We start from the raw sequence: 259,988 nt of genomic DNA on the forward strand, positions 1-259,988 counted from the left end.
TTGGCTATTTTGAATGAGCAGAGACGCAATAGTTACAGAAAACTTTATTCGCTGTCCAGTATCCTTGTGTAAGTGTACAGACAGAAAAATTACGCCCTCTGTTCGAGTCCCGGAGTAGGAACTAGGCTTTCGCCGGCTGTCTTATTTCTAGAGCTGGGGAAAATAATTGTTTTTACGATGCATCGCGATGCAAAAGATACTGCATGGATGCAGAAAAAGAAAATAATCGATTCTTAAAAACTGTAATTAACCCTTTTGCGTGTACGGTCACACCGGTGTGATTAGCCGTTCAGCTAGTATGCTAAAACCGGTGCGATTATAACTAGGGACTAGTTCTAAGAACTAGGGATGGCCGATGGCTGACAGACATCACGATGTTGAGCCGGCATCATGATTTAAGCCGCCCCCCCCCGGACACTGGACACCGGACACCGGACACCCGACACAGACAGCTGGGCGCATCCCGCCACACACACACTATAATTCTAGTGTCTCTGCTATAACGTAAAAAAATATATTTATTACTTATTTGCGGGAATTTCCCCGGGGATCAATTTGAGCCGTAGAACTGATGAGAGTGCAAAAATAAAGGATGGGTTTATTTTAATAATTATATCAGCTCCTTGCGCCCGATTTAAAGGAAAAGAGCTTATTTAATCACACTATACCGCCCAGTGAAAGCATGTTTTAATTTAGGCGCACACATAAAAATTATTTTTAAATCTACCTGGTTTGCGCCTACCTCAGTAAATCAGGGGACGAGTCTTTATTTCTGTCGCAAAACTGAGGATTAAAACTTACCTACAGAGCGAACTCTCCCATTCTCTGCTATACCCGTCTTAAACAAATAATTCCTAATCGTTATAGCCTATTGTTATAAACTTTTTTCACCATGTCTCGCCCTGCACATTTAACTATATTTCATGTTTAGGAAAAATATAATTAATGAATTATTAATATTGTAATGACTAGAGGAAACTCTTGCTGATTTTTAGCTTTATTAAGCTTCAGTTAGCATTTGCTATATTTTTAATGTTAAATCGCTGTTTCCTCAAAGCTAAAATTAGCTAGAATTTTTCCAATCTAGTGTTCCAATTGCACCCGTTTTAGGATATGCGCTAAAGGGCAAAAAACCTTGTCTTTTAAACAGTGGATTTTCTTGAACTTTAAGTATAATTCAACTGAAAAAAAAAACCATAACCAATAATTTACAATGCACTAAAAATAAAAATGTTTTGTGTTACTGTTTACATATACCTTGTAGTAATTTTACTTGAAAAATATTTTTAAGTTGTATGACTTGATATGATTTTTGAAAACAGCTGTTAAACAAAAAGTTGAAAACTAAAAACAGTTCAAATCTGAGGGCTTGTATTCTTGTATTAATAAAAAAAAAAAAAAAAAAAAAACATGGAGGACAACATGCATCGTGATGCATCCAGAATCTTTTTGTAATCGAATTGCTATCCTTTGAATCGTAATCGAATCGAATCGTGAGGCCAGTGAAGATTCACACCTCTACTTATCGCTTTCACTGCTGACGGAGCCGCGGTATTTCAAAATGGTCCACGAGAAATAGCACACCTCATTGTAATCCGCATTTCTCTCCGTTCCGCCCTTCCGTCTCCGTAAGTTTCCTCTTGGATCTGTCTTGCATCTCCATACAGCCTATAATAGAGTTTATGCACTGACGGGTTTCCTGACTCGCCGGGGAAATACACAAAACAAAGCCTGAAGGCATACAAAAGCCGGGACATTAACGTGGCATAGTGTTCCAAAACTGCGATCAATGAAATGAACAAAAACGGTTTTGATTATTTTTTACAGGTGGAAGTGTTTATGGCAAGAGATGTCTGAGAGAAATTTGGTGATCATTGATCGCTGTTTTGGAACATTAAGCCACGTTAAGCCGTTTCACGTTAAGCGTTTTAGATTGTCCGCAACAGCTTGGTCGTACTTCAAGGCGGGATTTGTTGGCGAAATTAAAGTGACGAGGACACTAATGGATATTCTGGTTGTATGTGGACAGGTTTGTACAAATATTTTTATTTTATTACAACTTTTATTTGGAAAGCTTTAAACTACACGGATTCCAGTTGTTTCTGCGAATTGCAGCGATCCATTTGCTTCTCGTTTCTTTAGCTTTCTACAGTCTGTAAAAAGATAGCTACGATTTCTTTTTGAATCTATTTGTACAGTCAATCGCACAACAGCTCTTTCCCATTTTAGATGTGTTTTTTATGTTTTCGCGGCATTCAAGCTGAACGCTAACGCTGCCACTCAGTAAGTCTTTCTGCCACTCAGTGGGTGTAATCCGCAGTGACCCCGCCTACTATGACGTCATAGGCATAACCTCTATTGGCTGTATAAGGGCCCACTACAGGTCCTCGCCCTCTCTGCAATGAGCCATCGGCTCCGCCCCTGATCACACTTGATTCTTATCTGGCTGTCTACCACATGAAGGCTTGCTCTCTCTTTCTTTGCTCTCCTTGAAATTGTGCTGGGCTGGCAGAACCACCATCCATCACCCCCCTAAACTTGGTGAAGTGCTAGCAACTATCGAGACAAAAATTGCAGTCTCTCTGCTGTTGTCATTTTTGTTAGCTTCACTGAGGTAAAATGACCAAAAACAACTGTGCCAGCAGCACTTTTGTGCCATTAAATAGGGTCCTTTGTGAAGGTAGAATCGTGCCTTAAATAAGAAGAAGCACACAGTAGGCCTATGATTTGCGCTTGTAAACGGCGAACTGTAAAAGCGAAACACTAAACGCAATTGTAATTCACAACTTGCGAAACCGCATTTTGGAGTTTGCAATTATAACTTCCGCTCTGCAAAACTACAAAAAAATTGCAATCGTAATTTCATACTCGCAAACCTGTACCACAGGAGATGCGTTTGTAACTTCCTGTCTGTCTCAGGAGCGTAATCTTATCACGTGATTTTTGGCCCGCTTTCTCTCGTCAGTCTGTGTGCCAAAAATGAACGAAACGCGACTCACGATTTGCAACTTTACAGCTTGCTCTCAAGAAACCGTAAGCTTTGGCTGTTATAACACAAGCATCCAGTAGGTGGCAGTGTATGCAATTGATTGGTCAGTGAGTAGCACCAAAGTACAAGTACAATAAATTACGTCAAAAAAGAAAGGGCAAATTTCATGTGAAATGTTCATATCCCTTTTTCTGCAACTTATTCAAACACAGAATGGAAATGTTGTAATTATAATTGTAAATTTTGTTCTAAAAGGAATTTATAACAGTATGTTGTGAGAAGTTTAACATTTTCAAAAACTGTAAATATCACTTTTTTGAAGGTTCTCTAAGATTCCCAATCTTCACAGAAAATTCTGTCAGTACTTCAACCCCCTAGCTGTTGTTTTGGTGTTCTCCCTGTCTGTCAGTGTCGTCCATGTGCTTTTGTTTACTGTTCCCATGTGTGTCCCCCCCCCCCCCCCCCCCACTCTCCGCCCTGTCTCCAACCACCTGATTTCCTGATCGCTTCCACTTGCCTGCCTGCCCACCTGCATCCCATCTCCTCTTCACTCCAGCCCTATATCTACCCTGCTTGGCTCTGTCTTGTTGCCAGTTCATCTCAGTTCGTGTGCTGTTATGGTTCTGCCTTGTTACTTGTGTTGTTCCCATACCGATTTCTGCCTGACTTTGTATCTTGTCTCTGCCTGCCATTCCTGCCTTGTTCGCCTGATCTGCCTGCCTACCTGGTTTCGACCCAGCCTGTTCCTGTCTCTGATCCCTGCTCCTGGTTTGTGTCTGCCTCAGACTGCCTTCCCGGTTTTTGACTCTGCCTGTACTGCCACCACGAGCTTGCCCAGCAATTCCAAATAAAGTACTTGAAACCCGTACTTGCCTGGTCTGTGTCTGAGTCCATGCCTGCGTCCTGACAAATTCCCATTGAAAATGAAGAAACAAGAAGAGAAAAGCATGTTTCTGTACATGATTTTTAATGTGACAAGTTCCAGTAGTTCCAGTTCCCAAATTCATAATGAGAGGGTCATCTTTTTTCCAAGTGAAAAAAAAAGTTTTGGTGCCCCCTAGGCATGTTTTTTTTGCTGGAGAATCCCCTAGCCCACTGACTGCATTTTAAATGATAAAGGCTTCTTTTTAACCTAAATGAATAACTGCAACATTTATCCATGAGAAGTATTACTTATAAGTATTAACATCTAAATGTAACTTTTAAACGTAACCTTTAAACAGCTAGCTTACTGTCCATTTGGGTTGATTATTTTTCAGATTCAAGGGACCTTAACATTAAACATAAACGTAACATTATCTCCAATGTCTTTGGATATTTAGTCATTGGTGAACAGTGTCATTTGAAAGAGGCACAGAGCTCAGCTGAGCTGCTGTGTCTTTTCTGATCATTCCACACTCTGATTTGCAAACCCATTCTTGGGGGGGTCCTGTGTAAACTGGGGAACCATGGAAATTCCAGGCTTCACAGGATAAACTAACTTTCTGTGAGCAAACATTTGTCTTGATGCTGTCATGCCTCTTCCCCTGACTGCCTCCGCCCTTTTAAAACGGACTCCCCTGAGCATAGTGTGAATAGCATGATCAGTTTCACAAATCAGAGCAGAAAAAGCAATAAAGCAATTCAGTGGAAATTCATTGAAAGACTGTCACTTCTTGGAGGGAGGGGCAGGTATGTAATCCAGCACTGTCATTTCAACATTACCCAACCTCCTCCCCAACTCTGATTGTTTTCTATTGGAGAAAGCAATACAAAAAGGCAAACCTGTAGGATACTAACTGGGATATCATAGCTCCTTCCAGAGCAGGTACAGTGCAGCTTCTGAGTGTGTTCTCAGGTTGAGATGCCACCAGGGCATCATTTCCCCCACATTCTCAATCAAGGGAATATCCACCAGTGTGGACCACAGCCAACAGCATGTTGCAATAGTTTGGAGCAGTGATGCAGCAAAGCTTGTTTGAGTGTTTATTTGGAGTTCTGTCTCTCCCTGTCATGCTCTGCTGTTTCAGGTTTGCGCTATTGTTATTATGATTAGGGTTCATTTGCTTTTCATCCAGGCTGGCACAGAGTGATTATAGTTGACATCTTACACAAAGTAAGGCGTGCCTTAGCTCATACAATACACATTTGTGTTTTATGTGGGGTATAGCCATATTACCCAGCATATTCTCTCAGCTGCTAGGGTAGAGACTCCACACTGCTGACAGCTGCTGCATTAGGTAACCTTTCTTACCTAAAAACTTGCCAATAGCTTCAAGGAATACAGCACAGCCAATCAAACTGAGGGTTAAAAAAACAATAGAAATAAGACAACCTAAGTTGTACAATGAAAATGTGTATTTTTCAAAAACAATCCTGCATTCCAACTGAATATCTCTGATCCAGCCACAGGAAATTGTGTTTCAAATTCTGTTTTTTCTTCTTCCTTTTTTTTTTTTACCTTTTAACTCAAGTCTGTAATCACTAACAAAGGTGCTTCAACTAAGTACTGAGTTAAGGGTCTGAATACTTGTGTCAATGTGATATTTCAGTTTTTTATTTTTAATAAATTTCCAAAAATTTCTAAAGTCCTGTTTTCACTTTGTCATTGTGGGGTATTAAGTGTAGATTGATGAGGCCATTAATGACGTGTTAATATTTTTTAAATCAGGGATGAAAGTGAAGCAGCAGTCTACCAGCTGACACAGTGTACCGATAAAAAAAAATCACCTGGTATGCCCTGCTGGGAAGAAATCTTGGTACCTCCATTAAAGCCATTGTTCACTAAAAATGTTGCAGCCTATTTTTGAGAAAAAAATCTTTTTAATGACATTAGGTTGCATTGCCTGTATGTATAAGCTATTTTACATAGTTTAAAATGAGCACATGCAGTTCAGTTTAGTAGCTGAATTCTGAACCAGCTAGATACACTGAGCCAAGATAAACTGTAAACTGAGTAACACAATGAAAGGTAGTGATTGGAATTACAGTGGTGCGGTGGGGTGTGGTGATCTTATAGTACCGGTAAGAAATTAAATCCACTTTCACTGTTTATACTGTTATTCTGTTTATATTGACACTGAGTTATATATTTACTGTTATATTTTATAATTGGTAAACTGGGGAACAAGGACTAGCTAGTGTTTCTTACCCAAGGATGCCAATGGAATAAGTCCTGTCAGAAGCTAGCTAGCATCCCTGTGGTTCCAGATTGTAAATAAGAAGTAAGAGTAAAATCGCAAATCGAAGATAGCATTTCAACAGAATTGGAAATTAATATCTTGGTTTTTGCATTTAATTATGTTTTATCTGAACTTAGTGAAAATTTTAATGAATTGTAAGAATGTTAATATACTTTTAAATTATTTTTGTGATGATATTGTTATTGTTAATGATTATTTATTATTAATTATGCTCTATGTTTTAGCTTTATTATTTTAAATGATACAGTCCATGTAGTTAAGTGAAAATGACACAAACTTAACCTAGTTAGCTAATCAGTCTCTTTATCAGATGCATCAGAGCTGTGAAGTGCTCCACAGGGATGGCTGAGCACTAGGATGCCTGTGTCCCTTGAGGCAGAAAAATCCAGGGCAAAGTTTCATTTCAGGTGGTGGTGTTGTTTACGGTCTGATCAGGTTCAGGAATCATTCAGAGCACAATCCATGCCGCAGGCAGGGTGACTTTTGCTGAAGACTTCTGTTTATAGGGCTATTGACAATGCTTGTACACAAATAAGACAAGAGGAGAGCACTTCCCGTTCTCACCCAGTATGTGGAATTAGGACTACAAATAGAAAAAAAAACACCTTTTGAAACACCTCCTGCATTTCAGTCTGCATTTAACAGCAGGTTTATGCCACAGAATTTAAGACAGAGAAGCAGTTTTAATTGTAGAAGCATATGTATGAGCATGTCTTATGTGGACACACAGATTCTCCCTATGCAAACACTCCATGAGTGAAATAGGAGTGCTTTTTAGTAAGAATACACCCAAAGAGAACCCGCGCTTCTGTACGTGACCGCTCACTCCACCTCCAGTGGACACTCCAAATAACAGCACTCTCTACACCCTTGGAAGTGCAGGAACTGAGCAGTGTGAAACTCGAGTTGTGTTGTGTGAAATCCAGGAATGCTACAGTCCAGAGAGAAGGCCTGGTCCCTCCAAGCTTTACTTCTGAGGAGCCTATCAGTGATGAATCAGGCTCTTGGAATTTCAATTAAATTAAGTCACATAATTCAATTTCTGATATAATTGGCTGCAGTGAGGTCTGGATTAGAGAGCTTTAAGTAGGGCCCCACCTCCTCCCTGTCTTCCTGGAGTAATGCATTTTTCATTTGTCAAACATATTCCCATGAATTGTGCACAACTCCCCCCACCTCCCCCAGCATCACCCAGCCAACCCCCTACCACCAAACCCAAACAATAAACACAGACTGACTGCATTTTTTTTAAATGCCAGTTAAGTGAAAACTGAAACAAAAGAGGTGATTCATAAAAATACTTTGTAAAACTCCATGCTAAAGCCATCTGACCTTGCTGCTTTGCCATAGGGAAAGCTTCTGATGGCTGTATGAACAGTCTCTAATGTAACATCATTTACAGCATTTAAGCTTTCTCTTGCCTCATCACTTAACTTGGGGAGCCCTAGAGATCGAAGGAAATTTGTAATGTCTGCTGAGTCCACATTGCTGTTAGAGGTGTACAGTAGGGCTGGGCGATATAGCCGTCGCAATATATCGAATAGCTATTTTTAGCACAATAACAGCTATCCCCGATATGTGGCGTTAGGTTTTTTCCCATATTTTTTTTCTGCTAGTCATACCTGATGTGGGCGCACACCTCCAGTTTTCTGAGGCTATGTGAAATGCTTCCAGGGAAAAAAACGCCACTCCTATCTATTCAATGTTGATATCACAGCAACAGCACTATGCTGCTTCCATGTGGTAGATATAAACACATGGCTACAAAGATCAAGAGTGAAAACTAGGGCGGTCAAGTGATTAAAAAAATTTTAAATGAATTCTTCACAAAGCATGTAATTAATTAGATTAATCTAATCACATATATCAATATTTGCCGTGAGAAGCATTTTATGTTCAAATTGTGCTTCATACAACAGTTAGTTCTGACCAAGTAATTTGATGGAGAAGAGGAGAGTATCCTATCTTGGATGGCCTGTTAAGCTCTGTTTCAAATGCTATAATGTGGCCTCTGATGACAGCTTTGAAAGCCTCCCATATACACTCACTGAACACTATACAAATACTGGGTAAGGCCTCCCTTCGCTCTCAAAACAACCGTAATTCTTTGTGGCATGGATTCCACAAGATGTTGAGATTCTGGTCCATGTTGACATGATTGCTTCACGCAATTTCTGCAGATTGGTCAGCTGCACATTCATGCTGCGAATCTCCCATTCTACCACATCCCAAAGGTGTTCTATTGGATTCATATCCGGTGACTGGGAAGGCTACTGAAGAACATTGAACTCATTGTCATTTTCATGAAACCAGTTTGAGATGACTTTTGCTTTGTGACATGGTGCATTATCATGCTGGAAGTAGCCATTAGAACATGGGTAAATTGTAGCCATGAAGGGATGCACATGGTCAACAACAATACTCAAGTAGGCAATGATTCAAGCAATGATTGTTTAGTATTAACAGGCCCAAAGTGTGCCAAGAATCAGAATCAGAAACAGAATCGCTTTATTCGCCAAATGTACAATGTACACAGGAATTTCACTTGGTGATACAGTGCAGTGAACAAAAGAGTAAAAAGGAGAAACATAATTACATTAAATAACTGTAAATAAGAATATATATATATATATATATATATATATATATATATATAAATTAAGTAAGAATATATGTACAGGTTCACAGTATTTGCACAGTAAAGAGTAAAAATGTATGATACGTTATGCTACATATTGCACAGTCCTATACAATGTCCCATACAATGTGTGTGTGAAGTGCATGTGCGTGCGTGCATGCATGTGTGTGTGTGTTGAGGATGAGTTGTTGAGGAGAGTGACGGCCTTAGGAAAAAAACTGTTCAGGTGTCTGGTGGTCCTGGTCCTGATGGAGCAGAGCCAGTGGCCGGATGGGAGTTTTCTGAAGAGGTAGTTAGCTGGGTGCGATGGGTCCACCATTATCCTACTAGCCCACTTCCTGGCTCTGGCATCGTGCAGAACATTTACAGACACCTGTTCCTGGCCTGTGAGCCGGCTGGCTGTTCGTACGATGCGTTCCAGTCTGTGTTTGGTGTGGGCAGAGGATGCGGGGTACCAGGCAGTGATGGAGGAGGTGAGGACACTCTCAATGGTGGCTCTGTAGCACTGGGTGCGGACTTTCAAGGAGATGTTCATCTTCCATAGCAGTCTGAGGAAGAACATCCTCTGGTGAGCCTACTTGATGACCTTAGATGAGTGTGTCTCCCTTTTCAGGTCAATGGAGATGGTGGTACCCAGAAATTTAACAGACTCCACCACCTTTACAGCTGTGTTGTTGATGAATAGTGGGGGATGTGGAGGTGGGTGTTTCCGGAAATCCATGACCATCTCAACCGTCTTGTTGAGCTCCAGGTTGTTTTCTGTACACCATGCTGCCAGCTGTGACACAGTGTTCCTGTAGGCCAACTCATCATTGTCCTTGATGAGGCCCAGGACCGTGGTGTCATCAGCAAACTTGACCAGCTTGATGGAGGGGTGGCTGGAGGTGCAGTCATTGGTGTACAGAGAGTACAGATATGGGGAGAGAACACAACCTTGTGGAGCTCCAGTGTTGGTGGTGAGGGGGCAGACAGGTGGGTGCCAAGCTGCACCTGTTGCTTCCTGTTGGTCAGAAAGTCTGTAATCCACTCACAGATGGGGTGGGGTACCTGCAGCTGTAGCAGCTTGGTGTGCAGACAGTCGGGGAGGATGGTATTGGAGGCTGAAGTCCATGGACAGAGCCCTGACATAGGTGCTGGGTGTGTCCAAATGCTGTAGTATGTGGTGGAGGCTGAGGTTAACAGTATCGTCCACGGAGCGTTGGCTCTGTAGGAGAACTGTAAAGGGTCCAGAAGGGGGTCAATGATTGGTTTGAGGAAGGACAGAATGAGTCTAGTCTCTCAAAGCACTTCATGACTACTGTTGGATTTTGTTCTAATTTTAAAAGTAAACGAACCGGACCAAAAGCGCGCTTGGAGAAAAAGCTTTATTTGGCGATGGAATCCGGCAGCATCTCTGCCTGCAAAGCTTTAACTCAGAGAACTGTTACCGTGATCGGCCTTTTATACCATGAGACAAATGGCAACAAACAATAGGTTTTACACTGTTGCAGCATCAACCTATGTTCCCAATGCAAAGCGGGATCCTTTGATGCTGACCGCGTCTTTGTGTGGTGATGGTTGCCAATTGCCCACTCCCGGTTGTATGCTAGACTTGATGGCTGCTGCCTGCCTTAATCAATTGATCTTGGCTCCAACTGTACCGTGGCACCAAGAGGTGTGGAGCTTCCTTTGTAACTATGATAATAAGGCCATCAGGTTAACAGTTCTCTGATTCTGAACCATGTCTGGTCAGAAGTTAGAAGCACTATAATCTTACACTACAGATGTCAGGGCAACAGGTCTGTAGTCATTCAGGCACATAATTCTGTCCTTCTTTGGAACTGGAACAATGGTCGCTGCTTTGAAACAGGGTGGTACACAGCATTCAGAGACAGACTGATTGAAAATGTGTGAGAACACTGGTGAGAGCCGGGTGGCACAGTGCCTCAGTGTGGCTGGGGAGACACGATCAGGCCCTGGGGCTTTCCTTGAATTCAGCCGTGTGAAGAACTTATGGACGTCTTTCTCTGTGAAGGTGGGGGGGGGCGGGGGCTGATGGTCTTGAAGTGATGGGGGTGGCCCAGATGATGCACCATCAGTGTTTGTGATAGGACCTCTCAAACCTAGTGTAAAAGGTGTTGAGGTCCTCAGCTAGTCCAGGGGATGGGGTGATTGCAGGGCTTTTCTTATTGTAATTTGTGATTGTCTTGAGTGTGTTCCAGTCAGCTGCAGGGTCGTTGGCGCTAGAATCACGCTCCAGCCTGGCTGGAAACATTCCCCACACCATTACACCACCACCACCAGCCTGGACTGTTGACACAAGGCAGGTTGGGTCCATGGATTCATGCTGCTGGTGCCAAATTCTTACCCTACCATCTGTGTGCTTCAGTTAGAAATCGAGATTCATCAGACCAGACTACGTTTTTTCCAGTTTTCAACCGTCCAGTTTTGGTGAGCCTGTGCCCACTGCAGCCTCAGCTTTGTGTTCTTGGCTGACAGAAGTGGAACCCAACGTGGTCTTCTGCTGTTGTGGCCCATCCAGCTCAAGGTTCCACGTGTTGTGCATTCTGAGATGCTTTTCTGCTCACCACAGGGTTATCTGAATTATTGTAGCCTTCTGTCAGCTTGAACCATTCTGGCCATTCTCCGTTGACCTCTCTCATCAACAAGGCGTTTCCGTCCGCAGAACTGCCGCTCACTGGATGTTTTTTTTGTTTCTGGCACCGTTCTGAGTAAACTCTAAAGAGTTTGAGTGTATGAAAGTCCCAGGAGATCAGCAGTTATAGAAATACTCAGACCAACCTGTCTGGCACCAACAATCATGCCATGGTTGAAATCACTGAGATCACATTTTTCCCCATTCTGATGGTTGATGTGAACATTAACTGAAGCTCCTGACCCATATCTGCATGATTTTATGCATTGCACTGCTGCCACACGATTGGCTGATTAGATAATTACATGAATAAGTAGGTGTACAGGTGTTCCTAATAAAGTGCTCAGTGAGTGTAGTTGAATCAGAGACACATCCACTGTCGTTTACAGCAAGGTATTCAGCTATGCGGGCAGAACGCTGCTCTTGGAAGTTTTCCTCATTCAGCAATGTAGGGTTAAATCGCCAGGTATATGGAGGCTTTTCTATATCAAAGTCAACAGAAGCAGCAGCTGGGCAGTGGTCGGATATTAAGATATTATGGTGAGAATACTATACTATATCATGATAAGGTTAGAGAATGAGATCTTTGAGGTCAGTTTAAAATCTGCTAAAAAAATAGTCAGTCCTGGTGTATGACTGCGCACCTTTGAGAAAAATGAATATTCTTTGTCAGTGGGGTGCTGAAGTCTCCAAATATCTGCTAAATTCAATGAATGAATAAGATTTACAACAGTTGTTGAGTCTGAAGGTTTGGAGGGCCTGGGGCATTGCTTATCCATGAAGGGATACAAAATGCAATTGAAGTCTTCGCCTATGATAAGGTAAGTGGTGGATATGTCAGGTAGCATATTAACAACAGAACAGAAAAAGTTGGGGTCATCAAAATTGGGATCATAAAGGTTCAAGAGTGTGACATACTTTGCCAAGATGGTGCCAGTCACAAAAAGATAACGGCCATTCACATCCCTCTTAGTGGACAAATGGAATGTTCTTGCAAATTAGTATAGAAACCCCTCAAGCTTTTCTTGAAAAAGTGCAGTGATACATTTGGAGCTATGTATGGAGCGTGCGGGCAAGCTCCTGGCCACAGCGGGGGAGGATCCAGTGGTCATGGTCCATGTTGGAGCCAATAACATAGGAAGAGGTAGGTTTGGGGTTCTGCAGGACAAATTTATTGAGCTAGTGGGGAAGATTAAGAGCAGAAACTCCATGGTAGTCTTCTCTGGAATTCTACCGGTACCACGTACAAACAAAAGGAAGCAAGCCTTTATATGGAGATTTAATACGTGGCTACAAACCTGGTGTAGGAGAGAGGGGTACAGGTTTATGGGGCACTGGGACTCCTTTTGGAACAGAGGTGACCTGTACAAGCGGGACGGGTTACACCTGAACTGGAGGGGTACAGCTGCACTAGGCCAGTGTATGCTTAGGGTATGTGACGGAGTGCCATCACTATGGTTGAGTATGCGCTCTGACTGCCATACCAATGAGCCTGGATCTTTGGCGTCGCGGTCAAAGTCGCATGGTTGGTACCCCATAGACCCAGGTTTGAGGCTGGGTGGGGTGACTGCTCTCGCACTTTGCTACAGGGTAGCAGAGGGTTATTTAAACTAGGGTCTGGGGGGCAGGGAGGTTATACAGTGAGATGGGTAGGGATGGACAGACTTCCAAAATAGAACACACCATGGCTAAATATTTTATTTGTAGTGAGGGAATCATGATTGCAAATCATTCAGAGCAGCACTGTAATAAAGGTGGTTTTGAGCAGCTGGGAGTGGAAAGGAAAGACGGGAAATACACACACAGTACCCTGAAATTGCTCTGTTTAAATGCTAGAAGCATAAAAAATAAAATTTTGGAACTAGAAACTGTTATGAGTAATAGTAATTATGATGTTGTTGGCTGTCAGTACGGCAGCTTCTTAGCTGGCTTTGTTTTCACTGTCCATGTGCTCTTGTTTATTGTTTTTCCCTGTGTTCTAGCCCTGCCCTGTTCTCCGCCCTGTCTCCGTTTTGCTTGCCTGTTCTTGTTGATTTTTGCCTGTTTCTCTGACGTTGTTTTTTGGATCTGTTTTTGGTATTGTTCGCCGTGATTTCCCAGGTTTTTTGACTTTGCCTGTTCAGACCTTGTTTTCGGATTTCGATTTGGATTCATTAAACTCGCCTTGTTCATCGTGCCTTCCTGTCTGCGCCTGAGTCCCTGCCTGAGCTCCCTGACATTGGGATCACAGAGACGTGGCTTGGTGTAGGGGATGAGGATAAGTATAACGTAGAGGGATACAAGCTGCTAAGAAAAGACAGAACCAATAGAAGAGGAGGGGGCATAGCTCTCTATGTATAAAATAATCTTAATATTCAGGAAATTCCAGGATGGAGCCCCTTGGTGTTAGTGAAGACATATGGATTAAAATATTGGGGGAAAATGTAAAGGGTCTGAATGTCGGAGTATGTTATAGGCCACCAGCCCCAGGCAGCAGTGTTGCTCTTTGATAATATTAAGCTAGCATGTCAGGAGGGTGAGACAACAGTAATGGGGGACTTCAATTACCCTTCAATTAATTGGGAAGCTGTGTCAGGTCAAGGTAAATGTCAGGAAGAGTTTTTAGATGTTGTAAATGACTGCTTTTTAATACAGTCTGTTACTCAACCTACAAGAGAGAACAATTCTAGATCTGGTTCTGTGTAATAATCCTGATAGAATTTGCAGTGCTGAAGTAGGGGAGCCACTCGGAACAAGTGACCATAGCGCAGTTACATTTGAAGTTTTTTGGCAAGTCTGCATTCTCCAATGCTAGCTGGAGAGCTTTCAACTTTAGACGAGCTGATTTCATTAAGATGTGTAACTATACAAAGAATATAAACTGAGTACCTCTTCTAGATGGCAAAACTGTGAAAGAAATGTGGTGCATATTTAAAATGATTATTCTGGATGTACAGTGTAAATTCATTCTGCAAGTGAGAAAAGGAAAGCTGTAAAAGAGGCATCCACAGTGGATGAATAAGTCGTTATGGGACAGTTTGAAACAAGAAAGGAAATTATTTAGCATATACAAGTTGGACAGCTCAGAGAGTAATAAGATTGAATACAATAATATGCGAGCTCAAGTTAAGAGGGAAGCTAAAAGGCGTTTTGAAAGAGCTACTCTAAAGGCATTTTTCAATACTACAGTTGTGAAAGGACAGTTAAGGATGAGATAAGACGTATAAAAAATAAGGATGGAGTTATGGTTTATGATAACAAAGCTATTGATGATACCTTAAATAGTTACTTTGTGGAGAGTTTCACTAGTGAAGTGTTCACATCAGGTGCATTCAATTCTCTTATGGTCTTATGGAGGAAATTGAAATGATGCAGAAGGACTAGATAAACTCTAAAAACTTAAAACAAATAAGCAAGCAGGCCCCAATTGAATATATCCAAGAGTTCTCAAGGAACTAGCGGAAGTGGTTTGCAAGCCTCTGACAGTTATTTTTAAAAATCTCTCAAAACTGGAGAAATACCAGATGACAGGTGCTACACTGCCATGTTTCCAATCTACAAGAAAGGTGGCCGGACTGATCCAGGAAATTATAAGCCCATCATCTTAACTTGTATCACATGTAAATTACTGGTTACTGGAATCCATCATTAGGGACAATTTGGAATTATTCCTTGAACAAAATGGTCTTAATTGATAGCCAGCATGGTTTTCTCAGAGGGAGGTCATGCTTAACAAACCTCCTGGACTTTTCTGAGGAAGCTACAGTGTGTTTAGACTCAAACCAAGCTTTTGATATTATCTATTTGGACTTTCAAAAGGCATTTGACAAAGTACCGCATGAGAGGCTCATAGTGAAAATGAAATCTGCAGGGATTATAGGAGCTATCACTGAGTGGGTTCGAAGTTGGTTGTCTAATAGAAAGCAGACTGTAACTGTGGGAGGTATTGTATCAGAGCAGGGTCCTATATGAAGTGGAGTCCCGCAGGGATCGGTGTTGGGACCTTTGCTATTCCTTATATACATAAATGATCTTGATGCAGAGGTTAGTAGTAAAGTAGTAAAATTTGCAAATGATACAAAACTAAGGGGTCTAGCCAACAGTATAGAATCAACTAAGGTAATGCAGGAAGACCTAACCAGCATCCAAAAGTGGGCAGATATCTGGCAGATGACATTCAATTTAGCTAAATGTAAATGTAGGAAATAAGAAGCTTAGACAAGACTACTTCATGGGGGGAAAAAAACTAGAATGTGCTCAATTTGAAAAAGACTTGGGAGTAATAGTTGACCCAAGGTGACATAAATGGACCCAAGGGGACATAAATGGAAACTAGTGAAGAGTAAGTTCCGCATTGATGTAAGAAAGTATTATTTTACACAAAGAGTTATCAATACATGGAATAGGTTGCCAGGTCATGTAGATGGCACAGAGAACATTGCTGTGTTCAAGTCCAGACTTGATGCAGTTTTGGATTCTCTTTAATTGTAATGGCGAGCTTAGTTGGGCCGAATGGCCTGTTCTCGTCATAATATGTTCTTATGTTCTTATTTGGCCTATCCACTTGCATCTAAGTCTATGCGCATCACAGTGTTTAATATGGGTTTCTTGCAGAAACATTATGTCTGCATGTAAGGAGTTCAAATGGGAAAAGACTCTGGACCTCTTAATGATGCTGTTTAGGCCACGAATATTCCAGTTTAGTATACTTGCTAATACTTGCTAATGCTTCCTAATAGGGTTAACCATAGTACTGCGTTTATTGAATAGCAGGATAATCGTAAACATAATATATACCTTAAGTGCTGCAGAACAGAAAAAACAAGTCAAAACGCTAAAAAAATAGTAGAAAAAAAAAGAATGGCATAGCATTACCCCCTTGAACTCACTTCCCCAACCGAAACAAGTTCCACAATGACCCATTTTAAATGTATGGTGGCTGAGAAGCTGGTCAAAAGTGCGTCCTACTCCATGCATTGCTCTATAGCGCCTTCATGTTTTGCTGTTTTGACACAATTCTCTGTCTTGCTGTCTCTCTCTTCAGCTGCTGCTTTGTGTGTGTATTGTCACCCATCCCCCAGTAGGTGCAACTTATTCCTCACTCACTACCTTTGGCTCCAGGGTCAGTTCAAAGGTATTTAGTTGTAAGTGTGGATCTAAGATCACCCTAGCTGACTGCCAGTATGCCTTATACAGTCCTGCTTGGACCCACCTCTGGATTCAGGAAGCATTCTCTGGGAACACCCACTTATGGGGTCCCATACCTGTAAAAGGGTACTAAAGGGGGTCTAGTCACCTCCAAACACATAGCTGCTGTCAGTACTTCAGCCTGATGTCTTGCTTGCATTGTGTGTCTGTCTTCCTGTCTGTCAGTGTGGGTGTGTCTTTTGTTTGTTTTTTTTGTGCATGTGCTTTTGTTTTTGTGTTCAGCCCATCGTCCCACCTCCTGTCCTGCCCATCTGCCCTTCTGCCACACCCACCACCTGAAGCCCATCCTGAGTACCTGTTCCCTGTTAACTCATCACCAGCCTGTGTATATATACCCCTCTATCTTCTTTTGTTCTCTACCAGTTTGTCTCAGTGTATTTGTCTGTTTTGTTCCTGCCTGTTTATATCTGCTTGCTCTGGTTTTTGACTTTCTTTCTGTATTTTTTGGATTTTGACCTTGCCTTGTGATTTTGGATTTCTGCCTGTGGAATTTCTGGTTTCGACTCTGACTTCGGGTTGTGCGATATGACGATATATATTGTGTGACGATAGAAAAATGTCTATCGTTTCATGTTATGCTCTATTGTTTATTTTGTTGTGTCACAAATCACACTCTTTATGGCAATATTTTTCGTCATTTGGACGATGCTTTGCATTCTTCCACACGGCATGAATACAGGCAGGACATTTGCATGAAGGCAACACAAACAAACATGGAGGAGAGTGAACATGACACAGAAGGTAATTCCAAACAGGAGAAGGACTCCGAGCAGTTAAGACAAAAAGAGGAGCTTGTACCTAAAAGAGGGGCTACTTCTGTCGCGTGGACGTGGTTTGGGTATGAAAAGTCTGACACACACCAGAAAACCGTACTTTGCAAATTATGCCGTAGACTGGTCCCCACAACAGACTCAAACACCACTAACCTCTTTTACCACCGACGCAAGAATCATGTCAAACAGTATGGAGAGTCTTCAGATGAGAGTCACAAAAGTACAGTTGAGCGCTCAAAGCAAACCCCAGACTCAGACGTTGCAAGAGGCTTTTGCCCACGACATTAAAATTTTATATTTTGTTACATGCTTAACTGAAAATTTGCACAAAGGTTCTAAATGAAAGGAGAAAAATAATCAAATATGAGTAAGTACCTTTTATTAGTCAAGTATATAATTCAAAATGTAATAAGAAATAGGCCTTTCTATGTGGTCATTTTATATAAACTATTCATTTGTTGAATTTACAGAAAATGTGCTATATCGTGATATATATCGTTATCTGGCTATGAAATGACCTATATCGGGAAGTGAGATTTTGGTCATATCGCACAGCCCTACCCTGACTGTTTTATGACTATTGTTTTTTGGCTTGCTGTCAAATACCTGGTTTGGCATTCTGGTCTGTGCCTGGGTCCTTCTACCTGAAAGCCTGACAGCTGCTGTCTACATGGACATGGATCTTAGACAAGAGAGAATACAAACTGTTTGAGAGAGAATTTCCATGTCCTTTGTGAGTCTGCAGCGCAGTCATGGTACTGCTATCATTCTCAACCTTTATTGCTAAAGATTACCCAGAAATCTGTAGTATTAGAAATGGATTAAGTACATTTTCAACAATTATTTTCAACCCTGATATGTGTTTTTGTGGGACACCAGGCTGTTAGTTTCATTCTGAATGAATATATTCTATATTTTGAGGTTTGTGCAGCCCTCTCCTAGCCCTTGCTTAGAGGCCCTCGATCTGAATAGACTCATAGCTGGGTACATATCCTGGCCTCTCAAAGAATATATATAGAATGGGATCCATGGCAACCCTTGTGCCACCTCATGGGAGCATCATTCAGACCACAGAAACTCATGTCTCATGAGTTTCATGTCTGAAACATCCAGTCTTGCCCTCTGCCCCCTGGATGATATTAATAGTGGCAAAAAATGGTGGCACCCAACACACCCATGTCAATCACCTACAATTTTCCAATTAATCAAGCAAATGATACAGTTCAGAGCTGAATTACAGTGTCAAGGAAGACAAGTGTCCTAACAGAATTCAGTGTGGTCTTTACTAATGTCCTGAAAATGCTAAAAGGAGAAGACTGAACAATTCGAGTAATGTATGGTTAGAGTGCACAGTGCTGTAAATGTTCCTCTTGCTGTAAAAGGCATTTAAACGGGTGCTTTGATTTTTGACATGGCTGGTGAACATAGTGACAGTAACAATGGCTAGAGTGATGGTTTGTTTTAAAATGTGGGCATGCTTGGGATTGGCCTTCAGTCACATCTTATGAGATTAATACGAGCGGATGAAAACTGTCCATATAGCTGACAATGCTCTTTCACTCATTCACTGCATCACAAGAATATGCAACCTGGGCGAGCTAGACACTACACATTTTTCTAATTAGGTTTTTGTTTTTTATTTATTTCATGGTGTGCTGCTGAACCAGTAATTTGTAGGGCTGCCCCCTAATAGTCGACCAAACGTTAGTCGATGAGAAGAGTCTTAGTTGACCAAGTTTTCATTGGTCGGTTAGTCGCAGAAAAAAAAAAAAAAAACCCAACCTCCATTTGGAGCTGCGCCTTGTTGTTAAAAATTTATTAGACTATGTTGGGCAGGAAATCATCCAAAGTGTGGGATAATTTCGAGCTTGTAAAGGACAACCCCAAGAAGGTGACATGCAAACTCTGAATGCAAAGATCTATCATTTGTCAACCTCAAACATGACTTATCTGAAACATGTAGGGGAGAGCCACGACGAAAGTAACATGGCGATTTTCTCCGAGCCCATACAAGTCTGATATGTCTGACATGTACAGCATGCAACACTTACCAGAACCCCGAAAATCACATGGATACATCTTTACTTTCGTGGAGTTATACCCGAGAAGCTGTTTTTGATCACGGAAAGTAAATTCACTCAAGCGTTTTTTTTTTTTTTGAATGACAAGTTGTGTCTATTGTTTCATGTGTCATAGTCATGATCATTTGACAGATTAATTAGTATTTTAATACATCCTGAAGTTTGCCATGTCAGAGTTTCTCAATTTGGAAGCAAGTCAGGTTTAACTGTCAGAAGTCATTGTCAGGACGATTGTAACAGTTGTTTCTTTTGTCCCTCTACAATAACAACTATACTTATTCAGTGTTCCCCACAGGTCTGAAATATACTTGTGGTGGTAGCCGGCGGAAAGGGTCAGCATTACATGCCGGCACAAAAATGGTTTACTACATGTGACAAACAGTAAATACATGTGACCTTTAACACAATACTATGATTGAGTACTATGAGTACTGTATTTACACATGTATTTCTATTAATTTCACATAATATATATTGCACAGACCCCCCCCCCCCCCCCCCCCACCCTTCCCACATGGGAAGAGTAAGACAAAGTAAAGAAAAAAAAAGAATAAAACACTCTTTAGTGTGTACAAAGATGGCACTGTTTGTCAGAGCACTTCATCTTTCTTATATTTAGCGAGGACAACTTTGCTGCATGTTGCGCAATGGTCAAATTACGTGTGTTGAATACATTCTTGAGTCTTGAGCATTGTTGTTTCTTTCATAGAATTCGCAGTTACTACTAAAGTCAGAGAACAGTTAAGCTGCTTACACATGACTAGCGTTGGGGTGTCAACGCAACGCTCAGCACAGGCTTGACGTGCCGCTCAGTCCTCCACATGACAAGTGTCCTAGATATGTAATCAGCGGTATTTTAAAAAGTAGAGAGCGGGAGAAATAAGGCAAAGACAGAACCTCAAGTACTTACTATCTCAACCACTTTGCTGAACGTGTATTTCAGCAGAACAGAAAACAGAAAAAGCCCTGGCAATTGCTCTGATAGTTCGCCGAAGGAGGAAAAGAGCCTGTAGAACGTGGGTTCACGAAACGTTGCTGTCTCGGGATCTTTATTGTTTAAAATGTTTCGGATGTTTTACTTTAACCCGTAATTTGTCGTTAAACCGTAGACATTCAAATTTGATGATTCAGTGACGTTTTCCAGATGAGAAAACGCTCTTTTAAATACCTCTCCCAGATCTATCGGCATATACATCGCATAGACGTCTCGGAGAGATGCTGTATGTGTGCTTACAGGGATACTAATACCATATCGTTAATACTATAAACTCACGTTTGGATTTGGCACTTTGACAGAACAACTAAGCTAGCTAGCAATCTAATAACCAGGGACGTAACAACCTTCTGAGTATGCCGGGTATGTAGCTAATAACTATAAATTATTACAGTCGAATCTACAAACCTGGTAGCCCCATCTAGATGATAACTTTGCGCCATGTGTAAAAGCTTGTATCTTGCTGCGTTATGTAGGCCCTATTACATGCTACGTGGGTCAGCGAGCGAGCGAGTTTTGAACCGAGGTTCTCAGTGCTCACTACTAACCCCTTACAGACAGCGTCGTTGCCAGTTGAGCTAAAGGCAAATTACCCTTAACCTGTCGGCAACAACGCTACTTAACTAGGTCCGCAACCGCTCGGCTACCCGCTACCCGCTACCTAAGGCTTTACGCAGGACTCACACGAGCTAATCACTTCAGCTCCGCTACACATGCGTCGTTTTTTTTTTAACGAGGTCGTGGTACCACTTCGAAGTGGTGTCATACAACTCTGAAAAGCCTGACACACACAGTATAAGCTTCTCCAGTTTGCCCTGCATTTTGACTTTGATTGGATCTTTAAATTGAATGTTTATACTTCGCGCCAGTGTCGCGCCGCCCATGTTCCAGTACGTCACACTGTAAAATCATTGGTTTTACAGTGTGGTTGGTTTTTCGCTCGGAAAGATCAGCGCAGAGCGGTAGAAAATAATCGATCGCGGATGGCGTCGTTCTCTCGGACGGATTAAAAAAATGAATAAAAATAAAAAATGCTGGAATGGGTCGCCAAATATACTTTGGCGGCCGTTAATATACGTGGGCGGCCCGCCCAAGTAACGTCTATGTGCGGGAAGCACTGCTTATTATATTATTATACCGAAGTCGTTCCACATTTGTACAAAATAGCACCTGGTATTGATAGAACACACACGTAAGTTGTTGATCACAACGAAAATTAATTTCTATCTGTAATGTTATATTTTTTAAAGGGTCATTATTACGGATTTGTTTTTTTCTGTAACGTAGCACAGTGTTAACAATGTTACTTATAATATTCTTCCTCAGCCCTGGAACTCAAACCATTTTCTGATGCCTCAAAAAATATATAGCCTATTTAAATAAATAAATTATTGTCATAATCGTGCAACGATTAGTCAACTAATGGCTTGAACTAACGACTATTAGTCGACTAGGAAATTCTTTGGTCGGGGGCAGCCCTAGTAATTTGGACTTGTAAATTAGTTTTTTCAGGGGCAGTGGTCATTTTTCAGTTAAGTTCTTACATGGGAATGACTCTCAGAGTCACCCTTCCTGGATGTCATCTATTCTTTGTACTGTAAGAGAGCTCAGCTCATAAGGACAAAAAGAAGGCTTTAGTGCATGTTAAACAATTTAGTGAGCATAAATCTGGCAAAACCCACTTGGTTCAGAGGCGCATGCCAGATTACTGTAAAGACAAATTTTATATCCTCTCTGTCAGTTTAGACAGGCTGTTGGTTTGTCTAAAACTGGAGCACCTCTTCAAAAGATTGGACTATTGCAATGCCCTCTTGTCAGGATGTGCATATGCCTTCCTAAAGCCCCTTCAGTTGGTTCAAAATGCAACTGCTCGTATTTTAACCAGAACTAAATGCTTTTAGCACATTACCCCAGTACTAGCCTCTCTCCATTGGCTACCTATCAAATACCGCATTGATTTCAAAATACTTTTCCTTACTTTTAAAGCTTTAAATGGGCTTGCCCCTCCCTATCTTAAGGACTTTCTTCACCCATAATCTCCAAAACAAACTCTACGTTCCCAAAGCGCGGGACTTCACATTGTTCCAAGAGTAAGTAATAGTACTACAGGTGGTAGAGCCTTTTCCTTTTCGAGCCCCTCTTTTGTGGAACAATTTACCCACTGAGGTTTGGGGAGCAGACTCTCTCTCCACCTTTAGTCTAGACTAAATAAAACCTTTATATCAAATCTTTTAGTTGAGGGACATGGAATGGTGCTGGCATGGACTGTAGAGTCTCTGATGGTCATTGCTGTCACTACATCATGGCCTGGTGACTCTGCGTTCAGCTGATCCGGCTGTGGTCTGATGTTGACTGACTTAGGGTTGCCCTCATGATTGTGCTGGCCCCTTGCCTCTTGTCCCCTAGGTATGCTGCCATAGTGCTTATCTGCCGGGATTTTTCCTTATTACACTTAGGCTTGCTCTCAGGGGGTTTCAGGCCTGGGAGCAATGTAAAGCTGCTTTGAACAACTTGTGCTGTAAAAAGCGCTATACAAATAAAATTGAATTGAATTGAAAAAGCACTGTAAAAAGGACTATGGGAAAGCATGTTTTCCAAAGCAAGAACTCAACAGTGTAAAGAAGGTGTGAAGTAAAACTGGACACATGGAAATAATTAAGTACCCTATGCAAATTCAAAGAGCCATTTACCATGGGTAAATATTTTGTACTGCAAAAGAAGTGCTCCTATGTTGAAAAGTCTATGCATTTACTGCCTCAGGATGGCAGGGAAGACCATGTAAGATTCAGATAAGGAGAGAGTAATGAGGTAAATAGTGCATAGAATTTCCAGCTCTGACTTTGTATATTTGGGAACATTTCCACATGCAGCAAATCAAGACTTCTGTCTAAACAGATATGATTCTCTCCAGGTGGTCCTGGACATGTTGAAGCTGCAGAGGAAACCTGCAATTATTACCTGTGGACACAAGAGAAACTGAGAATTTGGAATAGAGGTTGGAGGATGTTTGTTACAAAAGCATCTGATGTGTTGGAGACCAGCATCCTGGAATAGGTCCTGCTGTTATCAGGTGATATTGGATTTAAGATAACATTCTGGGTCAGTGTTTAGCTGTAACATAGCTGTTCCTTTGCTAGGGCAGTTTACTCTGCTGTTTTTTTAATCCTTTTGTACATGACTTATTTTATGCTATGTAGCGCGTGTTATGTTACATGGTTCATTAGCATTAGTAAACTTCTCATAGCTTTCACTGCTGCATGTGCTATACTTAGTAATGATAAATCACTGTTTCCTCAAAGCTAATGTTAGCTAGAATTTTTTCAATCTAGTGTTCTAATCACACCGGCTTGACCGTACACACAAAAGGGTTAAAAGTGCAAACTATGGGACTGCAATGCAGTGATATCAGTAGGCATCACTGAAGCTACTTTGAGCTGCCTGAAAGACTGAAAACGTGAGACAGACTGAAAGTTTAAAAGGTCTGCACTGGGGCTGTGATCAATATTGTGCGTATAAGAGGCTGAGTTGGTGGATTTCAGCTCTGTAGTGGGGAGTGGGTGGACACAGGTTAACAGGCTTTGGGTAGATGCTAGCCCTGTTCACTATGTCTGGGCAAAGCCATAGACATGGTAGCATGTACGGTTGGTGGTGAAGAGTCCATCTTGTTTTCCTGCATGTGATGTACAGCTGTCATTTCCATTTATTGAAATATAATAACTTATCAACAACCAGCCTTCCTTCTTGACATCTTAAAATTCTCTTTTAAGGAATTTGCACATGGAATGTAACTTTATTCAGTGTATAATTTCAAGCCCCTTTTGAAATTTGCTGCCTTGGGAATTTTAACCTTAATCCATTTCTCCTTTAGATTTTTATGAGTTGCTCAAGGAACATATTTTATTTGAAGGCTTTTATGAGTGAACCAACAGTGATGTTTTATTGTAAAGCCATGGTAAGTAGATTAAAATTTTATTTTGATCTAGAGGGACATTTTATTTATAATTCCATGAAAAAAAACATTATGGCTGGTGTCCTTTAACATTAAACTTTAGTTATTAAAAATATAATCTCGGTGTAACAAGTGAGCAGGAGGAATCCACTTGCAGAGATCACACAGACCACAGATTATAAAAAAAACACAGTACCTTTACTTGAGACTCGAAAAACACCAAGGTTTGTGTACAGGAGCATGAGGTAGGGTAGCTCAAGACTGAGCAGAGAACAAAGGAACAGGCAGGGCTTATTTAATGCACAAAAACACATGATCAAACTAACAAGACACAGGGTCTGGGTCAAATATGTCCCGCGCGGGAGCACTCCTCCAGGCAATAACCCTCCCAGTCCAGATGCTGGAGGTCTCCACAAACCTGATGAAAGTCCAAGAGGCGGTGGACTGTGTAGTTTGGTTGGCCCATGGTGATGCGAGGAGGTGGAGGTGATCTGGCGGCCAGTGACATTGGACAGGAGATGACAGACTTGAGATGGGAGACATGTAAGTTGGGATGAATTCGCGTTGACGGTGGTAGCTGGAGCCTGTAGGTGACAGAGTTGACCCTCTGCAGGCCTTGAAGGGGCCAATAAAGTGAGGTGCCAGCTTGTGAGACTCTACTCGCAAAGGCACATCCCGGGAGGAGAAGGGTGGTGCCGGCCTGCACTGCCTGTTAGCCTGTGTCTGCTGCTGACAGGAGGCTCGCTGGATAGCTATGTGAGCCCTTCTTCAGGCCCTCCAACAGCGAAGAACGAACCGCCTTGGCAGTGGTTCTCCCACTTCGGACTCCTACTCTGGAAACAAAGGGGGGTTGATAACCAAATTCACATTCAAATAGGGACATACCCGGGGAGAAGGAACGCAGGGTGTTGTTGGCATATTCAGCCCAGGCCAGGTGTTCTGGCCACCCCCAGTTGCACCTCTCACGGTCGGCTCAATTCCTCACCTTAAAGGACCCACAGGATGGGCTCTGTAGCCTTGTCCCAGTCTGGGGGGTCATAAAGCCTGGAGAGGGCCTCAGGTTTCTGGTTTATGGAGCCTGGGTGATATGAAAGAGTAAAGTTAAATCTGGTGAAGAAAAGGGCCCACCTTGCCTGTCAAGAGTTGAGCCACATTGCATCATGGATATAAGACAGATTCTTTTTCTGGACTGTCCAGAAAAAGAAGGGATGTTTGGCACCGTCCAGTTAATGCTTCCATTTTTCTAGTGCCAACTTAATGGTTAACAAATTAGTTGATGTCTTCGCGAGCGACAGATGGGAGAAGGCGGCACAAGGATGTGATGTGTTGTCCCTACACATTACATCCTTGCGCCTCCTTATATCCGACTCCCTGGAAGCAAGCTCATCCTTAATGTCCTCTGAAGGTAGCAATGGAAGATAGCAATAAGGGCTTCTGGATTCCATTGACTCTCTGCAGCTGGTGTGTGGAACTCTATGGCAAAGTTCGCCACACTATGAGAGCCATGGTGGATTCAGAGGAGCTTTTTAGCTGCTTCATGTTTGCTAACAGGGTGAATGAAAATACGCCTCATCTCCTCCATAAAACACTGGATATTCAAGCAAACTGGTAACCTCTGTTCCCAAATAGCCATGGCCCAGACAAGTGCCTTGCCAGTCAACAAAGACATGATGTTCTCCACCTTTCAGTGGTCTGTGGGAAACAGAGAAGCTTGAAGTTCAAAAGCGAGTGGACCCTGGTTCAAAAATTCAACACTTGCTTGGACTCCCATTGTTCTGGAGCTGGTAAACATGGATTTCTGCCGGGCTGAGGAAATGGTGATGGGTCAGGAGGCAGTGATTCAGGTGATGAGGGAGATGAGGCCATTGGTACCTGATGACTCTGAAGTGCTGAGGTGAGGGTTTGTAGATTTCCCAGGATCTCATGGAGGAGTGGTTCATGTCTCTTGATGGCAGAACCTTAGTAAGCCAATATGGACTTAATGGCTAATCTCTGCTGGATCCATGGTATGGTTCAGTCTTGCCGTAACGAGTGAGCAGGAGGAATCCACTTGCAGAGATCACACAAACAGATTATAGACAAAGGAACGGGCAAGGCTTATATAGGGCACAAAAACACATGATCAAGATAACAAGACATTACATACATTACAAGACAGGTGGGACTAATTAACTTGATTGGGTAAGGTACAAACAGGAAGACGGGAGCTCTGGTGGAATCTCGGGGAAGCAACACTTGCTGGTTGTTTCTGGTAGCAATGTGTGGGACCCTGACAATCAGAGGTGCAGCAGCTCCTTTGTATGTTGATTTCCTGTGTTTTGCTCTCTTCTTTGTGGGTTTTTTATCATTAATGCAGCTGTGTTTTAGAATCGCCAGTTGTATAGTAGGCTTATCTCACCATCACATGCACTGCAATGCAGTCCTCCAGTGCATTTGCGTGCAGGCCTACAGTTTTGGAACCCAGGCCAGAGTCTCAGCCTGTACTCAAAGCCTTGCCAACTGAGCTACTTAGGACTCATGTTTTGCCCTCTTATAATTACACCCTCAAGTTGTTGCCACACCCTTTCAACAGTTAACTTCAACATGTCAACAGTTAACAGTTAATCTCACACTCTAGTACACTCTCTGATGTTGACATTTGGGATCTATATATCGATATATAAGTATGTTTGTCTACCTTTATTCATTGCTGAGAGCTGAGTCAGATCTAGCTGAAGTGGCAGTATGACTGTCTCTGACTGCAGACAGTCTTGTATGGATTATGAAGGCCTTTTGATATGGGTGTCAATTTGCATGGTGACGTTACCATCCACACTTTCATCTCACCAGCAGCCTTTCAATTGTTTCTGATCTTTTTCTGTACTTGTTCTGCCATCCAGGGTGGGTTTCAATAGCAAACTGACAACTTCTCCTTTTTTGGATCCGTTACATGAATTCTGGCTGAAGATGGACTTTTAGCACAATTTGCATATTAACCCTTAGAGAACTGGCTGTGGAGCGGTGTAACCCACCCGAAAATGTGACAGAAGGCTAATTTTGGGAGACTGCTGCTGCTCTTGTCTTGACCTTTGATTCTATTCTTGCTCTACTTCCATATTGAAATTCAGGCCTTCATTGTGTTCCTTGGTGATGGTTTAAGTCGACTTTTGCAAGAGGGGCGGCCGCACATTGCATGACCGTTTTTGAATGAGGCCTTTTATGTTCCATTCTGCAGTTTCCCCTGATGATAACAGCCATAGCTTGGTCTGTTCAAAAGCACCAAAAGATCAATGTACTGGAAAAGTGTGTGACTGATACCGAATAAACCTCACCCAGGCACCAACACATCAGCAAAGCTGGGTCTGGTCCCTGGTGAGTGAAGTGGGTTGTGTGGGCTGCCGGGCTGCAGTGCTGACAGCATGGCTCTGAATTGACAGGTGTTCTTGTGCACTGACACAACAGCTTTTCAATGAGTACTGGTGATTAACTGCATTATTTCCCCATCCATTATTAATCCCAGTAGGCATTGGACAGTATTCAGCCGAAGGCTTTTACCCCTTTATTTAGTTCAGATGAAGTTGCTTACATACTTGAATGGTTTGGTGTATCTGGGTATGTATGTCTGTGTTTGGGGGTGGGGGGTGGCGTGCAACTATTTCGTGGATCTGTTATTCTTCCAACAAGGATGTTTAGTGATAAGAAAGCAAAGGTGCTCCTTTTTTGTTTGTCACTGCTAATGGAGTTGTCAGGTCACTCTCTGTGCCTGGCCTGGCTGTACTCAGGCTGTTAACCCAGCTCTGAACTTCTACTACCCGTTCTCTCCATGTGCTGTTTAGAGTGAAAGTGAAAAATAACAACAGTTAATAAAAGTTCTCAGTATCTCTGAGCACACCTAAAAATGCAACCTAATTATAAACTAGGGCTATTGTTGGTGTTTCTGATGTGTATTAGGCCAGGTAGAGTGAAAGGCCACTGTAGCCCACTGAAAGTGGTTGTTTTTAAACAATTTTGTTGTAGCTTCTACAAGCAAATGATTTTCTGATATCTAACGGGGTTTAGCCTCACATTCCTAAACTGGAAGTATTGTAACTTCAACAACCAAGATCTGTAGAATGCTTCTTATGATTGATATTACTTAACAATTTCATTTGAAACATTAGATTGAAAGTTCTTTATTAAATAATCCCCCTAATTTTGGCGCTTTCCCTTTCACTGTACCATATCTTTGCCTCCTGTATGTTTATTTGTTTTATCTTAATTGAGTGCTGTGAATGGTCATGTTAATGTCAACTCTTATCGACCTAGTGTACAGCAGCTGTATGATCACGTAATAATAATAATTATTATTATAATTTGATAGTTATAAACTGAAGTTATCAAATGTTATGAAATTATGTTTGTTCCAACTAGTTAGCTAGCACATATACACATAACTCACAGGCATCAATTAAATATACAAAATATAGCTGCAAGCAGCAATGAAGGGGCCAAGCACCTCAGGGCCACCAGGTAGACAATGAATGAAAACAACCCCTGAACAAGACACCAGTCCATCACAGGGTGAACAGACACATTGATACCCACTCTTACACTCACACCTATGGGCAATATAGCATGTCAAATTGACATTACCTGAATGTGTCTGGACTGTGGTAGAAAACCAGAATACCCAGAGGAAAGCCACATGAACACAGGGACACAGTACAAACTGAATGCAGTTGCACCCCAAACTTGAAACCTCCATATTGTTAGGCAGTAGTGCTACCCATTTGTACCACCGTACTGCACCCCACCACATATATGTCGAGTTTAAACATAAGCAGTGCCATAAACTACAGTGTGCCTTCTTGGGACGTCGCAATAAGAAGTGCCAGTGCTGTTGGAGGCATGCAATTTTTTGGGTATTTGAAAAAATCCAACATCTTGGGAAAAGGAAGAGAGCATACCATAATAGCTGAATATAATAACATGTCCCTGATTAGAAAAGGACCCCCATTTTTCAACACCTGTTTTTGGTAACAGACTTTTTGAAGATCAAATCTTACTTTTTAAAGAAATCATTTCATTTGATATGACTTTAATAAAACACAATGAATAAAACAAGGTACAGTAATATATTTTCTACATATTTTAGATGAAATTGCTACATTTAAATAAAAATAAAATGTAATCACATTTTCAAATGAATAAGTTAATTAAAATAAACTATTGTACTGGGATTTCTAATACCACTGAACACTCTCAGATGAAGGGCGCCATCTGCTGTTGTCAATGTATAATGACATTTAAAAGTCTAGTCCTCCCATGTAAGACAACCCCACTTTTCAGGTGTAATTTCTGAAGGAGAAAAAAACCCTGTCTTACATTCAGGCCAATATGGAAAGTCCAAGTGTTTCTTCAACACTATTTGGTGTATTAGTTGTGGCAGTAGGTCAAAAGGTTCTGGAGATGTGCTTATTTTAAGTGCTACAAACTGATTGTATCTTAGCAGTCATGCCATTTGGTCTGTGCCTTGTGATGTCCATTGGACCAAAATGCCATTAAAATCTAAGTACATAGTCACATGGGTGTTTAAACCTGTTTTTCAGTATAGCACCCCAAAGTGGCCAAATTTCACTACATTTGGTGTGTGCCACCCAGGCCTCATGTTAAGCATGTGTACCAACTTTTATGCCAATGAACAAAAGCATTGCAGAGATATGGCCACTCTTCCTTTATGGCACCTTCACAGGCGAATTTGTGGGTACACTGCGGCCACAATGTTCAACCTGGCAACTATTCTTTAACAGCTGTTAAACACAATGGTCCAAAGAGGTAATACACAAAAGCTCATAGTGCCATAACTCTAGGAGAAGGTGGTTAAATGTGTTTTTGACAAAATCCCAAGGATTTTGACCCACTTCACAAAAGTAGGTTTTTCAAAAAATTCAAAATGGTGGAAAATCCAATACGGTGGACTTTAATGCCAATGGGTGCATTCAAATTGGGATGAGCCAAGGAATCAAGGGAAAAAAAGATCACGATTCTAGGACAAATGAGCAAAAATGTGCTCTGAAAGTTGGCCTGTTGGTGGCGCTACAGGGAATGATGGATTGACTCCAAAATTGGTGCCTGGATACCTTGGACTGCGCTCTATGAGGGTGCCAGATTCCACCAACATCCACCTAGGGCTTCTATGGCCTGCCATAGAAAACCATTGAAAAAACGATAATACCAAGATGGCGAAAAAACAAAATGGCCAACACAGAGGTGTCATGCTTTCCCAGCCAGGGTCCTTTACTGTGATGATGAACAAGAAATTTGGTTGAAACATCTGCTTTGGTTCCAAAGCGATAGGCATTTGATTTTTTCCCCGTTTTTCTGGTATAGCACCTCCATGTGGCCAAATTTACATGGGTAAATGACTACTACATTTACCCACAGCTGATGTGGAAGACTGATCTTGTCCAGCTTGAATTCCCTGCACACTGTACATCTGAGCATTGCTTTCAATGGCATGCTTAGTATAGTGAATATATATATATATATATATATATATATATGACTGAACACCTTATATGTTGTGGACATATTCATTAAATCTTTCCATCCCCCTCTCTCTCCCCTCTCCTTCTTTTTATCCCTTCCTTCCTCTCTTGCATCTCCTCTTTCTGGGCTTTTCCCTTTTCCTCTTTATCCCTCCCTTTCTCCCCCTCTTCTCTACAGTGAGCATCTCCTGTCATGCCTTGTTAGACAGGTTGCCTGATGAAAGTGTTCCAGCACGCTTATCACCTCACATCTGGAATTTAGCAGATGTGAGCCAGACTCAAGGTAAGACTGAACTAAATCCTCTCAAGAGCAGCATTATAGTCGATTATATGATGGGGGTTGAAACATTTATATATCCTTCTTACTTGTAATTGTAAATATTACAATATATTTCCCCTATTCATGCCTGGAAGAATCTTGTAATACGATTTCAGGCACCCCTAAAGTGGACCATACTTTGTACTATTTAGGCTACAATTACTGGTAAGCAGGGTTGGGAGGGTTACTTTAAAGATGTATTCCGATACAATTACTAATTACCTGTTAAAAGATGTAATCAGTAACCTAATCCAAGTATCACAATATTAAAGTAACGTAACTTGATTACTTTCCGTTACTTTTGGATTGGACTGGATGTGCTGGTGAAATTGTTTAGCCTAATATAATGTTTTATGTTCCTTGTTAGGTTTATTAATTGTTTATCCAGGTATTCCTTACTTTGTTATGCGCGAATGCGCGTTTAGATTAATAGCAGTAACCAGGGTGCGAAATACGGGGGTCCCGGGGGTCCGAGACCCCTTGATTCACACTTAAGACCCCCCGAAAGCCTCGACAGCAAAAATGGGGGACAAATAATTTTAAAAAATTATTTGTCACTTGTAATTGTCACTAAAAATGTCTTTTAACCCTCAAAGCCCGACAGACGCAGCCTGCGTCCAAATTTAAACCCCTTCTTCTCGGTTGAATTGCTCACAAAGTTTTCATCGCTAACGATAGTTGCTTGTCTATGCGACGAAGTGTTGGCGAGAAAAATAATTTAATAATTTTGAATTTACATCAAATTTAATCATAGTTACAATCTGTATACAGCCCTGCGTCCATCTCCACACCCATTAGTCTTTTTTGAATTAGCCTACTCATGAACTCTTCATTTCATAGATATGCAACACATATCACAAGAAAGAGCGGAACCCGAGCTTTGTAGTGATGCTAGTCACATATTTGTACATACCTAAGTAATCACGTTATGAAGACAGATAAAACTTCTGCAAAGTAATATCTTAACTAATTTCTTCACCCATTTTTACACTCCTGCTTCTCGGTTGAATAAGTCAGGAAGTCCTTACTGCTTCACAACGTGCCTCGTATCAAAATAAACAGCAGAATTTACCCTTTCCGATGTTTCCGACTAGTTATTTCTCTGTGGGACGAAGCGTCGAGTAATCCGGTTTTGAAATCACAGCAAATTTCTGCATTGTCACCAACATAGGGCTGATATTATTTTTCGTACAAAGTGGGATGTAAACACAAAATAATATATTTGCTTTTCATTGCAATGAGTCAAAAGCCATCTCCCAGCGCCCTCCCGTTGTTGTTTCTCCCGGGAAACTCCCCTAATTTCCATGGCAAACTTTATTATGCTTAATCGTCATACACGGATCCATAAGTTTTGCGTGTTTGTCTGACGTTACTCAAGTTGCCAGATCGTCTATGAAACAAAATCTACATATTACATACAATTATTTACTATCCAACGCCCCCCGCCGAAAAAACCTCCCGTATTTTGAAACCTAAACGTTGGCAGGTATGGGTAGGGGACCCCCGATTGCCACCGGGTAGGTCTATTTCGCACGCTGGCGGTAACTATTAGGGATGCAACGGTTCAGTTAGCCCACGGTTCGGTTCGTACCTCGGTTTTTGGGTTTTTTCGGGATATGTTTTGTGCGTAAGAAGAACAAAAAATTCTATTTCCAAAATTCTTTCTCTATTTTGCTAATTAGCAAATACAAATAAATCCTTTATAACATATATAAAGCAAAACTTTAAAATGTAAACATAAAAACACTTAAAAATGTTAAAGTGCCTCTTAGCGTTGACTAATGGTATACACTATACAGTAGTATAAAAATGAGGGAAACAATTTCAAAATAAAAAGTGCACTTTAGCTTTGACAACTGGTAGCCATATACAATCTGGAGGAAACATAAATTCAAAAATAGCTAGCACTTAGCCCATTTTAAATAAAAGAAACATACAAGTATAGGCTATATTCAGGATGTAAAGTGCAGTATCAATTAGCTATGAGCTATTTATTCCTCTATTGTGAGATTCTTCTGTAAAAAGATAAGCTTATAAGGGATGTAACGGTACAGTGGACCCACCGTTTGGTATGTATCGTGGTTTTTGGGTCACGGTAACAGTATCTTTATATTTAATAAAAAAATAAAAAACACATCACGCTTTAAACAATGAACTCTTTATTTAGCCTACAGACAAAGAAAACTTTCCATTCAGAAAAATGGCAGCATGATTGACTAGTAGGGCTGCTCGATTATGGCAAAAATAATAATCACAATTATTTTGGTCAATATTGAGATCACGATTGTTTAACACGATTACTCATTGACTTTGGAAACATCATGCAATTATTGAACTTTTCACCCTTTTAACCCTTATGTTTATGCTATGTAGCGCGACTGTTACGTTGCATGGTTTGTTATGTTTTCATTAGCGTTATTAAGCTTCTCATTGTTTTCAGTTAGCATTTTTTCACTGCCTTCCGCCATGTTTTCACTGACGCAAAATAAACCCACGTTGCATGCTGCGACTGAGCACCTGCGTCTGGGAGACTTGCTAACCTTGGTTGATGCTAGGCAGTATTTAACGTGAGTTTTTCAAAGTGCGATAATCAACCACGGATTTAATGATAATTAAAAATTGAAACGGTAATACTACCCGTCGGGAATTTTACCCTTTTGGCAACCCTTTCATCCCTAAATCGCACCGGTTTTTGCATACGCGCTAAACGGCAAATCTCAGCGGTGTGAAAGTACACGAGAATGTTTGTTTTTTCTTTCCCCTCTCTTCTCCAGCTCGTATTTGCATACAAAGCGCTGATAGTCTCCAGAGCTCTTCTGTGGATCTGAATGTACAACGTGCGTGTAGACTGCAGCGCAATAAGCAAGTTTTGGAAATTATAGGAAAATGACAGGCATATCGTATTACCACGGTTCACGTGTGCATATTGAACCGTAGGGGGCGTACCGAACGGTTCGACAAAATACCGTGTACCGTTGCATCTGTAACCCCATGGGTATACAGTGTTACTTTTCTGTTATTTAATATTTTTTTGTTTACATTTATATGCTCACAATTGCGGTAAAATGTTTGGTTTACTGTCTCGGAAATATTTCATTGTAAAATGAGAAATTATGCCATGGGTTAATCTCAGCCAATCAGTGAAGGGGTGAGAGGTCAGAGGGTGGAGTTTGGGGGGAGTGAAAAAAACGAACTAGGAGGGTTTTTTCCGGGTTTTTTTCCAGGTTGAATATGAAAAGAATGAAGACGTACAGTTTGTTAGGACTGTAGCGGGTGTTCATAGGGTGAAGTTAGCGCGAGGAAGCCACGAAGACAGCGCGACGAACGGGGAGAGTGACTCCGCGCTGGAGGTGCAACTATTTACATGCGGAGGAACTGTGACTTTTTGCATGTTACGGGCAGCTAGCATCCGACTGCGCGCGGTGGGTGCTTGGTGAAGAGACAGCGTGGAAAGTATCTACGGTACTGTGTGCAGATATCCACAGGACAGAGGTAACGGTTTTGTCCCCCCCCCCCCCCCCCCCCCCCCCCCCCCCCCCTTGGCTCGTTTAGTGAAGAGGACGGTTTCCTACAAGCGCGCCCACGTCAAACAGGCCTGCAACGGTTTTATTTGGGTTTAAAGTTCGTTTAGATAATTTGCCAGCATATGATTAGCGTTAAGCAAAATTGCTCGTTGTGTGTTGCACTGAGGGAGTGAACTGTTTTCCTCCTTTTCGTTTGCTATTCTCCTTACCACTGGCTAATTGTAGCAGGACAGGGCACTGCACGTGCACGTATATCGCAAAATTCCTAAGGTGTACCTTCTGTGTTGTTTGTGAAATTAAATTGGAGGTACACTCTGTATTCGCGATATTACTGTATCATTGACACTTTATTTTTGTATTACCAGACAAGTTGTGTGATTAGGGTTTTGTTTTGTTTTGTTTATTTATTTATTTTTATTTGTTTGTTGCGGTTGGGGATAAGTCCATCCAGCACTGAGGAGAGGGGAAAGGGGGTACGTGTTGTGGGAGACCCTGATAAACAGTGAAGCAAATGTGAGTTGAAATTTATTCAAATAAGGTTGATTTCATTGTATTGGTGTATTTTATGTTTACCTTTTTTTGGGCCAGTAAAGGAGATTGGTTAAAAAGAAAAAATCTAATTGTGGTCATTCTTGGGCTTAGAGCTAAAGGATTTATTAAAAGATTCGAACTCAGGGCCCAACCTTTAACTAATCAAAGGGTTGAGGCGTTACACATCCCTAGTGACTATGCGAACTTACTAAATAATGTTAATTTGGTAGCTAGCTAGCTAACAGTACTAAAGTCGTCAGAACAGGTTGCTTGCAGTGTCTGTGGTAAAATTTACTGTTTGGTCAGAAGAGAAGTGGTGAGGCTGTATTAGTTTGATAGCTAGCCAGTTGAGGAAAGTGTGTGAAAGCCAAATTAGCTAGCAAGCTATCTAGCTTTCTATGTCGTTTTTTATTGTAGCTAGCTAAGCTAGCTATGTGTGTTTGCAAGGTGATATTTGTATTTGTCAGCGATAGCTAGCTAGTTACGTTTATTGTTAGGGGTCCAAGCACTGAAGGTGCTGGAACCCTATTGTTTTTACTTGGATTATTATTATTATTATTAGGGGTCCAAGCACCAAAGGTGCTGGAACCCTATTGTTTTTACTTGGATTATTATTATTATTAGGGTCCAAGCACTGAAGGTGCTGGAACCCTCTTGTTTTTACTTGGATTATTATTATTATATTATTATTATTATTATTCTGCTGCTTTTGCAATCTTGGCCATAAAACCAAAACCGTGCATCAAAGTCACCAAAATTGGTAGGAAGGTAGAGGGTCATCTCCTGAACAATTTATTCCAATAAGGCATCCATAGGTCACATGACCTGGCAGCCAATCTTGGATTGAAATTGCCATTTTCAAAAGCTCAGCCAACTTGAACCATTTGATGAAAAGTCATGAAACTTGGTATACAGGTTCCCCTCATCACAAGGAACAACTTTGCCTCTTGAACCTTTCAAGTCCGCCATATTGGATTTTGAGATAATTTGCATAATTATGATTTCAGCAAAAATGACATCTTCTCCTGAACGGTTGGGCCGATTTGCACGAAACTTGAGAGACGTCATCTTGAACAAAATCCCGACTTAAATTGCAAAAAAGAAGCTGCTACATCAAAAACATGGCCGCCACAAGCCAATCAATTTGCCTCATGTCCTAGTTAATATGCAAATTAGCCAGTATCATTCACTGTTGCATCAATCATTCTGAAATTTCTTCTGCACAATGACAAGGCCTCACTGAAAAGATATTCAAAATTTGAACGCGATCCATCAAAAAACACAGACTCCACACCGCCCTTGAACACGCCCATTTCTAACCCAAGTTTAAATACGTGAAAAACATACTTAAAAATCTTTTTCTCTTTACAAGCCAATCATTTGCGTCATTTACTAATTGATATGCAAATGAGCATCAAATTCTTCTTAACACTGGCTTGTGAAAATCTTCATCACAGACTTTTACTGCATGTTAACTTTAGCTAACTGGATTTCTGTGTACTTAGCATTAGGGGTTGGTCTTACCTATATTTGTTTCTTAAAATTATATGTTGAGTCCTTGGATGATGACCGCATTTTCACAGCTGTAAGGCATAACTTGCACTGTACTGTGATGTTGTTCCCCTTTTCTGCTTTAAAGACAAACTAATGGCGAAATTTCCACCCAGTGAGAGCATTTTTTCACTAGAGGCCATGATAATGAATTGGCAACTGTAAGATTGCCTATGATTTCACCCGAGACCAGAGTGGTGTTGTGAGACTCGTTAAGTGTTGTAATGTGTGCGCGTGTGCATGGTAGTATATCGTTCTTTATTTTAAAATGTATTTTAAAATTGTAATCCTGCTAATAATTCCCATTTTTACTAAATGTATCGGTAATCTGATTACGTCTTTTTTCTGTAACTGTAACGGAATACAGTTACCTTTGCATGTATTCTGTTACTCCCCAAGCCTGCTGGTAAGAAGGATACATAAATGTTTCGACCCCCCTGAACTGTTGTTTTTACCTTTTTTGGGTCCAAGTCTTAATTAGAGGGGTCAGACCCCCCCCCCCCCCCCCCAATCTCCCCCATAATTCGAACCCTGATTCATTGCACATAAAAATGGTTATTTTATAATGTAGGTAGACAACTGTGGTCCCTCGGTGGTTCCTCATGTTTACTTCCATATACACGTGATGTGTCCCGGACCAGCTTTGAATGGAATAGAGTAGAATGGAACAGAAGATGTAAACGTAGATGTGTAAAACAAAAGAAGACAAGAATTCACACCTTTGTCTTAACTTGATGGAAGTGGCCAATCGCAAATGCAATTTTTTGTATTTAAATGTGACAAAAGAATAAATACAGTGCTTTGGTTTTGCCCAGTTCATATGATGATGAGTGTATAATTTTTTGTCCTTGGATCACTACTACAGAGTGTGTTGTTCATTACTGTCCTGATTTTGTATGGAAATGTCCACATACCAAAAGCAGGTTTTTCAGGCTGTATTTAACAAACAACCTTTTCTGTTGACAGCGCTATGGGATATTTTGCAGACGTCCTTCATGTCATGATTGAGTCAGTTTCTGTTTCAAATTAAATTGCGACTGCTGTCATTTGTTTAATGCTTTCATTCACCAATTGGATGAAGATTCCAAAATTTCTCATCAGTTAACAACTGGTTGGCCATCTTTGGTTTATGGTCAACAGTAATATGCCTTCCTGAGGCCAGGAACAGACTGGCTGACAGTGTTGTGGTCTGATGGTCATATTAAGTGGGTCATTCTGGATGAATATTTTGGTTGCCATTTTTTTCTTTATTTGTCCCAGACATTTACTTCAGAACATTGCTGTCACAGGAGTTTATTTCTGATGTGTTTGGTTGGTGAGAGAATAGTTCATTAACTGTAATGTAAATTTTATCCAGCTGAATATTTGGAATTGATTGCTGTGTTGTTGATGCCAATGCATGCAATTGTTTATTCTTTTCAGTCTCAGTGCTGCCAGAGGCAACCCCAGTGATCGATTTCAAGAGGTCACACTCAGATGTACAGTTTTTCAGATGTCAGATGTCATGCAATATTAAGTATAGCTGTTAAGCTTCTCCCAAGGTTCTGATGGTGCTACCTGGTTTCCCCCAACCTGCAGCTGTCTCCTGTGATTTTGAATGGCCTTGTTCCTGGATTCTGTCAAATCACAGCGGCAGAGGGGACTGGCATGTTATGTTGCCACAGCAACTTGGGCTGAGCATGCGAGCCGTGCAGCCAATTACTGATCACTCTGTTGGAGGCCCTGACGGTAAGAGAGCAAAACAGCTCACAAGGAAACTGCCTACACATTATCATGAAGACTACAACTTACCCACCAATGTGAGTGGATGAGAAAACTGCAGGAGGCCAATCCACAAATTCTACAGTTTCCTTTCATTTAAACAGCTGGATTTCAGCTACATTATACCCTCTGTTTCTCTAGAGGCCACTGTTGGGTTTGCATTGACCAGCTGGGATGACAACTTTTAGGGAGTGAAATGCATTAAAGCTACATTTTCCACAGCTATTATGCAGAAAGAACTGTTGGGTGACCTGTTGTGTGGGTCAGCTTTGACCTGCATGTCTGCTCTTTGCCCCCTCACCAGGTCACTTCCTGATCTTAACAGCTGTGGAAGCAGAGACAGCAGGAAATTGTGAGTTCTCCATCACCAGCCCAGTACTCTCCCGCAGTGGGGCATTGTGCTGCCTGCAGCTGGCTGTGTTCCAACCGGAGCACAGTCGAGGGAACCTGTCGGTCCAACTCAAACTGCTGAACTCTGCCTCGGTTGTCAGTTTACCAGCTCTCATTGACTTGGGGCAGAATGGTACCAGGTGAGCCAGGCATTAGGTTAGCCAGTATGTTACTTGTAGTCGACAATAGGGGTGGGAATCACAGAGTAACTCATGATACAATACTATCACAATATGTTGCCCACGGTAACGATGGTATCACGATAGAGCGATTCTGCGATACTCAATACATTGCAAGACAATCATCTACGATATGGTAACTGAAGAAGAAAAAATACACCTAAAAAGGAAAAAAACTAGCGGTCTATGTACTTAGCAGTGAACCTATTAAAGCAGAAAGACATAGGAACTGTATAGCTAATATGCACACTTCAATATTTGTTTATTTATCGCAAGTCATCGCAATATGTTATGAACAATGTTATCGCACATTGCAGAGTACACTTCTAAGTACATAGACCCCAAACATTGAATAGCCTATGCCCATTGAATAAAGAAATGAAATAAATTATTTCGAACATGCTTTTATTGAACAAATTGCACATGAACACCCAACCAATTAAACAGAACATTAATTGAAATAGGCCATTATAACTATAAGAAATTAAAGTTTAATTTCCCCTGCTCCCTTTAAAATATTTTCTTCTAAACCAGAGGTGCCCAAATTCTTTTCTGTGAAGGGCCAACAATTAATCTGGATGGAGGGAAGCGGGCCAAGAATAAATGTTGATGTTATGTGAAATTACATTACATTAAATGTATTATATTTTGTAGAAAATTAACATTCTAAATCTAAAATAAAATTTCAAAATAATAAAACTATTATAACATTACTCTTTAATCTGCTTAATAGTAATTTTATTTTGCAGAGATGATTGTCGAAAACATAAAACATCCATATGCTTCTTTTTACAAGCATAAACATATTTAAATGGAAAGACACCTTTCTGACAGAAAGTGCATGCAACTGAAGGTGCTTTAGAAAATTAAGTTAAAGACAGCTGTATTGTCCACCTTTGTAATCAAGAGTGGAAATTTGACTTCAACTTAAAAAATTGAAAAAAACAAAAAAAAAACAAATTACAAACATCATAGTGACAACACTGAATAACAAATCAATATTGGATATTACGTTTACATTGAGCAACGTTTAAGTTACACATCATCACAAAATGCCCCTATATGGTAGCTAATGAGCCACAATATCAAAACAAAAATGAGCTTCTCATTCACAGGGTCACTCGATTTGGTAATTTTGTTTTATAGTAACATTGGCTAACTAATAACACCAACAACAGATTATTATTATATAACAGAATCCGCTAACCCGGGCTCGCAGGTTTGGCATAATTATTTTTCTTAATTGGTAGTGATTTCACACTGACTTGTGTGACTGAAATGGCAATCGTTTAGTTTCCTTACTGAGATCGCATCAACTTAACACCCGTTCCTGCGCAGAATTAGCCACGGTTTGTTTCCACGGTTAGCGGTTTATTGTAAGTAAACACTTGGCAGAGTGGTGCTTTAGTGCTTTTTCCAAAGCGAACCTTGTCGGGAATCGGTTTTGATAGCGTGTAACACGATTTCAGCTTTTTATGTGAGGTCACTTGAAATCAGACTGGCACCCCTGTCGAAAAGGCCCACTGTAGTTTATCATAAAGACACGCTTCTTTATTGCATTTTATTTCCCATTCAACCAACGCTCGCTACGCCCTTGCCCCTTTCCGTTCATTGGTGGAACATCAGTTTTAAGGGACGTGTCATCTTAATCGGAAGAACGTGGCAGCGGGAGCGCATAGCTCATGGCGGGCCAAAACAAAGGGAGCGAAATTGGGCAGCCCTGTGATAGGTCAATGTTCGCATGCTGAGTGTGAATGCATGGCGCATGTAAATAAAATGATTTTTCTTATTCATCGCGTTTCAGGTAGTCTTTTGCGATGTGTTTATCATGCATGTTCATATTGCGATGACGATGAAAATGTGATTTATTGGTCAGCGCTAGGGGTGGGAATCACAGAGTAACTCACCATACGGTACTATCATGATACGTTGCCCACGATAACGATGGTATCACACTACTGTGATACGTGATACCTTGCAAGACAATCATCTACGTTACATCACGATCTGTGTAACTGAAGAAGAAAAAATACCCATAAAAAGGCAAAAAGCTGAAATTATGTATTTATTCGCTGCATTGTGGAATTTGACTATGCTCTACCTGCCTGACTGAACCCATCAGTGGCACTTTTGATTAGCTGAGCACACCTAATTTAATCAAGAGCATGTTAATCACACTAATCAGGTGTATTTGGAGCAAGGATAGACAGAAGATATGCAGGACAGTGGGCTTCCAGGAGTAGGATTGAGAATACTGAGTAGCCTATTTCCCATTATTAGCTGGCTCCGTTATTTCTTGTAGGGACACGTTGATAACAAGCTCCTATGTGTCATGAACTACCTGGATTGGCTTGCAATGGTTACATCGTTCAGTCTTGTTTCTGTATTAGAGCGCTACACAACCCCACACAATGAGTACGAAACAGTTTTTACTGAATATGCACTTTCTCCAGTCTCCACTGATGCCAACAGCGCCAGAACGAGTTTCAAAGTGGGGATGCAGAACCACGCCAAATCTGGGGGTCCCGGGATTTCTCCCCTGGGAAATTTTTTAACATTCTGGCAGCTAAATGCACCATTTTCCTGCAGTTTGAGACTAAAAGAGTAGCCTAAAGACAGACAAGAAGGGTGCGTCGATTAAACATGTGAACCAGACATAGCCTACCACCAACCACACACACCAAAAAAATTGGGTAATTGCTTGGTTAGAGCTGATTTCACTGTTAAGCCTCCTGTTATTATTGTCAACAGTTGATTATTATGGTTGTTATAGCTACCATTTAAAGTTTCCACAGCATTGGAATGGAACGGAAATAAAACTACTGGTTATCTGAAAACTGTAGTTTATTTCTTGTCTCCGGAGTAGGACCTAACTTTTCATAATCCGAGTCGTTATCAGAGAAAACATTTGCAAGGTTTTTATTCACAGAAATTTCATTTTGTGAGGACACATCAAATTGTTTGAATAAGTGCTAACTTGTGGAGTTTAGCCGAGAGATGGAATGTGATTGATGTAGCCTCTAGGTTTCTACCCCTGTGAATAATGAAATGTTAGCCTACCTACAGAACAAATAGATAGGTTAAAACAACTCCTGACTGCTATATTGAGTACGTGCGAGGAGTAAGTGCGGTAGCAGATTTCCCAAATCACCTAAACATTGCACAGCTCGCATGTGTCCTTCATGTACTGTTGCCTACCTTGCGATTTAGACATATGATTGGTTGATGGTAGAAGTGACATAATGACTAGAAGGCAGGCGTGAATTGTAAAACGATGTGGATTAGCCTGGCTATGCCTATGCACTTGTTTGTGAGGAAGAACGTCGTTCAATCAGGTGACACCCCCACACGCTAAAGCCAAGCAACAACTCTGTTCATTCATGTTCATTACCGCTGCCGTCGCTGCGATGCTTAACCTCCCTGTTTTTGTCATAACGGAGTGGAAAAAAATATAGAGCCAAAAAAAGTGGGGATGCAAATGCATCCCTGCATCCCCGGTTCCGGCGCTACTGTTTGATGCGGTGATGGTGTGTGTGGTTGGTCACATAATTCTCCCACCGGTATTACTAGCTAGCTAGTTGATACCTCACTAACCTAACTTACCTAACCTAAAGTACCTAACTTTACCTCAGCAATAGGCCTATGCCTGTGACAAAACAGCTGGCTAGCTGTTAGCTTATTCATTAACAATCAGCAAAATAAGTAACATGCTAACGTTTTATATGAAAATTTACAACACAGTCAAACAGAATACTGTTCAGTAGTAGGCTACAGAGAATTTGATCCCGAAAATAGCATGCGGCGGGTAGGCCAGAATACTTTCTACGTCCTTGATTTACAAAGGCGGTTACCTCGTAAACTCAAATGTTTTTTTTAGCCCAGTGCTTTTTAAACGACTGTTGTAGCCAGAGCCTCTGGCTGTGTTGTCCCAGTTAATCTGTTGTGTCGAAGAGCGGGAGCCCTGAGTTATCTTCGAAAATAAAAACCTGCTTAATGGTTTACTGTGCTTGCAGTTGTCATTTAACATGAATTCAATGTATCCTGAAATCAAATTTTATTTAATGTACAGTAGTTTCAACAGTACAGAAACTAGCTAGCTAGTAGCCTTGACTACAATCCCTATCGCCAAATTATTCAAAAGATGACTAACGTGAAAACTGGTCGCTAAATAAATCCACACACGCCTATCACTATCATCTACCATACAGTCTTTACTCCAAAAACGATCTAATGTGTGTTTTTTTCTTTTCTTTTTCCCAGGGAGCGCGTGCATGTTTAAAGCTTAGGTTCAAGTTGATTGTTCTTGAGTGTTTTTTGATAATGATCCAGTCAGTAAAAGTGGCGTGCTCACAAAACGTGATCAGGGAGCAGAGGTGGACAAAGTACACAACTCCATTACTTGAGTCAAAATATAGATACTCCTGGTCAAAAATTACTCCAATACAAGTGAAAGTTATTCAGTCAATTTTTTACTTGAGTTAAAGTACTGGAGTACTTGCTTTTAAAATACTCAAGTATTCAAAAGTACATTTTCTTTTTAACTTCAACGCATTGTTGTATTGTTGCCACAATGCATTTACAGAACCTAATGACTCTGAAACAACCTACTGAATGCACTGACTTGGTTGTAGAACCTGTAGAATAAAAAGCTTGTAGAATATGTTACAAAGCCTATAGAACACAATTGAATCGACAAAAGGGCAGCCATTGTCGTTTTCATTTTTTATACACATACACTAGCTAACGCAAAGATGTCAACCTATACGGTTTGCTTGTATGAAATACATTGTACATATAGCTAAGGCGGGATATGGGAAATGTGGTGTAATACAGTTTTCCCCCAATAGAAACAAAAACAAAAATAATAGAACTTAACAACCTGTAAATAGAAAATTAAGCTGTAATATAAATTAACAGGCTGTAAACCATCTGAAAACAACAACGGGATGATGCAAATAGCATGCTAGCTCACATGCACAGTGGTTCTGTGGCACATCTAGCTTACCCTGATGTTCTCTGTGAAAGATACTGATTCTCATCTGAGGGAATTCAGTATCTTTGCCAGCTTCTAGGGCCAGACATCTCCAATGGCACTCGCCGGAGTAATGCCCTCACTGTTGAACAGACTGTGTGCCTTGCTTTACGATATTTTGCCAGCAGATACTTCATGTATTCCATTGGTGATGCTGAACATCTGAGTAAGAATAGTGTATGCCGTGCAGTTTGCAAGGTGGTACTTGCTCTCACTAAACTGCTGGATGCATTTGTTGTGTTCCCTGACCATTTAAGCATTCTAAAGATCAAAGAGGCTTTTATGCGATCGCAGGTAATTTGCAATATAAAAATACGCATATCCCCATTAGAGCGCCCCTGGGAGAACATGAGGGGGATTATGTGAATAGGAAGTCATTTCACAGCATCAGTGTTCAGGTATTTGATCATATCGTATTTGATCAGACATGTAGGCTAGTCTACATTATTTTGTCCTTAAAACTTCTACTTATATTCAAGACAATAAAAGACACATTAGGTGGTGATTTTCTTGCAATGGTAGTATTTTAAAATGGTCTGAAATCCTTTGCCAGAGGACATGTGATCCCCATTTAATGGTGACCAGTCTGGAGGCTAGGTGGCCTGGGTTGGTGAATGATTCACGCATTTTTCGGGAATCCACTCTTGGTCAGAGATTTGAACAAGGTAAGACAACCATCCCCCTGTATTTCACACATCATGCTGTATTGTGACAATTTCTTTCTATCGTTGAAAGGGCGTTTTGATGGCCTGCTGCTCGGGGACAGAGGCTACCTGTGTCTGCGTTACCCAATGACCCCCTATCCTGACCCACAAACAAGGGAACAAATAAAATATAATGTGGCTCACAGTAACACAAGGGTCAGGATAGAGATGACATTTGGGGTCATCAAAGCACGCTTTGCTTGCCTGCAAGGCTTGCGGGTGCGTCTGGAGCGGGCATGTGAGGTGGTGGCAGCATGTGTAGTGTTCCATAACATTGCCACCATTAGAAAAGAAAGAGCACCATGCCAGCTGCCGATGCCACCAGATGTAGTGGACCCAGTGACGTGGGATCACCCAACAGGAAGAGCCGTTAGAGAGGCCATCACAAATCAGTTTTTTCGCCAATAAAAAAAGAGGTATGAAATTATTCTTTCTTGATTCATGTATTTGTTGGCATTCTCCCTTTCCTAAAAAATAAAAGAAAAAAAGTTACTGATGGTAGAGACATATTGATCAAAAGATGGTCAATGTATAGCAATACCTTTTTGTCATGTTCCAGCTTTTCTATTTCCAGTTTAAGTTTTTTTATTTGTAGCATTTTTTTCTGGCAGTCGAGCTCAAGCATACGCTTATAGAGCAACCGCACATTGTCAGATCCAGCCTGCACAGCAAAACGCATTGAGAGAACAAACATGGCATGCAGAATTTGGCATCATTAGTGTTACATATTGTCAGTATAAGGTTCATTCTCATTCAATAGATGTATGACTGGAAATATCAGCTTATGATAATTTGCCATACATAGGCAATATTAGCCTATGTTAGTCATCGTCAAATAGACATAAAAAAACAAGTGATGAAATGGGTCAACCTGGATGTGTGTGTCAGACATGCATGACATGGTCTCCTCACCCAAGTCCTCCTGAAAAAAAAATAAAGAGGAAAAACTTAAGTTGTGTCAACATATCAGCATTGACAAATCCACAGAACTCCTCAAATATTTCCACACTTACCTCTACCTGAGAGTCAGATGAGGGGCATGCTGGTGGCTGGAGCAGATCAATAGTATCCCCCTCAACTGTACATAAGACAGGCATGTAAACTACATAAAATTATTTTAAACTGGGCAATCAAAACAATTGATATGATATTACCCTGTATATAAAGGGTGGACGTTGAGCTGCCACCAGGGTCAGAACTGACTGTCCCCTCGACCCCCCTCCATTATGGGCCTTCCTCTATTGTTCGCCATTGCCAACTCCTCTGCCTGTGAAAATGTAGCAGGAGGTGGCCCTCCTCCAGTTTTCACTATCTCTGCTTTTTTTCTGTTTGCTGTGAACACATGAATATGCCATTATAAGTGTAGGCTACATGCACAGCTGTACTCAGTATTAATGATGAGAACTATTAATGCATACCACTTGATATAATATTTTTATATTTCATCCTGACTTGTCGCCAGGTATGCTTTCCACTGGAGTTGCAGCTGAAATGATTTTTAGAATGAAATTATTCTTAACACAATAGCATTACATTCATACAGGGAGCCCTACAGCCTAGCTGCTTTGGGGAGTAAATCTTAATTCATTAACAGCGGGTAACGGGTCAATGTCAGAACATGTGTAGGCTATAATTTAACTATGCTAATTGTTTTCACATATTTAGATAGACTATTGTACGTGTCCTTACATCTCAATCATATTACAAATCAAAGAAGAGTGTGTAAGACAAAATGGAGAACATACGACAAGAACACTGTTCTTACGAATGTACTCTGTCAGTACAGCGCTGCCAACAAGCCTCCCTGGCTTTGATGGCCGCCATGGTGTTAGATTTAGCTGTTAACGTTTCTTTAAACTCTTCATACCTTGAAATTACCAACGTGCATTCTATGGAGTTAGATCAGTTTCTTTATTCACAAATAAATGTCATACAATTTACAAATATATTTTGTGATTCACAAACAAATGTAACATGATTCACAAATGTTAACGCAGTTACATTTATTTACAAAATGACGAATCTGCATTTACAAACCACCTGACATTTGTGAATATCGCTGCATTTGTTTGCGGATTTTTGAAACTTCCCTGACATGGCTCGATCCACAAATGCATTTTTTTCAAAAGGTCATTTTCTGTAGCCAATCAGATGTCTAACAATTTCAGCCAATCACATGAATGTAAATTGAGGAGGAGGAGGAGAGAGAGAATTTTTCAAAATTTTCAAGTTTTTCAGCACAAATACACATTGATATTAGGTCTGGCAATACCAGTACCATTATATGATTATTTCGCCGATAAACCTAGTAATCCCCGTTTTCAGTCAGCATTTGCTATATTATTTAACGTTAAATCAGTGTTTCCTCAAAGCTAAAAGTAGCTAGAATTTTGAAAATCTTTGGTCGGGGGCAGCCCTACACAACTGTATCAGCAGTATGTTCATGATGACAACTAGCCAATGGCTGAAATGCTAAAACACTTCCACTACACAATTTCTAGTTTGTTTTTGCCATTTTCTTCATGAGATGCATTTTGTACAACTCATTTACTGGTAACTAGGAAAATATATGGATGCCATTAAATTCTACAGTTATACATGTATTAACCTGGCATTTATTGAACATCTCACTGTGTTAATCTGTGCTGTGGCGGTTGATGGACCCTCCTGGTAATTCCCAGTAATGCTCTGTTAAAAAGGATAAGAATGTGCAAGTTGTTTTTCCATTCATTAGTTATTCTCATCACTTCAATGTACATTTCAAACTCAAAATTCCACACAAGAATGTAAAAAAATTTAAATGGGGAGAGAACTATCAGTAGCTACCATACATAATATTAAGATGTATACCTCTGTAGGCCTTTCTGAATCCCCCTCTGTGGCAGCAGACAACATGTCTTCATCATCATCCTGTGATGAAGAGCATTCTGTTTCAGTATACATTAAACTACTATATTTGGCAAAATCTGTGGAGTATTGAGTAGGGTAGACCGAGTACAGTTGGAACAGAGGGACAGTTGAAACACGTTAAATAACTCACGTGCGCGACAAGCCTGATCTGTGATTTTTGCTCATGCGTATTAGTGTCCCCTTTGATCATGCGATCCGAAGATATCGGCATAAGTTTTTTTTTTTTTTTCCACAGGTAAATTTTTCACTTCACCATGTCCCTTTAACATTGAATAGTTTCTTTTCCTTGTGTGACTGTTAAACTGAACTTAGATTATTGTAATCTTTAATCTGTGCTCTAAAAACTGTCATATTTCATGACTTGGTGTCATTCAAGGTTATCGTAGAATCCAGAGAAATGTAAGAGGTGGTCAGCGGGGTACAGTTGAAACACAATGTATCAACTGTATCCGCGGTAGAATCCTATTGTGTCACATGCTGTTTAGTTGCACGGTTTAAGGTTATAAATTAAGAGTCATATTTAGACAACGTGGGAAGACAAAACAAAATTTTGATGTTTGTGATATTTGAATCATCTACTAATAATTGACATATTTTCTAACATGAAGGATATGATGATATTATGGCATGTTGTGCAAGGTGGTAAATGGGTACAGTTGGTACACCATTTCTAGGTGGTTATGTTCATAAGGTATGCAGTTACAGGGTTCATTTGAAGGGAATAAAAAAAATAAAACATGTTTTTGTTTGGACAGGCAGACTAACAAGCAAAATACAACTGTAGCATAGCCTGTAGGCTTTTTGTTTATGTGTGTGTGCTATGCCTGTTGCAGGATGCCCCATTTCAGAGCACAGATAGGGGAGTGCCAGCACATCTTTTAGAGAGGGCCTCAAACGCAGTTGAGGAAGGAAAATCAATTAGGAGCATGGCACAGGAGTTGAGCATTCCCCTTGCTACCCTGGCCCGATACGTCAAAAAGAAAGGGGACCTTACCGAGCAGGGCTCAAGCATGCTGCCCTCAGTGTACAAGTGTAATGCAGTTTTTACTGCAGAGCAGAGCTCAAGCTGCAGTCTTATGTCAGAAAGGCAGCAGCTTTATACTTTGGGGAAAAAAAGTGTTCCTAAAAGGTGAAACAGAAAATCTTACCAGAACAAAGGGGGTGGGGGGCAAAAAAAAGAAAAGTACAGAGGACACTCAGTGTCTTGTCTGTGATGAATGATATTCAAGGTCCCAGCCGGGGGAGCAATGGATTTCTTGCTCCATCTGTGGTATGTGGAATGCACCGATGGAGGCCACAACTACATTTGCCATCACTGTTAGTGACTGAGGTGAGTGAGTGAGTGAGTAAGTGACTGAATGACTGTTATTTGTTTTGTTTTTATGGTTTATTAGGCTACTGTTATTGTAACAGCCTAATTATGATGTTATATAGAAAACTCCCGTTGGCAAAAAAAAAAAAAAAAACGAAGTGCAACATAAAGAATTTGTTCCGAACTGAGAGCATGTCCACGATGTGTCGTATGAACGATATGAGGGCTGAGAATATTGTTCAGATAAATGATCGATTGTGCAGAAAAACGGAAACGCTCAAACAGATAATCATCAGGGAATGATAAAACATCCAAGCGGGGTCTGATCACCCTCACCCGGTGGAGATTTCTGCGGCGTATTTGTCCTTCAGTATCAACTGGCTCTTGAAGAAAAGGACACGCTATGTCTGACACTTCCTTCAGTCTGCAAGCTTCAGCTAAAGAGGAGGAGAAACTTGGGGTTAGTCGAAAACCTGCCAGCCAGCAGGTTAGCTTCACGGAGTATGTTGCCATCGTAACTGACTCAGAATTAAGCTGAACTGGCTTTGTTAAACCGAAAACCCATCTCTGAGTCAACTAACCTGAGTTTTCACTAAACCCGCTTTCTGAAACAGGGCCCTGAACTAGTGAGTGACACTGACCGTGAAACGTGATACGATTAACAAATTCAAAAATATATAATTCAAATATATATATCATGTCAAAAAGACTAAAGCTCTCTGGTGCCCAGGAAAGAAAAAGAAGAGAAGAGAAGAGGAGGAAAAAAGGGAAGCAGACAGAGTTAATGTGATGGATGAATGAATAGTTTATCCATTGCATTGTAGTATTTAGTATGTAGTCATTGGAGCAGTGTTACTAGCTTACTTTGGACGATTGTAACGTTCGCTAATTTAACAAAATAGCTAGAGTTAACGTCAGTTACTCCCACCTTAAATTCATTAGGGAAAGTTGGAAAGACTGTTCAGGTGTTTGGGGAATAACCTACAACATAATTTTGAGAAATACACTTTTCTTTTTAAGTGTGCTGCACGAACCATCCACTGTCTGCCTCAAAAAACCAGGCATACATTTTATTGACATCTTAGTCTGCCAACGTTAGCCCTGCTTGTAATAGTCAATCAAATGCTTTTCCTTTTCCATCTCCTTTTGTAATTAATAGTAGTAACGTAGGGCTGGGCGATAAAACGATAACAGTAATTATCGCAACATAATTTCCCTCGATAGAAGTATAACAAATGTTCGATATAATTAATTTCAGTGCTTAAATAGCATTCACAGAAATGAATCACAAACTGCCAATCATGTCGTAGGAATAGAAGTATGCATTGCGCAGTTAGGTTGCACTGTGAGAGGTATACATTCAGCACGTGGTATTGTTTACAGACACAGTGGCCGACAGGTTTGTAGTTGGAGCAGAATAAGCAAAATAAGGGAAATGAGCGACACCGAAGAAAAAGCAGTGGCCATGACCAGCTCGAAGGACGAAGACATCGCCGAAAAGAAAGGTCACTCAACTTCAGTAGCTTGGAGATATTTTGGCTATTTACAATCCGATAAAAACAGAGCAGCAACACTGCGAACTGTGCCGAAGACACTTGCCACCAAAGACAGGCAACACCACAAACCTGTTTCATCATTTGAAACAATATCACCCGTTAGAACATGCAGAAAGTAAGAAATTACAGTCCCAAACGAGTGTTGTTAGTGGACCCTCGACAAGCACCAGGCCAGTACCCAGTGCGCCTACCTAGCAGCAAACGATTGTATCAGCATTTTCCAGCAACGTGCCTTACGACAAAGAAAAAAAAACAAAAAGACACAAAGACATCAAAAATGCAATTAATAATAAATTGTGTGTACTGGTAGCACCATTTGGATGGCTATGTGTGATTTTTTATAGGCTATCCAAAAGTACAATAGCTAAGTTCGCCTTCTCGTCCTCCGTGCCACATTATGGGCCCGTACCACCGAAAGGTAAGACATTGAAAATAAAACACTTCAACTCGCAACTGCTTTTCGTGAACTTGTCAACACTTTTCACTCGTGAAAATGCAAGTGGCGTCTAACTGGAAAATACCATGAGGAAATCTGGACGTTTCTAAACTCGCAATGATTTCAAGCGACAATGTAACATACTACTAATGTAATTATTAATGGTCACATACTGGGTACTACACTGAAAAATAGCATGCAGTATACAGTACTTGTGTAGTACGCAGTACATAGTATGCAGTAGGTGGTTTCGAATACAGCCACTGCAATTTCTGCAGCGTAGTTTTTGCTTCATGTCCTACCTCCTGCACGCTCTACCCAGGCGCCGCCCCTCACCTAAACCAAACCAGAGTATTACCTGTAGGTAAGAACGCGTCTGTCACGGACAATCTCCTGTTGTGTGCTACATGTGTGAAAGGGCAATTCCGGCCAAGTTCCGGACCTGATTCATATGTGAAAACGGCTATACTGGTAAATATGTAAAGATATTTCATAATATTACATTTCATAGTAGCAATTCATACATATCTCAAGTAATTTCTAGGAAACAAAGGGGAGATTTTGTGGTAAACTACACACTGCTGCTAGCAATTACTCACTCTTTCCACAAACCACTGAAAAGGTTATTTGAAGTAATTCAGTAGAAAGCGATACTGCACCTATATGTTAAGTACAATGTTTTTTTCAGAGGTACTGCTCTGTAAAATAGATTTTATGGATTTTGTCCAGTAATCAACCATTTACTTGTTGTGTCCATTTGCATAACTTGCACAGCAGTTTTTCGTGCTAATTGTGCTGAAATTTGAAATTACCGTATAGTTTCATAATAAGAGGACAATAATGTGACACCCTAGTATTTTGCAACAATGACCAAATTTCTGTGGTACTTTGTTTCAGAATAACTACCCAAATCTGTTGTTCATTTGTCAATTCCACGTTCCATTAGTAATTACTATGAAATCCATGCATTTTCTATATTCCTTTAATACAACAGCCTTTTTGTTACAGTTTTATTTTTAACAGGTGAAACCTTAAGTGAAGCAAGAAATGTATTAAGAATGTATTAACATTTCTGTTTCTGTTGGAGGGATTCCTGTCTGCTTGACTGATCAGGGCTTGATTTAATCAAGGGTCTCACACTAAGAAATAGGTCCTAAGTGCTCTAAAATAGAGCAATGTCAGTTCCGGTCCTATTCTTACTCTGAAGAGTAAAAAGTTTATCAAGATTCTTTAGACTTGAAAGTACTCCTGTTTTTGGAAGTATTAAAGAGTCCTAGTGAGCTGTGCTAACCCATTAGGTGTTATGGATAGGCTGCATTGAAGTGGTGTGTACACATTTTTTTCTGGAAAGGAAATATATTCTACATTTATTAGTTTACATTTATTCATTTGGCAGATGCTTTTATCCAAAGCAACTTACAAGTGAGGTACAATGCAACACGAGCGAAAATGTTCTGCATACATTTGACAACATGGAGAAATTAAAAAGATATCTGTCAGATATTGTATTGTATTCATCTCAGACCTCTTCAGAGACATTTTCACTCAGTCTATTGGAGAAACGCCACCATTTAATGCTGAAATAGCAGTCATTTTAGTGGTAAGTGGTGATATTCTTCACACGGACAATATCTCTGATGAGATTTGTGACAAATATAATATATCTTTGTCTCCCTGATATGTTTTTTAATGCAAAACGTATTTCCTCTCACAAAAAATGTGTACATAGTGCTTCGATGTAGCCATTGTTGCCAACTTCTAAGAGGTTTGGAAAGCATTTATTTTTAGGAGTAATAGTAGTACTAAATTGATGTCATTCTTAGAACTTATGACCTTTTTCCAATTTGATAAATACGGGCCCAGTATTTAGGCCTACATTGCACTGGGTTAACATCGTGGGTGTGAGCGAACTATGCTGTTGGCAAATCGGAGAGCCAACAGTTGCAGCGTGTTGCTTCAAGCGTAATTGTTTTTTTAAAATTTGGAGTGCCTGATGCTTTTCCTCTTCCCAATTTGGAATGCCCAGCTGAAACATATATATGCCCTGCAGCTAAAAAACACACCATCAGTCTTGGGGGTGACACTAACACGCTCTCCTCTGAGAGACTGTGCTTACACCAATACCCGGACTGACCAGCAGGGCCACTATTTAGCTGTGAAGCAAGCCCCAGGCTGACCTACCTTCCCCTATATTAACAACAGAATGAGATAATTAGTTCTGCCACTGTGGTCTCCTGGTGAGATGACATGGCTGGGATGAAACCTGGACCGTAATGCTCAACCTTTCACTTGCAGTTGAGCCACTGGAGATCCCCCCCCAACATTATTCTTAAGTAAATATTCCTTGTTATACTCATCTATAAATAGGATTTAAGTTGTTCAGTACTAACTGTGTGAAGTTACCACTTATCCTCTGTGGTCCTCAAGGGCTCCACTGAAAGTGAAGCGCATTTGTTCTGTACATTTATAGAGTTTCATGGACTGTTCATTTTTAATGTTAATGTCATTAGCATTTACAGGTCGTTGAGATATGTATGTTAGCTATTGTCACCAATTAGTTTCCCCGTAAACATGTTAATAACAGGGATAGGGGTGGGGGATCATGTAATTCTTCTCTTAGGTAGTAGATTGAGTAGTTGGAGATAAAATAAAGAGGCATAGAAACTGCCATTCATAAGTGTCCTGATTGGAAAATGAACAAATGTGAAGTGAAAATATTGTTCTGAGATTCTTACAAGATGACTGTGTACTGCAAAAACTAGTGCTATTGGATCAGCAAAATGTTTCTCAAAATGGGGAAAATTCTACAATTGTAGGTTTTTGTGAGTTAACGGTACATTTTCATTGCATGCGATTCAGTTTTGTGCATGTGCACAGTCAAGCATTCTGATGGTTGAGGTGTTTGTGCCTTCCATGTAAATTAATCACATGCAGCAATATGTGTCTGAAACAACTGTCTAGTCAGCAAACTTGAACCCTGTAGCTAGCTATGTGCCAGTAAAGTAGTTCACTTATAGCTAGTTAATGTGACCTATTTAGCGTATATTAGCTGACTGGCTAGCTACATTCTCACTTGGGAAAAGAGGAATTTGTACCATATTCACTCATGTGTGCAGGCAGGCCAAGCAAATTGTATGGAACAATTCTGTAACATTAATAATTTTGAATAGTGTTTGCCAGTGTTGTGAAATAGGTAAGTATATTCATTTTTCTTTTATTTTTTTATTCCACATAGTTGTAGATGTTTGGGGGGGTTGGGGTTTGTGGAAAATCTTACGATCTTGGAAAATCGTCGGTTAAGTGGTATGCCACCCTAAAAAGTTTGAGAACCACTGTGTTGGATGATACTTAATATGGTTGAGCCATGACTCCAGATTGCTGCTGAGTGGAGTTTGTTTTTTCAAGAAGAAATAGTTGACAGTTTCAGAAATGTGTTTATTACCTCTTCTTGTGAATTTATATGTATGAAGTATCAAAGTATATTGAAGGCATAAATTACATAGTGAGATCTCAGAGGCTATCAATTGCTCAAACTTTTCTTATGGAGATGTGAAAACCTCAGACAAACACTTATGTCCTGAGGAAGGTTGCAGTAGGCAAATCACACACTGAAAACAAGAAAGGCAGAGGGGAGTCATTTGCCGGTATTTGTGGTTGATTAAAAAGTGTAAAATGTATGTTCTAAAGAATCATTCACTATTGATTGTCATTATCGATTCTGACAGTACTTGTGTATTGTAGTGATCTTAGCTGCTCTAACAATATAGTCTTACATTATTCCCTGCTGGTGTTAAGATCTCAGGTCTAGTGCTCAGAGGAGGCAAGGGATGGCAGGCTTCCTGTAATTTTTTTTTTACATTTCATATTTTTTCTTGTTGCATAATTTAAAAGATGTTAACATAAAGCAGTATTGCATGCGTTTATGGCTGTTGTTTTCACTTGAAATATTTGGAGAAATATATATTTTATATTCTGAAATAACTCTGACTATTGACCATATTAAAATCACATCTTGTCCAGTTCAATTTTGCCTATGGAGGCCAGGCTTCCCATTGAAATCTATAAGAAAAATGGATGTCAGTGAGGTCACTGAGATGCATTATATGGCTCTGATTGGATGATAACATTATAATGAGAATTTATCTCTGTCTGGAAGCCAGGTGTTACATTTACTTGTTCAGAGCTTACAATGTATGGTTGTTACCATGGCACCTTATGATGACCAATGGATTTTTCCTTATAGACTTATTAGAGACAACCAGTCATACCTTTTACTGAGTAATACCTCCATTGCGTAACCCCCAATTCCTTGTATGTGAATGGAGAATTAACACAACCATTGGAAGTCAGTACCTGAAAACAATTAATATGGAGGATGGAGCTATTTTGGCTACACCTATCCAAACCTAAGGTAGCAGCACCAAATCAAGCCTAACAATGGGTAGCAGACTGCCTACATGGCTGTAAAGGGAGAGCATTGTGGTTCGGATTTTGTATGACCTGTTTTAATCCATTTGGTTCAAAGGAAAAAATCTAATTCAATCAGAGTGTAAATCAAAACCTGATGTTTGTTTAGTTCAAAAGTTAGGATGTAGAAATCAGTCTTTTCATTCTTTCTGGTAGAAGAATGTAGAGTGGCTTAATGGTAGCATGGCTGCTGAGGGAATGTACTTCTGGCACAGTCTGCTGACATAGTCAAAGACAGAATTTGATGACAGAGCATCCTCTGCATTTTGATTGATGCATCTTCCTTGGCTTGCTGGAAATCGACTGGGATTGAATGACAGCATTATGCTTTTAAAGGGAGCAATTCTGGCAGTAAGGGGAACTTCAAGGAGTTGGTCAAAGTAATAACCTAGTATGGTGTTTTTTGGTGTAAAAAATGTAGATCAATCCAATTGCCTCCATTTTACTATTGTGCAAAAGAGACCAAATTTATCGCAGCTCCCTTTTTTGCATGGCAAAAACTGAAACTACTGACTTTGCCTGCTACACCTAGCGCTCCATTATCCTACCTTATGTAGATGTTACAGGAATCATTCAATAATGTCTTTTTTATGATTTGCCTCATTTGTATTTGTGTCTTATATGCTGTATTTGTCTTCATTCGCAGCAGGCACTTTGATGTGAGACTATTCAATAAAAGATTCAGTCATCATCCATTTTAGAGTGATTTTGTCAAATAATTTACAGCATTTTCAGAATGTGCGAATTCCTAGTTTTGATTGTCAGTAAAGACAGTCATCACAATGGTGAGAACTTCTGCTGAAGAGATTTGAGCAGTAATGGGATTTTCCATGTGTTAAAAGGAGTGCTTAGGTATGTTTTCCACACATTGTTGGTCAGTCAGCTTTTGGAATTAGCTGTGTGAAATGCATCTGAGAATGTTTGTATGAAGCTTCCATGTCCTGTGGAACATTACCGTAAAAATTAAAAAATCATCTCCCAAACAATATATTTTGTTTGAACCCCCATAGTCCTTGGGATGGGGTTTGGAAGTAGCTATGAAAACAAGAAAACTCTTAAGAAACACTGACTGCATGCAGATACGTTCTCCTCTGTAAATTCATGACTAGGAAAAAGAATGCCTGGGAAAGCTTTATAGTCAGGTGGTATCAGAGGCTCTCTCTCATTATTGATGTTCTAAGAGTCTTATAAGCTCTCAAGTTGCTGTCTGACATCCTCATTTCATGTGGGAAAGGAAGTATTTATGTTTGAAGGAGTTACATTTACTTTGATTTATTTATTTATTTTTTCCTATTCAGTGTAAACCAAGATTATCTGAAAAGATGTACGTTTGCAATGAGAGCTGTCTGGCCCACATTAGTTGTCATTGACTGAGATCTTGACTCTCTAATGTTCATGCTGAATTATATCCACATCATTCTGTTTTTTCAGAGACAAAGAATAGTAGTAGTTTCTGTTTCTCCAGTCGTGATAATAATAATAATAATTATAATAATAATAGTAAAAATGTATACATATTGTAGCAGGTGGCCTTATCCAGGGAAACTTGCAAGGCATGTATTTTTACATGTGTATTTATATAGGTGGAGCAATTTGGCTTAAGAACCTTACTGAAGGGTAAAACTGCAGTGACCCACCTGGAACCCACTATCCTCAGGTTTAAAGCATTTGCTGTCATGCCACAGATTGCTGGCATGATTACCCTGCGCTAATGATGGAATACATAGTGGCTTTTTTTGGCCTCCTTTAAAAGTGGGTTGATGCTGTATGCCCTGCCAACTGGGCACAACCTCTGCAGACTGCTGGAGGGGAGTACAAATGCTGCCAGGATGCACAGATGGGAGACACACTTCTCCAATCACAGCTGCTCATCCTTTGCAGATTGAATGTGGCAGCTGACCATTGTCTGCACAGATGTGCAAGGGAGTGAGAGCCAGCCTGAGGCCTGGCACAGACTGTTTCCTTGATTGCATGTTTGGAGGCGAGCATTGTGTCTGTGCTGTTGGATGCTTATACACACACAGTGAGACAATTTTCTGATCCAGGTTTTGGCTTATATTAAGAACATAAGTGATGAATTGCATTAGCGAATTTGAAACCATAGACAAATTGACACCAAGAGTCATAAGATCTATCTTACACGGGTCTGATGTTAATGAAATGTGATAGTTTTAGTGTGTCCTCACTGTCTGATTCTCTCTGACTGGTTCAGGGAACAGTGGGAGGTGCTTGAGGTCCAAATCGGCCAACTGGATGAACCCTTTCAGGTGACGCTGTTATACTCAACCTGTGGGGAGAAGGATAGGACCACACTGGCCATAGACTCACTGGAGCTGAAAAACTGTGATGTGGGTAAGTCTCAGAACCTGGCATACATAGAAGCAACAGCATCAAAATCAAATAATCCTTGCAGGTTCGATTCAAGCTCCACTGTTTCCAGGCCTCGGAATTCCAATAGCTGTCCTGAACTGCCATGGGTTTGATCTGGTCTGAATCTCACCAGTCACCCTGTTGTATCAGGTGACCCTGGGCTGGGGGAGGAGTGTGTGCAGGGTGAGTCTTTCCAGTGCGACCTGGGCGGATGTATCGACCAGAGCAGGGTGTGCAACTTTCACCGAGACTGCCCCCTGGGGGAGGATGAGGGAATGGTTTGTGGTGAGTGGGAGTTTTGGTACATGTTATCCCAAAACAGGGTAGTACATTTAAGGCCACAAAAAACCTAATGGGAACATTGTTTAGCTCACGGTAGTAATGGTGTAGCCTTGAATTAGTTTTTAATCACTTTTCAGTGACTTAATCACGTTTCAGTGACAAAGATCTTATTCATGATGTAGCATGTGAAACAAACCATCCAGATGCAATTATCCATTTAGCAGCATTTAGGAGCTGTCAGTGAAGGTGTTGACAACATTCGTAGACATTAAGCTTTTACTGTGAATACAAGCAACTCTCTCAACATCTTCTCTCATGAATATGTTCAAAAAACAGAGAGCCCTAACTCCATTTCATACAATGTAACATGCTGACACAGAAGTTTCTTGAAAGGTGATTGCACAGTCATTAATTTGACATAGGATGTGGTTATGCATTCTCATGAAATAGCTAATGTTTTGAATTATTTTGAGTCATTTAAAGCACTGATTCTCAATCCTGCTCCTGGGGCCCCCCTGCTCTGCACGTTTTCCATCTTTCCCTGCTCTACCTACCTAACTGAACTCATCAGCAGCACTTTTGATTAGCTGAGCGCACCTGATTTAATCAAGAGCATGTTAGTCATTTCAATCAGGTGTATTTGGAGCAAAGATAGATAGACGATATGCAGGACAGGGGGGCTCAAGGAGTAGGGTTGAGAAAAACTGATAAAGCAACTAAGACAGACCCTTTTTGCATGTCTGAGTATTATTGAGGTGGTGATTCTGCCTATGTTAATTGTATTAAAATTTAAGGTCATAAAAATTTAAATCTGTTCCCTGGAGGCAATGGTTCAGCCTGCCAAAAAAAAAGCTTCCCTTGCACTGTCTTAGCTCTCAATAAACCCTGGGTAACTTGTGCACTAGGCTGAAGGCATGGCTAGGCAATGGAACACCAGCTTTACAATCCAAATTAAAACAAGACATAAAAGAAATAAGAGATAATCAAAGAAACAACTATAAAAGGACAATAAAAAACAATACACTGAAATAATTAAGCTTAAAATTGAGTTTTCAAAAAAGGCTGTTAAAAGAAAATACAGACTTGGCAGCTTTTATCTTGTCAGAGAAACTATTCCAGAGTCTGGGGGCCTTGACTGAAAAAGCAAGGTCTTAGTGATGTAAGGGGTTAAGAGTTCTACAGTATAATTAGGGGACAGCCAATGTCTTGGTTTAAAAGTGTTTAGTAAAACCTTAAAATTGATATGATAAGAAATTGCCAACTATACATGACAAGAAGTGCAGTACACCTATCGAGAGCAAGACAGCAATGGAATGACTGCGCAGTAATTGAAGAACATAAATTGTTGAGGACTCTGATATAATTCCTGGTAAGGGTGAATAGCCTGAGATGTACTTACGGATCATTCTGTAGCTCAATGTGAGCAGTACTTGTGTATGTGTATTTTCTTTTCAGATGCTCTGCCTATGGGGGCCCACTGCTCGTTCAATTCTGGTCTCTGTGGATGGACAGTGTCTGGGACCTCCTCCACCTGGACACTGACCAGTGGTGCAGAGATGGCCACCAGTGAGGACCTGCTTGGGATCACGCTCCAGAACACTGAAGGTAAACTCCAGTGAACATACCATACCATTGCATGGTGCTGGTAGCACGTGGCCAAGAATGGGATGTTTCTGACCATGCCTTTGAGTGAAATTTCTGTGGTCCCCTTTGGTAAAGGGCACCGTTTGACTTGTTTCAATCCAATTCTCTAAATGGGTTGGTGTAAAAGTATGGGTTTTGTTCAGGATGGAACAAGATGAAAGGATTCTATTTGGGCAGCCATTTCAGGACACATTAAATGAGCAGTGCTTCTCAAAGGACGTTATACTGAAACCGTCAAATTACATTTTTTAGTTAATTTAATTTCACACTGTAATATCTTTTTGAGTTTTGTGTTTTATCATATGGAATTTCCACCAATTTCAGTACATAGAAAAATCAAAGTAACATTGGTACCCAGTAGGAGGAGGCATTACCTCAGTTAACCCATTTGAACCCATTAGAAAATATGTACATTTAAATGCATCCTAACAAAATCACTAAGAAAATTAAAAATACAAGTCACAATAATAATGGAGAGTTATTTATTATGTATTTTCAACTAAATGATTTTGGGGGAAGAAGACTTTGCTCAAAGGTTACTTAAAGTCACCTCCCTCTTCTACAGTATATCATTGCTGTTAGATGAACTGTAGATGTGCGTTGTCATTGGAAATAATTGGGTGCAAGGAATGGGTGCCTAGGGTATGCCTGTGGATATAGAGATGATCCCTTAAATAGCTTCCCACATTTCTCCAGTTTCACAGAAATCTGTGGTTTGCATTCTATTGAGGATAGATCATCAGGTTTCCAAAGCAGTGGTTGGAGGATCTACCAACTTTCCTGAGAAATACTTTATAAGATTATCTTTGAGTAAAACAGTGACCCTCTTGAGAGTATGACTGTAAGATTTAATGCAAGTTAAACACACATTAGTATCATGTACTCCAGCACAATCTGGTTTTACACTTCTGTGAAGTACGTTTTTTGGAAGCACAACTAATTTTTTTCTTATCCTTCCTGTTCAATTTATGGCAGATGTATTATAATTCTTACACTGCTTAAGAGAGTATTTTTGCCCTTGAAATCTAGAGTTCCAGTGCACAGCTCAGCTTCCATTCAAAGCGTTTTTTATTATACTTCTAGTGCCATACATCTGCCTCCAGTGAATGTTTTGGTTCTTGTCATATCCTAGGTAACTTCCTGTTCTTGAAGCTGAGGGACAACAAAACAGGTGGTGAGGCCCTGGCTCAGAGCCCTGCTCTTCCACCAGCTGCTGCAAGCAGAGACTGTCAGGTGAGATGTAATAAATGGAAATTGTTGTAGGCGAGTTCCAGATACTTGCAGTTACCCAGGTGAGAGACAGGTTCCAGTGCTGAGGGAACCCTCTTTTGCACAACCAACACCCCTTGTTTATATCACCACCTGCAAGGTTAGTGAACAGTGTCATGATTCATGTATACAGCCTGAACACCCTAACCCAAATGATACCTCACAGCCTGAACACCCGAAAGATAACAATACCCCATCATTCCTCATAGTCTGAACACCTTAAAGCTAATGATTCCCCACAGCTGGAACACCTTAACGCTAACAATACCCCACATCCTGAACATCCTAACACTAGGGATCCCTCACAACCTGAAAACCTTAAAGGTACTGATAACTCACAACTGGACCACCCTAATGCTAACAATACCTCACAGCCTGAACATCCTAATGTTAAGGATCCCTTATAGTCTATACACCCTAAAGCTAATGATACCTTATCTCTTTTCCCTGAGGCACTCATGCCTCTCACCTGTCTGTGTCTGTGTCTGTGTGCCCAAGTACAGATACAGTTCTCCTTCTACCTTTTTGGGAAGTTCAATGGCACGGTGCTGCTGTCAGTGGAGGAGAACGCCACTGCAGCGGTTCCTCTGGTGTGGGAGAGGTCTGGACAAAGGAAAGACAGCTGGCAGAACATTAATCTGGAGCTATCAGATGTCTTGAATAGGTACAGTGCATGTTGTTTATTGCAGTAACATGAGTTTTGAATGCCTAGGAAATCTGTGCCAGAGATGCTCTTCCCTGTCTTGCAATGTTCACATCTAGTATTAAAGCTGTTTCTCTGCATCTGATGTGGACAGACACACAGTCATATGCAATGCTTGGATGGCATGTAGAGTTTACAGTAGTTAGTTCCTTTAGTTTATATGGTTCAAGTACCAGCTGTTCGTGTTTTGTCAACGTGTGCCTTACACAGAATTAATATTTATTTTTTCTAAAAAATGATATACCTTTTCATTTTTATTTTATCATACCATGTATTTACTAAAGATTTCAGTATAACTCTTAAGAAATATTTCATCATTGAATGAATCAAGCCCTTTGATCACTCAGAATGTCTGAGTCTGAGAGTGTGAGGCAGTGGGCAGTGATAATGGCAGGGTGGGGGTGTAAATGGCCTTTTCTCCGCCAGCTTCAGCATCAGCCTGAGGGTCCAATGGGGATGGGGCTCTAGTGCAGACATTGCCATGGATCAAATCTCCCTGGGGGCATCCTGTTTTGACACAGGTAACAACTGTGCCTTCATGCACAAGCATACCCTCTAACTAGTGCATAGTCTGTGCACTCCAGTGTGTGCATTTTGACAGCATTTGAGAAACTATGCAAAATGGTAAATGTGGTATTGAAGATAAGAATAAGAATAAGAATAAGAAATACTTTATTAATCCCGAAGGAAATTTGAGTGTCACAACTGCACCGTCCGGCAAACATCAAGACAACAAAAGAATAAATTGAATAAAATAAATAGAGGTATAAAATACAACAAATAGAAATATGTTTGTGCAATTATGCGTTGTGCGGTACTACTGTAGTTGTCATATAATAAATAAATGAGAATAGTGAGATGGAGAAGTTATCATCCTTGTGCTATGATTATATACATACTATGTAATGAATTATAAAGCAACAATAAACAACAGTAAGTTTATTGCTATTATACAGTATGAAGTGCAGTAGAAAAACAGTTATTGTTGTACAATGTGCATGACAATGATAACTGTATAGTACAAATCCTGACCAGATGGTTAGTGAACAGTTATTGTCCCATGTGCAAAGATTATGGGGGGCGGGGGGGCAGCACAGGGCATCAGGTTCCAGTCAATCCCATGTTGCAGCAGGGAGGAGAAGAGTTGTATAGTTTGATGGCTGCAGGCAGAAAAGACCTTCTGTGCCTCTCAGTGGAACATTTGGGGAGTTTTGGCAGTATAGCTATAGCTATCTCTTTATCGATCATTGGACTCAAAATAACATGTATTTGCATGTATCCGCAATATCAACGAAAGAGTGGATAGCAATATACAGGCAAGCAGAAAAGAGTACGAAGCAGATGTTTGCGCTCCTCCGGTTTCGCACCAGTCGCATGATAGAAACGTCATCAACACACCCACTCGCTCGCTGTGAATTCTCTGGTCAATGACCTACTCTATTCACACATGGACTCAATCAGACATTACATGCACTTTGTACTAGGGAGCTGGCAGGGTAAAGTCCGTTTAATGTCTGGTCCAACTGTTTCTGACATTTGCGTTCTCACATACAGCTCCTCTGGGTAATGTCTAGATAAGTTCAGGGTTGCAGTGCATGTCTGAAAGGGGCTTATGATGCAGGGAGCTCATCAATAAAGGCTTTAGCAGTAGCAGAAGAGATGGTGCGCCTGAGAAAAAAATATTGACTCTGAGTTCATGTAACAAGTTAAAGGAAGGTTGAAAGTCACCAGGTAATGGTCTGACAGTACAGGATTGTGTGGCATAGTTACTCATAGCTCCATATTCTGGCACATCATAGCATACAGTGCATTCAGAAAGTATTCAGACCCCTCCACTTTTTCACATTTTGTTATGTTGCACCCTTATGCTAAAATCATTTAAATTAATTTTTCCCCTCATCAATCTACACTCAATACCCCATAATGACAATATGAAAACAAAACTAGGATTTTAGAAATTTGTGCGAATTTATTAATAATAAAAAAATTGAAATATCGCATTGACACAAGTATTCAGACCCTTAACTCAGTACTTAGTTGAAGCACCTTTGGCAGTGATTCCTGCCTCGAGTCTTCTTGGTTATTATGTGACAAGCTTTACACACCTGGATTTGGGGATTTTCTGCCATTCTTCTCTGCAGATCTTCTCAAGCTCTGTCAGGTTGGATAGGGACCGTCGGTGTACAGCTATTTTCAGGTCTCACCAGAAGTGTTCAATTGGGTTCAAGTTCAGACTCTGGCTGGGCCACTCAAGGACATGCACAGAGTTGTCCCTAAGCCACTCCTGTGTTGTCTTGGCTGTGTGCTTAGGGTCATTGTCCTGTTGAAAGGTCCACCTCTGGCCCAGTCTGAGGTCCTGAGTGCTGTGGAGCAGGTTCTCATTAAGGATATCTCTGTACTTTGCCCTGTTCAGCTTTCCCTCAACCCTGACCAGTCTCCCGGTCCCTGCCGCTGAAAGCAACCCCATAGTATGATACTGCCACTACCTTGCTTCACCGTTGGGATGGTGTTGCGCAGGTGATGAGCGGTGCATGGTTTTCTCCAGGCATGATGCTTAGAATTGAGGCCAGACAGTTCAGTCTTGGTTTCATCAGACCAGTCTCATAGTCTGAGAGTCCTTTAGGTGTTTTTTTGCAAACTCCAAGCGGGCTTTCATACGTCTTTTCCTGAGGAGAGGCTTCCGTCTGGCCACCCTGCCATAAAGCCCAGATCAGTGGAGTGTTGCAGTGATAGTTGTCCTCCTGGAAGTTTCTCCCATCTCCACACAGGATCTCTGGAGCTCAGCCAGAATGATCATTGGGTTCTTGGTCACCTCTCTTACCCTTACTCTTACCCTTCTCCTCCGATCGCTGTGTCAGGGAAGTGAGAATTTAATAAAAATTAAATGGTCTGAACCCAGCCAGCGGTCTTAGAAATTAATGCCCTTGTTTATCATCCGGCACTCTGAATACCACACACAAATGACACCAATTACTAAAACTCCTCACTCAGCCAACATGTAAAGTAATTAAACATTGATTTAATTTAATAATTATTATTAAAGTTATTTATTATCAATTAAATCGCCAAATTCGTTGATAGGAAATGAGTAGTCTGGTGGATCAACCTTTGTCAGAATTATACAATCAAAACTGGAATAAATTAAAAAGGTTTATTGAGAAGTTACACTAAGACAAAGACAAAATTCAGAGTCTGGGCTACAGATCTGGTCCACTACCTTAACAGACATTAAATTATATAAAGACATTAACGAAACAAGAACATGGATGGATCACGGAATGGATGAATGAATGCGTGAAGAGAAAATTACCCAAGCCAATTGTTTACCTCTCCCGAGGAAGAACAGAGGAACCACTCACAGTAGCTGCAAAACTCCAAAAGGACCAATCCAACAAAAGTTGCAGGAAACTGAGCTGGATGACTGAGTGTCTATCTGGCTGAACATCCAGGCTGAATGTAGGCAAAAACTGAGCATGAGCAAAAACTGAGCAAAGAGGCCTGTTCTAGGCCTGACTTAAGAAGAAGCTCTCTCCACCTCCCTGACCCACAAATAATAAATTTTATGGTGGGAGAGTGCTTGGAAGTTTCTTCAGGACTTAATCTTGTGCCGTAGATCCAAACATCTGATACCAGATATAGTTTTGAGATTATCATTTTTGCATTCAGCTCTTCATGAGCATCGCAATGACACCAAACATTAATAGGCATGGGTTGAGAGGAGAAAGTTGGCTGAGAGGAACTGGTAAAATGGTGGTTTTGCTGCTATATTGAGATATACACGTTATCACATGGCATTGGGTTTTCCAACATTTTTCCCATGACATGAGGGTACAATTAACTGAGGGGTATAAAAGGGTAAGTGATCCAAACATGTAGACACACACACACACACACACACACACACACACACACACACACACACACACACACACACACACACACACACACACACACACACACACACACACACACAGACACACACACACAGATACACAAACACAGAGACACATACGCTGATTATGCTCAGGAAGGGGAGAAGGGGGAGAAGGCAACCCTCTGCAGTTGGCCTATCTGGATGTTTTTGTTTTTTGAGATGTTATTGAGAAGCAGCTTTAAGATTGGCTGAAAACCCAGCGTTCTTTAATATTATATTAGAAGTATTTAATACCTGAAACTCCTTCAGATTAAACCAAACAAACGGTGACTGCGGCCACTGTTTAGCCAAGGATTCTACATCTGAGGGGCAGATTAATGTTTACCAATACACAAAGCGGGTGTACCACACCCTACTTCTGCTTTTATCTGGTAAAATCAAGTGTAAATCCAAACCATCATTAGTTTGAGATTTTAAAGTATCTGATTGGGTTCTAGGTAACTTCTTGCAATTCTTAAAGCAATGGCTGCATATCTTAAGTAGGTATGTCACCTGAGGTCACTGATTTATGGGTTTTTATGGTGGTAGGCCATTCGCCTTCTTGCCTGCTATGTGTGTGTATTTGTTGACTTACAGTATCTTATATGCCCTTGGTCTGGTCCTGAGTAATGAAGGGAACCATAAAAACCCAGACCAGGGCAAGGAACCATAAAATGCCTGGTATCCTCCCGACAGCTGAGTTTGGCCAGGCAGCCAGCTCTAGGAAGAGTCTTAGTTGTTCCAAACTTCTTCCATCTAAGAGTTATGGAGGCCACTGTGCTCTGGGGAACCTTCAATGCAGCAGAATTTTTTGTAGCCTGCCCCAGATCTGTGCCTCAACACAATCCTGTCTCTGAGATCTGCAGGCAGTTCCTTCGAGCTCATGGCTTGGTTTTTGCTCTGATATGCATTGTCAGCTGAGAGACCTTATATAGACAGGTGTGTGCCTTTCCAAATCATGTCCAATCAATGGAATTTAACTGAACATTGAAATTCTTGAGGTAGTCTCTGCCAGGGGCGATTTTAGGATCAGACCTTTAGGGGGGCTCAGCCCCTAATGAGAATGTGACATGCATACAGTACCTTGCGAAAGTGTTCAACCCCCCTGCTAAATCACTCAGTTCATTGGATAACAATTAATACATTAATATCTTTCTATATATGATATTTTAATTTACAACAATAATACTTTTAATGAATTACTAGTAAGTAACGTGTTTTACACCACAAAATATTTTTCTTGCTCTCTCTCCTCTCCCTCTCTATCCTCCTGTGAAGGAGTAGCCCTTCACCTCACCCCCAACAGGTTAAATGTTTAATTGTTTTGTTGGTTAAATTGAGGATCCTCATTATCTACTTTCCATCTTGTAAAATAAGTGCTTTATTCAATCAATTACAACTGGGACAGGTTTTGTTTCTTGATTTAATGATTGTTTCATTGTTTTGTTTGTCTTTGTCTGAGAGCCAGTTAACTGGTCACACCTGCACTAATTAAGGCTTGTTATATACAGGTGTGTGGCCAGGTTCAGAGATGGCTGCAAGCCATTTTGCTGTGCTGGAGGTTTTAAACTGGTTCTCCTGTGTTTGTGAGTGGTTTTTTTTTTAAAATAAATAGTGTTTTTTGTAAAGTTTTACTACTCCTGCTAATTTATGTGCAGAGCATCGGCCAGCTCTGTTACACCTCCTCTTTCCCTCTTTGTGCTGTCAACCAAAAAAGGTATAAATTGATCCATATCAATTTATAACAGTATTCTAATTGAATATCGGGTTGCTGGGGGCAATGCAGTGAGGTAATATCATCTTAATCTTACTCTCTAACCTGAACCTTGTTTTCTTTAAAAAAAAATGTATATTGATCTATGGAAAGAGAGTCATTTCCAAAGAGTCAGGGTTTGTTCCAATGCTACACTGTCCATAAATGTACTGTAAATATACCATAAAGCCGAATTCTGTCAATAAGAAACATTGTGACTACTTTAACTGAAATAATAAAGTGCATCAATTAGCTCCTTAGCTGGCAACTGTGCAAGCAGACTAGCTCAGAAAGCTAACATTAGCCGCTAATCTCTAGCGAACTACGTCAGCCAACATTCTTTGGCACTATTCACATTATGGAACTATAACCAGACACTTTCTAAGTAAGGAATAAACCACGACAGGGTGGCGTGATGTGGCACCAAGGGGCCGTTAACCACCCTGAAGTAGTTTATTTCCATAGAACTGCACCACCAGGAGTGGTTTATTCCGCTTATTCCCAACACTACTTACCAAAGAAATAATTCAGCATTCATATTAAATTAGGTTTAGGTGGTACATCAAACGAGGTACGTGGGAGACTTGATGTTTGGAATTCTGATCTCACTGTGGTGGTCGCCATTGCTTCATGACCAGAACTTGAAGGGTGAGCTTTTGTTTCTGTTGATGACAGTAGCTGGCTCCATTGTTTCCTCTCTTAGACAGAATCAGAATCAGATTTATTGGCAAAATATGTTTGCGTACACAAGGAATTTGGATCCGGCCGTTGGTGTCTCTCAGCAGTACAGACAATATACAGAATATACAGAGACAATGTACATCTTATTTACAGACAAAATACACAATATACAAGCAATATACAGACAATATAAAAGGCAAAATGTATACATAAAGTGCAAGTGTGGTGGTGCAAGCAACAATAATGGCATAACAGATGATGTTTTGGTGTACAGGGTTCTGTAGCGCCTTCTGGAGGGGAGGAGTTGAAAAGGTTGTGTCTAGGGTGTGAGGAATCTGTAATGATTTTCCCTGCCCATTTCCTGGTTCTTGAAGAGTACAAGTCCTGGAGGGTGGGCAGGGGAGCACCAGTGACTTTTTCTGCTGTCTTTACTGTTCGCTGCAGTCTGTTCCTGTAAGGGCTCAGGCAGGGACTCAGTCGCAGACCAAGAGAGCTTCAGGTTGCAGGTGGGTTTATTAATGACGGCAGGAAAGTAGCGAAACCAAAAGCAGGCAGGGTCGAAAACCGGAAGGCAGTCCGTGGACAAAAACAGGGTCAGTAACAGAAGCAGGCAGGATCAGGAACCGGGCAGGCAAACAATCAGGCAAAGGGACAAAACGGCAGGCAGGAAACGAAGACGAAGGGCAGGCAGAGTCAGGCACGGAGAATACAGAAATCCAAAAAACTGCGGGAACGAAACAGGTACGAAAACGCTGAGACGAACTGGCAAACAAGACAGGAACAAGCAGGGTAGAAATAGGGCTGGGCTGATGAGGAGATGGGATGCAGGTGAGCAGGCAGGCAGGTGAAGGTAATGGGGCAATCAGGTGGGCGGGGACCAGGCGGGGAGCGGGGCGGGGCTGGAACACAAGGAAAAACAAAAGCACATGGACAGGGAAAAACAAAAACACCACAGCTAGGAGGGCGGAGCCCTGACAGTTCCTGTCCTGATTTGTGGCTGCTCTGAACCAGACTGTGATGGATGTGCACAGGACGGATTCAATGACTGCGGTGTAGAACGGGCTCAACAGCTCCTGTTGCACCCCTACTTCCTCAGTTGCCACAGAAAGTACATCCTTTGCTGGGCCTTTTTGAGGATGGAGTTGATGTTGGTCTCCCACTTCAGGTCTTGGGAAATGGTAGTTCCCCTTGAAGGTCTCCATGGTTGACACAAGGCTGTTGGATATTGTGAGGGGGAGCAGTGCTGAGGGGTGTCTCCTGAAGTCCACTGTCATCTCCACAGTCTTAAGTGTGTTCAGCTCCAAGTTGTTCTGCACCAGAGCACCAGCCATTCAACCTCCCGCCGATATACAGACTCGTTGCCATCTTGGATGAGTCCGATGACCGTGGTGTCATCTGCAAACTTCAGGAGTTTAACAGCCGGGTCCTTGGAGGTGCAGTCATTGGTGTATAGGGAAAAGAGCAGTGGGGAGAGGGCACATCCTTGGGGAGAGTGCCAGTGTTGACTGTCCATATATCAGAAGTAACTTCCCCCAGCCTCACCAGCTGTTTCCTGCTTGTCAGGAAGCTGGTGATCCACTGACAGATGGCAGGGGATACAGTGAGCTGGGAGAGTTTGGAGGAGAGGATTTCTGGAATGATGGTGTTGAACGCCGAGCTGAAGTCCACAAACAGGATCCTTGCGTATGTCCCTGGACAGTCAAGGTGTTGCAGGATGTAGTGCAGTCCCATGTTGACTGTGTCATCCACTAACCTGTTTGCGTGGTAGGCAAACTGCAAAGGGTCCAGCAGGTGTCCTGTGACGTCCTTCAGTTGGGTCAACACCAGTTGTTCAAAGGACTTCCTGACCACAGACATCAGAGCGACAGGCCTGTGGTCATTCAGTCCTGTGATGGAGGGTTTCTTGGGGACCGGATGATGGTGGAGCATTTGAAGCAGGAGGGGACTTCACACAGCTCCAGGGATCTGTTGAAGGTCTGTGTGAAGATTGGAGCCAGTTGGTCAGCACAGGCTTTAAGACAGGAGGGGGAGACACCGCTTGGACCCAGTATTTTCCTGGTTTTTTGTCTCTGGAAGAGCCGGCTCACATCCTCTTCACATATCTTGAGTGTAGTCTGAGTATTGGGGGGAGGGTAGGGGGGTTGCCAGAGGTGTGATGGGGCTATTGTTGTTGGGCTGGCATGGGTGAGGGGTGTGAATTTGTCCCTCTCGAACCTGCAGTAGAAGACATTCAGGTCGTCAGCCAGGTCTTTGTTTGCCTCAGCGGGGGGGGTTGGGGGGGTGGTCTTCTGTAGTTTTTGATGTCTTGCAGGCCTCTCCACACTGATGCAGGGTCGTTGGCTGAAAACCTGTTTTTCAGCTTTTCAGTGTAGCTTCTTTTAGCCACTCTAATCTCCTTTGTTAATGAGTTTCTGGACTGTTTGTACAGGGATCTATCCCCACTTCCAGGGCCGGCCTGACACATAAGCAAACTAAGCGCCTGCTTAGGGCCCCCATGGCCACCAGAGGGCCCCCAAGAGCACTTGAAATGGTTTTTATTATTTTTTTTTTGTGATATATTATGTCAATGGTAATAATACAAAAAACGCAATATTATGTTAACGGGCTGGCTAGCTAATACTACTGGTTTAATCAATTCCCGCTGCCTCTGTCAGAGCTGGTGTCACGTTCATGCACATGTGCACAGACGTTAACTGCATTTTGATTCAAGCACCCCCGTAGCTAGAGGTCACAGAGGTCTGGACCTCTGTAATTTTTTTCCTCTCAGGCTGACGTTTTGCATTTTGTATGTGAGTGATGAATGAACATGATTTTATTTTGTGAACGAAAGTGTTTTGACAGTGTTATAAATCCTCCTGCCGACGCATCTATTAGGCTAATGTTAGAGCATAGTCTAGGCAGAACAGGCAACAAATCTGAGCGAATTCTTTGTAGGCCCTATGGTCGTATCGATCTGCCAGATAAGACTTATTTCAGCCAATTAGAGCTTACCTCAGTGATAAGTGACTGTGTTGCTGTCACATCTGATACTCGGAGGTATAAGAACAACAAGAGCCTACCAGCAGTAACATCTTAGTGTCTACTAACTAGTGTCCTCTTTTTTGAAAGCCAAAATATGGTCACTCTAGGTAAATATTAACATTACATATTTACCATGTTCACATATCTGTTGAATGGGTTCATTCACTATCTGTGGGACAGCAGCGCTTCCGAATGACATTTTGTATCATTTTGTATCAGCTAAATGTTATCGAGCTAGCGAGCTAGCTAGCTAATTAGCTAGTGTTAGCAAATGTAATCTAATGTTAGCTAGCTAGTTAGCTAGGCTTGCTAGCTAACACTCATTGTTATCAAATGCTAAATATAATACTGCATTGTATCGTTTACTTATTGACAAAAATGATTCGGGAAGAGCCTGCCTAAAAGTTTTAGAAAAACTGTGTTTTCTGAGGAAAGAGAGGGAGAGAGAATGGTAGCAGGCAGCGTATAGCTCTGTTGCCAAGCAACAGTGAGGCAACTGTCACATGTCTCTGAAACGGCTAGCTAGCTTGTAACGTTAACCAAACTATAACAACCTCATCAGTAATCACAAGCGCAGCGCTGGCTGGTACTCTGCTTCTGGTCAATGTGATTTCATCTTACAGCACTGACTAGCCTCATAATTCAACAGCTTTGAAAATTAACATTACCTGTGCAATGTGGTCCAACAGAGTTACTATATGTTCCTATATCAATTCACTTACAGTACTCAAGATTAGATAGCTAAGATTGGCTAGCTAATGTCGGTCACCTTGGGCTGCTGTCTTTTTTTAACCCATTCATGTCCATAACAGAAACATCTTTGCTCACAAAAAGGGACTAGCCTACTGATTTTACAGGAATGGGTCAAAATGCCTTAAAAGTGAGTTGGTGGTAAGAAAGAAGGGATGTTTGTTTAGCCTACATTTTTGGTACACAATAGCCTATTAGAATTACAAATTTTCCTGGGAAAAAAGTTAAAAAAAGTACAAATGTACAGCTCAGTGGTATTGTTAGGTCCCATCATTCGGTGCCCGGATATTTTAAGCCTAGCCCCGAATATTTTCACCCTGAAAAATGAGGTGTTTATAGCAAAACAACAGACAGACAAGCCCCAGGCAAGCTTGACGTATACCCGAATCTTTTCAACAGCTAGAAACTGATACAGCTATAAAATAAACCCGCTCTACTTATGCCTCTCTACCTCAGTTAAAATTTTGCCCTGGCTACGGCCCATCATGCAAGCACAGTCAGTCAGACTAGCATTAGGTTATTGTCCATGTGAATGATAAAGCATTGACAATAGTCAATAGTATTGCCAGCGCCGAGGCAGTGGGGGGCCCCCAAATCAAATTCTGCTTAGGGCCCCATAAAGACTTGGGCCGGTCCTGCCCACTTCTGTAGGCATCCTCCTTGGCCAGACGGAGTTGTCTTAGTCTGGCTGTGAACCATGGCTTGTTATTGTTGCATGTGCAGAAGGTCTTGGTTGACACACACATGTCTCTACAAAAGCTGATGTAAGATGTCGCGGAGTCAGTCAGTTCGTCGAGGTTGCCAGTTGCAGCTTCAAAAACACTCCAATCGGTGCAGTCAAAACAGTTTTGCAGTCCTTGCTTTGCCTCGCTGGTCCATTTCTTCACTGTTTTAACCACAGGCTTTGCAAATTTTAGTTTCTGCATGTAAGTTGGAATAAGATGGACCAAGCAGTGATCAGAGTGCCCCAAAGCTGCCCGGGGAACAGAGCGATATGGCTCTTTAAGAATTGTGTAGCAGTGATCCAGTGTGTTATTATCCCTGGTGGGACAATTAATATGCTGTCTATATTTTGGTAGTTCATGGTTTAGTTTTGCTCTGTTGAAGTCCCCAAGGATTATGAAAAGTGCGTCTGTGTATTTTTGTTCCAAGCCAGTTATCTGATCGGCCAGGGTTTGCAGTGCGACACTCACACTGGCCTAGGGTGGATGTAAACACCGACCAGGATGTAGGAGGAAAACTCCCCCGGTGAATAAAATGGCTTGCAGTTTATGAAAAATGCCTTCAAGTTCAGGCTGCTATATTTACTTAGCACCGTGACATATGTACACCATCACCAAATTCTGCTGCCTTTCGTTTTCCCTGATAGCTCCTTTACGCGATCTACTCAGTGTAGATGGAAGCCTGGCAAATGTAATCCACTGTTGGGGGTAGATCCGCTGAGCCAGGTTTCAGTGAAACAGAGGGCAGTAGACCATGCAAAGTCCTTGTTCGTCCCGTTGAGGAGAAGCAGCTCGTCCATCTTGTTGGGCAAGGAGCGGAGATTCGCCAGTTGAATCGATGGTAACGCAGTTCGAAATCCCTGCAGTTGGAGCTTCACTAGCACACCGGCGCGCTCCCCCTGTCTGCATCTCCTCCATGTCCCACAGAGAGCTGCTGTTCCTCCAACTAAGATCTCCAAAAAACTTTCTGGTTTTATGAAAATTGGTGGAAAACTATCTGGAGTGAACTGCCTAATGTTAGTTCCCCTCTAGTGAAAGTAATCGGGTTTGAGTAACCGAACACACAGAGAATAAACAAAAACAAAGAAAGTACTAGAGAGCGCTGTACGGAGGCTGCCTAAGTAGGTGCCCAGTGGCCCTCCTCTCAAGGCCAAAAAACTTGATGGTTTTATGCCTTTTTTTGTTATAATTCCACTAGTTCCCTAATTTTTCTTTTTACAGGCACACCTCCTTTTTTGGACCATCCAGTACGTTGGTTTTCATCCAAGTCTCTAAAGTCTCCATTCTTGCCAAAAAGGTTAAATGTTATTTCTGAGGAAATAAATGTGTATTGGCGATGTCACTTTGTTGATGCTCTAGCTATGTTGTTGCTGTTAACTGTAACGTTATCTAAATATTATTACAATGGTGCCATTATGTTCGGTTGTAAATGGAATCTTCAGGAAAGTTGAATGAGCTTGCGTATTAATTTTGAACGGTGATAAGGCCATTTTCACTGGAACTACTTCATAGCCGTGCATTATTACCGTACATTTATTGGGAAATGGTCTCTGCTAACGTGTAATATTGAAGACTAGTGACAGCACGAGATAAAAGACATTGAGTGCGAGGTAGTTATAAAAAATTAAATACACTAGTGCAAAAAGTTTAATTTAAGCTAAAAAAATGATGAATAAAAAACAAACAGTATATGAATATCTATATACAAATGAGCAAATTGCGACATACAATTACGACAAACAATACAGTACAGTACAAACAGCAGTATGCAGCATACACGTGATACAGGCAGTCATACAGCAGTCGGCAGAGTAGGCAGTGGTGAGTTGTTAGTGGGGTGCCAAGCTTGCCATAAAGCCAAACAACACAGCACATCAAATCATTTTCTGACCACTTTGTACTATATTACACATAGGCTTACGTAGGGTATTTGTCTTTCACACATGAGCGCACACAACTGAAGCGCGCTAACCATAAAGTTAAAGTCTGCTAAAAGTGAAATATCAGTTTGCTTATATTATACTGTTAGGCTTTTATTTTCCATGCACTCTTTTAAAACATTTAGTGTACACATGAACAAATGTTGTGTTAAATTGAAAACTGTGAAATATGCGTACTCACTCATATCCAACTTATAGCGCGCCCACACACACAAAATTAGAAAATGCTCAGCAACAGTGTCACCTGTTGTTACAGCAGGCTTGTAAAATATATATTAAATAACCAGTGTCCTACCTAGTGTAGAAGTAAACGCCTTTTTTGCGTCCACTATGTCCACTATCTTCTCTGGTAGATAGGTTTGCTGTTACGTCGTCCTCAATGCAAAGGCTCAGAAATGAATATATTACAAAACCAAACATAATAGAATTCAGATTTATTTCTTACAATCATTTTATTTTATTGCATTACTGTAGGGTTGTCAAAATAATGCGTTAATTTCGATTAATTAATTATAGAAAAAATAATGCCTCCCTTGACCCCATACGTCACTGTGCATTTAAGCAATATCACACTCGAGGTCGTGCTGTTATACTGAATATCAGCACGGCTGTGATTATCTTCGGCTACGACCGAATCACAGTCCTGCTGATATTCAGTATAACAACACGACCTTGAGTGTGATATTGCTTTTATACAACAGTTATACAAACAAGGCTGTTTATCAAGTAACGATAAAACGACAAAAATAGTTCCTTCAGGATTACATTTACACGTGTTGTCAAGCAACACATAAACAGTTTCTTGACTGCAGGTTAGTTAGCTAGCTAGCTAGCTTCCTGCTTTTTATCATACAGGAAAAGGCTAGCTAGCTACTTTCTTTCATACCCGACAGCAGGCTCGCTAGCTACTTATTGACATACACGTAAAGGCTAACTATACGGTAGGCAAGCAAGAAACTTTTAATCATAGCCCACTTAGGGTTGCCACCTTTGATTTGTGAAAAACCGGGACACTTGGACCAATTTTTTTTTTTTTTTGGCGGGGGGGATTAAACCATATATGCAAATATACTATGTTAACAGTTGTAGGACTCCTTATTGCCTCTCTTATCTATATTTGTCCTGACGCAGACGCACTCCCTGACGCAGTTGCACTCACTGACACTGACATTTCTCACCTCTTTTTCGCACTTACTTTATTGCCACAATCCGTAGATAAGTAGTTGTGGCCGTGAAGCACTCCGTGGTATGCTTGTGTCCGGCGCCGCGTCAGTGGCAGCATGTTACGGCAGCTCCATACTCTTTTCTACTTTTTTCTTAGTTCTTGGTGTGTTTTTGGTTTCACTTTGTGTAATTTATTGTTACACACTAGTACATTTAGCAAGAGCATAATTATGGATGTGCATTTGGCGACAATCGCAGTTTGTCTCTTGCTCTTCTATGGACTTTTGGACACGGCGTCGGGAAGCCATTCAACCACGGCTCCATTGTTTACACTCATGATCAGCTGTTAGCTCTGAGCCACACACGACTTCTCTGTGCGGAGAGACCGGCCATCCCCGTGGAGATATGGTGAAGGAGGAGAGGCTGCAGAGCTGGAGTTAAGCGTTGGGAGTGGAAAAGACGATATAAACCATGTATACCATCTGTCATTATGGGGAACGTAAGATGTCTCCCTAACAAGATCGAGGAGCTAACGGCGCTTACGCAGCTGCAGAGGGAGTACCGTGAGTGCAGTCTCATGTGCTTCACCGAGACGTGGTTAAATGAACTTTCTCCCGACTCTCTGATTGCCCTGGATGCCCTGGATGGCTTTCAACTCGCGGGTGGACAGGAAAGCTATGGAGAGTGGTAAGAGGAAGGGTGGGGGTATGTTTATTAACGAGAGATGGTGCAACCCGGGACACATTAGTGTTAAAGAACAACGCCGCACTAGAGACATTGAACTGCTAGCTGTTAGCATTCGGCCATATTACCTCCTGAGGGAATTCTCACGTATCATCGCGATAACTGTGTACACCCCCCCCCCCCCCCCCCCTCTGCCGATGTTGCTGCAGCCTGTGAGCTCATTCACTCTGTCATCTCTCAGCTTCAGACAAGGCACCCCCAATCTCTCCTTCTCATCTCCGGTGACTTTAACCACACTTCTCTGTCCTCAACTCTCCCAGACTGCACCCAGTATGTGAAATGCCAAACTTTGGACTTACTGTATGCAAACATCAAAGATACACCTCAACCCCCCTCCCCCTGCTGGGTCGCTCAGACCACAACCTTGTCTGTCTGATTCCTGACTACACCCCCCATGTAAATAAACAACCACCTGTGAAAAGGTCTGTGAGGGAGTGGTCTGATGAGGCAAGGGAAAGACCGACGGACTGTTTTGAAACAACAGACTGGGAAGCACACTGCAGTCCTCATGGGGAGGACATTGACAGCCTGACTCACTGTATCACGGACTGTATCAGTTCTGTGTGGAGAACACTGTGCCTTCCAAGAAGGTGTGGTGTTTTCCCAACAGTAAACCCTGGGTAGCCTCCGAGATAAAGGCTCTACTGAATGAAAAGAAGAGAGCTTTTAGATCGGGTGACAGAGAGCAGCTGAGGAGGGTCCAGAAGGAGCTCAGGCAGGTCATCAGGAAGGGGAAGGACAGCTACAGGAGGAAACTGGAGGAGCGGCTGGAACAGAACAACATCAGGGACGTTTGGAGAGGACTGAAAAACATATCTGGGCATGGAAAAGGAGAGGGGGGAGACCAACCCAGCGGAGATAAGGACGGGGCAAACGAGCTGAATCTGTTTTTCAACCGATTTGATTCTGCCCCCACTGCCTCAACCCACTACCCTGCACCCTCTTCACACTGCCCCGGGCCATCCTCCACCACCCCCCTGGACCCGTCCTCCTCAACCAGGCCACACCAGCATTCACCTGCCCCTACTCCTTGCCCCTCACCACTCCTCACCCCCACCTTCTCTCCCCCCTCTACCCCTCCCCTCCCCCCCCCTCCTGGACTCTCCACTGGACTCTGTGGAGGAGGTGGGTGAGAGGAGGATGCTATCCAAACTGGCATCCATCATGGACAACACCTCCCACCCCCTGCGTGAGTCTGTGGTAGCCCTGAGCAGCTGCTTCAGTGAGAGACTGCTTCACCCACGGTGTAAGAAGAAGTGCCACCGCAGGTCAATTCATCCCAACTGTGGTCAGACTGTTTAATAATATCATTAGACAATAAACCCCATCACAGTAAATCAATACTATTATTGAGCTACTGAACTACTAGTTCTCAATTTTCTATTTCACTGATTATATATAGGTTGCACTCAGTACTGTATTTTTTACTTTTAATGTACATATATTTACTATTTTATTGATTCTTGACTTCTTCTTATACACTGCTAAGCAAGTTAAAATGGCTAGATTTTTTGTGTTTGCTTAATACAAAACTCTGGTACTTCTTTGTTATTGCATGATTTCCAGCGCTGTTTTCCTTCATATTTAACTGAAATTTTGGCTGGACACAAAACACAGGTGGCAGAGAACGGGTCTCCTTGGGTGGGCCTTACCCATTCAGAAAAATTTTCTCTTTTCGACTGGTCTGAGTTGTATGTTGTAAATCATCACACTGGTAGCTCGTCCGATTTTGTTTTGTCGTCTTCCTCGTCTATCCCCCCCCCCATTTCACAAAACGACGAAATAAATATCAATAAATATAAATATAAATTGAAAGTAAAAAAAAATAATAACGTTACCTCTAGCTAGCAACTGACCTCACCGTGGGGTCGTGGATGTGGATGTGTGCGGCAGAAGTTGCTAGGCAATAAGGTAAGCTTTCGTATTTCCGCTACCAATCAAATAAAAGTATAGACATGACCAATCGTTGCTGTGTTTTAGCTGTTTTTACCCGTTTACAGGTACAGGATTGGGTGTATAAAGATAGCCAGGAAGAAAACAGAATAGCTGTAGAAGGAAAACAAATGAGGTTTTATTTGAAACTATGAAATTCTAAATTAGAAGTACATTTTCGCAAAAAACCGGGACAATTCGTGTCCCGGGAAATATTATTAATTATCCGGGACAGTCGCTCAAAAAAAGGACAATTCCGGCAAAACCGGGACAGGTGGCAACCCTAAGCCCACTACAGGCTAGCGGGCTACTTTTTAGCATACATGGACAGGCTAGATATACGGTAGGCTTGTTAGCTAGCTATTGTTTATCATACCCAACTGCAGGCTAGCTAGGAATATTTTAAAATGTTTTTAAATGCTTCTCATAGCAAATATATTGGATTAATTTAGATTAATTAATCACAAAGCATGTAATTAATTAGATTAATTTTGGACCTATTTTACACTCAATGTAGTGACATATTTCAGCTGCTAGGGAGGGAAATGCCCCCCCCCCCCCCTCCCCGCAAACTCTGCTTCCGTGACGAACACGGAAAAGGTGCCAGTCCTCCTCTACCCAGTATCCTGCTAGCCAGCCAACAATCTCTGGACAATAAGTTGGATGAACTCCATGCTATAATCAGATAGGGCTGTGCGATATGACCAAAATCTCATATCCCGATATAGGTCATTTCATATCCCGATAAGGATCCATATCACGATATAGCACATTTTCTGTAAATTCAATGACTAAATAGTTTATATAGAATGACCACATGGAAAGGCCTATTTCTTATTACATTTTGAATTATATACTCGACAAATAAAAGGTACTTACTCATATTTGATTATTTTTCTCCTTTTATTTAGAACCTTTAATTTTCAGTTTACGCCTCGTTTCCATATAGCTCTGTGTACGTATGCAAGTTAACCGGAAGTCCATTCATTCCTATGGGAACCTCCGTGATTTCCGATGTGTTTGCGAAACTCCTCTTTCCGTTTTTTAAGGTCCAGAATTTGCCTTCCAGTGCGTTGAAAAAATTAACTTTTGCTGCGGATTTCGGAGAGACCGTATGCAACGTGTGCCAGGAAGTTAATGGCATTGGAAAAACGAATTAGGTAACAGGTTGTTTCCTTCAATTCAGTTGCTTGACTAGTTATTGAAGTTAATTAAAAGTGAGAGTTCATTAAACATATTTTGAAGAAAGAATTTGCGTACTCAGGCAACCTTTTGCATCGACATAAACACTGTGCTTTAACCAATAATCTTAAGAAATGTAGATCATCTTTATCACTTTGATATGAAAACTTTATCTCCCTCCCATTCTACTGCCGTGATTTCCCTCCATTATATTGCCGCTCATTTGACATATAAATTGAGGTTGCTTCACCATAGTATTCATTCCGTGATGACACCGACACAAGTGAGAATGACATTTTGATCCACCTCCTTTTCCTTGCGTTGAATACCATAGGGAATATTGCATATATTATACTGAATTACGGACACCAAACAAAACTGTGGAAACAAGGCGTAACCCTTTCGTGCGTACGGTCACAACAATGTGATTTGCTGTTTAGGGTGTATGCCAGGGGTGTCCAAACCTCTCCTGGAGGGCCACTTGTCCTGCATGTTTTAGATCTCTCCCTGCTCCAACACAGCTGATTCAAATGATCAGTTTGTTATTCAGCAGCTTCAGTTCATAACGAGTTGATCATTTGAATCAGCTGTGTTGGAGCAGGGAGAGATCTAAAACATGCAGGACAAGTGGCCCTTCAGGAGAGGTTTGGACACCCCTGGTGTATGGTAAAACTGGTGTGATTAAAACACTAGACTGGAAAAATTCTAGCTAATTTTAGTTTTGAGGAAACGGCGATTTAATGTAAAAAAAATATAGCAAAAAAACTGAAAACTATGAGAAGCTTAATAACGCTAATGAAAACATAAGGAACGAATGTAGCCTAATGTAACACGCACTACATTGCATAGAAATAAGTTACCTGCGAAAGAGTTAAGCATGTAACAAAATTTAAAATATTAATGTACAAAATATAAAAAGGTAAATAGAAAACACTTTTCAAATATAGTTCTGTCACATTCACTCTCCTCCATGTTTGTATTGCCTTCATGCAAATTTCCTGCCTGCATCCGTGCCGTGTGGTAGAACGCGAAGCATCATCCAAATGACGAAAATATATAATATATAATAAGGTGTGTGATTTGCGACACAACAAAATAAACGATAGAGCATAATATGAAATGATAGACGTTTTTCTATCGTCACACATATATATATCGTCATATCGCACAGCCCTAGAATCATATTTCAATGGGACATCGCGAACTGTAATGTACTTGCATTCACTGAGACATGGCTTGATGCGACGGTCCCAAATTCGGCCATCACGCCGAGAGGTTCTAGCTGCAAACATTAAGGCATGTGATCATAATTAAAGGACTGATTTATCGCCTTATTAATTTTACTACACAGATCTAAGCTGTCTTTGAAATTCCTAAAATGTTATATTGTTTTTCTATAGCCACTGATATCATAACCCCACCCTCCACTCCTGCATCTATCTCCCAGTTTCTCCCCTAACTGCTACAAGATGTTCTTCACTCTTACATAATGTTTATAGGGTCTTTGATCAGCCTATTTTCTCTCTGAAGTCTGCTTAGTCATTGCTAAGTTTTATATCTCTGCCATCATCTTCCTATCTATCCAGCTGTAGGGTTTAAAGTAGCTTTAGCTAAGCAATGTGCATTTTTATCCATTGTTAAGTTTTTGTCTTCTCTTGTTCCCTCATGTTGTATAACCCTATACATCCTGCCCATTTTTTTTTTTTTTAACATTTTGGACTCTCCTCCTACATAGATTAGATTATTCAGGATCTGTAATGGATGTCCACACATACTTTGTTTAGAGCTAATTTGTTTAATGAAAAGTGCCATCATAAGCCCTGACCATGACATAAGGAGTCTAATATCATATATGCGGTAGAATAATTATCATTTGTGGGAAATAATATTTTTACTTAAATACTGCATCAGAGAAATTATGTGAATTGGGAATTGAGGTTCTTTACTCCAATTTAAATTTTTGGACTTTGTGGTGGTATTGCAAAACCAGTTTGGAATTTACTAAAGATGTATTTGACACAGTGGAAGTGGAGAGCCTCCTGATCATGGAACAATGAATAGGAAAATTTTATGTGGAAAAATGACTTTAGTGGACAATGTTCTTAACTCATATGCTTGCAGTTTTCAGCTTTCTGTGTGTAGAGGTTAACACAGTTTCTTATTCTCTTCCTGGCTGCTGCTTGGCCCCTTGCCAGACCAGAACCCAGTGTTTCTTAAGCACAGGTTCTTCCATGACATGGACATCATGGACGACTTGGATTTTTTCAGCCCACTTCCAGAGCCCTCTGTTTCAGGTACTCACCACTCTTTTGGCACAGAGATATCAGAGCTTATAGCTGCTGTTATCACAGTAATTGTTTGGCACTAATATATTTAGTACATTTGCATGTGAACAGGAACCTATTGTGGTATCTACAGGATCTCTCTCTGAAACATTATCTCTATCATTAATTTAGCTTTACAGCTTTATATAAATGAAATAGATATCCACACACACTTTGTTTTGTTTAGAGCTGATTTGTCTTATGAAAGTGCTGTCATGAGCCCTGTATAGTCAGGGCTCATGACAGCACTTTTTGTTTTCTAATTGTGTGCTTACCATGGTAGTCATTCAATCAAACTTTTTACATAACCCAAGTTAAATACCTTTCTTAATAATGCAACATTAGTTTTAACCTGAGTATTCAAACGCATGGCCTTTCATTTACAGCATCAGTATACAACATTACCTCAACAATACTTCACATTCCTGTCCCAATCTAAGACACATGAGAAATGGTGTTCTCGAAACATTTTCATCAACAGCCCAGCAATGTAATGCCAGCTGGACTTCCCTGGTGTGCTCTTGGCCTGTGTTTGCATGTCACTGCACAAAGAGAAGCTCAGTCTGTGCTGTAATACCCTCTCCTCTCAGAAGTGTCCTCCATGACTTGGTGGTTCACCTCTTGTGGTGCCAGCGGACCCCGGGGGCCCACGCAGGCCCAGTGTGACAGTGCCTACCGCAACACCAACGTCAGCGTGACTGTGGGCAAGGAGGGACCACTCAAGGGCGTGCAGATGTGGAGGGTGCCTGCCACTAACCGCTACATGTGGGTAATTTGAGGTTCAGGCTTCCTGTACGGTTAGGTACAACATTGGATGTAATTATTCTTTTTTGGTTGACAGTGCTAGCTAAGTGGACTGAAGCCCTTTTGTTCATGAGGTTGATGAGAGACATAACAGAACAGCAGAAAAGTGAAGTGAGAGTCTCATGGTATAAGAATGAGGGCAGCTGACATCTTGGGAACCAGACCTGGCTGACATTACACCCTAGTGGCTATGTCACTGAAATTTTTCGTACGGGCTGCTGGATTTTGTGGTAAATGTGTGGAAGGTGGCTTGTGCACACCAAACTGGCTAGAGGAAGGGACCACAATGGTGATATGTTTTAAGGGTGCCTAATGGGAGCCCAGAAACCTCCTCGAATTACTCTCTCAGAAGACCTAGAAGGTGTGTAGACCCTAACTCACCAGATTAATCTGATCTGGTGTCCACTACTTCATCTGGCTCCTGATGAATTCCCAGCAAATCGACCATCTTAAAAGGTTCCCCTGCACCTAGCCATTTAAGAGTTCCAGGACAAGAAAGGGTGCTTGGCTGCCACTGAATTTCTGTTATCTCTTTCAAGTGGCTCCCTTTAAAGATTATCTTCTGAGCTCATAATGAATCAACATACTGTATAATTTTAGTTTGATTTCCTGTCTTTGTCCCTGTCTAGTTCCAGTGCTCAGTTTTAAATGTTCTGCTACACAAGTGGCCTGGCTTAAATTTAGAATCACACAGGTTGAGAGAATCAGCCAGGTCTTTTTTGGTCCCTTTGTGGATGGAAATAATATGTTGCTGTCATGCATTACTTGATTATTAAAAATGGAACACAGTTGCGAAGTTTTTTTAGGGAAGCTGTTTCAGACAGCCCCTTTTGTCAGTTAACAAAATCAATCTCTCTTATTTAACCAACAATTTCCATTAAACACATCATTAATTCCTGCTATGATCTGTTTGCAAACACATTGTCATCATAGTAACATGCTGTATAGGCATAGGATCTATATTCTGTTTCAGTCATTGTGAGCCTGCAGAGGAAAAATTAATATTGTGGACATTCTTCTCAGAGCACACAGGTGTTCTGTGGGTTTTGACTTATTCACTCTTTAACGTTCTACCTACCCCTCAGGATCTCAGCCTATGGGGCCGCAGGAGGAAAAGGGGCCAAGAACCATAACAAGCGCTCGCATGGGGTCTTCATCTCTGCCATCTTCCCGCTGGAGAAGGGAGACATCCTATACATACTGGTCGGACACCAGGGCGAGGACGCTTGTCCAGGGGTGAGCATCCTTCAAAAAGGATGGAATTGATAAACTGTAATGCTTCTTCACTGCTAAACTGTAATACTTCTTCACCTTCTCTTTATGAATGTCTCACCACTCCCCCCAGAGGAATGCCCTGACACAGAATATCTGCCTGGGAGAATCTTCAGTGATTGAGGATGGGCTTGAGCTGATGGAGTCGGCCGGGGGTGGAGGCGGTGGTGGGGGAGCCACCTACATCTACCGGGTACGAACCTCAGTCCCCCCTCCACCTCTTCCTCTTCTCAGGTGCTATTATCTATCCTCACTAAGACATCACAAGCGGGGAAAAAAGAGGAAGATACAGTAGGTGAGGGAAATGTTTAGTAAATCCCAGAAAGAATTCTGAAATGATTTGGCCTTGTCTGCCAGAAGGTTTGCTGTCAGAAGGTTTAGCCAACATCAGTTTCTTTGGCATACATCAGGTTAACATCTCTGCTTCTTTAGGGAGTGGGTTAATGATGGTGATCATGAACTTTCACATTCCTGGTTCATTACTTGTTCAGAATAAATGTGCCCATTAGCCCTGGCCATTACAACTATAAAAAACTGCCTGTTCCTAATGAAAAATAATAAATGCTTGCCCTTTTGCACAAGACACTACATCAAGCCTCATTTTGCATAATTATGTTGTAGGCTGTTGTTTCTTGCCAGGCTTAGCCTCAGCTAGCTGGCTGGGCGGTTAGCTCTGACAGCTCATCATCTACTGAATCAGATTTTCTGAATTGATTTTCCAGCTGCCATAAATTCCTCTTCCTCTTGCCATATCACAGTGTCATAACTGCTTCATGAGATGTTTATCAACGAAAACAATGCACCAAACAATTTTATGATGGTCTTTTGTTTAAAAAAAAAATGAAATCGCTGACATTTCTGAATGTTTTAGAATGTGTCAAAGTTCTCACAGGGTCTCTCAGACGTCTCTCAGGTCTATAGCCCATCTTCCACACTGGCCATATCATTAGCCATGGATGACTTTTTCCAGTGGGGAGGGGGTGAGTAGGTCTTCTGGGGTTTCATTGTGTCACCATTCTCTGCCACCTTGCAACAGGTACCTATGAGTTCCTCAGAGGATGTCTATGGATTAGTGCCTATCCTCCAGTTGGTGCCAGCTTGACTGTAGTGCAGTGTGTGACTTGTAGTGCAGAAAATAGCCATTGACTGCAGTATTGGGTATTAGAAGATTGCATTCGTCTCACTTCCCCACTTCTGCACAGTGGTGCAGAGGTTCCTGTGGGGAGATGAGCCAGTACAGTTGATTGCAAGCAGGGATGTGAAAAAGGGAAAAAAACATAAGAAAACAAAGTGAAAGGCTGGCTTTCCTTGCCATCCCTCTTGCAGATGGAGGATGGGGTGGCAGTGCCTCTTCTGATCGCAGCAGGCGGTGGGGGGAAGGCATACTTGGAAGACCCAGAGAGTAGCTTGGACCCCATCCCCCTGGAGCAGTATGAGAATGACACCGTTGCGGTAGGCACCAATGGCAGGACCGCAGCTGCAGGTGGGGGCAATGTACTCTCAGCTATTTCCTCAGTGCAAGGCCCTCATTTCAATCTGTTAAGTGACTGATGTGATTGATAATATAGGAATATGTGTTGCCAGATGCACTTGCCTTGTTTATCATGAAGAATCCACAGCAGGTTGGAATACATGTATACATATACACATCATTACTGGCTTGCACCAGCATGTGGTTCTTGACTTATACCAGATAGTAGTGCCTCATACACTTTTAAAATAGTTTAAAAGTGTATGAGGCATGGCAGCATTGATCTATGATTGGAAGCCATACCTGGTTCTGAATGACCAAAAGAATGTGGAAAATCTTGAAGATAAACATGGTTGAATTTGTGTTAGGGACACATGGGTTAAAGATGTCCGACCCCACCCCGGAAATCCGGCATGCAGAGATTTTAGATCAGGCAATAAATTATTATTAGCGTATACGTGCTCTGATATTATGAGACCGGAACACAATTTTATTAAAAACAATCACTGACGTGGTGTTTTTTTGGATGGGTTTTAACCAATGGTAGCCTGTTTAGGCAACGTACTGGCACGAGAGCACTGTTATCCGGCAACTAGTTTCAACTTTCTGTGAGGTGGTGCCAAGAAGTATTTGCTGGGACTGTATCAGCTGATTACTGCACAATAGGCTAGAATGCATTCGAATAGATAGAGCATGGAAGCGAAACTTGTGATGGTTGGGGCGGACACAAGCACAATAGAATGGGGGGTGAAAAGTAAATGGTGATAGGCTTGGTTAGATGAAAACGGTAATGATGGACAAACGTTTGGCATATGTTGTCACAAAATAAACAAGCCCGGGAGCTGCTTTGCACCGTGTGTTCGAAAAAAATACAGTATGGGACAAACGGCAAAAGGTATTGTCTCGGTATGATACAGATCCCTCACACAAAGCAGCTGTTTGGGCTCTTCGTTATACGTCAATGTCAACATTTCCGAGAGCTGTGACCACTGTAGCTACTGCTGCTGCATCCATCCAAGACCGTGTGTGCAATCGTAAAGTCCACATTTAAAGCGGAACATGACCTGTCTTTCAGGATAGCGCCAGTGCTAGTTGACCTGTGCAAAACATCACAGGACAGAACTGCACTCTCCAAAGTTAGCGTGTCAAATACACAGGCCAGCTACCAGGGTTGGGGAGTAACAGAATACATGTAACAGCGATACGTATTTAAAATACAAAATATGAGTAACTGTATTCTGTTGATTCTGTATTGATGGTAATCAAATTACAGTTACTTTTTAAAAATATTTAGATTACTGAAGGGATTACATTGGATTTTTTTCATTTAATTTCTTTTTTTATTTAATATGTATTCAGTTGGAAAAACTATCCAATGATAGACAACTCCGGGGTGTATCTCCCATATGCCCCTCATGGGAAAAAAAAAACGAAAAAAGCATGCAGCCTGCCTGACTCGAAGCAACCAGCGCAACGCGTTTATGTCATGGAAATACCGGGACCATTTTACTTTCAAATTTCACATAAGGTCGCAACATAACAGTACAATGCAAGCTATGTTTACCAGCAACCAAACTGCTATCCGCTTCAAAAGACTCGACCTCTAACTTGAAGAAGCATCTTGAAGTAAGTTCTCTTTTTCATTATTTAAGCTAATATTGATTGCTAGCTAGCTACACTATATGGAGAAAAGTATTTGGCCACACCTGTTCTTCAGGGTTTGGCCTAGGCCCCTTATTTCCCCTTATATCTTAATGCTTCAGCATACCAAGACATTTTGAAGAACGCTATGCTTCCAACTTTGTAGCAACAGTTTGGGGAAGGCCCTTTTCTATTCCAGCATGACTGTGCCCCAGTGCACAAAGCAAGGACTATAAAGACATGGTTTGATGAGTTGGGTGTGGAAGAACTTGACTGGCCCGCACAGAGCCCTGACCTCATCGCACACCTTTGGGATGAACTGGAACGGAGATTGCGAGCCAGGCCTTCTCGTCCAACATTAGTGCCTGACCTCATAAATGCTCTACAGAATGAATGGGCACAAATTCCCACAGAAACACTCCAAAATCTTGTGGAAAGCCTTCCAAGAAGAGTGGAAGCTGTTATAGCTGCAAAAGGGGGACCAACTCCATATTAAAGTATATGTATTTGAATACATCATTACAATGTAATGGTCAGGCGTCCAAATACTTTTGTCTATACAGTGTACCTTGAATAATCTATCAGAATGCGTTACAAATTACATTTTAGGGCAAGTATTTTGTAATCTGTAGTGGAATACATATTAAAAGTAACCCTCCCAACCCTGCTAGCTACCTATCCACTCACGACATTGCCTGTCACATTAGGCAATGTTTAGTGCACAAGCTGTCAAAACAGATGTTTACACAGAACGTTGATGAGTCCACAAACCGCAACATGGACAGAATTTTGAATGTATTGGTCCGATTCTATGATGATGACTTGGACAAAGTTGTAACACATCGTCATATTATTTGGGCACGGTAATACAAAATTGTACTAATGTATTTTTTTTTATTTTACAATTCTGAATTAAAGCTGTTGTGGTAACGCTAAATGTATGTGCATCCCATTTTGTTACCCCCCCGCCCAAAAAAAACCCAAATTATTTCAGAAAAATTTGCTTTAAGCCCTGGGGATAGGACCTGTGTCTTCATATTATGACTGAGTCTCTCAAAGTAAGACTAAGTGCATCAGACTGAGTGTGTCAAACTGTAAAAGGGTGTGGCAGACGAACTTGACTGATTTGTAGCAGAGTGGGTAAATCAGTGAAATACACCAAGATCCCTTCTTTTAACAAAGCATAATCTCTTTGTGTCTTGTGCAGGGGGAGGTGGGGGTTGGAGTGATAGATCTAGCACCCCTTGGGCAGGGAAGTCCCTCCTGGAGGGGGCAGAGGGGGGGTCTTCCTGTCCTCAGGCCCTGTCCAGACTGGGCTGGGCCACCTATGGTGGGTTTGGAGGAGGGGGTGGAGCCTGTACTGCTGGAGGAGGTGGAGGGGGATATAGAGGTACCACAACTTCCTCCCACACACGCGCATGCACACACACACACACACACGCACACACAAACTCTCACCCACATGCCTTTTGTCAACCTGAAGAATGCAGCTCCTCCTAATTGTCTGCAATATGTCTGAAAACAGCACACTATTTATCAGGCTTTCCCACGATCCTTAAGTGAGTTTCTGTCCATCATCAGGACAGTATTGCTTTACTGAGTCCAGAGGGAGCTGTGGGGTTTAACACAATAAGGTCCCGTGGAATATAATGCACAATCAATTTCACTGTAGGTACACTGAGTAGTAAAAGGAGCAACACATTTGGATACAATGTTACAACAGCCTTCTAGCAGCACTGATAGCATGACTAGTGTTATTCAGTGAGCACCACTACAAGCTTTTTGTGGGACAGGAGGGGCTATATGACACAACATAATTATGATATGATTACACCCCGGACTGGACACAGTGGCTGCCCACACTCTCCCTCCTGTGCAGGTGGTGATGCTGCTTCCACTGATGACATTACAGCAGACGGACAGGATGGGATTTCCTTTGTGCACCCTATTGGTGAGATCTTCCTGCAACCTCTGGCAGGTGAGACTGCAGGTGGCAGCAGGCACGTGCAGATACAGGTGCACACACATACACATGAACGCACATGCACCATGTACTACTGTAGTGCTGTTGGTAGAGACACAAACTCTTCCTTTCCCAGCCATGGAGAGTCATGGGGAGGCGGAGATCAAAGTCCAGCTCAACTGCAGTCACTGCCAGTCTCAGAGCTGCAAGCGTGATGAAGACACAAAGGTCATCGTCTGCCTCTGCCACAATGGGGAGATGCTAGCGAGGGACAATGTTACCTGCACAGGTGAACCTGCTGGCCTCTCCACTGTCACATATGCTTGCATTTCCCATACATGTACTGTATGTCAGATGTAGTGCAGTTGTCATGTAGTTATGTAAGCAATGCCCAGCAAAGAACACATGGGTTAAAGATGTCCGGCCCCACGCTGGAAATCCGGCATGCAGACATTTTAGATCAGGCAATAAATTATTACTAGCGTATACGGGCTCTGATATTACCAGACCAGAACGCAATTTTATTACAAACAGTCACTGACGTGGTGTTTTTTTGGGATGAGTCTTAACCAATGGTAGCCTGTTTAGGCGACGTACTGGCACGAGAGCACTGTTCTTATCCAATCGGCAACTAGTTTCAACTTTCTGTGAGGCGGTGCCAAGTAAGTATTTGTATTACTGCACAATAGGCTAGTAGTGGTATTCAAAACGATTCTTTTTAATGATTCGGTTCCTTTTGTTAAGTTCAATAAAATGATTCCAATCTTTGACTCACTGATTCGTTCATTTCCATATCCGGTCAGGCGGCATACACGAATCTGTAAATAGTTTCATTGCATTTTAAAAATTATCCACTGGAGGGAGAGTTATAGTTGCTATGCCAGCTAATCAGCGCGCATGTTTCCGTTCCGAAGAAACTAATCTTTTAGACTAGTGATTCAGTACACTCAGTTCACCTCAAAGATTTGTTCAAAAAGGACTGCGAATTGCACATCACTATAGGCTAGAATGCATTCAAATAGGTGGACCATGGAAGCGAAACTTGTGATGGTTGGGGCAGACACAAGCACAACAGAATGAGGGGTGAAAAATAAATGGCGATAGGCTTGGTTAGATGAAAACGGTAATGACGGACAAACGTTTGGCGTATGTTGTCACAAATTAAACGAGCCCGGGAGCTGCTTTGTACCATGTGTTCGAAAAAATACAGTATGGGACAAGCGGCAAAAGCTATTGTCTCGGCATGAGACAGATCCCTCACACAAAGCAGCTGTTCGGGCTCTTCGTTATACGTCAATGTCAACGTTGCCGAGAGCTGTGACCACTGCAGCTGCTGCCGCCTCATCTCTCCAAGACCACGTGTGCAATCGTAAAGTTCGCATTTATAGCGGAACATGACCTGTCTTTCAGGATAGCGCCAGCGCTAGTTGACTTGTGCAAAACATCACAGGACAGAACTGCACTCTCACTCATACATAGGCCAGCTACCTATCCACTCACAACATTGCCTGTCACATTAGGCAATGTTTAGTGCACAAGCTGTCAAAACAAATGTTTACACAGAACGTTGACGAGTCCACAAACCGCAACATGGACAGAATTTTGAATGTATTGGTCCGATTCTATTATGATGACTTGGACGACGTCATAACACAGAATCATGTTACTTGACCAGCTTTCATTGAAATTGCACTTTTCACTTTTAATATCATTTAAGAAAAAAAGAATGCACTTTTAATTTGAGCATGGTAATACAAAATTGTATTAATTCGTATTAATTGTATTATTTTGTTTGTTTTACAAGCTGTTGTGGTAATGCTAAATGTACGTGCGTCCCATTTTGTCTCCCCCCCCCCCCCCCCCCCCCAAAAAAAAACAAAAAACATTTCATGTGTTGCTTTAAGCCCTGAGAACAATAAAACTCTTATTATATGCTTTGTTGTTCATGTAGCCTTTTTAATTCATATATGCAATATGTTTATAGAAGAGAGCTATTCAGCTATGTGCTGAGCTATTCCCTCTGTTCCTCTTGACAGCTCCACGAGGCACTACAGCTGAGGGGCACCTGTCCCTGCCGCTCATCCTGGCTGTAGTGGCATCAACGGTGGTGATGGGCATCGTCCTGACGTGCGCCAGCCTCATGTTCAGTAAGAGATTCTTCCAGTTCTGTGTGAACTTCGTCCCATCCACCTTCCACCGCCTCTAAGGCGCCGTGCCCTGTCCATCTCGCAGCTCTCCCACAGCCCCAGCCCTGTTTTTTATGAGTGACACAGAAGTTCCTGTGCCTGCGATGCTGTCCTTCCTAGGTGATGGCTGCAGACTGAGTCTGCATAGATTGCGCTGTGGCAGAATGACATGGCTACTTTCCTGGCTCTCGCAGCACAGCTCTGACATCTGAAGCATTTCCAGGGCCCGTTTTCACATCCATCCAAATTCAGGAGGTGGTACAAGTTGCACAGATCACTGCTCTATTCTATATGGTCCACCTCAAACACTGCTCTCCATTTAACTTAAACTCCCATACTCCAATGGGATCTGGGCCATCTCTGCACTGGCATTCTTCAGCTGAAGCCATAAGCTTTACTTTCCAGCACTGTCCAACTTTTTAGAGAAGCTTTGTTTCATTCAACTTTGCCTGTCAGCAAACCAGACACATTTAGCCTTGGAGGTAATTTGAGGAAATGTTTTCTCTCAAAAACAGATTAGATCAGCAAAGTGGGTGAAATGGTGAAGTGCATGTGTTAGAGAGTAGGCCTGCACGATATGAGGAAAATTTGCGATGTGCGATAACATTGTTCAGTATTGCGATGACGATATGACTTGCGATAAATAAACAAAAATAGAAGTGTGCATATTAGCTATACAATTGCTATGTCTTTCTGCTTTAATAGGTACGCTGCTAAGTACATAGACCCCAAACATCGAATAGCCTATGCCCATTGAAATGAAATAAATTATTTCGAACATGCTTTTATTGAACAAATTGCACATGAATAACCGACCAATTAAACAGAACATTAATTTGAATACGACATTATAACTATAAGAAATTAAAGTTATATTTCCCCTGTTCCCTTTAAAATATTTTCTTCTAAACCAGAAGTTCCCAAATTCTTTCCTATGAAGGGCCAAAAATTAATCTGGATGGAGGGCCGCAGGCCAAAAATAAATGTTGATGTGATGTGAAATTACATTACATTAAAATGTATTACATTTTATGGAAAATTAACATTCTAAATCTAAAATAAAATTTCAAAATAATAAAACTATTATAACATTACTCTTTAATCTGCTTAATAGTAATTTTATTAATTTGCAGAGATGATTGTCAAAAACATAAAACATCCATATGCTTCTTTTTGGGAGCATAAACATATTTAATAGGAAAGACACCTTTCTGACAGAAAGTGCATGCAACTGAATGTACTTTAAAAATGAAGGTGAAGACAGCTGTATTGTCCACATTTGTAATCAAGAGTGGACATTTGACTTCAACTTGAAAAATTGACAAAAATATAAAGTCAAACATCATAGTGACAACACTGAATAACAAATCAATATTGGATATTAAGTTTATGTTGAGCAACGTTTAAGTTACACATCATCACAAAATGCCCCCATATGGTAGCTATGAGCCACAATATCAAAACGAAAATGAGCTTCTCATTCACAGGGTCACTCAGAACGATTTGGTAATTTCGCTTTATAGTAACGTTGGCTAACTAATAACACCAACAACAGATTATTGGTCGGAAATACAACAGAATCCGCTGACCCGGGCTGCCAGGTTTGGCATAATTATTTTTCCTAATTGGTAGTGATTTCACACTGACTTGTGTGACTGAAATGGTAATAGTTTGGTTTCCTTACTGAGATCGTGTCAACTTAATAAAACAAAATAAAACATGCACTTTAGCCATCAATTTCAACACCCGTTCCTGCGCAGAATTAGCCACGGTTTGTTTCCACGGTTAGCAGTTTATTGTAAGTAAACACTTGGCAACACTTCGTGCTTTAGTACTTTTTCCAAAGCGAACCTTGTCGGGAATCGGTTTTGATAGCGTGTAACACGATTTCAGCTTTTTATGTGACATCACTTGAAATCAGACTGGCACCCCTGTCGAAAAGGCCGACTGTAGTTTATCAGAAAGACACGCTTCTTTAGTGCATTTTATTTCCTATTCACCCAGCCTGCCCCTTTCCGCTCATTAGTGGAATGTCGGTTTTAAGGGACGCGTCATCTTACTCGGAAGAACGTGGCGGCAGGAGCGCATAGCTCATGGAGGGCCAAAACAATGGGAGCGATAGGTCAAATGTTCGCATGCTGAGTGTGAATGCATAGCGCGTGTAAATAAAATGATTTTTCTTATTTATGGCGTTTCAGGCAGTCTTTTGCGATGTGTTTATCGCGCATGTTAATATCGCGATGACGATGGAAATGTGATTTATCAGTCAGCACTATAAGAGAGTAAATGTGGACGGTCTTTAAAGTTTGTTTTTAATTCTGTTTAATATTCTGAAAAATTGTCTTTCAGACATTCAGCTCAACTATGGCAGTTCAAACAATGTGAACTTAATGTTAACCTTTTAGGAGAGGTGAAACAATGGACTGTGTATTAGTCAGCAAATACAGAGTAAGGAAGGTTGCCTTCACATTTTTTTCGAATATCGCTGTTACTGAGAATCCACCCGTGGAAGAAGCAGGTGTCTTGCAAACCCTTGGGAATTCATTTTCTCAAGATTCCCCCAAACAGCACAACATATAAAAATGACTTTGATGCACCACAGTTTACAAACACGTCTGAATGAATGTGTGAAGACAAATTGCTCCAGCACTTTATCACAGAGACAAAGACAAAGATGTGTCTGTCACAGTACTGGGGGCCAAGATGTTTGTTCTCTGAGAGAGCGGTGTGAACAAGGACATGTATGTATTTATACTAAACATAAAAGGAAAAAAAAAACGTTACACCTCACACTTCACCACAAATATACTAACACTCACCATGGGCTTTGTGTTAAAATTATAAATTGCTTTGTTATTGTAACTGAAGGATGAATATCTTTAGAATGGCTAATGGTTGATTTATTCCCTAACCAGGTCACTGTGCACAGAATTGCCTAAAGGAGTCAGTAGGGAACTGAAAAATGACTGCTATTAACTTTGAATTTTTCATTTAATTGTTCATTATTTTTTAATTGTTTGTATAATAAATAATAAAATAATGTGTTTTGACAAGTCAGAGAGTAGAAGTTATAATAACATTTACTTCAGTCTTGTGCAAGCAATCTTCACTGACCAATATTATAATGACTGCTGCTATATTGAAGTAAAACTCATAATAATACTTCTATGTGTTTAATTTTCTTCAGCAACAAAAAAGTATGAGAGTGAGGGAATATGTGGAGTTTCTGAGCATGAGGCCAGCCTAATCAGTCATGTAAACATCCATATCAGTACATTAATCACCTCTTACTACTGCCCCTGCTTTAACCTTGTATAATCATTGTGGATGACAAGGCAGGACACATTCTGGGAATTTTGTACATGCACCCATGGCCAATTTTACAAGTCAGTTTCATGACTGTCACAACATCAGATTGTGCCAATATCCTCCATAATGATGTAGAAAACTTACTGTCTGTTCATATGCTTCATTGTTCAACCCCAGGAATACTATAAATATGGCCCCCGCCATCTGATATTTCAAAAACTGAGGAGTAATTTGTTAGGTTTAATAATGTTTGTTAATTTATGTCATTGTTAACCATTCACTGAACAGTGTGTCCTCTCAAATGTACTGCTGGACATCAACAATCAAAGCAAACTTTAATGTACCTGTGAAAGAGGTTTGGCCTTGTTCTCCTGTGTTGGTATTAAATGGTGAGTAGGTGTCGACACGGATGATAGTTTGAAACACGCAACACTAATTGTAACATGCTGTGATGTGACTCCTGTCACATTCTGTATTCTTGCCTTCTGTGCTGAATAAAGGCCATCTATAACACAACTACACCCTCTCGAGTGAAAGCTGTTCTATGAAACACAGTCATCACCCAATCAGCAGCCAGTGTTGCTGAGGATTTGCCGTAGTATCCCAGCAACCTGTGTTCCATTGGTCAAGCGGACCACTTCATTGGTCCAGATATGAATAAATATTTTCTCCTTTACAAACTAAAAAAAATGATGCTGAAGACAAGATTGAAACAGTGCCACTGGTAATATTGTGGAAATATACAGTAGTTAGTGCTTTGACTTCACTGCAATACAGCAGCATATTCATCCTTTGGATTCTGGCACAGTGAATGTATTAAAACATTCCGATATCTAGTGGGTTCCATTTAAATAAGGAATATTTTTCACCAAGCTGTACGTGAGGGGATAAGTGATATACTCCACCTAGTCAAACATCAGATTGTGCTAGCCATGGCAGGCACTAGGTTATTTACCAGGAGATACAGTGAAAGATTGCAAGGGATCTTTATTCAGGCTCTCTACATTCTAAACATTGCTCATTCTGTGTTCTGTTCTCACTGTGCTATCTGCATGTTCAGTAATACACTGATGCAGAATAAGCATTACTTATTGTGGATAGAGACACAGGGTAAAGACAACATAGAGAGCAATATCTTGTGATGAAACAGTACCATACTGGACTTCAATGGACTGGATACAGATCTAGAGGCAATGAGACTGTGGATGCACCTCTCTCATTACTTACAGTAATTTGAATAGTAGTATACATGCCTTGCTGCACATTAAGACACACATCACTGGAGCAGCCCACCTTTTCTTTTAATCTTTTGTATTCTCTCCCAAAGGTTCCAGGCATTTCATAACAAGGGAGAGGAGTATGATTTAGTTCTCTCATTTCTCAGTTCAGTTTTGATGCACATGGATCTGATATCATAACAGTACTTCAGTACTTTTCTGTAAGGGTCTGGATTTTTTTTTGGGGGTAGGCAGCAATTTAGTCAGTATTAAGCTTGTGAAATGTGCGGTGATCCACTCTGATGGCAGAGATTCAAGCATAGCTGTGTGTGGGAACTTTTCTCCCCACAGTCACAAAGAGTGGCTTGCTCATTTTACTAGGTTGAATGGTGGGAGACTGTCACAGCTGTTGCTCAATTATGGATATCCATCTATGTTTTTATCATGTTACAGACAGTCTTGGCCTAGACCCAGGGTCTGCATTCTAGGAGTTCCAAGAGATTATCAGATCCACCTCTCACAGCCCTCACACCAGTGTGCTCTCAAATACAGCAGCAGTAGGCACAGACAGTTGTAGACACAAAGCCTCTGGACATCCCTCAAGTCTTTAGTTAAAGGAGTTGATACCAGGCTTACAGCACAAAGCAATGGACTTTATCAGATATCGTGTCTTCTCGGCTCTGCTCTGACTGTTCCATACAACTTGTGGGTCTGGCTAGGAGCTGGTGAATTGTCACACAGTGCCTATTGTATACCGTACATGTCATAGCACTCCTCAGATGCTACCAGGAACTGGGCACTGGGCCTGCATCCCCAGTAAAGCCTGTGTTTCAGAGCACTCAGCTGTTTCCAGATTCTAGCTGCATTGATTTTAGTAGGCCATAGGGTCAGAATGTTGGCCAAAGTTTGGAGGAGAAACGCTCAGGCCGTTAACAGTGTCTCTTCACCTGAGCTCTCCCCCATGCAGGTTGGTAGTCTGTGTCCGGGGGCGTGCCTCCCTCCTCCCCACCCTTTCAGCATCTGTGCATGAGACCTGGAGACAAAGGGAACCTTTCATCACCATGCAGTGCCCTCCCCAGGCAGACTACCAACCTACATCGGGGATGTGGCCACCTTCAAAGAGGGTGAGTCCCCGCAGACGTAGAGCCAGCTGGGACTTGAAGAGCCCCTGTTTAGACTTTTGCTGGTGTGTGTTCCTAACCTGCTTAAATGCTGTGCTTGGTGATTGCAATAACCTTTTCATCTTTTATTGCAAGTCTTAGGAATAGATGCTATTCCATCAACAATATTTCACAGCAGCATGCTAAAATATCTGTGTTAATGTGTGAGGTAGGGTGTTTTGGATGAATATTGTCTTTGACTGTTTTGTGATTGTACTTGGACATTCAGGTTACCCATTTTGTGCAATGTGAGAGTGCTGTGATAACCCACAGTTAATGTAAGTTTCTGTGGAGGCACATTATCACCCCTTTTGTAGCTTCATATCTGTTCTGGAGTATTTTGGCTCATAAGTGTGTTACCAAAGCAGCTTCAACTGTGATCTAACAAGTCTTTCTCTGCTGCACTACCTCCATACACCCCTGCTACCCTTCTCTGTGTGTCGCTTCAGTCTACTACCGCAAGAAGAACCAGCTGCATGCAGCCAGGGTTCGACTGCAGAGCCCCGAGTACAAGCTGAGCAAGATCCGCTCCTCAACCATTATGACTGACTACAACCCCAATTACTGCTTCGCCAGCAAGGTGGCCTCCCTGAGTGAGCTGAAGGAGGTGCCTCGCAGGAATATCACACTGCTTAGGTATCATTCTGGCTTCTGATGTATGCATTTTTATGTACTATATTTGTGATTTTGTTGTATTTTATTTATAGATAGGTCAGGTAGGACTCCTCCTTTAATTCTGTAGACAAACCACAGTGGCATTTTCTGCTCCTCTTTCAGCTCTATAGGCAAACCACAGCAGATCTAGGAGGCTCACTAACTCCTTCTTTACCAATTGAAAGGGATGGAAGTTTGGGCAACAGGTCTAAAATCATTGAGTGTTTTAGGATGATAATTCTTTGTAACTGGCCAGCTCCCACAGTTTGGGTACCCTTGGTGAGAGACATTTTGAAAAAGTGATACACAATACAGCTGATCAGCATCAGTTGACCAGCATGAGCTCTAAGCAGGTGGCCACTGAATCTGTCTGGCCAAGACTTGTCTTTTCTTTGATTTTCTGAAAATTTCACTTGACGTAGCACTGGTCAAAAAGAAATCTGCACACTAGCTCTCGCCCTCATAATGTCTTTGGAAGTTCATGTGATCTTGTCCCAACGCTATTGAGAGCTATCAAAAGCTATTTTTTTGTCTGTAATGATGAAACAGAAATGATCAATTGCGTCATTCATTCTATAGCTTTTTTCATAGATCTTAAATAGTTTTATCTTGAGTGCTGGTGACTCACCACACCTACTAATGTGTAGCCCACACTTGGGTAATGCATGGTAGTCCCGTAGGATCAGGATGTCCGCATACATCAACAGAATTGAAGAGCTCATATTTTCCATGCATAGACAGAACAGAGTCAAAGGTTTCCGAAGTTTGATGTTTCTGTAAAGTAAGTAGTTATCAACTACTTAAGGCACATTGTTTTAATACCATTACTACATTTTTGTAGTAATATGATAACCCTTGCAACAGAGTGAGAATGCTATGTGTTAGCCAGGTGGTTGGCATCAGGTTCATAACAGATTCAGCCTGTCATTCTCCTGGGGTGGTTCTAGGGCCCTTGGTCATGGTGCTTTTGGGGAGGTGTATGAAGGCCAAGTCTTGGGAATTGGTGGAGACAATTCAGCCCTGCAGGTTGCCATCAAGGTCAGTACACACATCCCTGAATGGGGTAGAAGTCAAGGCAGTGACTTCATTGAATGTAGAGGATGAAGTCATTTCTAGTGATCCTACCTTTCACCACTATGGCAGGATGTGTCTATATTCTTTTGATAAGTCTATCCTGAAATGTTTATGTCTTTCAGAATTTAGAACAGAAAGACTTGTTCCCAAAAAGAGTTCTGGCATGAAATTAAAAGAGGCACAGCCAAGAATTCTTAGGCTGTGCCTCTTTTAATTTCATGCCTGGCATAATGAAAGTAATATAAAATAACAAAAGAAAAAGCTGTCCAATTGAAATCACCTCAGAGTGTTTTCCTTTACTGTATGTAATCATTTCATGCTTTGTTTTGTTTTTTACCTGGCTAAATGTTTTATGGAATCTGTGCTTGGGTTTTTCTACATGAAAAAACGTAACATGAAATTTCTGTAACCATTCTGTTTGACAGACTCTGCCTGAAATCTGCTCAGAGCAGGATGAAATGGACTTCTTAATGGAGGCCCTGATTATGAGGTGTGTTTGTCTGGAGTACCCAGAGTGCTTGTACAGCTTGATCTCACTCACAAAACACCCTTTTAAAGCACATCAGTTCCACAGTGATGATACACTATGTGTGAGACAGGCAGGAAAGAAACCTAAAATATTGCTGGCACATTTGACCTCCAGCTCTCTTTTTTCCTCTCATTCCACACGTGGTATGGGAATTGATTTTCACAGCTGCTGTTTTATTAGAGTCAGGCAAGTAATGTATGATGATCAAGGCTACAGCAGCTGCTTCCTGGCAGGTTCTCCAGTGCATTACCTTTTGGATCTCAAGTGACCTGCTCTGCAGCAAAGACTTCACTACCCCAGACAGGAAAGATTTCAATCCCAGCAGGTCTCAGTGTAACAGATCCTGACATAGCAGCATCACAAACATGGGCATTGAGCAGTGCGTTACTGTTTCCACAGTAAATTCAGCCACCAGAACATTGTGCGCTGCATTGGGGTCAGTCTGCAGATCCTCCCCCGATTTATCCTGCTGGAACTCATGACTGGAGGGGACCTGAAAAGTTTCCTGAGGCAGAACCGACCCAAAGCTGTGAGTGTGTGTGTGTGCATGCATGTGTGTGAGACCGAGAGACAGCACTGCTTACCTCTGGTCGGTGTATCCTTGCAGGGCCAAACCTCATCCCTCTCCATGCTGGACCTTCTGAACATGGCACGGGACATTGCATTTGGATGCCGCTACCTGGAGGAGAACCACTTCATCCATAGGTCTGTGCTGCTCAGGGTCAGCCCTGGATGCTGACATGACAATGCAAACAACATTGGGACTACTTCATTACATACATTCTTTGAAGACCAGTCACAATCACTTTTCAATTATATCAGTTAATATTTCATGAGAAATTAGTTTTTCCTTTTAAAATGAATGGTATTAGTGTATTTTTGCTACTTGGTTGTACTGTATTACCATCCTGCCCCATTGCATAAGCATACCTTACTGGATTCCATAGGAAATTACACTACTGGCCTGGATATGGGAAGTAGACAAGTAAGCGGTCAGGAGTGAACCAGTAACCTAGGATGTTTGTGCTCTATAGAGACATTGCAGCCCGCAACTGCCTGCTGACCTGCCCTGGGCCAGGGAGAGTGGCTAAGATTGGAGACTTTGGGATGGCTCGTGATATATACAGGTACAACTTACCACCCTTTTTAGTGCCGCCTTTCTATAAGCATACTGAGCCTGTTAATGCCATAACCCTCCGTAAGGATAGGTAGTAAGAACCTGTTCATCCTTCTGTGTCAGAGGTGGATGTTTTGGCATACAAAGCTGAACATGCCTTGATGAACATAATATGACTTGTTGGCCAATTCTGCCTTGTGCGGGAGAACAACCACAAGCAGGTCAGCACCGTGCACTCTGTGCCAGCATGGCATCTCTGGGATTCTGACCACAGGCCTCTATGATGTTTCTAATGTGGTCACAGAAAGGTTTTCTACCCACAATTCCTAGTGGTATAACGTGGATTCAGTTCAGTAGCAGGTATGTCAGTTGTTGAATTAAAAAATGTTGTATGCTGGAATGCACATTTAAAGACTCTTAACACATACACACGCACATACATACACAGAAAATATACATGCATTATGGTGTTATGAATAAGACATTTTTATATGAATTTGATATGCAGATGAATGAGGGGTCTGATTTCTTACACATCTGGTTTGAGGGTTTGAGGGTCCATAGCTATAATTTCATATTTAATTTCATCACTTAAGCTCTGGATGAAGTATGCACTTGTGATATAAGGACTGTGCTGGACATGTTTTAATATGGTTAGTAAAGTCCTGTTGGTACAGACTCTTGCCACTTCATCAGATGCACTCCGTATAGGAGTTTCAGATGAATGTAATAACGTACTGTAAATGCACTAATGGGTAAATATTTGACATTTATATACATTTACATTTATTCATTTGGTAGATGAAAGTAGATCCAAAGCAACTTAAGTAAGTGAGGCAGAGCACAACACAAAAAACATTCACCCATTACAGTCATTACTGGTTACCCACATGTTTTTAAAGCCAATGGTTAGTTTCAGAGATTTTGGAATTTTTGTTCAGTGTAGGTGAAGAGTCCTCCCTCAGACTTAGCAACAACATCCACCATTACAGGACTTATAACTGTATCATGAATTGTTCAAAGATTTTACCTTTCATGAAGGGTAAAAAATGGTGACAGCACATGGTTCAAGGGTAGACTCAAGCCATCAAGTAGCCACCGGCCTGGCACAGTGATCCCTTTATTAGTTTATTACAGCAGTCTGTTGTAAATTGATCTTAAATCTCTTAAATTGGAATTTGACATAACTGGGAAAAATGCATCCAGTGCTATGCCCTGCCAGAGTGAGTCTTATATCCTGCCAGTGCAATGTCCCATAAGCTTATAATCTCTCCCTCTGCAGGGCCAGTTATTACAGAAAAGGAGGTCGTGCCATGTTGCCTGTCAAGTGGATGCCGCCTGAGGCCTTCTTGGAGGGTATTTTCACATGCAAGACTGATATCTGGTAATGCCCACACATTAGCTTACATTCCTTCAGGATCCACTCTCACTGGACCTTCCCCTTTAGTGGTCAGATGGAACAGCTGCAGGACAGCTTTGTCATGCGTTTAACGCTCACTTACTCTTTCACAGAGACAAGACATGACAGAGACATTCTCCCATCAGTTGTATATTTATAGATGCCAAAACCACTATTATTTACTGGGATTTCTTATGGTTATTCTTATGCCAGCTCAGATAATGGCACTATATCCAACCCAAGTTGCTTTGTCTTTTTGTAGTTAAATGTTTTAATTTTTGATTTAAAGATTTAACAAATTAAAATGTACCGTTTCTTACCATTAGTCATTGTCACCAGGCCAACCAAACTGCCCTTGACTTTCAAAACAAGTGCCTTCTTGCTTTAGCCTCCCCATAGCTACGTAGCTAGGCATCTGAAATACCATGGTAGTATCTAACATTTTTGACAAATCTCGACACACACTTGGAAGCTACTCATAGGTATGATTTCATACTCATGGGTAGAAATATTCATTGTCCTATTCGTAGTCATATTCATCATGTGTCAACATACAGCATAATCTTTTTTTATGACTATGAGACAAAGTTTTAATTCAAGTAAATTCCTATTTACATAGTTTTGAAAAAATACATTTTTCATATGATATAAATTGTTTCCATGCATATTATCAGCATGAACCTCTTTGCCTCTATTCTAAACTCGAGTTCATTATGGTTTTTTAGATGGGTGATTAGTCTTTACATAGATTTCACACACTATCCATTTTCTCCCAAGTTGCTCACCTGCAGTAAAAATGATACATTTTGTTGAGTTGTCCTCTTTTCTGTATTCCCTTTCTGGGGATAAAGTGTCACTGAGGATCTTTAGGAAAATTATACCAACAAGAATTACATTACATAATGTAATATATGACCTTATATACCTCAAAACTTCCAATAACAGCCTAGTCTCCAATAAACGCCGTGGAAAATTATATTTATTTTTCATGACTATAAAATGAAAGAGCAGTGGGTCAAAATGCTTACAGCAGTCCTATTTATTTTTTGTGGCTAAAAAACGAACAAGCTTTCTTTCGGATCATGGTAGCCTAAATTCACAGTGATACTATTATTCTTACAGACTGTGCTCTCCCATCATAGGTTGCAATGACAACGTTTAACTTACTTTATTAGTGATTTCTGTTTTAGTTGCTACCAAAGAGCACTGTATAATGTTTGTTAAGTAGACTTCTTGGGAAAAAACATGGTGAATTTTCCTGGTCAGTTCAACTACCAATAACTTGCAGAAGCCTGAGGGCTTTAGGTGAAATAAATGCAGGTCTCTTATTATCGCCGAGTCTCCAATAAACTCTGGTAAAGTTCAGTAATTAAAGCAAATAAACCCCTCAGCGTTTATTGGAAGTTTTACGGTAGTTCTTTTTTGCACAGAGAATGTTTTTAGTCTTTTAATATTATCCTGCGAGTGCAATTTTAAAGATTGTGGTATAAGTAAGTAGCATATGCACCGTGTGCACTCTGTAGAAATAAAAGTTTCCCTAGGGAGGTAGATGTTTTCTAATTGTCTGCACTATAGTGTTCTTCAAAGGTTGTGCTTTTTTTGTATTTATTTGCATAGAAATACATAAGTCAGCTGAAAATCTGTGCTAAATGCTTTACATTTTTCATTACCTTAAGTAAATATGCAATTAACTGCAATGAATTCAGATTCAGCATATTTACTGACATGTTGAAAATACATCCTACTGCTCTGTCATTCGTAGACATGTACATATTCAAGGTTATAGCACCCCCTACCGGTATTAGGCCCATGATTGGTTGTTTTTTTGCACGGTAGTCGCAAAACCAAACATTTCCATAACTAATCATTGTTCTTTGATCAATCAGTTTAGCAGTATCAGTATGCATCTCTGGGGTAAAGCAGAAAGCATGTGGGATTGATTGATTTCAACCCAGTCAGCACAGGTAGATGTGAAATTCAATCATTACTGTAGTGCTATTTCTTCCGGTGTGAGCGGTGAACAAGATGGCGGTTTAAAATTGAGCTCTCCCTATCGGTCTTACAAACACTCCCAAATTCAAGGATAGTCGTCATAAAGTTATACAATTTTTGAGAAAATGGAAGGGGGGAAAAAAGAAAGTTGTTCGTGGAACATCGATAAACCGCAACAGAAGGGAAGAAACAGACCCTGAGATCGACCACAGCGTTGCGCCAGAAGAAAGGGGCGACTGCCAGCAAGGACTCACTAAAGTCTTAACGATCCTCCGGGTGGTCAGCGAAGTCATGCCAATGGAAATGAACGGTCTTAAAAGAAGAATTTTTTGAATTCCAGGAAGAACTCCGTCGGGGCATGAAAAGGGAACTACACAAACCGAGAACTGAAATACTCCAGAAAATCAAAGAAAATGCCGAAGACCTTAAAAACGTGATTGGAAGGGTAGAGGAAACAGAACAGCGAATTGGCGAGACTGAAGACTGGAACATTGGGGTAAAAGAAACACCCAGATGATTAAAATTCAGCGGGCACAACAAGTTAAAATGATGGAGCTTGAGGGTTTTTCAAAAAGGAATAACATTAGACTATACAATGTTCCTGAAGGGATCAAACAAGACTCCGTGGCTAAGTATGTGGAAAACTTTTTCAAGACGGAGCTGGATGACATTAGCCACATTGTGGACCTCGGCATACAACGGGCACATAGGGCACTGGCCACAAAATCTCCTAGAGATGCACCACCGCAGTCAATAGATTCCTCCAATTCACAATAAAAGTCTTGAAAGCTGCCTGGAAAAAAACAAATTTTCTCCAAGGTAAGCGTGTATATTTTGATCATGATTATGCAGGTGAAGTACTGAGAAAGAAGAAGGAATATTCCCCCATTAAACCGGCACTGAAAGAGAAAGGCATACGTTTCCAGACTCCATACCCAGCGTGGATGTGAGTGTTTCTGAACAGCGGCACAAAACTGCAGAAGGCAGCAGAAGATCTGAGGATGAAGGGTTGCAACTTGGATCCCATTAAGAAGACTGCCGATGCGGAGGAGAGACTGGCGCAGCTTCTGCCATGGGAGGAACTGTTGCCAAACTGTACCCCAAACTGCTGCCACAAAGTTGGAAGCGTACAATTGTCTAAAATGTCTTTGTATGCTGTAGCATTAATGTTACCCTTCAATGGAACTAAGAGGCCTAGCCCAAACCCTGAAAAACAGCCCCAGACCATTATCCCTCCTTCACCAAACTTTACAGTAGGCACTGTGCATTCCGGTAGGTAGCGCTCTCCTGGGATTCCGCCAAACCCAGATTCATCCATCAGACTGCCAGATAGTGAAGCGTGATTCATCACTCCAGAGAATGCGTTTCCACTGCTCCAGACTCCAGTGGCGGCACGCTTTGCACCACTCCAGCCATTGCTTGGCAATACACATAGTGATGTTGTGCTTGTGTGCAGCTGCTCGGCCATGGAAAGCCATTTCATGAAGCTGCCAACGCACAGTTCTTGTGCTGATGTTGCAGCCAGAGCCAGTTTGGATCTCTGTAGTGAGTGATTCAACAGAGGATAGGTGGTTTTTATGTGCTACGTGCTTCAGCACTCAGCGGCCCCGCTCGTAAGTTTGCATGGTGTACCACTTCGTGGCTGAACTGTTGTTGCTCCTAGACACTTCCACTTGACAATAATAGCACTTACATTTCACCAGGGCAGATCTGCCAGGGCAGAAATTTCGCGAACTTACTTGTGTCAAAGATAGCATCCCATGACAATGCCACGTTTAAAGTCACTGAGCACTCCAGTACGACCCATTCCACTTCCAAGGTTTGTCTATGGTGATTGCATGGCTATGTGCTTGATTTTATGCACCTGTTAACAATCAGAGTGGCTGAAACACCTGAACTCAATAATTAGGAGGGGTGTCCACATACTTTTGGGCATATAGGGTACTTCTGACTTGGAAGCTCTGTTAATGTTCACAGATGTGGCTTCATTGTTCTATGAATGTTGTTTTGTTATCGTATCAGGCTGCACTAGTATTGGAATATTTTTTTCCATTTCTTTCAAATAATGTTTCAGGAATATAAGGTAATATCTCTAAATGTGAATGGGTTATCTGGTTGGTCCAAGAGAAACAAAGAAATAACGAAAATGAAGAGAGAGAAGATTGGTATAATGTTTTTTTTTTTTGCAAGAAACACGATTGTCTAATTTTGAGCATGATAAATTTTTAAAAAAATGGGATTTAGGAATACCTGTCATTCTTCCTATAAAAATTGACGTAAACAGGGGTTGCAATACTGTTACCTAACTCAATCTCCTTTGACCTTATCTCAGAATTGAAGGATAAAGAGGGATGGTTTATAATTATCAAGGGGAAAGTAGATCACAAAGAAGTAACATTATGTAATATATATGCACCTCCAGATAGTGACAAGCTCTTCTATAACAAAGTGTTCGACATTATTGCCTCGGAAACACATGGTACTCTTATTTGTGGGGGAGATTTTAATATCCTCCTTAACTCCAAACTTGATAGTACTAACCAAAATAGGAAAAAAATCTAACTGAAGCTAAGGTCAATGCAATGCTTCATGAATTGGGCCTGATAGATATATGGCGAGAACTTAATGGGTCGGGGAAAGATTATACCTTTTATTCTGCACGTCACACCATCTACTGCAGGACTGATTATTTTTTATGTACAGTAAAGATAGACATAGAGTGAAGAACTGCAGTATAGGCCAGCAGGATTTGTCAGATCACTCCGGACTATATCTGGACTATATACAGACCCAAGAATACATTATGGACGCTTAATACTAGCCTGCTGAATGATACAACATTTACAGAACAGATGAAAAGGGAATTTGACACCTATCTACAGAACAATGACAATGGGGATGAAGAAGAATAATGCTGATGGGACCGTTCAAATCACTGTGGAGAGTCCGGTTAGAACTCCGGTGCTGTAGAAGAGGGATTCCAATCACCAGGCCTTGTTACCATAAAGTATTCCTTTATTTAGGCTTGCTGATCAAAGCTTGAGGTAGTGACATTGGTAGCATTGAGACTTGAGGTATTGAGATTTGTGGTTTCTATAAACAAAGTAAACAGAATACAACAGACTTAATAAACCCAAATAAAAATCAACTTAAGCATACATATGAATCAGTACACATTAAATACACATCCATGCTGATATCTTTAATGAACTCATAATAATATGTCCCTATATTGTCTTAGAGATAACCTCTACTTAGGTGCATGCTATCTGGTTACTGGTTCACGTAAGAGGCGCATGAACCGTAGTGCGCATGCGCCACTGTAAAGGGGAAATGGCATAAACTTTGCGCATCTTACTATTATATACAGAGTACACGTATGCTTAATTATGTTAATATACGGCTTGCTAACAGAAAAGCGATCTATTATCTTTACATCGCGGTATTTATGCCGTCTTACAATATTCGCTGCAAACTGTAACATGCTAGCATACATGCTGCATCTCTCACTGCTTACTTATAAAACTATGCAAAGGACAACACAGAGAACAACTTACGGTTTACATCGACGCACAAATCCCAATGTAACTAGGCTACTGATTCCTACACTGCGTTATTTAAACTCTTTAACTAAACTCTTAATGAACTCGCGGCTCCCCGTGCTGTTCGCGAACTTGTTTTTCTCAATTCTTACGCAAGACTCTGGAGGCACGCCTTCTACTGGCCAGTGATTGGCTTCTCAGCTCCCACAGTCTTAAAGGAACAGTCGGCCTTTTTAACAGGGGAGATATCACTTGTCAGGCTGCGTTATGCAGCCAAAGCAGTAATAAGGGGGAAAATAATTTCTATAGCAGCACTACGGAAGAAATTAAAGGCACAAAAATTGATAGATTTACAAAGAATATTATTACAGGGAGACTAAAGATCCTTTGATTTTACAACAAATGAGACTAATAAAACAGGATCTGGACAAGATCTATACAGAAGAAATAGAGAAAAAACTTGTTCATGAAACAACGTTATGATGAAGCAGGCTCGAAAGCGGCAAAACTGCTTGCTTGGAGACTTAAAAAAACAACAAGCAGATAATACAATTTCAAAAATAAAAAATCCCAAGATTAACTAGATAACAAGCAAGTTAAATGACATATAGGCAGCCTTTGAGGTATATTACAAAAACATATACATTCATTCTGATAGTGCTGATGTCCAGACCATGGACCAGTTTTTAATGTGTCTAGATCTCCCATCGAAGTGAACAAAATAGAAGAGTTATTTCTGATATAACTACAGATGAAACTGATAGGGCACTCTCCAGTCTGAACACAAATAAATCACCCGGGACTGATGGCTTTCCTCCAGAATGGTATAAGACTTTTAGAACCCAAGCTGCTTCAGGCCAGCTTTAACTGGACTCTTAGAAAGGGGGAAACCCCAGTGTCCTGGAGGGAGGCCATCATATCAGTAATTCCTAAGGAAGGTAAGGATAAAACGGAATGCAGCGCATTTCGGCCAATAAATGTCTTAAATGTGGATTATAAATTCTATGCATCAGTACTTGCCAAAAGGCTCAAGTTGGTAATCCCAGATCTGAGAGATGAAGACCAGACCAGTTTCATTAAAAATAGACAAACCCAGGACAATATAAGGCGGACCTTGCATGTGATAGACCATGTCATAAAGGAGAAGACTAGCGCCATGTTGGTCAGCCTGGACGCAGAAAAGGTGTTCGACTCCGTGGGTTGGGGGTTTCTCTATCAGGTCAAGGGGAGGTTTGGTTTCAGCAAAGATTTTATACAGTGTATTAAAATAATATATTCAACTCCATCAGCTAGAAACAAAATCTTTGGACACCTGTCGTGTACCATCACCTTGGAGAGGGTGGCGAGACAGGGTTGCCCTCTCTCACCTATCCTTTTCAACCTGTATATTGAACCTCTGGCGCAGGCTGTTAGACAGGATTTATCTATAGAGGGTATAGCAATAAGGGGGAGTGAACATAGGATGAACATAAGATCTGTGTATGCTGATGACGTGCTGAGTTTCCTTAAGAACTCAGAGTCTGGTCTGCCTGTTTTGATGGAACTTCTGGGTATATACGGGAGACTTTCAGGATATGTGTTGAATATCCGCAAGACTTAATTTTGCCCCTTCAAATGAGTTTAAACGTAAATACAATTCGTCCCATATTAAATACTTAGGGGTCAATTTACATAGACATGTATCCAAGCTCTTTGAAGTAAATTATACCCCTACTGTTAAAAAGATCTATCAGGACCTAAAGAGGTGCAGCTCTCTCCCACTAGATTTTAGCAACAAAATCAAGACTGTTAAAATGAACATCTTACCTAGGTTGTTGTACCTATTCCAGTCCCTGCCATTAGAAATTCCACTAAAACAATTTGAGGAATGGGATAGAAGGATCTCAAGATTTGTCTGGAATAGCAGGAGACCTAGAATAAGGTACCATAGTTAGCAGCTACCTTAAGATAGGGTAAAGACTACTTCATTGCAGCCTGAGACCCCTTGTCTGCAGATGTATTACTGAATACGAATCAAAATGGAAAGGCCTTGAATTCTCCCTGATGGAGAAACCCGTACAATCAGTGTTAGGCAACCAATATTTAGCAGGGGAGGTAATATGATGTACAAAATCCTTGGGTAAATTTTTCCTGAAGAGCTTGGTTTAACATTTCATTTAGACAGAGAGATTAAATTTTTAAGCTGGCCTGCATTTGACCCACACTTTATACCAGCAACCCAGGATTCTAGGTATAGGGAGTGGACTAGGAAGATAATAACAGCAATTTGTACAGCTATGCGGGATGGAGATATTGAAAGCTTCCAGAGCCTAGGCAACTGACATTGGACAAGTCAGATTTCTGTAGGTACCTACAACTCTGCCATTACTTCCAATGGGAAGTAAAGTTGGGTAACTCTAGGGAACCAGCAATTATTATACAGATATTCATTAATGCATCCAAATCAGAAAGCTCTAAAAAACTGATATCCAAATTGTATCAAGATATTTTACTTTTGAAGGAATATTCCACTGAATACATTAAAAACAAATGGGAGAAAGAGCTGGTGATTGAAATTACCGATGAGACATGGGGGAATATCTGTACGAATCAAATTAACTCTACTAATTCGAGGCTGTGGAGGGAATTTTGCTGGAAGAATTGTGTACGTTTATTTATAACATCTAGACAGCAAGGGAGGGTATCTAATACCCAGTGCCCCTGCTGGAGGCAGTGTGGGCTGGTAATGGTAGACCATGCACTTGCTTTCTGGTCATGTGCTTTTATTCAGCCATATTGGGAGGATGTGGGTAGCTCAATCAATGAGATAATGGGTTTTGATGTTAACCATTCTTTTGTTTCCCTGTATCTGTGTGATCTGCCTGGTGACTTGCATACCTATGACAAATACTTGTTGAAAGTCCTGTTGGCTGCAAGTAAAAAGGCCATCACAAGGAGATGGATTTCTAGAGAGCCTCCTACAGTGACCCAATGGATGGACATTGTTAACGACATATACAATATGGAGAGATTGACATTTGCATTAAGACTGGATCAAGAAAAAGAGAGATATTGGCAGAAATGGACAATTTATTTAACATTCATACAACCAAGAAATAATGGACTTTTGGAAAATATAATGTATGGGATTGCTTATATGATGGGATTGTGTATAACACTGCAGCTCTGATACAAATTATTGTTGTAGTGCCATTGATTGGCTAGGCCCTAATGGAAGTTAATTATAATGTTATGTAAAATACATCACAAGACACAATGAAGTCAGACCTGAACAGTTCTCTTACCCAGGCAGATACAGGTATTGTACAGGGACTCCAAAAATGGATAGATGAGACACATATTGTAAATTTTTCATCAACTCAATTTATACACCATCCCTGTAACCTCACAAAAGTGTTGATGTATTGATTTTGATTTCGCCATTTTGCTAGAATTGAAGTAAACAAGAAGCATATGGATGAATGAATATCGGAGAGTTAACATGGAAGTATTAATGGTTAATAAGACTGATTCCATACTGTATGGCAAAAATAAGTGTATATTCGGCAGAATCTAGAAGACATCGCTTTTTAATATTCTCCAAGGGCACTAAACATGTGTGTCATTTCTGAGTTGACTTTTCAAGGTGACTGAGTAATCATTTAGAACATAACATCAGTTCTAGCTGAATCTTCATGCAGTATATGAGTATATTTTAAAAAGGAATGGTTTAAATATTACCTCTTGTTAGTTTTTACAACTGAGCACAGAAGACTGCTATAGGTTTAACACATTTTTAGGGGTCAAAGCACCAAAAGTGCTGGAACCCTCTTGTTAGGGGTCCAATCACTTAAGGTGCTGGAACCCTCTTGTTTTTACCTGGATTATTATTATTATTATTAGGGGTCCAAGCACCGAAGGTGCTGGAACCCTCTTGTTTTTACTTGGATAATTATTATTATTATTATTATTATTATTAGGGGCCAAGCACCAATGGTGCTAGGCACCTATTGTAATTGTTAGAATTTTTCACTATTATGATTATACTTTCTCCTCTGGGAGTCTATGGCAACCCATAGAACCCCTTGGTGGATTTTTATGAAATTTGGTTCACTGATAGAGGACATTCCAAAGTATCCAGGCCTCAAATTTGGGGTCAATCCATCCATCTCTGTAGTGCCATCAACAGGCCAAACTTCAAGGTACATTTTTTCTTATAACTTTTGAACCGTTTGTCCTAGAGTTGTGATCTTTTTCCCCTGAATCCTTGGGTCATGATGATTCGAATGGCGTTAAAGTCCACCTTACTTGATTTTCCGCCATTTTGAATTTTTCGAAAAACCTACTTTTGTGAACTAGTCCTAGGCCGTTGATGCAATCACCACCAAATTTGGTATGTATCATCTACAGATAGGTGTGACCCAAAGTTATTCAAAGAATTTTGCTAGGGCAAACGATGTGGCTGCTGTCGTCCAATGAATTTCCATGCCAAAGACACAAAAACAGGAAGTGAGCCATATGTCAGCAATGCTTGGTTGGAGTCACGCCAAAATTGGTATACTTTATTGCCAGGGGGAATATTGGGTACCCACCACGTTTCATGAAATTTGGCCATATGGGGCACTATACCAGAAAAACAGAGAAAAAATCAAATGCCTATAGCTTTGGAACCAAAGCAGATGTTTCAACCAAATTTCTTGTGCATCATTACAGTGAAGGACACTAGCTGGGAAAGCATGAAACCTGTGTGTTGGCCATTTTGTTTTTCGGCCATCTTGGTGTTATCATTTTTTCAATGGTTTTCTATGGCAGGCCATAGAAGCCCTAGGTGGATGTTCGTGGAATCTGGCACCCTCATAGAGCACAGTCCAAGTCCAGGCACCAAATTTGGAGTCAATCCATCAATCCCTGTAGCGCCACCAACAGGCCAAACTTCAGAATACAATTTTGCTTATTACTTTTGAACCGTTTGTCCTAGAGTTGTGATCCTCATTTCCACTGAATCCCTGGGCCATGATGAATTGAATAGACTCTTCCACTGTAATGGATTTTTGAAGAAAAAAAAAGATATTTTCAATTTTGCGAAAAACCTACTTTTGCGAACTAGTCCTAGACCGTTGATCTTATCACCACCAAATTTGGTCCGTGTCATCTACAGAGGGTTCTGACCAAAAGTAATTCAAAGGATTTTGCTAAGGCATATGATACGGCCGCTGTCATCCAATTCCATGGTGAAGACACCAAAACAGGAAGTGAGTCTCAGCAATGCTTTGTTGGAGTGACACCAAACTTGGTAGACTTTGTTGGTATTAGCAACACTGGGTAGGCACCAAGTTTTGTGAAATTTGGCCACTTGGAGGCGCTATACCATTAACAATCATTAAAATACCCATTACTCTGCCAGAAAAGCAGATATCTCAACTAAATTTCTTGTGCTTCATCAAAGTTAAGGATAATATCTGGGAATTTATGAAACCTCCACATCAGCCATTTTGTGTTTCATCCATCTTTGATTTTGTCAAAAACACATTTAACCACCTCCTCCTAGAGTTATGGCACAATGAGGTTTTGTGTATTACCTCTTTGGACCATTGTCTTTAACAGTTGTTAAAGGATAGTTGCCAGGTTGAACATTGTGGCTGCAGTGTACCCACAAATGCGCCCGTGAAGCTACCATAAGAGAAGAGTGGCCATATCTCTGCAATGTTTTTGTTCATTAGCATAAAAGTCAATACACATGCTTACAATTAGGCCTGGGTGGCACACACCATGTTTAGTGAAATTTGGCCACTTTGGGGTGCTATACTGAAAAACAGGTTTAAACACCCATGTGTCCATGTACTTAGTTTTTTTACAAAGAGAATTAAAACAACATATATCCATAAACAATACACTCAGTTTTGTAAACATTTGGAGGGGAATAGCAGCATGACTCTGTGGCGGCATGTCTTTATGGTATAGTTGGAGGGGAATAGCAGCATGTACTGTCAATAAATGATATTTTTTTGTCTGTACAAAAAGTGCCAGGTGCAGCATGAAATGGATTGCACTAGTGCAGAATAGTGTCTCTGGTCCTATGGAGGGATTAATGGTTCAGTGAGGGGGGGGAGCAAGAGTGTTCATGATCTTCACAGCCTGGGGTATGAAGCTATTTAGAAGCCTGGTGGTATCAAATGAAATGATTTCTTTAAATACATAAGATTTGATCTTTGATTTCAAAAAGTCTTTTGCCAAAAAGGTGTTAAAAATGAGGAGTCCTTTTCTAATCAGGGACATTTTATTATATTCAGCTAATATGGTATGTTCTCTGCCATTTTTCTCATGATTTTGGATTTTTTCAAATACCCAAAAATTGCACTCCTCCAACAGCGTGGAACTCTCTTGTTTTTACTTGGATTATTAGGGGTCCAAGCACCAAAGGTCCTGGAACCCTATTGTTTTTACTTGGATTATTATTATTATTATTAGGGGTCCAAGCACCGAAGGTACTGGAACCCCTTTGTTTTTACTTGGATTATTATTAGGGGTCCAAGCACCGAAGGTGCTGGAACCCTATTGTTTTTACTTGGATTATTATTATTATTATTATTATTATTATTATTATTATTATTATTATTATTATATGGCCATAAAACCAAAACTGTGCATCGAAAAGTCACCAAAATTGATAGGAAGGTAGAGGGTTATCTCCTGAACATTTGTTTCCAATATGGCTTGGTATGACCAAATACATTTGTCCATATAGTGTATGTGTCAATCAAATTGCAGTGGTGACATAATGAGTTTTTTGACAGTTAATACTCATGTGCTTCTGAACCACTAGCCTGATCAACACAAAACTTGGTATGTAAAACCCTTACACCCAGCCCAGGTTTCTTGCAACCTTAGAAGGTTTGAGAGTATTTGAGGCAAGCTTTAAATTGATGCTGAGATGCATGGATGGCTTGGCTGGGATGACCAAGAGTTCCGTAACATCAGAGCTATTTGTCAATTAAATTGCAATGGTGACATAATGAGTTTTTTGACATTTAATACTCATGTGCTTCTGAACCACTAGCCTGATCAACACAAAACTTGGTATGTAAAACCTTTACACCCAGCCCAGGTTTCTTGCAACCTTAGAAGATTTGAGAGTATTTGAGGCAAGCTTTAAATTGATGCTGTGATGCATGGATGGCTTGGCTGGGATGACCAAGAGTTCCGTAACATCAGAGCTATTTGTCAATCAAATTGCAATGGTGACATAATGAGTTTTTTGACATTTAATACTCATGTGCTTCTGAACCACTGTGCTGATTGGCACAAAACTTGGTATGTAAAACCCTTACACTGATTTCTGTGTAATTTATGAAGGAGAAGTTATATCAAAAAACATAGCCCCTACAAGCCACTCATTTGCTTCATTTACTAATTGATATGCAAATGACCATCAAATTCCTCTTAACACTGGCCCATGAAAATCTTCATCACAGACTTTTACTGCATGAAATTCAAAACCCGCAGGCAATTAGCTTATTTGTGCTTGGACCCCAGAATTGCTGCTTGCAGCTATATTTATTATTATTATTTTTATTATTTGTATTATTATTATTCCATCGCTTTTCCATTCTTGCCCATAAAACCAACACCGTGCATCGAAAAGTCACCAAAATTGGTAGGATGGTAGAGAGTCATCTCCTGAACAATAAGCTAATTGCCTGGGGGTCTTGAATTTCATGTAGTAAAAGTCTGAGATGAAGATTTTCACAGGTCAGTGTTTGATGATCAATTTGATGAAAGATAAAACTATTGGCTCATTTGTACGTACCAAGTTTCATGCCAATCGGCCATACAGTTCAAGAAAAGTTGACATTTAAGAGTCTTAAAATAATTCAAGATGGTCACCAAATGATGTGACCTATGGCATTCTCCCTCATTGGGATGATTGTTGGATATTGTTGAGGGAGAAACATACCTATTAAGTCTCAGGAGTTCCCATTGTTTTGTTTTGGTAGGAGGACAATTTGTAACATAAAATCCAATGTGGCAGCCAAACCATGTCATCAGTGTACAAAATTTTCATACAGAAGAATCACCCTTTGGGGTTATAGAAGAATGAAAAGTATTGACACTGTCTAGCAACTGTCTAGAATTTATGCCCATATGAACACAATAATTTTTCAACATTGATTTTTAGACTTTTGCAAATTGATTGACACATAGCTCTGATGTTATTTGACGTAGTGACTATTACTTCACAATTTAGATACCCCAAAGGCCCTACAAGTCAAATTTTGCATCAATTGAAGTTACGGTTCATGAGAAGATGATTTTTAATGTATTTTTCACATATTAAAAATTGGGTTAAAAATGGGCATGTTGTACAGAATTTAGAAGGAGTAGAATGACTTGCATACACGTCACTAAAACATGTAATTATAGAAAGGACAATGCACCACATCTTTGGACCACTCAGGGAGAATCCTGTAAAATGTGTTGAAGGCAGACATTGACTATAATCTGGGACCAGGTTCCCCAACTACTAATCATTTATTATGAATTATTATGAACTATTATAAGATAAACAGCAAAACTGGTCCTAATTCAGGACTTACAAGTATTTTCTGCTTGGAGTGTCAAATGTCAGAACAGACCACAGAATGGTACATTCCACTGTCTATCTGCCTTACACTCAACAGTAGTTGACAGATTTTTCTGTGCTCTGCAGGTCATTTGGGATACTTTTGTGGGAGATCTTTTCATTGGGCTACATGCCCTACCCCTGCAAGACCAACCAGGAGGTTCTGGAATTTGTGACCAGTGGGGGCAGGATGGACCCTCCCAAGAACTGCCCAGGGCCTGTGTGAGTTGTCCTGACTGAATCCTGTCTGTGTTCAGACAGCATTGCTGTATGAAACAGTTTGGGTCAGACTGATTCTAGCATGGAAATCCTGTGAGTACCATGGCTATTTTCACATAGAGGTCTGTCTTTTTCAAAGGAGTAATAAGTGTCAAAACTACGCCAGCTGTCTTTCACCATGTTATGTTTTAGCACATTGAGTTCTGCCTTTCCTCAGTTCACTGTTAATGGTATGTCAGATCTCAGTCGACCTTCCTGGTTGATGAAAACAGATGATGAAATGATCAGATTAGTTTTCCAGGGGATTGCAGACCTGTGTTTACCTGCAGTCCTTTAAATATCAGAGATCCTCCACACTAATTGCTTCAAAGTAGCATGTGTTTCTCTTTTTCTCTGTCATTTGTAGGTATCGTATCATGACCCAGTGCTGGCAGCACTGCCCAGAGCATCGGCCCAACTTTTTTACCATTCTAGAAAGGATCAACTACTGCACTCAGGTACAGCTCTGGAGATGAGAAGGTTACAGTGTCAATCTTTAAGGACATAGGCACTGTTCACACCTGGCATTAACATGCATCTTGGGTGATCCATTCACAAATGGACAGCTCTAAGTATGTCAGTTCACAATGCGTCTCCACATGCGTCTTGAGTGACCACTTGTGATCGGATTTCCCCCCGGATCGGATTTCATCGGATTTCACCCCGCTCTATATGCAAATAAACATGTACACGTACCAAATGACCAATCACGACGAAGGGATGGATTATGTGCTAGTGTAATGATGGTTGGACTGTCAAAGGACTGAGGGACAACCATGTGCTTCTTGTTTCTGTCATTATGAAAGAAAAACTGCAGAAGTGGTAGGCTGACTGCATGAGATACTGCAGTATTACAGACACCAGGGGATCTGCAGACATTTATGTGTTTGTTTTGTCTTCTACTCCAGGAATAAAAGAACCAAAGCACATGGTTTTCCCTCAGTCCTTTAACAGTCTGACCATCATTACATTGGTGCCGTGACTCGGATCACTGGCTAAAGCACAGCTTGGCCGCCAGTGGTCGCTGAGGAGTCGGAGGAGGTCAAAGGGGGGTGAGTGTAGCAGAGCTGAAGTGATTATCTCCTGAGTCCTGGACTCCTAAGACTTTACGCAGTGAGTCCTGCGTAAAGTCTTAGGTAGCGGGTAACAGGTAGTCGAGCGGTTGCAGCGGATATGTCACTCCCCCCGAGACCTGGTTAGGTAGCGTTGTTGCCGATAGGCCGATAGGTTAAGGGCAATTTGCTCAACTGGCAACGACGCTGGCTTTTAGGGGTTGACAGCGAGCAGTGAGAACCTCGGTTCGAAACTCGCTCGCTCGCTGACCCAGGTAATATCGAATTAAACACAACGCAAGATACTACTCGTTACACTAGGAAGCCAGTTCTGGGTTTTGTCCTCTAAAGTTAAAATCATATTTTTAAAGAGGATTTATGATTTAATCATTTCTTAATTTTCGCCATGGCTAATTTTTTTTGAAAGGTTGACAAAATAATAACAAACAATGACAATAATATCAGTCGCTGCGCTGAACCGATGTCTGACCGTTGTCGTCCAGTCTAGCCAGCGCTTTTTCAAAAAAAAAAAAGCAGACAGTGTGTACACGCCCTTAGCCTACATGAATATTTGTGTTTGGGTCATTAACTGTCTGTTTACCTTTCAAATAGCCGATGTTCTACATCATCTCACAGTTTCATACAGCAACTGGGCTCACGGTGTCCCAGACACCAATAGTCTAACACTAGAACTGCAGCAAAGTTAATCGGCGATTACCACGGGAGTGCGTCAAAGTGACGGTTTTATGTTTAAATGGAAAAAAAGTCATGTATGTGTATTTAATTTTGAAAATCGGTACGGGGTTCATTTAAGACAGGTCTTTAGAATGATAGGGATACTCTAACTTTGTGTTTTCGTTAGTATAATAATGTGTTTTCAGCTTATTTTGCATGACAGTGCCACGAATAGAACCTTGCTTCAGAAAAGATTAATCACTGTAAGTAAATCCAAGGTGTAACTTCATCGAAAAGACACGATACTAAGCTCTGCATACACAAATCTTTGCTGACCTGACAGTAAATCTTATCTGAAGCATTAAAATATTGTTGTCTGGGACACTGTGAACCCGGCAGCTGTATAGCCTACGGGACACCGTGAGTTTGCGCTACTGTCAGACGCGGGTTGCACTGCTGTAGGCGGTCCTTCAGTGTGGCCCAGGACACGTTTGCGTTCACACTAGGCCTGCACGATATGAGGAAAATCTGCGATGCGCGATAACATTGTTCAGTATTGCAATGACGATATGACTTCCGATAAATAAACAAATATTGAAGTGTGCATATTAGTTATTCAGTTGCTATGTCTTTCTGCTTTAATAGGTACACTGCTAAGTACATAGACCCCAAACATTGAATAGCCTATGCCCATTGAATAAAGAAATGAAATAAATTATTTCGAACATGCTTTTATTGAACAAATTGCACATGAATAACCGACCTATTAAACAGAACATTAATTTAAATAAGACATTATAACTGTAAGAAATTAAAGTTTAATTTCCCCTGTTCCCTTTAAAATATTTGGTGCCCAAATTCTTTCCTATGAAGGGCCAAAAATTAATCTGGATGGAGGGCCGCAGGCAAAAAATAAATGTTGATGTGATGTGAAATTACATTACATTAAAATGTATTATATTTTATAGAAAATTAACATTCTAAATCTAGAATAAAATTTCAAAATAATAAAACTATTATAACATTACTCTTTAATCTGCTTAATAGTAATTTTATTAATTTGCAGAGATGATTGTCAAAAACATAAAACATCCATATGCTTCTTTTTGGGAGCATAAACATATTTAATAGGAAAGACACCTTTCTGACAGAAAGTGCATGCAGCTGAAGGTGCTTTAGAAAATGAAGTTGAAGACAGCTGTATTGTCCACATTTGTAATCAAGAGTGGAAATTTGACTTCAACTTGAAAAATTGACAAAAATATAAAGTCAAACATCATAGTGACAACACTGAATAACAAATCAATATTGGATATTAAGTTTACGTTGAGCAATGTTTAAGTTACACATCATCACAAAATGCCCCCATATGATAGCTATGAGCCACAATATCAAAACGAAAATGAGCTTCTCATTCACAGGGTCACTTGGAACGATTTGGTAATTTTGTTTTATATTAACGTTGGCTAACTAATAACACCAACAACAGATTATTGTTCGGAAATACAACAGAATCCGCTAACCTGGGCTGCCAGGTCTGGCATAATTATTTTTCCTAATTGGTAGCGATTTCGCACTGACTTGTGTGACTGAAATGACAATAGTTTGGTTTCCTTACTGAGATCGCCTCAACTTAACAAAATAAAACATGCACTTTAGCCATCAATTTCAACACCTGTTCCTGCGCAGAATTAGCCACGGTTTGTTTCCACAGTTAGCAGTTTATTGTAAGGAAACACTTGGCAGAGTGGTGCTTTAGTACTTTTTCCAAAGCGAACCTTGTCAGGAATCGGTTTTGATAGCGTGTAACACGATTTCAGCTTTTTACGTGACATCACTTGAAATCAGACTGGCAACCCTGTCGAAAAGGCCGACTGTAGTTTATCATAAAGACACATTTCTTCAGTGCATTTTATTTCCTATTCACCCAGCGCTCGCTACGCCCCTCCCCCTTTCCGCTCATTGGTGGAACGTGGCGGCGGGAGCGCATAGCTCATGGTGGGCCAAAACAAAGGGAGCTAAATTGGGCGGCCCTGTGATAGGTCAAATGTTCGCATGCTGAGTGTGAATGCATGGCGCGTGTAAATAAAAATGATTTTTCTTATTTATCATGTTTCAGGCAGTCTTTTGCGATGTGTTTATCACGCATGTTCATATCGCGATGATGACGAAAATGCCATTTATCGGTCAGCACTAGTTCACACTGCTAAAAGAATGTGGCCATATGTGGCCCAGACCACCTCCAAACGTGGTCTGAGCGATCAGATCTCAATGCATCCTAAATGCGTCTTGGGTGCATTCACACCTGTACTTAGAGCTGTCCACTTGTGATTGGATCACCCAAGACATGTGTTAATGCCAGGTGTGAACAGGGCCATAGACACATACAGTCTACTTTAGGTGTCTGTCGACCTTAACAAAAACTCTGTGAGATATGGGATTTGCAGAGGAGGAAAGAATGGCTGCACATAGGGAGGAAATATATCTGAAAACCTGTGCCTCTAACAAGGATTATGTAAATGAGACACCATCTGGCTTATGTGTATTTTCATTTTTAACACTGAATTTCATATTTCATGATGAAGTTTAAGATGAATTTCATCTTGAAAATCAGTTTATGCTATAATCTATAGATTCAGTTTGACATTAAACAGGAAGTGCCCTTGTGCATATCATCTTCCACAATGCAGCCATTTGCCCAGCTTCTCTCTCTCTCTCTCTCTCTCTCTCTCTCTCTCTCTCTCTTTCTCTCTGCACCAGGACCCTGATGTCATTCACACACAGCTGCCTGTGGAGTATGGACCCCCAGTAGAAGAGGAGGGCCTCACAGTAACCCGCCCTGAGGAATCTGGGAGCATGACCCCACTGCTAGTGTCCCCTTCTCTGCCCCAGGAACAGGAACCCCCACCTCAGCCTTCCAACAGTGCCTCACTCCCTCATGTGCACCGGCCCCTCCTTCTGCTGCAACGCTGCCAGGAAGTGGCTGACCATAGAGAGGTGCCGGAAGCTGCCTGGACAGAGCCCGTCCCTCACCCAAGGGTGTGCCCTGGATCCTGGCTCCACCCAGACCACCAGCCCTGCCCTGCAGCCAGCTCTTCCTCCAGTAGCCAGAAACTGAAAAACAAGACCAAGAATCTGTGGAACCCCACCTATGGCTCGTGGGTGATTGAGAGTTTTGGCCGGGCCAAGAAGCCGGTGTCCCACACGCAGTCCATGCCCCTGTCTGGCACTTCGTCCCCTGTGACAGCCTCGCCCATCCTGGAAAGGGATGACTCCGGATTTGATGGCAATGCCAGCTCCCCTCCCCCCCGCTGTCATGCATCCCCGTCTGCTCCAGCCTCCGCTGCACTCTCCAGCCTCCAGTGCCCTCCCAGCCTGTCCTCCCGCAGGGGGCTGGCAGAGGTGGCGGGCAGCCCCACAGCTGTAACAGACCTGGCCAAGCTGCAGAGCTTCCCCTGTGGCAATGTCAACTATGCCTACGACGAGCAGAGCTATGAGACTGAGACACTGCCCCTGGTTGTGGCCAAGGTCCACGAGCCCAGTGCAAGTGCTGCTCCCCCATCCTCGGGCTGCAGCCCCTCCGCTTCAGGGGCAGGCCTGGGTGTCAAAGCCTTTAGCTTCTCCAAACCCCTGGTGAGGCGGATTGCCAGTTACGGACACGAGGACGTCAAGCGGCACTGCAAGGCTGAGAGACCCAGCCGTGACAGGGACTCTGGCTTCTCTCTTTCCGAAGACCTGAGCGTCACACCCATCTAGTGCTACGGAAACGCACTCAGGAACACTGGGATAGTGCTACACTGGAGACTACTCTGCACCTCATCCTGCTCTGCTTACAACAGCAGACAGGAGCACATTTTAGCACCTGATTTTGACTCAATTATCTGTGCTCTATACTTGGTTAGTTATGATACACTTGTTTACCTTTTACAGCCGGTAGCTGTAGAGAGCCAAGAATGAACCTTAAAACCTAGAGGAGGAAAATCCACCAAAAAACACACCCTGCAGAAAAAGCAGAGGGAGAGTTGAGTTCAGCTGGGTAGTGCCTATTTCAGTGGCAGCCTGTATTGTGCTGGGTATCTGCTCATCTCAATGCAAGAAGAGTGGACGGACATGTCTCCCAGCAGTGAGTGACAGTGGTGACAACTCCACCACACAAACATGCTAATATCAGCCCAGGCTCTTCAGTGCTGCTTGGCTCTCTGGGCTCTTCTGTGTTCTTTATGCTGCAAAAACAAAGGTGAAGTTGGAAGGCTGAGATGTTTGCGTTTTGTGTGGCATACATACAGCATAAGCACGTTACTGTTGGTTAGGTTCATTTCCCCAGGGGTGCAAGGTTGTCACAACTCCCAATTCTCTTAAGTGCAGGATCCATGATTTGCCTTTGTTTGCACTAGATTTCGGTAAAGGCCATCTCAGTTAAACACTGTAAACAGTGGGGAGAATACTGTAAGGGTTTGGGTGGAGGAAAAATTCCACGTGCAAGGGGACCATAAGGCATGTGACAGATGAAGTTACACCATGCCCAGAGGTACCATGAGAACTGACAGGTGGGGTCCAGCTCACCCCGGCACACATACAGCAGTGGAACGGCTACCTCGACAGGCTTCTCATGTGAAAAAGTAATCTCACTGTGTTCAAAGAATATACTTGTATATTATATATATATATATATATATATAATATGTCTATATATTGTAAAGTATGGTTCCATCTGTCATACAATATATTTTTTACATACCATAATATTTAATTTTACATCTATAGTGCATTGGAAATGTGAAATGCATGGAAAATGCATTGAAAATGCATGGAAGTGTGGAAATGCATTGTTTACATTGTGTGTGATATGTAAAAAATATGTATAACTTTTTCATTAGGGAATTTTGGGGTAGGAATGACTTCGAATTTGGACTGCCCAATGCTTTTTCCCCCTTTTCCTTGCAGATTGGAATTCGCTTGTTTGTTGTCACAATGCCCCTCATTGCTGTAACCACCTCTAATGATCTGGAAGTGCAGAGACTCCTCTGAAACATGATGTCAGCCGCCCATGTTGTCTCTTAGCACAACAATCCACAAGTTGAGGTAGCAAAGACATGAGTTGGAGGAAGACACTTCAAGAGCAGCTTTATGCAGGAAAACTTGCGCTCCCAGCTGACCAATGGGGAGACAGGCTCTGGCCATCCTAACCCCCTCCAACCCTGGCAGAACAGAACCAGTTTTTTTCTTCCACCGTGGGCTCCTGGTCATCATTGCATTCAAAGTGAACGACTTGACTATTGTGCGTTGTCTTCATTTTTGTTTTCTTTAGTAAATGCTGTTTATGTCTGATATGTATTTAGTGTTTATTTTTCTTACTAATGTTTTTATACTAAACTGATTTACTCTGAAGGTCCTGACCTTCCCATTCTCCTCCCAGTTCTGGGGAGGAAAATAAGTGTTTGCTGCTGGGAGTGGGGGTGGCACTCCTTCCAATTTATGTTTTACTGTATGGCAAACATGGCCTAATCATGTGTTATTGGATTTAGACACTTCCCTAGGTAAACAAACTGGGTTACTCCAGGCAAAAGCCATAGGCAATTGGTAATATTTTTGGTTCTGTAGGTACATTATTTGTGTGTTCTTATGAAAAAGCAGTGACCAATCAATGAAATTTCATGATAGCATGTTATACTGAAGGCAAGGTCTATAATAAATTCAATTTTCTTTATGTGGATATAGTTCATAGATAGTAGACACAGAACGTTTCATTGGTTTCAATGTTGTGTCGTTGGTCCTTTATCATTTGTCCTGGTGTACAAGATTTTATTTATCTGTCACAAACACAAAAGGGTGAGATTCACAGAGGGGCAATAGCTCTTGACCTTTCAACTGAAGTGGCTTTTATGAATAGGCTCAGTACAGAGGGATGCCCCTTGGCTAGTTTAATTCATTGTCTTAGTTATAACTGATGTCAATTAAATGGTGAAAGCTGTATTTACTTCATACTGTATTTAGCTGAAGAAATGTCAACATTGCAACCTCTACTAACCTGAAGAAAGTCATAAAAATAATTTTGTAAGCCTCTTTGAAGTTAAAGTAAACTAAACTAAAATTCAACTCTGAAATGTGAAATAATACTATCCTCACCTAACATAGCAAAAGACACCACAAAAGAAGAAATAGATATGAGACATATACACACAGCCCAGCAGTAAGGATCCTCATTACTGTGCTCTGTATAAAAGGGATACACTTGTGATTATTTCAAATGGCTATGATCTACTGTATTATTTGTTATACTTTTTATTCACTATGGCACCTGATCTGTTATTCACAGGGGCTTTATTTCACAGTGATTAAGTGTATAGTTTGAACCTGTTTGTAAAGTCAATTAAATACAATCATTTATAGGTGGAGGAGAATTTGATAAGTAATTTTATGCTGAAGGGAGTTATTGTCTGTGAGCTACTGTCTAAGGCTGTCATCATTTTTGGTAAAGTAAGAACAGTAAAATAGAACAAAATTTGGAGAAAAACGGACTTTCAAGTTTAGGTTCCATCCAAATTCCAGTCCTTGGTTCCTTCTCAAATAATAACCTATGTCATTATGTCTTATAATATGTTCTTCTACAATTTGTAAATAAACAGATATTAGCATATGGCTTTCTTCTTTACTTTTGTTTCATGGGGTAAAGACCTTCTCTGGAATTTTAATAGAAGAAGAATGAAAGCTGTAAGTCAACTTGATGTGAATCATTCAAACTGGAATGACTGATATTATATGATTCCATGTTCTTTTATTACATTTATATTGTAGATTTGTGTTTTATGGACCTAGTTTGAACAGCTGAACACTGCCATTGGTCCTGGGTTACCACTACAGCTGAAGTAAGGGTTCTGTAATACCTATAAAGATCAGGATAGGGCAGCATGCATGTTTGAAATACAGTGCAATATGCTGCATTTTACTGCCTACCAATTAGCAATGTTTTTCATTTCTTTATATGTCTGTTATAAACAAAAACTTTGTTTTAGGTTTAGTTTCTTCCATAGAGAAGGCACTATTGTACACTTAGTAGGATCTTTAGTGTATTGAATAATAACAAGTTGTATTAAGTGCTTATATATATATATATATATTTTTTTTTTTTTTTTTGTTTTTTTTTTTTTTACTGTTGATACAATTTGGGTCTATGTTGCAGCTATCATAGATGGCCACTGTAGTGTAGGAGTCTTAATTTACGAATGTTTCCAGTAACTGATGTGAAATGGCTTTGCCACTTGCATTGCTCCTGCTAAATATTAACAAATATAACATGTGAACATCTACATAGTATCACAAGCATAAATTAACAAGGTCAAAAGCTGTAGCTGAGATGGTGTTTTATAAGCACAGTTGGAAGTTCAGTGCTGTTCTTGTTGTTTTTCTGTGTAATAGGACAAACAGGGGCCTTTGATTCTTCCCGTAACTAAGGAATAGCTATATACTTACTTTACACATTTCTGCTATGACATGATTAGAGCTTAAATGACAGCACTTCCACAAAAGATTCATAACGGGTGCTCATTTTATCCTGGGAAACCATTGAACGCTACTTCAAACCTCTGTACCAACAGATGTGTGAACATAGCATGAACAGAGAATTGTAAACTCTGTGTATTATGTAGGAAAGCTAATCAGATCAGGGCCCTAAGATACAGATCTTTGTCCTATTCACCAAGTGTCATTACTGTCAGGACAGATTCTCTGTGTGGTGAGAGAATGAACAATTTGTGGTTTTTTTTTCATTTTCCTTTACTGTGGACGGCTTGTACACTACTCTCTGGATCCATCCAAAGGTATTTTATTCTATATTAGAGTTTATATGCTCGTTTCCTCCTAAAGTTCCTTTTTTAATCTTTTTGTAACTGTTTTGGTAATGATCTTAAAGGCTGACATTACCTCTGAACTTCACTCTATCACAAAGTAGAAAGTTCTGTACTATACAGTATAGAAGAGAAATGCTCTATGCAATTTTAAATACAATTGTACTGTTATTTGCACCCAAAATAAAGAACATACTCTTAACTTTGTGTGGTTGTTTAATTTATTTTTATAAATAGGCTGAGATTTTCAGAAATAATAGACCTTCTAAGATCAAATCACAGTGTGTTATGTTACAGCAGACAATGAAAGAGAAATGAAACATGTAAAATCAATCAATGGGCTGATCAGCCTGTGTGGTGCCATTTCAGCCCTGATTCAGAATCACTGGATGGCTAAAAAAAACTTGCGTCCGTAGTAAGGAATAGTGTAGATGGGAATCGAAATAAAGGTAATTAATATGTGTGTTGTAAAGATAATTACTGTTTTGAACCAAAATATGCAGCCCATGCTAATTAACACAGTGGTGCGGTGTTAAAATGTATTATCAAAAATAAAGGCAATGCATTTAATTAATTTTTAATACACACTAATGTATGCAAGAGATACATTGTGCAGTGTATTTGTGTGTGTGTGTGTGTGTTCGTGTTCTCTAGTACCGTGGTATGACTAATACACTAGTATATATCTGTGGCGTTTTAAAAACAGTATCTCAAAATAATGTCTAAAATATTGGGGCAACTTATATAAGTGTTTTTGTTATTTTAAAATGTATTTTAACATCATTATATTATATTGCAATTTTTTAGTAGAATTCAAAAAATAATATTTTCACAGAAGATGCAAACAGGTGAATTTGTGGCCATATAATCCTGTTGTAATATGAAAAATGTTTTTCAAAATAGTCATGTACAAAAAGTATTTATGAGTGCATCTGTTAAATGCTTTCAAAATGGATTGACCTCTGTCTAAACAGCCAAAAGCAGAGTACTAAATGACACATCAACAGCATGTTTTTGGTTGTGGAAATGTTGCTTGGTGTTGACGTGTGCAAAAGCATTTAGTGTTGAACATTGTAAACATTATCCTGTGTCTTTAAATACAATGCGCATGATTCTGTGGGTCTGCATGATGAAGTGAAGCAAAGCCACACATCCACACTTTCATAGGTGGCTGCTGCCGATCAGCTGCTGATGCCATAACATTCTCACACTTCTGATTTTCACAGCAGGAGTTATCAATAAGAAGACATTTTGTCCTGGCTTCACAGTCTTCCAGAAGGGAGCACTGACACTTCTTTGTAGTCACCGCAGCTACAAACCTGTTGAGTAGCAGGATGCTGCCTGTCCTCTCCTGTCCTGTTTGTTCCTGCATCTCTGCCCCTGCCTGTTCAATGCTGATTTGAGTGCATGCCTTTCAGAGTGCTTTCTTGTCTATCAGACACAGACAACTGCAGCTGCACCACAACTGGAACCAACAATTAAAAGATACAGAGTTCATTCAGTGTATTTACTGAAGGTCACTGAATCTGTACACAAGCTACCAATGTGTAGAGACTTTTTCCCTCTAAATGGGGGAGGTAAGTGAAGCTGCCAGTTCTTTCATATTGTGTGAAGCTCGGCACATGGTTATGTAAGCACCAGTGGGTATGTGGGAGGACACATCAGGCAAACAGGAATCACTGGGGACATTCACATGAAGGGTGGTAAAAAAGACTACATTAGTGTGACACAGCCAGATTTCATATCTGTACGAATTGTCTCTACAACAAATGTGTCTTTTGCCTGGGAACTGACCTGATAAATCTGAACACAGTCTCCATGTCCAAGATGTAAAAATCCAGTTCTTGAATTTCTAAACTGAGCTTAATTCTAGTTGGTAGTAACATCATGCATAAACATGTAGTTATAGACACAGTATATACACATATTACTGGATATCTATTCAGGAAGATGAATGCATAAGCTCAGTCAAGACCATAGTCATGCCATTGTTGAATGAATCTCAAACCAACATTTCCCTGGTGGTCGTCACTTCGCCCTCAGGGCCTCTTCCCTATGAAGTGTGTGTCAGCCCTAGAATTCCCCTGCTTATACAGTCTGCTGAAGAAATAAGATGTGCCTTTTAGGAGACCACACCAAGGTCCATCCAGGGATTCAAGTCAAAATTCACTCCTTGGCCACAGAGCGCAGTAGCTTGAGCAGGTTGTCCAACCCCCACAGGTAGCCGTCCTCACGGTTACCCTCCTGCCAAGGCACCTGGTGATCCAGCATTTGGCCCTCAGGGAGGGCAGTTGTTTTGCCAAAGTCAATGAGCCATACCTCTGCCCTCTCAGTGTGGTCATGGATGAAGAGGAGGGAACTCCCAATAACCTGGGAAAGGTGAAGAGGAGGACCATCAGACAAGATGGGACCACTAAAGACACCGAATGAAAAGATGAGAATGAAATTCACCACATTTCAGTGTTTGTGCTCGTCCTCATCATCCTCTCATTTCTCCTGAAATAGGAGTTCTTGGATGAAACAAAGCCTGTATTAGTGTCATTAACAATGAAATCATTCTTTCTTAAGACCACAAGAAATTTTTGTTATGATTTATAAAATCTTATTGTTGTCCTCATTGCAACGAAGCTGGCATATGACACTGTCAATTTCATTCCATAACTACAAGGAGCACTGGGAAATGTTTATTCGCATTACAATACAACAGAAATGGGAAGGCAAAATTCCATTAATTTCCAGTGGTTTGGACCACTGTCTCCTAACACTTTCCACTCTAACTAGGCTACAAGCTGCCCCTTAGTCTGGGCACTGCTCAGGGCTCAGGGCTTTGCACCTCACCTCGTGTTTCTTGAAAAATTCTGAAGCTCCCAGGACTCTGCGAATCTCCTCTAATTTAGTGAGGTACTTCTTCTGCAGGAGACAGAGAGAACTCATATATTATTTGCTACAGTAACTTTGTGAATTCTGGATATTGAGCAGAGGAATGCACAGCCTGAACGCAACTTCTCCAAAAAATACCACTGGGACTTTTATTTGTATATCTTGACTATGTTTTACTGATATATGCCCATGTGCCTGCACACCTGTTTAAAGCTGATTCAGCACAGAGCAAGCACAGCAAGCAGGTCTTCTCTGACCACACACGTATCAGATCCAGTCAGTGGGCCAGTTTATTTGAGGATCGGACACCCAATATGTTGGTTCATTGGGCGGATCTGGCTTTGCACTCTGTACTTACAGTGATGTTCGTGTTCCCTGCCACAAAGTCTTCGAAAACCTGGATGACCTCTTCCTTTAAACGAGTCTTCTTGAAGTCTGTGCTACACGTCCCATCTGGTCTCTGAGAAAAGAGTCACATTTTGGAGGACTGAGCCGGCTCCCACACCATTCAACATCAGTGCCATCATGAAGAAATACAGCAGCTTTCGCACACAGCAGCCACAGCTTTGGCTTGTTTAAACAGCCCCATATCCTCCTGCTCGTAGCCACTCTAAGCTCTGTGAGGACAAGTTTCAGTATGTACTGCTCAGCCCCCAGTCCTTTGGCTGAGCTCTCTCACCTTGACGCCCTCGATGCGGAATCCCAGTGTGTGGGTGGAGCTCAGGGTCTCCCTCCACTGCATGTAGCGGGGCTTGGTGACTGCCTGCTGCCGGTGCTCCTCTGGGGTGGGTGCTTCACTGTCCACCTCCAGCATTTTCTCATACATGTCTTTTCGCAGCTTTGGCCTCTCTCTGGCGCGCACCAGCTCCTCCTCCAGGTACGTCCTGCAGGGGACAGTGTGGTGGGATTGAGGGTGGGGACACAGCTATACAAGTAATGTTCTCTCAGCCTGCATTGGTGTAAGCTCTTCAGGAGGTCAGGAAGGCAGTTGGGAACAAGAGATAACATGTATGAGCAAACTTGACCCAATTCAGGTGATTCAAGCTAGTAATACCGCTGTTTTGGGTCTAGATGAGTAAGAAAGCCTTTGACTGAGGAATGGATTGCAGACCTGAGTTCAGGAGGTGCAGGCCAGTTTTAATCTCACAGCTTCTAGGCTGTAGTTTATCCACACCCCTTTTCTGTAACTCAGCCGAGCAGCCATGTGTGCGTTTTTCAGTTTAGCTGTTTTCACTGAACATTGCCTGACTTCCTGTGTTAAAGGAGGAAGCACAGTAGGGGACCCAAAGTGTGTGCATGTGCGTGTGTGTGTGTGTGTGTGTGTGCGTGTGTGCGCGCGCATTAGTGTATGTTTTTGAGTGGAGGTTTTCTATGTATTAAAGGAGGAAGCCTAAGTGGGGCCACCTGTGTGTACCTGTATGTGGAAGTGTGTATGTGTGTACACATGCAGATACTGGCATTAGGGTCTGTGTGTATATACTTGTGTATGAAAGGAGTTTTTCTAGAAGCCTAAACATACCATATTTCTATGTGTGTATATGAATGTGTCTGCATGCTAGTGTGTGCATCAGGGTTTATGTGTGCTAGTGTGCATGTTTGGAGTTTTTATGTTAGTATAAAGAGAAAAGTTGTATATGTATGTGTATGTGTGTGTATGTTCTCTATACAGGAAACATGTGGCTCAGTTGTCAGCAAAATAAAGCCCTTCCCTCTGGTATTGAGTCACCCAGCCCTCTGGGGCAGGAAGTAATCATAGCCCTGATGGCAAGACAGGTGTCAGATGAAGATAAAATAACAGGAGCTCCCTTGGCTGCAGTGTTTTTGTGTCTTTCACAGTAGGGTCTCCCTCACACCTTTCACAGCAGCCTTCTCTATCTCATCCTTATGTCTGTATGGGGCTAATTTCCTCTGTTTCTGTCAAGTGTTGCACTTTCTTCTTTACAGGTTGCATTGTTGAATAAAAGGACTTCACAGATAGGGAGACAACAGAGATTTTGCCCTGCTCACTGAGGGCATGAACTTACAAAACTCACAAAAACAATGTGTGAAATTCATCTCATCATGACCTTCTCCTCTCACTGTTCTGTGTTTCAGTGTTTCTCTTGCTTGCTGTGGTTTAAGAGTAAACAAATGACTTTGGATTAGTCTATCCACGAAATGATTAGGGTTGAGAAGGTTTGGTTAGATGATCCTACATCTTTGGAGAATCAGTCTTTATGCAGTGTCCCTATATCTTGTTCTTCCCATGCCACTTTTGCCCCTCCCCCCCATAATGCCTACCTCACACCCATCTTGCAGTCCATGACGCTGGGCCCATCGAAGTCCCCCAGAAGGTCCGTCAGCTGTAAGAAGTGCTCCCCATCCCTCTCTACAACGCCATGGTACCCTGGCACAAAGGGCTGCAGCATGTCGTCCCTCAAACGCTCGAAACACAGCTTCTCGTTCTCAGAGAACTTCTTCAGAATGGTGCCTTCATCACCAGCCTTAAAGCTGCCTTCAGTCACATAGGCAAAAGCAGACACACTTCAGACACCTAACTAGCTAGCTGTAGAACGCAAGCTGTAGAGCACTAGCTTTAGAGCGCTAGCTGTAGAGTGCAAGCTTCAGAATGCTACCTGTAGAGAGCTACCTTTGGGTCGCTAGCTGTAGAGAAGTGTTTCCCAGCCCTCCTCCCAGTGGCATCCTGTATGCTGGTTTTTACTTGTTTTTCTGTGTTTCTAAACTTAGCATTAAGATGTTTAGGTTTGATTGAGCTATTAGTGTATACTGGTGTTTAACTGACACTTGTATATCTGCCATTAATTCTATAAACATGCTGATGGAGGTGATTTTGTCCCTAAAATAGAGATACAGTACAGCTGTAACTTAAAAAGTTTTGGTTAATATCTGTCCCTTGAACACACTAAAGGCACCTGCACCCAGCTAAATTAATTACTCAGTAAATTGTTGTAGGCACAACTGAATCAGTAATTACTCTTAATAAATAACTGTCTATACTATTAATTCATATAAGTGAATAGAAATATTTACCTGTATCATTCCAATAACCAGTTCATTCTACCATAATTAACTGAGAGAGCAGTAAATTTATTGATTTTTCCCAGGCATCAGCTTAGAGCAGACACTGTGTGGATCCACTGACCTTAATATATTAATACATTAATCTAATTGTCAGAGGCCAAGATCAGCCTATCCAGAGTCTATAAAGATCAGTGGATCTGTACAGATCCTGCTCTTAATTGATGTCTGTGTGCTAACAGACAGTGTGCTCCAAGGGGCAGAGCTGGGAAATGCTGAAGAGGAGAGTGGGTGGCTAACTGGTGTGTGGGTCTTCACCTACTCGCTAATCAGCACATGCCATGCGGAAAAGAGTGATCTAAATTTTTGTGGTTTTGTAGTCTGAGGAGAGGAGGCAGCAGCAACCCTCTCTATTACAAATCGCAAAACATGTCTTCAGTTAAGTAAGTGAAAGTGAGGATGTGCCCAAACATGGCTTACATTCATTACATGTTTAAGAACCTCTGCACAGGATAATCTTCTCCCTGTATTAATGCAAAGCAGAACCTGTGTGTTCATTTGCAGGTTCCTCAGGACAGCCTGTCCTTTAGGAGGAAGGCTCTGCTCTAGGTAATGATGTAATGATGCAATGATGTACTCAAGACTGGATGCCTTAGAACTGGTTGCGAAGGAAGTCTCACCTTTGTGCCCAGCAAGCTGGACCCAGGATAGCCGCTTACGCTGTGAAGCAACGAAGGGCCAGTGGACAATGGTCTTGAGTTTCCACCAGGGCCGGTTCTGCTGAGAGAAGCACATGCAAGAAAGTTAAGATCTGAGGGGAATGAATGACATGTCCAGTTAAAATTAACTTTAGCCCTATAATTCATAACATAACACAGAATCCACTTTTGGGCAATTACCATATTCTGTGTAATTCTTAAATCCTCCATAGTCTGTGTCTGTTTCCAAGGAGGATTTAAAAAAAAAAAAACAGCTCATCATCTGCTCTGTGGTCACACTTCAGTACTTTGTTTGGTGCCCCCAGTACTTTGCATTGAGAGGAAGTCCTGAGCTATGACCCTACAGGGGAGTAGCATCAGCATCTGCAGTGGAATCTTGGTTTCTTGCTCTGCTGCTCTGAGTGCATAAATTATGCAGCAGGAGAGCAAGCCCAATGGCAGAACCTTTTTGTAAGCCAATGCCAAAACTCAAGTTTCCAAATGTCATGCATAATTTTCCTGATAGTGTAGTACAAAGTTTATGTTTTCAATAGATCAATATGTACACTTTCCTATATAGTTTACATGTCTCCCAAAAATATCATGTCAGTAGATGTTTTACTTGCTTCTCACATTCTAACCATTAGTATTCAGCAGTGCTATGGCCAAAAGTACTTTACAAAACAATCAACGATCATTGTTCCTATTGGTCAATTTGCACTACAGTGGTAACAATATTCATGTATACATGGGGAAATGGAATTTTCATCCATGATTTTAATATCATGGCACATTGACAAACATAAATATTGTAACTGGTCCATTCCACAAAACTAAAAATTCTCTCTTCTTTCTTGGTGACCAACTAAATCTGGTAACCCTACTATACAATATTCTTAATGAGCCTGATCACCTCATTGATCTGCTTAAGTTATTGAATGACAAGAAAACAGGATGTTCAGGTTTTACTGTGTCAACAGAGGAGGCAGAGTTATATAAATAAACAGAACTCCACTCTGAAATGAGAAAATAGGTTTAGATTTCAACATTACATATTACACATTCAAGTCAAGCTGTTCACTAAAATACTGATGCTGGTTATCATTTCAATCAATTTCCCAGTGCTCAGGTTTTATGTTTGGTAAATATTTATTGAAATGTGTTATGTTCATGGGTGATGGTGCATGCAAACTCTGATAGATCCAAGGTCCAGGTTAGCTGACGCTCTTATTCAGACATACATAGCTTACCATTTTTACGTTATGGTAATGCTGCTGGAAATCTCGGGGTAAATACCTTGCCCAAGGGTGCAACAGCAGTGTCCCACTTGGGAATATAACCAACAACTTTCATCTTACAAGCCCTGCTCTATACTACTCCTGCTCCCCAAACAGAAGCTAAATGCACGCCCTTGATTCTAATTAGTGGGATATCAAGTCTGCACAGAAAGCATTTATAATGTGTGTGTATGTGTATGTGTATGTGTATGCATGCATTCACAAGTACATGTATATGCATTTTTGCACTTCTGTATATGTGTTATATTGTCATATTGAGGGTCACATGCATTTACAATATGGAAAAATATATATTTTTTATTATGTTATCTTTTAAACACTAAACAACAACAAGACCTGCTTACCTTCTCACCATGTAAAGTGTAATCAAATGTAGAAGTCTCACTAAGTCTAGTCTTTAATTCTAGCTAGTTTAAATGGCAAGCGGTAGAAATGTCAGTTACAGTTTCTATGAGGGAACCCATGCCTCCATGCACACATGACATGCACTGACAAACACACACATACAACAAAGACACATGCACTGACTAGCACACACAACAAAGACACATACACTGACTAGCACACACACAAAGATAAACACACACATTGACAAGCGTACATACTAGTTCTGACCGATAAATCGCATTTTCATCGTCATCGCGATATGAACATGCGTGATAAATAAGAAAAATCATTTTATTTACACGCGCCATGCATTCACACTCAGCATGCGCACATTTGACCTATCACAGGGCCGCCCAATTTCGCTCCCATTGTTTTGGCCCGCCATGAGCTATGCGCTCCCGCCGCCACGTCCTGCCGGGTTAGGTGACACGCCCCTTAAAACTGACGTTCCACCAATGAGCGGAAAGGGGCAGGGGCGTAGCGAGCGCTGGGTGAATAGGAAATAAAATGCACTAAAGAAACGTGTGTTTGTGATAAACTACAGTCGGCCTTTTCGACAAGGTTGCCAGTCTGATTTCAAGTGACGTCACATAAAAAGCTGAAATCGTGTTACACGCTATCAAAACCGATTCCCGACAAGGTTCCCTTTGGAAAAAGCACTAAAGCACCACTCTGCCAAGTGTTTACTTACAATAAACTGCGAACCGTGGAAACAAACCGTGGCTAATTCTGCGCAGGAACGGGCGTTGAAACTGATGGCTAAAGTGCATGTTTTATTTTGTTAAGTTGAGGCGATCTCAGTAAGGAAACCAAACTATTGCCATTTCAGTCACACAAGTCAGTGCGAAATCGCTACCAATTAGGGAAAATAATTATGCCAAACCTGGCAGCCCAGGTTAGCGGATTCTGTTGTATTTTCGACCAATAATCTGTTGTTGGTGTTATTAGTTAGCCAACGTTACTATAAAACGAAATTACCAAATAGTGACCCTGTGAATGAGAAGCTCATTTTCGTTTTGATATTGTGGCTCATAGCTACCATATGGGGGCATATTGTGATGATGTGTAACTTAAACGTTGCTCAACGTAAACTTAATATCCAATAATATTGATTTGTTATTCAGTGTTGTCACTATGATGTTTATCAGTTTTTCAAATTGAAGTCAAATTTCCACTCTTGATTACAAAGGTGGACAATACAACTGTCTTCAACTTCATTTTCTAAAGCACCTTCAGTTGCATGCACTTTCTGTCAGAAAGGTGTCTTTCCTATTAAATGTGTTTACGCTCCCAAAAAGAAGCACATGGATGTGTGGATGTGAAGCACGTGGATATGTTTTTGACAATCATCTCTGCAAATTAATAAAATTACTATTAAGCAGATTAAAGAGTAATGTTAATTACTAGAGTAATAGTAATAGTTAGAGTAATAGTTTTATTATTTTGAAATTTTATTTTAGATTTAGAATGTTAATTTTCTATAAAATATAATACATTTTAATGTGATGTAATTTCACATCACATCAACATTTATTTTTGGCCTGCGGCCCTCCATCCAGATTAATTTTTGGCCCTTCATAGGAAAGAATTTGGGCACCTCTGGTTTAGAAGAAAATATTTTAAAGGGAGCAGGGGAAATTAAACTTTAATTTCTTACAGTTATAATGTCTTATTTAAATTAATGTTCTGTTTAATTGGTTGGGTATTCATGTGCAATAAAATTGTTCAATAAAAGCATGTTCGAAATTATTTTTTTCATTTCTTTATTCAATGGGCATAGGCTATTCAATGTTTGGGGTCTATGTTCTCAGCAGTGTACCTATTAAAGCAGAAAGACATAGCAACTGTATAGCTAATACGCACACTTCAATATTTGTTTATTTATCGCAAGTCATATCGTCATCGCAATACTGAACAATGTTATCGCACATCACAGATTTTCCTCATATCGTGCAGGCCTAGTACATACATACATATGCACATATACTCACATGTCTCAGGGTCATACTTTAACTTTCACCCACCCAAACAGCTTGTTTTTAATTCACTTTCCTGTTTGTCCCCATAATGACACGCGTAACCTTGAAAAGCCTGATCCTTTGTGTGGAGGAGGAATAGGGCCAGAACTGCAAACATGGCATCTCAAGCGCTCTTTGAAAGAAGACTGTGTGAATAAGTGCTTTCATCCAAAAAATGCACTGTATTAAAGTCTCTGGCTTTCAACTCTCTCTTCAGCTCTTTTGCAGCAATCTGTGACAGTAGTTAATATAGCCAGTGAATAACATGCATCTCCAAACTATTTATTATATCTATTATAAGCACATACCTCTGCTGCTCCTTTAGTCTACCTTCAGACCCAAGGCAACTGCATGGTCCTGGTCTCAGTGTAGGACATTTTAGTGTAGTGCCAATGTAGATTACCTCACTATTATCTTAAGAGCATTCCATGTGGCTAGATACTTCTGTTTCTGCTGCACTCTCATGATACAAGGATGCCACAGCTTTGCTTGAACCCTACCAGACCAGATGAGTCTGACCCCACCCATCATTGTATACTTAACATACAGAGCTCAGTTAGCTTCAAAATGGTTGATCTCAATAAAAAAGTCTAACATAATTGTATGGGTTTCCACTGTACATCCAGTATTGGTTCTCAAGCTGTTGTCCAATCTACAAGCTGGTGTGACCACAGGGAGCCACTGCCAATGAGAGGGTAGAGTTGGTCAAGGGAAGAAATTAATGCTCTATCAAAGAAGGAGAGAACAGTTGTGCTTTAAGGAGAAAAAGCTCTGTATGTTTTTGTATGACCTGAAAGGCATACAAAGATGAAGGCTAGTTTTACAAATGGGCGGTGAGAGGTGTGGGTGTAACAAACACAAAGTATTGTGGCCTTCATGTGTAGCCCACTGCCACCCTAAGGGCAGGGCTTAGGCTTCGGCCTGAACTGTGGGAGCACCAAAAGCAGGGCATGCGTATTTCACTGAAGTATTGGGTGCTGTTTCAGTCTCCCACTAATGCCACATGATTAAAAAGATCAGCAAAGGGTTCACCTAGCACGGCGTGTGTGAGCACTCAGGACTGAGCTGGTATCTTAACTTCCCAGTGTTAACAAGGCAGGGTGGAACCTTGAGGGAGCATTCGCATCCACAGCCTCAGAGTCCTGAAAGGAAACTGCCAGCATATGGCCTTGTATAGACACGGCTTGGCCTGTTCAGAGATGGGGAGGGTCTCTAGCACCTCTGACAGGCATAAGATGCAGCGACTGATATGGAGCAGATCACTCTGTCAACAAGGAGTTGGACTTTGATCCATACTTTGATTGTTTTTCCCTTGGCTGACCACAGCCCTTATAACACACTCAGTTTGCAATGTGCTGCGTTTGATATTTATGTTTAGAAAAGGCATTCATTTTAAAGCAGCTTATAAATGAGTTAAAGTATGTGAGTTAAAGAGTCGGGTTGAAGCTTCTTGTGGCATCTTCTGTTTTTAAAAGCTCTTTTCTCAGACTAAGTGAAATTTAGTGACTCTAGAAACAATGTACTGCATATGGATGTTGGAGGTACAGCTTCCCTACATGGAAGCACAATAAACATATTGTGTAATGTAAATCAAATTAGAGGTGAACACTGAACAATATGATTGGAGCTGTAATTCATATCCATAAGCTAAATGCCAATGCCAATAATAAGCACTGCATTACTTACTGTACTCTGCCATTCTGACTTTCCCTTATCAGTCTCCTAAGCATCTATTTTCTGATCCAGATGGTTTGCTGTTTATAATATTCAGCACCACAAAGGCCCTCAATCAGCAGGATCTTCTGTTTCAATCACTTGTGCTGTAGAAAATGTCAAGCCACTTGCTATATTGACACCTCCTTTTCTAATGATTCATACATCCAAAAACAAGAGCCTGTACTATGTTTCCAGCCCCACTATTAATATTCAGCATAAACTGTTCAGAAGTAGCTATGGCCAGGACAACCCCTATTGGCATAAATAACAAAATTTGTTTGTTGAAAGTTAAAGTTAAAGATAATAATGTTGTAAATTTTCCGTTTAGGCTCTGTTGTCTCGTGGTGAGTGCACAGGATTCCTAAAATAGAACTATATTAGAGGAAGTGAGATGATCACAATAAACATGTCAACCTTTAGCAATCTAAGAAGCTCACTGTTAAAAAAAAACAGAGGAAATCATTTGTGCTGAAAGCAGACTATTAAACCTTACAAGTCGACAGGGCAGATTACTATCTCAGTCAAGCTCTGACCTGACTTGGTTTTTTTTTTTATTTTGTTCCTTTCGGAAGTTGAATCAATTGTCTTCCTGTCTGGTAGATTGTTAGACTCTGTAAAAGTCATGTTTGTTCAGTATTGTGAGATAGGCCTTGCTCTTACAATCACATGCAGCACAGAGCAATTTTCACTTTATTTGTAGGGTGTGCTGCTGCCCGATGAGAATAGTTAAAAGCATTTTAAATGTATTCTCTCACTTCAAAATGACAGTTGACAAAATCTTTAACTTTTGTGAAAATAAATGAGAAAAATCAGATACATGTTTGCTGCTCATATGTATCAAATACATAATGTACATGCATCACATTAGATTTTAGCTTTTAGACTACGCATATACATTTTACTTCTAGAGCTCCTTATAAGCCAATACAGTGTTGTGTCTTGATAGTAAACATTAGGGTGCTCATTACATTCTTGTTTCCACTTGTAGGTATACTTGTTTTCTTCCCTCAAACAAGGCAGTATAAATGTGATTACCCCAGAATCAGCAGATGACCTGTTAGGTAACAGCAGAAGCATGTTACCTAAGCATCACACAGTGAAGCAGAGCTGCTAAGGTCAGAAACGGTAACCACACTGGTCCAAGTTCAGCCCAGAGCTTTCAAAATGTAACATGTGATCTACTAGAGTATATTACATTTACATTACATTATTGGCATTTAGCAGACACACTTATCCAGAGTGACTTACAGTTTTTTACAATGTTACCCACTTACACAGCTGGATATTTACTAAGGTAATTGTGGGTTAAGTCCATTTCCCAAGGGTACACCAGCAGTGCCCCAGCAGGGAATCAAACCAGCAACCTTTTGATCATGAGCACTGCTCCTTAACCACTATGCTACAATGCCACCCAAGCTTTAGTAATGTGAAAATACCAATTTGTTCCAAGAATTCACTTTTTTATGCCACTTACGTATTAATGTATGCTTTTCAAAGTATTTCAAGAAACTTTCAAGAAGCATATCCTCACCAACTTCTCATACATTCGTATCTTGCAAAAGTATGAAAACAGATACATATTTTTTGTAAACAGCTTAATCTGAAAAAAAAACATCCTTTTTTGATGTGAATGAACCCCATTGAGAAAATCAAGAATTTAATGTTTGCTGTACTAAACTTCATTTGTCTATTTTAATACAATTGAGTAATTAATTGGTGCCTACATTTGAAAATAATGAAAATAAAATTTCCCTGCACATTTATAAATTCTTTGTAGCATCATTGTCATAGCAGGTGGAACATCAGCAGCATTTAAAACTATAATATTTCATTTAATTTTCAAGACAAATAATGCCTCTCATAATAGACAATTTCTCCCATAAGAATCTATTTTTTTTTCAAAGCCTAGGCTGCATTTCACCAGTTGTCCATCCTCTGATTGTGTGCTGTTTTGTCTGAGACCTATGATGGAGGTCTGACAGGAAAAATAACCCATCAACTGCATCTAAATACTTCTCTCATTTCTCTCAAGTTGTTTTTGCTTTTTAGGTCTGAGATTTCCAAGGTGACCCAAGCATGTGATGGAGGAGTGTGGGAGTCTGTGGGTGTCAGGACACGCAGAAAACACAGGCCGTGTCAGCGGTAGGTGTTCAGTGTCCAATTAAATGTAATCATCAGTGCCCCCACCCCCTCCCTCTTCACCACCTCCATCTCCCTCAGCGACACAAAGAGGAATCAGAATGTAGAACAGACACTGAAAAAACAGAAGTGGAAATCAGCAGAAGTGTGAGAATGTTCTGGACTATTCAGAAGTGACAAACACTTGTACTGTGAGGGTAGAAGGAGCTGTTAGCTGATGACTAGCTTTTTCTGGTGCTGCTGTTCACAGCATTTGTGATCTGTTTCACTGGAAAATAGCAGACAATGGGGAAGACAGGACAGAAGTCCAGGTCAAATTATATATTTTGGCAGTGTGAAAAAAGATAGTCATGCAGGTGGATCATATTAGAGTCCAACACTATATGAACCATACCCTGCCATTTGACATATGATCTTTTATGATCTTTCAGCTTGTGGCATGAAGATCCATGCTATATATGCTACAAATGGAAAACCAGTGTAATTACAATTGTGCACTAAGCTGAAGCCTCCCTTTGTAAATGAAAAATTTCCAGTCTAAAACAACATTGCACTACCTAAATGAAGGCATTTTTCACAAAGCAGTCTGGTGGCTGTACAATGATGTTCACCTGTTTTACATATGCACAAATATGATCCTTACAGAAGGTCTTTCTTTGACATTTAACCCTTAGTCCTGGAAAAGTGAACCAGAGATGACTACGGCAAACTATACAAATTGTATCAAAGGTGTTACATGTTAGAACTATCGAAGCACTTCAAGAGAACACCAGTTTGGTGTTTCATAATCAGAGCAGGTGATCCATCTGATTGCAGAGGAAGTGACTACAGTAAATAAGGCTAGAACATCACACAGACTCTAACAGTCTGTAATGGAATTCCTATGGTATTCCACTTCTTCACTCAAACCACGTCGTCCGCACCCACTACATTCACATTGAGAGAGTCACAGTATCTTCCCTTTCCTCTTTCTCTTCATCTCCCTCTCTTTCGTTCTGTATCCACTTCCTCTTGTTCACAAGTCCGAGCTGAAAATACCATGAACTTGACGTGCTTGTCAAGGTAGACAAGCAGTGCAACAAGCAAAAACTAAACAACATTCCAGTGTGTAACACATTACACATAAACAATAAAACTTAAAGTCAAATCACAACATTCTATCAATACTCTTACTCCCTACTGTTTTTCTCTGTGTGTGTGTCTCTCATGTAATCCAATTCAAACTCCAGGCAGTGCTACAATTTAACATTACTTATCCAACATTAATGCTAAGTTTCATCATGACTAACATAACTGAATTTCTAGGCCAATCCAGTTTACAGTTGAATTAAATCCCAAACCTGTGCTTTAAGCCTGTATTTTATTAAGCGTACATAACATTCCAAACTACAGCGTGTTGAGTCAAATAGGAATTCCAGTTTTTCAGGACCACAAATTTTTCTGGTTTACATAGGGTGTCAGATCTTCATCCCTGAACTGAAGTTTTTGCTTGGAAAATGTGTGAAATGGCTTGTGCTGTCATATTTGTCTATTTCTTCTTTCTACCTTTGAAACTTTGATCTTGTATATGTCATACTTCCAGAATCCAATATATGTTGTAACATATTAAGAAATTTTCAACCTACATCACTATACAAATTCAGTGGAAATCACAACATTCCACCTGGATACAATGAAAACACAATCTGTAAACTGCAAAGTGCAACAATCCCAGATAAACTCATATGCAAATCATACTTTTCAGTAACCACGCCATGGCTGACATTCTACTTTCTCAAAAGCTCTGGGCTACACCAATAAAATGACATAAGAATTCAAATCAAATGTAATACTTGATTCCTAGGGTATTCAGGGCATATTTCACAGCTCAGAAACAGAGGATGTGGATATGGAAATGCTCCACTGGCTTTTTCTAACTGGACTGACAGTGCACAGTATTGGGTTAAACAGATAGTAGGGGTTCACTGTCAACTTCAACTGAAGACATTTTCTGACATAAAACAGCCAGCATTGCGCTGATATCAGAATACGTTATTTGGTGGTGACCTGCAAATAGGCACAGAATTGACATTTATTTCTATGTCTTTCTAGTCTTGTCATCAACGTGTCCCTACAAGAAATAACCGAGCCAGCTGATAATGGGAAATACATGATCTAGCTTGTCACGTAGCCTAACCACTGTATTTCAACACATGGAGGCCATACAGAAAACATCTAATGTAAAATATAGAATGAACTCATGACTTGAATTGAATGACTTTAATTGTCGCAAAATATGTAACACAACGGCTGTATTTTCCTTTGCCTTCCGGAGTTTCATTTGCAAAGTTTAGATAATTAATTGTCAAATTCTGTGAAAGTGACACCCAGGGGCGGAGCTGATGGCTCAGTGCAGAGATGGCGAGGACCTGTAGTGGGCTCTTATACAGCCAATACAGGTTATGTATGTGACGTCACACTTGGCGGGGTCACTGCGGGTTACACCCACTGAGTGGCAGCGTTAGCGTTCAGCTTGAATGCCGCGAAAACACACAAAAAAAAACACATCTCAATGGGAAAGAGCTGTTGTGCGATTGACTGTACAAATAGATTCAACAAGAATTCTGAGCTATCTTTTTACAGACTGCCGAAAGCTAAAGAAAAGAGAAACAAATGGATCGCTGCAATTTGCAGAAACAACTGGAATCCAGGCACCTGAACGTGTAGCTTACAGCTTTCCAAATAAAATTTGTATTAAAATAAAAATATTTGTACAAACCTGTCCACATACAACCAGAATATCCATGTGTCCTCGTCACTTCAATTTTGCCAATAAATCCCGCCTTGAAGTACGACCAAGCTTTTGCGGACATTGTAAAACGCTTAACGTGAAACAGATTAACGTGGCTTAATGTTCCAAAAACAGCGATCAGTGATCACCAAATTTCTCTCAGGCATCTCTTGTCATAAAGGATACTGGACAGCGAATAAAGTTTTCTGTGACTTAATTGTGTCTCTGCTCATTCAAAATAAATATCGCGGTCGGTCGAAACCATTACACCGTCAATCTGACTTTTTATTTTTTGCGGCAATCAAGACATACAAACAAACTTTATTCAAAATATTAAACTAAACAACAAAACTGCATGTTCAGTCAGGCAGATTGGGCCCAAAGTGGACTCCTTTGTTACTGGGCAGAACCGTGGGCCTGGGGCAGCCGCACCCTCTGCCCCCTCACTCGCTCCGCTACTGCTGACACCATAATGCAGTGAATAAATACATAATTCCTGCTTTTTGCCTTTTTAGGGGTATTTTTTCTTCTTCTGTAACACAGATATCGTGATGGATGATTGTCTTGCAATGTACCAAGTATTGCAGAATCACTGTATCGTGATACCATTATTAGCGTGGGCAACATATCGTGACAGTATCGAATCTTGAGTTACTCTGTGATTCCCACCCCTAGACATGATCGAGTTGCTCTGAGTTGAGGTAACATTAGCCATGTTGACCTTGAATGTGACAAGATCGCTGGCTGCCCCGATGATTCCTACACCAGGTTATGTATGACAAAAGCTCGTTAGTGCAAACCCACCCAGAACCCATACAGCATTGCAATGCCTGCAGTTTGAAAAAAACTGCCTTAACATAAGAGTCTATCAGAGCGATCTGGGCAATTTTCAACCAGATTGAAATCGCATGAAAGGGGCGGTACTCCACGGAACACGACTTGACGCTGATTGGACTATGATATTCAGAGGCTGGACAAACTGGCTAGAACAGTCACAGCTAGTAACACTGTGGTAGAATGTGATAGAAGAATTCCCTCCCTTTCTCCCTTTGGTGGTGCGTTGCCCTACTGCTCTAAGGAACAAACCGCCCCTGCTACAATTGCGAAACAAAAACAACACAATTTTAGACAAGAGAGATAGTAGAAGGCAGCTATACTAGCGAAATAGCCATGTAATATCCTGGTAGATTTCGTCACAGTCCCACAACGATATCGAGACTTTTTATCGTGATATCGCAAATTTAGATATATCGTTACATCCCTATTTATTTCATAAAATCCCTTGGAGCCTTGCTGCAAAGTTATTATTCTGACACAGAACAGACTCTAAATGCAATTATATTTATGAGATTTAGAGCTGTACATGGAGGTGCTGGAGTGCTGTTACCCCAAGTGGGACACAGCTGATTGCACAGTGTTTTACCACCAGTAAAACTCCCTCTGAATAAATACAGCTGCAGAATGTGTGCAGTGTAAAAACCTGTCAGCACTGTCAGGTGTATCGGTGGTAAAGTGATGAATAACATCATGTCAATGTCAAAATGCTTTATAACCATGACACCGCCTAAACAGCTATGACTCCAGCCAGTTTTGCAGTCGTCAGTTGGTTGATTCACTTTATTCACCCTCTGCCTGTTTCCTGAGCTGTCTCAGAAAGGGCAGTGAACAGGAAGTAAATGAGCATACAGTCACAAACTGATTTGTCACTGGTGTCGACAGCTTCACATTCCAGTTTCATGTCTATACTTGACAGCATTATCTGAAAAAATGACTGGCCTGCTGCTTGACTGGAATCCAGTGGGTGGCTACGCAGCTATGAGGATGGGTCATAGACAGATGTGCCAACTCTGAAAAGGCCTCTGTTGCCCATCAACACAATTCCAGACCAAGCCTTTTATTGCTAATTGCCAAAGAACCCATAGAATCGAGAGTTTATTGTCTGATAAGCCTCTGTTTTTTCTCTTTTACATTTGGAATGGTATGGTTTCCTTGCTAATTTCCTGGTCTTAATTTTCTAGCTTAGGGTGGGAGCCACTCCTGGTTGGTGGATGTTCCTTGCTTTGCATAGAACTGGTAGTGAAACATGAAGAACTGGCTTGTGATCACCTCTGATTTGCAGCACTGGTTTGATTTTGCTGTGCACAAATTTTTGTGCCAATTGGATCAGCAGGAGATATAACAGGTTCATTTCCTTACATGTCCATTAAGTGACACTGGACTGAACATAATATCTGAAATATATTATGTAATGGTAATCTAATGATGTCTCAGCACATAATAATGAACCATGTTTGAAAAGGTTCCTGCATACTATACAATCAAAAGTGTACATGCCATTTGGGTGTTAAGTACGTAGCATCCAATTGTTTGAAAAGTTCATATGATCAATTCAGGTTAAAGTAGAAACTCCAACCTAGCCAAAATAGAGTTGTTTTGAAACCACAAGAGCATTGTTTTCAAGAATGAATTCTACACAACACAAGAGAGCACTTTAAATTCCTGATGTTGCAAAAATATTTTAAACACAGTTCTAACCCTTGATTACCACATATCTAGAAGCAAATTCTAGATATTAATTCGAACAAAAACAGTAAATTATTAATGTCAGATATAAATTATACAAATATAAACATTATGTTCCTTGTTTTCATGAGACACATTAATTACCGTGCACGTGAGAAGAGCATTTTGGCGTGTTTTATATTTGCATGCATATTGAGGATTTACAAACTTGTGGACAGCCTTACGTAGGCCTAATTATTCTTTGTAAAAATGTATGGCAAAGCTGAAGCAAAGCAAACAGCAGCTGCAAATATTTGAATCCACAATGCTGACGGCATACTGCCTGCTGTCTACTCTCAGATTACTTAAGAGGACCAACTGCATGGATTGTTTACCTATGAAACGTTATCGACTCAATCGCGAATAGGAAGGACAGCGAATTTCTCCAATTTGTGACGTCGTGAGATCACGCCATAAGAGGCACCTACCAGCAGAGTTTCCAATAAACAAAATAAAAGAGAAAATTACCCACTACAAGGTTAGAGGATGCATATTTTTGTATGAAACATTTTATTTGTTCTTTAGGTTGCTAATCATTCTCATGTACCCTACTTTTTAACTTTAGTATTAATAACATAATCTTGCATCTCTAAACAATTATTTTATGACTCCTCCTAATGTCGATTATGTCACAGTATATTTCAAGAATTACAGAAGTCTCGTCGCCTACTCACTACACTTATAACATGGGGGGAAATGTAGGCTTTACAGAAGATTCTGCTTTAAACAGAAGAGATGGCTGATGGTTCACTATAATGACCAGTCAAAATATAGAACTTACTGTGCCTGTGTCCTCGGCTTGCTCTAAAGTAATGATTCCTTTGCTCTTGGTCTCGTTGTCGCTAAGAATGTCGTCTTCGGACTCCTCAAGCAAAGTAGAGGAACCGGTCGAAGATACTGAAGAGTTCGATAGTCTTCGACGGAGGGGACCATTTATATCGTTCCAGTCGTCCTCTTGGATCTCCCGGGGACAACCACCACATTCGGGAGTTATCGTCACCTGTGGAACCCTCTGCACTCTTTTATCATTCCGCTCCTCGGTCGAGTTCACTTTAGGTTTCCCACCAGCGTAGACGACTTGCTCTGTCATCGGTGCGATCCCATTACAACTCTCGGTAGATCTGCGGCTCGCCCTCCTGTCTTTCAGCGATCCAGATTGCCCGACCTCCCTTGACCTCCGCCTTTCTTTGGGCATCTGCTTGCCTTGTGTGTTTTGACAGGGATATCGGCGGGTACCGTCACTTTTATGGGACTCAAACAACGACTTCAGCTGCAACACGCTCACTCCGCTAACTTTATAACCATCAAATTCTGCGCCTATTCCAGCCTCAGCCTTGGTATCGCTGAAAACGCGGATCCCGCTTTCAGTCTCCGTGCTGCTGTGGAACGCGCTTGCGGTGGTCCCTGAGACCAACTGGTTTCTGTCTGGCTGCTCTTTGGGAACTCCCTTCGCAGATCCGATTGACTGCAACATATCGTCAACGCGGTTAACTCTGTGTGAGTTATCTTCCGTATTCATTGTGTTTCACTCCTCTCTTACAAAATTCTTTCGATTTGACGCCGTGCGCTGTGACTGCGAGCCCAGACGTGTTGCGGCACAGTTGGATTTTCTCTTGGTTGCTCGTGCGGTCTCCCACTTCTTACTCATGCATCTCGAAATAATTAGGATTGTGCAATCAGCGCTTGGTAAATTATTACTGTGACTCAGCTCCACTCAGAATTTGTTGAGGGAGGGCGGAACCACCTTCTTGGCTGACATTCTAAGACATCGCGGAAAATAATGCCCTACAAATATTTAAACATTTATCACATGTACAAATGTATTTTTCATGTTTTGCTGAACTTGCTCTGCCATAAATCAGATTTCTTCTTTATTCTTCCTGTGATCTCAAAGTATTTATAGGCATAAAAATACGTTCTCTTCTGCTCCCTCCACTTCTCACGCACCGTTTTTAACAGGACGTTACAGTTTTGTTTTGATATAAATTCAATGATGATACAATTGTTTTTCTCAAAATGGACTTAATGCATAATATTAACACTGCAGAAATGCTAATCCACTATCACTGTGTAAATAGGCTGTTATGAATTACCCGTCATAAAATATCCAATGGTAATATAGAATTATATTTAATAATATTAGGGGTTTGTGACTGTCTGTATAAATGTTTTGTTTGTCAGACACAACTGAGCATTTCTAGTAGAGATTATTTTAGCAGAGTATTAATTGCTCAAAAAATGCTGCGTATTGTAGGTGCAATCTCAGTGCATGTGCCCATAGATTAGGTGGGGTCACATCAGTGGTGGTAACCTCATGACTGAATCCCAGTGCTGGATTTGCCTATGCTGTGCTTTGTCCTGTACATGGCCCTTGGTGTGTTGTATACTCTTGACCCTGCAGAGACTGGAACTAAAGGAATATGAAATATTTTCTTGAATAATCCCTGTTTAATTAGCATTTTACAACATCTTTTCTAGTCTTCATTTATGCCTGTGTGCCTATTCCTGTTGCCATCTGGATCTTGAAAGGGGCTTGCACAGCTGCCTGCTTATTTGCATTGCTACTCAGTATATTACATTAGATTACACTACATATTCCTATATAATGAACAGGGTTGGGAGGGTTACTTTTAATATGTATTCCACTACAGTTTACAGAATACTTGCCCTAAAAATGTCATTTGTAATGTATTCTCTTAGATTACTCTAGGTAAGTAAAGTAAAAGTGTGAATGTGGCATATACTGGTTGGGTGATTCTCACTAACTATGTCCATGTGATGTCAAAATCTAAACGGCCAAACTTGAGTGATTTTTTACTGCAAGACATAAAATACAGTCTATATTTTTTAAATATGATAACATTTAACATGAAAAAAACGGACGCGCTTAAATTTACTAACACGCCAATTCTTCTATTCCCGCTCACTCATCTGTGGAGTAACCTGCACACTCGCAAACTCGAGGGGTGCGTGAATGTTGAGGTAAGAGATCTTTAATGTTTTGCTTTTGCATATAGCTATATTAGAAATATGACTGTATATCACAGGTGTAGTTGAGTGATAAGTGTTTAAATGTGTAATCCAACATTTTACTTATCTTGTGAATGAAACGGCTATCTAACTAATGAAAATGCAAGACAAGAAGTTGGCTGTGTTAGTTGATATTAGCATGCTAACTAACTAGGTAGGATCGTTAGCTGACAACCTTATAGCCTGCACTATAATCTGTGGCTGTGATGGTTTAAACTAAAAGCTAAAAAAATAAATAAATAAATAAGTAACGTTAGCTACATAGAATGCTAAATAGCTGTGGCTTGCCAAGCACCGAATTGGCCATTCTCTCGTTTTAACGTTAAATCAAGTGAGGGACGGATTCGGGGCTAGGCAAGCTACTGATTAGCTACACATGAACTAGCCACCGCTATCTACATTAATAATTACGTTAATTATGCGCAGTTTTGAGAGAAACACTCTCAACACTCAACTAAACACTACGACTCAGGCGCCCAGAAAAGGGGGAAAAAACAACAACGTGCTCAAAGTATAGGTATGTTGTTTATTCTTATTTTGTTAGTGATACTAATGCTATTTTGATAAACGCAAACGTTAGCTTGTTAGTTTTGTCATGGTAGCTAGCTATTGTAGTTTTTCTTGGGCACTATAGCTTTGCTTTAGAGATACTTAGCTAAATATCCAACAACGGTCTATTTCCTCATTTTACGTAAATGTAGATAAAAGATTTGCTGTGTGGACTAACTGAGCAAGATAGCTAATGTTACTAAGATTGATGGAAATTTTTTGCACTTTGCAATTAGCTTAATGCTACAGTATGCACCAAGCTACAGTAGGTACCTAGCTAGTTTGGCTGTTGCTAGCTTGCTAACGTTTTGTTAAAAAACTAAGACAACAAAGTTACACAGATGGTATCTGTGAATCAGTTTGTGAAACAAACTTAGCCTAGCTGGGAGAAGTAATTAATCTGAAGTAAACTAATGTTAATCTCATGAAAACAGACACATCCGTGTCATTGGATTAATAATTCTGTACTATAAGAATACAATAATTATAATACATTTTTTATTCGTTCTCCCTTCTTTGTCTTTCCCATAATTCATAATTCTCTCTCAACACACGTGTGCATGCACATACACGCACACGTTACAGTAAATAGTGACTGATAGCAGTATGTTTTGAGGAATGTGTGAGTGGGTTTGTCTTATTTTGTTTCGATCTGATTCTATGATTTACTGCAAGAAAAGAGGAGATTCATGATGGCAGCACAGAGAGACCAGACAGAGGGTGTATCAAAGTGACAGAGATGCAGACTGATAGATTTGAGATGGTACACACAAGACACAAGTCTGTAAATGAGACAGTTCTATAAAATGTAAATGTGAATGATATGGTATTCATGTAATAACATTTTATAAAAATAATTTGTAATATTTTTTTCCAAAAATTATATAAGCAGGACTGAGTAGTTGAGTGCCTCTGAGCTCTGAATTTTCAGTAAGATTTTCTTGTGGTGTGTACGTATTCTTGTTCATTTTTCTCCTTTTCTCCCTGACCAGACAACCCAGGATCTTCTTTTGCTTTTCATGTATGTTTTGAGTATAATTCAAGTGGAATGTGGAGTGGTTTGTTAAATAAACCTTGATTATTGGTAATGTGTTTCTTTTTTGTCTTCTTTGAATTTAATGATCTTGAGACTTTGAGTGTACTCTCTCCTAAAAAGGTCTGTGCTGGATCAGGGCAAGATGTCATGGTATTTTCTTTCAAATATGGCCAGTTTAGGTACTGTTTTGGCATGGATCCATAAAAAGGGGCCATGTCAGTATTGGTCTGGTTTGTGGATCTGGGCTGGAGGAGTTGGAGTTAAAGCCGTAGTCTAAACGGATCAGTGCCACATCCGGGCCAGATGTGATCATTTCATGCGGATCTGTGCTGCATCTGTGCTGGATCTAATAAAATTATTGGCTGGGCTGGGCCAGTTCTGTCCCTTTTCTGTTCCGGATCCATAAAACAGATCCGCCCCAGCATTGGCTCGTGATGCAAAAGGGCACTGGCCCAACACCGTTTTGCGGATGCGGGCCAGATGCAAGGCTACTTTTGGCCCAGGTCCGGCGCAGTTTCAACTTGCTGTCTGGGCTGTCTTGTAGTGATGTTTTTGAACAAATCTTTGAGGTGAACTGAGTGTACTGAATCACTAGTCTAAAAGGTTCGTTCCTTCCTCTTTGCAAACATGCACGCTGATTAGCTGGCAACTCTCCCTCCAGTGGATATTAGCTATGCGGTCTGTCCATGAAGCAGCCTATCACAAAACTGTATCGGCAGTACGTTCATGACGACAACTAGCCAATGGCTGAAATGTTAAAATTCTCGAAGCACCGCTGACGATGTGGGACAATGCAAAAGATCCGGTGACTACGAAGACTCTAAACTCCCCCTACTGACCTGATGAACTGTTGACAAGTTCTCAGTACAACTCAGTTCCTTCAGACTCCAAAGATTCACTGACTATGCTGACAAGTTCCCAAGTCACCGGTTCCGGAGGACTACGTGATGACTACATGTTGCCAGAATCGCTAGTTCTTAGTATAGCAGGCTTGGGCTACATCTGCCATTGACTGTGACGATGCAAAAGGAATCGCTTCCGTGACATTATTATAGGAATTAAAAATATTATTCAGTTCAATTTTATTTGTATAGCGCTTTTTTACAACACAGGTTGTCATAAAGCAGCTTTACATTGTTCCCAGGCCTGAGACCCCCTGTGAGCAAGCCTAAGGCAACGGTGGCAAGGAAAAACTAGGAAGAAACCTTGAGCAGAACCCAGCTTAGAGGGGGAGCCCGTCTGCTTCTGGCCAGCACTGGGCAGATAGAATTAGAGAGACACTTAAAGTAGTACAATGTACTTTGACATTGGAGTTTGATAGACAGCAGTAATTAATGACAGACTAATGATAAAATCTATCCTAGAATGTCCGTTTCTTGGCATGCAGTTAGCTTGATGGGCAGGGCAGCGAGGTAGCAGGACTGGAAATTGGGATGTGACGCTTGGGCTACAGCTCCAGGCAGGAGCCTGGAGCAGGGATAGGGAACAAATAGAAAACAGTGATTAGTGGATGTTAAGTGCGGGAATGGAAGCATGAAGGCAAAGGGGGGAACAGAGGGGGGGAAGAGGGATGCATGTATGTAATAAGGAAAAATCCCGGCAGATAAGCGCTATGGCAGCATACCTAGGGGACGAGAGGCAAGGGGCCAGCACGATCATGAGGGTGACCCTAAGGCAGTCAACACCAGACCACAGCCGGATCAGCTGAACACAGAGTACCCAGGCCATGATGTAGTGACAGCAGCGTGTTGTGTCCCTCAACTAAAAGATCTGAAATAAAGATAAGTTTTAGCCTAGACATAAAGGCGGAGAGAGAGTCTGCTCCCCGAACTTCAGTGAGTAGATTGTTCCACAAAAGAGGGGCTCGGTATGAAAAGGCTCTACCGCCTATAGTACTTTTACCCACTCTTGGAACAATGAGAAGTCCCGCGCTTTGGGAACGTTGAGTTCGTTTTGGAGTATGTGGGTGAAGAAGGTCCTTAAGGTAGGTAGGGGCAAGCACATTTAAAGCTTTAAAGGTAAGGAGAAGTATTTTGAAATCAATGCGGTATTTGATAGGTAGCTAATGGAGAGGCTAATACTGGGGTGATGTGCTCAAAGCGCTTTGTTCTGATTAGATTGTGAGCAGCTACATTTTGAACCAACTGAAGGGGCTTTAGGGAGGCATATGCACATCCTGAAAAGAGGGCATTACAGTAGTCCAATCTGGATGTAACAAAAGCGTGGATTAGCTTTTCAGTGTCGTGTATTGATAGAATTTTCCTGATTTTGGCAATATTCCTCTAATGAAAGAAAGCAGTCCTGGAGGTGTTTTTTATATGTGTGTCAAAAGAGAGCTCAAGATCAATCGTGACACCAAGGTCTTTGATGGTTCTGATAGACTCCTGATAGACTTTGGGCCGATAACCAATATTTCTGTTTTGTCCGAATTTAGGAGGAGGAAATTATGGGCCATACATGTCTTTATGTCTTTGAGGCAGGCTTCCATGATTGATATTTCTAAGGAGACATCAGGTTTGGCCGATATGTATAACTGGGTATCATCTGCATAGCAGTGGAAATTAATGACATGTTTACGAATGATATTTCCAAGAAGGACCATGTATAACGAAAAGAGCAAAGGTCCAAGCATAGATCCTTGTGGTATTCCGTGTCTTACTCTGGAGAGTTTGGAGGACTTATTGTTAAAGTGATGTCACTCTGAAGGATAAGACCTGAACCATTGTAGAGCCTTTCCACTTATGCCAATTAGGTTCTCAAGTTGGTCTAATAGAATAAGATGATCAATGGTATCGAAGGCTGCACTTAGGTCTAGGAGCACAAGTAGGGAGATACAGCCATTGTCAGAGGAGAGAAGTAGGTCATTAATTACTTTTAGGAGAGCGGTTTCTGTGCTGTGATGCGGTCTAAACCCAGACAGCAAGACTTCTAGAATATTATTGGGCTGTAAAAAGGAGCAAAGTTGCTTTGTTACAACTTTTTCTAACATTTTCGAAAGGAATGGGAGATTTGAGATGGGCCTGTAGTTCGACAGGTCATTCGGGTCTAGAGTAGGCTTCTTCAAAATAGGTTTGATGACTGCTAACTTGATGGACTGAGGTACATGTCCGAACGTAAGGGAGGCATTGATAAGATTTAATAACGGAGTGCCAACTTCAGGTAGCATCTGTTTTAAGAATCTTGTTGGAATGGGGTTGTTGGGATGCCGGCGGTTGGCGTATTAAAAGCATCAGAGGGACGAGAAAGTTCCAAACCCAGTGGTTTATTTACAGGTGCCCCAATTACTAATGTGAGATATTTACAGTGCAACATCTACATGAACTAACAAACAACAAAAACTTAGCAAAGCAAAAACAAGAAAACAAAGAAAAGGATTATACTAAAATTTACTTGTGCTAGTAGGCTATGCCCCAACTGGGCCCTATAGCACACCCCAGGACAGTTAGCGTACTCTCCCAGTGCTTCACTTTCTGGACAAAGACCCCTGAGGGTGCTCTACCCAGGCCTTATAAACCTGAAGCCCCTCCCCCTGGGATACAGCAAACACTCACACACTTACTTTGCATTCCATGATTTACCGTTTCCTATTACTTCAGAAAAAGAAAGACAACTGCTAATCGAGAATAAAATTATTTCCCAGCATACAATAAGGGGTACTGTAATACACTTAAAACAACCATAGAAGCCGTATATTCACATATATTCCTCCCGCTGTTTACTGTTTGGTTTGCCCCGGGCGAAACCCCCCTCTTTTTAAGTGCATGGTTTCACCCGCGCACCCCCTTTATAACCACACCATGGCGAACCGGTGTGTAAGAACTTTTCCGTTTCCCCCCTTATTTACCAATTACAATTACCATAAAGAATCAACGATTATTTCTCCCACCTGTGAAACATTTAACAATAAAAAAAATGCTTTTCACACTTTACCTTTCAATTTTACAGTTTTTTTTTCTTTTTATCTGTGTTTGATTCACCGGTAGGTCTCCCCGGCGTCTCTACACTGTAGTTACATTAATTCGCATTTCAACTTTTAAAGTTTGTTTCTACTGTTTTTTTTGCATAACTACCACCTATTCCACAGCTCTTTACAACCATTCACCTACAGCTAAACATTTTTATCTTTAAACTCACCAATCCCGCTGATGTTCTGCTGGCACCGGGAATTTACAAGTTCACAAAAATGTCTTTAGTGAGGTGAAACAGAATTGATGGCATCTTTCACAAATGGCACGGCGTTCAGTCCATGAGAGGGGTGTAGTAGGCAGGTAGCATTTTTAGATTAATTAGGGAGGAGAAGTTGCTAAATTCAATGGGTGTGAAAGAGTCTAGGCATGTGGCTGGCCTATTAGACATCTCTACGTTATCTGAGTTTGGACAGGCCAGGCTGGAGGCAGAATTAGAGGAGATTTTTTGAATTGTGTCACGTATCTTTATGATTTTGCTGTCAAAAAAATCATGTAGTTATGACTACTATGAATTTCTGGAATGCAGGGGTTGGCTAATGCAGGCTAAGGCTAACTAGTCTGGAGATGGAGCTGAACAAATACCTGGGAATGTCCTTGTTTTTCTCTATAAGGGTAGAAAAATACGCAGATCTGGCAGCTGTGAGCGCATGCTTGTAGCTTAGAAGACTTTCTTTCCAGGCCAGGAGAAAGACCTGTAATTTGGTGGAGCGCCACTTCATTTCAAGTTTCTGCGCAGTTTGTTTGATAGCATGGGTCTGGTCATTATACCAAGGTGCGAGCTTTTTGTCTGGGACTTTCCTCTTTTTAAGGGGTGCAACAGAATCTAGGGTATTGCATAGTGTGGACTCAATATTTTCGTTGAGTTGATTTATTTTAGCCGAACTAGCATTCGAGCATAAGTTTAAATATTCTTCGTTGAATTTCCCCGCAGTGGGATCAATAAAGTTCTATCTTGTGCAGACTGTATGATGCAGGGAGCTCATCAATAAAGACTTTGGTAGTAGCAGAGGAGATGGTGCACCTGAGAGAAAATATGGACTCTGAGTTCATGTAACAAGCAAAAGGAAGGTTGAAAGTCACCAGGTAATGGTCGGACAGTACGGGATTGTGTGGCATAGTTACTACATTGTTAATTTTAGTGCCATAAGTGAGGGCCAGATCCAGCATATAGTTGCAGCAATGTGTGGGTTTATCCACAAACTGAGAGAATCCAATGGAGTCAATAATGGACAAAAATGCTGTTCTGAATGGATCATGGTCATTGTCCATATGAATGTTGAAATCGCCTACTACCAACAACCTTTTCTGTGTTGACAACCAAGTTGGATAGAAAGTCTGCAAATTAGGATAAAAAACAGTATAAGGGCTAGGTGGCCTGTAAACAATTACTAGGGTAAACACCTGAGATGCAGTCTTGTCAGGATGTACAAAGCTAAGTACTAGCAATTCAAATGAATTAAAGTTATGGCCAGATTTAAAAGTGGCACAAAGATTAGAGTTATATTCAGCAGCAACACCACCACCTCTACCAGTTGAACGAGGGACCTGGTAGTTACTGTAACTGGGAGGCGTTGAAAGCAAGCCAAGTTTCAGTCAGACATAGGATGTCGAATTTATGGTCAGTAATCAATTCATTTAATAGCATTGCTTTGGGTGTTAAAGACCTTATATTTAATAAACCAATACGAAGGACCATTTGTTTGCAGGTATTAATTTCAGGTTCACCAGATTTAATTTTTATCAAGTTCTCAGGGCAAATGCCCCAAATAGATTTCTTTAAACAGTATGGGACCGAAGATTGGGGGACAGACACTGTCTCTATGGAACTAAATTTAAGTGGTGGTTCAAGGGAAGAAGAGGAGATCTGTTTAAGACAGAAAGTCTGCTGCCTGGCCTTTGCCCTGATGAGTCAAGGTTTTGAGATGTTTAGACTATAAGCCAAATTTTTAGAGGTGAGAGCTGCGCCCTCCCTCGAGGGGTGGATGCCCCAGGCCTCCCCCAAAAGGTGTGCCAATTGTCTATGAAGCCTACATTGTTGGAGGGACACCACTCAGACAGCTAACAATTTAGTGACGATAATCTGCTGTAGACCTCGTCACCGTGCCACATAGGGATGGGACTGGAGAAAGTTGCTGACCCCGACATATGTTTTGCAAGTTTACACACCAAATTAATCGTTAACTTAGTTATTTCTGATTGTTTCATACGGACATCATTAGCGCTGACATAAATAATAATTTTCGAGAACTTACTTTCACCTTTAATTATTAAATATTATTTTGCTCATCTACCTGGAATATTATTTTATATTTACATTTTTATCAGTAGCAATGTATCGCAGTTCTTGTTTATCACAACTGCAATTTTACGTACACTACGATTTATTTAATGTTGACATCACATTTCCTTTTAACGTGAATAAAGACCTTATTAATAAATACTGACAAATCAACATACTAGGCTACAAAACAAAACAGAAATGTGATGCATAAGCCTATGCATCACATTTGTAGCGTACTATGTCTACATTAAAAACAAATAAAAATATGACATCACTGACTAGGCCTTCAAGTATTTTAAAATGTTTGGGATTGGTTAGTTCAAAACTTGTAAAACAAAGTTTTTTGCTTCGGATATAAGCGTGGCTCTTTTTTCCTCAGTACTTTTTTAAATTATTATTATTATTATGATTATTATTATTATACGCATTAAATGTGGGATTCTATTACCTTCCTAAAGATGAAGTATACTTTGCGGCTGCATGATTGTTTGATTAGCATGGTGCAGTTTCACGTAATGAATATTACGATTTAATTATTAATAATTTCATTGACATTTGGTTTCACATGTGCTGTTTTGCTGCAGAGCAGGCTAATAATGGATATGATGTTTGGAACAATGTTGAAACTGAGGGGGCAGTTTCACCCGTAACTAGGTTCAGGCTAAATTGTCCAGGTACAGAGTCTTGGCTGCTGAAGTTACTGGACATGTCCTGTCTCCGGACCTCTCATTCACCTCGTGCAGTACCTGCAGATGATTGCCATTGCAGGTACTGCAGGGCCGCTTCAGGGTGCACTGCGCAGCCTGATGAGCGCGAGCACACCGCCAGCACCTCTGGTTCTCCTTGATCCAGGCCACCTTCTCGTCCCTGGAGAACTGCTGGAAGGCAGTGCACTGACTGAGATAGTGCTCGGCGTTATTGCAGTACGTGCTCCTCCTCCCCCCTGGTTTCCCAGCAGGTGGCACTGTGGGCGATGACTTTGGGGCTGCAGTACTGGTGGCCTAGTTGGCTCTGTGCAGGACGTTGGCGCTCTGCCTGGTGGTCCCTGGTACAGGCCGCTGCTCCTTCTGTCCAGCTGGGGGGCGCTCTCTCCTTGGCTGGCAGCGGGCCTCTAGCTGGAGCCAGGTTGCAAAGTCCAGCAGGGTGTACATCATGGACTTGGGCCTGAGTTGGCTGATGTACCTTTTGAACCTGCTGAACTGCTCAGATGGGAGCTTCTCCAGGGGGCCCTCCACGTGTGAGCCGCAGGCTAGCTCAGCTTGGCCCTGCCCCCCCAGAGTCTGAAGGAGTCCCACCAGGGCGTGGATGCGGAGGGCGAAGTCATCGAAGGCCTGCACATCCCCTGGCCGAATCGGAGGTAGGGCCATGATGGCCTTAATCTCCCTGGTTGCCAGCTGGCGTGGTTGCCCATATTGGTCATCCAGTGCCTTCACCGCCCGGGTGAAGGCGTCAGGGGCCTTGGAGAAGGTGAGTGCAAGCCACCGGGCCTAGTCGACCTTCAGGTGATCCAGGAGGATGCGGTACTTGTACTTCTTCAGGATCGAGCAGGTTATCAAGGGCTATCCGGAGCATGGTGTACTCGGCCACGTCTTCCTTGATCAGGTCCGGGAAGGATGGACCTTCCACCCTCCTGTAGGACCGTCTCCTCACAGCAGAGGGCGCTGTTCCTTCTGTCTGTGGTGGACCTGTCATTACAGTCCCTGGGTGCTGTGTGGGCCAGTGGGAGGGGAGGGTAGCAACCGGCTGTGGGTAGGGCGACAGGTACGAGGGCACGCCTATCACTGGTCCCTGCGGCAGATACTGAGTGGGCTGCAGGAGGACTGGGTTCTGGTCTGAAGTTACAGCCTGCATGGCAGGGGGAAAACTTTGCTGAGGCTGAGGCAGGCTGTAGGGCAGCTGAGGGAGCTGGCCCTGTGGGTGCTCCCCCTGGTGGATTGGGTACACCTGTGGTGGCAGCAGGGGGTGCTGCTGTGGAGGGGCTGGTTGCCGTGGCAACTCATGGCTGGGCGTGGCCCTGTCTGTCGGGGTGCCCTCCTGCCCCGGTGGCAGGTAGTAGGCCTACAGGGCACTAGAGATGGACGCTGAGGAGCGGCTGACTGGTGGCGGCGTTGGGGCCAAGGGTGGCAGCTGCATCTGATGGAGGTGCTCTGTCAGCTCCTGGACAAGGGCCGGGTTTGTTCCTGGCTGCACAGGCTGCTGCGGTGTGAGGACCTGGTGCTGAAGGGAGTGGAGGTGGCAGAGTGCTGCAGCATGCGCACCATGAGCTTGCTCTGTCACCTCACGGTGTCCTCCATGAGCTCGCTCTGTCACCTCACGGCGTCCTCCACAAGCTCGCCTCATGGTGTCCAGGAGCTGCTGCGCCAGTTTATTGTGACTCTGTGGGGTCATGGGCGACGGGCTCTGCTGAACTGGGGGAATCTTCTCTGGCGTCCTGAGGGGGGTCATCCCGGCCTGTCCCTCCTGCTCACTGGCATGGACGTCCGTAGGTCTGTGGGTGCTTCTCCCCACATACTGGACCTCGTAGCTCTCGTGGTGGGCCACATGACGGATCTCCCGGTGAGAGCGGCTTGCGGATGAGGGGCTGAACTCGGGGCGCCTGACATTTCCACTGCAAAAGCACTAATCCGGCTCGAAGGACCACTGAAACTGAGGGGGCAATTTCACCCGTTACTAGGTTCAGGCTAAATTGCTGTCACAGTGGGGTGTTGGTCAGGACACAGGGGTCAGGTTCCAAGTTCAGATGTTTACTGGGGATTTTGGAATGTGTGGAAGTGTGTGTGTGGTTTCTGGAAAGATTCAGAAGAACAACAAATCAGAGCAGATGGATCATATTTGAATGTGCAATATACAATGCCACATAGTAGTGCAATTATAGCATTAATAAATATACATTTACCATCTATGCACAATAGGTACAAGCAGGCATTCTAGCAATATTTAGCAATATTGCAAAGTACATTGCACTGGGATAGCTAGCTATACATTGTATTTGACATACAGGCTTGGTCTCCCCAGTTCTACACTCTGCGGGTATTGGCGTGGTACTGAGGTAGGGGAGGTCACCACCACCTTTATATTGTCCCGTATCCTTGGCCCTATTGAGGCTCTGATTGGTGGCCGAAGGATACGGACAGTTCAGAGGGCAAATGGTGACCTGGGGGCCGTCCTTGTGCCTCAGGTTACCTGCGGGGGTCCTGCTTGATAAGGGGAGGCGCAGGACCGGTTTGGGCAGGTTTCAACTAGGTTGTAAACAAAGTCTGTGAGAGGTGGGGGTGGTGCGCAAACAAAGACAAATATGGAAATGAATGAATCAGTGAGTCAAAGATTTGAATCATTTTATTGAACTGAATGAAAGGAACTGAATCACTAAAAAGAATCGTTTTGAACACCACTACTGTCTTGTGAGTCTGGCAGGCTGCGCGCTTTTTTCTTTTTTATTTTTGTGAGGGGCATATGTGTGATACACCTATTGCCTATCATTGGATAGATTTTCCAACTGAATAAACATTAAATGAAAAAAATAAATGAAATTAAATTTTTAAAAATCCAATGTAATCCCTTCAGTAATTAAATATTTTTAAAATGTAACTGTAATTTGATTACCATCAATCTAAATGGTAACTGTAACGGAATACAGTTACTCATATTTTGTATTTTAAATATGTAACGCCGTTACATGTATTCCGTTACTCCCCAACCCTGATAATGAACATAATCACTTTTTAACAATATTCCACATTTATCCAGTTGTATCACATAAAAGAGCAATGTCTGTTTTTGTGTATATTGTACATATTCAATCCCTGCACGCATACTGTATCTGAATTCATACAGAATACATTCTCCTGTATGGCATAGGGTGTTCTGAATTTGAAATTTTCACATGAATGTCAAAAAAACACTTGACATTAAGACTTAACAAATTTGATTAATAGTGATAATTTATAGATACACTGTTACATTTTATTATGGTAATACTTAATAGTTTAAAGAGATCCTGCCAGAAGTTCAGTCTGTAAATGAAAATGTTTGAAAAGTATGAAACTTTGTTCTGGCCCAGATCAGCATGGGGTGTCTGACATTAATAAAAAAAGACTTTCCCTGCAAGTTTTATGAAATATATTCTTCACCTCACCAAGAGGCAATATGAAAATGCTTTGAGCTCAGCCACATGTCAGAGGGCCAGCCATCCAGATAAGGCAGGAGTATTTGCTTTGTGTGGGGAAAGACGGATTTTCCATGGCAGTGCAGTTCACAGGTGCAGTCCAGAGGCTTTGTCAACATGCTGTTAATGACAAGAGTGCAAGAAGACGTGTTCAACCATTGACAAGAAGTCAAGGGAAGGCCTGAGTTTCCCAAAATGGTACTGTCTGGATGATCTGTGAGGCCATCATAGCTCTGACACCCATGTTGAGTGGGTTGGTCTTGCATTCCCAAGCTAATTCTGACAATTCTGGAGAGATGTGGTGTTTTCTGGACTCCCTTTCAGCAGTTACTTGAGTAAATGGGATCATCATTTAGCCTGTAAACTTCAAGTGACCATGTGTTGAACATAGAGCATTCAGTGAACAATGTTTTAAAGAGACAGGAAGTGGATTGCAACTTTTGATGAGCTGTGTCATTTTTATTGCTCCGCTGTCTTTTTATATGAATCAAAATGGCAAAAATGAACTAAAACAGAGGGGCTCTTGTGAATTTACATGCCTTTTATTATGTAAAATATCATGTGATTTCATCTTTCTTCCATCCTACACACCCTTACTTCAGTGTTGCTGGCCTTTCCTTAAAACCATATATACATTCTGATTTATCATTCATTTGCAAACACGATTTGGGATACAAACCCAAACTATGACACAGATTTAAATGCTTGTGGAAATTCTGCATCATGCCTTTGATTCCCCATCAGTCGTGGTCTCTCTTGAGTCAGCGAGCCTTCTCCTTCTCATTTTACTTAATAGATCCATTCTCAAGTCTTTTCATAGTTCCCTGCTTTGAAGTAAAAGTCAGTTTTATGTTGCTTTTTCTTGGCCTTTGCCACGTGTTGTTCAAAGGTTGCCTGGATGGTTAAGTCAGCTTAAACCCACATATGGATAAGTTGAACTGATGTGCAAAATGAAATGACAAGTAGTTTGCTGTCAGTCTTTTTTCAGAAATCACAAATCCCCCACTGCTGTTTGTATCTCTGTTTAAAACAAAAAAGAGAGTGGCAACTTCCAGTCTCAGATAACTAATATCAGGTAATTATATATAATGTGATTGCTTCCCACAAAATTCAAATGTAAAGCAAACACAAATGTAAAGTAAACATACATTTCTGCACTAGACACAAAAATCAAGAGAGACGTAGAATTTTGGGTTCCTTTGTTTAAAAACGTATGAATAGAGCTTGCTGTTATGTGATACTGCTGTGTTATGATGAACTATTTGCTTTTGAAGCATGTTAAGCATTATGAGTATCTTTGGGCCTTTTGCTGTCGAAATTTGTTGTTTTGCCAAGCCAGTTACACTGTTATGGGTTGTGTAATCATTGTTTTGAGAAGGTAAACAGTGTTTCAGATAATGCATTTAAGCAAATGAGAAAAAACTAACAAACCATTTTGAACCTGTTCAATATAGTTTGACTATAATATATTTTATGGGCGCTCCCTAGTGGCCAAATTAAACTCATCAAATGTAAGAGTAACACTGTAGAAATGCAAAGAAACCTTTGATGACATCAGGAACATTAGCGTACTATAACAATAGTGTCACAACAAACTAGGTACTACCTCCTACCTCCCTTGGTTTTGTTAAATTTGATCTCACATTTTAGATCATGTGGCTAAGTATCTAAGATTAATCTAATTCTAATCAAAATCAAATTATTAATCCATTTTCTAAAAGCAGTATGGCATTCAGTCACATGGTATGTCATGAATATTGACATGGCTAGGGGTCTGATATGTAAAACAGCATGTAAAATGTGCACTTCATATTTCACAGTTTCCAAAATTGTGAATAAATGAGATTTTATTACACAAGAAAAACCCATTTAACCACACACAAAAATATAACACACACAGCCAGGAAGGAACTGTTGAACATTCTGATAAACATGTTTTACCATTAGTATTCCTGTGCAGATATAGATGGCATTTTTATCATTTTGATGTGGATATTTAATTTTTAAAATATATTTGTTAAAAACAAAAAAAAGAGTGTGGCAACTTCCAGCCACAGATAACTGATATCAGGTAGCTGAGGTCACTTTGCAAAGCCTAGTTGCTATAATGATATGTCCGCTGTACAGTGTACAGAGTGCTTTGTTTGATATCTGTTGAGCCTTTTTGCTTCGATGGGCATGGAAACTTTGAACTTAATGAAAAGTATGCAGAGACTGTATTTTTTATGACATGTATTGTACAGAAAATCTGTATTATCAGGCTCATTTGCCCGTGCTGTTATAAAATCCTGAAACACTGTCTGTGAGTGCAAACCCTACAACAGTAGTGCATTTCTTCAAAACACTATCATTTCAGAGGGCTCCCGACTGGCTCAGACAGTACAAGTGCTAGCTACAATGCAGGCTGAACCCTATGGCCTGGGTTTGATCTTGGCCATGTCATCAGTTGATAATTGCTGGGAGCCAGCCAAAAATTGGCTTCATTATGCTGGAGGTATAGAGGTGAGTAGGACAAGCGTGGGCTTGTCCAGAAATGTAAACAATACTGAAATTTACAGTGTGGTTTGGCTATTGTGTGAAGTGGAAATGCAATTTTGAACTTAAATGTAGTTTTGTTGGAGTTGCTTTGGTTAGTTATAATTTTTGTGAAAGCAATGAAAATGTATGATTGGCTTTGCAAGATTATCAAGCGTTTAGACAGCTGGGTTATATGTTTTCAGAGCATGCGCCTTAGTTTTGCAGGAATGTGCCATATCAGTTGGGAAATCTGTAAAAGCAATATTATGTTCTAAGTTATTTCTGAGGATAGAAGCAAGGGATTTATTTTTATTTCTCTGTTGTTTTACTCACACCTTTTCTTGTTATTTACACTCTATGACTTTAAGTATGTGTAGCAGGATTAATATTGACATTATTATTTCACTAGTATTTCATATCCATGTTGCTGGGATTAGCTATTTTTAGTTATTCATTTCTCTGTGGTCGCCTGTCTGCTTTTATTTTGTTGAATTGTTTCGGTGTTCTTCCTGTGTTGAGGCATTTTGGAAATGTAGTGATTCATGGGAGGTCATTTGAAAAGGGGGTGTGGCTAACAAAGGGTTAAGTCTCCTACGCATCCATATTTCTCCCCTTTTACTGTACACTCTGATGATCGAGGTCAGTGTGACATGTGCTCCATGTACAACTTCTTAATTTAAAAGTTGATAATATCCATCCACAATCAACATGTATAATCCATTGTCTCACATAGGTCCTGTATCCCAGCAAATATGCCTCTTTGGGGCCCATGTGGGGCCACTGCGGGCAGAAACTTGGGGCCCACTGTGGGCAGCCCGCTGTGGGCCCCATTACCGGCGTGAAATGCGGGGCACGTGTGGGCCCCCCACTAAGGGGCCCTGGTGGGGCCCCAGTGGGATAGCCCAGAGTGTGGGCTGAGTGTGGGCTGCCCACAGAAAACCCTCATGGGGGCCCAAAAGGGAAAAACTACTGTGGGCCCCACATGGGCTAACCCACAGGGGGCCCATGTGGGCTTACTGTGGGCAAGACCACAGTTGGGCTTGCCCACATAAACCCCACATAGGGGCCCCAAAGGGCAAAACTGTGCCCATGTGGGATTAGTGTGGGTTTGCCCTGCCCACGTTGCCCCACAGTAAACCCACACCTACCCACAGTGGGCCCGCACGGGCATGTTTGCTGGGTATGTTTTTGTTATCTGTGTATTGATTGCAATTTGTATTGAGTGCATTTTGCTTTTTACCTATTATTTTGAATACATTCGACCATAAACCGACATGCTAAATGATTGACAAGCTAACCGCAAGCTGCAGGCTGTCAATCAGCTAGCTTGCTAAAATTTTCCTGGCTTGTCAAAGTCAAACATGAGTTTGTTAATATGGATGTTCCATTATAAAAAAAATTCATTGATGAATCGAGTGTTTGATGGTTGTGTCGTCAGGGCTATTGAGAGTGATTTGCTGCAATGGCTTATTGAGAGGTGGAAATGTTCATTCCACGTCATGAATCATCTTCTTTTCTTTTACATGCACTCTTATGCAGGTATGCATTGATTTTATTTACTTTTACAAACATTGTGTTTCTGTATATTTTGTTTTGGAAAGTGTAAAGATATGGCGATCACATAGTTTTGTTTAATCACGAGGCTATACGTATCATTATTATGTATCTGGCCCACGTGGGTGTGTATGTTAGCCAACTGCGCTGCCCCCTCGTTGTGGTGTACGGCGCCCCCCCTTTTACTGTACGCTCTGATGATCGAGGTGGAAACGTTCATTCCGCGTCGTGAATCATCTTCTTTTCTTTTACATGCACTCTTATGCAGATGACCGGCAATAAATACGGATGCAGCTACGTCATCGTGGGTCTCCGTCTTTAAACACATCGCAGAGTACAAATTGAGCCGGTTACATATGCACAGAAAGATCAGAAGTTGTAGCTCATGTATCAAAGTCCTATGCCACTTTTACAAGACTCCAAGCAAATTTTTCTTGCATTCTGACATATTACAATTCCAGTTTATTCTTTTGTAAAACACTTCACACACAGCTCTAACTTACTGCACATGATGTAATCTCCTGTGTAAGTATGATAATTATATCATCGCATCGTAAAAACAAATCAGAATTTCATGTTTGTCACAGACAGAAGCTGTGCCAAGACTTAAAACATGTAGTGTCAGAATTACAGCTGAAATTGTAAGCTGAGTAAAAACAAAAATAATTCAACTGAAGAGGAATACGCCATTTTATGTAAAGAAAGGTAAAGGTAAAGTTTATTCAGCCTCAACTTCCTGTCTGTGGCCTGAGTCAGGCCAGAGGTTTTTCTCTATATCATAGGCAATGTTTTTCCTAGCAAGGCAGTGGCAGCTTTACCCCTGGTATGTCTTATCTACCCCTGGTGAGAGTCCAAAATTATGTCCCCTGTAGTGGACATGCCTATCCTCGGAGGGGGTGCCAGTTATGTAAGGAATATTTCTCTCACCATAGGGGCAAGGATAGTTAACATCCCTCAGCAAATATAAAATTCAATAAATTAAGTCTGTTACAGCTCAGTTTTTCAGTACAAAATACAAGCAAGGCAACAATGTAATTAATAAAACTAGTAAAAAAAAACTAATAAAACTAGAGAAAAAGTTTCCCTCCTGGACAGCACAGTACACAGAAAAGGGGAAACAAAAGCAGCGTCCAGGTCACTTACTGGAGATCCACTTCTTCTGTCTTCCTGACCAGGCACATTTTGATGACGTGGGGGAATATTAGAGAAAAGAGATCCGGTCATCCTCGCATTCCATGAGAGTGGTCTTCACTGACAGCCACCAGCTTTGGTTGCACTCGTGTGAAAGGAAAAGTACTACATATTACCAGCAGCTAGGTCTTCTGGTTTCTTAACCAGGTAGAAATTTTGTCGACACAGGGGAGTGACGAAGAGACAAGGTCATCTTCACTTTCAATGAGAGCTGTCTTCACTGACAGCCACCAGCCTCATGCTGGATTGCACTTCTGTAAAAGGAAAAGCACTACATATTACCTGTAGCTAGGTCTTCCTACACAGGGTAATGATGAAGAGGCAAGGTTGTCCTGACATTCAGTCTTAAATACTGCACCTTCAGCAGCTCCCATTTTTGCATTGGGGAATTTTGTTCTCCAAGGACATGTTGTTCTAAAGTCAGTTGTGGATTCAGGATGGTCTCCAATTTTCACATTGGGGAATCCACAACTGACTTTAGAACATATCCTTGGAGAACAAAATGCCCCAATGCAAAAATGGGAAGAGCTTGGCTGTCCAGAGCAGGAGGTGAGTTCAGGGGGTGGGATGGATCTGTGATTGAGGAATCTTCATCTTCCAGAGGTAAAAATTTCTTGCAATGAGGGGTCCCCCAGCAGAGCTGTGAGAGGTACAAGATCATCAGAGAGGAGCTAAGAGGAACAGAGGACATTGTTCTTGCCACATTTTTATGGGGCCACTTCCAAGGTTATATTTCACATGGGCACATGGTTCGGTCACTGGTACAAAACTCGCATCTCAAATTACCATGCAATCTAATTGGAGAATGGGAACCCATGTAGATGATGCATGACAAAGACCTGAACATCTCCAGTAACCACTTGGTGACCAATGTTGGAGCTCCACTTTCAGGTGCTAGATGCATCAGAGGCATTGCATACCACACATGCTGCGCCAGGATGTTTGTGCTTATCTTAAATCAAGAGCAATGCAACAAAGTCCCTTTACAAATTGCATAAATTACAAACTGTAGCGTTGTTAATGACCCGGTAAGAGCACATTCCTTCCCTTACCGAATGGCCAGGGCCATATAGCATATAATTTTAAGATGCTGAGATCAAGCATTGCAATAAACTTGGTTTTGGTTGCATATATGTGTCCATATCCCCTACATCCAAGAAGCCTTCTCTGTAGCCTGAAGAGGGTTTTCCCTTTTATTTATTTTATTTAACCTTTATTTCGCCAGGTATGTCCCATTGAGGTTAAAATCTCTTTTACAAGAGAGACCTGGCCAAGAAAAGCAGCACATCAAGTTTCAGACAAAAAAAAAAACAACATAAGCATAAAAAAACACAAAAAGATGAAGGACAAGTAGAAAGTGCAAAAGCAATCAATTTTCAGCTAACAACATTTGCAATTCTCAATAGACTCTGTTTCCAAACTCTTAACAATAGCTTTAAATTCACTGAGCATGACCAAGTCCTGAAGTTTTAACTCTTTTTGCAGGCTATTCCAGGCAGAGGGTGCAGAATACATGAAGGCCTTCTTGCCAAACTCGGTGCGAACTTTAGGAACAGCCAAAGGCAAAGAAGCTTGAGACCTTAACCTATACTTCACATTTTGGTGACATATAACTACATAAATACAAGGGAAGTTTTCCTAAAATGGCCTTATAGATAAAAACATGCCAGTGACTAAGTCTTCGTATAGACAGAGCAGGCTAATTGACTTTGGAATATAATGTACAATGATGGGTGAGAACCCTACAATTAGTAATGAACCTCAAGGCCCCATGATAAACAGTATCCAACATATGAAGACATTTACTTGAGGCATTCATATATAACAAATCACCATAATCAAGAATGGGCATAAAGGTTGTAGCAACCAATCTCTGCTTGGCAACAAAAGAAAAACAAGATTTATTCCTAAAATAAAACCCAAGTTTTAACTTAAGTGTTTGAACGAGGTGTTGAATATGAGGCTTGAAAGAATGGCGATCATCAATTAAAATTCCCAAATATTTGTAAGTGGTAACAGCTTCAATTTCTTTACCTTCCAAAGTTACAATACTCCTATTTACAAGCACTCTGCTGGAGTTTGAAAAAAACATGATTATAGTTTATATCTGGATTTAAAACAAGCTTCAGTTTACAAAGCTGAGCCTGCACTAAATTAAAAGAGGCTTGCAGGTACTCCAGAGCCTTTTTTACAGTGAGAGCACAGCAATAAATAACAGTGTCGTCAGCATAGAAATGGAAATTTGCATTATTTACATTCAATCCCAAACAATTAATATAAATTGTAAATAAAAGTGGACCCAGAACTGAACCCTGTGGGACTTCCTTACTAACTGTGAGTACGTCAGATGTAAGGCCGTCAAACTGTACACACTGAGTCCTCTCTGTAAGGTAGTTGACAAACCAACTTATTGTATGATCGGAGAACGTAATGTTAAAAAGGTGTTGCTTCAAAATGTCATGATCCACTGTGTCAAATGCCTTTGATAAATCAATAAATAGAGGCGCACAATGCTGCTTATTATCCTGAGCTTCTATTATATCATTAACCACTTTCATGGCAGCAGTTACAGTGCTATGTTTTTTTCTGAACTCTGACTGATATTTAGACAAAATATCATTTGTATATAAATACTCCTTAATCTGGTCACTAACCAGTGTTTCCAGAACCTTTGCTAAAACCGACAGTTTTGAGATTGGTCTGTAATTGTTCAACAGTGTAGGATCTCTCCCTTTTAACAGGGGGAGAACATAAGCAGCCTCCAGACCTTAGGGATTTTATTAGAAACCAAAGTAAGATTGAAAAGATGTGTCAGAGGTTCAGCTATATAGTCTGCTGTTAATTTTAGGAAACCTCGTTTCAGGTGATCCGGGCCAGCCAGTTTGTGAGGGTTCAACTGCTTTAGGGCTTTGTGAACCTCAGCAACAGAAAAGGGAGTAAAACAAAATGTTTGATCAACACGAGCAGCATTGTCAATACAAATCTCAGGTTCTACAACAGGGGAAGTCACGACAGAATCAAATAAAAACCCAGAGGATATAAAATGCTCATTAAAACAGTTCAACGTTTCTGACCTATCAGACACAGTAACCGAGTCCTTGTTTACAGAGGATGGTAGATTATTAGAGTTATCACAGACTGACAAAGGTTTAATAGTTTTCCAGAATCTGTGGATTGTTTAAGTTTTCTGTAGTTACAGATAGATAAAACTCAGATTTAGCCTTCCTAATAAGAGTCATACTTTTATTTCTTAACTGTGTAAAGATAAGCCAATCAGCCTGAGCACCAGACTTCCTTTCCTTTGCCCAGGCTGTGTTACGTTCATGGAGCACACTCAAGAGCTGCGTTGTGAACCAGGGGTTGTCCCACCCCTTAATTCTATACTTACGAATGGGAGCATGCTTATTAAGAATTTTTAAAAAGCTGTCTTGAAAGAAATTCCAGGCTGATTTAACTTCATCAATAATGGCAATTCTGTTCCAGTCAAAATAAAATAAATCGTGCAAAAAGTCCTGCACAAATAATCTCAAAAGAATTTACACTATGAATTAGTTAACAAATGGTAATAGAAAAATGCAATATTGTGATGAAATGACACATAAAGGAAATTTAAAACACATAAAATGCCAAATTAAAAGCACCAGTCATTTATCTATTCAGTTCAATTCAATTTTATATGTATAAGCACTTTTTACAACACAAGTTGTCACAAAGCAGCTTTACATTGTTTGCAGGCCTGAGAGAGCAACAGCATATTCTCTTTCACTGCCAGCTGCATGTTCCAGCTTATCTACTTTAAAATTCTCCACAGGGTACACTACACTCAGAGTCAGTTTTATCTCATTGGGCTCTCCAGCGTTCCAAATTGTCAACACTGCATGGTTAGGCCATAACTTGTACATGCACTCTTGCTGACACTGCCCCCCTGTCTACTCCATCTGGGAACAGGTTGCTTCCACCATGTCTCAGGTCCTGGGCCACAGTAGACCTTTTTCCCCTTCCATCTGCTTATTCAGTGAAGTGGGTGGCCTTGACCTACCATCCCACTAAAACATATTCCTCCTTGTTTGTCTCACTTTCACAGAGAAATGTATTTTACAAAACTGGAAAAAAACACTTCCATGAATCACTGATTATTGAACAGTTTAATATGGAAAAAAAATACCAGGGTCTACAAAACAGCAACTGTCTTTGAACTCCTGAAGCCACTTAATAACAAACTGATCATTCAAATCAGCTGTGTTGGAGCAGGGAGAGATCTAAAACATGCAGGGCAGGGGGTCCTCCAGGAGAGGTTTGGGAAACGCTGGTCTAGTGGAACAGTCCAACCTCCTTTAATGATATTATCCAAGTCTTAGCATTTCATTGCACAGCTGTTGATTCTAAAAACGACGAAGCAAGCGTTTTGGTCTTTTTTGTATTATTATCTTGCGGGTGCTGTTCCTTCAGCTAAGGACTTCATTTCCCTTCTCAATATGGCGCTGTAGCTATTCCACAGGGGGCGTACGCCGTTTTGTAACTCTCGGACGTTCTCGTATCTGCTTGTTAAATCGTGACGTATAGACCTTCCAATAATACTGTTTCCGGGTCCAAGCCTCTACTAGGTCGGCTGACCGTACGTTCACACCGGGAGCGGCGAGAGCGTCAAAGCAACCGGAAGTCGTTCATTTTCTATGAGAGCCAGCGTCTCTCGGCGGCGAGCAGCGGCATGGCCGTTGGCGGCGCGTCTTGGGCGTTGTGGGCGTCAGAATGAAGTTGAAATCTGGGCAACTTTATGGTAATGACGCGGTTCGGCGGCAACCAATCGTAATAAAGTGCTCCGCTCTAGAGAATTCTAAAGAACACAACGGTGTAAACTTTTGTTCCCACCAAACATTAGTTCCCAAGTACAATGGAGGAGAGGTTTATTTAATTAATGTAGGCTACCCACAAATTAACGTTAATGTTATCTCAGCTGAGAACTGTCTCATTGTGGAACTGTACACATCCTGTCCCCGTACTGTCGCTATACTTACTGCATGCACTTTTGTACGTCGCTTTGGATAAAAGCGTCTGCTAAATAAATAATTGTAAATAAATGCAAATGTTAACTAAAGACCAAGGCTAGTAAACGTGTCCTATAAACTGCATGTTGAAATTTGACTTAGCATTTAGCATCAATACAAAAGTCACACCACACAAATGGCTTTTAATTAGTTTATTTCGTTAGTTTATTTTGTTACCAAACATGTAATTATAATTGTTCATTTCTTTCCTTCATCGATTGATTTCTTACCTTAACATTTAAAAGATTTCATGAGGTTAACTACACTACTACGGCCCCTTTAAATAACGTTTGCAAGCCCAAGCATTCCAAAGGAACTTGTAGCCGCCTATTTCATCTACGTCAGAGCGTCCACTTCTTCGACAGCGTTGTCGGCAGGGCGGCCACATGGGTTAAAGATCTCCGGCCCCACAGAAATTTTAGATCAGGTAATACATTATTACGAGCGTATACTGGCTCTGATATTACCAGACCGGAACGCAGTTTTATTAAAAACAATCACTGACGTGTGTTTTTCGGATGAGTTTCAACCAATGGTAGCCTGTTTAGGCGACGTTCTGGCACGAGAGTACTGTTCTTATCCAATCGGCAACTAGTTTAAACTTCCTGTGAGGCGGTGCCAGAAAGTATTTGCGGTTCATTACTGCTAGCATGCATTCAAATAGATGGAGCATGGAAGCGAAACTTATGAAGGCTGGCGCAGACACAAGCACAATAGAACGGTGGTGGGGGTGAAAAATAAACAGAGGTGGACACCCCTGCTTCGGAAAGTAAAAGTCCTACTATGTAGCGGACCTGTCTTTCTGGATAGCGCCAGCGCTAGACTTGTGCAAAACATCACACAACAGAACTGCGCTCTCCAAAGTAGCGTGTTAAATACACAGGCCAGCTACCTATCCACTGACGACATTGCCTGTCACATTAGGCAATGTTTAGCGCACAAGCTGTCAAAACAGACGTTTTCACAGAACGTTGACGAGTCCACAAACCGCAACATGTACAGAATTTTCAATGTATTGGTCCGGTTCTATGATGATAACTCCCCCCCCCCCCCAAAAAAAAAAAAAAAAAATATTTCAGGCTCAAAACAATTTGTTGCTTTAAGTCCTGCTAACGATACTTCTGTAGCTACCCAGGGGGTGGCAGATCATTATGTCAACTAGCCTAACTTCACTAACCCTCCAAAACCTGGCTGGTACATATTTAGTTTTTCATCTTCGTTTACGTCTAAAGTTATAGCAGTCCTGTACGTTTTTTTTTAAATACTTCAGCCAGAACATGGCATATCATCTTTAGATGTCAACTAGCTAGCTAGATTACTGCTAACTTCTAACTCGCCTCAACCTAGTAAACCCTCTTTTCCATGGATGCCTCTACCATTGATCAGACCACTTGGCAGAACAGCTATGGTGCGTTTCCACCAAGCAGTACATACAGTTCGGTTTGTTACATAACGGTTTGGTACGGTAAACCCTGGTACGGCTTGGGTCTCCACTGCCAACCGTGACCTACTTAATACACGGGGCCTATGCTGGATGGCGATTGCTGCGTCAGCAGCAAGTAGCGTGACATCATAAAAGCGCGCGAAGAACGTAACACAGCAGAGACGGTTGATGAACTTTTGTGTGTGTAATAGGGCTGTCAAGGTTAACGCGTTAGCGCTCGTTCGTGATTAATCCGGAAACTTTACCGCGTTAATGTTTTAACGCAAATTAATCATATTATCAAGTTTGACCGCAACTTCCTTCCGTAATTCCAGCGCGGATATTTACCTGGCTGAATTACTGAAAGGCGTGGCAAACGCAGATGTGCTGAACGGCAAATTTCGTTTTAACCCTTTCGCATGTAACTTATTTGTTATGGTATGTAGCGTGCGTGCTACCTTATATGGTTCGTTATATTTTCATTATTAAGTTTCTTATAGATTTCAGTTAGCATTTGCTGTATTTTTAGAGTTAAATCGTTGTTTCCTCAAAGACAAAATTAGCTAGAATTTCTCCAATCTAGTGTTCTAATCGCACCAGTTTTAGTATATGCGCTAAACAGCTAATCACACCGGTGTGACCGTACGCGCGAAAGGGTTAAAACGAGTGCTTTGCTTTTGGGATCTGACGGAGCGTTTGGACCCGGAAATGGCTATACGTCACGCGTGACGTCAGACTAACAACAGGATTATCACTGCCGCCTGATCACTGGTGACGAGTTCTTCAGAGAGTTAGCTCGAAGGGTCTTTTGAAATGTTGGCTGCACGGAGAGCTCTGCAGTTTGGTCTCAGGGTAGCCACGGCGTCGACACGTGGCTGTGCTGGTTCCGCTGTGGCGGTGGACGATGTTGTGAACGGGCTTACCGAAGAGCAGATACAGGTAGATAGCTCGCTAGCCCTCTATACCAAACCTAAGATAACCTAACCTTGACTAGCATACCTAGCAACAAGAGGTGGTGTCTAAAACAATAACAACAGCAAGGCAAGTCACAGTATAGACCGCTAGTTGCCTTCTATAGTCAGTTCAAAGTCAAAATCAGCAAAGCTACAAACTGAACACATCTCACTTACTGTGATGTTTTGGGCACGTTAGCCGTCTGTCTGTCGGTGGGCCTGGAGGTATGTCAGTCGGCATCAGCTTTGCACTATAGCTTGCCAGGGGTATTGAGATATACAGTATTGTAATTACTGGAAATTGGCATTTTAATGTAGAGAGGTAGTTTTCTTCCCGTATAGCGGCACTGAAAGTAAGTGTACTTAGCAAACGTTAGCCTTCAAGGTTCGTTTATGAGCCAACTGTTAGCTAGACCAGCGATTTCATTATTGCAATATGTCCAGTAAGGCTTGCTAATTCGCTACTTAAGCCACCACTTTAACTTTAATTACTTTAGTGTTAATTACTTTAGTGTTAATGGCAAGCCTCGCAGCTTCATGAGAATCATCGTAGTGTTTCCTGGAATGACCTTGCCAAATGCAGCAGCAAGACTGTCTCATTTGTTGGTATAGAAAACGTACTGCTTGGCTAACATTAACTTTATAACTGTTCAAATGTTTGTCTAGTTTTGTAAACGTAAGTTTTTTCCACAATATTCCTTACTTCGGATGTACCAGCTAGCTACTTGACTGTCGCTCCGTTTCTTAATGACAATTTAAGTGTGAAAGGAGTGTTCCTGCAGATTTTCAGTTGTGTAATAAGAGGACAGTCTTGGTTTTAAAGGGTTAACCCTTTGCAACCGACAATTTCCTCTTATTACACAATTGGAAAACTGAAGGAACATCCCTTTCATTGGTGACACCATTTTAATCCTTTACCACCAAGACTGTCCTCTTATCATACTATTGAAAATCTGGGCAAGCTTTAAATAACCACTCCTCTCAGCGGTCGCACGACTTAAAATGATATCTCCGCTGAAAGGGGTGGCTATCGAAAGCTTGCCAGGATTGGTCAAAACACTATGTGACGTAAATCACGGGTTCGTCAAGTTCTGTGTGGTGAACGTGCCTTTGATATTGGATGGTAGAGTGCCCTCATATTAAGTGCAAACGATCTTGTACATTATCATTATCGTCTTGTATATTATGATACTTATCTTAAACTCCCCATCGGCAGTCATTCTCACATACACATGTGTGTTAAATGTTTTTTTTTTTAACAAGGACGGTCAACTGAGCACTGGGTTTCAGTTGGTCCTTTTATAGTGAACATTGAGAGATGCTAATATGAAGACTTTTGAACTCCTGTTGTGGGCTAACAAAAAATGATCAGCAAACTGACTTGCAACAAAATGAGTTGGTCAGTCTGTTTTAAGTTATTTTAGAACATAAGAACATATGATGACAAGAACAGGCCATTCGGCCCAACTAAGCTCGCCATTTCTTAATTAAAGAGTATCCAAAACTGCATCAAGTCTAGACTTGAACACAGCAAGGGTCTCTGCCTCAACTACATGACCTGGCAACCTATTCCATGTATTGATAACTCTTTGTGTAAAATAATATTTCCTTACATCAGTGCGGAACTTTCTCTTAACTAGTTTCCATTTATGTCCTCTTGTTTTATAGACTGAACTCACCCTAAAGAATCTATTATAGTTAATCTTATTGATTCCTTTTATAAATTTAAATACCTCAATTAAATCACCCCTAAGCCTCCTCTCGCTTAATCTAAATAGGTTAAGTAACTTGAGTCTTTCCTCATAGCATTTATATTTCATGCCAGGAACTAATTTAGTTGCCCTTCTTTGAACCTTTTCTAAAGCTTCAGTATCTTTTTTTATAGTGCAGTGCCCAGAACTGCACACAGTATTCCAGGTGCGGTCTGACTAAGGCATTGGATAATTTCAGTATAACCTCTTTAGATTTATACTCAATACTTTTGGCTATATATCCCAGCATCCTGTTGGCCTTTTTTACTGCTACAGCACACTGCCTAGATCCTGTTAAGCTTGGGTCAACCATTACTCCCAAGTCCTTTTCAAATTGAGCACATTCTAGTTTTTTTCCATCCATGAAGTAGTCTTGTTTAAGGTTCTTATTTCCTACGTGCAAGATTTTACATTTATCTAAATTGAAAGTCATCTGCCAGGTATCTGCCCACTTTTGGATGCTGTTTAGGTCTTCCTGTATTACCTTAGTTGATTCTATACTGTTGGCTAGACCCCCTAGTTTTGTGTCATCTGCAAATTTTACTATTTTACTTCTAACCTCTGCATCAAGATCATTTATGTATATAAGAAATAGCAAAGGCCCCAACACCGATCCCTGCGGGACTCCACTTCGTACAGGACCCTGCTCCGATACAATTCCTCCCACAGTTACAGTCTGCTTTCTATTAGACAGCCAACTTCGAACCCACTCGGTGATGGCTCCTGTAATTCCCGCAGATGTCATTTTCAATATGAGTCTCTCGTGCGGAACTTTGTCAAATGCCTTTTGAAAGTCCAAATAGATAATATCATAAGCCTGGTTTGAGTCCAGACATGCTGTAGCTTCCTCAAAGAAGTCCAAGAGGTTTGTTAAGCACGACCTCCCTCTGCGAAAACCGTGTTGGCTATCATTTAGAACACCATTTCGTTCCAGGAATAATTGCAAATTATCCCTAATGATGGATTCCAGTATTTTGCATGCGATACAAGTTAAGCTGACAGGCCTATAATTTCCTGGTTCAGTCCGGTCTCCTTTCTTGTAGATAGGTACTACACTGCCATGTTTCCAGTCATCTGGTATTTCTCCAGTTTTAAGGGATTGCTTAAAAATAACTGTCAGAGGCTTGTAAACCACCTCTGCTAGTTCTCTGAGAACTCTTGGATATATTCCATCAGGGCCTGCTGCCTTATTTGTTTTAAGTTTTTGAAGTTTATCTAGTACTTCTGCATCATTTAAATCAATTTCCTCTATAAGTCTCTGAGAACTGACTGCACCTGAAGGCATATGCAAAAACACTTCACTAGTGAAACTCTCCACAAAGTAACTGTTTAGTGTATCAGCAATAGCTTTGTTATCGTAAACCATAACCCCATCCTTATTTTTTATACCTTTTATTTCATCCTTAACTATCCTTTTTTGACCATAATATTGAAAAAAACGTTTAGAGTTGCTCTTTGCATCTAGTGCAATTTGTCTTTCATAACACCTTTTGGCTTCCCTTATTTTTTTCTTAACTTGAGCTCGCATATTACTGTATTCAATCTTATTACTATCTGAGCTCTCCAACTTGTATTTTCTAAATAATTTCCTTTTTTGTTTCAAACTGTTCCGCAGTGACTTATTCATCCACTGTGGATGCTTCTTTTTCAGTTTTCCTTTTCTCACTTGCGGAATGAATTTACGCTGTACATCCAGAATAATCGTTTTAAATATGCACCACATTTCTTTGACAGTTTTACCACCTAGAAGAGGTACCCAGTTTATATTCCTTGTATAATCACGCATCTTAATAAAGTCAGCTTGCCTAAAGTTGAATACTCTAGCATTGGAGAATGCAGACTTAATTTGCCAAAAAACTTCAAATGTAATTGAACTATGGTCACTTGTACTGAGTGGTTCCCCTACCTCAATACTGCCGATTCTATCAGGATTATTACACAGAACCAGATCTAGGATTGTGTTCTCTCTCGTGGGTTGAGTAACAGACTGTATCAAAAAACAGTCATTTACAACATCCAAAAACTCTTCCTCACATTTACCTTGACCTGACACAGCTTCCCAATTAATTGAAGGGTAATTGAAGTCCCCCATTACTATTGTCTCACCCTCCTGACATGCAAGTTTAATGTTATCAAAGAGAGTACTACTGACATTGCTATCTGAGGCTGGTGGCCTATAGAATACTCCAACATTCAGGCCTTTTTGATTTTCCCCCAATATCTTAATCCATAAGTCTTCACTAACACCAAGGGGCTCCATTCCTGGTATTTCCTGAGTATTAAGATTATCCTTTACATAGAGAGCTACGCCTCCTCCTCTTCTATTGATTCTATCTTTTCTTAGCAGCTTGTATCCCTCTACGTTGTACTCATCCCCATCCCCTGGACCAAGCCACGTCTCTGTAATCCCAACAACATCAAAGTTACTATTACTCATAACGGTTTCCAGATCGAGAATTTCATTTTTTATGCTTCTAGCATTTAAACAGAGGAATTTCAGGGTACCATGTGTGCCTCTCCTGCCCTCTATCCCCGCCCCCAACTGCCCAGAACCACCTCCATTACAGTGCTGTTCTGACTGATTTACAAGCATCGTTTCCTCTCTACTAATAAGATATTTAGCCATGGTGTGTTCTATTCCGGCAGTCTGTCTATCCCTACCCATCTGACTGTATAAACTCCCTGCCCCCCCAGACCCTAGTTTAAATAACCCTCTGCTACCCTAAGCATACGCTGGCCCAGTGCAGCTGTACCCCTCCGGTTCAGGTGCAACCCGTCCCGCTTGTACAGGTCACCCCTGTTCCAAAAGGAGTCCCAGTGCCCCATAAACCTGTACCCCTCTTTCCTACACCAGGTTTGTAACCACGTGTTAAACCTCCATATAAAGGCTTGCTTCCCTTTGCTTGCACGTGGTACTGGTAGAATTCCAGAGAAGACTACCGTGGAGGTTCTGCTCCTAATCTTCCCCGCTAGCTCAAAAAAATTTTCTTGCAGAACCCCGAACCTACCCTTTCCTATGTCATTGGTTCCAACATGGACCATGACCACCGGATCCTCCCCCGCTCTGGCCAGGAGCTTGTCCGCGCTCTCCAGGAGGTCTCCAACCTGGGCACCAGGCAGGCAACAGACCATGCGAGACTCCTTGTCGCACGAACACACTATGCTATCTACCCCTCTAATGACTGAATCCCCCACTATCACCAACTCCCTTACAGAGGTGTCAGCAGTTATTTCCATTTCTGTCACGTTTGCCAGTTTAAAAGTTCCTTCTTTCTTGCAAGGTGAGCACCAATAGAATGCTTAAGTCCCAAATGATATGTAAAAATGTGAGAACATAAGCAGCCAATAATGTGTACGTAGTGAGACATGATATAGCTGGGTGGAACACACGTACAATGTATAACAATAAACAAATAGGACGGACCTACTCTTAATTTTATAATTTTCATAGGAAACTCATAGCAGACTTGGATGAGATGGAGAGGTTTGGCTTAGTTATTTTCTGTATGGTACTTGTAAGTTTGTGATTATAAACTTTTGTTCTACTGTTGTAAAAATAATAATCTGTAAGACTTAGTAGAGAAAACCAATAACTGTTAAACTATCAAGCAGTGGTTTTCTGAAGAACCATAGTGCAGGATTGCATTATATTTACACTTCTTTAGCAACACTGTTGTGTATGGATGATTTCATTAGATAGAACATCAAATATACCAAATAGGTGACCATGGGATCACCACTTAGTTTTGTCAATCATTTTTTTCTTATCTTTCTTCTTCTTCATTGGTAGTTGTTAATGAACAACAGAAATGTTTTCATATCATACACCATATGGACAAAAGTATTTGGCCACACCTGTTTTTCAGGGTTTGGACTAGGCCCCTTATCTCCAGTGATGGGCAATCTTAATGCTTCAGCATACCAAGACATTTTGGACAATGCTATGCTTCCAACTTTGTGACAATAGTTTGGGGAAGGCCCTTTTCTATTCCAACATGACTGTGTCCCAGTGCACAAAGCAAGGACTATAAAGACATGGTTTGATGAGTTGGATGTGGAAGAACTTGACTGGCCTGCACAGAGCCCTGACCTCAACCCCATCGAGCACCTTTGGGATGAACTGGAATGGAGATTGCGAGCCAGGCCTTCTCGTCCAACATCAGTGCCTGACCTCATAAATGCTCTACAGAATGAATGGGCACAAATTCCCACAGAAACACTCCAAAATCTTGTGGAAAGCCTTCCAAGAATAGTGGAAGCTGTTATAGCTGCAAAAGGGGGACCAACTCCATATTGGTCAGGTGTCCGAATACTTTTGTCCATATAATGTATAATGTGAAGTATTTTTTCATTTGGGTGGCAGTGTAGCATAGTGGTTAAGGAGCAGGACTCGTAACCGAAAGGTTGCCGGTTCGATCCCCGCTGGGACACTGCTGCTGTACCCTTGGGCAAGGTACTTAACCCACAATTGCCTCAGTAAATATCCGGCTGTATAAATGGATAACATTGTAAAGAACTGTAACCTATGTAAGTCACTTTGGATAAAAGCGTCTGCCAAATGAATAAATGTAAATGTAAATAAGTATTCATCACAGAGACCATAAGAACCTTGACAAAAATGGATGGATTTATGAGGTTATATTACAGTATTGATCCTCATGCCTGAAACAGTATGTTTATGCCGATTTTTTTTTTTTTTTTTTTTTTTGGCAGTCATTGTTTACACCAGAGGTGGACACCCCGGCTTCAGAAAGTAAAAGTCCTGCCACGTATTTGTTCCACCCATGCACTACACCAGCTGAATGTTATTAGCACAACTCTTCAGCCAGGTAGAGGAGCTAGTTAGTGAAATAACCTTGTTTAGTGAATGGGTAGAACAAATATATGGCAGGACTTTTACTTTCTGAAGCCGGGTAGTCCACCTCTGGTTTACACAAAAGAAATGTAGTTTCATAGAGCTCTCCTTACAAAGGCGCAACCCTAGAGAGAACTGATGTGTGAACTCGGTCCTGTTTCTTCCAGCTCAGACAGACAGTCCAGAGGTTCTTTCAGGAGCAGCTGGCCCCTTACGCGGATGATATTGACAGGACCAATGAGTTCAAGGGGATGCGGGTAAGCTAATAGAGCTAGTGGAGGTATACAAGCAAGCAGGACCTTACCTTTAAACTGCTAATGGCCCTAAACCTTCCTTGTTTTTTTACACTTACCACACTTTTCAGATTTTAGAAAGGATGCCCCTTTAGCAGCATATTCTTTGCATAGCATGTTTTAGCATATTTTTAAATTAATATTGTCTGATTTGGTGGCATAAAAATTAGTTTGAAATTCACATGCTGTTTTACTCCCCAAAAACTTCATATTTCATACTTTTTGTTCAGGATCTTTAGTTCAGTCCAGAATCTGAAAGAAACTTTATACATGCTCGTACATTCTGAAACTTTTTAAGTGTGATAGCATTACCCACTCATCGCTAGGCTCAGTTTTTACAGTGTTTTGGATGACACTTGCAGGGGTTTGAACCTCAGTGTCCAACTGGCACTCTAGCATAATGGCTGCAGCAATGCGATGGTTGAACAGTCAAATTAATCATTGAGTGATGGACACTAAATCTGGCATGGGCCACAGGCTCTTCCTTCAAACACTTGGCTCTGTGCTGCCCTAAGCACTTCTGTGAAACTTTGTCAAATAGCTAGTCAACAAATCCTATACAAATAAATGTTCTGGGTTGCATCATTGTTGCATGTGTATTCTGGTTTATATGTTGACACAGGAGTTTTGGAGGAAGTTAGGGAATCTGGGAGTCCTGGGGATCACTGCTCCAGGTGAGAATGTCATCATGATTTGTTCATCCATGCTAGTTATCAGATCAACATCATTTATGCGTGCACTGCATAGTGCTGGTTGTATTCCAGCCCAACAGATCTGGAGATGAACTGCAGCAGTGATTAATCAAAGGCCATTTTTAATTGCAGGGCCCCTGTGGATAAACACACTGGGGAACAGGTGTATCACCTTACCGTACGTTCACACGGGGAGCGGTGAGAGCGTCAAAGCGATCAGAAGTCAGTCATTTTCTGTGAGAGCCAGCGTCTCTCGGCGGCGAGCAGCGGCATGGCCGTTGGCGGCGCGTCTTGGGCGTTGTGGGCGTCAGAATGAAGTTGAAATCTGGGCAACTTTATGGTATGACGCGGTTCGGCGGCAACCAATCGTAATAGAAGTGTTCCGTTCTAGAGAATTCTAAAGAACACAATGGTGTAAACTTTTGTTCCCACCAAACATTAGTTCCCAAGTACAATGGAGGAGAGGTTTATTTAATTAATGTAGGCTACCCACAAATTAACGTTAATGTTAACTAAAGACCAAGGCTAGTAAACGTGTCCTATAAACTGCATGTTGAAATTTGACTTAGCATTTAGCATCAATACAAAAGTCACACCACACAAATGGCTTTTAATTAGTATATTTCGTTAGTTTATTTTGTTACCAAACATGTAATTATAATTGTTCATTTCTTTCCTTCATCGATCGATTTCTTACCTTAACATTTAAAAGATTTCATGAGGTTAACTACACTACTACGGCCCCTTTAAATAACGTTTGCAAGCCCAAGCATTCCAAAGGAACTTGTAGCCGCCTATTTCATCTACGTCAGAGCGTCCACTTCTTCGACAGCGTTGTCGGCAGGGTGGCCAGAGCGAATTTTGACGCTCTCGCCGCTCCCTGTGTGAACATACAGTTAGTGCAGTGATGCCCAATTTGGTTCATCCTTGCTTCCCAACTTTCCTCTCTGAGATTTTTAAATAATGACATTTTTGATCCAGGTTTGTCTTGTTGCTATGTATGTTGGCAAGTGTGGGTGCCTAAAATTTAACTGAATTATGTGGAAAAAGTTCAGAATTTAAGCCCAAAGGTACATTTCACATTTAGGTTTTTTGAAGTTCTCATGTGCAAGAGCTCTGCATGGGAGCAGCTCCCCCACTCAAGCAATTTGAGTGCATTCTGGTTGTATCGTGGTACATTACATTATTGTCATTTAGCATACGCAGGTTACAATTAGGTTACATACATTACAATTTTATCCATTTACACAGCTGGATATATTACTGAGGCAAATGTTAAGTACCTTGTCCAAGGGTGCATCAGTGGGGACTTGAACCACCAACATTTGGGTTTTGAGCCCTGCTCGTTATCACTATGCCGCACTGCTGCCCATGTCTACAAAACATCGACAAACGGGGAAATCCTATCATTTTACAGTTTCCAGACCGGAAGACTACTGTAATTTTTGGTTCCCAAAAAAGGGGGCTTGAAGTCTATTAGTCGGCAGGCCAACACCAGGAAATGTGCTTAAAAAACACTTTTGATGGCAAGTTGGCAACCATGCTAGAAGTTATCAGTGGGCTCTGAGTTTCCAGAATCCACTGGTTGCCAAAATCAAATTTATATTCTAAGGTCAAATTTGAAGGTCAAAAGGTCAAAAACAATATATTCATGGTTCGTCTTTTTGGGGGGGCTCTACTTTCATGGGATTCTTTTTAAAAAGTTAGCAACCATGCTAGAAGTTATTGGTTGGGTCTGAGGTTCCAGAATCCACTGGTTGCCAAAATCAAATGTATAATTTAAGGTCAAATTTGAAGGTCAAAAGATACAAAACGATAAATAAATGTTATGGTTCGCCTCTTTGGGGGGCTCTATTTTCATGCTAATCTTTTTAAAAAGTTGGTAATCATGCTAGTTGTTATTATTGGGTTCTGAGGTTCCAGAATCCAGTGGTTGCCAACATCATATTTATATTCAAATGTGAAGGTCAAAAGGTCAAAAAAAAAAAAAAAAACTTTTTAGGGTTCGTCTTTTTGGGGGGCTCTATTTTCATGGGATTCTTTTCTTAAAAGTTTGCAACCATGCTAGAAGTTATTAGTAGGGTCTGAGGTTCCAGATTCCAGTGGTTGTTAAAATCATTATAATTTAAGGTCAAATTTGAAAGTCGAAAAGTGAAAAAACGATACATAAATGTTATGGTTTGTCTTTTGGGGGGGCTCTATTTTCTATTATTTTTATATTATACTAAGTTTTCTTATCTGTCTCATCTCACAAACACATGCCTGCACTTGCCTTAAGAATGGACAGCCCTGTCTACCTGCATGTGGTTGTGATGCTGATGGATGTCTTAACACTGCAGGGATGGAACATGATCAGGATGAAACAGCCTACTTGTAACACAGCAACAACTAGAAAAGCACTCAGGGAGCGCAGATCTCCGCCAAGGCAATATGGCTCGCTGACCCACAAATTTGAGATGGTGTTACGGATCAACACCAAAATTTAATCAGCTGTTCATTGCCCCAATACCCACATTGTCTGAAAATTTCATCCAAATCTGTGCAGCACTTTTTGAGTTATCTTGCAAACAAACAGATAAACATAAAAACGTTTTGTATTATTCATACCATAAAGGAGTAATGGCCATATAAACTCTAAATATCCAAATCAAATTAATCAATATATTTGAAATTTCTATCCTTCATGCACTAATTATCCAATATTTATTTTAAAAAAGTTTATATTTTATGAAAGTACATCACAAAATTGAAAAAACTTGAAATTTGACCTCAATTGACCTTTTGACCTCAATATTTGACCTTGAAGGTCAAGTTCCATGTTGGCAACCGGGTTATTCTGAAACCTTAATCCATGCTGATAACTTCTGGCATGGTTGCCAACTTTTAACAAAAAATGCCATCAAAAGTTTTTTTAAGGGTCTTGGCCTGCCGACTATATACCAGGCAAGGCTGAAGAGGCTGTGTGTGTTCCTCTGTCAGTGGGTTGACCTGAAGGAAACCAGAGTGAGGAGGCCAACTTTATGACTGAGAGTGTGAAACCATTTACAGTGTCTGCATGCCATGATGAGGTTTCCCCAAAGATCTTTAAAGTTCAGGTGGGGTTCCATTTGCATTTATTTTGAATGGTAATATTGAGGTGTTTTTTCCCCAGAGATGCCACTGGCCTGCTTTAAGAGTGCTGTATGTTAGACTGTTTGTTCTTCACATTCTTTATCATGCAGTAATGTGGTATGCTAATTGTCCTCAATCTCTGTTGAGTTGAGGACTCAAGGGCACAAAACATATTGTATGTTTTATGATGAGAACAGGATTGAATGTAAATATAAATGTTGCTTAACTGTGATTTACAAATGTGAGGAGGAGTTTTGGAAGGAGGTGTCATATTATTTTTCATTAATATTAGGGACTGTAAGACTCATGTTGTGTAAGAAACAAAAATGCTGAATGCTTTGGAATGTGATTCATTGTTAAAGCCAAAGCATATTGTTGTTAGGTTGAATCTGGTCTGATTAACCTCTCCCTACCTCAAGATGGAATTCTTTTTTTTAATGTCCTTCAACCCAACTTCTATGAACATTCAATACAAATATTTTCAGGCACAATGTTAAAGAGCATTTCACTTCTTATGTTTATGTTTATGTTTATATTGATTTAGCAAGCATTTGTTTATCCTTGGTGTGTGTCTGATATGCTTAAACACACATGGCCTGGGTTTCATTAGCAACTTTCACACACAAGTTGATTTAAATTCTAATATTAGGTCATGATGGTAAAGATAACATGTTAATTAAGAGGTTATCCATAAATGACCATTTGTAAGTTATAATGGGATCATATAATGGGGAGCAGTGTGGTATAGCAGTAAGGAGCAGGGCTTGTAGCTGAAAGATAGCTGGTTCGATTCCCCACTGAGGCACTGCTGTTGTTCCCTCGGGTAGGACACTCACAATTGCCTCAGTAAATATCCAGATGTATAAGTGGATAACATTGTAACATGCATACATGTAAGCCGCTCTGGATAAGAGCATCTGATAAATGGCGATAATGTAATATACGCACCCATGAGTATTTTATTTCCCATGTTTTGTTCAGCCCTCAGCAAGGGGCTGGTTTTAAAATAATACCATTGCTTTTTATTTTTCAGAAGATACTCTAATCCAAAGTAACTGGTATAAAGCAAACTTTTATATAGATACTTATACAGGCAGGTGTTTTTTTCAGTTGTTTTTTGCAGGTCTGGTTAAGTATCTCTCTCACATTAGCAGTTCTCCATCTGGGCATCAAAACACTGCAGCACACTGCCATCTTCATGTCTGCATCAATACAGACAGAGAATTGGAAGTGCTCTTCTACCGCAAAGTGAAACCCCTCAGGCCAGAGCAGAAGCAAGCAACATGCGTTTACCTGTTTACTGTAATGTAATGTATTGAGGGCTTTAGTGAAACCAAAGACAGTGTCACTCTCATATATTGAGGTCCGTTGAAGCTTTCATCTTCTGTTATGCCCTAATTCAGGCCGTCTCCTTCATCTTCATTTGGAGTAAGGTACAGGCCATTCCTTGTAGTTATTCTTGTTCAGAGTCTGTGCTCCTTTCTGATGTCATTCTTTCATTTCCTAATTAGAAATGCTCAGACATGAGGTATTCAGTCGGGTTGGAAGTGGTCTTCAAAAGGCTGTGTTGATTTCATCTGCATAGAACTGACCTTTCCACACAAGGCAGTAATTCCATCTATTTTTTGGAATATTAGATCACTGTAAATGTTAAACAAGTGGAAGAGATGGAGTGCACAGTTTACATATGTAATATGATATATTTGTGGATGAAAGGAGGCCTGATAGCTTTGCTTTGCTTCTTTGACAGTGGAGCTGGGTGGCTCGGAACTGGGGTATCTGGATCATGTGATTGTCATGGAGGAGATGTCAAGGGTGTCTGCGGCTGTGGCACTCAGTTACGGGGCGCACTCCAATCTCTGTGTGAATCAGCTGGTGCGCCATGGCAACCAGGCGCAAAAGGAGAAGTACATGCCCAAGGTTTGAGCTGTCCCTCAGGCTGACAGATGTCTACACATGCAGGGTCCACACTGATATGTAGATGCACATATTGAAGAGACAGAGGGACATCTCTGTCTTATCTATATATCTGTCTGTCTATCTGCAGTTTCCACACTCACGTACGGATAGACAACTGCACATGCAGGCACACACTTGATTGCAGACTCAGACACTGAGGTGAAAGACAGGCTTGTACACTTTCACGCATACACAGCAGACAAACACAGGGCTGCACAGATTGTTGTGGAGGTAGGCAAGCTGACTTTTTTTTTTTTTTTTTTTTTTTTTTACCATGCACACCAGTAAGGAGAAAATCCAGTCACTCACAGGCCATGGGTGCAATTTGGCAGAAAGGGCCTCATAATACAATAGATAATTCATTCTGTGAAACAATGCTGAAAAGTGCATTTTTGTATCTCTGAATGCTCACATGTTTAAAGAGGCGCACCCACTGATGGATGCATGTTTCTATCACAGCTGATGACAGGGGAGCATGTGGGAGCTCTGGCCATGAGTGAGCCTAACGCAGGCTCCGATGTGGTGTCCATGAAGCTGAAGGCCAAGAAGGAAGGTAAGCCATGGTGGCTGCAGTGCAGCGGCCCATCCCCTCAGCAATCTTAAAGGACTTAAAGGTCACAAAGCTGTTCACACAGCACCACTCATAGAAGTAATGTAGGTTTACAGTCCTGTCTTAATCTAAGACAGGTGTTACAAAGAACAATGTTACCGAGGGTTATAGACATGTCATCTTACAGTGGGCCAGTTGCTAATTAGAATTTATGGAAAATATGTGACAAACCTGGCCTTCTTTCTACCAGGACAGCACCAGATCTGCTGAACTGCCAGATGGGGCACCTTTGGGGTGAAACAAGGTGCAACGGAAAGCCACCCAGGAATTAAGCTTAGTGATTTATTCTTACACCAGCTCTGCAGTGGGAAACAGTGTTTAAAGTATCAGACAGATGTTAGGCCATCTTGGACAAGTCAGCTCCATGGAAGTGTCACATTGGAAGCTAATGGCAGACATTTTAGTCCCAAGCAAGATGTCTAACTTACGTCACTTTACACTGAATGTTCCCTGCAGTTCTGGATTTGGAGTGGAGGTGAAGGCAGGTGCTAATGAATATTTGTTAGCAGTGAGGCTTTCACTTGTCTGATTGTGATCCTTTTGTTTAACAGTATACGTAGAATCTTTGAAATGACAAATTGTTTGAAACAATGCTACAGGCCTGCTTGCCTCATGAATATTTACATATTTACTTGCCTCAGCTGGGGAAAAAAGCAGAGTGAAAATGAGCTGCTTTCTTCACCAGTAATCGCTGTTCTCACATGGCTGTGATTTCACTTCCTTTTCAGGGCTCATCACAACTTACTTACTTTACTAACAGCCTGTGGCTCACCTTTGCTGTTTTGTGTGCTGCAGGTGACCACTATGTGCTCAATGGCAACAAATTCTGGATTACAAATGGGCCAGATGCCGATGTGCTCATTGTATATGCCAAGACAGTTCCTGAGGCAGCGGCACGAGGCATCACTGCATTCATCGTAGAGAAGGTGAAAAATGGCCCCTCCCATGAATCTTGGGTCTCTGTCTCATTACATTTTGTCACTTAGGAAACTAATTTTTCTTTTCTATTTTTCTCCAAGCCGTCAGACCCCAAGCCATGTCAGTATTCTTTGTATACCTCAGTATTGAGTGCTGGAACAAAAATTATATGATCTTAAGATTAGATTCTTAGCTACTTAGCTATAAGATGTGAGACCAAATTTAACAAGATGCAAAAAATAGGTGCATCTGTTTTAGGGTGGAGAAGAGGTGTGATGCCATCTGAGAGGGGCTGAGAGGAATTATCTCAAGAATCATTGTTCTTGCCACTTTTATATAAGGCCACTTCAAAAGTTTACTCCATGTGGTCATTAGGGCTGTCACCTTAAATTGGAATATCGAAATTAAACTTGAATTTGTTAATTACCACATGTTTTGAAAATGAACGGAGAAATTTGATATTAACATTATTATCATGTATTTAAATTTTATTTGCCAATTTTAAAAATAGAGATATAAATACGTAGATCATGAACCAAAAATGGAAGAATGCTAAAATTGTTGAAAGAATTGCGAGCCGCCAACAGCGATCCACTGCTGTGGTGGAAGATGACAGGAACAACAAAATATCCCCACCTCACACAGCTGGCAGCAAGGTATCTTAGCGTTCCCGAAATGTCAGTGCATTCGGAGTGCGTCTTCTCCACTGGGAATATAGTTAATAAAAAACATTCTGCTCTGGACTGTGATCATGTTGATCGGCTTGTGTTCCTGGCAAATAATTTGCAGTAAACTTATTTGAACATATTTAATGTACCAGTTAGCTTCACTTGTTCTCAGGTAGACTAAGGGCATTTTAAGCTAGTTTTTTTTTTTTTTTTTTTTGGACAATCGCTGGTAATCTGTTGGAGTTGTATTAAAATCATAAATGTGGCTATGTTAGCCTGCAAGGATGCACAGTTTAATGTTTGTGCTTGTTATTATTAGCCTAATGTTATGGCAGCCCAATCTCTGCTAACTGATTTTGATTGATACAGTAGGCTAGGCCTGCAGTGTTTTTGTGCACGGCACTTTTCGGTAATAAATCCTCATATGGATTGTTGTTAATGTTTACTTCGCTCTCACGCCCTCTTCTGCATACACGTTCCAATTACTAGTTAGTTGCCACTGGATTGGCCTATATTTAGTCTTGGAATTTAAAACATTTTAACGCAGAAATTTGAATATTAATTCGAACTCGTCTTCATTTCTGTATTTCTGTAGGTAAACTCAGGGTGACCCCTGTTGGAATTCAACTTTGAAGTGACAAGTGCCTCAGAGGGGTTACCTACATGCCATGCATGCAGGGCTGTGCTAGGATGTTTGTGTTTGTCTTAAATCAAGACCAGTGTCACAGTTCATTTACAAATGGCAGTTTTGTTTTATTGCCTGATAAGGGTGAGGAGACATGCAGAGGATAATCCTCTCCTTACCAGATGGCCAGGGCCATATACACTCACTGAGCACTTTATTAGGAACACCTGTACACCTACTTATTCATGCAATTATCTAATCAGCCAATTGTGTGGCAGCAGTGCAATGCATAAAATCATGCAGATACGAGTCAGAAACTTCGGTTAATACATCAACCATCAGAATGGGGAAAAATGTGATTTCAGTGATTTCGACTATGGCATGATTGTTGGTGCCAGACGAGCTGGTTTGAGTATTTCTGTAGCCGCTGATCTCCTGGGATTTTCACGCACAACAATCTTTAGAGTTTACTGAGAATGTTGCCAAAAACAAAAAACATCCAGTGAGCGGCAGTTCTGTGGACGAAAACACCTTGTTGATGAGAGAGGTCAACGGAGAATGGCCAGACTGGTTCGAGCTGACAGAAAGGCTACAGTAACTCAGGTAACCACTCTGGACAATTGTGGTGAGCAGAAAAGCATCTCAGAATGCACAACACGTCGAACCTTGAGGCAGATGGGCTACAACAGCAGAAGACCACGTTGGGTTCCTCTTCTGTCAGCCAAGAACACAAAGCTGAGGCTGCAGTGGGCACAGGCTCACCAAAACTGGACAGTTGAAGACTGGAAAAACGTAGCCTGGTCTGATGAATCTCGATTTCTGTTGAGGCACACAGATGGTAGGGTCAGAATTTGGCGCCAGCAGCATGAATCCATGGCCCGAAACTGCCTTGTGACAATAGTCCAGGCTGGTGGCGGTGGTGTAATGGTGCGGGGAATGTTTTCTTGATTCTGTTAATACCAATCAATCATCGCTTGAATGCCACATCCTATTTGAGTATTGTTGCTGACCATGTGCATCCCTTCATGGCCACAATTTACCCATTTTCTAATGGCTACTTCCAGCATGATAATGCACCATGTCTGTAGCAAAGGGCAAGAGCAGTCACCCTACCCGGCCTTGAACCCAGGTCTATGGGGTACCAACCATGTGACTTTGACCGCGACGCCAAAGAGCCAGGCTCGTTGGTATGGCAGTCAGAGCGCATACTTAACCGTAGTGACAGCACTGTCACACCGCCCTCCCCTTTGAGAAGCGCACACATGCGATTCACGCACCAAGGCGTCCCTCGCGCATTCCCCTGCCGTACTTCTCCCATCCCAGGGTGCGCCACTCACCAGTGCTTCTCCCATATCTGGGGTCCCTCACACCATGCTTCACCTATCTCTGGGGTCCCTCACACCAGGGTCAACCTAACCTGGGGGTGCCTCATGTAATCTTTTTCTTTCTTTTCTTATATTTGCTTTGCCAAGTTTTTGGTTTGTTAGTACATGTAGATGTTGCACTGTAAATACCTCACATTAGTAATTCGGGCACCTGTAAATAAACCACTGGGTTTGGAACTTCCTCATTCCTCGTCCCCCACCGGCATCCCAACAATGTCACAAAGCAAAAGTCGTCTCAAACTGGTTTCATGAACTTGACAATGAGTTCAATGTTCTTCAGTGGCCTTCTCAGTCACTGGATCTGAATCCACCTTTGGGATGTGGTAGAATGGGAGATTCTCGGCATGAATGTGCAGCTGACAAATCTGCAGAAATTGTCGACATGGACCAGAATCTCATGTCGACATGGACCAGAATCTCAAAGGAATGTTTCCAACATTTCGTGGAATCCATGCCACGAAGAATTGAGGCTATTTTGAGAGCAAAGGGAGGCCCTACCCAGTATTAGTATAGTGTTCCTAATAAAGTGCTCAGTGAGTGTACATTTTGAGAATGCAGAGTGAGCACTTTAATAAACTTGGTTTTAGCAATGTGGTCGGTAAATTTTAGCTGGTCATCAGTTACTACCCCCAGGTTCCTTGCAGAGCTGGATGGAGTTGGTGTCATTGAGCCTAGCTGAATAGTGATGTCGTGCTGGATCGACAGGCTGGCTGGGATGACTAGGAGCTCAGTCTTGGATATGTTGAGTTGAAGGTGGCGCTCCTTTGTTCAGGCTGAGATGTCTGAGAGACAAGCAAAGAGGTAGAGCTGGGTGTCATCGGCATAGCAGTGTTGGGAGAAACCATGAGCCTGGATGATCGGCCCCAGTGTGGTTGTGTATAGAGAGAAGACAAGGGGGCCAAATACTGATCCCTGAGGTACCCCAGTGGTTAGCTGGTGGGACTTATAGCGTACTCATACTAGGCCCGGTTGCTTTGTACCGTGCCCGAGCACGATTTCCCCCCCTCCCCACTCCCCCCCTGGCCTGTGCTCACATTGTGCTTAACGTTCCAAGCCCGAGCACGCTTACATCATCACGATGCAACTTTTTGTGTTGAAGAAAAGCACTCTTGCACAGTGTAATGGAGTTCATGATTGTACTTACGTGGCTTATTTGGAGTGACACACGGCCCTCTCACATGCCTTATAGATTTATCGATTATGCAGCGCAGCGATTTTCATTTAATTGTGCTGTATGTATAAGATTTTTACGGAGGCAGCTGACGTTTCAGTCATTATGCTAAGGGACAGACTAATATTTTTTGTCAGACTACAATAGCCTTATCACAATAATGTTAGCTAATGTTAACCAGTTAGGGCTACTACTTGTGTGTGCGCTACCGTCATCATTACAACAACAAGAATCTTCTATTACTGCTTGGATAGTACACTTTTCAATTCATTTGAGAATATTTGGGTTAATAATGGGTCTGGTTCTCACCTTATTGATGAACGTGAATTGTAGTCTGTGAGTCAGCAGCTCCAAATTCCTCCCTCCACGTCAGCTGCCTCCGTAAAAATCTTCTTATACGTGCAGCACGATTAACTTAAAATCGCTGCGTTGCATAATTGATGCTAACTGGCTGGGGAGCTAATGTTCGCTATCTAGCGATAGATTTGACAAACATAGCTAGTTAGCAGGCTACCTATCTGAACGATTGTTGAAGACTAGCTACTTAAACAGGTTGGCTGCTTCCTTTGTGATACTCTGACTGAGCCCCTGACAACAGCAAGGCTTACATCGCCACGTAAAGTATGGTTAGTTTTATTTTGCTTGCTAGTAATCAAGCTAATGTGGGTATCCACATGAGTTGTTTTTAGGTATAGATGTACAGAACTAACCAATCGAATTTTGGAGGTAGCCAGCTTGCTATAGCTAAGGAGGTCAGCTGGCTAATCAAGTGATGGTTTAAAGGAATTATTATGACTGGGCGTGTAACTAACAGATATCCAGCTAGCTGTTGCTATAACGGATATATTTGTTAAATGGGCTGGCTCATCATTGACGTCTTGTTCGAGTTCCGTGCTCGGGCACGGTTAGTGATCACACTGATGCGTACCATGCCTGAGCCCACCTCTTCAAGCGGGCCCGGGCACGGTCCAGCGTACTGCGCCCGGGCACGGTACGGAGTGATCACACTAGTCAAACGAACTGGACTTTGGGGGTCAAACGTGCTCGGGCACGGTACGGATTGCCTAGTGTGAATACACCCTTAGACTCCCTACCCCTCCAGTATACCCTGAAGGATCTGTCTGTGAGGTAGGTCTCAAACTGGCAAAGTGCAGTGCCAGTGATGCCCAGTTCAGCAAGGGTGGACAGGAGGATCTGGTGGTTCACTGTTTCAAATGCAGTGGATTTTTGAGTTTAAATTTAGCTCTGCTGAGGTGTAATGGACAGAATGGGTAAAGCCAAAGAAAATTCCATAGAAGTTTTTTTTTTTTTTGTGGGGGGGATGTATATGACAGTCTAGCCAGTTTTGATCTCGGTCATGTGGGGATTTGATTTTACAGCATGGTCTCAGTGGCTATAAAGCATTTTGTGCATTTCTGATTTCACAAAATTTTATATCACAGTATCAATATCATCTCTTGCCTAGTAATTAGGAAAGTATTAATGTTGCATGTTGCAAAGTTGCATGTCAAAACATCACAAAGTCTAGGGAGAGATGTTAAGTACTACATATAACATGAATAATAATTGCTAAAATGGAAAAAATTCAGTGGCTTGTGAAAGCCATGTTTCGTAACATGCCACCATAATATTTGAAGACATGTTTTTATTTGGGGTAAAGCATGTGTTTACCGGATGCTGGTAAGTGCTGTTACTTGATCTACATATTCCTTTTTCTCAGTTGGTGTATTTCTGTCCATGCCCTAAAACACAGCCGTCTAAACAGTATTTCCACCAATTTAACTGCAAAATGAATTACTTACATTTCTGAAAATACCTTTATAAAAATAAAATATCTGCATCAAAACTATAAATACATGTTACCTATTCAGGTGGTCATATATTCACAAATATCCACAAGACATGCAGTCCCTTTAACTGGAGTGTGTGTGTGTGCGCGTGTGTGTGTATATTTTACATGTTTGATGAAGTGTTAGATTTTTCTTTGTAGAATATCTCATTTGATCACAATGTTGGAAATGGTGAAATACAGCAGTTTTACACATCTTTGATATTTGCATTACTGACTAAGCATAAGCATAATACATTTCAAACAGCACAAACAATATGATAATGTAGACATAGAAACCTGCATATACCTAGTGAGTGGAGGCCTCAGGCTGTGTCTCTCCCCTTGTGTCTCTCCAGGGCATGCCGGGGTTCAGCACAGCACAAAAGCTGGACAAGCTTGGCATGCGAGGCTCCAATACCTGCGAGCTCATCTTTGAAGACTGCAAGATTCCAGGTGTGTCCGTGCGTAATATGCCCCCCTCACCTAGGGGGCCATAGACCCCAGCTTCAGGAATCTTGCACAGACGGCAGTTTAGGGGTGGGGTTATCTAATTTTGGCTCAGTGCCCTCATATTGAGAGCTGAGTATTGCCCCTGTGCCTACTTACAGTACTAAATTGTGTGTATTTGGTGTAGATATTCCCCTCCCCCAACTGCAAATGTTTTCCTGTGACCTGTGTCAGTCCTTCTTAAGGTTTTTCCATTTGGTCACTTGCCACATGCTGCCCCTTCCTGTTTGGGTTTGGCCAGCGGGGCCTATGAAGAGGCCCTGGCTCACAGGGCAGTATCACTCACAGGGAAATTGTGATTTCCAGAGGAGAATGTCCTGGGCCCTCTCAACAAAGGTGTGTATGTCCTGATGAGTGGGCTAGACCTGGAGAGACTGGTGCTGTCAGCTGGGCCTTTGGGGTAAGTCTGACTTTTGTTACAACAAAAGGAATATTACAGTAAAGTAATAATATAAATGAAAACAATATTGGTGATTGGTGTTGCTCTTAAAGATCATTATTAGCTCTTCTGAAGGATGATTCATAAACTGTGTGTACACTTGTGTGGCTATGTTTTTCAGCTGTGTTACTGGGTAAATTTTCTGTATCTCTGTCTTACTGAATGAATGTTTTGCACCTGTGTGTTACTGAATGAATGTTTTGTACCTCTTTGACCTGAATGTTCCCATTGATGCTTATATGCATTTAATGTATGTTAAATCACCCCGGATGAGATTTGCAGAAATAAATATGATGATAATGGGAGATGGTGCGGAGCAGAGAAGGGTGGTGATTGTAAAGGAGATGACCAACCATAACGTATGCCCAGGAACTTATTTTACTTAGGCAGAATTTACCAATAATAAAATTTTGCATGTTGCCTTGAAATGATGTGTTCATATTCAAAGAATATGCAGGGTTTTATTTTTTAACAGTCTGTTGGCATATTGTGGCTGCAACCTGAGCTACATGCTGTTCATTTTAACGGCTGGCCATTTAAAAGGAGTCTGCAGGACTTTTTATGTTTCTGTGGCAAAGGTGTTGTGAGTAACTGATCTTGATGAGTGATTGTTTTTTCATTTTTCAGCTATATTATACTGACTGTTCGTGGTTGGTGGTGGTGTTGAATCTCAAGACCAATAAGCTTTTCTCATTGTGTCCTCCAGCATCATGCAAGCGGTAATAGACCATGCTGTTCCTTACATGCACATCAGAGAAGCCTTTGGGCAGAAGATTGGCCACTTTCAGGTATGATGCTCAGAAAAAGCTTGAAGAGGATGGATGTGTATATAAAGGAGGTAGAGGCGATGCGCAGCGCTGCTGATACCTCTGTGGGCTAATAAAGTAATTGCAACCTAATGTCTTCATCTGAGCAGGTCTTTGCTGTGAGAAGTACATTTGTGCATTGGGGATGAGTCACCATAGGACATGTGCTGCTGTGATAGCTCTTTAACATGTTTGAATGTGTCCTTCCCTTCACCCCTCCCAGCTTTTGCAGGGCAAGATGGCGGACATGTACACGCGCTTGAGTTCGTGTCGGCAGTACGTGTATAATGTGGCTCGTGCCTGTGATAAGGGTCACTTCAGCGCCATGGTGAGATTCTATAGCTGCACTCGTGTTTATTTTTGGAATCTTGGGGTGCTTTCACACTTTGTCCCTTTCAGCCCTCAAAACAAACTCAGAGTGATTAGTCAGCATTTTTTGCACATATGTAAACACTCCAAACGAATTAAGACCCCTCTGGAAGGAAATGAACTGAGACCACCTTGGGAGATAAAATGAGGAAAAAGCGGAGAATCCTCTGACATAAAAGACACATGCCATAATCCAAAGCAGTAAAGGTCTTAGAGCTCCAGAGGAACTATAGTGTGAACAGAAGGAGGACTGAAGCCCCATCAGAGCTGAAGTGGACCAGAAAGAGTCCTCTTTCAAATGAACTCTCAATGTGAAGGCAAAAAGAACTGAGTCCCTTTTCTGTTGGTCCACTTTAAGAGGACTGAGTTTGGTTCATTTAAAAAAAACAGTATGTGGAAACACCTTTAGAAACTGTTGGAACTAAATTTTCCCCGGTGATTGTAGTTTCCCTCTAAGCCTTCTACATTTACCAGATGATCACTGTGACAGTGCAAGGTAAGGGCTTCGTTGAGGAGTATATAAATACAGCGTGTTTGTCATGTTATTGCAGGACTGTGCTGGAGTCATCCTTTACTGTGCAGAGAATGCCACTCAGGTTGCTTTGGATGGAATTCAGTGCCTGGGTGAGTGCCAGTCATTTATGCACCACAAATTGTAAAGCATAATTCCCCCATACTCCCAGTGTCACTCTCATTTCACACTCTCGTTGGAATCCTCCAGATAGATATACTTCTTGTAAACCTGTAAATGTTAAAATCAACAATAGTTCTTAACCACTGCAAAGTGTAAAGCACATATGTGCAAGAGTCCCACATTAGAAATTACAGACATATGTGACAGCATATATCGCTACCCTGTGTGATATTATCCCTGAAAACCCTTTGGTCTTACACGTGCATATTCATTACAGACCAGTTGTTTTGTTTTCTTTTGAAGCTTTGAATATTGGGATTATATAATTACACTATTTTTGTTTACATTACATTACTGTCTAATGACAGTAATATATTGTAATTTAATATCAGGCAGGCTGCATTCGGCCTCTTTCATGTCTCTCTGCCTGCAGGGGGCAATGGATACATCAATGACTACCCCATGGGGCGGTTCCTGCGTGATGCCAAGCTGTATGAGATTGGGGCGGGCACCAGTGAGGTGCGCAGGATCATTATTGGTCGCGCCTTCAATGCCATGTTCAAGTAGGTGGCGCAGGTGAGCCAAGGTTGTGCTGCCGATGCCATACTGCACAGATGGCAGAGCCTCTCCTGGCACGAGGCCATTCAACTGCAGCCACAGCTGCTGAGAGGCAGTGAGATCTGGAATGAGGCTTCACCACACCTTCCACAAACAGGACAATTTAACTGACATGGAGGTGCCAGCTTTCTTACACCCTTACGGAAACCGTCAGTTAGTTTTTCTAGATCCTGTGCTAAATCTGTTCGAAGAGCAGAACTGTCACCTAATCTCAGGGGATTACAGTCTGCTACCTGTTTCCTCTGAGCCAGTACCCAGGATTGGTGGCGTGGACACGTCCTGGAAATTCCAATATTGGGGGTTGGTATTCTGATTGGTGACACAGTTAATAAGCTCTAACACTGTATTTTGTCACGCAATATTTTTCAAGAAAACCTTTACAAAACACACCTTGAGGTGTGTTTATCATGTGAAGTCTTTATTTGATCTTGTACCTGTCTTTTCTACATTTCTCTCATGTCAAAAGGTTTGTTGTGCATCTGTAAAACCTTCACGTATAATCTTCATTTCATTTGGTAGCCTAGCAAAAATATACTTGCATTCTCAAAGGAATGTAAAAAAAATCTCAGAAAAATTTTTATTTAGAATCACTAATCCTGTGTTCTGTGTTCGTGGTCATTTGTAGGTTTTTTTGTCGAAGCATCTCTGTATAAAGCACTTAAGTATAACACTACTCTGCCTTGCTGTGGATATTGTGTGTTGTAAACCCCCATTGATGGGTTGTGTTAACCCACAAGTTTGCCTCCATGTTTGTATAGAATAAAGCAAATTAAAAATATAAGCCTCTTGTCCACCTCATATTTTTAGTCAATGATGAAATGCCTGTTTGCTTCATAACAAGTGCGTATGTGTAAAAATAATCTATGGACTGTTAATTCGCATCTGGGAGAGGAATGAAATCAAATCAGTACCTTAACTACTGAGCAACTTGGGAGCCAGTGTATTTTGAATAGATATTTATTTTGTCATGTGTAATTGAACAGGGATGGCATCCATCCATGTCACAGCTAACAGCTTTGTCCGTGTTAAAGGCATAAAAGTAATGACCCACCACCTTCTTGAGCTGAGTGCATGTAGGATGGCTAAGACGGAGGTGTACGGCAGTCAAAGGACCATCTAGGACCTGCCTTGGGATGACAGTGCACTCTCATGTGGGAGAGAGGGGCTCTTCCCGCTTCACAGCAAGTAACCCATCGCAGGCATTAGCCTCTTAGAGGGGCATATCCCTTGTGCAAAGTGGGCATGTGTACGTCTCAGGTCTGGGCACTCAGATTGCAATGAATATTGTGAGGTTCTACTTGTAAATGGAAGTCGAGTATGACCTGACAAGATCTCTTCTACAGATGCCATACGCACAACGGATCCCTCAGTATGCTTGACGAAGTTACATACCTGGCAGGCCATGTCAGTATAATCAGGGGGGTTGTGACTGGAGAAATCAGAGGGCTGAATCGCCACACCCACCATGTGTCAGACGGAGACTTGAAAGTGACTTGCTATGGAAAGGAACGTTGACACGTGGACTTGAAGAGAATTTTCTACACAACGTCTCAATGGCCTGCACATATGGTTTGCTATCAGTCAGTACACAGGCTGTGTGGAGCGACTAGATAATGTAGGGACTGAAGTTCTTCACAATGGTAGCAATGGCAAGGGCTTCTACTTCGCAGGAAAGCCATCCCAGTTGGTGAGTACGTAGCTTAACACTGAAGAATCCTGGTCCAGGTGGTCATCTGGTCGTGGAAGTGTGATGGTCCGGTGGGTAGAGAGGATGTTTTGTGCTTTGCGGAAGCTGTCATACGGGTTATCAGTCCATACAATGTCTTCCTGCGATGAACGTCCTGTGATCGCGTCATCCAGGGGTGCGAGAAGGGTTGAGCAATGGGGAATCACACGAGCCATAACTTTAAAGGCACCTATGAAGGACTTCATGCCTCTAACTGTTTTTGGTGGGTCACATGAAGTGAGTGTAGAGACATGATGTGGATTGGGCTAGAGCTTGCCCTGGGAGCATATCCAGCCCAAGATTGTTGTCGATCGTGGGTTGATGATTGTCTTTGCAGCTGAGAGATATAGGCTGGAGTGTTGTAGTGCACGCTGTAAGGAATTACAGCATTCTGCCCCAGAATGTGTATTCCACCAGGCATGATCTAATGGATAGCTGCGTCAGTCCAAAGGGCTTGAGTTCATAGAGACCCTGACAGGATGGTCCACACCTCTGCCAACACCTTAACAATTTGGTCAAGCAAGGTGGCAAACAATTATAGAATGGGACCGGGAGTGGGCAATCAAGAACTGTCTCAGACGAAGGCGTATCCAGGCTTATTAAAACAATGGTATCCTGGTTTACTCAAAACTGACGCTGTGACTTCATTATCATACAGGTGACAGGTTTGGCTCATTTACATTAAGAACAACCTAAACTGTATATATGAGAATTAGTCTGAACGTTCGGGGTTCACTCTGACACCGCTGAACCCGAAGTCTGTGTTTTTCGCGTGCTTCGATACTGTTTTCTACTGGATTAAAGACTTTCATTTCAACACGCATTCGTCTTCTCCATGCTTGTTTTTTTTCTTATAACGCTGTACTAATGACCAGCTGTCCAGCAACTCCTCTGGGATGTTCCCACCACAGTATAAATCATTAGCAATCTTTGCAACAACACCAGCTTGGAGGAAGTCGCCCAGCACACGACACATTAGCTTCTCCAGAGCAGTGTCTGATCTGGGCATCCCCATGGAAGTGTGGGCGTAAACACGGACGCCATGGAATGGGGTGGCAACACCACAATATTTCATGGACTTCCGTGCCAGCGGAATTTGGTAGAAGGCACTTGTCAAATCCGTTGCTATAATGTGTCTCCACTGGGCGATCTGACAAAGTGTGTATTCAACATCTGGCATTAGCAAGGGTTGTGGTCCTCAGTAGGTCCTCTGGTTGCTGAAAGACACCTAGACTTTCTATTTCATCAAACTTCTGTTGCAGCTCAATGAGTCTGTCCCGTCCATACTGGGGTAGGCGCCCCTTATGTTGGGGTGGTTCCACGGGACCCATATTTACCCTGGACTTGAAGGGGCCTACTGCTCCATTGTAAACGGTGATGGATGGGTCAAACACTTCCTCATGTAGGTAGAAGAGAGCACAGAACCACTCCTTTACGTCCGGGGAGAGTAAATTATCTGGGTCCAGCTGTACACTAGCAGAATGTCTTGGGCCTGCTGATGGGATGAAGCATCTGGAAATAGGGAGGGTGGCATCCAGTGCAGGGGCCTGACTGTCCTTGTCTGGTGTGGTGAGTGGATCCACTTGACAATAGTTCTCATGGCGTTTGAGGATATGAGGCATGTGCTAACTGGGAGCTGGTTGTGATATCCACCTTTGTTTGATGAGCTTGGGTAAATCAGGATGGATCAAACATAGCCCTGTCAGGACAACAAATTTCTCAAGTGACAGAGCGAGCTCCTCATCTTCCTCAGTATTCTCACCGTGATGTGTTGAGACATTGGCTTTGAGAAAGATGTCTTCCATAAAGGCCATAAGGTGCTGGTATAAGTATTGAGGCCTCTAGTCTGCTTCTAGACGTATGTCATTAAAATCTGTGAAATGTGCACCTGTAGTTTGAAATCCGAAATGAAGTCAGATAACTTGCCAGATGCTTTCAATCAAAGTCAAATTCTTGACTATAGTATTGCGGGAAATCACAGGGCAATAGTTTGCTATCTGACCTAGCATCAATTCCAAACAGCTAACTTTCTGCCGTGCAGTTAGCCGTTGTGCTTCTGGGACTCTGTCCCCGTCATTTTCAAATCCCCTGAGGGTTGTTAGTTTTAGTCCACTTTGCACCCTCAGCGAAGTTCCTATCCAGGGGCAAGGTGTACAGTAAATTTTGTTTCCAGCTTTGAGTTGAGAGTTTCATGCTTGGTTAAACACCATTGTTTCAGTGCGAGGTTAATGTTCGCCATAATTTACCTTCTGTAGCCGGTTGCTGACACCTTCATCAGTGTTATCCTTCACTTCTTGGAGTGGGCTCAAAGGCTTTTAGCTGCCACCATGCCAGTAATTAGAAATAACTCAGAACCAAGCTCAGTTAGTTCGACACAGGTTTATTGGGGTAAAAACCACACACAACCACGACCGGGGGAAGACAAACAGGACAAAAAGAAGCAGAGCATGTGCCAGGTGTGTGCGTTTACATTAACATACATTGCCTAACTAACAGGTCACTGGTAATGATTTATTTTAATCTGGAGATTTATGTTCAACTATCATTATTTCCTCTTCATCTCCAAAGGTGGTGGAAGTCCATTTCTGCAAAATTTAAACTCTGCTGTAAGTTTTACAAATTCATATCAATATAATAAGCCCTGATTAAATTATTATTTTTTGTTTGTTTATGGTTATGCCAGAAGAGGGTAGATATTAGAAAATCCTTCTGGTCACGTCTCTGTAAGAAATACAGTTTTCACTTATTTGACAAGCAGCAGGAAGTGAGCTCTTACAGCCCAGTTGAGTTAAAGTAACATATACTTATATAGATATGAACTATGTTTACCCATGTAAACTACCCACACTGCGCCATCTGAGACAGATAGTAAATTTGAGGGATTAATAATATTTGATATTACAGGACGCAACTGAATACACTAGTTGAATGACATCATTACACGCGATTTTACTGTTAGACAAAGCCTTGCAAAGAAGTATTATAACATTATAACAGTTTTGCGCACAGACCATTCACTTGACTTAATTACCACTGACCAAGTCAAAATACTCCCACACATAGCACCTTTATCGTTTTCATGATCCTTTCATCTCTCTTTTTGACACATTCATTCTCAACGTCTCACTTCTTAGCTTCTGCAACTCTGTTTTCTCTACGATAACCCACGAATTGAGGAGCTCTTTTTTTTTGCATTGATCCATACTTTGTGCTTTATCGAAATTTACAGTTTATTAGGGCTCGGTACATTGTAATTGGTACAGTTGTGCTTCGCAAGGTTGACGCAGTATCGAAACACCTACTTTACGAGTCACATCAGTTTGTTATTAAGTAGCTTCAGGAGTTCATAACGAGTTGATCATTTGAATTAGCTGTGTTGGAGCAGGGAGAGATCTAAAACATGCAGGACAAGGGGAGGTTTGGGAAACGCTGACCTACTGTAATGCAGTTGGAGTCATTTCCCAAATTCTTTCTTGGCCCCAGCGTTGCCAACTACTTTCAATGGAATGTAGCTAAAGCCTGCTCGAAAAGTCTCTAAATGTCGCTAGATGACATCATGCTCTAATTAACATATTTGTGACGCCATCGCGTCGTATTTGCATTCTGCCTAGTGTCAGATGGTGTCAGTTCTTTACATCTGGTTGCTTCTCTCCTACTCTCTGTGCTCACATATACTGTATTTCAATACAGCCGAATTCCCAATAAAGCTGTTCTCATTTACATATTTTTCTGTTACTGTTGTCAGACAACGGGACGAGTATGAAATAGTGACTGAAACGCGGCCCATTAAGTTAACCAGCAGTCACTTCCAAGCCATTTCCAAGCTGCTACTCTGCACTGCTGTGCTAAAATTCTGATTTTATAACCCTGATGTCGTCTGACAAAATCACCACACACATAATTTAAAGCCAACGGCTGTGCTGTGATTTCGGCTATATTTACATATAAAATTATCACTCAGAGAGAAAGTTAGAAGCGACAGAATATCTTATTTTTTCTCTCACACAGTGCACGACCTCCGTGTGATAGTGCGTGATAAGACAGTGATAACGGTCAAAACGATCAAATTAAGTTGTTTAAATTAAAACAAAGGAGGAGCAATACAATACAATACATGATTAGTGATAGGCCCTTGGCAACACTGTTTGCACATGCGCAGCTCATTCACGTTTATGTCAGCTGCCATGCTGAATGTGCTGCTCCATCTCTCTGCCACTCACTGAACAGAGTAGACGCAGAGAGGGGTGTGCCTGTCGCTCGCGGGGCAGTACTGGCGACTCTCTTCTATGGCACGTAGCTAAGGTTTGTCCAAAACGTCGCTAGATTTGTCGCTAGGTGCTTAAAAAAAAAAAGTCGCTAAAGGGGTCTGAAAAGTCGCTAGATCTAGCGACAAAGTCGCTATAGTTGGCAACAGTGCTTAGCCCTCGGTGTCCCTACTTCGCCCTCCCACACTGTTGGTGGCAGTACTGCGTTTCGCTGGTCGTATCATGTATGAGGAAGCGAAGAAGTGGCGGCTGCGACGATGGCGGACAGTATGGAAGCGGATAAGATCATCACGGTCGAAACAGAGCGTGAGAGCGATGGAACAGGAATTTTGCACGTGGAAACGTCCACACTTAGGGATATTATTTGTGACATCCTGAACTCGACATCACGTCTTAGCTCTGAGGTCGGTGTAAATGCCTACTAATTATGCCCGTTTCTCATCTTGGTCTTTTGTTCGAGTGACATAGCTTACTTACCAACAACAAGCAAGTGTGACGTTAGGTATACTTTTAGTTATACCAAGTTAGTAGCTGTCTTGATGGCTTTTTATGATACTTGGCGTTTTGTGATGTTGCTGGATGTTTCAGTTGCTAGCTGAATGCGATGGAGCATGGTAGCTCGGCATTATGATAGAGGTTTTTACAGGGTTCATTGAAGCTAATATTAAATTTCCTCAATGTATTACATGTGATGTAAAGTTTTTGTGTCTTACTACTTTTCCACGGCTATTTATAACTCCAAAAAGCAGTCTTGCATTTATTTTAAATGAACTACAGTTGCCATTATTTTCCCATGAATTGTTGGCAATTTAGCTTTTTTCTATTACACGTCAAAGAAAAGTTGTCCTCTCTCCAAACTTTTAAAGTCAACAAATGGTGGGGTGATTAAGTCATCTTTAAGTTACTGCCTAAAGATGAAAATTGTTGACAGTGAGTGTGTCACATCTCAGGACATTATTTCACACCAAGTGACAGAAAAAGTCGAAGCGAGTTTTTTTTGCTACTCTGAATTCATGCTTGAACACAAAGAAGAATGGACACTAAAGTGTGGTAACATATAAAAGGTGATGTCACTTCATAAACATTGAGTTTCTTTCCATTGTCATGGGAAGGCTTCTAAGTACGATAACTTTATAGCAAGTCATTCAGCTAAATGAACTGAACATTCATGGAATAATGTGAGAATTAATAAAGAGTCCACTTGTAACGCAAGAACTTGTCGAATTTGAACTGATGTATTTTTGGAATTGTATGGTTGAATGCAAGGAGTTTCACTTGTGAATTAACGTCAAGAATTTTTACAAGAAATTTTCTGCATTAAAAAACACTGTTTTTCCTCACAGAATGTATAGCGTAATTGGGAATATGTTAAAGTCTATGAATCAGTAACTTTCCCCATCCTTGACCATGCACCTTATCAGATTCCTTAGGCCTAGTATTCTACAGTTTACACAGAAATAAAATTTCACTGTAAAGGAGCTGGCTACATAATTGTCCATTCCCAACAGCTGCTTGGAAGTAATCCTCTGTATTTGTTACATTTTCTTGATTGACCTATGTGAGATACCACTTTAGTGCTAGTCTTCCTTTACAGGTCAAAGGTCCTTCAAATTTGAGATTATCATGATGAAATCAGACTTATTTCTGTGACTGGATTTTAAACTTAAATGAGCTTCGTACAAGTGCAACAACAAAATTTAGGCTAAGCAGTGTAGTGTTTTAGCTGTTATTTTGGAAATTATGCTGTATTTTTTTCAAATCTCAGATTTACATTTAACTAACTAGGTCTAACTTCAAAAGGTTTTCTCACTTTCCTGGGATATTCATTCTGCTGTAAATAATATGTAGTATTTGGACAGTGACACATTTTTGTTCTTTTGAGTCTGCACCCCCCCATTCCAGGGTACCACAAGTATGTGGGAACATTATAGTTAAATGAAGTTGTCATATTTACTACTTTGTCACATATCTTTTTCATGCAGTGACTGCTTGAAGTCTGCGACCCATAGACATCACCAGACACTGGGTATTTTCCCTCAGCCTTGCTTTAACATGTGAAATGAATGCTCATTTAGATTCAGATCAGGTTATTGTCATAGCCAGTCAAGAGTTTTGCACTTTTTGGCCTTGAAAAATTCCTTGGTTGCTATGGTAGTGTGTTTGAAGTCATTGCCCTGCTGCATGATGAAGCACCATCCATTGATTTTGAAGGCCTTTGGCTGTATCTGAGTGGACAAGATGTTCAGGTACACTGCATAATTAACCCTGCGGCAGTCTTCATCAATCACATCATAAAAGAAGGCAAATGAGCCAGTTCCAGTGGCAGGCATACATGCCCAAGCCATGACACCACCTCCACCATGTTTTACAGATGCGATGGTATGCTTTGGATCGTGGACAGTTCCTTTCTTCTCCGCACTTTCCTCCTTCCATCACTCTGATGCATGTTAATCTTTGCCTCATCTGTCCATAAGACTGTGTTTCAGAGTTCCGCAGTCTGTTTTTTGTATGTTTTAGCAAACTGTAACATTGCCATTCTGATCTTGAGGTTTAATAGTATTTTGCGTCTTACTGTGTGCCCCCTCAGGTTTTCCTGGTTTGGTTTTCTGTGTGTGGTATGGTTTGACACATCTATGCGTACATCCTGGAGAGTGCTCCTGATCTGTTGGACCATTGTGGGTTTCTTCACAATTTAAAGTGTTCCTCAGTCATACACTATAGTGCTCTTCCTTGGTATACCAGGGTCTTTTCCATGAGCTCACCAGCTTGCTTTCTTCTCAATGTACCAAACAGTTGGTTTTGGCTGTGTCCCAGATGGTTTATTCTGATTTTCAGCTTCAAGATGGTCAGCTTCACTTGCATTAATATTTGTTGTCAGTCACCAGCAACAGATTCCAAAGGGAAATGCAGAGATGAGAATCAAGACTAGACATTTATAATGCTCTTGTGCATGGACTAAAGTACAAACAAATACACATGCTTTATAAAAGACAGTTGTGAAACCAATTGTTCAAATACTTTTTTTTTTTTTTTTAAGCCCGCCACCACCCCTCCAACATGGGAGTCACATCATACTTTTCTCTCTTTTTTTTTTTTTCTCTTGTTTCTTTTTATAAATCTTATTTGATAAGTCCACATACTTGTGTACAGAGGAGACAGGTGGACAGGCAAACGAACAAACATGCAGACAGACATTGACATACTGTAGAATGACAGACAGACTGGTGAACAGGTAGACAAGGAGACAGACAGAAGGACAAAATCGATGAAAGGTAATAAGGTAGTGAGGGAAAAAGAAGAAAAGTACAAAAAAAAAAACCAACTATATGTGGGACAAGACAAAGGACTGACAGTTAGGATAGGATAGTTTTCTTAGCAATTGCTAGGGCGATGAGTATGGGTTGGGGGTTTTGGATTGGTGGGCTGATCACAGAGGTATCCCCGAGCAGACAGAGGGATGGAGAGAGCGGGATGTTACAGCTCATAAAAAGTGATATTCTGTCAGTAACTTGTTTCCAAAAGTTGTAAGTTGGTGGGCACAACCAGGTAGAGTGGAAATAATTGTCTGGGGTGTTCATTGTGCAATGTGAGCATATGTCTGAATCTAGGAATCCCATCTTATACATCTTGTGCTGGGTGATATGTGTTCTGTGGATTACTTTATATTGTATTAGTTGAAGATTAGTATTGTTTGTCATTGTGAAACTGTTTCTACAGATTAGAGTCCAGAAGTCTGCATTGGTAGAGAGTGATAGGTCTTTTTCCCAGTCTTGGATGGGGAGGGATATTGTTTGGTCAGAGGATGATATTAGTTTGTATAATTTGGAGATAGTTTTCTTAGTATTATTTATTTTTTCCATTTCTTCCACTAGTGGGGGTGGATGTAGGTTGTTGTTAGTTTTATTAATTTTGGATTTTAGAATGGATTTTAATTGTAAGTACTGAAAGTATTGCTCTTCCCCTATGTTACACTTTTGCACCAGGTCCTGGAAAGTGATGAAGGTGTTATTCTGAAAGATGTTCAAATACAATGTACAGAACCTGCTGATGACAATACCCTAGATTATAATGTGTGTGTATGTGTCTTACTTCTGAGTACAGTAAGACCCGGTTGTGCAAATGATTGATTTTTTTCCTCTCTCTATTAAGCTAAATTTAGGTGTTGTTGCTGTGAAAGTTGATGCCAATCCAACTAGCACCAATGTATCCTCTCTTCAGCCAGCACACGTCTTCACCTGCCTCCAGCAGCACATCTCCACCCTACAGGTATAGGTGTATAGAAATTTCTACCTCATAGGTATAAGTGTAAACAAATTTAATTTCTATCCTATAGGTGTAGATGTATACATAATTTCCACCCTACAGGCATAGGTGTATACAAATTTAATGTCACTCTGGGAAAGAACATATGCTAAATACCCACATGAAAACTGAATTTAATATGTTACTTATTTTGTATTATGAAGCAGCTACAGTGGTATGTGTAGAGGGATTTTTAATGTTTTTAGTGTTCAAAAAAGGGGCACTCATCTGCCATGGAGGTGAATGAGAAATTGTACTGGATACCTTGTACTTTTACATCAGTATTACCACCATCTGCCACAGACCCCTGTTTTACTCTGTACTTTTCACTTAGTCTGTGTCTGCAAACCTGAAGCGCCTGCTGAAGTCAGATCCTACATACAAAGCTCTCAGTGAAGACCCAAGGGCTGTGGGTGCTGTGGTGTCGTCAGAGGGCAGCTCCCCACACCCTGAGGACCTCAACGTACAGATCAGGGCCTGCAAGTCAGAGGTGAGGCCTTTTCTGTTTGTGGAAAGGGTACAGCATCCGTGAAGTCAGGACCATGGTCATCTTGTAGAATTCATAATCACCCTGTATTACTACCTTGTAGAGGTATTGCAGTAATGGAGTACAATAAGATAAGCACATGTGTCTGGAGGTACACACTTATACATGAAATGACATCATGAGATTTTTGGTGTAAGAGATCTCAGATCCTTTAGAATAAAGGGGAGATGAAAGGCTTGCTGATTAGGTTCAGGCATTTGGCAGATTATACAATGATTGCTTACTGTGCACAGAAATTTTATTTGAAAAAACTGTTTTTCTGTTATTTTTGGAAATGATAGAATTTCAACAGCTCATAAGTGTTGTCCTTGTTGTAATTATTTGTATTGTCCTCTCACAGATTGACAGAAGAATATCTGCCTTTATTGAGCGTAAACAGCTGGAGATCAATGAAAACAACGTGAGAGAATTTTGCAATGTAATCGACTGCAATCAAGGTGAGAAAAGGTGGCATGGAAATGCAATTGTGTGAGAGCTTATTTAAAATTCATTTTGGACAATAACATTGAAATGTTCAGAGTAGGGAGTTTATTTTGGTTGGATACAGACATCTTGGAAAAATAACAGACACTACCATATATGAATATTGCTTTTATGATACTGTGACCTCAGGAGCATATTAGATTTCACTGAGAAGACACACAGTTCATAAAGTTGTGGGGTCTCCTTTGAACTTTCATCCTACGTTAATTAAAGAGGGCCTCTGATCTATGGTTTATCCCAGATAAATGTAAGTATAGGGCTGTGCGATATTACGGTACATATCATGTGACGATTGAAAAACGTCTCTCGTTTCATATCATGCTCTATCGTTTAATTCGTTGTGTCGCAAATCACACACTTAAATTTATTATTTTTCGTCATTTAGATGACACTTTGCGTTCTTCCACACGGCACAGATGCAGGCAGGAAATTTGCAAGAGTGCGCATGTGCAGAATGGATCAGGTAGCAGGCACAGATCGGGTAATGACAGCCAACGCAAACAAACATGGAGGAGAGTGAACGTGACACAGAACTATAGTTGAAGTGTTTTCTATTCACCTCTTTATATTTTATACATTAATATATATTTTGTTACATGCTCCCTTTCGCACGTAACTTATTTTTATGCTGTGTGTTATGTTACATGGTTTGTTATGTTTTCATTAGCATTATTAAGCTTCTCATAGTTTTCAGTTAGCATTTGCCATTTTTAAATGTTAAAGTGCTGTTTCCCCAAAGCTAAAACTAGCTAGAATTTTAATCGCACCGGTTTTAGCATACGTGCTAAACGGCTAATCACACCGGTGTGACCGTAAGCGCGAAAGGGTTATTTAGAACCATTTGCACAAAGGTTCTAAATAAAAGGAGAAAAATAATCAAATATGAGTAAGTTCCTTTTATTTGTCGAGTATATAATTCAAAATGTAATAAGAAATAGGCCTTTCCATGTGGTCATTTTATATAAACTATTTATTCATTGAATTTACAGAATATGTGCTATATCGTGATATGTATCGTTATCGGGATATGAAATGACCTATATCAGGATATGAGATTTTGGTCATTTCGCACAGCCCTATGTAAGTATATTACAGTATAGTTATTCTGTGAAAGATTTATTTCCTTCCACATGCAAGACTTTGCGTTTAGCTAAGTTGAATGTCATCTGCCAGGTATCTGCCTACTTTTGGATGCTGGTTAGGTCTTCCTGCATTACCTTGTTGATTCTATACTGTTGGCTAGCCCCCCTAGTTTTGTATCATCTGCAAATTTTACTATTTTACTTCTAACCTCTGCATCAAGATCATTTATGTATATTAGGAATAGCAAAGCAACAGTGATCCCTGCGGGACTCCACTTCGTACAGGACCCTGCTCTGATACAATAGCTTCCACAGTTACAGTCTGCTTTCTATTAGACAACCAACTTCAAACCCACTGAGTGATAGCTCCTATAATTCCTGCAGATCTCATTTCTAGCCTCACTGAGCCTCTCATGCAGTACTTTGTCAAATGCCTTTTGAAAGTCCAAATAGATAATATCAAAAGCTTGGTTTGAGTCTAAACACACTGTAGCTTCCTCAGAAAAGTCCAGGAGGTTTGTTAAGCATGACCTCCCTCTGCGAAAATCATGCTGGCGATCATTTAAGATACCATTTTGTTCAAGGAATAATTCCAAATTGTCCCTAATGATGGATTCCAGTAATTTACATGTGATACAAGTTAAGTTGACGGGCTTGTAATTTCCTGGATCAGTCCAGCCACCTTTCTTGTAGATAGGTACTACACTGCCATGTTTCCAGTCCTCTGGTATTTGTCCAGTTTTGAGAGATTGTTGAAAAAACGGTTTAGAGTTGCTCTTTGCATCTAGTGCAGTCTGTCTTTCAACATGCTTTTTAGCTTCTCTTATTTTTTCTTAATTGAGCTTGCATATTACTGTATTCAATCTTATTACTCTCTGAGCTTTCCAACTTGTATTTTCTAAATAATTTCCTTTTTTGTTTCAAATCCCGTAAGGACTTATTCATCCACTGTGGATGCTTCTTTTTCAGCTTCCATTTTCTCAGGTTTGGAATGAATTTTACGCTGTGGCAAGTTAATCGATTGCTCGATTGCTCTGGCTCGATTGCTCGATTGCTCTTGCTCGATTGAGTTCCTGCTGTGTTTCTGCTGTGTTTGTTGGTGTTGTGTTTGTGGAGTGGTTTCTGTGCTATTACATTCAATCGGATAAAAATAAAAATTGGTGCTATTTACCTAGCTATTACATGAGGTAGGTCTGATCTGCTCTTAAAGTTGAATCTTTTGCTGCCATTAGGGGACAGAGAGGGAATTTTCCACTTTTTTTCCTCCGTCGCAGCTAATTCGGCTCTTGCCGACGAGAGGTTTTTTGTGGTTTTTCGCCCTCTCAGGAGCAAATCTCTAAATAATTAAGCAGCACACTTTAGCTAGCTATTCGGGTAGTTTAGCTAACTAGCCGGTTCACTTTTTTACCTTTTTTTACTATTTTTCGGCGTCAGATTTTTGGATATTCTGATTCTGGTTGTGTTAGCGCGTTTGCTGAACTGTAAACGTAGTTTTATTGTATTAGGCTAAGTGGCATTTCTTGCGCTTGATTTCTGCCTTCTGACTGTTCTGAGCCACCCCGGTGCTTTTAGCACTTTTTTAGCTGGTAATTCTGTCTCGGCAGTAAATCCTTATTTAGGGAAAGCGTTTACAGTTAGGGGAAAAAATGTGGCCAAAACTGTGCGAGAGTTGCCGGATGATCGGATTTCTGGAGGGAGACCTCCAGAATGAGTTCATCTGCGACCGTTGCCGACTTGTTGAGCACTTGGAGAACAAGATTCTTGATCTCGAGGCCCAACTAGCTGGACTCCACAGTAATCCTGAATTGTTAGAGTTCCAGGAACTGATTAGTACGCCCTATAGAGAGATAGTGTGCTCACCCAAGCCGGGTAGGGGGGAAGATACAGACCAGATAGGGCGAGAGAGCTGGGTTACAGTAGGGCGTAAACGTAGAAAGAGGCACAAAATTCCAAGAGGGGCAGTATCTCCAGAGATTGCGGTGACCAACCGTTTCGCGCCACTGCAGGACGAGTTGACCCACGATCCTGAGAGTGGGAGGACTGAAGAGCCCCAGGGCACCCAGGTGGCCTCATCCTCCAAGAAAAGGGAGTTGGTGATAGTGGGGGATTCAGTCATTAGAGGGGTAGATAGCATAGTGTGTTCGCGCGACAAGGAGTCTCGCATGGTCTGTTGCCTGCCTGGTGCCCAGGTTGGAGACCTCCTGGAGAGCGCGGACAAGCTCCTGGCCAGAGCGGGGGAGGATCCGGTGGTCATGGTCCATGTTGGAACCAATGACATAGGAAAGGGTAGATTCGGGGTTCTGCAAGAAAAATTTTTTGAGCTAGCGGGGAAGATTAGGAGCAGAACCTCCACGGTAGTCTTCTCTGGAATTCTACCAGTACCACGTGCAAGCAAAGGGAAGCAAGCCTTTATATGGAGGTTTAACACGTGGTTACAAACCTGGTGTAGGAAAGAGGGGTACAGGTTTATGGGGCACTGGGACTCCTTTTGGAACAGGGGTGACCTGTACAAGTGGGACGGGTTGCACCTGAACCGGAGGGGTACAGCTGCACTGGGCCAGCGTATGCTTAGGGTAGCAGAGGGTTATTTAAACTAGGGTCTGGGGGGGCAGGGAGTTTATACAGTCAGATGGGTAGGGATAGACAGACTGCCGGAATAGAACACACCATGGCTAAATATCTTATTAGTAGAAAGGAAACGATGCTTGTAAATCAGTCAGAGCAGCACTGTAATAGAGGTGGTTCTGGGCAGTTGGGGGCGGGGGTAGAGGGCAGGAGAGGCACACATGGTACCCTGAAATTTCTCTGTTTAAATGCTAGAAGCATAAAAAATAAAATTCTCGATCTGGAAACCGTTATGAGTAATAGTAACTTTGATGTTGTTGGGATTACAGAGACGTGGCTTGGTCCAGGGGATGGGGATGAGTACAACGTAGAGGGATACAAGCTGCTAAGAAAAGATAGAATCAATAGAAGAGGAGGAGGCGTAGCTCTCTATGTAAAGGATAATCTTAATACTCAGGAAATATCAGGAATGGAGCCCCTTGGTGTTAGTGAAGACATATGGATTAAGATATTGGGGGAAAATGAAAAAGGCCTGAATGTTGGAGTATTCTATAGGCCACCAGCCTCAGATAGCAATGTCAGTAGTACTCTCTTTGATAACATTAAACTTGCATGTCAGGAAGGTGAGACAATAGTAATGGGGGACTTCAATTACCCTTCAATTAATTGGGAAGCTGTGTCAGGTCAAGGTAAATGTGAGGAAGAGTTTTTGGATGTTGTAAATGACTGTTTTTGATACAGTCTGTTACTCAACTCACGAGAGAGAACACAATCCTAGATCTCGTTCTGTGTAATAATCCTGATGGAATCGGCAGTATTGAGGTAGGGGAACCACTCAGTACAAGTGACCATAGTTCAATTACATTTGAAGTTTTTTGGCAAGTTAAGTCTGCATTCTCCAGTGCTAGAGTATTCAACTTTAGGCAAGCTGACTTTATTAAGATGCGTGATTATACAAGGAATATAAACTGGGTACCTCTTCTAGGTGGTAAAACTGTCAAAGAAATGTGGTGCATATTTAAAACGATTATTCTGGATGTACAGCGTAAATTCATTCCGCAAGTGAGAAAAGGAAAACTGAAAAAGAAGCATCCACAGTGGATGAATAAGTCACTGCGGAACAGTTTGAAACAAAAAAGGAAATTATTTAGAAAATACAAGTTGGAGAGCTCAGATAGTAATAAGATTGAATACAGTAATATGCGAGCTCAAGTTAAGAAAAAAATAAGGGAAGCCAAAAGGTGTTATGAAAGACAAATTGCACTAGATGCAAAGAGCAACTCTAAACGTTTTTTTTCAATATTATGGTCAAAAAAGGATAGTTAAGGATGAAATAAAAGGTATAAAAAATAAGGATGGGGTTATGGTTTATGATAACAAAGCTATTGCTGATACACTAAACAGTTACTTTGTGGAGAGTTTCACTAGTGAAGTGTTTTTGCATATGCCTTCAGGTGCAGTCAGTTCTCAGAGACTTATGGAGGAAATTGATTTAAATGATGCAGAAGTACTAGATAAACTTCAAAAACTTAAAACAAATAAGGCAGCAGGCCCTGATGGAATATATCCAAGAGTTCTCAGAGAACTAGCAGAGGTGGTTTACAAGCCTCTGACAGTTATTTTTAAGCAATCCCTTAAAACTGGAGAAATACCAGATGACTGGAAACATGGCAGTGTAGTACCTATCTACAAGAAAGGAGACCGGACTGAACCAGGAAATTATAGGCCTGTCAGCTTAACTTGTATCGCATGCAAAATACTGGAATCCATCATTAGGGATAATTTGCAATTATTCCTGGAACGAAATGGTGTTCTAAATGATAGCCAACACGGTTTTCGCAGAGGGAGGTCGTGCTTAACAAACCTCTTGGACTTCTTTGAGGAAGCTACAGCATGTCTGGACTCAAACCAGGCTTATGATATTATCTATTTGGACTTTCAAAAGGCATTTGACAAAGTTCCGCACGAGAGACTCATATTGAAAATGACATCTGCGGGAATTACAGGAGCCATCACCGAGTGGGTTCGAAGTTGGCTGTCTAATAGAAAGCAGACTGTAACTGTGGGAGGAATTGTATCGGAGCAGGGTCCTGTACGAAGTGGAGTCCCGCAGGGATCGGTGTTGGGGCCTTTGCTATTTCTTATATACATAAATGATCTTGATGCAGAGGTTAGAAGTAAAATAGTAAAATTTGCAGATGACACAAAACTAGGGGGTCTAGCCAACAGTATAGAATCAACTAAGGTAATACAGGAAGACCTAACCAGCATCCAAAAGTGGGCAGATACCTGGCAGATGACTTTCAATTTAGATAAATGTAAAGTCTTGCATGTAGGAAATAAGAACCTTAAACAAGACTACTTCATGGGTGGAAAAAAACTAGAATGTGCTCAATTTGAAAAGGACTTGGGAGTAATGGTTGACCCAAGCTTAACAGGATCTAGGCAGTGTGCTGTAGCAGTAAAAAAGGCCAACAGGATGCTGGGATATATAGCCAAAAGTATAAATATAAAGAATTAGAATAGAAATAGAAATAGAATAATTGAGTATAAATCTAAAGAGGTTATATTGAAATTATCCAATGCCTTAGTCAGACCGCACCTGGAATACTGTGTGCAGTTCTGGGCACCGCACTATAAAAGAGATACAGAAGCTTTAGAAAAGGTTCAAAGAAGGGCAACTAAATTAGTTCCCGGCATGAAATATAAATGCTGTGAGGAAAGACTCAAGTTACTTAACCTATTTAGATTAAGCGAGAGGAGGCTTAGGGGTGATTTAATTGAGCTATTTAAATTTATAAAAGGAATCAATAAGGTTAACTATAATAGATTCTTTAGGGTGAGTTCAGTCTGTAAAACAAGAGGACATAAATGGAAACTAGTTAAGAGTAAGTTCTGCACTGATGTAAGGAAATATTATTTTACACAAAGAGTTATCAATACATGGAATAGGTTGCCAGGTCATGTAGTTGAGGCAGAGACCCTTGCTGTGTTCAAGTCTAGACTTGATGCAGTTTTGGATACTCTTTAATTAAGAAATGGCGAGCTTAGTTGGGCCGAATGGCCTGTTCTCGTCATCATATGTTCTTATGTTCTTATGTTCTTATGTTCTGTGCATCCAGAATAATCATTTTAAATATGCACCACATTTCTTTCACATGTTTTGCCATCTAGAAGAGGTACCCAGTTTATATTCCTTATATAATCACGCATCTTAATAAAGTCAGCTCGTCTAAAGTTGAAAACTCTAGCATTGGAGAATGCAGACTTAACTTGCCAAAAAACTTCAAATGTAACTGTACTATGGTCACTTGTCCCGAGTGGCTCCCCTAACTCAGAACTGCAAATTCTATCAGGATTATTACACAGAACCAGATCTAGAATTGTGTTCTCTGTTGTAGGTTGAGTAACAGACTGTATAAAAATGCAGTCATTTACAACATCTAAAAACTCTTCCTGACATTTACCTTGACCTGACACAGCTTCCCAATTAATTGAAGGGTAATTGAAGTCCCCCATTACTATTGTCTCACCTTCCTGACATGCAAGCTTAATATTATCAAAGAGCATATTGTTAACACTGCTGTCTGAGGCTGGTGGCCTATAACATACTCTGACATTCAGACCCTTTACATTTTCCCCCAATATTTTAATCCATATGTCTTCACTAACACCAAGGGGCTCTGTGACAGAGTGCTGTCACTACAGTTTGGCGTTGCAGTCAAGCTGCAGGTTTGGCACCCCGTAGACCTGGGTTCGAGGCCGGGTGGGGTGACTGCTCTCGTCCTTCGCTACATATGGTGTCAGAGTGGGATGGCTTGCAGCGAGGCCATCAGAGGCTTGTCCAGTGTGTGAGCTGTATGAAGGACCCCCAGGTTAGGCTGACCCCGGCATGAGGGATCCCAGAGATGTGTGAAGCACAAGTGAGTGGGGCACCCTGGGATGGGAGAAGTACGGTTGGGGAATGCGTGAGGGATGCCTTGGTGCGGGAAGCACATGGGTGCGCTTCCCGAAGGGGAGGGCAGTGTGACACAGTGCTGTCACTACAGTTGAGTATACGCTCTGACTACCATACCACTGAGCCTGGCTCTTTGACGTTGCGGTCAAGCTGCAGGTTTGGCACCCTGTAGACCTGGGTTTGAGGCCGGGTGGGGTGACTGCTCTCGTCCTTTGATACAGGCTCCATTCCTGGAATGTCCTGAATATTAAGATTATCCTTTACATAGAGAGCTACGCCCCCTCCTCTTCTATTGGTTCTGTCTTTTCTTAGCAGTTTGTTTCCCTCTATGTTATACTCATCCTCATCCTCATCCTCATCCCCTGCACCAAGCCACGTCTCTGTGATCCCAACAACATCATAATTACTATTACTCATAACAGTTTCTAGTTCCAAAATTTTATTTTTTATGCCTCTAGCATTTAAACAGAGCAATTTCAGGGTACTGCGTGTGTATTTCCTGTCTTTCCTTTCCACTCCCAGCTGCTCAAAACCATCTATATTACAGTGCTACTCTGACTGATTTGCAATCATGGTTCCCTCACTACTAATAAAATACTTAGCCATGGTGTGTTCTATTCCAGCAGTCTGTCTATCCCTACCCATCTCACTGTATAACCTCCTTGCCCCCCCAGATTCTAGTTTAAATAACCCTCTGCTACCCTAAGCATACACTGGCCCAATGCAGCTGTACCCTTCCGGTTCAGATGTAACCCGTCCCGCTTGTACAGGTCACCCCTGTTCCAAAGGAGTCCCAGTGTCCCATAAACCTGTACCCCTCTTTCCTACACCAGGTTTGTAGCTGCATGTTAAATTTCCATATAAAGGCTTGCTTCCTTTTACTTGCATGTGGTACTGGTAGAATTCCAGAGAAGACTACTGTGGAGGTTCTGCTCCTGATCTTCCCCGCTAGCTCAAAAAATTTGTCCTGCAGAACCCCAAACCTACCCCTTCCTATGTCACTGGCACCAACATGGACCATGACCACTAGATCCTCCCCCACTCTGGCCAGGAGCTTATCCACACACTCCAGAAGGTCTCCAACCTGGGCACCAGGCAGGCAACAGACCATGTGAGACTCCTTGTCGCGAAAACACACTGTGCTGTCTACCCCTCTAATGACTGAGTCCCCCACTATTACTAACTCCCTTTTCATGGAGGATGAGGCTGCCTGGCTGGGGCTCATCAGTCCTTCCACTCTTAGGTGACATGAAACAGTTGGTCACCACGATCTCCGGAGATGCCGCCCCTCTTGGAATTGTACACCTGTGCCCTACTGTAACCCAGCTCTCTTGCCCTATCTGGTCTCCATCTTCCCCCCTACCCGGCTTCGGTGAGCACACTATCTCCCTATAGGGTGTACTAATTAGTTCCTGGAACTCTAACTATTCAGGATAACTGTGGAGTCCAGCTAGTTGGGCATCAAGATCAAGAATCTTGTTCTCCAAGTGCTCAACGAGTCGGCAACGATCGCAGAAGAACTTATCCTGGCAAAGGCCTGGAAATCCGATCATCCAGTAACTCTCGCACAGTTTTGGCCAAACTTTTCTCCCCTAACTGAACACGTTTTCCCTAAATAAAGATTTACTGTCGAGACAGAATTACCAGCTAAAAAAGTGCTAAAAATACGAGGTGGCTCAGAACAGTCAAAGGCAGAAATTAAACACAAGAAATGCCACTTAGTCTAGATACAATAAATTACGCCTACAGTTCAGCAAAAGCAGACGCGCTAACACAACCAGAATCAGGATATCGTAATAGCAAACAAAACAAAGTAAACAAGCGAACTGGCTGGGTAGCTAATCTACCTGACTAGCAAGCTAAAGGGCGAAAAACCACAAAAAACCTCACATCAGCTAAAATATGTGCCGAATTAGCTATGTTTGCTAATGAACTAACTCGTTGGCCAACGCTTCGACAGAGGAAAAAAGTGGAAAATTCCCTCTTTGTCCCCTAATGGCAACAAAAGATTCAACTTTAGGAGCAGATCAGACCTACCCTTATTTAATAGCTAGGTGAATAGCCCCAATTTTTATTTTTATTCGTTTTGATGTAGGAGCAGACAGACCACTCCACAAACACAGCACGAACTCATCAGGCAAGAGCAGTTGAGCATTCAGCAGTCAGTATGCTGAGTATGCTTACAGAGTATGCTGTAATTAATATATATCACAGTACTGTATTTTCATTTACAAACTTGATAAATTCAGCTTGTGTTACACAAGTTCAATGAGCCACACCATTATGTCATCACTAACATGCCCCCCTGGCCAGATTATGCTGTCTGGGTCAGTGATGTTACAGGTTCAGACAGTGACAGTGGAGATACTCACAATTTGTCTGCTAGTCTGTCTGTCAGTCTGTAAATTGACCAGTGGAGATGAGGCTTTTTCACATGAACACATTACATGCACATATGACACACAGAATGCACAAAATGATTTCATGCTGCTTTACATTGTAATTGGGTCAGAATTGACAGTAACGACATAATAAATACATATTCACTACAAAATTTTATTAAACTCACCTAAAAAGTGAAGGAATTTAAAAAGCTGTGTTAAATAGATTGTGTGTGCTGACAGGAGAAATGTTTTTCTCATACAGAGAACAGCTGTGCCAGAACTGATGCTGTGTTCACACCATTCCCTGGATTCAAAAGCCATGTCAAAGGTGACATGCCATGTTTACTGATATTTTTACTGCAGTATTACTGTTTTTTTGGAATTTCCAGTTTTATTCCAGTTCATCTCACTGTGACAGCCTGTGCACTTATACAGTGGTGAGAAGAATGCAGTCCTCTGATCTCACACAGCCAATACCTTTTTTTCACACTAAAATCACACAGTGCACTACAGTGGAGTGGGTACCCATTGGAGGATAAGTGCTGCTCCACTGATGTCATCTGTGCAACTAGTAGGTACTTGAGAACAGTAAGACAAAGAAACCCTGGCCATACTCAGGAGAACAAAGCTGGTTTGATTGGCTGCTGTTCCCACAGTGGTTGTCAGATGACACATCAGAATGGCTGTGTAGCACAGGAAAGTGACATATCAAAAGAGATGCATCTATTGGACTGCAGAGGGATAGGGTTCAGCAAACAAAAAATATTGGCTTGTGCTATCCTTATTGTATTATGTGCCACAGCTTTTCACTGTGGAAAGAACATCAATGTGAAAGGTAGCTCACATTTAGAAAAGCTGTTGAATATCAGTAGCTTAACTCAAAGCTGTGAATTGTAAATGCATGTGTTACCTGTGGTTCCAGTGACGAGGGTGGTCAACCTGTATGGGCCGCAGACGTGGACAGGGGGACACAAAGATCAGAGCAGGCGTAGGCAGAGTGGCACTCCATCAAACTGTGGGAATCCTGCCATCGAAGAACGGCTGCATAACATCGAGGCCCACTTGAAGCTGCCTGCAGGTGAGGGCCGTTCAGATCAAAGCTCAGTGTCTGCATAGGTGTAAGCCTCCATAAACTTAACATTTACCAGTTAAAAAGAGAAAGAGAAACTTAACCAGATTTCAAGGCCTTTTATGACTTTTAGAAGCTGATATCTGTGATCTGCAAGGTAAACACACATGTTCTTGTAACATCACACATGCAAAAATGTACCAAGGTCTTTATATATTATATTATGTTGACAGGCTTCTTTGTTCCAACTGAGGCCTAATTTCCACTCTCTGGGAACATTAAATTAAAATTGTTTACAAGCTAAAAAAGTACAGTGGCTTGTATCAAATATTTGAAGATTAACTTGCTGCTAGCTAATGTTAATAAGGAAGCACCTCTTTGAAAGTCAGTTCAGTTATCTTGCTTACCTGCAATGAGGACTTAAATCAGACAAATGGGAATTTATACCTGTAGTCACACATATGTTACTGTATACTGTTCATTTTCATCATTTCACTGCAGGCACTTCACAATTTATTTACATCTGGCTCTAAAAGCTGTTTCAAAAAGGGGCTCAATGCAGAAGATAGAGTGGTGACATGGTACTGTGAATATGACAGTAGTGCTAACAGGGTACAGCATTAGCTAACACAAAATGCTAGGGTCTCACATGCAGACTAAACTTTTCCCATTAGTTTGTAAGTTGCAGTTTGAATCATATTACTGCTATAAAATCACCTTCCATTCAAGGGTATGTTTATACCTACAATTTATTTCTGTATACTTACAATTGATGTGTGTTGAGTATTTGGTAAGAGACTAAAGACAATTCAAGTTTCAAAGATGTGTTTAGCCAAATATTCTCCTGATTCTCCTGAAATTGCTCCTTGAGCTGTAGCATGTGACTGCAAGAATTGTTCATCAGCTAAATCCGTTACCTCTCACAAATTAAATTCCATGGGCCGAGGGCCCTTTTTCTGTGATGACCATGTTTTCTCCCACTCCACACAGATAGACCAGTGCCTCTGAATATCTACCAGAGGCTAAAGCGCCTGGAAGATCGGATTCTGGAGCTAGAGGGCCTTTCCCCAGAATACTTCCAGGCCACAGTGAGTACAGTTAGGGCTGGGCGATATAGCCATCGCGATATATCGAATAGCTATTTTTAGTGCAACAGCGATCCCCGGTATGTAGCGTTAGGTTTCTTCCTGAATGCTGTGTGTGAAATGCTTCTGGGGCAGAAAAATATCACTTGCACTATATGTTGGTTAACTTACCTATTAGCTTTGAAAAACACATAGCATATGTTTTCACTCTTTATCTTTGTAGCCATGTGTTTCTATATACCACATGGAAGCAGCATAGTGCTGTTGCTGTGATATCAACATTGAATAGATACGAGTGCTGTTTTTTCCCCCCAGAAGCATTTCACATGGCCTCGGAAAACTGGAGGTGTGCTCCCGCATCAGGTATGACTAAAGGGAAAACAATATGGGAAGAAACCTAACATCGCATACCGAGGATCGCTGTTATTGCGCTAAAAATAGCTATTCGATATATCATAACGGCTATATCGCCCAGCCCTAAGTACACTGCTGTAAAAATGTCACCTGAGAGATTAGAAATCAAATAAAATTATCTGTGAACCCAAGTTGTTTGATAACCAGATTTAGAGCCACTGATTAACTTTGGATATGTTTGAATTCTGGACTTCATTGAAGAAAAAAAGTGTTTGGAAAAGTTGATCCATTAGTGACTTATTATGAAACATACTTAATGCAATCAACTTGACTCAAAAATGAAAAATTTTCAGCAACAAAAATATGAAGAAAGTCTTTCAACATGTGGAAAAAATAGCAAACTCAAAATACCACACCCTCTCAATTTAGGTAAAATTAGAGTGAAAATGTGGAGTTGTGGACATTGTGGACTCATGAATTCCTATTTTTACTCAGAAAAAGTTCGTTGTTCATTCAAGATTGTCTGGTTTTTATGCTGGAGTATGTTGTTTTAGATATACTTTTCAAATCTTACACCACAAAACTAGTAAGTCAAAATTCCACAATATATGGAATCTTGGTGAAGAACAGTAAAAGTTTGAATGTTGCTGTGCAGTTCAACAGGTCTTGAGACTAGGGGGTTGGTTCTGTAATGTTTAGCGTGTCATTAGGTGTGGTTTATTTAAAAAAAACCAAAACTATTTCACTGCTGCCGAGGAAACCTTCCTGGGTTAAGGTCACAGGTCTCAAGTGTTAGGGCTTATCCAGAGTTCACTTTACCCTTTCCAAAGGGCAGTCTTAATCTTACTTAACAGTATTCACAAACCTGTGTATCTGTATTAGATGTGGTTTGTGAAAATGCAGGTGCATTTAAACTAAATTGCGTTCCATTCCATCTCCATTATCTCCTGTGTGTGCTTCCCAAGGCTCATCTGCACAAGCGGCCAAAGGCAACAACTTCACAGGTACAGTCCTCCCCTCTAAAGCACACCTTCACACCTTTATAGGTAAGGTGTTCCCCTCTAAAGCTGAACACACACACCATTTCAGGTAAGGTCCTCCCCTCTTTTGGTGCTTCCATGGTATAGCTGGGCTTTTTTTGATAAAGATGTGCTTTGATGAAGGCGTGCTGGAACAAAGAGCTCAGACTATGGTTGACAGACCGTTACAAGATCATTATTAGTATGAAGACAGCTGACAGCGTATTTACAAATGAGTCTGCTGCAGTCCAAACACTGACCAGACCAGGAGGTCAGCAGTGTCTTCAGTTGTACATAACCTAGTAAATAGCCCACACTAGCTACCTTCTCTGCCCTGTATTGCAGATTCCTCTACTCTAAACTGGGTGTCTTTGTTTATGTCTGTGTGTTACAGGCCTACAGCCTGACAGAGCTGGATCGGAAGATTAACACACTCAAGGCCACACTGTTGAAAAAAGTCAGTGAGGCTCAACTTGCAGGTCCAGAGGAGCAGGCCTTCTGAGTTATAGTATCTTTATGCCTGTCTATGGAGAGAAGAAGGTGATAGGAGGTAAAAGGAGATGTTCAGTGATAAACGGCAGTTACTTCATCCAAAACCTTCACTCTTATAAAATGAAGCCATTTTCACAGAACAACAAAAAACAAGAATCCTTAATACCTCTTCAAAACTGAGGTGATAATTCACTGAGAATATTTTCCACAGCAAACAACTAACCTCTGTACCGAGGCATTGATGTAAATAGAAACTCTAATGGTTGTAGATGGCTTTTTTATGCCTGTCAGTTTAGTTGCTGTTTTTTTTCTGAAGGATGTGACCAATTTCCATAAATAAATTTTTTTAGGAAAAAAAACTTATGTGTTGATTTCAACATAACAGAATTCTGTAAATGCATTCATTACTGTATGTTTAAAAATCATCATTATCAAGTGTGGCAGTCTGGGCAGGAATACAGCATCACACATTCAGGATGTTTACAATCTGAGAGTATTGCTGAGCAGACAGTGTGAGGTGGGCGAAGAGCAATGCATTGGGGGGACGTGAGGAGATGTTCAGGCAGAAACAGAAACCTGCTTTTACACTTACCCTCATCTCCTCAAAAATTTTAGATCAATGTGGTGATGTTTTGATGTGAATTCTGTGTATTGGTTCAAGATGCAATCTCAAGACAAGCAGCTCTGAATCGGTTGACTGTAAATATCAATCTAGGGTGTAAGCGGCAGTTTCATCAGGAAGGGTCCAAATTCAAAGCCATCCTGAGTCATCACCTTCATCCTATGCTGAATCGTTTCTATCTTGATGGGGGTAGTTTCTTTCAGGATCACAATGCCCACATCCACAGGGCATGATTGGTCACTGAATGTTTTGATCAGAATGAAAACGATGTAGACCACATGCCATGGCTGTCTCAGTTACCAGATGTCAAACCAACTGAACACTGAGACGGCATTTTCCACTACCATCAAAACACCAACGGATAGAATTTCTCTAAAAACATCCCTCCAGGAGAGTTACAGACGTGTCTATAACCTGTTCTGGCGGCTGATGGTGGCCCAGTGCACTATGAAGTCACTTTATGTTGGTGTTTCCTTTATTTTTGCAGTTACCTGTGAGTAAAAGTAATGAAAATGGTTTACAAAGTATAAGGTTACCAAACCTGGTCTTGATGTATGACCTGTTGTCATTTTTCATCAGAACAATTAGTAGTAATTTCTCTCTAATTTCAAATATCAGATACCTCTGTGGTTGTCTCAATAGTAGAAAGTGGGTGTAATTTCACAAGGAGTGATCCTGTGGTTTAGTGTAAATAATGCAGACGCTCTCATCCACCTGACACCAAATCTACATATTGAACAGGAATGATGACCATTAACAGTGGGTGACCACACTAAAGGTGGAATACAACGCAGTGACTACAGGCAAGAGTCAGCTACTGACAGTTTCTGAGTGACAGTTGGTGTGTGTGTTTTTACCTTCAGTAGTACAGAGGGTGTTGCAGAGATGTAAACTTAATGCGATATAAGTACCAATTCCTAATGGAAGAGGTGATTTGAATTGCCAATAAAAATAAAATATGACTGTGTTGAGGTCACTTGCCCCAGGACAAGTGCCTCTTGTACAGGAAGTAATATACTGCCCTAAATAGAATCATTTGCACTATTCAAGAGGTCCTGTATAAATTACCAGTGTCCCAAGACATTTTTTCCATGTAATAGACAGGAAATTGCAGTTCACTCACTACTAATGTGCCTCTTTACCAGTTTATACTGTATCTATTTATACTGTCATAGGGTATACTGTTAATATCTTCACCAGGATTTAGCATAGAAAAGTGCACATTTGTATTTTCTGACGCATGATCCTTCTTTAAGTCAAGAAAACTAAAACATTATATATGCATTGTATATGTGAGCCATTTTTTAAGGTACTTACTGAGCTTTTATCCTCTGGTGACAGAGAGATGTACAATTGTGTTTCTGCACCTGCCTAACAATGAGTCTTCCTGTCCCCTTTCTGTCACCTGTCCTAAAACACTGATGTATTGTTTATTGTTAAAGGTTTATCTAAACAACTAATATAAACTAACCAATAAAACATGTAGTCCACCAATTGCATTTTTCAATCAGGTTATTTGTATAATTGTTGTAATTTTCGTTTGTTTAAACCAGCAGTTGGATAAGGAGTCATACCTGTCGCCTGTTAGCAGCTCATTAAATGCAGGTGTGTGGGTAGAGAGCAGGCTCACTCATTTTCAGCAGCCTTTTTGCAGTGGCTTCACTTGAGGCTGGTTTCTGTGCTTTCTTTAATTTTTAAAATATAATTGTTTTTTTGCTAATTGTTTTTAGTGAATGAGTCAACCATTTCATCACAGAATAAACACTGAACTTGTATAGTAGTAAAATAGTAAAATTTGCAGATGACACAAAACTAGGGGGGCTAGCCAACAGTATAGAATCAACTAAGGTAATACAGGAAGACCTAAACACTATCCAAAAGTGGGCAGATACCTGGCAGATGACATTCAGTTTAGCTAAATGTAAAATCTTGCATGTGGGAAATAAGAAGCTTCGGCAAGACTACTTCATGGAAAGATATTGAGGTTCTTGAAAAAGTTCAAACTAAACTAAATTAGTTTCTGGCATGAAATATAAAAGCTATGAGGAAAGACTCAAGTTACTTAACCTATTTAGACTTAGCGAGAGGAGACTTAGGGATGATCTAATAGAGGTTTTTAAATTTATAAAAGGCCTCAATAAGGTTAACTACAATACATTTTTTAGGGTGAGTTCAGTCTGTAGAACAAGGGGTCATGAATGGAAACTAGTGAAGCGTAAGTTCCGCACTGGTATAAGGAAGTATTATTTTTAAGAGTTATCAATGCATGGAATAGGTTGCCAGGTCATGTAGTTGAGGCAGAGCCCCTTGCTGTGTTCAAGTCTAGACTTAATGCAGTTTTGGATACTCTTTAATTGTAATGTCGAGCTTAGTAAGGCCGAATGGCCTGTTCACATCATAATATGTTCTTATTAGCGATGGGAATAACGGCTTTTTGAAGGGAGCCGGATCTTATGGCTCCATTCCTTTCCGAGAGCCATTCAAAAGAATGGCTCGTTGTTTTTTAGGGGGTGGGGTTTATCTGCGAAATAATCATATCATATAATGACATGATAGGGTAAGATTTGAATCAGAAATTATTCCTATTGCCAGACCTAATGTCATTGTGTATTTGTGCTATACAATGTAACTGTCATGAAACAATCAGGGAGAGGGGGGGAAAAAAAAGAAACACTCTACTCCCCCTAGCAGGGATCAAACCAGCAACCTTTTGGTTATGAGTCCTGTTCCTTAACCACTCTGCTACACTGTGTAGATTTAGGGCAGGCAGTGAAATTTGGGTGCAATGATAAAAAGAAGACTTGGATCCCTTCGTTCGTACCAAAGAGCCATTCAGAAGACTCGGATCGGCTAAACCTAGCTAAACCAGCTAAACCTCTCTAAGACTGAACTCTTGGTCATCCCAGCCAACCAGTCTGTCCATCATGATCTTAAAATCAATATTGACTCTTCATCTCTCACCCCAACTAGGGTGGTGAGGAACTTGGGAGTCATGATTGATGACCAGCTATCCTTCAAAGACCATATTGCTGCGATTTCTTGCTCATGCCGCTTTGCGCTCTACAACATATGAAAAATCAGGCCTTACCTAACTCAGTATGCCACCCAGCTCTTGGTACAGGCCATGGTTATTTCTCGCCTCGACTACTGCAACGCTCTCCTCGCTGGCCTACCAGCATGTGTCGTGAAACCCTTACAGATGATCCAGAACGCAGCGGCGCGTCTGGTTTTTAACAAACCTAAAAAGGCTCACGTCACACCGCTACTCATCGAGCTCCATTGGCTACCAGTAGCCGCCCATATAAAGTTCAAGTCACTAATGCTCTCTTATAGAGTGTTTGCCGGCTCCGCTCCCATCTACTTGAACTCCATCTTAATGGCTTATACTCCCAATCGATCACTGCGTTCCTTGCATGAACATCGCCTGGCATTGCCTTCCCTATGCACAAGGCAAGCCCAGTCCAAGCAGTTCTCACAGGCAGTTCGCCATTGGTGGAACGAGCTACCAAAGGCTATAAGAGCAGGGGCTTCCCTCTCTATCTTCAAGAATCTCTTGAAGACCCACCTCTTCCGAACTCACCTTCTCGCCTAACATACTAACATTTCTAACCCTCACCTTATTCTGTTGCACTTTATCTTATAGCACTTATCAGTTCACCTTTCTGTCTGCATTGTCTTGCTTTATCCCTTACAGCTCCCTTAGCACTTCGCGCCTACTACAAGGCCTCCTTTCATACTGTAGCTTGAATGTATTCCTCGTATTGTACAGTCAGGTCCATAAATATTTGGACATTGACACAATTTTCAGCATTCCAGCTCTGTACAATACCACAATGGATTTGAAATGAAACAATCAAGATTTGCTTTAAGTGCAGACTTTGGCCTTTAATTTAAGGGTATTTACATCCAAATCAGTTGAACGGTGAAGGAATTACAACACATTTTATATGTGCCTTCCACTTTTTTAAGGGACCAAAAGTAATTGGACAAACTAACATAATCATAAATTAAATTTTCACTTTTTAATACTTTGTTGCAAATCCTTTGCAGTCAATGACAGCCTGAAGTCTCGAACCCATGGACATCACCAGACGCTGGGTTTCGTCCCTGGTGATGCTCTGCCAGGCCTCTGCTGCAGCTGTCTTCAGTTCCTGCTTGTTCTTTGGGAATTTTCCCTTCAGTTTTGTCTTAAGCAAGTGAAATGCATGCTCAATCGGATTCAGGTCAGGTGATTGACTTGGCCATTGCAGAACATTCCACTTTTTTGCCTTTAAAAACTCTTTGGTTGCTTTCGCAGTATGCTTTGGGTCATTGTCCATCTGCATTGTGAAGCGCCGTTCAATGAGTTTTGAAGCATTTGGCTGAATATGAGCAGATAATATTGCCCGAAACACTTCAGAATTCATTCTGCTGCTCTTGTCAGAAGTCACATCATCAATAAATATATGAGATACAGTTCCACTGGCAGCCATACATGCCCACGCCATTACACTACCACCACCATGCTTCACTGATGAGGTGGTATGCTTTGGATCTTGAGCAGTTCCTTCCCTTCTCCATACTCTTCTCTTTCCATCATTCTGGTACAAGTTGATCTTTGTCTCATCTGTCCATAAGATGTTGTTCCAGAACTGCACAGGCTCTTTTAGATGTTTCTTGGCAAACTCTAATCTGGCCTTCCTGTTTTTGAGACTCACCAATGGTTTACACCTTGTGGTGAAACCTCTGTAATTCCTCTGGTGAAGTCTTCTCTTAATTGTTGACTTGGACACAGATACACCTACCTCCTGGAGAGTTTTCTTGATCTGGCCAACTGTTGTGAAGGGGTTTTTCTTGACAAGGGAAAGGATTCGTCTGTCATCCACCACACTTGTTTTCCTTGGTCTTCCAGGTCTTTTGGCATAGCGGAGCGCACCAGTGTGTTCTCTCTTTTTAAGAATGTACCAAACCGATGACTGGGCCACACTGGGGTGACAGTGGCTCAGGAGGTAGAGCAGTCGACTGGGGATTGGAAGGTCCCTGGTTCGAATCTGGCTCATCCTGGCAGAGTGTCGAAGTGTCCTTGAGCAAGACACTGAACCCCCAACAGCTCCCAGTGGCCAGTTGGTAAGCCTGTATAGCAGCCTCTGCCACTGGTAGGTAGATGTGAGGCATATAACTGTAAAGTGCTTTGAGTACTCAAATGAGTAGAAAAGCGCTATATAAATGCAGTCCATTTACCTAATGTTTTTGCTATCTCTCTGATGGGTTTGTTTTGATTTTTCAGCCTAATGATGGCTTGCTTCACTGATAGTGACTGCTCTTTGGACTTCATATTCTCAATGACCTCACCAGATTCCAAATGAATATACCACACTTGAAATGGACTCTAGGCCTTTTATCTGCTCCTTGCAAATGAAATAACGAGGGAATTACACACACCTGGCCATTGAACAGCTGAGTAGCCAATTGTCCAATTACTTTTGGTCCCTTAAAAATGTGGAAGGCACCTATAAAATGTGTTGTAATTCCTACACCGTTCAACTGATTTGGATGTAAATACCCTTAAATTAAAGGCCAAAGTCTGCACTTAAAGCACATCTTGATTGTTTCATTTCAAATCCATTGTGGTATTGTACAGAGCTGGAATGCTGAAAATCGTGTCAATGTCCAAATATTTATGGACCTGACCTGACTAGTTCTTATGGACCATTACTTAACACTCACAATTTTTTCGGCAGTTTCTTGACTGCGCACTGTAGAATTCTTTTGCACAAAGATTAAGGAATCATACACAAGTGGTATGACACAAGCAACTCATAGAGGAGACAGCAATGCCAAGAGATACGTAGGCCTTCGTTATGTGATGGCATGTTTACATGTTGAGTAGAAACATGGTATAGTGGCAATATAGTGGTACATTGCAACATGCCAAAAGAACTTTATCATAGTCAGAAGACATTATAGATAGGAATTCTTAAAATTTGGGGATTGGGGGGGGTGATGACTATTAGAGGAATATCACACTTAAAACACCATGGTAAGGTAGAAGTTACTTTTGTGTCTTTTTAATGCAAGCATAACACAGTTTTGAGAGCAACTTTACGTTTATTCATTTGGCAGACGCTTTTATCCAAAGCAACTTACATAGGTTACAGTTCTTTACAATGTTATCCATTTATACAGGTGGATATTTACTGAGGCAACTGTGGGTTAAGTACCTTGCCCAAGGGTACAGCAGCAGTGTCCCAGCGGGGATTGAACCGGCAACCTTTCGGGTACAAGTCCTGCTCCTTAACCACTATGCTACACTGCCGCCCTACACTTTCTTACACTGCAATCAAAAATCAAGTTTGTCTTTTTTGCATCACAAAACGTTTTGATTGCGAATCAGTCCTCTTTGGTTGCGAGTCAAAAAGTTTTGCTTGCAGATCAAAAAGTTTTACGAATCAAAATGTTTTGCTTGTAGGTTGCACTGGACGTAATGGGCGGGATCTACACTGATGGATGAGAGAAGAGTTTCTATTGGTGGGTTTGACTTGGATCGACAGCATGGCTACACCCATAGATATAGAAACGTAGATACCTCATTGGCCGCTGCTGTATGTTGCCGCTATGTGTCTGCGTGGTCACCATATTGGAGCGGTCAAGATCTGCTAGTAAACAGATACAATATGTATTGAGAGATGAGGACTTCGCTACAAAATCAACTGTAACTCGTTTAATTCTGAACCTTTTTGACTCGCAAGCAAAGAGGACTGATTCGCAATCAAAACTTTTTGTGACTCAAAAAAGACAAACTTGATTTTTGATTGCAGTGCAAGAAATTTGCTCTCAAAACTGTCTTTTATGCTTGCATTATAAAGACACAAAAATAACTTCATTGAAGTAGAGAAACCACCAAAAGATGGTGCAACTCTTTGTGTCTAGATAAATACTCACTATACTGCTACCCTTCTAGTGTTGTCTCTGCACATGATGGTTTCTGTTAGTAGCAAGAAATCTAGTTTATGCTATTCAAGATGCCAGTGATCTTGTGTTGAAAAGTGCATGTCTAATGGGGACAGAGAAAGTAACCCATGGTATAGAGTAACTTTTTAGCAACAGGATCTATTATATTGCTCAGGTTGACACAGTTTATGGGCCATTTTCATAATGTGGGAAAACATCTGGGGGAAACTGGTTATCTGTTATAGTGGATGGGTAGAGAGTTGTTTTTCAGTGCATGTTTACATTGTCAGCATCCTGCCTATTTGGATGCAAACCATCCCTACCAAAACCCTAGTCTCTTCCAGAGCAAATCAAAATTACCAATGAAACCAACATTGAAACCAACAAAATTGCAACAACTTAATTGGATCAAGGAGTGTCCCAAGAGGCACGGTCATCTTATTAGAAGTCATTACTGGCTGCTGTCGGGATCCTGCAGGGCCTTCTTGTCTTCTGAAACATTTCAGGAGCCTGGGAGTTGCTTGAAAGACATCAGTGGAGCATCCACCTACCCTCCAATGAATACCCACTCAACTGTAGTGTGTAATGTGAAATTCTGATGTTATTGGGAAAAGTAGCTGTTGGCTGCATGCGAGCGTATCTGAGGATTGCACGCATCCTGCTTCAGTGCACCTGCGCAAGTGCAGAGGTCGTTGCAGTGAGATGAACCCAGTGTATGACCGACAATTGCATAAAGGGGGAAAAAAAGCATTAAAATGAATAATTAATTATATCATAGAGTTACTCAGCAAGGAAAGGGGTTTGAATTCCACCACATCTTTTGTACTCAACGGAGGAAATGCTCATGTCTTGTTGGCTGAGTTATGTCATTCCTCATGAGGGACCAATTACATAATAACTGCATGCTGTCCACAATATGTCAAATTATGTTATGAAACTTAAAATTCATATTTACCCTATGCCATTTCATATATGTATCAGGGATTAGCAAACACTCATGTATACTCATGTAAGTCTTTTGACTTTCCTTTTTATGTCGCCCCCCCCAATCAAATACCCATGTTGGTAGGGATTAGGGATTAGGGATTATTTGTTGTTTGACCTATGTTGTTTGATCTATGCTGCATGCTTGGAAAGAATAAAGTCTCCTGGGGAGTCTTGCTTGTTTCCTGTGTCCTGCCATCCCTCCCTGCCTGGGAGACTGCCTCCTTGCAAAATGCCCTTTTTTCTCTTTTTCATATGGTTTACACACCATTATCTTATACCCCACTCACATTCTCTATCTCAATAGGTGGGTAGATGGGTCAGGGATTTGCACCGTATCAGGGTGTGAATGGGGTTATAACATATGGTTATTTGTATTATGGTACCAATCATGAACAAATGTACATATGTTCCCTTTATCAAGCAGAGCATTAATAAAATGTTCATTACATTCAGTTGGTGTGAGATGATGGCCATTAAAATGACCCTCACTGAACACTCAGTAAGAGGATTCACCACTGACAGTTTACTGCATTCACCCAAATATACTGACAAACCAAATGACACCAACGAAAGCCACAGCAAAAATGTAAACTTATTTTATTGCACATTAAACTGCTTTGTCACAAAATCTTCAGTGAATTTAATGACAGTGAATGAATCTGTTGTGAATATGTGCCAGGAAAGCAATATGTTAATATGGCCAGTCTGCAGGATTTAGGTTTTACATCTGCACTGAAGTTGCTCACCTTAGACCTACATTTCATATTAGAGCCTATTAAACCTGAGGAACTAGTTTTTAATCAACCCATGGGCTCTCATCCCTAAACTCCATGAATGGATAGACATTTTCCAATAGATGGCTATATGAAATGTAGAATCTAAGTCATGATATCACAAGGTTAAGTTAAAGTAGAGCACATTAGCAATTGAAGTTACATCAACATTACTCCTAGTTATACCATATTTTATGAAAATACCCCAAAACACCAAAAGTAACATGATGCCAATGCTATTTTAATAAAAAAAAAGTTAGAGCAGATTTTAATATTATGATTTCAATTTGTCAAAACAGGATTCATCAGGTCTGGCTTCGGGGGCAGTTTTTCAAGCTTTTTCAAACTTCTATTTCTCAAACGGCAGATAACTTGCTAATGTGTAGAAACTAGCTATCAATAGCTGTAGTTGTATTAATCACTATTGATGTGGTGCAATAACAACATATAGGGGCTGTAGCACAGAAATATACTATTAATGTGTATCCTCTTTCACCAATGGGAACAACACAGGACACAGTTTAGGCCATTACAGAAGAAGTAATCCTACCTATATTAGCCTATTGTAACTGACGGTAGAATGGCTAATGCATACTACAGAACAGTCCACAAATCCTTCAAATCCATAGGAAATCATCTTGGTCCAAACTTTAAAACCATCACTGCAAAGAAAAGCCCAGGGGCTTGCTGTCTAGCATAATGATTAATTTAACATTTCCAGTAATAAGGCTTAAGGAAAATATGAAGTGTTATTTGTCAGCAAGTAGGACTGGTACATTAAAAATCAATAGCCAACACTCAACAACCATCCAACCAGGAAGCTAACATCTGTAATGTATCTCTCAGATTTCTGGTGTTTGATAACTAGCTAGTAAACCGCTTCATAGCATCATATATTTCTTCATCATCATCATCCCATTTTCTTAATTTTCTTGTGAGATTACATTATTGAAAATGTTCTGGTGCCCCAAATTACATTTTGCACCACAGACAATCTGTTCATTGCTGTCAGTTTCAAGTAATTTCTGCCCTTGAACACAAACAGATGGCTATCTTGGGTGTGCAAGAAAAGTAGGTAGCTAGCTAACTAGGCTCCTAATCAAAACATTAATAATAACCTAATTGGACCATCTTAAGGGAAGGAAAAGCATGTTTTTTCAACTTATTTGGAAAGGTCAGCTGTATTATACTAGCCTCATGGGTTTTTAATACTACATACTTAAAAAATATTAAGCAATATTGTACACCATACAATAAAACAGATATACACTCAATATTCTTTTAGATTCAGTTTTTTAAAAACAGTATTTTAAATGTTTGATAACTATGTGAAATAGGACTTTAATAAACTCATGATCACAAATCAGATCAAATCAAATGAAATGGCTGTACAAACAAATTAGGTTAGAAGTTCTTCTACCTTGAACATCTGTCTCTCAGCTAATGTGGGTCAGCTCCCTTTCGCTGCGTTTCAGGTGTCTCTTGCGGATTTTGATCATCCACTTCACGCTGAGTTTGGCAAAGTTGGTTGCCTTGAAGAGGGCCATGAAGACGCCACACAGAATGGCAATGGTGTTCCATGGGTTTGCTGTCACAATCTGTCCGTACAAATGAGAAGCATTTCAACATGTGAGGAGGAGCCAGACTGCCAGTTTCCTTAGGCTGACATTATTTTTAAAACTTGTGTGAGCAGAAATTTAAATACTTAAGAGAACAGTTGTGATAACTCACATCATGAACTTCCTGGATGAAAGGGTCCCGCCACTCAAACACAATGAAGAAAAGCTGGTTCTCTCTCTCCAACTCTGCCCTCTTGTCATTATATTTCACCACACTAGACTAGGTGGTAAAAAAAAACACACACACATTGATTTATCATGAGTCAGAAGCGAACATACACACAGGCAATCGTTGATTAAAAGACACCATCTGTTTTGGACATTCAGTTTACTGTCACCTCAGCCTGACCACATTACACTGGCATTCTGCATGTTGATGAGTGCATTCCACTCTCACAGACTGCACAACAGGAATACTGAGTTTACTTTTCATACAAGAAATAGAGGTCACCCTTAGAGGTTGGTTGGGGACACTCCAGCATTTATAGTACAAAATGATTAAAGAACCTTGTTTTTTCCCAATATACTTAATCACTGATGTGTGAAATAGTCTACATTTACTTTCGGATACATTACCTATTAGAAGTGTCTTGTAATGAATATTAATGATACTGTATTAATGCTTATTTAAGTATATAATATGTATGAATATAATATATAAGCCCCACAGGAATAAGGGCCACAGCAGTGGGGCATTCACAACTCCTCACCTCTTGTCGGAACTCCACAGACTCCACCCCTTTCCCGGGTGTCTTCACAAAGGACATCTTCACCCATGTGCGGAATCCACCAGAGAACATCCATATGGAGTAGTTCCTCTCACACCCCTGCATGAATGCTGCTTTGTCCCTGCTGGAAGTAGAGCGCTAACATGGCAGCTTCTTTCTGACAAAGTTCATTCTTTTTGTAAGATGCAAGGACTGAAACTACAGCTATTGCCACTTTCATATATGCAAAATCATGCAATAATGCTTTTTCTTTTCAATTGTATTTATATAATTACTTAATTTATCCTACAATATGAGCATAAACAGACATTAAACCAGTTATACATTTTCTTATATTTTGGGTATGTTTTGACATTCATTAAAAATATTCCTTGCCTTCCTGAGCTTGCACTCAAAGTGAGCACTTTAACTCATGGGCTACTTGGGAGCCTCACTTTGTGTATTGTGCCATGATACATCATACTGTATACTGTACATGCATAGTATCGGGTGTTTTTTATGTCCATATTTCATTTTCTCCTCCCTTTATCCAATTTGTCTAATGCTTCTTCTATGGTTTTCTGTCATTTATGTTGTTTATCTATTTCTCTCCATTAGGCACATGCACGATGTGGATGAATAGTACAGAGTGGCCAGGTGGTGTTCCCATTTTCAGAAGGGGATGAAGGGTGTGGAGGGGAAGAGCACTGAGGCACTTGAAAAAAGGTATTAGAAGCCCACCACCAACATCCCACACTCCTCCAGCTTCATGGTAGACAAAGAACAATTAAGCAACTGGAGTTGGGCTGCCTCACAGCATGAAGGAACCCTGGCTTACCCGTCCCATTTTTGTACCTTTTGGTCAGATCACTGAATCTGGAGAAGAGCATGTAGCTGATGGAGCTAAAATCCTCCCCTGTCTCGTTCTGACTGAACTGTAGGAAAATTAGCTCACGATTCCTGACATCTGTTGGGCCTTGGACCACCAAAGCAGTCTTCTGTGAAGGAAAGGTTACACATGACCTAGGGTGCAGTAGGAGATTGTGGGCTTTCACCCTTCACAAATTAATGAGATGGGAAGTTCTACATACTCTTTGCCTCCCCATCAATTAAATAGACCACAGTCTGTGTTATCTACAGTCTTTAATATGCTGAATTGCATAAGATGGTCCTATAAACACAGATACAGTAGCACACACCACAGCCATCATCCCTACCATAAGGTATGCTTTATTGTGAGATAATTATCACTTACATATGTAAACAGGATATTTCAGTTATTTTTATATAAGTATTCAACCCCTTCTTAAAATTTTTTTAAATAAATCCAATGTCGGTGTTCTTAATTTTGAGTTTTAGTGTTTAGGAATTTTCAATGTATGTCTGCAATTCAGTAAAACGTCAGATTCGATCACAGGTCTGAATACATTTGCAATGCACTGTGTATATAAATATTAATCAGTCAACTTTCCTATTGGTTAACACGCTTAGCATATTGAAGAGTTCTTTTAGAGTCGATGAAATGTCACCTGGATAAGAAAAAAAACAGACAGCCAGCCATTTGAACAGCTAAGACAATTGTTGGGTATCACAGCTATGCTGCGAGGCAGCTGCAGAGGTAGCCTTAGGCAGCCACAGGTCTGTCAACCACCACTTTCATCATAAAACTGTGGAGAGTCATATAGCGCAATAACTTAGTTACAGTTACTAAATATTTAGTTGACTAATTCATGCTACAGAACACACACCAGTGAAGTTACACCAAAGGCAGCACTACATACATTTCTACAAAGCAGACATACACTGATGTCAAATAAACACATCTGGAACAAATGCAGAGGTCAAAAGTAACTTTCCTGGTATAATTCCTAAAAAGATATTAGTTATTTCCCTTTCTAGCTAATTAACTCTGTAAACTCATCCCTATACCATAAACATCACTCTCTCTCTCCATTATTACGGAGTATAGTTGTGCTTCTTACCCTAGTGTGGTTGGAGTAGGGGCTCATGTAGGTAACCTCTTCTGTTACACAGTCTCCTTCCTCAGGCTGGCCGGGCGACACCAGTGGAGGGATGTAGGCATGGTGGTGATGCTTACAGCTTAGGAGCTGTGCCTTCCCAAGATACAAAGCAATACCTACCCAGGTTTAGAGGAGAAAACATTAATATTCGATTGTGGTTTTGAAGGATATGACTCTGGAAGATTCCTGTCATAATTGGGATATGTTTCTCTTGAAAGCAAATATTCAATTTATATAACTATGAAAAGCACTCCTTACATCACCAACCTGCAGGCTCAAAGGAGTCTACCTCCTTGTAGTTGACAGACATGACTGGGTGGCTAAGCTTCTCCATGAAGTCTATGATGGTCTGGTAAGCAAGGAAAACTGCCACTGTAGTCAGCAGCAGGTAGATAAACATCAGCAAGGTGGAAAAGACGTTCTTCAGACAGGTACTGTTGAACCCCCTCAGGGGGTTACTAACAACGGCATCATCCTCTCCCACTGCGGCACAAAAATTGACACTTGTGGAAATCAGTTTATAACACTGAAAAATACAACACAGTTTAATGGTCCATGAGGTAAAATTCTTATTTTCTCTAAAATGTTATCACATGAGTATCATCTTAAAATAAATTTTGAATTTAAATGTTTTTAAATAAAACATCACACAGAACACAATTTCAATGCATCGTTTATAATTCAGGAAAATGTGAGAATTGGATGACCAGCAATTAATAACTAAAAATGAATATTTTAGTCAATTTGATTAGTGACGTGCTGTTTGCAAATGATTAATGTATGCATGTGATCATTTCTTTAAGTTTTTTAAATTAGGAGAATTGGGAAATTGGTACTAATGCCCCTGGGTTTTTGGCAGAATGTGATGGTGCAAAAAATTTGGACATTACCAAACCCTAGTTACTGTCAGCTCTGTTCCAACAACTTGTTGCTTTACAAAGTTTCCTGACCTTGCATGGAACCTGGGAAAACGTCTTAATTACTCTGCTCTCAAAAGCTGAAATAATCTTCAGAGTCATCTTGAATTGTTCATATTCAGATCGTTCTCCGATTTTAAATGTTCAACTCACAATATTATAACTGAGGGGTGCACCTGTTTTTTAATTTGTTTTGCCATAGATAACTGTGGCATATCTTATTGCCTGGCTTGTCATTGTGATGTTGTTATTGTAACTGTTTATATGTCAGTTCACCCTTGAAAATGAGATGTCAATTTCATTGAGGTTTTCAGGGTTAAATAAAGGATGAATAAAAAATGAATAAAAAAGTCTAATGTGGTTTGATCAGTACCTGGGAAAGCACTGTCATCAGATTCCCCAGGATTCATGTCCACTCTGGCCTCCTCACACGCATCTGTAGTTTGTTCATACATAACATCACTAAACTGGGAATAAGAACAAATATCAGATAGGTGTTTGAGAGGGTTCATTTATAAAGCATTTTGGGACCATTCCTTTATCTCTACACCATGATTGGGCAGGACTTGGTTTTAAATTCTTACCCGTACTACAAGATTGGTGGCCACATAGTGACTAGACTAACTTTAATGGTGTTAGGCTACTCAGTTATTAGAATTCTTTTATAGTGACCTCGGCATGACTACCTACAGTTAAAAAGGAGTACAGGCCTATAGCATTGTTTAACAGGCTGTGGACACCTTTATCACAAACTGCACTATTACACCTGCGCACTTGCGTGTTTACAATTCAAGAGTAGCCTATCCTTGGGTATCAATTTCTTTCACTTAATTCTAGCTGATATGCCACTTCAAAGATGTCACATCTTTAACATAGAGCAAAACAAATAACCAGCAAATACAAAATTTGTCATTTAAACACAAATTCACAATATCAAAGCTCACAAGTATGCTGCCACCAGAACTGGAGGTGCAGGGAGATCAAAATTTCAAACGGAAACCTACTTTTAAAAACGCATCATAGATGCTTTAACACAGGAATTTGATGACATTTACTGTAGTGGCTGCTTCAGCAGAAGAAATATATGTGGTTTCTTTCAGGAAGGTCCAAATTGATGAGGTTTATTTCATACGAAATGACCCCTAAAACTGTTTTGGATTCGGACTCCTCATATGACCGGCCATCTCGTGCTCAGACGTATTTCCTTCCGTCAAAAGTCTTGTTTAGTCGAATGGTTACCTGAAGTTTGGTCTTGGAAACTTTCTTTAAAAATGCGTGAAATACATCTGCTACAATTAAATACAACAGATGATCGCACTACATTATATTGCAATTATGGCATCGCTAGACAACTTTGAGTGCGAAAACCCACCTCTTGGTAATACCTGGAGTTCTCTTTTCTTAGCATTCCGACCTCCAATTAAATTAAACTTTGCGGTTGTTCTGAATGTTGTCTGGGGAGAAATGTGACGGCATTTGTGCCACGCCAACAATCTGTTTTCATGAGTAGCGTTATGAGCTCCGCAATATTGGCCTGCAACCGGCTTGTGGTTTACACTAGAGCAGGCAGAGGAGTTGTGCCGGGGATTTGCGGCCGTCTTGGGGGGGGGGGACTTCACACACACTGCCGCATGACTGTAGAAGGTATGTTTGTCACAACCGTGTTGATCAACTGACCAACGCGTTCGGCTCTGATTGGACATGTACAATGATAGAAGAAGGAGAGCCCGTCATTCAATCATCCGCTGTATGACAAGCAGTTTTATTACATAGCCGGTTGCTAATTAACTAGGGACACTGCCATTTCACTAGCAGCAATTCAATCCTTCAGAGACGACTGTCCTCATTATGACAGTAACTGATTACTATTAATCATTCGAGCTAGAGACATTTTCCTACTTCCTTCTTTACTATATTCCAACTGGTAATATTAATTTTCTTATAGCAGTTCTGCTCAATGGTGACGGTTTTTTTCTTCATTCTTGTTTGCATATTCTCTAAATACGCTGGCGGAGGATATTTTCGGCTACCCTACGTTATTGTCACGGGTTAGCAGACCCGGACACCGAACTGCCCCGACCACTGTCGGCCCACCACAACGCGAGACCAGGTTGGTAGCAAACCAAACGTTATTGAGGTTGGGGTTAAAAATCTTACGCTTATAAAACTCAATGACAGTGTCAGGGCGGTGTTGAGAGCCAACCGCCAACGCTGGCCCCCGGCACCCAACTCAGGTTCCCCAAATAGATTCGCCCGCCACAGACGACCAGGACACAGGAGTACGGTTACAAAAGCTTTATTGAAAGATTTTATTATATATATATATATGAAAAATAAAGGAGTGCTGCTGATGCCCTTGGTCCAGACCGCTCCCTCCCGATGCTGATATTTGCCACTCGTCCTTCTCGCGCAGCTCCGGAGCAGGCGTTATGGCCGCGCTGGGGGAAAAGGGACAGCAGCACGAATCACCCGCTCTGCTAGGCTGGGCAGACTGCAATCAGGATCGCGCACACACACACAAATGGCAACACCGCCAGTCACGTTCCTTACTGCACAGGGGCACCGCCCCGATTCGCCTCCTCCCCAGCATGGGGTGCTGCCGCTCCAGCCTCGCTTTTCTTCTCCCGCCGGCTTCCGCTGCTTTGCCTGCCCCGGACGTCACTCCTGGAAGCGGTCCGGATCTGCAGCGCTCCGCCGTCACTCACTCCTCACCCCCGCACCTATTAAAAGAGAGCCCCCTCCCGGGATCTCTCCCCAAAGCAAAACCAAACTTACACCAAAAATATTCCCCAACCGAAAGCAAAACCCGGCCGAAAACGGTAAACAAAAAAAAAAAAAAAAATCCCCCGTAAAACCTGCGGCGCAAAGAGTTTCCCGAGCCGTCCGTCCCCCGACTGCCTGAATTGTCATGCTTTCAAGACAATCCAGAACAGCCGCGGACCCCGCCAGCACGGCAGCAGTAGCCATTCAGCAGCCCCGGCCCCAGCACACAGTGGTCCCTTCACACCCTGGCAGGAAGCAAGCGCTGCAATTCCCCCTAAGAAGCTGTAGTTGGCGCCTCCCTCTGGCCGGGGTGAGCCAGTCCCGCAGCGGGGCTGACCAGGTGTGGGTCGCAGGCTGCCACTGGGAGCGCTCACATACTCTTTTACATAACATGCTCCCCCAAGCAGCAAGGCCAAAAAAAAGCCAAATCTTACAAATAAAAAAAAAAGAATCCCCCAAAACACCCTCGTGTCCCATAAGAGTCCTTTGTTGTCTGGACACCAGGCTCCACGTAGCCGTGCTGCCGATCTCTTCCCCCGCCGCACTCTGCAACTCCTGCAAACGCGAAGAGGGAACTGAATAGCTCAACTGAACCACCCCTGGTCTCTCTCACACACACACACACACAGGAATACTGGGTATGCACCATGTTTCATGAAATGTGGCCACTTGGGGGCGCTACACCATTAAAAAAATTAAATCCCCATTACTCTGGTACGAAAGCAGATATTTCAACTAAATTTCTTGTGCTTCATTAAAATGTTAAGGATCCTAAATGGGAACTTATGAAACCTCCGCGTCAGCCATTTTGTGTCCATCTTTGCTTTTGTCAAAAACACATTTAACCATCTCATCCTAGAGCTTGGCACAATGCGGTTTTGTATATTATGTCTTTGGACCATTGTCTTTAACAGTTGTTAAAGGATAGTTGCCAGGTTGAACAATATGGCCGCAGTGTACCCACAAATTTGCCCATGAAGGCACCACAAAGGAAGAGTGGCCATATCTCTGCAATGCTTTTGTTCATTGGCATAAAACTCGTTAAGACATGCTTACCATGAGGCCTGGCTGGAACACACCAAGTTTAGTGAAATTTGGCCATTTTGGGATGCTATACAGAAAAACAGGTTTAAACATCCATGCTTCCATGTACTTAGAAGTTAATGACATTTTGTTCCAATGGACATCACAAGGCACAGACCAGACAAAGAAAAGCAGATATTTTTTGTAGATCACTACATCATTACATGTCAGGTCCTAACTGGGAAATGAACACATAGTTCAATGTCCAAATGGTATGGCTGTCAAGATACAATCAGTTTGTAGCACTGAAAATAAGCACATCTCCTGCACCTTTTGACCTACTGCCACAACTAATACACTAAATAGTGTTGAAGAAACACTTGGACTTTCCATATTGGCCTGAATGTAAGACAGGTTTTTTTTTATTCTACTTCAAGGACTGAAAAGTTGGGTTGTCTTGCATGGGATTACTAGACTTTTTAATGTCATTATACATTAAGAACAGCAGATGGCGCTATTTATCTGAGATTGTTCAGTGATATTAGAAATCTCATTTTTATTTTTATTTAAATAACTTATTCATTTGAAAATGTGATTACATTTTATTTCCATTTAAATGTGACAATTTCATTTAAAATATCAGTATACTTTCTTTTATTCAGTGTGTTTTATTAAATCCATGTCAAATGAAATAATTTCCTTTAACAATTAAGATTTGATCTTCAAAAAGTCTGTTACCAAAAAAAGGTGTTGAAAAATGGGGGGTCCTTTTCTATCAGGGACATGTTATTATATTCAGCTAATATGGTATGTTCTCTGTCATTTTTCCCATGATTTTGGATTTTTTCAAATACCCAAAAATGGCACTCCTCCATCTCCTCCAATAGGCACTTCCTATTGCAATGTCAAAAGAAGGCACACTGCATTTTATGGCTCTGCTTATGTTTACGCTTGACATCTATGTAGTGGGGGGCAGTACGGTGGTAGAAATGGGTAGGACTACTGCCTAACAATATGGAGGTTTCAAGTTCAGGGTGGTTCTGCGTTTGAACCTTGTACCTCTGTTCATGTGGGTTTCCTCTGAGTATTCTGGCTCTCTACAACAGTCCAAACACATTCAGGTAGTGTCAATTAACATGCTATTAGGCCCATATTTGTGAGTGTAAGAGTGGGTGACAATGTCAAATGTCAAATCAAATTTCAGGAGCCCTTAAACTGACCACCATCAGCCAATCAAATTTCAGCAGCAGCATTTAAACTGCCTTAATTATCGTATCATCATGAAACTTTGCGGGATTGTTTTGGATGTGTCAAATAGCAATCTGTATGAAAATTACATGGCAAACTCACTTTCCACCACTCCCCCAGTCAAAAACTATACTTTGCTACATTCCAGACAGCTACACCCAGATCAACATTCATCAACCCAGACACCTAGACTCAGGTCAACTTTCACTAAACTGAGATGGCAAAAATCATTTGGCTTCTTCTAATGGCAAACATTCTTGCATATAATACATGTATTTCACAATGGCAAAAATTGTAAATTTAACGTTTACTGCCCATATCTCCTAAACCAATTCCCTAATAAAGTTAGAATTTTGTATAATGCATCTTGGTCAAAGGTCCTGATAAAATCTTCAAGGACAAGTTGATGACTCAGAATCAGACAATGGCAGCCATCACCCATTCAAATTTCCGCTGATATGCTTGGACCCCGTAATCGCCGCTTGAGGCTATATTTATTAGGGGTCCAAGTACGTAGTGCTGGAACCCTATTGTGTTTGTGCCAATTTTTATTTATTTATTTATTTATTTCTGCCATAAAAGTGTTTGCACAGCAAAAACTATAGATGCTGCCAAACTTGGTAGATAGGTTCCTATGGTAACCCACTACTCAGGGGAAAAAAATATACCCCAATTGGCCAGATGGTGTCAGCAGCCCTTAAACTGACTTAACTATGACCAATCATCATGAAACTTATCATCATGAAACTTATCATCATGAAACGTAGGTTCCTATTGTCACTCCCTACTAATTTTAGGAAAATTATCCTGAATCACCACATGTTGGCCCTATAGGAAGCCACAACGCATTTTGGGCTATAACTCTTGAACCGTTTGGGGTAGAATCAAAAATATTTTCCCCCCGGATTCCCTGCCTCCAGTTGAACAAAAAAACCTCTTGGACTAAAATGATGTGCCATATTGTATTTTCCGCCATTTTGAATTTTTTGTAAAACCTTTAAAATCTATCTCCTCCTAGAGGGTTTGCCTGATTTGCACCAAATTTGATACCCAGCATTTTCAGCCCAGGATCGTTAATCCCCATATAAAGAAAGTTGCTATGTTAAAAGATGTGGCCGCAGTAAGACAATGAAAACAGAGGGCGTGGCCTCTATTTATATAATGAGCTATAACTCCTGAATGCAAGGTCCAATCATCACCAACTTGAGATCCCTTATTTACAGGCCATTAGAGTCGAGCCTACCAAATTTGGGGTAAATCCGTCCATAGGTGGCGCTATAGCACACAAATGGTCGTAACTCCTAAATCAATTGTCTGATCAACTTGAAATTTTGCATGCTGTGTCTTGGTCAAAGGTCCTAATAACTTCTAAAAGGACAAGTTGATAGCTCGAACAAGATGGCCGCTATCAGCCAATCAAATGTCAGCAGCCCTTAAACTGACATTTAAACTGACTTAAACTTAACTATGACCTATCATCATGAAACTTGGCAGGTAGGTTCCTATTGTCACTCCCTACTAATTTTGTGAAAAATTAGCCTGAATCGCCACATGTTGGCCCTATAGGAAGCAACAACGCGTTTTGGCCTATAACTGTTGAACCGTTTGGCCTAGAGTCAAAATTCTTTGTTCCCCTGATTCCCTGGCTCCGCATGAACAAAATCATCTCTTGGACCACAATGATATGCCATATTGGATTTCCGCCATTTTGAATTTTTTGTAAAACCTTTAAAATATATCTCCTCCTAGAGGGTGCGCCCAATTTGCACGAACTTTGCTACACAGCATCTTCAGGCCAAGATCTTTAATCCCCATATAAAGAAAGTTGCTACGTTAAAAGATGTGGATGCAGTGAACCAATGAGGTATGTGGGCATGGCCTCTATTTATATAATGAGTAATAACTCCTGAAGGCAATGGCCAATCATCACTGAACTTGACATCACTCATCTACAGTCCATTAGATTCAATCTTACCAAATTTAGTGTAAATCCGTCCATAGGTGGCGCTATAGCAAACACATGGTCATAACTCCTAAAACAATTGTCTGATCAACTTGAAATGTTGAATGCTGTGTCTTGCTCAAAGATCCTCATAAAGTCATTAAGGACAACTTGATAGTGCAAACAAGATGGCTGCCATCAGCCAATCAAATTTCAGCAGCACTTAAACTGACTCATCTATGACCTATCATCATCAAACTCTGCAGGATTGTTTTCGATTTGTCAAATAGCAATCTGTATGAAAATTACATGGCAAACTCCACCACTTCCCCAGTCAAAAACTACACTTTGCTATATTCCAGATGGCTACACCCAGATCAACATTCATTGACCCTGATACGTAGAGTCAGGTCAACTTTCACTGACCTGAAATGTCAAAAAGCATTTGGGTTCTTCTAATGGCAAATATTCTTGCATATAATACATGGATTAAACAACGGTAAAAAATTGACACATTTAACATTTACATTACCTGTCACACTTATTTGAGAACTGGTATCTATAGGACAAAGTTCAAAGTTTTATTTGTCACATGCTAAGGTACAATCTTAACTAAGCAGTGGAATGGCAGCAGCAGGGCAGACTGTGCAAATCTCCCAACAAAAAAAATATATAATTTAAAGAATGTAACTAAGGAAGATATATTATAAAGAGAAGAAAGAAGCTAGATAGGAGTAAAAGCCAGCTAGGTCAGAAGTATACCACACTGCAGGAGTAATGGCTGAGATACCAGTTAGAATACAGGGTGATGATTATAGATATACATATATACACTATATGGACAAAAGTATTCGGACACCTGACCATTACACCAACAGGGACTGTAATGACATTATGTTACAGATAAAAATATTCAAATACATATACTTTAATATGAAGTTGGTCCCCCTTTTGCAGCTATAACAGCTTCCACTCTTCTTGGAAGGCTTTCCACAAGATTTTGGAGCTGCACACATCACTATGCGAAATGCCAAGCGACGGCTGGAGTGGTGCAAAGCCCGCCGCCACTGGACTCTGGAGCAGTGGAAATGCGTTCTCTGAAGTGATGAATCACGCTTCACTATCTGGCAGTCTGATGCATGAATCTGGGTTTGGTGGATGCCGGGAGAGCGCTACCTACCAGAATGCACAGTGCCTACTGTAAAGTTTGGTGGAGGAGGGATAATGGTCTGGGGTTGTTTTTCAGGGTTTGGGCTAGGCCCCTTAGTTCCAGTGAAGGATAACATTAATGCTACAGCATACAAAGACATTTTAGACAATTCCATGCTTCCACATTTGTGGCAACAGTTTGGGGAAGGCCCATTCCTGTTCCGGCATGACTGTGCCCCAGTGTACAAAGCAACGTCCATAAAGACATGGTTTGACAAGTTTAATGTGGAGGAACTCCAGTGGCCTGCACAGAACCCTGACCTCAACCCCACTGAACACCTTTGGGATGAATTAGAACGCCGATTGAGAGCCAGGCCTTCTCGTCCAACATCAGTGCCTGACCCCACAAATGCTCTTTTGGCTGAATGGCCACAAATTCCCACAGACACACTCCAAACTATTGTGGAAACCCTTCCCAGCAGAGTGGAGGCTGTTATAGCTGCAAGGGGGGGGGGGGGGGCAACTCCATATTAATGCCCATGGTTTTGGAATGGGATGTCCAATAAGCTCATATAGGTGTGATGGTCAGATGTCCACATACTTTTGGTCATATAATGTATATTAGTACGTTTTTGCTGTCGGGTTGCAATCACACACATTTTCTTCAGGAAATGCACTTTTCTAGTTACATTCCGTGCTCTTCAGCAGGAAGAGAAAAGTAGTGAGAACCACTTTGCCTCTTTTTACAAAACTGAATCATTTTGTTAAGTTCACTGCGAAGATTCGTTCACAGAGTCACTGATTCGTCAGTACAGCGGCTTCTTAGCTGGCTTTGTTGTTTTCGCTGTCCATGTGCTCATGTTTACTGTTTTCCCCTGTGTTCCAGCCCTGCCCTGTTCTCTGCCCTGTCTCCGTCCACCTGTGCCTGATCACCTGCCTGCCTGCACACCTGCATCTCATCCCCTCATCTGACTCACCCTATATATTCCCCGTTTGTTGAGTGCTCTTTGCTAGTTCGTCTCAGTCCTCCTGTTTCACTATCAGCTATTCGTTGTTCTGTTTTGCCTGCCCGTTTTGTGACCCAGCTTGTTCCTCTTGACCTCGATTTTTTTGTATCTGTTTTCTGGTTGTTGTTCGCCGTGATTTCCCTGTTTTTTTGACTTTGCCTGTTCTGAACTCGTTTTCGGATACCGTTTGGATTCATTAAACTCGCCTTGTTCATCGTGCCTTCCTGTCTGAGCCTGAATCCCTGCCTGAGCCTCCTGACATTTGTTGACTTCAGTTTTTTGGCCCCTCTCTTTTGAAGTTGCAGAATGTGATGCTTTCTCACTTGCTCAAGATCATTGAAAAATAAACAGATATTGACACTTTTATTATGTAAAAAATATGACTTAAGCATTCAACATTGTCCATACTAAGGCTAATTTTAGAAGCTAGAATCATCACCATACTTAGGCTAATATTAGAGACATCATTAATATGTAGACTAATCTATGTCTAGATAGTAATGAATGAAAATATCATTCATTGCTATATTATTACCTATTTGCAATAGGTAATAATATAGCAATTACAAGACTGATATGATATTACAATGCAAGTCCCGTTTTAATTCACTGTGTTGACTTTGTTCAGAAAGTAACTCATATCTCTGCCTTCCTTATAAAAAAATTGAGAAATGTGTGTGTGTGTGTGTGTGTGTGTGTGTGTGTGTGTGTATGAATGACATGAATGTGACTCTAAAGGCTGTATTCTGTGTGGTAGGCCTATCTTTTTCTCTGCATCAGAAAATAACACTGCCAACCCAATGTGTCTGTGTGTGGATTTCCTTCATCTGAAATTGGTTACATTTCCATGTGACTGGTGTTTTCTTACTAGTGGGAACAATGTTGTCACAAGCGAAGGCACAATTCTTAGTGTTTTACTTGCATGTTAAAATGATAAAGAGCTTCCTATGAAATGGAGGGACTAAGCAAGTAAATCATCTGTAGGAGGATGTAAAATGACTTTTTTCCCACCTTTGATTAAATGTTGCCATATTTTGCTTGACTTGCGTGGCGTTCACATATCCTTGTATGCTAGTCATTAGGTAGCTATTTAGCTTTTCACAGATTTGATCCAGATACTTATTTACTTTATTTGTGACTTTTGTGTAATGTGTTTACTGATCACATCAACTAATACACAGTTTTCACATCTCAATGACCTTTACTAAGATACCTTAGTAAAAGTCTTCTCATGCAGAAGCGCCAGCCTCATTTCTCTAGGGAACCTATCTAGGGAGGCTATCTATTCTATTTTGTACCGTCATTTACATTTATATACCATTACACTAACATTAACCCAGGGAGACCCTGGGTGCGTGTGGGTATTGTATTGGAATGGTTCATTCCTGTTGGGTGTGTTGTGTTGCACTTCAATGATGTGGCAGGAACATATCTGTGGTGTCAGTCTTGTGTGTTTGACATTTGCTCTTGTTCGTGTGTGGACAATGAAATGACAATGGACAATGTTCTTGGCCATGTCACGCATCATAGCAATAACTTTCATCACTTCAAAGAACTTTTTACTGGTTTAACAAATGTCTTGAATCATGTACATACAACACCCTCCCATATATTAGTTGGATGTGACTACACTGCTTTGGGTATTGAACTCAACGGACACTGTGGACTCAACACTCTTTGTCTGTAGAGACTCATCCTCTGAATCAGTGTGACCACCTTTTGAATTTCCAGATCCGTCACTATTGGTGTAATCATTTTCAACCACTACAGAGACATGGCCTTCTGGTTCTGTTCCATTCGCTGCATCCCCCTCAGATGCACACTCTCTACATGAGCCTCTGTAACGAAGGGCAAGCGCAGTCACCCCACCCGTCCTCCATCCTGGGTCCTGCAGCTTTGACCGCAATGCCAAAGAGCCAGGATCATTGGTATGGCAGTCAGAGCGCATACTCAACTGTAGTGACAGCACTCTGTCACACTGCCCTCCCCTTCGCGAAGTGCGCCCATGCGCCTCACACACCAAGGCATCCCTCGCGCATTCCCCAACCGTACTTCTCCCATCCCATGGTGCCCCACTCACTTGTGCTTCACACATCTCTGGGGTCCCTCATGCCGGGGTCAACCTAACCTGGAGGTCCCTCATACGGTTCACATGCTGGGCAAGCCTCCGATGGCCTCGCGGCAAGCCATCCCACTCTGACACCATATGTAGCGAAGGGCAAGCGCAGTCACCCCACCTGGCCTCACCAGCATTAACAGCATCATTGGACTCACTTGGACCTTGACAGTGAAGACTGGACTGCTGTTCACCATTCATCACAATCATCAACATCAAGCAAGGGTCTGGCACTGATTACCTCTACCTCTGCATCCTGTTGAAGACATAGTAGTAGCAGTCAATGTCCTCTATGGAGATTTCCAAAATTCAGGAGGTAACAATTGTCCTTAACAGTCTAATGAAAGATGTGGTGTGTTCTATGCAACTGGTTTCCTCGTCAGCATTGCTGGTGGATGTGCCGGCATTCAGGGAAACCACCATGGACCTACCTCCCTCTGTGGACCGAGCAACTGGCGTATATATATATAGGATCCACTGAACCCCTCCTTAGATGCTCCCTGCTCCACCCCCTGTACATCTGAGAGTGCACAGAGGTGGGTCAGGGGTAGATCCCGTGTCAAAAAGCAGCACCTATACCCACTGCCTTCATGCCCTGAGCTGAGTGCCGCACTAGGAAGAGACGTTTCAAACCTGTTCTTCTCTCGATCATCATAGGGAATATGAAATCTCTCCCCAATAAGATGGACGAGTTAGCGGTGCTGATCCAGCACCAGGGGGAACACAGGGAGTGCAGCATTATGCTATTTACGGAGACATGGCTAAATGTGCTAACTCTGGACACGAACGCTGCATTGGATGGGTTTCAGATGTTGCGGGCAGACAGGACAAACGAGAGCAGTAAGAGGAAGGGAGGAGGGCTGGCAGTATTTGTTAATGATAGATGATGTAACTCTGGGCACATCACTATTAAAGAACAACTCTGCAGTATGGACATTGAGCTGTTGGCTGTTTGCATGAGGCTATTCTATCTACTGAGGGAATTCTCGCATGTTATCATGATGGTGGTGTATATTCGCCCTCTGCTAATGCTGACATGGCCAGTGATGTGATCCACTCAGTTACTAGCAGGCTGCAGACACAACACCCACATGCCCTCCTTCTCATTTCTGGCAACTTTAATCATGCCTCTCTGTCCCCCACTCTGCCCATGTTTACTCAATTTGTTACATGCTACAGCTACAGGCCAGTGGCATTGACATCGCACCTGATGAAGACCCTGAAGAAGCTGGTCCTTGTCCATCTCCGCTCCCTGATGAGCCCATCAATGGACCCACTACAGTTCGCCTATCAACCTGGCATTGGGGTGGAGGACACCATCATCTACCTCCTACACAGATCCCTCTCTCACCTGGAAAAGGCTGGGAGCACTGTGAGAATCATGTGTTTTGATTTTTCTAGTGCCTTCAATACCGTATAGCCCTCGCTCCTGAGGGAAAAGTTGGAGTGCACAGGGGTTGATCACTATCTTACAAAATGGATTCTGGACTACCTCACCAATTGACCACAGTATGTGAGGATACAGGACTGCAAGTCAGACATGGTTGTCTGTAGTACAGGAGTCCCACAGGGAACAGTCCTGGCTCTCTTCCTCTTCACCCTTTACACTGCAGACTTGATGCACAACTCAGCTAACTACCACGTGCAAAAGTTCTCTGACGATGCAATTGCTGGCCTAATTACGGATGGAGATGACAGGGAGTACAGAGAACTGATCCAGAACTTTGTGGATTGGTGCCAGAGGAACCACCTCCAGATCAATGCAGGGAAAACCAAAGAGATGGTGGTGGATTTCCACAGGTGCAAACACTACCCTCCTACACCAGTGAACGTCCAGGGAACAGACATTGACATGTGAAATCTTACAAGTACCTGGGAGTTCACCTAAATAATAAGCTGTACTGGACTGACAATACGAACGCACTATATAAAAAAGGACAGAGCAGACTCTATCTGCTGAGGAGACTCAGGTCTTTTGGAGTGCAGAGAGCACTCCTGGGACCTTCTTTGACTCTGTGGTGGCATCAGCCATTTTCTATGCAGTGGCTTGCTGAGGCAGCAGCATTTCAACTGCTGACAGAAAGAGACTTAACAGACTGGTTAAGGGGGCCTGCTCTGTCTTGGGATGCCCCCTTGACCCAGTGGAGGTGGTGAGAGAAAGGGGAATGATGGCTAATATATCTTCCCTGTTGGAGAACAAGTCCCACCCCTTGCAGGATATTCTGACAGCTCTGGGCAGCTCCTTCAGTGACAGGCTGCTTCACTCACTGTATATGAAGGAGAGATACCGCAGGTCCTTCCTTCCTGCTGCTGTCAGACTCTACAATCAGACTTGACAATTGACACTGCTCCCAGAGGACCACACACATCAAAGTTGGAATTCACTGACGTGCAATATTCTGTTTAATGTCTACAATTCACTCATGTGCAATATTACTGCTCATTGTCTATACCTCAGTCATGTGCAATAGTACTGTATAATGTCTGTTTAAATGTGTACTGTTGATTTTATTTACTATTCATGTTGTTTGATTATTTTTATTTCTTGTACTTTTTCTACTTATGCTGGTGTAACACCGCAAATTTCCTCACAGTGGGACAAATAAAGGATTATCTTATCTTATCTTATCATAAGACAACTTCAAGGCCTTGAGCCCCCTTTTATCTCCAAAACCCCCTTCACCTTCTGTGTTTCATTCCCACCAGATTCAACTACCTCCACAATTGTGATTGGGGACTCCATAGTTAAAGACATATTTCTCTCCCATTCCTCACCTGAATTCATGACAGCTCATTCCTGGTGCCCAGGTGTTGGTTATAAACATGGAGTTCACTGTCGTGGCTAAATATTCCAATACAAGTATCACATGCAAACACTTCAACTATAATGACACCACCTTTAGGCAGTTTGGCATGTTAAAGAAACATTTAAACTTTATTCAACATTCTCCACAAGATGGTAGGCATATTTGGCCTTGTCCCTGGCTACAGGCAGTCCGCTGAGACTTTCAGTCTTAACTGATTGAGAGTGTTGTGTGTGTCAAAGGAAATCCTTTTAGTGGTTAAAGTGGGCCTCTGTTACCGCCAAGAATGCCGTTTCAGTCGAGGGCCCGGGTCTGAACCCGGACTGGTGGGGATCCAGGAGGCTGTGCTTGTGGAGAAAGGGAGACAGTTGGTTAAGAACAACACGTTCAAGGGATTTGGATACAAATGGCAGGAGGGATACTGGACGGTAATTGTTCATGTCAGATGGGTCAGCGGTAGGTTTTTTCAGTAGGGGGGCGACCAGAGCATTTTTAAGATCTGTGGGAACAATACCAGTAGTTAGAGATGAGTTGATGATGGAGGAGAGATATGGGGCAATCTCACCGGACACAGACTGGAGAAGGGTGCAAGGAATGGGGTCAAGAGGGCAGGTTGTAGCATGGTGAGCTGTGATGACTTGAACTTCTGCGTCGCTGAGTGTAGAGAGGGAGGACAGGTGGTGACTGGATGCCTTTCCGGTGGTTGAGGTTGTAGCTGGAGGAGTGAAGGAGTCCTGGATGCTAGACAGACAAGAGATTGCTGGGGTTAGTGATGTTAGTATTGATTTTGTTTTGAAAAAATAAGGACTTAGCTGTTGTTGTAGCAGTCATAAATGCTGTCAGTAGGGAGTGGTAGGATGCTAGATCGTCAGAGGATCTGGATTTTCTCCACTTCCATTTTCGGTGGCCCACAGCGCAGCTCTATCGGAGCGGAGGGAGTCGGTCAACCATGGAGAGGAGGGCGACAGCCGTGATGTCCTGGAGATAAGGGGACAGAGAGCATCTAGGGATTGAGACAGACATGTGTTAAAAACAGTTGTAGCAGCATTGGCAGGTATGTTTGAGAAGGAGGGGAGGGGAGGGAGGGTGGAGAGAACAATAGAGGGAAAAGGGAGTGGAGGTTCCTCCTGAAGGTGGTAATAGGGATGTCAGAGGAGTTGAGAGTGGCAGGGAGAGAGACAGAGAAAGATACAAAGTAGTGATCAGATACATGGAGGGGAGTCACCATGAAGTGGGCCATGGTGCAGTTCTTTGTGAGCACAAAGTCAAGCTGGTTGCCGGCTTTGTGGGTTGCGAGAGACGGGGAGAGGGTGATGGATAAGGAGTGCAGGAGTGAGAGCAGGCTAGCCGTCGAGGGGCTCTCAGGTTGGACGCTGAAGTCACCCAGTAGAATCAGCTGGGTGTCCGGGAGGGAGCTCAAGAGCGTGTCGAATTCATCATAAATCAGACATAAATGACATAAATGATACTATAGTGTATGTAAACCACCGCAACAGAATATCTATATAATTTTAAAGATTTTTCCAACAAACAATTTTTAATGCAGAAGAGTTTTCAAACAATCCTTCTGGGAGGCGCTTCAGGAGCCTCCAGTCCAAGACCAGCAGGTTCAGGAACAGCTTTTTCCCCACAGCTATCTCCTTATTGAATTCTGCTCCCCGCTAACTTCCCTACACTACTATGCACATCTCATTGCCCCTCACACCCTTATCCCCCTGGCCGGGACTGATTGTAATACATTTCCCACCTGCACTACTAGAAGGTTATTTGCACTTACAGTAATACTATAACTTGACACAGTTGCTTACTGTAGCCTATACTACACTATTCTTTGACCCATTTAGAGCTACTGCACATACCACCAGTCTGTTATTTGTAATCTGTAATCCAGAACCATTTTATATATTATACAACTGTAAATATCATAGCATATATTATATACACTGTATACATCACTGCATATATCTATATGTAAATTTGTCCATAACTACTGACCTCATAATGTACATATCACATTGTATATATCCATCTGTACAAAAAATGTCCATAGCAGTCATCTTATACTGTACATACATATAACTGTAATATATCCTCTGCACTTACTGCTTACTGCACTTCTGGTTAGATGCTAACTGCATTTTGTTGCCTTGTACTTGTTACATGTGTAATGACAATAAAATTGAATCTAATCTAATCTGTATTAAAAACAACCTGATATAGCCACATTAAGTTCAAATGCGTTGGCGTCCCCTAGTGGTTGGTGCCCTTGGGTGCACACCTGGTACCATATATGGTAGATCCAGGCCTGCTCATGAGCAAACCATCTCCTCGTGAGTCTACAATACATACTGTTTTTCCAACTGATGTAAGGAAAAGACATTATCTTCTCATAGGAAGATGGACTCTTGGAGTTTTAATGTGAATAAGATAGTTTTGATCACATTGAAATGCTTTGCCTACTAAGAATGGTGCCTTTGAATATTAGATCACTTGGACAAAAAGTTTTTTTAATAGTCTTTTTAGAACATAAATTCGATTTTATCGTTTTGACTGAAACCTTGCTCAATTCCAATGGGCTAGCCTCCCTGAAGCCTCACCTTCCACTTACAGTTTTTATCAGTCTACCTGACAAGGCAAAATTAAGGGGGGCTAGTTGCTATTTTCATAGACACTCTGAGCTGCAAGAACACATCTGATGATTTTTGTTCTTTTGAATATTTGTAAGCGAACCAGCAGTGCTAGTTTTAACCCTTTGTCAACCACACAAGCAATGCTTTTCTTTTTATCTGAATTTTCAGAATTACTGTCAATTATCCTCATTCAAATCATGTTACTGAGCCTCATCGTAATGGTCCATGCATTAGACTTATGGCTTACCTCCTCTGGCCTGTCCATGGCCTGCCTCAGCCAGACTGAACAGGCGGATTTGGTCCAAAAAATTTTCAAGCCTGGAGTTTTTTCAGCTATGAAATATTGCCAAAATTAGACCTTTTCTTTCCATAAAGATATGCTGAAAATATAGTTTACACATTTATTAAATCTCAGTTAGACAGTTGTAATGTTCTTCTCTCAGGATGCTTGAATTCTTACTTACACCTGAATGCCTTATGAATCTGTACTGCTCCTTGTTTATTCCTTGCACCCATTTACCTGCAGGATTAATTCCCTAAAACCCACCTAGAGATGAAACGGTATGAAAACGGTATGAAAATTTAATATCACAATTACAGTGACCAAAATTACTGCGGTTATTATTGCGGTATTTTATTATATTATTATTATATTATTATTATATTATTTTATTATTGCGGTATTGTTAACGTGCTGAAAATGTTCAAAAAGTAATGATACACAGACTGAAATCATTTCACCAAGTTTTATATTGAAAACCACAAATACAATTAGCAGCACTATGCACTTTTTGTTTGCATAAACATTAAAATAACATAGCCAATACAAACATACAGTATATGGACAAAAGTATTCGGACACCTGACCATTACACCAACAGGAACTGTAATGACATTGTATTCAAATACATATACTTTAATACGGAGTTGGTCCCCCTTTTGCAGCTATAACAGCTTCCACTCTTCTTGGAAGGCTTTCCACAAGATTTTGGAGTGTTTATGTGGGAATTTGTGCCCATTCATGTGATGCTGTGATATTGTGACGCTCTCTTCCATTCTTTCCTCCGTATACACATCATATCCACAGGAGCTCATGTTATTATTCTTCATCAGCTCATTTATACTGAGAATATCAGATTTAGTTGTCCTCTTGAACAGCATCCTTAAAATATCTTTTTTAACCTTTAGCCTCTGTAAATATTTTTACTGAAAGGGATATGTTTATGTATGAAGATAGATGAGCATTTGTTAGTGTTATATCAGGGCATGCATGCAGTCACTGTTTTTATTTCTGCTCATTGGCGACAAAGAGCATCTCTGTTGCAAAGACTAAAAATGGATCAGGGTTTTTTGTAAGCATTCTGTTGGTGGTCCTTTCAGTGAGAGAGCACAATGTCTAGTGCCATTGCTCCCAGCTTTTATGAGAAAGTAAATATGCTGCATACATCTAACTAATATGCTACAAGTCCCAGTCCCTTACCATGGATGAGAATTAGCCCACCATTGACAGTCACCAAGGTAAATCACCTTGTGTGTACATGGTAAACGTATGTAAGAAGCATGCATGTGTATATAACGAACATTCATTAGTTAGTCTTTGTAATAGCCATCTGGGTTCTTGATATGCACAAATAAATACTTTCACTAGGATTCATTTTTGAAGAATAGTGGTGATTATTTATTGATCATTATATCAATAGATTGATTAGTTTAGTAGAATTAGTATACACCGGGACAATGATGATTGTATTCTGTGTAGTTTTTAGGTTGATCACAGTTACGACCTGTGACCTACATAACAAGTGACGATGCTATGTTGAACTAATCATGCACACAGGCACGCTGAAAATGTATACGTGGCACAAGGCCGTCCCAACGGAGAGGCCTATGATTTCGAGCACTCATATGGCTGTAGTTCAGTATTAGGTCAGTCACTCCATATTTAACCATTTGGGTTGATCAGATATATCAATGCATATATCACAACCAAGATACTTCAGTTCTTTGAAGCTTCTTATATTAAAGGTTTTGTTCTTGGGTGATATAAGGATTCTCTACCCAGTGGGACTTTCTCCCACTCTGCTTCCCTTGTCTGGGTTTGTGACAAAGAGGAGTCGGGTCAGTGTGTGCTCCCTTATCAACCAAGGATACCCTTGAAGCAATGTTTTTCCAATTAGGCGCCAGACTCTAGACGATGCAAGGTCAGCTATAATCAAATATCTGTACAGCTTAGGTCATTAGTTTCCCACTCTTTAGAATGCTATAAGATGTTCTTTGTGAAGCAGAGTTGCCAGTTCCAGCGCTAGCACCACCCGCACCAGCATCGGAGACGGACTGGACCGTGAGAGGTTGATGAGTGTGTAAGGCATAAGACTCTAAGTGTGAAAATTAGTGCGTATAACATCTGAAACTCTGTAAAGCCTTGCTGTACTGAAGATCATCAATAAACATCTTTTGCCTCTCCTGCAACTATGGTCCAGACTGAAGTTCTTTGTGTAACAGTCTATTAGTTAGCTTCCAAGTGCATCAATTTCACCAAAATCCAGCATTTTCCAACACTACCTTTTCCTAGCATGAGCTACAGTCAGATATATATACTGTATGGACAAAAGTATTCAGACGCCTTACCATGACACCAACAGGGACTGTAATGACATTGTATTCAAATACATATACTTTAATATGGAGTTGGTACCCCTTTTGCAGCTATAACAGCTTCCACTCTTCTTGGAAGGCTTTCCACAAGATTTTGGAGTGTTTCTGTGGGAATTTGTGCCCATTCATTCTGTAGAGCATTTATGAGGTCAGGCACTGATGTTGGATGAGAAGGCCTGGCTCGCAATCTCCGTTCCAGTTCATCCCAAAGGTGCTCGATGGGGTTGAGGTCAGGGCTCTGTGCGGGCCAGTCAAGTTCTTCCACACCAAACTCATCAAACCATGTCTTTATAGCCCTTGCTTTGTGCACTGGGGCACAGTCATGTTGGAATAGAAAAGGGCCTTCCCCAAACTGTTGCCACAAAGTTGGAAGCATAGCATTGTCCAAAATGTCTTGGTATGCTGAAGCATTAAGATTGCCCTTCATTGGAGATAAGGGGCCTAGCCCAAATCCTGAAAAACAGGTGTGGCCAAATACTTTTGTCCATATAGTGTATGTAAACATATGAAAACCATATCAAATGTGCATTAACATTAAAGGTGGCACCATGTGCGCATGAGAGGTAACTGCACTTTGTGCATATTGCAGATAAGAACAGTATTTAACGTGAGTTTTTCAAAGCGCGGTAATCAACTGTGGTTTTAATGATAATTAAAATTTGAAATGGTAATACTAACCGTCTGGAATTTTACCGCGGTTTACTGTGAAACCGGTAACCGTTTCATCCCTAAACCCACCTAGACTACTTCACTGACAAAAAGCTGGCTTGCTGGTGGAAAAAACTAAATATGGTAGTAGACGCTTTTCAGACAGCACTTCTCTTTGATGGAATAGCTTGCCTAATTATGTTTGGGAATTAGGCACAATCTCAAGTTTTATCTTTCCAATAGGTCTTACAATCACATTGGGTGCTGAGGAGGAGGGCAGCCTGTGGCTGAAAATTTCTTGTGCTATGAACTGTCCTTGCTGTCACCTCATATCCAGTGGGTCTGCCCCTTGCTTTTAGCTGGTTCCTGCTCCAAATGTGGTAGGACAGTTTCATATTTCCATATTGACTATGGGTCCTAACCTTTCTGCTCACCTCTCTTTGCAGGCTGCCATAGTTTATCCTTGCTGAAGCTACTTGATGTCGCACTGCCCTATAATTTACTGCACCCAAACTGCCTGGTCATCCTATTCTAACCACTACATTATTTCCCTCTCACCATCTATCTCTCCTTCTCTATCTCTCACTCTACTACCTCCCCCCTCTTTCTTGATTCTTCATTACATCTCTCCTCCAACTGCTTCTGTGGCACTGGCCCCTGCTGATCTATGGATCCATAAAGAATTAGATGTCCAGACTATTGCTGCACGGTCTACTGTCAGATGGAGCATCCCCACTCATAACCTGCCTGAGGCCACCATGCCCCCTGTCCAACTCACTGGCTATAGCATGCACATGGTGGGAGAGAGGACTGATCAGATGAGTGACAGAGTGGAGAAGCGCACCTGTGCAAAAGTAGTAAAACCTGACAATAAGGCTACATTAAGGCTATTGAAGCATGACTAAGAGATGGGAGGCAGAGGGCCAGCACAGTCTTAAGGGCAGACCTGAGGGTGAGTGTCTACATATTGAACATGAGTAGGTCAATTTTTCCTTGGGGGGGCTCAATAGAAGGAGGATTAAGCTACACCTACTTTTTGTTACTCTTGGAAGAACAAGATAGCCAGCACCTTGTGAATAAAGTTTTCAGGGTGGGTTATTTGAAAAAATGCGATCCCCCAGATACAAAGGGGCAAGTCCAATTATGGCCTTGAATGTGGTGAGCCACTTCCACTGTTATGACATCACTGATAAACCCCAGAGAGGTTTGTTTGAAGAAGTAAAATCTTCAAATTCAGACAGGTTTGAGTGAAAGTGGAGACACTCACAATTTGTCAGTCTGTAACCTGGCCATTGGAGATGTGGTATTAGGTATCTCATGGGCTTAGACATTGTTGTATCCTCAATTGTTGATGTTGTCTCAGATCACTGCTGTTTTTTTAATGCTACCATTAAGACATTGAGAAACCTTTAAGAACGAACTGTGAAGGATTGCCTTTTTTGATTCTTAATTAGTGTGAAAGTTTTCTAGCATTATAAGCGCTACACCTGTGTCTACTAGCATTTTTTTTCTGTACACAAGAATTGATTGCCTCAACAGCAGATTGAAACCTGCATTAGACTAAGTAGTAATTTGGGACTAATCTGTTTAATCACCTGCTGCAGTTGTGCTGGACCCACGATAAAATAAAACTAACCCGCTTCCCCAACATGTCACTTATTTGTTAGGGCAGCATGTTGTGCGGTAAAGTGTTATGAATTGTTTCCGATTCGGGGTCGGTGAGTGCACGCATCGGCTGCGAATCGTGGAACAGTTTCTTAATTACGGGGCGCCGTTTGTAAAAATGTATACACTGATTTATTCTGCAGTTTTGGCACATTTAACATTGTCAAATGTAAAAAAAAAAATACCTTACAATTTTAAACTGTCATTTTTTTCATACATTTGTGGACAAATTGATGCAAATCTGTCAAAGTCTTTTTCAAGGGTTATATTTTTCATTAATGAAAAATATGAAATAACTTGTGTAAATATAAGTGTTGAATGTAAATGTTAAATAAATGTTAAATGTAAATGTTAAATCTAATATGCAAATGTGGGATGAACCTAATGAATATGGTAATTAACCACACCTCCATTGTGTGACGCATGTTTTTTTCCCATGGAAAAGCTCGGGCATTCACATCAAGCACTGTGGCAATGTAGACACATGGAGAGTGTAGCAACAGGTGGTGGCGATTTGGCGGAAATAACTGAAAAAGCAGTAGCTGCTGGTGTTAAAGCAGCTCTGTGAGGTCAGACCACGCCAACGTCGAGTGGACCTACAATGCCATCGGTAAGTTCTGATTTTTAAATTTAGACATTTAACTACGTTATGGTTAACAAACATCGCTAGCATACAAGCGTTACATTCCAGCAGATGTTCGTGTAACGGAGTGTGCCCGAGCGGAGAGGTGGTCAAGACTGAAGGAGGGACAACTGCAGACAAAAGTTTCCAATTTGAAAACTTTTTATTTTCCTTTAGGCTACCGGCAGGGTTACAAGCATGCAAACGCACTAGACAAACAAACAAAACACTTTGGCAAAGAAAAGGAAAAGAACACTGAGACAATGCCCATATTCAGAATTATGTGGTGTCATTAATTGGTGTAAAAAAAAATTGGGACTGTTTTGCTATGGCAGAAGACTCAGTTTTCAGTTGCCATGGGAGAGTGAGAGCGCTAGCTACATTGTAACCCTGGCAGAGCCGGCCCTGACCAATTTGGTGCCCTAGGCAAGATTTTAGCTGGTGCCCCTTGCATCGCAGCAAATTCCACCACCACAGTTAATTGTGGTTTTAGACTATTCTTTATGGTCAGAACATGACAAACACTTGCCAAACAGCAGAACATTTCACAAATCTGAGGTAGAACATTCAAAACAATTATAATAAAATCTTTTTTTCAATATCAAAATATGCATGAGTAAAATTAAGTAAAATCCTTTTTCAGTCGTTTTTCCTCAACAAAATAAATATCTTAATAGAAAAATGCTGCAATGTGATACAGCACACATGTAAGATGGCTCAGACTGCAAAATTTAAAAGTGTTTTAAAGGATAATGTGAACAAATAAAACGATACATAGAGAAAGAAATCTTAATTCTGGTCAGCATGCCAAACCCTTTGTACAGACGGTTTGAAACATTTTGTAAATGTTTTAGCTGACAATGTAAACAAAATAAATAGACAAAAGAAAAATCTCAACTGTGGTCAGTGTCTTCTGTACAAGTTTTAAACAAGCAAAGCCATTGCCCTACAAGTTACAGGCAAGAAAGTCTGTCTACAGTCTCAGGTTTTAAAGCTGCCCTGTGACAGCTGATAAGCTTCTTGAGCCCTTCATTTTCAACAGTGCTAATGGGAAGCATGTTTTTTGCAATGCAAAATGCAGTTGCATTTGTGATGTCTTTGTGTCTTTTCTTTTTTTTGTCATAAGGCACAGCGCTGAAAAATGCTGATACAATCGTTTGCTGCTGGGTAGGCGCACTAGGTACTGGTCTGGTGCTTGTCGAGGGTCCACTAACAACACTTGTTTGGGACGGTAATTTCTTACTATCTGCATGTTTAAACAGGTGATATCGTTTCAAATGATGAAACAGGTTTGTGGTGTTGCCTGTCTTTGGTGGCACGTGTCCTCAGCACAGTTTGCAGTGCACGCTGCTCTGTTTTTGTCGGATTGTAAATAGCCAAAATATCTCCAAATTACTGAAGTTGAGTGACCTTTCTTGTCGATGATGTCTATGTATATGTTGCGTATTCCGCTCCAACTACAAGCCTGTCTGCAACTGTGTCTGTAAACAATACCACGTGCTGGCCTGAATTTATACCTCTCACAGTGCAACCTAATGTGCGCAATGCATACCTCTATTCCTGCGACATGATTGGCAGTTCATGATTCATTTCTGTGCATGCTATCTAAGC

The 259,988-nt window shown here is 41.2% G+C and overlaps 5 protein-coding genes and 1 pseudogene across 7 annotated transcripts; 4 read left to right on the top strand and 2 right to left on the bottom strand.

Annotated features, from left to right (window-relative positions):
- The first annotated feature begins 26,218 nt into the window (after window positions 1-26,218).
- Window positions 26,219-122,233, top strand: ltk (leukocyte receptor tyrosine kinase). The gene is made up of 29 exons (XM_036541517.1): window positions 26,219-26,322; window positions 38,282-38,337; window positions 38,438-38,587; window positions 38,925-39,150; window positions 57,819-57,975; window positions 58,147-58,261; window positions 59,714-59,863; window positions 61,035-61,135; window positions 61,675-61,835; window positions 62,301-62,395; window positions 81,872-81,970; window positions 82,591-82,765; window positions 83,890-84,040; window positions 84,150-84,333; window positions 85,389-85,559; window positions 88,396-88,578; window positions 89,068-89,166; window positions 89,288-89,440; window positions 91,188-91,298; window positions 97,473-97,659; window positions 98,625-98,715; window positions 99,177-99,241; window positions 99,680-99,809; window positions 99,888-99,985; window positions 100,315-100,407; window positions 101,680-101,781; window positions 116,017-116,151; window positions 116,555-116,645; window positions 120,675-122,233. Exons 1-29 carry the CDS (start codon window positions 26,219-26,221, stop codon window positions 121,668-121,670), a joined length of 4,629 nt encoding a protein of 1,542 aa, XP_036397410.1. The 3' UTR covers window positions 121,671-122,233.
- On the top strand, window positions 44,150-45,333 carry LOC118786556 (annotated as a pseudogene).
- Window positions 122,234-125,972: 3,739 nt separating the features above from the next.
- Window positions 125,973-146,876, bottom strand: itpka (inositol-trisphosphate 3-kinase A). Of its 2 annotated transcripts, none has more exons than XM_036541484.1 (7): window positions 146,026-146,876; window positions 132,337-132,433; window positions 130,919-131,132; window positions 129,318-129,522; window positions 128,997-129,098; window positions 128,597-128,668; window positions 125,973-128,128 (listed from the first exon to the last, which is right to left on the bottom strand). In XM_036541484.1, exons 1-7 carry the CDS (start codon window positions 146,761-146,763, stop codon window positions 127,925-127,927), a joined length of 1,632 nt encoding a protein of 543 aa, XP_036397377.1. In that variant the 5' UTR covers window positions 146,764-146,876; the 3' UTR covers window positions 125,973-127,924. The 2 variants fall into 2 exon arrangements, with proteins under 2 accessions (XP_036397377.1, XP_036397376.1); XM_036541483.1 differs by having other exon boundaries at window positions 132,337-132,436.
- A 25,824-nt stretch (window positions 146,877-172,700) lies between these two features.
- On the top strand, window positions 172,701-196,966 carry ivd (isovaleryl-CoA dehydrogenase). The gene is made up of 12 exons (XM_036541942.1): window positions 172,701-172,942; window positions 179,730-179,819; window positions 180,478-180,529; window positions 185,409-185,578; window positions 186,077-186,170; window positions 187,023-187,153; window positions 193,182-193,278; window positions 193,639-193,732; window positions 194,478-194,559; window positions 194,801-194,905; window positions 195,498-195,570; window positions 196,014-196,966. Exons 1-12 carry the CDS (start codon window positions 172,817-172,819, stop codon window positions 196,145-196,147), a joined length of 1,248 nt encoding a protein of 415 aa, XP_036397835.1. The 5' UTR covers window positions 172,701-172,816; the 3' UTR covers window positions 196,148-196,966.
- Window positions 196,967-202,430: 5,464 nt separating this feature from the next.
- LOC118787514 (MAP3K12 binding inhibitory protein 1) lies at window positions 202,431-222,583 on the top strand. Of its 2 annotated transcripts, none has more exons than XM_036543101.1 (9): window positions 202,431-202,593; window positions 206,339-206,455; window positions 206,826-206,981; window positions 207,379-207,475; window positions 217,773-217,838; window positions 218,433-218,588; window positions 219,570-219,667; window positions 220,984-221,022; window positions 221,432-222,583. In XM_036543101.1, exons 1-9 carry the CDS (start codon window positions 202,447-202,449, stop codon window positions 221,537-221,539), a joined length of 984 nt encoding a protein of 327 aa, XP_036398994.1. In that variant the 5' UTR covers window positions 202,431-202,446; the 3' UTR covers window positions 221,540-222,583. The 2 variants fall into 2 exon arrangements, with proteins under 2 accessions (XP_036398994.1, XP_036398995.1); XM_036543102.1 differs by having other exon boundaries at window positions 206,408-206,455.
- A 9,694-nt stretch (window positions 222,584-232,277) lies between these two features.
- On the bottom strand, window positions 232,278-248,092 carry pacc1 (proton activated chloride channel 1). The gene is made up of 11 exons (XM_036541518.1): window positions 247,933-248,092; window positions 239,333-239,423; window positions 239,113-239,228; window positions 238,656-238,809; window positions 238,473-238,543; window positions 235,456-235,671; window positions 235,150-235,304; window positions 234,023-234,165; window positions 233,171-233,312; window positions 232,573-232,680; window positions 232,278-232,439 (listed from the first exon to the last, which is right to left on the bottom strand). The coding sequence occupies exons 1-11, from the start codon at window positions 248,090-248,092 to the stop codon at window positions 232,278-232,280; spliced, it is 1,518 nt and encodes a 505-aa protein (XP_036397411.1).
- Window positions 248,093-259,988: the final 11,896 nt, after the last annotated feature.

The sequence above is a fragment of the Megalops cyprinoides genome, chromosome 12 (assembly GCF_013368585.1).
Source record: "Megalops cyprinoides isolate fMegCyp1 chromosome 12, fMegCyp1.pri, whole genome shotgun sequence".
NCBI classification, from domain to species: Eukaryota; Metazoa; Chordata; class Actinopteri; order Elopiformes; family Megalopidae; genus Megalops; species Megalops cyprinoides.

Excerpts from the sequence above, each read along its gene's own strand:
- LOC118787514 (XM_036543101.1), top strand. The coding sequence starts at position 202,447 with ATGGCGGACAGTATGGAAGCGGATAAGATCATCACGGTCGAAACAGAG. Across the intron at positions 217,839-218,432 it reads ATTCAAAAGCCATGTCAAAG|TGACGAGGGTGGTCAACCTG; the intron begins GTGACATGCCAT and ends CTGTGGTTCCAG. Across the intron at positions 221,023-221,431 it reads CAAAGGCAACAACTTCACAG|GCCTACAGCCTGACAGAGCT; the intron begins GTACAGTCCTCC and ends TGTGTGTTACAG.
- pacc1 (XM_036541518.1), bottom strand. The coding sequence starts at position 248,092 with ATGCTGCACTCCCTGTGTTCCCCCTGGTGCTGGATCAGCACCGCTAAC. Across the intron at positions 235,305-235,455 it reads AGACTCCTTTGAGCCTGCAG|GTATTGCTTTGTATCTTGGG; the intron begins GTTGGTGATGTA and ends AAACCTGGGTAG. Across the intron at positions 233,313-234,022 it reads TTCAGTGATCTGACCAAAAG|CAGGGACAAAGCAGCATTCA; the intron begins GTACAAAAATGG and ends CTCTACTTCCAG.
- itpka (XM_036541483.1), bottom strand. The coding sequence starts at position 146,763 with ATGAATACGGAAGATAACTCACACAGAGTTAACCGCGTTGACGATATG. Across the intron at positions 132,437-146,025 it reads AAGCCGAGGACACAGGCACA|CAGAACCGGCCCTGGTGGAA; the intron begins GTAAGTTCTATA and ends TGCTTCTCTCAG. Across the intron at positions 131,133-132,336 it reads CCAGCTTGCTGGGCACAAAG|GCAGCTTTAAGGCTGGTGAT; the intron begins GTGAGACTTCCT and ends ATGTGACTGAAG.
- ltk (XM_036541517.1), top strand. The coding sequence starts at position 26,219 with ATGGATTTCTGCCGGGCTGAGGAAATGGTGATGGGTCAGGAGGCAGTG. Across the intron at positions 88,579-89,067 it reads AGGTGGAGGGGGATATAGAG|GTGGTGATGCTGCTTCCACT; the intron begins GTACCACAACTT and ends CCTCCTGTGCAG. Across the intron at positions 100,408-101,679 it reads ATGGCTCGTGATATATACAG|GGCCAGTTATTACAGAAAAG; the intron begins GTACAACTTACC and ends CTCCCTCTGCAG.
- ivd (XM_036541942.1), top strand. The coding sequence starts at position 172,817 with ATGTTGGCTGCACGGAGAGCTCTGCAGTTTGGTCTCAGGGTAGCCACG. Across the intron at positions 187,154-193,181 it reads CTGCATTCATCGTAGAGAAG|GGCATGCCGGGGTTCAGCAC; the intron begins GTGAAAAATGGC and ends GTGTCTCTCCAG. Across the intron at positions 194,560-194,800 it reads AGAAGATTGGCCACTTTCAG|CTTTTGCAGGGCAAGATGGC; the intron begins GTATGATGCTCA and ends CACCCCTCCCAG.